At 44.6% G+C, this 239,369-nt stretch overlaps 2 protein-coding genes across 3 annotated transcripts; one reads left to right on the forward strand and one right to left on the reverse strand.

The window, feature by feature from the left end:
- The first annotated feature begins 38,986 nt into the window (after positions 1-38,986).
- Positions 38,987-46,585, forward strand: LOC120913427 (diencephalon/mesencephalon homeobox protein 1-B-like). Of its 2 annotated transcripts, XM_040323347.1 has the most exons (4): positions 38,987-39,807; positions 40,377-40,546; positions 43,877-44,052; positions 46,102-46,584. In XM_040323347.1, exons 2-4 carry the CDS (start codon positions 40,417-40,419, stop codon positions 46,423-46,425), a joined length of 630 nt encoding a protein of 209 aa, XP_040179281.1. In that variant the 5' UTR covers positions 38,987-39,807; positions 40,377-40,416; the 3' UTR covers positions 46,426-46,584. The 2 variants fall into 2 exon arrangements, with proteins under 2 accessions (XP_040179281.1, XP_040179290.1); XM_040323356.1 differs by lacking the exon at positions 38,987-39,807 and having other exon boundaries at positions 40,272-40,546; positions 46,102-46,585.
- A 5,958-nt stretch (positions 46,586-52,543) lies between these two features.
- On the reverse strand, positions 52,544-234,435 carry LOC120913440 (phospholipid-transporting ATPase IC-like). The gene is made up of 23 exons (XM_040323369.1): positions 234,342-234,435; positions 224,315-224,387; positions 212,531-212,601; positions 211,913-211,995; positions 203,824-203,982; positions 186,461-186,549; positions 186,195-186,382; positions 182,942-183,150; positions 181,333-181,364; positions 176,076-176,235; positions 171,844-172,032; positions 164,244-164,353; positions 162,633-162,797; positions 151,989-152,100; positions 147,296-147,371; positions 146,154-146,262; positions 142,224-142,494; positions 109,666-109,889; positions 99,531-99,614; positions 83,491-83,727; positions 60,487-60,625; positions 54,324-54,451; positions 52,544-53,368 (listed from the first exon to the last, which is right to left on the reverse strand). The coding sequence occupies exons 2-23, from the start codon at positions 224,375-224,377 to the stop codon at positions 53,195-53,197; spliced, it is 3,072 nt and encodes a 1,023-aa protein (XP_040179303.1). The 5' UTR covers positions 224,378-224,387; positions 234,342-234,435; the 3' UTR covers positions 52,544-53,194.
- Positions 234,436-239,369: the final 4,934 nt, after the last annotated feature.

Below are 239,369 nucleotides of genomic sequence, written 5' to 3' on the forward strand. Positions count from 1 at the left end.
GACATGGCTGGAGGACAAAAAAGATCAGCTTGTACTAAAATGACGGAACACTTGGCTTAAAGAAATAGATATGGGGAATCTAAGGAATAACAAGCACTTTGAGAGGATTGGACAATGGGAGACACACATAGCTCAGGGGACACAGAATGAGAATGGAGTGTATCAGAATGAGATTTAGAGTGGGGGTAGTATGGGAGGGGGGAGGGGGGAGAGTATGGATGAACTGGTCACAATAAAAGCCCACAGGGATTACCTAGGGGGGTGTGGGGAGGGAAGAGGAGCTGGGAGGGAGAGTAGAAGGGAGGGGGAGTATTTATGGGGGGAAAACAGAAGGGTTTGACTACACTGAGAGGAAAATATGCACATACACAAACGATACAAATACTGGTAAAAGATAAATTAACACAGCCTATAGACCTACCAGGAGCATATATAGATGTCACATAAAATGATAGAGCACATAGATAAACGAAATAGTAAAAAAGGAAAAGTTAATAGCACACTCAGGGAAAGAGAGAAAATAGATATGTATGTATGGGTATAATGTGGATGTGTATATATAGATATATATGTATAGATATGAATACGTGTATAGAGATAAAGGAGTATGAGTATACTAGGGGCACTAAGCGGTGTAAGAGGGAATTACCCCATCTTCTAAAGGCTATTAGTTGCGTATACATACCATGGTTCATAGAATGTTTAATGATATAAATTAATGCAGAATAGAATAATCCAGATAAGACCTGGGATGTCATTTACAATTAACCATCTTCTTCTATGGGTAAGCAGGTAGATACAATTTTATCCTGGAATGTTAGGGGTTTGCACGATTCCAGAAAAAGGACTGCTTTATTTTCTTTTTTTTTTTTTGCAACAAAATCCCACAATCATATGCTTGCAGGAATCTCACCTTACTGTTACTACCCAATTGCTAAGTATGACTAAATACCCCGTGCAATACCACTCGGTTTATACTAGATATTCTAGGGGGGTTAGTATATTCTCTAGAAATACGGCATTTATTAACCACTTAAGCCCTGGACCTTTGGGCAGCTTAATGCCCAGGCCAGGTTTTGCGATTCGGCACTGCGTCGCTTTAACAGACAATTGCGCAGTCGTGCGACGTGGCTCCCAAACAAAATTGGCGTCCTTTTTTCCCCACAAATAGAGCTTTCTTTTGGTGGTATTTGATCACCTCTGCGGTTTTTATTTTTTGTGCTATAAACAAAAATAAAGCGACAATTTTGAAAAAAATTTATATTTTTTACTTTTTGTTATAATAAATATCCCCCAAAAACATATATAAAAAAACTGTTTTCCCTCAGTTTGGGCCGATACGTATTCTTCGACCTATTTTTAGTAAAAAAAATCGCAATAAGCGTTTATCGATTGGTTTGCGTAAAATTTATAGCGTTTATAAAATAGGGGATAGTTTTATTGCATTTTTATAAAAAATTTTTTTTTACTACTAATGGCGGTGATCAGCGATTTTTTTTCATGACTGCGACATTATGGCGGACACTTCGGACAATTTTGACACATTTTTGGGACCATTGTCATTTTCACAGCAAAAAATGCATTTAAATTGCATTCTTTATTGTGAAAATGACAGTTGCAGTTTGGGAGTTAACCACAGGGGGCGCTGTAGGAGTTAGGGTACACCTAGTGTGTGTTTACAACTGTAGGGGGGTGTGACTGTAGGACTGACTTCATCGATCGAGTCTCCCTTATATAAGGGATCACTCGATCGATACGCCGCCACAGTGAAGCACGGGGAAGCCGTGTTTACACATGGCTCTCCCCGTTCTTCAGCTCCGGGGACCGATCGCGACGGAGCGGCTATAAACAAATAACCGCGCCGTCGTCCCGGATCGCTCCCCGACCCGCGGAAAGGCAAGGACGTCCATTTGCCTGTACGTGCCATATTGTGGACATACATATACATGCGGCCGTCGGGAAATGGTTAAACAAGATGCGCTACTAGATCCCGAGAGCAGGTTTATTTTTTTAATGGGGAAATGGGAATCTTGTTTATGCGTTCTTGCCAATATATATGTACTGCCACCTTTCACGCTGACAGTACTGCAATGTCTGGCCAGGTTTCTGGCCAATTATCCGCAGCTACCTGTATATGTCCTTGGAGACCTTAATAGTGCAATGGATACCTCTCTGGATATATATAAAAAGTTCTCTCCACAGGGCCCTAGGGAGTATACCTCACTTGCTAGATTTGTAACTGAGCTGGGATTGGTAGATCTGTGGAGATGTAAATACCCCCTTCACGCCCAGTTTTCTTGTCACTCCCTGACTCATTCCACGCTCTCTCGTATAGATTTTGCCCTGGGTAATGACTTAATGCTTTCTTTTGACCCAACGGTAACGTACTTGGCCAGGGGCCTGTCTGACCACTCCCCGGTGCAGCTTTCTTTGGATCTGCATAAAACATGTCTCCCTATGCATTGGAAATTGAACCCTTTTTGGTTTCAGTTATTTACCGATTTGGGAAGCATGCGGACACAGATCCAATATTTTTTGGATGACAATAAATTATCAGCTGTGCCTGGAGTGGTATGGGACACGCTAAAAGCCTTTATTAGGGGGATGTGTATAAAATAAATTAGTCTTATTAAAACAAGGAATAGGCAGTGGGCTTATGAGGCTGAAAGGGCGGTGGAAAAAGCAGAGGAGTTGTATTTGCAGGACCCCACGCCCGAATATGAAGGGAAGTGGAAGGACGCACAAAAGCTTTATCGTATTATTCATCTACAACAAGCTGATAACAAGAGATTCTTCACCTCCCAAACATATTTTGAGGGGGAAAAAAACGGCCATATGTTGGCTATGATAGCTAAGTCCCAGCAGCCATCCCAATTGGTACACAGTATTAGGACATCAATCCAACTGACGGTTACGGATATGCCCTCTATACTGAAGGAGTTTTACTCCTATCAAGACTTCTACTTCTCTAAGGTGATATATCCAATGGATGACTTGGTATGTTTTTTGGATTCCATCACACTCCCTTGTCTTGAGGAGATGGATAGGGAGCGCCTTATAGCACCTTTCTCCCTTGAAGAATTCCAGACTGCGCTGGCCACCTTTCCAAACTCAAAAGCACCGGGAAATGATGGACTGCCAATCGAACTGTATAAAAAGTTTTGTGGAGTGCTCCTACCGGAGCTACTCCATACGCTTAAAAACGCATTTGACTTGGGCTCCCTACCTAGATCTTTGTATGAAGCTGTAGTGGTAGTAATATTGAAACCAGGCAAGGACCCGGAAAAAAACGGTTCATACAGGCCTATCTCATTGTTTAATACGGACTTGAAACTCCTCGCGAAAGTAATTGCCATGCGACTCTCGGCGGTGGTGGCTGCACTGGTGCATCCGGACCAGTCCGGTTTTATACCAAACAGATCTACGGCAAATAACTTGCGACGACTTTTTCTTAATATGCAGATCCCCACTGACAATCATGGACATAGAGCGATACTTTCGCTGGACGCCGCTAAGGCTTTTGATAGTGTGGAGTGGGAGTATTTGTGGAAAGTGCTGGAGAAGTTTAAACTGGGTGAGGATGTCATCTCTTGGATTAAACTACTGTATAAAGCACCAAAAGCGTGTATCCGAATAAATAATACCCTTTCACCCTCCTTTGATTTATATAGGGGAACGAGGCAGGGCTGCCCCCTGTCCCCCCTGCTTTTCGCCCTGGCCATAGAGCCCTTGGCGGCGGCTATAAGGGGGAACCCAGAAATACAGGGATTCAGGCGGGGAGAACTAGAGGATAAATTGGCATTATATGCAGATGATGCGCTGTTGTTTCTGGGTGACACGTCTGCATCCCTGACCCATCTTATGGAATTGGTTCATACTTTTGGAACCTTCTCCGTTTATTTTTTTTTTTTTTTAATTTTTTATTTACACAACATACAAGGCTGGTCCACATGAACCACATCAATAACAATACAACAACTGTAGTCAGTGTACATGTGTATAAATTCAAGTGGCATCGCCTAAACATAACAGTCTGCAACCGTGGTCCAGCCTCCCATAACTTTTCCGTTTTCTAAGAGCGAAATGAGTTAGGAAAAAGGAAGGAAGAATGCCGGAACTGCTCAGATAGGCAGTCCAGCAAGGTGAGAATATAGGGTTAGCTGGGAAAGCGGGGGTGAGGGAGGGGGTAGAGAAAAAGAAGAAAGAGGGGGGGGGGGTCTCGCGACCATGGACATCCAGTTACATCTGGCTTTCTACTTCCAGTGGCCACCCCGGCCTCGCACTCAGGAGGGCTTCGGGGCAGGCACAGGAGAGTCAGTCTAATTGTGGGGTCTGATGTTCACCTCTGAGGGCCTGGCCCTCCTCTGAGTATTTGAACATTGTCCAGAGCTGCCATGTCTGAGAGTATTGTTCGTTTCTATCCTGTTTTGAAAGGACCAAATCTTCTAGCCAGCCAATCTCGTCCACCTTCCTCAGCCACATGGATACAGTCGGTGGGTGCGGTGACTTCCAGCACAATGGAACGCAGGCTTTAGCAGCGTCCAGCAAGTGTCTTACAATGGATTTTTTATAGATCCGCGCCGGGGTGTCTGTCGCGTGGAGCAAAAAGTATGCCGGATCATCCGGCACCCTTCGATCCGTGAATTTTTGAGTGATTCGCCTGATTTCTTCCCAGTATGGCCTAATGCGTGGGCACGACCAAAAGATGTGCATCAGAGTCCCCTTCTCTAGCTGGCATCTCCAGCAAAGGTCCGATACGTCTGAAAACAGTTTATTCAGCACAACTGGCGTCCTATACCACCTTGTCAGAAGTTTGTAATTAGTCTCCTGGACTCTAACGCAGATCGATGATTTGTGCGTGAATGTTAAGATATGTTGTCTCTTATTAGTTGTGAATTGGGCTCCCAGGTCTTGTTCCCACTTCCCTAGGCTCGGGAGTTGATAGCTTTCTGGGGGCTCCACTAGTAATGCATGAAGCAACGAGAGCGCATGAGGTAGCGCTCCCGTCTCTTCGCACATCTCCTCCAGTGACGTAAGGGTACGGCCCGCGGGGGGGGGTGTCATGGTCTTAAGAAAGTGGCTTAGTTGGCCGGCCCTCAGGAAGTCCAGTCGAAAACTGCTCGAGCTGTTCATCAACTGCGCTAGCGTCTTCCATCTGCCCGATTCACTGAAGTGTGAGGCCTGGAAATAACCCGACTCGCTTAATGTGGTAAACCTGGCATCGTTAAGACCGGGCGTGAAGTCTGGGTTGCCCAGAATAGGGCGCAGGGGTGAACTTTCCGACGCAAGACGGCCCTGTCTCAGCAGTCTGGAGCAGATTTTTATAGTGTTTCCTATTATCGGGTGATGGTATACGTCTATTCTTTGTAGGGTTTGGCACCACGGGGCGCGTCTCAGTAGGACCTCGCTCTGTTCCTGTTCCAGTCGGGGCCAAAGTTTGAGTGATCTGTGACGGCACCAGTCTATGAGCCGATTAAGTTGCGCCGCCTGGTAGTACGTTTTTATGTTTGGCATGGCCAGTCCCCCGCTTAGTTTGGGTAGGTAGAGTACTGCTCTCTGCACCCGGGGTCGCCTCCCTGCCCACAGAAACTCCCCGAATGCGGTCTGCGTTTGCTTAAAGTATGTCGCCGGGATGTGAATGGGGAGAGCCTGTAGTAAGTATATAAATTTCGGCAGTATAGTCATCTTTAGGATGCTGTTCCTCCCGAACCATGAGTGTAGTCCCGTGGTCCACTCATTCAGTAGCCGTTGGACTGTCTTAAGTAGGGGGGGGGGAAATTAAGTTTGTAGATGTCAGAGAGTTTCGGCGGGATGCGCGTACCCAGATATGTCAATGCTACGTCCGTCCATTTCAGTTTAAAGTCTTGTTCAAGTCGTCTTAGTTGCTGTTGTGGAATCCCCACTCCCATCGCCTCAGATTTTGTAAAGTTAATTTTTAGGTTGGCCAGCCGGCCATATTCTTCGAACTCCCGCATCAAATTTGGAAGGGACACCGCTGGATTGGTCAGGGAGAACAGCATGTCATCCGCGTAGGCTGAAATTTTATAGTGACCTTCCCCCGCCGCAATCCCGAAGATATTTGGGTTCTGCCTGACGTGTTGTAAAAAGGGCTCCAGGGTCAGAGCGAACAGGAGGGGTGACAATGGGCATCCCTGCCTAGTCCCATTAGTAATCGGGAATGGGTCCGACAGTGTGCTGTTCGCCCTCACCCTGGCCGTGGGATTCGTATATGCCGTCGTTATCCAGTGTAGCATCCTCCGCCCCACTCCCACATGTTTTAAGGTGGAGAACATGAATTGCCAATTCACTCGGTCGAATGCCTTTTCGGCATCCGTACCTACAAAAACGCATGGGACCTTTGTCTTGTTTGCTACATGTAACAAGTTTAGTACCTTAGTCGTATTATCCCTGGCCTCTCTGGTTGGGACAAAGCCCACTTGATCCAGATGTATGAGGTCGGGGAGGTATTGTTGAAATCTAGTGGCGATCAGTTTCGTGAATATTTTTATGTCGGTGTTTAGTAAAGATATGGGGCGGTAGCTACCACACTGACTGGGGTCTTTACCCTCCTTATGAATTACTGCTATTTGTGCCTGCAGGGTGTCTATATGGAATGTGCCCTCTGAACCCACCGTGTTAAACAGGTTAACCATCCGATTACCTAGGGTCGGGAGTAGGGCTTTGTAATAAGCCGTGGTGAGGCCATCCGGGCCTGGGGCCTTGCCTGGTTTTGAAGACTTTAGCGCCGCTTGGATTTCTGACAAGGTAATTGGCTCTTCCAGTGTCTCCCTCATGTCTGATGTCAATGTCGGCATGCCAGAGCTGTCTAGGTATGCAGATGTCAAGTCTCGGTCTGGGTCCGCTTGCGGGGAGGGGAGGTTGTAGAGATGGGAGTAGAAGGTCTTAAATTCTTGTGAGATTTGGTGTGGTAATGATAACTTTTTCCCATCCCTTGCCACTATATGTGGAATATATGATGCCATATTTTGCTTGCGGATCGCCTGTGCCAGCATCCTCCCACATTTGTTACCCGACTCATAAATTTTCCCCCTGCACACCTGCATTGCTGCCTTTGCCTTGTAGTGTAGCAAGTCTGTGATCTGCTTACGGACAATATTCAGGTCCGAACCCACCTGGGGAGTCGGATTCTGTTTATGTTGGGCCTCCATTATGTGTAGCTTAGCAAGCAGGGCATTTAACTGCTCCGTTCTTGCTTTCTTCAGCCTGGAACCATGTTTAATCAAGAGTCCCCGCACAACCGCCTTATGGGCTTCCCACACCACACCTGCAGTACTATCCTGTGTCGTGTTCGTATCAAAATAGTGTCCCACCTCCCTGACTACTTCCGCCATGGTGTCCGAGTCTTGTAATAGGCTCTCGTTCAGTCGCCAGGTCTGTCTCTGTGTGGTCTGGGTTTCTGCTAGGGCGTAGACTAATGTGATCGGGGCGTGGTCAGACCACGTAATGTGTCCGATCTTTACCTCCTTGACCGCATCTAACTGCCTGTGGGGAACTAGGAAATAATCTATCCGCGAATAGGAGCCATGCGGTTTAGAGTAAAAGGTATAGTCCCTCTCTCCAGGGTGGAAGAGGCGCCAAGTATCGATCAGCTGAGCCGAGTGCATCGCCGCATGTATCCGTTTTCGAGAGTCTCTAGAGGTTGAGGCAGTGCCCGTCGACGTGTCCTCCGACGGGATCAATGGGATATTAAGGTCGCCCCCTATGATTAGTCGGCCCTCCGCAAAGCGTGTCAGTTTGCTCAAGTGTCTGGTCAGGAATGTGTCTTGATGGTCATTGGGGGCATATAAGTTCGCGAGGGTGACCTGCGTTTGGCCGATTTTGCCCTTCAGAAAAAGAAAGCGTCCTGCTTCGTCTAATTTAGCTTCCCCGAGCGACCATGGAATTCTGGCCGAAATCAATATGGAGACCCCCCGGGACTTTGATTCCGTATAATTGGAGTGGTATACTACAGGGTAGTATCTATTTTTTAGTAGGGGTAGATTTTGGTCCCTAAAGTGTGTCTCCTGGAGCATAATTACATCCGCTCCCAGGCGGCGCATGTCGTGTAGGAGCATTCTCCTCTTTTCCGGGATGTTTAATCCCTTAGCGTTCAAAGATACCACTTTTAGTCTGTCCATGATCGCGAGTCACCGGAGGGCGAGCCCCCCGGTCCAAATAAATAGGGAGGGGTCAGGGAAGGGGGGAGGGGTCAGGGAGGGGGGGGGGTCCAGTCCTCACACTACGTGTGACTGGGAGAGTAGAGGGGAATAGGAGGGGGAGATAGCGGGGTAGAGAGTAGGGTTTAAAGATTTAGGAGGCCTACACAAGGGCGTGTGGCCAAAGTAGAAATACTAATATAGCTCAAATAGCTAAAAGCACTCTCCAGTGAGTCACTGGCAATTGAGCGCAGGCCTAGGTGGGTAGATGGCAGAACAGGACCGGCAGAGCAAGCTCCCGGTACCCCGCCCCCCCCCCCCACCGGCAGTCGATGTCGTTAGGATTAAAGCCCACATTGCAATCAAGTATAGCACACGTGTAAATATCAACACAACATTCTTAGAGAGGTAATATTAAGGTGTAACCAAGAGGAACAATTAAAGATAGGGTCATAAGACTCTTCAAACAGATTAAACCCAGAAGGACCCTATAGTACGTCTCCCAGCGTGGGGTGCTAACTCCCCTCCTCCCTCCCGGGAGAGAGAACCCCGCCAGGCATCTGAACAGTATGCCAGGACTATTACGTGAGACCAGTTCAGTGAGCAGCCGCACCATCCACCCCCCTCCCCGCCCCCTCTCCCCCTCTTACACAGTATTTCTTTCCCCATAAGCCTCGTGGCTAGTTCTGCATTATAACGCGACCGCTGCAAACCCCCTCTGTTCTGTTCCACATCTCTCCCACTGTATGGCATGTCCCCAAATAACAAAAAACAGTCTGGTACCATGTCTCCTCTCTCTCTTTGGGGCACGGGGGGGGGGGGAATCCCCACTCTCCACAGGGTCAGCACGATAAACTCATGTGCTGCGGAGTTGCTACGGACCAGCAGGGAGTGCCAGTGTCAGGCTGGCCGAGGCCCTGTATCACATGGATCTCCCCAGATCTTCACAGACAGTAAACCAAAGGAAGGGGGGGGATAATTGCCAACCTCCACCCTCCTCCCCCGTGGCCGAGTAATGTATGGGCTGCAGCAGTGGGCTTGTCCAGCTAAGTCTGTGCCTGCGGGTGTTCTCTGATACCTCGGGCCAGTGTGGTAGGAGGCCTACAGCCATCCCTGCAAAGGAGGGGGCAGATGCGGGTCAGTGTACTCCGAAATCTCGGCTTGCCAGGGCATCATGGCCTATACAAGGGGGGCTTCCAGCAGCTCCTAGGGGCGGCAGGGATAGTGTGTCGTGAACGGGGGTACGGGGATGTGGCGTGTACTGCGGGCTGCGGCGCAAGGCCTACTCACGTCACCCCTGTAGTGCGTCTCCGGACGGTACCCGTCGGCGTCGTCTGTCCTGGCGTCTCTGGCGCTGCTGTGCTGCAACTCTGTAGCTGGAGGGTCCCGATCTTCCAGGTGCACGTGGGTAGGATTTGTAGCCAGTCCGGGATCTGCACCGGCTCCGCTCCCAGGAATCCGAACAGTCCAGGCAGGTCCGCAGGGGATTGCACCGTGTAGGCCCTTCCGTCCTTCCTGAACGTGACCGAGAGTGGATAGCCCCACCTGTATGTGAAGCCCAGTTGTCTGGCGAGTTCCAGCGCTGGCTTCAGCATTGCCCGCCGGCGGAGAGTTGCCCTGGACAGGTCTGGCAGAACTGTGACCGTTGCTCCGTCAACGCGCACCTCGCCGCGTTCCCATGCTCCCCGGACAATTCGCTCCTTTTGGGCGTACCTCAGCAGCCTGCAGAGGACGTCACGTGGCCTATCCGGGTCTTCCAGTCTGGGGCCCATCACTCGATGCGCTCTATCGATCTCCACCACTGCCGTAGGTTCTTCCAGAATTTCCCGGAATAGCTACTGGATCTTCTCCTCCAGGGCTTCTGCCTCTACCGTCTCCGGCACTCCCCGAAGCCGCACGTTGTTGCGGCGACTTCGGTCCTCCACGTCCTCCAGGTGGAGCTGTAGGGCGATCGCCGCGTCTCGGTGCTGGTCCCTCGCCCGTTCCAGGCCCACCACCCGTTGCTCCAGGGCTGAAAACGACACCTCACCCGATGTCACCCTCTCCGTCAGCGTGGACACCTCCGCCCTCACCTCCTGGAAATCGCGGCGGTGAGTTTCCTCTAGTTTTAGAATCAGGGCTTCTATATCGGACCGCGTGGGTAGGGCCTTCAGCAAGGCCCGGATCTCTTGCTCCGCCGAGGAGCCCCCCGGGGAGGAGGACGGGGAATCCATTTGTAGGACCGGGGGTCTCGGGGTTGCCGCTGGCTCGGGTGCCTGTTCCGGCTCGTCAAGGGACAGGAGCCACTCGCCGTCCTCTCGTGCGTCTGCCAGGTTGGCCCTTGCTGAGCCTCGTGGTGCCGTCGCTCTGGCCCCCGGAGAAGCCTGAGCCTGGTACTGGAAATATTGGTGCAAATCTCTCGCTGGCGTGTTGGATCTTGTCACCCGGGTGTTAGTTTTAGTGCTGCGCTTCTTAGTCGATTGCATGCCGACTTTTCTGCTGTTTTGGCCGGTAAAGGGGAGGACAAGGCCGGGAGCTCGAGGAGAAAGCAGCTTCACTCAGCCATGTCCAGGCCACGCCCCCCACCTTCTCCGGTTTTAAAATTAATTGGGATAAGTCTACCCTTCTTCCACTGGACCCGCTCTCGGGACCTTTGCCGCAGATTGCTGACCAGATTAAAGTTGTGGATAAATTTAAATATTTATGTATTATGGTCCACCCTAATTTAGATCAATATATTTTTTTTTTTGTTGTAAAAGTTTTTATTAAGCGAAAAACAGTTACATAAAACAATGCAGATAAATATGACAGAAAAGTCAGCGCAAATGTCTGCAAACATAGAGAAATGAACATTCTATTTTCAAATAACCCATGCATTGAGATTGGGCAAGAGAAAACAATATAGTCGTTGTTTAAGACTGTATGTCACAGAGCGATCATAAATAAATAAAAAATAGGTATACATCACTGACAATTAGTTGATGAAGAATAACAGTCAATAGATAATGTAAATAAAAAAAGGCCAAGATTATAATAGTTATATACTCAAGTAGAGATAAAAGTGTAATCAATTAAGGCGGAGTTGTCCGCAAAACAATAAAAAAAAAAAGACACATTATATTTAGGATTTCTAAATAAGTAAAATAAGTAAGAGAGGACAGCAATTGTGTCTTTCTGGACCTTCTCTCATTGTATACGTATGGACAAGTGAGTAAGAGTTAAAAAAAAGAAAAATTGGAACAAGGTTATTTTTTAACATAAGGGAGGTAAATAACAAACAAAATGATAATCATGAAAATGGAAGGGAAGCCTGCCGCAGCTCAAACGTTCGTTAGATTCCAAAAAGAGAAGTGCTAGTAGCGCATATCAGAGTAATGCATTCTTGTATGCATCAGAGGAGGCAAAGTCAATCCAGCAAGACCATATGGAAGTAAATGCTTTAGACGTATCCTTTGTCTGGTGGATCAATTCCTCCATCTCCATAGTTTTCTGTATTCGGGCAAACCAATCTCCAATCAAAGGGGGGTCAGTTGAACGCCACTTGACAGGAATGCACATTCTAGCTGCATTAACTAAGTGCATGGTTAAGAAGCGGCGGTATCTGGGTATCAATGAGGGTGAATGGTGAAGCAAAAATTGAGCGGGAGTGAAGTCCAAATTATAGGTCGTTATCAGGGAGATAAGCTTGTGGACATTTGTCCAAAAAGGTTGAATTAGAGGACATGACCACCAGACATGGAGGAAAGAGCCTATTCCAGTCTTACATCTCCAGCAGTACTCGGGAATCAGTGGATTAATAAGATGGAGTTTAAGGGGGGTTCTATACCATCTAGATAATAATAATAATTTGAATGCATTTTCCTGAACTTGGACGTTCAACGACCCTTTGTGTGCAAGTGTGTATATCTTTTCCCATTCAGAATCAGACAGGTCAATAGACAGATCTTTTTCCCATTTTTGACTTGACCAATTAATTTTGGGAGAGAAATCAGAGAACAGTAGGGAATACGTGGATGAGATTAGGTGTCTAAGGGGTCCTGTTTGTAAACAAAGATCTTCAAATTTGGTGGTGAGTCTGGACCAATTAGGTTGAGGTTTGGTATTATTAAGGAAATGTCGTATTTGGAAGTATGTCCAAAAAGGAAATGTCTTGTCATTCATTATGGAAGATAGGGCAGGTTGAGTGAGGAGATGACCATTTTCATAAAAATGTCCTGCTCTCACTGTACTGCAAGGCCAACCATCACGTAAGAACGATGAATGTAATCCAGGAATAAAATCTGGATTTTGCCTCATTGGTGTCATAGGGCCGAATAATGAGGAAATGCTGTGGGTTTTGCAGGTAGCGTGAAATGTTTTGAGTGTAGGGTGAATTAGAGGATGAGATTTGCATTCTAAAGGGATATTAGGTGTAATCCATGGAGTCTGGGCTAAAGGCATAGTCGAGAAGGATTGTTCCAATTGGATCCAATCCTTTAGTGTATGATGAATATTCCAGTCAATAATCCTGGTTAAACAGCACGCTTGGTGGTACTTGCGTATGTCGGGTAAGCCTATCCCTCCTGAAGTTTTAGAGGTTGTAAGTCTATAATATCCTAATCGTGGACGAAGTTTATTCCAGAGAAACATAGTACAGGCTCTCTTATAGGAGGAAAAAAACGCTGGTGGTATCAATATCGGGACGGTTTGTAAGACATACAGGATTCTGGGTAAGATATACATCTTAATAATGGCGGCTCTTCCGAACCATGAAAACGGACCGGAAGACCACTTTGGGCTTAGCAGTACCGAACCCATTTTTTTATTTTATAGCGGCACAGCTACAGTACAACACTTGGCAGGATGGTTATGCCTGGAACCCTTGAACCCTACTAGAAATATGGTGGGAGCCCAGGTAACCGGAGATAACCTGGTGGAATGTATAGAGGCGGGGGAGCTGGGGGCTATGGACCAGTACCCCATACTTATACTCATAGATAAGATTTGGAATAAAACTAAACAACACTTGCAATATATGGGATATACCAGCTGGTCACGTATATGGAGGAATAGTAACTATCCAGAACTTAATAAATTACAAAATTTCATTGATTGGGAGAGATGGGGAGTAAAGTACATTTCACAACTATATGAAGGAGGGGTACTTAGCGATTTCCAGTCCCTACGTGATATACCCAATACATTTTTTTTTCAATACCGACATGCTATTTTGGCGCAGGCTACAACATCCACATGGGAGCTTACAAGGCCGATAATGCTTATGAAGCTAACTATGGCGCCCTCCAGGAAAGGACAAATTTCGTCCTTGTATAGCGCCCTTCTTGGGCACGTCTCTATGGCGATGACTTTGAAGTGTAGAGCTGGTTGGGGGGACGACATAGGGAACTATTACTGATGATGAGTGGAATACAATACTAGGTAACGTTCCCAAGATAACATTATCATCAACTCAGCAGCTAACCCAGCTTATCATTATTCACCGTACATATCTTACACCTGAAAAGTTGTATAAATGGCGTAGAAGGGATGACCCATTTTGCCCCCGATGTCTAGTGGACAACGGGACCCTTGTTCATATGCTCTGGAGGTGTCCGAAGCTGCAGCGCTATTGGGGGGCGGTGGTGGACACTGTTAATAGCATATGGAACCTTCAACTCCCTATGGATCCTAAAACTTGTTTGCTGGGGTGGCTAGATGAAGAAATGTACATGCCATATACCCTTACTGCTATTCTAAGGTCCCTGTTCTTGGCCAGGAAGCTTATTGCTAGGAAATGGCTGTCTGTAACGGCCCCTACACACACAGAGTGGATAACATCGGTAAATTATTCTCTTGTTAGGGAACAACTTGCGTATAAACACCGGGGGAATTTGGGGAAGTTCGAGAATATATGGGGTCCCTGGCTGAATACTCCAGGGTTGGCACCACTGCGGCTGATGCAAAGTAGAATCCTTGAAGACAGAGCTGTAGCGGCTATTAGGCCGGCATAGAATAAACAGGCTAGAAGGGTAGAGGGAAAAAAAAAAGGGGGGAAAAGAAAATACGTATGAAGGGTACACTTAAGGTTCTTAGACATAAATGCACCCAATATAGTGCTGAATAATACAGAGGTGCCGTATGGATATATATGTGTTCCTGAAGACATGTGAAACCTGTAGTGCAACATGATATGTAATATTTTGAAATGTATTTTAAAGAAAAATATTTTTTTTTAGACTAAGTATGTGTTTCGTATGTCGGAAATTCAATAAAAAAGTATCTGATTAAAAAAAAAAAAGAGCCGTCTGCGGTGCTGTGCGGTGCCCTGTCAGGACGATGAGTCTCCTGGGATACCCCTGGTCAGTAGCAGCAAGGAGGGTGGGCCTCTTTTTAGGTGTACTCGACTGTAGCCTCTGGGACGGTTTAAGGTATGTGGTCAGCATGGGTCAGAAGCTGGCGTTTTTCTTCCCCAGTTATTCCAGGTGTAGACAACCGGGGCCCCTGCACCTGCGGTACTTAGGGATGCTTTGTTGGCGGTCTTGGAACCATTGTTGCCAGGGTAGAAGTGGTGTGTGGCGCAAGGGGGGGTTTTAAAAAACGCCCCTCCCCCCGCCATTTTCTGGGGTTGACTCTGTCTCAGACTCGGGCCTGGCTGTGGCACAGGGCCCATGCTCTGACGGGGCAGAGTTTGCTGACCAGGACCATTCGGACAGTATGGAGGTCTCCATGTCCGGTTTCAGCCAGGGCAAGGCACTTATCGCAGCAGGATACTCTTAAGCTGCATCTTGAGGTGTCAGTCCCTTTTGGGCCCCTCAAGTCGGTCCGCACTGTGAAAACGTATTTTTTTCCTTATGTGACTTATTTTGTTAAGTTCTAATACAAGGAATGGGAGCGACCGCAGTGGACCATTAAGGTCCCAAAAAACGCATGGTGGTCCGTTACCCTTTTATGGAGAGCCTCCTAAAAAATAAGCATCTCCCCAGGTTGTGGACCTCCTGGAGTCTAGGTTTTGCAAATTGACCACTATTCCGGTTGAGGGGGACCCTGCAGATAGTAGGTCTGAAGCGGTGGCCTGTTCCAGGTTCACCATGCTGGGATCAGCATTGCGGCCTACGTTGGCTGCGGCACTGGTGTTACTGACACTCACTGAATGAGTTCAATTATTGCACCAGGAGTTGGAGGAGCATCATGCTTCCCCAGGCTGCGTGGAACTGGCCAACCGGTTGGTGCGTGGCCTTACATATGTCTGCGAAGCAGCCTTTGATACAGCTCCCTTGATTTCCAGAGCCTCAGTATCTGTGGTGGTGCTGCTGCGCCGGATTTGGCAAAGAAGCTGGTCCACGGACCAGACTTCCAAGAAGGCTCTGGCGGATTCAAGGGTGAGAGGCTATTTGGAGCCTCATTGGATGACATCATTAAGGATGTCACGGGGGTATGAGCACGCTCCTCCCTGAAGCCAGAAAGGGTAAGGAGCCACGCCGTAGGACAGGGCCCTCCTTTTCCGCGCAGGAGCGGTATCTTCATCAGTCAGGACCCGCAGGTAGGTGTTCCAGGCCGACAAGGGTCCTGTTGAGGGACAAAAGCGTCCCTGGGTTTGCAAGCCAAACTAGCCTGCGAACAAGTCTGCTACCGCATGAGTGTTTGCAGTCTACCGGGTGGGGGACGTCTTTGTGAGTTTGCAGCTTGGTGGTCCTCCCTGCTTTCCAACAATGGGTTTGCAAGGTGTTTTCTTCAGGGTACAAGATTTTTTCTTGTCCACCAAACAGGTTCTTTCCCTCAAGACCTTCCTCTTCTTCTGACTTGTCGGCGTGCCCGACAGATGGCTGGACAGGTCTGCTACAATGCGGGGTGATCATACCTGTGCCGCTGCAGGAAAGGTTTCAGGGTTTTTACTCAAATCTGTTTGTGGTCCTAAAGGAGGACAGAGTCCGTCTAATCCTGGACCTGAAGGCCTTCACCGCCTTTGTAAAGGTTGGAAAATTCAGGATGGAATCAGTTCGCTCTGTGGTAGCTGCACTCCATCCGGGGGATTTTCTGGTGCCCCAGGACCCTCAGGTCGCATATTCGTATGTCCCCATTTTTGTCAGGCATCAGAGGTTCCCGCGCTTGCAGTCGGGGAATACCACTATCAGTTTGTGGATTTCCCTTGGGCCTGGCGTCAGCGCCAAGGGTTTTCTCTAAGGTCCTCCCCCCTCCCTGATTCTGGTCTCGCTAAGACAGCAAGGAATCGCTATCATGGACTACCTGAACGACCTCCTTCTGAGAGCTGCTTCTGCCTCAGTATTAGAGGAGGATGTGGCTTTGGCCAATCGGCTCCCCGAAGAATTCGGCTGGGTGCCGAACTTCCAAAAGTCGGTGTTGGCACCAACTCAGCGGCTCGAATATCTGGGATATATATGGACTCCTCAGAGGTGGGAGTCTTCTCTCCCTTTAGAACAATTGCAGACTCTTCAGGCTGTGGTGAAGCTGTTGGCATCCTGCATATGGTCCTCGCTCCACTTTTGCATGCGAGTCCTGGATCTCATGGTAAGCTTCCTTCGAGGCAGTACCGTATGCTCGCTTCCACACTCGAGTTTTGCTGAAAGAGACTCTGCCCAAATGGGACAATTCCCTGTTGTCCCTGGATGTCAAATCCGGGTGAGCAAACTAGTCGGGGCTTCCCTGGTCTGGTGGCTGAGTTCTCTGGCCCTTCAGTCTGGAAAGTTGTTCCTTCCCTTTCACTGGACAGTGATCATGAAGGATGTCAGCCTGATTAGTTGGTGGGGATGTTTTGGGAGTTCAGTCGACACAGGGTCGCTGGACGCAGGAAGAATCCCGCTTGCCGATCTATGTCCTGGAGCTTCAGGCGAACAGGCAGTGCCTCTCCACAGGGTCACAGAAGCTACAGGGGCGTCCTGTCAGGATCCAGTCGGACAACGCCACGGCAGTGGCGTATGTCAACCCTTAAGGGGGAACAAGAAGCTCGGCTGCAGCATCGGAGGTCACTCACATCCTGCGGTGAGCGGAGCGTGCGGAATCTATCGGCCATATACATTCCGGACGTAGAAATCTGGCAGACATACTGTTTCAGTCGCCAGATGCTGGACCAAGGAGTATGGTCAGTGCTCCTGGATGTGTTTCAGCTCCTCTGCCTGAGATGGGGCACGCCAGACATGGACCTCCTGGCTTCTCGACTCAATCGGACAGTATTGAGGTTTGTGGCCAGGTCAAAGAACCCTTGGGCGGACGCGACAGACGTGTTGGTGGCCCCATGGGAACGGTATCGGCTGATTTATGCCTTCCCCCCACTGAGATTGCTTTCTTGTCTGCTCCACAGAGTGGAGAACGAGGGGATTTCGGTGATCTTAATTGCCCCGGATTGGCTTTGGTGTCCTTGGTATGCTGACTTGTACGCTGACGTAAAACTAGTGGGGGATGCTCCCTGGCGACTGCGTTGCGAGCAGACCTTCTGTCACAAGGTCCCATTCTTCATCCTGTTTTCTAGTCTCTGGCTTTAATGGCATGGCTGTTGAAAGCCAGGTACTACAGGACCGAGGCTTGTCAGATTCGGTAATTTTCACTATGCTGTATTACCATCGCAAATGGAAGGCATACATCTCTTTGTGTGAAGAGATGGGGTGGCATCTATGTGCACATGTATTTTTCTGAGATCATGCTGTCTTTACAGCGTGAAGTAGATCAGAAATTTGCCTTAAGCACCATTAAGGAGCAGATTTCAGCCGTGGCTGTTTTTTTTCAGCGACCCTTGGCGGTTCATTCACTGGTGCGTACGTTTGTGCAAGGGGTCCGACATGTGGCTCCTCCGGTTCGACCACTTCTTCCTCCATGGGATTTGAATCTGGTGCTACCGGTACTTCAGAAACCTCCCTTTGAAATCATCAGTGAGATTCCTCTTTTGGCACTCTCTCAGAAAGTTGCTTTCTGGTGCCATTTCATCTGTCCGAAGGGTCTCTGAGTTGGCGGCCTTGTCTTGCAAGTCCCCATACTTAATCCTCCATAAGGATAAGGCGGTGCCTTTGTTCCTTCCGAAGATAGTTTCGGCTTTTCAAATTAACGAGAACATTGTGCTTCCATGTCCTCAACCTTCGCATCCAAAAGAGGTTGCGTTTCTTTCCTTAGATGTGGTACGTGCTCTGTGGGTGTATCTGTCTGCTATGGCTCGGTTTCGTAGGTCAGACTCTGTTTTGTGTTGGTGACTAGTCCAAACAAGGGCCTGGTGGTCGCCGGCCACCATTTCTCGGTGGATCAGACAGATCGTGTCTCAGGCATACGCCCTGTAGGTCGGGCGCCTCCCTTTCCAGTTATGGCGCTTTCGACCAGGGCAATTGGTGCTTCCTGGGCTTTTCGACATCAAGCGTCTGTCTCACAAGTGTGTCAGGCGTCGAACTGGTTGTCTGTCCACACCTTTACCAAGTTTTACAAGGTTGATGTGACTGCATCTTCGGATGCTTGTTTCGGCCGCAAGGTTTTACAGGCGGCTGTTTAAGGTTACAACTCCTCCATTGAGGAGCTCTGGTTATTCTGGGGTGAAATTGGTATGATTGCTGTTCCCACCCATCGGTTTTTGACACTGCTTGGGGACATCCCACAAGTCAAGAATATAAGGAGCTGTGTCCATCCATGGACTAAAGAGAAAATAGGATTTTTTGTACTCACCGTAAAATCCTTTTCTCTGAAGTCCATGGACGGACACGGCACCCACCCCTCCTTTTTTTTATTTTTTTTAAGTTTGTACTGCTTTTTGATGAACTGAGCTGCTGGCTGCAGTGTGAGGGGTTATGTCCAGAGGAACCGCCCCCTGGGCGGGGCTGTTCAGCTTTGCTAAAGTTACATGTTTTAAATGTGTAACATGTCTGCCTAATCCTCTTCTAATAGACGGAACATAACCACAAGTCAAGAATATAAGGAGCTGTGTCTGTCTATGTCACAAGGTCCCATTCTTCATCCTGAATGTGAGTGTCTTGTACAGTTCCTCTTAATGTGTAAAAATTGCCCCACTGGTATCCCATTCTTTAACCAGTGGAGATGATGGCTTGTCACGTACAAAGGGGTGTTCGCTGCTGTTTCTTTTCGGAATGTACAAGTGCTGAGTTGACCATTTTCCAAGGTAATCTGCAAGTCAAGAAAAAGTATACCTTAAACGTATATTACGTCGGTTCAGATTACATTTTTTCATGAACTCATGTAGGGTGTGAGGGGTGCCCCTGTATATCATCAGGACATCATTGATGTACCATAACCACATTAGTACGTGTTTGTCAATTTGTCCATGGTAATTAATTCAATGATTGTATTCATTCGGTTTTAATAATTGTATTCAATCAGTTTTAATTGCACTATTCTAGTATGATCTTTTGATACAATATCTACCCCCCTTTCAATGCTCAAACCACCCCAGCATTGCCCACCATATTTTTCTCTAAATGTACATCAACCAAACGTGTGTGTGTATGTATGTATGTATGTGTATGTGTATATATATATATATATATATATATATATATATATATATATTATATGGTGCTGCACTTCTTCTTTTTTTATTTTTTATAATCATTCATTTTTATTTGTTTTTCTTAATTCAGTAATTGACAGGTACAGTTAACATTGTTGCAAAGTAACATAGTATCGAAAAGAACCACCTTGTACCATAAGGAGAGAGTATACAATTGCTATTAACACACAAAAAATAGAGAAGAAAATCGGATTTCCTTCTACTCTTCATCCCAGTGTCTATTCCCTTGTGTCTCCCTCCTCCCCCTATCCTAAGGAGCGTGCCACCCTCTTCGTTTCCTTACCTAGGAAGTGGACGGGTCGGTCTAGTGACCTCGCTACCTCCAAGAGTCATTGAGAAAAGTCTGGCTGACAAGCCTTCTAACAAGGCCCCTCCCCCAGGGGTCTCCCCATTAAGAACGGTTGGGCAGTTGGACTGTGGTTATCCCTTGTTGTCAGAGGAGATGAAATCCTGATGGACAAGGGCATCTCCGCCACTATGTCCCCCTAGGAGCATCTCCCGCAGCCCTCATCCAGGGTCCCCAGAGTCTCACAAATTTACCATAGTTCCCTTGTCTGGTAAAGGACACTCTCTCACTGGAAATGGTTAGGTTAATGGTCGCTACCCAATTTTCTATGGACGGGGGGGCATGTGCTTGCCATTTTTGAGCTATTATCTTGCGTGCCTGAAAAAGGCATCTTAATATTGCTTCCAGGTTGCCAGGTGGAACTTGATTGTCCTCCATGCATCCTAGCAGGCAGGTCAGCGCCACTGGGTCAAGGGAAGACCCAAAAACCCGATTAATCCTCTCAGTTATCTCCACCCAATAGCTGTAGAGCTTTGGGCACCTCCAAACCATATGCAGGAAATCTCCTTTACCTCCACATCTTGGGCATTCATTGTTTTGCCTCCACCCTAGTGTGAACAATTTTTGGGGGGTATAATATACCCTGTGCAATAGGAACAGGTGGGACAGTCTCTGCGCTGGAGCTATTGAGACCAAAGCTCCTCGATGCAGGATCTTGTCCCACTGTTCAGGGGTTACTGTCCCGACGTCCCTTTCCCATCCTACTCTGCTCTTATTGGGGCCCGCTCTACTTATTGCTTTAGTCCCCAGAGTAATGTATGTTACTGAAATTAGGCCTTTCGCTGTTCTTGCCTTAATTAGTCTAAGGAGGGCGGGAATCTGGGTCCATGTAAGTGTCTGTGAAGCAAATTGTGATTGGATGGCATGGCGCACCTGGAGATATTTATAAAATGTCTTATTTGGAATATTATATTCCCTTACCAATGCGGAAAATGGTTTTATGGTGACACCCTCGACTAAGTGTATTAACCGGGTTATACCCTGTCTCTCCCATTCCCCTGATTTCTCTATGTTCATCACTTCTTGTAAGTTTTTATTATTCCATAAAGGGGAAAATTCTGTTACCCCGGCATACCCCAATAAGGCCTTTGCTGTCTGCCATATTTTACTCACTAATTTTGTAGTCGGGCATTTATAGAAAAAGTCTGCCTCTAAAGCTTCCACGAGTAACCTATGGGGATTCCCTGCTAACAGCAATCGGCTATTGGGATTATCTAGCTCCGTGGTTCCACAACCCGCCAGATGCTGCAGCTGAGCTGCTACAAAGTATAGTCTAGGGTGTGGAACCGCCAAGCCTCCCTCTTTTACCGGCAGTTGTAATGTTTGCAAGCTAATCCGGGCTTGACCCCCCCTCCATATTAGTTCTCTGAATAGCGTCTCCATTTTTTTGAACCACGTTTGCCCTAGCCAGATCGGAGAGTTATGGAGCAGATATAGTATCTGTGGCTGCCATATCATTTTTATTCAGTTGCAGCGTCCTGCTACCGACAGCGGCAGCCGTTTCCATATATCACATTTTTGTTTTAATTTGAGTAGAAGTGGGGAGATATTAATATTTGCATATTGCGTGACATCCTTCGTAACCCAGATCCCTAAATATTTTAGTTTGGTGACCACACTCAATTGCGAGATGCCTGGGAATGTCTGGGGGCCGAGTGGATCCAATGGTAACAGGGCAGATTTTTCCCAGTTGATAGTAAGACCTGAAAACTGTCCAAATTCCCCGACCATTTTCATCACTCTGTCTAGTGAAGTTTCCACGTCCCCTAGAAAAAACAACACGTCATCTGCAAATAATGCGATCCTATCCTCCCCCGTCTGTCTTCTGAACCCCCTTATGTCTGCCCTCGTCCTGGCCATAATAGCCAGGGGCTCCATGGCAAGGGCAAACAAAAGGGGGGACAGAGGGCACCCCTGTCTCGTCCCTCTTTCCAAGTGGAACACTTCTGACAACTCGTTGTTTATTCTAACTTTAGCTCTTGGTTCCTTATAGAGTAATCTAACCCAGCTAATAAAGAGAGGTCCAAAACCAAAATTTTCTAGCGCTTTCCGTAAGTACGACCATTCTAGGCTATCGAAGGCCTTTGCCGCGTCAAGTGACAACACCGCTCTAGAGCCCCCCGTTGTCTATTGGTGCCTGTAGATTCAGAAAAAGCCTTCTAATATTAGTACTAGTTGCTCTACCTGGTATGAAACCTGACTGGTCTGAGTGGACTAGGTAATTAATACATCTATTTAAACGAGTCGCTAGTACTCTGGCCAGGATTTTTACATCAGTGCATAATAGCGATATTGGGCGATATTGGGCGGTAGGATGAAGGGTCCAGTTGGTGCTGCACTTCTAATGTGTGAATTTTTTTTAATAAACATAATAAAATAATTGTATATTGTGCACACACACTATATGAATCCTGTGATTATTGGTATTAGGAAAAATGTTCTGAAAGAAATTTCACTTAAAACAAAGCAGGAACTCTCCATATTCCAAAAAAAACATGTAAGGTGAAATAAAAAAGCTCACTTTCCAGATAGGCCCTTAGTACAGGGGCCAATCAAGCCTAAAAACTATGAACCTGTAGTTTCAAATAGCAACAGCAGGCAGAGATGACTTGGATATGTGTATCTATGGGTGGTCGGTATATTCAAACCAGCAGACCCATCCTCAATGGTAGCCCAAGCTTCCAAGACATGTCATACACCCAGGTAAACTCTAGTTTCAAACCCTTCACCAAGTCCAGCTATGCCGGTAGCAGAAGGAGCAAACCACCTTCTATATGGAAGGCATGCTAAGACTATTCCAGTTCCTCCTTGAGCGATCACCAAAAAGCTAGCTTTTATGATGGACATGTAGCGCCTGTGTACTTTCTGTACAGGTGCTATTCTAAATTTAAAGGGGGATGAGAGAGTTAGTTGGCTCTCATCCAGTTGATTTGTCTAAATTGGGTCTCTGTTTCAGCTGGGCTGTACTGTGGGGCTCATTCTGTTGTTGCTGGGGTGCTATACCACACCGGGGCGTCAGGTGGCGCCAGTGGAGTCCAGGCTGGTGTGCCTCTTGCCAGCAGCCAATCAGGAGGGTTTTTTCCCTTGCAGGGCATGCTGGGGGAGGGTACTTCTGGAGCAGACGCTTTTTGGCTGGGTTCTTGTTCCGGGTGTGGCACCCACCTTCAGGGTGACAAACATCACGGCTCCCCGGCGCGATGGCCTACCAGGCCGGGGTGCGCGTGCCACGCTTAGTTCCTGGTTCCGGGACCATGTTGGCCTGGAACATCTAAAGCTGTGGCGGGGCTCCAGTAGTCGACTGGGCCCCAACTCTGAGGAGATCCCAAGCGAGATAGCTGTTCAGTGGGGAGTCCGTCTGAGGAGCGCCAATGAGAGGCTGGCAGTCCATCAGGGCCTAGACAATCCACAGGGGATCGAGGTAACCGAATGCTGAGGGGGTGGATGTTAGCCACCTGTCAGTCTGTAACCTAATTGAAACTACCTGAGCGAGTTCCAGGCCCGAAGAAGTTTACTGAGGAGAATAGTCTCCATAACCTAAGTTCTGAGGACAGGTCTGTGGCAGAGACTTGTTTTCTCTCGACGTTCCGAGTGAGATGCTGGCTGCCAGGTCGGTGTGAGAGACCTGTCCAGATACACTATACCCACTCCGGGTGGAGTGGCGACGAAAGTGAAGTGTCATTGAAAGCAGGATTTCTTCTGTGTTTTTGAGCCTGAATCTGCTACTTCTCCTCATCTACCCCTGCTATCTACCTCAAGTTTGTATTTTACCGTGTTGGGTAAAATAAAGCGCAAGAAAAGACACCTGCTGTTTGGATATTCCATCATTGCTGCTCTCATCATCATCTACCCCTAGACGCTCACAGAGGTAACACGCCATCCCAATTCTATCCAGCGGCTCCTTCGGGGGTGAGTGCTACACGTGGGGGCTCGTCCGGGATTCGGCTGTTGCCTCTGACAACGGAACTGAGATTTTATTTCTATTATTGAGGGCCAGGACTTGTTGTGGTTTTGGACTCTTCATTGAGGAAGGAGTTAACCTCGGGTAGTAAAAGTCTGGGCACACGTGCAGCGGAGTGACGTGTGCCTGCAACGTGCCCAGAAAAGAACTTTAAGTGGGAGGAGTTACCCACCCCTGCGTGAGATGTAGGGCGAGTTTGGCGCCAAGCAGCAGAGTGATTGCTACCCACGAGAGAGAGACACATGCAACATGTCTGCTCCTCTACCGCTGCTTGTGAGTTTGAGACCCCCGATGTCTGGTCCGGGAGTCCACGCAACGCCTGCTGCTGCCACCGGAGTGCCTCTGACCGATGCCGGGATCCGAATGCGGACCGAAGGAGGGTTCGCGTTGTTTTCGAGTGGAGGCCCTCGAACTGTCCTGCCATCGCTGCCCGGAGCTGGCCGTCCGGATCCTGCCCTTCGCTCGGTGCAAGAGGTGCCGGGCCCATCTATTCCAGGTCGAGCCACCGACCGAAACCCCCTGGGAGTACAAGGTGGACTGAATCGCTGGAACTGTGACCGCAGAGGAGGAGGCCCCATGGCCGGAACCCTCCCCATCTGTTGTGGTTGCTGATCCGGAAGTTTTGACCGTTTCGTCCACGCTCACCATGCCATTGGCTGTCTCTTCAACCCGATCGCCGGAGGTAAGCGAGGTGGAAGAGAGGGAAAGTGTGACCGGTGTGACCAGTACGCAAACCGATGCCGTACCGGAGGCTACCACTACCAATGTGGTCTCCGTATGGCGTGTTGTTGCAAAAGTGGGCCCCGCACAGGCCTCCCGCGGCTGTGGTCGAGACCTGCCTGCCTAAACCACGGACTTGTCAAACGTTCCTGTTGGGGAACACACCTGCCTGCCGAGGAGTACGACACCTCCGACCTAGAGTCTTTGTCCGGTGACGGGGATGACCACTGGTTCGAATTCCCAAAATTTCAGTTTGGTGGAGGGTTTCGAGCCAACAAATCTCGGAGGAGGAAAAAAACGCTCCGGCCAGAGCGCACCGAGTCCAAGTGTCCCGCAGCTGACGTGGGGAATTGGTGAGTCCAATACCAATATTGCCAATCCCATGCCTGCCGTCATGCCTGTTCTAAAGAGGGCACCAGACGCCATCGTGCTGCCAGGACTTAGAGATCCTCGGGTTCTGCCTAGATTGGCACGCTTGCAGCGCATTGTTATGCGGAAGGTAGCTGCTGTATAAGGAAGGGAATACCCCTATGTGCCCCCAGCCCCTCTGCCCATGATCGAGCAAGCAAGAGAGGGTTGGTGTCATGATGCCATCTGGGAGCACTTGAATGTACCTAGGTGTGCGCGTAATACGGATTTCACGTTCATCCATTTGAATCACAGACTTGAAGGCTGTTTAAAAGATTGGAGCCCAGGCCGGTACATCTTCAGTGATAAAGTGGCCATTTGTAGCACCAGCACACTGACCGCTAGAGGCAGTGTTCTGCAATTTTACTACCACAGAAAGACTAATGTTTTTTTTTCTAGGCCTTGCAACTTAGGAAATTCTCAGCACTTACTGGAAATATCTCTTTGAGAGGAAGGGAAATTTCGCCCTCTAGTGAGAGGGTGCAGTTTCAACTCCAACCTTGGTGATTTTGTACATATATAGTTAATATATGAGTATATGTTTTTTTGTGTGTGTGTGTGTGTTCTTTTTGTTTTGCAGGTTGTTGACCTTCTATCAACGCTGTCGGAGAATGGGGCAGAATAGATAGTTAGGATTATGTAGTGTCATATTGTATTACTGTAAATATTTGTATAAAGCAATGTTTTATATCTTAAAGTTTTATATCCTTTCCATCTTTCTCTTACTGTTTGCAGATTCAGGTCAGGCATTCAGGCTTGAATGCCTTTGTTTGGACACTGGGGACAGTGTCTGTTTAAGTGGGGGGAGTGTGTAGCGCCTGTGTACTTTCTGTACAGGTGCTATTCTAAATTTAAAGGGGGGTGAGAGAGTTAGTTGGCTCTCATCCAGTTGATTTGTCTAAATTGGGTCTCTGTTTCAGCTGGGCTGTACTGTGGGCTCATTCTGTTGTTGCTGGGGTGCTACTACCTCCAGCTTCCACATCAGCTTATGTGGTGAAGGCCAGATGGGAGGTGGATGTGGGGGCAACAGAGGATGAAGAATGGAGCGAGAGAATATCCAGGTATAAACGAGACCAGACTGCTTTTTGCCCAATGTGTAATCAGGAAACTGGTATTTTTTATCATTTAATTTGGAGCTGCCTAAGAGTCCAGTAACCAGTAGGTTACTGGACGCAAGTTGTGCAATTCCTACATGACAACATGGACTCCCCCCTTACACTACACCCAAAAACCTTGCCTGTTGGAGATATACCCAGAGCCAGAAATGGATAAATTCACAAAAAAAAATCGAAACACTTTTTTTGCACGAAAAGTTCTGGCAAGACAGTGGATGAGAGCCAATACACCCGAGTTCGGCACATGGGTAGAAGAAGTCAATAATAGTTTACCATACAAAAAATTCATATACAAGCATAGAGGATGCCTGTCAAAATATAATAAAATGTGGGATAGATGGCTACAGGCTGTGGAAACCCTTAGCTAGCATGACAAACCCCCCCCCCCTTTTATCTGAAAATTACCATTCACCAGCCACATGCCACCTAGGGGTAAACAAGCTTAGAGGTTACAATGTACTATAAACGTCAGGATTAATATAACTCCTGTTCTATGTAAAGTTGCGTGTCTCAGCATGTAGTATAATATATAAGGTTAAAAGAACACTGTTGACAAGATAGCCAATGCATATTTGAAATTTCGAATGCATACGTTTTATTTGTAAATTGTTGTTCGGTTACAATAAAAATACTTTTTCAAATGAAAAAAACAGAGAATCTGGCAGCCACATCCTAACCATGAAGCTGCTGACTGAGCCAGTGAGCCTTCAGGGAACGTCCAAGTGAGTGAGCTGTGACCAGCCTCTCCCCTCGCCTCCCTCCCCTTGCTGCTCTCTTTCCCAGATCCTTCTCTCTCCCCCTCCCTCTCTTTCTTTCTGTGTACATTCAATGTGGAGCAGACTCACTCTCTCTCTGCGGTCAACAATGTGGAGCACTTTCTCTCTCTCTCTCCCTCTCCTGGCAATGTGCAGCAGTCTCTCTCTCTGGGGCAGGCAAGGTGGAGCAGCCTCTCTCTCTCTCTTTCTGTGAAGGCAATGTGCAGCAGTCTCTCTCTGTGAGGCAATATGGAGCAGTGTCTCTTTCTCTCTCCGTGAGGGCAATGTGGAGCAGTCTCTCTATCTCTCTCTCTGTGTGAGGGCAATGTGGAGCAGTCTATCTCTCTCTTTCTCTGAGGGCAATGTGGATCAGTCTCTCTCTCTCAATGTGAGGGCAATGTGGAGCGGTCTCTCTTTCTCTGCGAGGGCAACATGGATCGGTCTCTCTCTGTGAAGGCAATGCGCAGCAGTCTTTCTCTCTCTTTGTGAGGGCAATACGGAGCGGTCTCTCTCTCTCTCAACAGAAATTAAGGGGTAATCTCTCCAGTCGCCCTTTACTATACCAAAAATTAGAAATAATGGGATTTTTTTACTCACTGTAAAATCCATTTCTCTGAGTTCATGGACGGACACAGCAGCAATTGACCTTAGGGTATTATCCTTCCTTTTAGGAGATTGACTAGGCAGAAATCAGCACTTTAAGTGTTAAAACACTCCACACAGCACAGTACCTCCCAGGGGGCGGATCCCCTGGGTACATCCCTCTCTCTGCCTCATGCAGCCCCAGTTTGTAACAAGCAGTACAAACAAAGGAGGGGAGGGTGCTGTGTCCGTCCATGAACTCAGAGAAATGGATTTTACGGTGAGTACAAAAATCCTATTTTCTCTTCCGTTCATGGACGGACACAGCAGCAATTGACCTTAGGGACGTCCCCAAGCAGTGTCAAAATTTTTTGAGGGGTGGGAAAAACACAGCAAACCAAACTTCACCCCAAACAAACCAGAGTTCCTCAACGGAGGAACTTCAACCTTAAACAGCCGCCTGTAAAACCTTGTGGCCAAAGGAGGCATCCGAAGATGCACTCACATCCACCTTGTAAAACTTTGAGAAGGTGTGGACTGACGACCAGGTCGCTGCCTTACACAGCTGTAAAACAGACGCTTGATGGTGGAAAGCAAGAGGCACCAATCGCCCTGGTTGAATGCACCGTAACCGGAAAGGGAGGCGCCCGCCCCTTTAGGGCATAGGCCTGAAGCACGACCTGTCGGATCCACCTAGAAATGGTGGCCGACGAGACCACCAGACCTTCCTTAGGACCAGTAACCGACAAGAACAGTGAATCCGACTTCCGAAACGGAGCCGTAGCAGACAAGTACACCCGTAGGGCTCGAACCACGTCCAAGGAATGCAACGTGGCCTCCTTCGGGTTCTTCAGCCGAGGACATAAGGATGGCAAAACAATGTCCTCATTAATGTGAAAAGCCGAAACAACCTTTGGAAGGAATGACGGCTGCGGCCGCAGCACCACCTTGTCCTTGTGGATGACCAAGAAAGGAGCCTTGCAAGACAAGGCCGCCAGTTCAGAAACCCGTGTGACCGAAGTAATTGCCACCAGAAAAACCACCTTCTGGGACAGAGTCAACAAGGGAATCTTTCGAATGTCCTCAAACGGAGACTCTTGAAGCACCGAGAGGACTAAGTTCAAGTCCCATGGAGGCAGTGGAGGACGCACAGGAGGGGCCACATGCCGAACCCCCTGTACAAACGTACGCACCAGGGAGTGCGCCGCCAATGGTCGCTGAAAGTAAACAGCCAAGGCCGAAAGCTGACCCCTAACTGTACTTAAGTCGAGAGCCTGATCCACTCCACGCTGTAAGAACAGCAGAATCCGGGACATCACGTATGTACGGGGATGCCAATTCATCTCCTCACACATAGAGATGTAAGCCTTTCAGGTACGATGGTAAATCCTCCGTGAAGTAGACTTCCATGCACGTAGCATGGTAGAAATCACCGAGTCCGACAGGCCTCGGTCCTTCAGCACCTGGCTCTCAACAGCCACGCCGTTAAAGCCAGCGACTGTAAAGAAGGGTGAAAGATAGGACCCTGCGACAGAAGATCTTCTCTCAGGGGTGGACGCCAAGGAAAGTGTGCCACCAGACGCACCAGGTCCGCGTACCAGGGACGGCGCGGCCAAATCCGGGGCGATCAGGATTGTTGGTATCCCCTCGGCTTCCACTCTGCGCAGCAGACGGGGAAGAAGCTTCAGAGGAGGGAAGGCGTAGATTAGGCGATAGTGACCCCATGGCGCCACCAACGCATCTTACGCGTCCGCCCACGGGTCTCTTGACCTGGTCACGAACTGTGACACCTTCCGATTGAGACGGAACGCCAGAAGATCCACGTCTGGAGTGCCCCATTTTTGGCACAGACTCTGAAACACTTCCGGTGTAGCGACCATTCTCCTTGGTCTAGCGTTTGGCGACTCAGGTAGTCGGCCTGCCAGTTCTGCACTCCTGTAATGTACACGGCCGACAGCCCGGAACGTACCTTTCGGCCCACCGGAGGATGCACGCGACTTCCGTCGCTGCAGCCGAGCTCCGTGTGCCCCCTTGATGATTGACATACGCCACAGCTGTGGCGTTGTCGGACTGGATCCTGGCCAGACGGTCCTGCAGACACAGAGACCACTTGGAGACGCACAGCTTGATTGCCCGGAGCTCCAGGACATTGGTAGGCGGGACTCCTCCAGAGTCCAGCGCCCCTGGGCTGACTGGACACCCCCCAGCCGGAGAGGCTAGCATCTGTCGTGACCACAGTCCAATGGCACGGCAGAAACGATTTCCCGGTCCGAAGTACCGGAGATGTCAGCCACCACACTAGGGAGGACCTGACCAGACGGCTCACCCGGACCTGGTAATCCAGAGACGAAGGGAGCTTGTCCCAACGCGACAGAATCTCTTTCTGTAACACTCGAGTGTGAAATTGAGCATACGGAACCGCCTCGAAAGAGGCCACCATCAGACCCAGAACCCTCATGCAAAAGCGAAGCGACGACCACTTCTGGGTCGCCAACCGCTGCGCTGCAGATTGCAGTGTCTGTCGTTTTTCCGTTGGGAGGAAAACTCTCACCTCCGAGGAATCCAGGACCAACCCCAGATACTCCAGCCGTTGAGACAGTACCAACACTGACTTCTGGACATTCAGTAGCCAACCAAATTCCCGTAGGGCCTGGCAGGTGATAGACACATCCTCTTCTAACTCTGAGCTTGAGGAAGCTCTCAGAAGAAGGTCGTCCAGGTATCCTACAATAGCGATTCCACGCTGCCTCAGCAGGGCCAGAATCAGGGCGAGCACCTTGGTGAAAACCTGTGGTGCCGAGGCCAGGCTGAAAGGGAGGACCACAAATTGAAAGTTGTCCTCTCCGATCGCAAAGCGCAGAAAGCGTTGGTGTCTTGCGCATATGGGGATATGCAGGTACGCGTCCTTGATATCCAAGCACGCCAGAAAATCCCCCTGATGGAGTGCCGCCACTACAGAGCGAACCGACTCCATCTTGAACTTTTGCACCTTGACAAAACAGTTGAGGGCCTTGAGATCCAGGATTAGACAGACCCCTTCCTTCTTGGGTACTACAAACAGATTGGAGTAAAACCCCTGAAACTGTTCCATTGAGGGATCCGGCACAATCACTCCCCTGACCAGCAGATCCTGCACAGCCCCTGACAGGGCCTCCCGGTGTTCCGGAGGAAGCTGGAGGTTGGAAGGAAAAAATCTGTTTGGTGGACAAGAGAGAAACTCTATCTTGTACCCCGAGGAAACTACTTCGCAAACCCATCGGTCGGAAAGAGAGGACCTCCACCGAGCCGCGAATTCGCAAAGTTGGCCCCCCACCCGAGATACGGGCGGGGGCAGACCTTCATGCGGAAGCAGGCTTATCTGCAGGCTTGTTGGGCTTGCGGTACCAGGGGCACTTCTGCCCTCCAGCGGGCGCCTTGGCACCCTGGAAACGTTTTCCTGCCGCACCGGGCGGGCGAAAAAAACGCTTGGGGGAGGTAAAGGAGGGCCCCTCCTTACGGCGAGGCTCCTTACCTTTACCCGACTGTGGGAGCAGAGTGCTCTTACCTACCATGGCATCTTTTATGATGTCATCCAGAGACGCCCCAAAAAGCCGTTCACCCTTAAAGGGTAAGTCCACCAAGGCCTTATTAGAGGACTGGTCCGCAGACCAACACATCAGCCACACAAGGCGGCGTAACACCACCGCGTAGGCGGAGGCCCTGGAAAGTAGGGGAAGCATGTCCAGGGCCGACTCACAGACAAATTTGAGGCCCTGCACCAACTGGTCGGCCAGGTCCACACAGAGCTCCGAAGCATTCTGCGCCTCCAGCTCCTGCAACATCGACTCGTTCGCTAAGTGTCTGCGACATTAGACCCCAGGCCAAGACCGGTCTCACCGCCGACCCCACCACTGTGAACATGGAGCGGGCCTCAGCTCTCCTATCTGCGGGGTCCTTAAAAGTGGGAGCCCCTTCCACCGGCAACGTGGTAGCCTTGTTCAGTCTGGACACAGGGGGGTCCACTGACGGAGGAGAGATCCACTCTTTTAGGAAATCCTCCTCAAATGGGTAACGGACCGCAAGGTATTTTGGGACAGAAAAAACTTTCTGCGGCCGATCCCATTCCTTGTACAATATTTTGTCCAGATAAGGAACACAAGGAAACACTTTTGCGGTGCGGGGCGGCTTGCGGAACCCAAAAGGGACTGGCATCTCTGATTTCTCTGCCGCATCCTCAAGTTTTTGAGTATCCCGCACCGCAGTGATAAGAGCTCCAACAAACGCCTTATGCGCTGACCCTGATGCAGAGTCATCCTCACTGTCCATGTGGGCTAGGCCTGCATCTTCTGACATAACAGGACCAGGGCCGGACGCAGTAGCAGGGCCCGATTCCGTGTCAGAGACATCCCCAGAAGAAGGCGGAGGGAGGGGGTGCTTTTTACCCCCCCCTTCTGGCCACTCACCGCTTCAAACCCCTCAAGGACTGCCGTCATAGCATCAATGGAGGCCGCAGGAACAGGGGCACTAAGGGTTAAATCTGGCATGTCTGGGGGAGAAGCCTCCGGTTCGGACGCCATGCTGACCCACTGCCACCCTTGTACTGCAAGGCAAGAACCACAGGCCACCCTCCCAGCCGCAACAGAGAGCAGGAAACCCCCCAGAGGACTCACCACCCGACCAGGCTGTACTGCTGCTGTGACTGCCCAGAGCGCTGTCCGTGCTGTGCCGTCCCTAAGAAAGTGTGCTGCAGCCGTTCGCGCCATTATTCTGGCCACTAGAGGCAAAACTCTCATCCAAAATGGCCACCGACATGCAAAAATTAGCATGCGGGCTACAGGAAAATGGCAGCCGAGCGTTTTTAAAAGCAGCCGTCACCGGGAAAATGGTGGCCGAGCACATTGTAAAACACAAACGGCGCCAAACACACAGTAAAAAACAGCCAACATGCAGGACCCCTGAAGGCCCCCCCCCGCACACACGGCAGCAATAAAAAAGCACACAGCACCCCCGACAGCAGTCGCAGCCCCCATCCACCGGACGGAGCCCCCAGGTGGACCCCCCATCTTACGCCAACCACCCAAGATGTGGGGAAGGAGGATGAGGAAGGGAGAGAGGAAAGTAGGGCGGACCCCTGATCGACCTCCCCAGGAATTCACCAGCCGAACCACCATGCCACGGCAAGGGGAATGCTACTTACCCGTTCTGCGTCCAACGGCTGGAGGCATTCCAGACAGAACCATCGTCCGCGCAGTTAGGGCATGGCTGTTGGCCCGGCACACTGTGACACAGCCATAGAGACCGGTCATATTTTTGCCCTGGAGCGTATAGCTCACCGGCTACCCTTGGAGCAACGGGGCATGTCGTGGACGGCCCAGCGCGTAGCTAAAGGCCGGCACACGCTCGATTGGCTGAGCATGGGGGGACTACAAGGATCGAGGATCCAGCCTGTCACCCAGTCGGCAGTTGATTGTAGATCCCAGGATCCAAAAATGCAGGAAAAAATAAAATAAAAGCGAAAAAATCACAAAAAATCCTCTAGAGCAGTGTTTCCCAACTCCAGTCCTCAAGGCACACCAACAGGTCATGTTTTCAGGCTTTCCATTATTTTGCACAGGTGATTTGATCAGTTTCACTGCCTTAGTAATTACCACAGCCGTTGCTGAAAACATGACCTGTTGGTGTGCCTTGAGGACTGGAGTTGGGAAACACTGCTCTAGAGCACATGGGCCCAGAAGAGCCATGTCATCTCCTGACACTAGGCAGAAAAAACTGGGACTGCATGAGGCAGAGAGGGATGTACCCGGGGGATACGCCCCCTGGGAGGTACTGTGCTGTGTGAAGTGTTTTAACACTTAAAGTGCTGATTTCTGCCTAGTCAATCTCCTAAAAGGAAGGATAATACCCTAAGGTCAATTGCTGCTGTGTCTGTCCATGAACAGAACATATGTCAGAACATATTGGCCCTATAAAAGATGACCAGGGCAAGCATTTCAAATATATTCTTCTCTGTTTATACCAAGGAAAAGGAGAGGTAAAACAAACAAGGTAGTAATGCTAATAACATTATATTGAATGTACCCTTGCAGCTGATGGAGACCAGTGTTTGAAAAAGACTAGAAAAACTTAATGTGAACAAATTACCAGGTCCTCCTAGTCATGTTATAGCCAGACCATTATTCATAATTTTTAAGGAAAGTTTACTAGAATCATACCAGCTGATTGGTAAAAAGCAAATGAGGTACCAATATTCATGAAAGAGCTGAGATATGTACATGACAATTACAGACCAGTCAGCCTCACCTCAACAGTATTTAAACTATTGGAAGGAATGATAAGGGACCATATCCAAGAATTTGCTGATGAAAATTGTATAATTAGTAGTATCCAACATGGATTTATGAAAGACTGTTCTCGCCAGACCAATCTTTTTAACATTTTATAAGGAGGTAAGCTCTAATTTGAATAGAGGCCTGTGAATGTTGCATACTATCTAAATTGTGCTCATAAATGCTCAATTTACATAGTAGGATCTTTTAGCATTGGTGAAATCACTCCGATAGAAAACTGTTTGCAGGAGCGTGTGTCCAGAAGATGGTCATTAACCACTTATGGACTGCCCAGGAATACGTCGCTACTTTGAAGAGGAATACCGTTGTTATGGTAGCAGCTAGCGGTACCCTCTTCAAGAGCAGGCAGTCTGCTTTCAGATAAAAGTAGTTTCTGCTGCGGATTTAATGCAAGATCACTTTTATCGGTGGCGGGAGAGACCTCCTGACGCTCTCCGGTGCCCTTTGGCAGCGGCAGAGGCGATCCGATGCTGTCCCTGGCTGGGTATGGAGACAAGTGAGGGGAAAACGTAACTTCTGCCCGATGCTCTTAAAGGGACTTTTATTTTATTTTTATTACATATTTTTTTTTATTGCATTTTAGTCTAAATATGAGATCTGAGGTCTTTGTGACCCCAGATCTCATATTTAAGAGGACCTGACATGCTTTTTCTATTTCAAGGGATGTTTACATTCCTTGTAATAGGAAAAAAAGCGACCCAATTTTTTTTTTTTTAAAGTGTTAAAATAAAAAAATAACACCCTGTCGAGGCGAGAAGCGAATGCATACGTGAGCAGTATGAAAGGGATCATCGCAATCGTTGGAGCGAGAGCAATAATCCTAGCCTTAGACCTCCTCTATAACTCAAAACATGCAACCTGTAAAAAAATGTAAACGTTGCCTATGGAGATTTTTAAGGGTAAAAGTTTGTCACCATTCCACGAGTGGGCGCTACTTTGAAGCGTGACATGTTGGGTATCAATTTACTTGGTGTAACATTATCTTTCACAATATAAAAAAAAATTGGGCTAACTTTGTCTTATTTTTTTATTTAAAAAAGTGCATTTTCCCCCAAAAAAGTGCGCTTGTAAGACCGCTGCGCAAATACGGTGTGACAAAAAGTATTGCAACAACTGCCATTTCATTCTCTAGGGTGGTAGAAAAAATATATAATGTTTGGGGTTCCAAGTAATTTTCTAGAAAAAAAAAACTGTTTTTAACTTGTAAACACAAATCTCAGAAAGAGGCTCGGTCCTTATGTGGTTAATAAAATATAGTTCATGAATGATCTGGAGTTGTAAGTGGTGTGCCCTAGGGCTCTGTCCTGGGACCAATTCAATTTAACTTGTTTATAAATTATATAGGGGTTGGAATAATTATTTAATTCTTGATGTTTGCTGATGATACAAAGCTAATCGGGGCAATAACTTCACAACAGGACATAGCAACTTTACAAGAAGACCTCGGGTGGGCAGCTATATGGCAGATCAGATAAATATAGGAAAATATAAAATAATACACTTGGGAGCTAAAAATATGACAAACACCTGTTCACATTCCCCAGCAAGATGGCTAACGACTCAATACACAAAAGGAGTCTTGTAGACTGAAGTAGATTGCAGATGTATATCACTGGAGAAAGGCAAATGTACCATAATGTACAAATATGCAAAAAGCCCTGGAGGCCCTAACTTGTGAGTGAATTATTTCCGCTTTAAATCATACCTGTTGTTTGCCCACATAGAGCAAAGCAACAGGATGGCTTTAATTCCCCCTCTCCAGCAGCCTATATTTACCTTTCCATTACTGCCTTTACCATTCCAATCAGCCACCAGAATCAAATACCCAGTTACTCCTGGTAAGGATGGCCATGTGACTAATGCCATGTGAGAGCATTAGTGCTTTGAGATTGTCCTAGTGCTGCCCTATGTAAATGTTGTCTTTAACAAAGTGGAGCTTACCAAATTAAATGCAAAGATCTACAGTCTCTATTGCTGGTTATACACTGAGTGACTTTCAGCTGGGTTCTGATCAGGAACCAACTGTAATTAACTTTATGTGCGTCACTATCGGCACCCTCCTGCCCACCATCCTTCGGATGAAAAATTGAAGGAGCAGGATGTAAAATTGTCGATCCATGCTGTATCATCATGCAGACTGGACAACAAAAAAAGTATGGTCAGCTTATGTCTGTTTCTGTTCATATTACATTAAAGAAAATGAACAAGTTTGTCAGAGGGAATAGCAATTTTGGCTGCTCTGGAAAGCCATCTATTTGTCTATTAATGTTCTGTTTCACCCTAGCTACATGATGCAGATAAGGGAGGGTCTTGTGTACAACTATTGAATGCACCTATCATGAGCCCTTTCCTATGCCCATATGAGAATTGTGAAACAAGAAGGAAAGAACAGCAGATGTGTCTGCGATCAATGTTGTCATGTTCTTTAACACCGCTGTCAGAACAGAACAGTTGCTGCATCACCCAAAAAAAAAGCGAGCATGAGATTTGCAGTGTGAGATCAATACATGTCCTATAATCGGTGAACCTGCTGTCCACTCAAATCTGTAAAGAGGACAAAGCACAGTGGAACATTTTAAACATTTTTATAAAAGGGGATCTAAGACCTTATGACCCCACGAAGGTTGATGATACTGCAAGACATTTCAATACAGATGCAGGGTGAATGGTGCACAGAGGGGGACCTAGAGCACACACAGTTTGTGCTTAAGCGTAACCTGCTTTTTTTTTTTTTGGGTACCCCCTAGGAGGCTTTCTATCATAGTTTCAATAGATGTGGAAAAACATTTTAGTTTCTATATAGTGTAAACAAAAACTATTTTGGTGCTTATCTAACCTTTATTTTTTATTTTTAAAGGCTAGTTTTGCCAAAAAACAGCTAAATGGGTTAACATTGGTGTACCTTTTTTTAATGTATCTAATTCGTCATTTTAATGTATTTATTTATATACAATGTTTTGTGCTTGAACTGCTTCTTAAAGCAGTTGTAAACCGCATAAACATTTTTTTTTTCAAACCTGCAAGGCAAAAGGCATAATCAGCTAGTATGCACCGCATACTGGCTGATTATGAAATACTTATCTCGGAACGAGGTGAAGAACACTTACCAGGTCCACGCAGAGCGAGATGTCATCTTGCTCCGGCGTGTCTTCCGGGTATCGCCGATCCAGCGCTGTGATTGGCTGGAGCGGCGATGACGTCACTCCCGCACGCGGGAGATTTAAATTCGGCAAGGTCCGGCGGCTGCTGGTCCTTTCGCCGTGGATTCCCCCCTGCGCATGCGCCTCTGCAATCAGCGGCGCATTGCGAGGGGAATGTCTCCTAAACCGTACAGGTTTAGGAGATATTCTTTATACCTACAGGTAAGCCTTATTATAGGCTTACCTGTAGGTAAAAGTGAAAAAAGTGGGTTTAATTCTGGTGGCAATGTCACTATTGATAATCTCAGAAACGGTTGCTACATTGCTAAAATGTGATTCATAATGTTTGACAAATCCATGGACTACACATCCATTGAATCTTTATGTTGGATCAGTTAGTATGGTCCCCCGCCTGAACAAAGTTGGTTTCTGTTTATTTTTAAACAAACGTTTAACTTACCCTTGAGTGAAATATATATACAGTATCTCACAAAAGTGAGTACACCCCTGACATTTTTTGTAAATATGTTATATCTTTTCATGTGACAACACTGAAGAAATTATACTTTGCTTGTACAGCTTTTATAATAGTGTAAATTTGCTGTCCCCTCAAAATCACTCAACTCACAGCCATTAATGTCTAAACCACTGGCATGTGTAGCAACCAGGTGAGGAGTACAACAGCCTACAATCAAGCATGGTGGTGGGAGTGTTGTGGTCTGGGTCTGCCGGTGTTGTGACGAGAAATGCCCCCCTTTAAATAATGCCCGCCTTGTACTGCGCAGTACGGAGCTGCCGAAAGTGTCCGAACGTCTTAATTTTTAATCAGCTGTACACGGCGCCTGCGCACAAAAGACAACATTGTGCCACATGCTCCCGATGCTCGTGCAACTCTGCAAGGGGTGGATGCATTCATAATGGGGGTGGATGGCAACTGAAGGGGGCGTATTTTGAAATGATTGGCAGTGCTGTTAAGATGGGGGTGGAATTTGTCACGAAACTCAAACACATCTTATAAACAAATATATCTCTGCTATTTTTCCAACACGTGTAGGAAGAATAGCAGAGATATATTTGTTTAGGACATGTGTTTGAGTTCCGTGACAAATTCCGCTCCATCTTAACAGCACTGCCAATATTTTCAAAATACGTCCCATTCTGTTGCCATCCCCCCTCACACGCTCCCATCATGAACAAGTCCGCTCCTTGCAGACTTGCACGAGCATCGGGAACATTTTCCAATGGGGTAATTTCTCGTCAGAACACCGGCACTGGGGAGCTACAGTTCATTGAGGGAACCATGAATGCCAATATGTACAGTGACATACTGAAGCAGAGCATGATCCCCTCCCTTTGAAAACTGGGACGTAGGGCATTATTTCAACATAACGACCCAAAACACACCTCCAAGACGACCACTACCTTGCTAAAGAAGATGAGGGTAAAGGTGATGGACTGGCCAATCATGTCTCCAGACCTAAACCCTGTTGAGCATCTGTGGGGCATCCTCAAATGGAAGATGGAGCAGTGCAAGGTCTCTAAAATCCACCAGCTCCACGAGGTCATAATGGAGAAGTGGAAGAGGACTCCAGTGGCAAACTGTGAAGCTCTGGTGAACTTCATGCAAAAGAGGGTTAAGACAGTGCTGGAAAATAATGGTGGCCATAAAAAATATTGACACTTTGGGCCCATTTTGTACTCACTTTTGTTGCCAGCGGTTTTGATATTAATGGATGTGTGTTTGGATATTTTGAGGGGACAAATTTACACTGTTATAAAAGCTGTACGCTCACTACTTTACATTGTAGCAAAGTCTAATTTCTTCAGTGTTGTCACATGAAAAGATATAATAAAATATTTACAAAAATATGAGTGGTGTACTCACTTTTGTGAGATACTGTATGTTTGTGTATTATAATATATCAATCTATATATATCTATATCTATATCTATATCTATATATATATATATATATATATATATATATAAAATCACTGAACGTGAATGTCATCTTGATGTTTTTCAATATGATGTATGCCATCAGATTAATAATGCTTGATGTTATTTACATAACTGCTCTTCCTTTGTGCTTTTAATATTCTTTCAAGTTTACGCTTTGCAGCAAAAGCACGGAGTAGAGGGAAATGACACTGCAATTGCCTTTTATTCTTCTCTTTAAGACAGCAAATCTTTATTAATCCTCTCTGTTGGGTAACAAAGCTTCTTCACCTTTAATCCAACCTCTGCCAAAGGGATCAACAAAATGATGTGTTCTGGTGGGGCGCTAATTTGCTCTGACAGCCAAGAATAAAAAAAGTGATCCAATCAAGAACAAAAAAACATGCCAAAAAAAATGAGTAAAGTTAGTACAGGTGCTGTGTAGTATAACACAAAATTTACTTTTTTTTTTTACTTATTCACACCTCCCCAATGAAAAAACATGTACTTTTTATTTTTTATTCTTTAACTTAGCTCTTTACTTTGCTGATGCATTGTGCTTATAACCTTGACCCCCTCCCACTCCTAATTCTTACTTGTTTGCTTTCTTATACCCCATTTACCTTTTTTTCCACTGCCTATAGTATAATCCGCAAACAGCACGAACAGGTGTTGATCCTAACAAAGTTTAAAAGAAAGAATAAGACTTTTAAAGACCCTGAAATCACTAATCCTGTTTGACCATTACTTGGAAAAGAAGGTATTGATTTTCTGTGCATTTAAAAACAGAAACTGAGCTGGATGTTGCTGAGCAAAAACTTTCAGTAAAGAACATCATTCGGATAGGAGGACGACTCTGTGGGATCAAGCTAAATATTACAGATAGTAAGGTATAGTAGAAGGTATTGTTAACTTTGTTTAGTTGAATAATATTTACTGTTTCATATAACCTTTGAGTTATTTGCAGTTTGCTTATGTATAATACATTTTAAAAAAGTAATGGATAATCGTGCAAAAAATTTAAAGTTTATTTTTAAAATTAAAAAATGATATAACAGAGGGTGGTATTTTTCGACATACAGCTATTGTCCACTAATCTAATAGCACTAGAAAATGCTATCATTTTCAACTTTCCAAAGCACAAAATGACAGATAATGTATAAAATGCACAATATATAGTGATAGAGATGTCAAAGTGTAATTTCTTGATAGGTATGCGTATATTATTATACATATTGGCAAATAAAAAGGCATATAAGGATACATTTTTGTTACATGTTTACTGTTTACTTAAAATTGCAAAACCTAATTCAAAAGTAATTATTTATATATATTATATAGAATCAATGGTCAGATAAATGATGCATTGTTGTGTAAAATGTTTGTCAAATATTGCTTTGGAAAATAATTATTTTATTAGAGTATGTTGTACTTTCAGAGTTTACTATATATTTTTTAGATTGTTCCTTGGAGTCCTGGTATAACTGCCACGAGACAACATGTTTTGCCTCGGTTGTAATATTCGTAGAAGCTTTACAGTGCCTCTCGTCTATAACTCCCATCAGGAAAGATCTGAAGCATCATTGTCTCCATGTGCTGTTACTAGAAATTCCATAACTTCTCTAGCAGGTAAATGTGTTTTTAAGATTCTTTTAAAACGCTAATTTAGAATTGGCATACATTTGCCACCAACATGTCAAATGAAATTACAAAAGCAGTTAAATCAGATTCCAAATTACTGTACAACACTTCTACTTATTCAACAAAACACAAAAGTTTGCCATAAACAGCTTAATAAAAAAAAATCAATCCTCCTGATTTCAAGTTCTGTTTGCAATTAGCAAGCAATTTCTCTTCCATTCTATAGTTTAGAATTGAAAATTTGATTCCTGATTCCTTTGAGTCCTGATCCTTCACTATGAGGAATAGTGAAGTATTAGAAAACATTTGTATCACACAATAGCTCCCTACTCACTAGTTGTTATGGCCTGTTCTTTATGTTCATTACTATTTGTAGGAAATTTTAGGTAGATTCACAAAGAGTTAGGCCGGCTTATCAGTAGATAAGCCGACCTAACTCAGAATCTACGCCGACGGATGTTTAAGCGTATGCTCAAACAGAGATACGCTTAAACATATCTAAGATACGACGGCTTGCGCCGTCCTATCTTAGATTGCAATTTTTCGGATGGCCGCTAGGTGGCGCTTCTATTGCGGCTGGCTTAGAATATGTAAATGAGTTTCTACTTCGATTCACGAACGTACGCCTGGCCGCCGCAGTCGCTTTACGCCGTTTCCGTAAGGCCTTAGGCGGCCTAAAGTTATTCCACCTATGAGGTGGAATAACAATGTTAAAGTATGGCCGCCGTTCCCGCCGCGAGGTTTGAATTTTTTACGTCGTTTGCGTAAGTCGTCCGCGAATTGGGATTTACGTAGTTTACGTCCACGTCAAAATCAATAGGCCCGTACGGCGTACTTAGCCGCAATGCGCACTGGGAAATGTAGGCGCCCGGCGCATGGGCAGTGACAAAAAAACGTGAGGTCAAGCCTCATTGCCATACAACACGCCCCCCTCCAACCCATTTGAATTAGGCGCCCTTACGCCCGCGGCGTTTACACTACGCCGCCCTAAGTAAGGAGGTAAGTGCCTTGAGAATCATGTACTTGCCTCTCTTACTTAAGGCGGCGTAGTGTAAACACGCTAGGCTACGCCGCCGCAAATTAGCGCGCCCCTACCTGAATCTACCCATTTGACTCCAAGTATTAGAATAAGAAAACAAGACAAAGGGGCAGATCCACGTACAGCGGCGCATCTGTACGCCGGGCGCAGCGTATCTAAGATACACTACGCCGCCGTAACTTATTTTTTTTATTTTGAATCCTCAAAGAATTTGCGCCATAAGCTACGGCGGCGTAGTGTATCTTTGGCGGCGTAAGGGCGCGGGATTTAAATGGATGTAATGGGGGCGTGTTTTATGTAAATACGTCGCGACCCGACGTAAACAACGTTTTTTTTAACTGCGCATGCGCCGACCCTGGGGGGATCCCAGTGCGCATGCTCGAAATTTAACTGGAACAAGCCAATGCTTACGACGGTGACGTCATTCTACGCAAATTCCTATTCGCGAACGACTTACGCAAACGACGTAAAAAAATTCAAAATGCGAGGCGGGAACGACGGCCATACTTAACCACTTCCATACAGGGCTGTTATACACACCTCCATACCAGGCCTATTCTGGCACTTCTCTCCTACATGTACAAATCATATTTTTTTTGCTAGAAAATTACGCAGAACCCCCAAACATTATATATGTTTTTTTAGCAGACACCCTAGGGAATAAAACAACGGTCATTGAAACGTTTTATCTTGCAGGGTATTTGCGCAATTATTTTTCAAACGCCTTTTTTGGGGGAAAAAAATTGTTTCATGAATTAAAAAAATAACAAAACAGTAAAGGTAGCCCAATTTTTTTGTAAAATATGAAAGATTAGGTTACACCGAGTAAATAGATACCTAACATGTCACACTTTAAAATTGCGCACACTCATGGAATGGCGCCAAACTTCGGTACTTAAAAATCTTCATAGGCAACGCTTTGAAATTTTTTACTGGTTACCAGTTTAGATTTACAGAGAAGATCTAGTGCTAGAATTGTTGCTGCCACTCTAATGCACGCGGCGATACCTCACATATGTGGTTTAAACAGCGTTTACATATGTCGGTGGGACTTGCGTGTGCGTTCGCTTCTGCGCGCGAGCTACCGGGGACAGGGGCTTTTTAATTTTTTTTTTATTATTATTATTTATTTATTTTACATATTTTTTTTTTTACACTTTATTTATTTTTTTTATTTTTTTTATTACTTTTATTCCTATTACAAGGAATGTAAACATCCCTTGTAATAGGAATGTGTGTGACAGGTCCTCTTTATGGAGAGATGCGGGGTCAATAAGACCCCACATCTCTCCTCCAGGCTGGAAACCATGAGATCGGTGAAAAAAATTCACTGATCTCATGAATAATGTGGCTTACAGCCGCAATCGCGGCTTTGTTTACTTACGGGACCCGGGCGTGACGTCATCACATCGCGCCCAGGTCCTCCGACGGTCATAGAGATGACTGGTGACCATCTGGTCACCAGTCATCTCTATACTTCCTGCCAGCGCCGGACGATTCTTTCTCCGGGCCCCCGATGGCACGGGAGAGCCCGGAGAATCACCGGATGGCGGCGGATGTCCGGAACCGCCGCTATGATCGTTCTTATGTTGTGCAGAATCGCCGGCACAAGAGAAGGATATCTGGATGATGCCTCTAGCTGCAGGCATTATTCAGATATCCCCCTTCAAAGTCCAGGACGTCATATGACGTCCACTCTGGATGGTAGAGCCACTTTGTGGACGTCATATGACGGTGGCTGGTATTGAAGTGGTTAACATTGAGTACGCCTCATAACAGTAGCTTTAACTATACGCCGGAAAAAGCCGAACGCAAACAACGTAAAAACAATGCGCCGGCCGGACGTACGTTCGTGGATCGCCGTAACTAGCTATTTTGCATACTCAACGCGGGATTCGACGGAAACGTCACCTAGCGGCCACCGAAAAATTGCAGCTTAGATCAGACGGCGTACTAAGACGTACACCTGTCGGATCTAGCCGAGATGCCGTCGTATCTTGTTTTGAAGATACAAAACAAAGATACGAAGCGCAAAATTTGAAATTACGTGGCGTATCAAGAGATACGCCGGCGTAATACCTTTGTGGATCTGCCCCAAAACCTTTAGTGAACACAAAAATATATTTTAGGGAAATTGATTTCATACCAATTATTTTTTTTTATTTTTTATTTTGAGGCATGTAAAATAGTTTTGTAAAGTACTGCTTATGTCCTGCTTTTTTACATACAGAAATTTTGTGAGTACAGGAATCTAAGTTTTAAAAATTCTGACTTGACAGATCTTTTGGAGGTGTCTAGATTTATGTTACATTATCATGTCCGCCGTTCAAGAACTTATTTTAGCTCCAAACAACTTGAAGTGCTTGAGGAAGCATTTCAAAAAACACCATACCCAGATCTGGTAACAAGAGAACAGTTGGCTGTCTCAATCAATCTTCCAGAATCACGGATTCAGGTAATGTCACGTGCATTATATTGTAAAGCAAATTCCCATTGTGTAAATGGTAAATGTGCTCCCATTTTCTTATACTGTAAATCTTAAAACCAAAGTGAATTGGCCACCTTTTTAGGCAACATAGACTGCGGTGCAAAGGTCATAGTAAAGGTGTTGTATCCTTTTCTTACTGCTAGCCCTTTTTTGTGCCATATTCTCATATTGTTCTACTTTTCAAAACTACTGTACAACAGTGTTTCCATTGTTTAAAAAAAAGCTGTCTCAATGTTGTTGCATTAAACCTGCACTTTTTTGCACTGTTTCTTTAGGGCTCCTCCTCCTTGTCTTGAGATTTTTCCTATTAGGAAAAACTAGGGACATCTAAACCATCAAGCTCTGATGACCTTCACTGCAATACCCCAGTGTCACACATCTCTCTTCTCAATCTAACTAGCCTGCCAGTGAGCCCTCCATGCATCTGTACAACAGTTATTATTAATTTCAGCAGGTGGATTTTGTTTTTACAAATGTTAACAGGCCTTTGATAGAAAATACAAAGTGCATTCAAGGGGGTCACATTGGCCAGCTTGATAGATTTATAGAGAGGCTATGTAGAGCTGAGAGATTAAAAGTACAAGATCATAAGGAGCCCAGTAGTTTAACCACTTCAATACCAGACCCCCTTCCTGTCCAGGTCAATTTTCAGCTTTCAGCACTGTTGCATTTTGAATGACAATTGACAATGACAATTTTTTTTATCATTTTGTTCCCACAAATAGAGCTTTATTTTGGTGGTATTTGATCACTGCTGGGGTTTTTATCTTTTGGGCAATAAATAAAATTTTTTTTAGAAAAAATAAATGTTTTTCTTTGTTTCTGTTATAAAATGTTGTAAGTACGGTTCCACCTTCACTGACGGGCACTGATGAGGCTGCACTGACGGGTGGCACTGCTGGGCATCATTGATGAGGAGACATCTGGCAGGCAATAATAGATGGCACTGACTGACAAGATGTGCGGGCACTTACTGGCATCTTTTGGGAACTTAGTGGCATCCCTGGTGGCCATGGGTGACATCCCTGCTCCTCCATCCATTCTGGTTATCCCTGGTGGTCCAGTGTGGGCATCTGTGGGGGGACCCCCCTGTCGGGAGAGCAGCTGATTGGGTCTCCTCTACTCGCGTCTGTCAGACAAGAGTGAGGAAAGGCCGGTAAACGGCTCCTCCTGTTTACACCGTACAGCTGTGATTGGACATGCCTGATCATGTGGTAAAGTGCCTCCGTCAGAGGCTCTTTACCAAGATCGGTGTAGCGATTTGTCAGACTGACACACCGATACATAGATTGCCGTGCTGCGCACCCCCACTGGCACGCCGGCAGTTATCCTGCTGGATGTCATATGATGCCCAGTCAGGATAACTGAACCGCCGGCCGTCATTCTGCTATAGGCCTGGTGGGAAGTGATTAAAGTGGTTGTAAACATGAAATATGAACAAAGCATATCTCTTTATAGTGTGTACTTGTCTCAATTCTGAGCACTAAGTGTAATTTCTGTCTGCTGCATTGTTCCTCTGCTATCAGCATAAGTCACTTCTGACAAGTTTTCCTGACACCAAGAGAAAAATGGTGACAGGGATCTCCAACCGATTGACAGCCTTAGTGCTGTGTGAAGGGGGTGTGTCCCTTTCCTCCAATCAGCTCTCAGGGCTCTCCTCACTGATGTAACTTTAGCTCTCCACTCCCTGCTTTACAGAGCTGAGAGATCCTGTGTAATTTCTGCACTTTAAATGGATGTAGGGGAAAGACGGCTGTAGATAAACAGGTACAACGTATGTAAGAGGATTTGTTTCATCTCTGTGTATCACCTGAGGCTAGTCACTTTGCTGAGTATATGTAAGGGTTTACAACAACTTTAAGTATACACTATTTGGAAAATATTCACTGCTAGAAGGGTGGACGGCCATTATTGGCCAAGTTCCTCTTTTAAAAATATATATTTTTCCCTTGTCTTCCATGTAATCATTTTTTATCATTTTATTTACCCATTGTTAAAATTATTTTGTCTCATCAGGTGTGGTTTAAAAATCGTCGTGCCAAGTCCCGAAAACATCTGAGACCTAGAGAAGAAGGGGATCGCCTACCAGTAGAAGTGAATAACTCAAAAAAAGAGAGACCTAAGTGCCAGAGCAACTGGCCAGTGTTAGAGACAAGTAATTATATAAATAAATGTGAGGAATATCCTTTTTCAAATTCCCAAAAATGGGTCAGTCAGATGCAAAAACACATTCAAATTCCGGGGTTGACATATTTTCCACAGCCCCTCTTTACTACTACTTTTTCCCCTAACTCACGGCGCTGGATTTACTTGGAAAATGACGTCCATGGCCTGAATTAAAATCGGTGCACTTTCTCTAAAGCGGTGAATACTACTGCTATCACTTGTTACACTGTATCAGGAAGCCAGTCGGAGAAATCCATTTTGTAGTTCTTTGAAATCTAGCACTTATGATAAATGAACAAATAAAACTGTATTTTCAGTGTTTTATGTGTGTTGTTAATTGCTACTGTAACCCTGGATAAAAACTGCACCACAAAAAAGTAATGTTTATATAGTTGTTATGATATATGACTATACAAATGGTACAAATTTATAGAATTTAAAACGAAAGGACAGATATACCTTTATAAAAACATCCCCTAAATCTACCCTTGTAGATTAGATAAAACCCGTGTTTACAGCCTGTCCCACAAAAAGTGCTGATCATTCCTGCTCCCTGGTTCCCTATTGACTTGAATGGGGCTATACACTGAAACTGAAGATCCCCAGTATACAGATCCTTTCAAGCCAATGGGGGCCCAGTCAGTGCACAGGCAACACTAAAAAGGTCACATCAGACTGTTAAAGTCAGAGAAGGTTATGACTTTAAAAGTGGCATTAAACCCAATTTTTGTTATATATTGCAGCTTACCAATCATTGGATGTGGTGGCTGGATTTGTTTTCTTTTTTTAGGACTTTTCACCTAGTGATCAGGCCAACAACACACCTCATGTATTAGGCCTCGTACACACGGCCGAGGAACTCGACGTGCCAAACACAATCGAGTTCCTCGGCGAGTTCAACCCTGAAGCCGCCGAGGAGCTCGGCGGGCCGAGTTCTCCCATTGAACAACGAGAAAATAGAGAACATGTTCTCTATTTTCTCGACGAGTTCCTCGGCGGCTCCATCGGGCCGAAAGTGTACACACGACAGAGTTTCTCGGCAGAATCCGGCTCTGACCGAGTTTCTCGCTGAATTCTGCCGAGAAACTCTGTCGTGTGTACGAGGCCTTAGTGTTCCTACTCTGGCAGAGTATATATATCTAGGGGATTTATATACACTAAAAAATTTAAGCCAAAATCCAGCTCACAGTGAAGCTACATAAGCAGTTATAGTGACTTACTGGCTAGATCACCAAATGAAAATAAAGAAAAGAAAGCCTAAAAAAGAAAATGAATGTAGCTATCATATCTAGGAAATGGTAAGCTGCAATATAACAAATGTTTGCTTTTTGGTTTATTACCACTTTAAGTTTAAAATCGTTTTGGAACTTATACATTTTTAGGGGTTCCTGAACTTGCATGGTCTCGTTATAGCTTGCTGCTTGCATCTGTCAGCTTGCTAGCCTGAATTGGACTGTGTCTAGCTATTAATCAGCAGATACATTGATGTGCAATCAGAACGGGAAGCTTACCTAAAACATTGAAGTTATGTAATGCTATTATTTTAATCTGCCTTCAGATTGAGATTTTAGGGCAGTCAGCAAGCAAGTCAGCTAGACTTTCCAGATCACTTCAAAAATGTATGCCCTCTACAGTGCTCGATATTTGATACAGGGTACATTTTTGATAAAATGGGGCCTTGGGAAAAAAAATTAATGGAGAAATGTATGCAAACAATCTACACTTGGTGGCAAGGGTGCCTCAACAGGCTAAATAACACAATGTACATGGAAAAGGCATTCAGAAAATAGCACCAACACCATTCACCACAATACCCTCAACATTCCCTACCATGCACACACTGATGCACCGCATTATACTCTGCTCTTTATACCATGTACTCGGTTACACTTGGTACTCCATAGCATACTCCCCTTTACATGTAAAAAATCTGCACCATACACCTTGTTATATTCAGCACTCTACAACATTCACCCTATTACACTCAGAACCCTCCACCATGCACTACATTCAGCACTCTCCTTCATGGTCTCTCTTAAAGTCAACACAAATCAGCATGTACACAATTAAACTTTGCAGACTATGACATGCACCCCAGTGCAATCAGCACATCAAAGAATGCATCAAAATACACCCAGCACACTGAACAATGCACCATTTAAACATGCCACAGCATGCTATACTCAGTCTACTGCAGCTTGTACTCCAAAGATACACAGGCCCTCCCACTATGCCCCCCAATAACACTCCGAATTGTAAGTAAAGAGGACTTCTTTGTGCAGATGTGTATCTCTTTTATTGAACCTCCAGTTTACAACAGTATCATCCATTTTAATAGCCCAACACAAGCATTATGATGTAGCACCAAACGTTATTGCCTTGGAGACTATTTACATAAAAATCACATCTTGATATATCACTCTTGCTTAAAGTGAAACGCTGCCCAAAATAAAGAATCTATCCACATTTATATCTCACTATTACTAAGCAATCAACTCTAGCATTATTGTAATCTAATCAGTGATATTGGGAACAGAGTATTTCCTGTAGAGTCCACCAGTGCTGCTAAATTATATATGATGTTGGTCCTCGGATCCGCACTTTATTATTCTTGTTAGCAGTGATGTAATCATAGACACTTGATACCACACAGGTCAGAAAATGAAACTGCATGAACTTTTACGGCTTACAACACCTATGACAGCGAAATCTATCTTTCTACTCCTCGGCTTACACCATCAGTCTCTTCACACATTATTCATTTACTAACAGATATATCAATATATCAGATGTTCTCAAGCTCAGTCTATCCAAAACTGAGCACATAATATTACCCCCCCCCCCCATGTGCCTCTTCCCCTGACTTCTCTGTCGAGGTTGATGGTGCAGCTATCAGTCTGTCCCTAATCTTCTTTTTGTCCAAATCTTGCTGTCGCAACCTCTGCAAAGTATTTAAAACATGCCCCGTCTTAACCAGAGACACCACAAAACTTCTTAATTCCCTCCCTGGTTATCTGTCACCCCCAACTACTGCAACTACCTCCTTATTGGCTTAACTTTACATACACTATTTCCCCTTCAGTCCAGCGTGTTGTGTTGCCCATTCAAACGAATGGTCTGTCAAAATGCAATGCAGGGAAATGTGCTGGAATTGCATGGGAATATGCAAGTTTGAACACATGCATTCTGGTGTGAGACAGTTCTTAGGGGCATACAAGAAAGCAGTTGGCCTCAAGCATCACCAAACCTCTTCACACCACTGCTTAAATCCCTCTTTCCAGCTTCCCCAAAGGTATTTTGCTAGATCCCTCCCATCATCCTCAGAGGAATAATACTGGTGTAGGTTGTAGGTTTGGCTGTCACATAAACGCATCAAAAATAGATTTGCTAACAGAGATATTTTGCTGCAAATGATTGTTACTATTACACTCTGTGATATTTAGGTTTCTTTATATTCCATCACTTTAAGCCAAGGGTTAAAGTGGTAGTAAATCCTGTAAAAAATACAAATTTGGGATTTGTGCAGATGGGCCCCATGGATTTCAGGCAAGATTGGTGTGCAAGACCGAACAAAGCATATTATAGACCAGTATCAAGAAGCTTGCTGCCACAGGGTAGGTCAACCAAATATACAATAAGATGCCCCAGTGGGTACAGCCCCCAAAACAGCATGAAGAAACATTACAAAGAAATTTAGGCAGGCGATCATGGGTCATGTACCAGCGGGACAGCTATTTATGGGTGTTTTTTTCCTGAGCACATTAAGCGAGCATTTGGAGAAGGCCAGCCAAATGGCATTCCAGTGTATCGAGAGTGGTGCCTAGGCTCTGTTTCCACTTACCCATATATGTAAGCCTACTAGGGCCCATAGATTCTGTAAGTAATGTGTAAAGGGCGGATACTAGGCCTTTAGAATACTGGTCCTTCCTACAATAGTTTTCGAAAGAAGCCAGATGCAGAGGAGTTTTATTATGGTGTGTGACCAGATCCGAAAGATAGCGCTGTATTTGTATATAATGGAACCCATTTCCTTCCTGCAGAGTGCCACCATCGGAAGGCAAGAGGATTATTAGAAGCGGGGGCAAAGGAGAGGGTATAAAGGATTTCCGATAGCGGAAGGTGGGAAGAGATAAGATTACCTCGGTACTTTACAGGATCCCATTGCCTAAGAGAGTGTTGCAAAAGAGGGATCCCTAATTTTGGGTCTCGAAGAAGGGAGGATTCCCGATCAAGTTGTGTATAGGGAGGGGGGAGCAGTCCACCTTTGAGAGATAGATCCAAATGGGCCATTCACTGGTTGCATGTAGGGAAGCTAGTAGGGATATTTGAAACACCAAATAATAGTGTTTAAGGGAAGGTACTGCCAGACCACCCTCTAGTTTCCTGCTATAGAGCTTCGAGGCTGGGAGCCTAGGTTAGGGGTGACCCCAAATAAACTGTAGAAGTTTACATTGCAAGATTTGTTTAAAACGTTATTAGGGACGGGGATGTGTTTTGTCTTTTTGTTCTATCTGACACCTCTCACTTGAACAGAATGTTAAGAGAAATCATCTCAGTGGCAAGAAACAGTAGCAGAATCCTAACAGAGCTTCTACACCATCTTTGCAAGGAAATACGTTTTTATTACTGTGTCCCATTGTATGGGTTTCCCTCACTTCCTCGTCTGTCTGAAACTCATTATATAAAGGCAAGAAGTAAAGAGATTTTCTCTGATTTACTGAAACTCTCTCTCACTCACGTAAAGAGAGATCTTCTATATGGGTACACAGACCGCAATAAAAAGCTGACAGTGGTCCTAATCATCCCCTCCCTATTCAATATATATGCTGCGCTACCTTATTAAAAGGTCCAGGTGGCATTTTACTAAACTGATACAGGAAAATCTTTTTTTTTTCTTTCTTGCAGTCTAAGGCCCCATTCACACCTAGGCGTTTTTACGCCTGAAGCGCACTGCTCACAAACGCCAGAGGGGAGAATTAACATTATTCCCTATGGTGACTGTTCACACCTGAACGCCCAAACGCCTGTCGCGCGAAGCTCAAACAAGTCCCGGACCTTTTTTTGTCGCGCGAATCGCGCGACAGCGGCGTTTGAGCGTTTTTTTTTTTTTCCCATAGAAAGTAATGGAAACGCGCGTATTGAGCGTATCGCGCGACAACGGGCGTTTGCTATGGGCGTTTCGTCGCTTTAATCAATAGAACTTGTCGCCCATGCAGAAGATTAAAAAAAATCTACCAACATAGCAACAAGTGATGAAAAGATGATAATTTTTCCTATTGGCTAAAATAAGAAACGCCGAAGTACAAAAACGTTGCACGACGCTGTATGCAAACGCGCAAATAAGCATGAATACGCGCGAAAAAAAACGCCCGAAAAAACGACCGAACGCCCTACGCTCAGGTGTGAATGCAGCCTTACACAGTATTCACACAGAAACCAGACAAATTTTGATCTATGTATGACCGTTAAAATTTTCACTTGATTGGCGCAGGCAGCCAATTGGCTGATTAGTGTATTCTGGCAGTCGGGGAGTCCTACTGTTAGAATACAATGACACAGCGCCGAGGATTCCTACATCGGTACAGTTTTTTTTGTTCAGCTGATAGCATTAGAGTACTTTTGTGCCCAGAATATATACATTTATAACTTCAGCTCTTGTACCTTAAAGTAGTTCTAAAGGCAGAAGTTTTTTTATCTTAATGCATTCTTAATGAATTAGTCACCCTAATACCTGAGCCCCATCTTGATCCAGCGATGTTGCACGTGAAACTCAGCTGTCTGGGACTCCCCCTCCTGATTGGCTGAGACAGAGCAGCGGGCGCCATTGGCGCCCACTGCTGTCTATTAAAGTCAGTGAGCCAATGAGGAGAGAGAAGGGCAGGGTCGAACCACGGCTCTGTGTCTGAATGGAGACACAGAGCAGCAGCTCGGCTCGGGTGCCCCATAGGAAGCTGCTTGCTATGGGTGAACTTGGGCAGAAGAGAAAGGCCAGGAGTGTCGGTGAGGGGCCCGAGTAGAAGAGGATCTGGGCTGGGCTGGGCTGATCTGTGCAAAACAAACATAAAAAGTGTAGCGCATAAAATTAATAGATCACCCAATGAAAGGATGAATAAACAGTGCATCAAACATATGGTGAAACCTTTGGAGCGTGATCCAAATGTGGATTGGGCTTCAGAGGAAAGGGAGCGCATGTTTAAGTCTACCCAAACAGGGCTTGCCTTTGGCAGTACTGTCTTGCAAATACTATTTTATTTTCTATGTAGTCTATAGACAAAAAGGCATTAAAGGGTCGTTTTTTTTTCTATTTTGACCAGTGTTTTAAAAAACAAAAATAGAAAAAATATGGGGATGAAAGCATTACTTTTTAAAGTGATCAGAAGCTGTTCAGAGCACTATGTGCATCTTTTAGGCATAGGTTCACTTTAAGTTCAAATTAAATACACATTTGCAAATGACAGCTGTAAAATTACGGCATCTAAAAGAAGCAATTCATTGTAGAAACCTGAGTTGTTTGTGATCCTTAAAATGTATGTATAGCCAAAACATTTTTTCTTAGTTTTGGATAGAGAGGGGAAGGGTTAAAACCTCTGCCGGGTATTTAGCTCCAATAGAGAGGTTTCCTCTCACTTCCTACATTTTACCAGACAGGAAGTAAGAACAATCTGCAATGGGGAAACATTCAACAATAAAAATAAAAAATAAACTGACAGGAGTTCTAGCCTTCCGCTTTTTTTTATTTTAAACAAGCATTTTTCTCCTGCCTGTGCTTTTGGAGTGATTTCTTTACTTCCTGTCTGGTGAAAAAGTTGTCCCCGGGATAGCAGTAAAAGCCCTCAGAGCCCCAGACAGGAGTTCTAATCCTTCCACACATTATCTAAAAATATTTCCCTTTTCTAATAAATTGCACAATGTATTGTGTAAATGTATTTAATACAAATATCACTTATTCTTCATGTAACTCCTCATCTTTCTTATTGATGTTACTCTTATGTTTTTTCTGGCAGGTGACAATTCTTTCATATCCTTCACTATGGGAGAAAGCATAGCTAGACCGTCTTCTGGAATGGTTCCTTTTGAATGCAGAGCGCAGCTCAATGTCATTTAATGCTGGGGTTACCTGGAAAGATTTATTAAAGAGGTTTATGTATATAAAATACGTTATTTAAGGTGCAGTGTAAACCTATAGATGCATAAAAGTGCATTGCAACATTTATTTATGAACTGTCAGTCAGCTGGAGCTTTCATCTTGTGCATAGCTCTTTTTTTTTTCTAGGGTCGGCGGACGGTGTTCATCGTGATTGTCATTGGATCTACTTTGGGGGACATTTATTCCTTGTTTTTTAATAAGGGACTTATCAAAAACGATAGTTTTTTTTTTCACTTTTTGGTGAACGAGTATGTACTTATTCACATTTACACATGTACCATACTCATTCACATGGGGGGGGGGGGGGCTTATGAAACTGGGCTTCCAGATTCCAATAAGTCACTCCCCCACCCCCACAACCACCAGGCAGGGTTGTGGGGAAGAGGCCCTTGTTCTCATCAACATGGGGACAGGGTGTTTTGGGGGATGATCCCCCCTACCCCAAAGCACCCCCCCATGTTGAGGGCATGTGGTCTGGTAAGGTTCAGGAGGGGGGGCACTCGCCGTCCCCCCTCCCCCTTTCCTGGCCTGCCAATGTATTTGGGGGCTAAATACATGCATTCATCATACATACTAGGGGACTTGGTAGATCATAAATTTAAAGGGATAGCTGAAGATGGATGCCCTTCAGCTAGGAAATGACAGGAGCTTTATATCACTTGTTGCAGCTTCTAGTGCATGCTGTAAGAAGCTTAATGTGCAGTGTCATAAGAATAAACATTTTCAATACAGGCAAAGAACCTGTATAACTGTGCAAGACTATAGGTAATGCTGGATCTTTGAGCCACCACCTTCCATAAATGATCAATTTCCCAAGTAAGCTGTCTTTTATTTAATTATACAATAACACATAACTTGGCATGCTGTAGCTTTATCCTTGTTATTATGCTCATATACAATAACATCTCAACATGACATGACTTACCAAATGGCTACAATTATGGAGTAGTCTGTTCCATATGCGACAGAAGACAGAAGGAATGATGCTTACAAATACACCCAACAGTAAGATAAGCCACATATATATGCTGCTGATGGAATTTACCATTGCCCCTAAAAACATAATAAGAAAGATTTCATTTGAAATGATAGACTTACAATTTTTTGAGAACACTTTCTATAGGTCCAGAGCCCTGGAAGGTCAATACACTGGAGATTTATCATGCATTCAGAAGTTTTGGTGCATGTTTAGAAAGTACACCAAACCCACAGGATATAATAGTAGTCTATGGCTCAGTGCAGCTAACTGGCAGGAAATCTGCAGGTGCACTGCGCTGCACCTGTGGATCAGTGTGAAAGCAGCCTAATAACCCTTTTCTAATATGCTGTTGCAATAGTGCAGTGTATTTGATGTTTAATACATTGACCTTTTCCTCTTCCAGCTTCTGCTTGCATCACTCTCCAGGCTGCTAGAAAGGTCCCACGCAAAGTGCACTTGGTATCATTCTGCCTAGACAGTTACTGGCACTACAGAGGAAACATCAGCTTATGTAGCGCCTGCTTCCTCTGCTGCCAGCTCCATGCGTATTCTGATGCTCTGGAATGGCGGGTTGGCAATCCATAGATCGCAATCTGGGCTTGTTGACCCACCATCCTAAAGCATGGGCATGCGCTTGCCTGGTTTGAGGTCACGGGCCATGGGTTGGACCCCCCTGCCATAGAAGGACCACCCTGAAAAGAAATGGCTTAATTTGACTTCAAGGCAGGACATGGTGAAGGAGAATGACATTCCCAAAGAAGGAAAGGAAAAACTGGTAAACAAATAGAATAAATAAATCTTCAACAGGAGATGGGGTCTATTACCCAAGGACACTAGCCTCATGGAATGGGAAGGGTTGTATCACACAGGGGAGCAGTCCCAGCAATGCTTTTGCCAGTGTCACTTGAAGGCAGCAGCATATATAACTTCTGGTCTAAAGGCCCATACACACGATCTTTTTGACAACAATTGTCCAACGTTTTATCGGACAATCTGACCGTGTGTATGCTCCGTCGGACAATTGTTTTCGGTTTTTCATCTGACAAATGTTCACTGTGAATGTTCTCAAACTTTTCGGCAACAAATGTCCGATGGAGGATAATCCAATCGTGTGTACACAAGTCCATCGGACTAAAGTCCAAAGTACAAACACGCATGCTCAGAACCAGTGCTAAAGATCAGACAACAATAGCAGAAGTTGCCCAAAGGGTGGCGGTAAAGAGCTAAAAAACCATGTGATTTGGTGAAAGTTGGCTGAAAATGTCCTGGGCCAATGCCCATTCGGACAAAAATCCACGGAAAAGTCAGATGGAAATCCGATCGTGTGTATGAGGCTTTAGAATCCATTCCTGTGTCCTGTACTGTGTGATTAGGAGAAGTATTTATTCCTATAATTATGAGCTCCATAAAGGGCCATAATGTGGCATTTTACTGATCCACACTATTCTTAGGAATGGAGAACATCTTAACTGGGGAGAAAATAGCCTAGTTACATTTGATTTTGCCAGCATTCACAGAGTATGAAAGTATTTGCTGATTGCAGGGTGAAAGCTATTCATTTTTTTCTCCTATAAATACACCCCTCATGGTACCCAAAGATCTTTTGGGAGAAAGCAAGGGTACTATGCAGATCAATAAAATCCTGATTTTTTTAATCTAAAATAGTTTTATGTACTTTTTAGAGTTAGTTTTAGTATTGAAATGAGCATAAAGTAGCAACATCAATGTTGACAAAGACATGCACCTTTACTCAGGGCCAGCGCTACCCATAGTCAAGGTAGACAACGGCCTAGAGCGCACGTCAGTCGAGGGCGCCGCAGCCTCGCTCAGTGCCTCCACCACCCACTTACCCTCCCACCACTTGCCCACTGCAGTGTGCAAATACCATGCCTGCCAGCTCGCCTGCTGCACATCCCTCACCTGCTGTATATCCTGTGCCTGCCCACAACCCCTTCATGCAGCCAATTTGTGCCTGGGAAGGGGGTGTGGGCAGGAGATTTCAAAGCAGCCAGTGATCCTGTCCTGATGTCACTGCCTGAGACTCTGAAGACAATGCAGCCCTTCGATGTACCATAGTGATCCTTCTTTCCTGCCTTCCATGTACCGTAGTGTTCCTTCCTGCCTTCCATGTGCCATAGTGGTCCTTCCTGCCTTTCATGTGACGCAGTGGTTCTTTCCTTCCTGCCTTCCATGTGCCATAGTGGTCCTTCCTGCCTTCCATGTACCATAGTGACTCCTCCTCCCTGCCTTTCATGTACCATAGTGTTCCTGCCTTCCATGTACGATAGTGATCCTTCCTACCTTCCATGTGGCATAGTGATCCATCCTGCCTTCCATGTGCCATAGTGATGCTTCCTTTCTTTCATGTACCATAGTGATCCTTCTTGCTTCCATGTACCATAGTGATCCCTCCTTGCTCTCTTCCATGTACCATAGTGATCCTTCCTTCCTTTCTTCAAAGTACCATATTTTCGCCATGGGTGTCAAAAATCCTTGCACCAGCTCTGCCTTTACTGTACAAAGGAACCACCTTACTGATTTTTAAAGTGAAGTAATTTGTCCCACACCTCATAGCAGCTACATAGGCTGTTATTATTGTAGAAACAATCTTAATACCATTTGTTCAGTTACACCAGGCACATATTTAATATTTTTTTTAAAAGCTAAGTAAGGGGCCATACAGCTTTTGTAAGATGGAAGAATCATATATAATATATATATATATATATATATATATATATATATATATACACACACACACACACACATCACCATTTTTCAATATATATATATATTGATATGACATTTTCACCACACATCGGTAACAACCCATGCAATCCATACATACAATGAAACCAAAACAAATACGTTTAGAAATTAAATTATGTGTAATAAAATGGAATGACACAGGGAAAAAGTATTGAACACATGGAGAAAGGGATGTGCAAAAAAGGCATGGAAAGCCAAGACACCAGCTGAAATCTATCAGTAATTAGAAAGCAATCCTGCCCCTTGTCAGTACACATTAATACCAGCTGGTTCAGTCTCAACTGATGGCCTATACAAAAAGGTGTCTCATTACCAAGGTGTCACACAAGAAACATCTGGGTGGGTAAAAGCAAAGAGCACTCTCAAGACCTTTACAACCTTATTGTTGCAAAACATACAAAACATACTACGGTTCCAGTGAGAACTGTTGGGGGTTAATCCAGAAGTGAAAAAAAACATAATTTCCCCTTAAATCCTGTCATGACCAGATGCTCCTTGCAAGATTTCTGGCAGAGGAGTGAAAATAATTATCAGTAGAGTTGTCCAAGAACCACCTGTGGAGTCCTTCAGAAAGACCTGGAATTAGTAGGTACGATTGTTTCGAAGAAAATAGTAAGACTCCATTGCTGAAGAAAAAGCATGTTGAAGCTTGTTTAAATTTTGCTGCACAACATTTAGACAATCCTGTGAAATACTGAGAGAATATAGTCTGGTCAGATGAGACCAATATTGAACTCTTTGGATGCCATAAAGCACACCATGTTTGGCTGTCAAATGGCACTGCACATCACCCAAAAAATACTATACTGTGAAGTTTGGAGATGGGAAAATCAGGGTGTGGGGCTGTTTTTCAGCATACAGTACTGGAAAACGTCATATTATTGTAGGAAGGATGAATGGAAAAAATGTACCAATACATTCTTGCTAAAAATCTGCTGCCATTCACCAGGATGATGAAGATGAAACGAGGGTGGACATTTCCGCAAGACGATGATCTCAAACACAAAGCCAAGGAAACTCTCAATTGGTTTCAAAGGAAGAAAATAAAGCTGAGTTCACAGAAGAGGCCTTCAAAAATCTTCACAGAAGATTTGAAGACTGTGTGGAAGAATGGGCCAAAATCACACCTGAGCAATACATGCAACTAGTTTCTCCATACAGGAGGTTTCTTGAGCCTGTCATTACCAACAAAGGATTTTGTACTAAGTATTAAATACATTTTAGTAAGCGTGTTCAATAATTTTTCCCTGTGTCATTCCATTTTATTACACATAACTTCATTTCTGAACTTTTGGTTTATTTTTATGTATGAATTGCTTGGGTTGTTACGGACATGTGGTGGAAATTCAATGTTAATAGCACCTAGAAAAATGGTGATGTGTTCAATACTTATTTTACCTGCTGTATACAGTGCATTCAGAAAGTATTCACAGCACTTCACTTTTTCCACATTTTGTTATGTTACAGCTTTATTCCAAAATAGATTAAATGCATTATTTTACTCAAAAATCTATAAACAATACCCCATAATGACAACGTGAAAAGCTTGTTTGAAATCTTTGTAAATTTAAAAAAAGAAAAATGAAAAAAAAAAAACATGTACATAAGTATTTACTCAGTAAAGGGCACATGACAGCCCACATGGAGTTTGCCAAAAGGAACCTGAAGGACTCTCACACAATGAGAAACAAACTTCTCTGGTCTGATGAAACAAATATTGAACTCTTTGGCCTGAATGGCAAGCGTCATGTCTAGAGTAAAACCAGACATTACCTTTAGATGGACCTTGCCAAAATGTGCATAAAACACAGGAGTGCGGCGTCTATGCATTACCCCCTCCATGCTACTTGTCTCTCTCCTCCTGGTGACCATTGTGTGGCTGTTAAGATAACGCCAAACTTTTGGAAAGGATTACCCCCCTTTTCTCTCGCGTTGTGGTGGCTAACTCCCCTCTAGTGCTGAGCTCCTAAGCAACCTTACATTCGGAGCTTTAATAAAGCCAGGGGGAGTCAGAGGGACATTGGACAGGGTTTTCGCCTCCTATCCACTATCCACTATTACTGTCTATCAACAGGTTGTGTCACAGTCCACCTTTTCTACCACTACACACAACGAACACCTACCCTATGCCCAGGATGCTGGTTAGGTAACAGCGTTGTATACACCTTACTCTATTATTGGTCGGATCAACATCTTTTTGGAAATTCGATTGATCCACCCCTATGCTCCTGATGAAGTGTCCTGTACGCGAAACATGTCAAGAGTAAAAGCAAGATCTACCATTTCGCATTTTGAACTCAGTCTCAAGAACTAAAAGTTTATATACACCTTTTGATGCTATACGTTCTCATGTTATGAGTGTATTTGCATAAGTATAAGCTTTCTTACTTTGTGTTATATGTACTGAGATCATATGTTGACACTACACTGTTTTATGAAGTTGTGTACACAATTTTCTTTACATGTGCTTTTTATAAATAAATATTTATAGATCTTTTACATTAATTACTTGTACCGCCAAAAGTCCACTTTATTAGTCCAGATTAATTTCCAGTTTCACCGCTCATTACCTGACCAACACCATCCCTACAGTGAAGCATGGTGGTGGCAGCATCATGCTGTGGTGATGTTTTTCAGTGTCAGGAATCGGGAGAGTAGTCAGGATTGAAGGAACGATGAATGCAGCAATGTACAGAGACATCCTTGATGAAAACCTGCTCCAGAGCTCTCTGGACCTCAGACTGGGGTGAAGTTTCATCTTCCAGGACAGGACTGTAAGGAAACAGCCAAGATAACAAAGGAGTGGCTATGGGACAAATCTGTGAATGTTCTCAAGTGGCCCAGCCAGAGCACAGACTTTGACCCTACTGAACATCTCTGGAGAGATCTGAAAATGGCTGGGCACCAACACTGCCTATCCAACCTGTTGGAGCTAGAGCGGTCCTGCAAATAAGAATGGGAGAAAATGCCCAAAAATAGGTGTGCCAAGCTTGCAGCATTATACTCAAAAAGATTTGAGGCTGTAATTGGTGCCAAAGGTGCTTCAACAAAGTATTGAGTAAAGGCTGTGAATACTTATTTATGTACATGGGATTTTTTTTGGTTTATTTTTTTAAATTTGCAAAGATTTCAAACCAACTTCTTTCACGTTGTCATTATGGGGTATTGTTTGTAGAATTTTGATGAAAATTATTAATTTAATCCATTTTGGAATAAGGCTGTAACATAACAAAATGTGGAAAAAGTGAAGTGCTATGAATACTTTCCGGTTGCTCTGTATATGAGAAAATGCTCACTTGGTAACCTAATAAAACAGAAAAGACTTTAATAAGTGTTTTACCCAGATAGTTAAAATATTGCATGCTGGTAAAATACGCAGATGGCAGAGTGGTTAGATATGATATCACAAAGTAGCCGACGAGGGATATCCCAAAAGTGAGGAAAGCAAACACAGACCAAGAAGAAATTGCCAAGACAGCCTGTTGGAAAAAATTTAAATGTTACAGGTAGCCAGAATAATTCTGAACATATTTTCAGTAACAGTAAGGTAACTAGTAACATTATTTACATAAAATATTTGTAAGGGCAAGAGTGTAATAAGCGTTCCACCATTAAACTCATGAAACTCTATGGCACTGTAAACCAAAACCACGTTCTGCCACCTGAATTCTGTCACAGCCAACATTTACTCCTAGCAAGTGTATTACATACAGGCAGACTTACGTGTTCTTGACCCAAAGGAGCTTACAATAAACTTGCTTACCTACAGTAATACCTATATATTGTCTCTGTGAAAGTAGAATCCAGAATACAGGTGTAGTACTTCCACAAATTACAGTGTGATACTGACAGTCTGCTTTTAATTTTCATGGTGGAGATGCAAAAAGTCATGTTAAAAAACAAGGCAGTGACTCGATGGACGATTAGTAATGCTCTATTAATTACCTGTAAGTGGCATCACTGAACTTGTAGGCTTCCTTGGGTTGCTTGGTCAATAGTTATGGGGGGAGGGGGGAATGTAAATGTGTATATGTAATGTGTACTACATTTAATTACATAAATAATTACAATAAGCTATGTGGAGTATCTGTGGAAATAGAAGAATGCTCTAGACCAGAGGTCTCCAAACTGCGGCCCAAGGGCCAGATGTGGCCCTTTGCTAGCCTTTATCTGGCCCTTGGGGTACTATTCCTCCCAATGACACTAACAATGGCACACTATTTCTTCCATAAATCAGTGAATCAAAAATAAAGTTCAAGGTGCTGATTGAAATGTTTCTTCAAGGAATGGTAGTAAACCCTCCACCGATTTCCAATTTTCACCAAACGTGAGACACACTTCCCCTCTGGGGTTTAAACTCACCAGAAGATCAATATAAAATAGCCTTGACACATATCATCATGATTGGACCTCCAACCTCATTCCAGAAGCAGCAAAGGATTTTAAAACAACTCCAAGCAGGGGTTCCTTTCATTTTCAATCTGCAGCCGCTGTAATTTTCTGTAAGATGCAATATGGCAACCTGGAAGTGTTCTCTACACAGAACAACATTCCCCGCTTGTGTGATTGGTTCACTGATTTTTCCCAGAAATCTGCACTAAGATAAAAGCCAGATTTCAGGCATACCTTTTATTATCCTTTCCTTCATGAATTTATGCATTCTGCTGTTTGGACGCAGGGAAGAGGTGGGTGGAGCCTCTTCCCTGCGTCCAAACAGCAGAATGCATAAATTCATGAAGGAAAGGATAATAAAAGGTATGCCTGAAATCTGGCTTTTATCTTAGTGCAGATTTCTGGGAAAAATCAGTGAACCAATCACACAAGCGGGGAATGTTGTTCTGTGTAGAGAACACTTCCAGGTTGCCATATTGCATCTTACAGAAAATTACAGCGGCTGCAGATTGAAAATGAAAGGAACCCCTGCTTGGAGTTGTTTTAAAATCCTTTGCTGCTTCTGGAATGAGGTTGGAGGTCCAATCATGATGATATGTGTCAAGGCTATTTTATATTGATCTTCTGGTGAGTTTAAACCCCAGAGGGGAAGTGTGTCTCACGTTTGGTGAAAATTGGAAATCGGTGGAGGGTTTACTACCATTCCTTGAAGAAACATTTCAATCAGCACCTTGAACTTTATTTTTGATTCACTGATTTATGGACTTTCTTTCCAACACCTTTTATCTACATGTTTATGCATAGCGCTGTTTTATCATTTTTAAACCTATATACACTGGTTTTATTTGATTGATACTTTGTTCATATTTTTAGATGTTTTATCTATTTTAGATAGCTGCTGCAATATATATATTACTTCTGGTTTTTAACAGAGATTCTATTTCTGTTGAATTTTTATATATATAATTCTAACTTTATACTTGATCTTATCCTGTACATTTGAGTTGATAGCCTGTCCTTAGCGCCGGGAAGTGCAATACGTAGGTTCCCTTTGAGCATTTTTTTTGCACTCATTTTTTATACACTATTTCTTCCACCAATACTATTGATGGGATACTATTCCTCTTAGTAATAAAGGGCACTACTCCTCCTCCTATTGACCACCAACCCTCAGGTCATATTTATTCTCACTGATGCCGGGCTCAGGACACTTTATGCCCCCTCTGGGCACAATCTCGCCCTTCTAAAATCTAAAGGAAAATAAACCGGCCCTTTGTTTGAAATGTTTGGAGACCCCTGCTCTAGGCAATCTGCACAGGTGGTTGAGCGTACAGTAGTTTAGTTGTTTATTATTATTTTAGTTGTGTGTGACCAAGCCTGGGTATGCCCAATAGGCTCTGTATTGTATTGTTTTTTTTTTTTTTTACCTTGAAAATTACAATAAATACAACTTAAAAAAAAAAACAAGGCAGTGGGGTGGATTTACTAGACAGTGCGCTTTGCAAGTGCAGTTTCCAAGAGCGTAGTAAATGTGGTTAAGCTCTGCTTATTTCATTTATTCAATCATGTGCAGCAAAATGCTGTTTTTTTTCCTTACAACTGACTGGGTATGCTTTACATATTGAAGCGTTACCACTTTTAGATTTACTAAGGAAAATGAGTACAATTGCACTTGTAAATTGCACAGTCTAATTGCCTTTAGTAAATCCACCCCAGTATATAGGGGTAGAGCCCACTCACAGTGCACATGGGGGTAACTTTCTGCACGCTCACCAATGTCCGGGACCAGGTGGGGCCGCATTCATATGAAAGTCAACATTAAGGCAGAAATGAGCCATACACTGTGTGCAGCGGTGTAGTAACATACAGATCCCTGCTGTGTAACACTCTGTCCCAGTTGCTGCACCTTGCCTTTTAAAATGTAGCATTTAGAGGAAGACACTGCAGAGCCCATGTACCGCTCCACCAGTCTAGTATTCATTTGCCACCTCACTCCTAGTGGCAGAATTGGGTCCGTCCGTGCACTAAACAAGGACCTCATGCATGCACTTAAATCCTAAGCTCTTCTGTACCATGCATCTAGGTTTATTATTATTATACAGGATTTATATAGCGCCAACAGTTTGCGCAGCGCTTAGGTTTAGAGGATACCCTTCCCGCGGGTTCAGTACTGATGTCTTTTGGGGAACCGATCGCTAGGTAGGGAGTCATAGCACTGACCTTCTCACTTCTGGAGGACACGTCACCCATGCCTGGTACCACTATTCGCTGTCTGGCTGCTATTACATTCACCCACCAGTCCATGGTTACCCATAGAAACTACACACTTTCTCCAATTCCTTCATTGAGTGAAGCTTTCAAGGTGGCCTTCCATTCCTTCCTTTTCAACCACATGTGTGCTTTACAGGCCCTGTTCTTTTAGATACGCCATATACCACCATTCCGTGTTCTTCTAGATATGCCATATACCACCATGCCCTGTTCTTCTAGATATGCCATATACCACCATGCACCTCTTTGCAAATAACACCAGGCCAGAGTTTTGAACTGCAAATAACTTCAGACCAGGCTTTTGAATAGTTAACAGTTTTACTGGTCACACAGCAACAATACACTCCAAAGTACACATAGCCCTTCCATGTCTAGTCCCATGCTGCCCAGGCATACCTTTTCTGGTAGTAGTCCACAACTAGTAGTGACCTTATGATATAGGTTCCCATGCAGGGAGCTAGCGGTTTGCTGGAGGCTACATCTTCATAGGCGTACTTCTTGCTTCTTTCCCATGCAGTCTCTTCTCTCTCCCTCTCCACTCTCTGAGTCCAGCCTCCCCAATATTTTTATGTAGCACACGGTGGAGGGAAAAACACAGAAAAGCCAGGGAAAAATGCAGAACCTACATTACCCTTTCCCATCCAGGCAGCCCAACACTGTAGTTGGCACATTCCTACAAGTATGTAAGTAACTGCTCCTGATGCTTCTTGCTATTAGTGCACTGTGGGGGTTATTTATAAAAGGCAAATCCTCTTTGCACCATAAGTGCAAACTACAAGTGCAAAGTGCACTTGAAATTGCACTGAAAGTGAACTTGGAAGTGCAGTCACTGTAGATCCGAGGGGGACATGCAAGGAAAGTAAAAAACAGCATTTTAGCTTGCACATGATTGGATAATAAAATGAGCAGAGCTTCCCCTCATTTCAGATCTTCCCCTCAGATTTACAGTGACTACACTTTCAAGTGCACTTTTACTGCAATTTCAAGTGCACTTTGCACTTGTAGTGCAAAGTGAATTTGCCTTTAGTAAATAACCCCCTGTGTCCAGAAGGTACTCACAGCTAAACTCCATTTAGTCAGTCTGAATTAAAACAATCACAAACAGCTTTATGCATTTCCAAACAAAGCCAAAGCAGATATAATTGGAATATAACAATTGTTTCTTTTTACTGTTTTGTTTTAAATATCATGTTTGAAATGTAAAAACGGGGGGGGGGGGGGGAACTAATCCGCAAAACCAACCTCAACAAGGGCACAACAAAGCTAAAATAAGAAAATCAAACTAATAATGCAGCTGCCACGACTAATAGTGTTCACACACTTAAAACAATTAATGACAAGGGGGGGTGTAATGGCGCTTGCAACAAGATCTAATTAAAACCAAATATCAATAACGATTTCCATAATGTGAATAAGTTGTCAGGAAAATGTGCTCCACTGGTTCCTGTGTAAAATGTGTTCCACTCTGAATAAAATCATATACCCACCCAACATTAATTGAGTAATGTGGAGAGTAGTAAAAGTGGATAAATGATGATAAAAAAGACAAATGTGCCAGTGACCCGCACAATATTAATAGCGAGTGATCTGGAATCGTTCAGATAAAATTAACAAGCAGTAGCTATCTTCATAAACATATAATATATATAGTGCAAATATGCACTATACTTAATCATAGGTCCTATGATTAAGTAACGTGTGTTCGTTACGATACGCGTGAGGAAGAGGAGGATTGCTGGTGACTTGATCCGCTCGCGGCCGCAGAGCGGAGACCCGATCGTACTACACGCTGTTTATACAGCTCTGTCTGTAAGTGTTTTAACTGTTTTTACTCATTAAATTGTGAATGGTCTTACGCTATGGAAGCCTCCTTGTGTTCTTTTTGAGTGCCATTGCTGGGATCAGGTCTCTGTTTATGCAGTGTAAGAACGTCAGAAAGCCTTCAAATCACTGCGCATCCTCCAGCAGCATGTACCCGACTCTATGGTCAAATAGTTTGGGGGACTCCTCCGTACATGATGATGGGGCTAGGGAAGGAGTGACTGTTGACAAGGAGCCGATGATAGAGGCCGCTTTGGCAGCTGCATTGGCAGGCAAACTACTCTGAGCCTGGGTAACAGAGGATGAGGAGGATGAAGATGGCTTTGTTATCCACTCCACCAACTCTTCTGCATGTTGTGGCTCAATAAAATGGTCAGCAGCAGAAAAATAGGACAAGCGTGCCCCACGGCCAGGTGCAGAGGATGCACTGTGTCCACGACCAGCACTGTTGACTGTAGACACAGAGCCTGCTTGCCCTCTTTTAGTGGCCTGTGAGCGTCTGCCTCTCCTTGGTGGCTTTCCGGACATGATGTAAATATTGTTTTGCAACACCACAGTACACTGTATTGTTTACTGTGTACACCACCAGAAAAGTAGTAGCAACTGCACTACGGCTGCACTGTATTGTGTACTGTGTACACCACCAGAAAAGAAGTACCAAGTGCACTACGGGTGCACTGTATTGTGTACACCACCAGAAGTGTAATAGCAACTACGGCTGCACTTTATTGTGTACACTACCAGAAGTATATTAGAAAAAGTACACCAGGAATGGCCTGCAGTCAGATGTAGGCTACACTGGATGCAGAGTATATATATATATATATATATATATATATATATATATATATAGTGGGGATCGAAAGTTTGGGCACCGCAGGAGAAAATTTGTATTAATGTGCATAACGAAGCCAAGGAAAGATGGAAAAATCTCCAAAAGGCATCAAATTACAGATTAGACATTCTTATAATATGTTAAAAAGAGTTATATTTTATTTCCATCATTTACACTTTCAAAATTACAGAAAACAAAAAAAATGGCGTCTGCAAAAGTTTGGGCGCCCTGCAGAATTTATAGCATGCAAAGCTGAGACCTAGAAATAATAAGTATAAATACTAATGTGATAACTCTTACACCATATGTATAAATACTAAACAGCGCTCATGTGTGTGATAAACAAACACAACTATAGTGACAAAGAATAAATAAATGTCCAAAAAAATATACTATATATATGAACCCGTGAATAAATGAAGGTGAAAAAAATAAACTAAAAAAGTTCATGAGTGAATTTTCTTCCAAGGGTATTGTATTTGTTTCGAACGTTGCCAATCTCGATTGTCCGTTCAGACTTGTTGGCATTCCAGAAAACATTTTTGTCTTTTATCTGGGGGGATAAGAGACCCAGGGTGAATAAGCGCACACTATTTACCCCTAAAAGGAGGGGTGGACTGGGTGCCCCAGATCTGCAAAAATATTATTACGCAGCACAACTGGCTCAACTAGCCAGGTTTCACTCTGCCAAGCCCCATCCGATCTGGATGAAGATGGAATAATTTGCATGCACGGGAAGGCCGATATCACACCTTTTATGGTTATCGCCTAGGAACCGGCCCCCAATTCTGTGCCCGGCATTGTCCTCGTCCCTGGGTATTTGGGATAGGTTGAGGAAGACATACAAGTTTTCTTCCCAACATACTCCATTAGCCCCGATTCTTGGAAATTCGGATTTCACCCCGGGCCTCACCCCCAGAACGTTTCTTTGGTGGACCAACAAAGGGCTACTACGGATAGCTGATCTGTGTAACCATAAGGGTATATTGACGAGACAGGCTCTAATTGAGAAATACCAAATGCCGCCCTCTGAGTTTTTCCGAAGTGCTCAGATCCTGCACTTCTTGGGGACTTTGTCGCGAGATTCTGACATGGCAACTAGGTCCTCGATGGAGTACCTGTGTCAGAGCTTCGATAAAATCCGGGGGCATATCTCTGAAATATATACTATCTTGACTAACTCTGCCGTCAAATTGGCTTATATGGTAAAATGGGAGGAAGACCTTCGGGAGACAATTGAACTGGACGAATGGTATGCTATAACTCAAGGGGCCTCAAAGTCCATAATTAATACATCGATTATTGAAGCTAACTATAAAGTGCTCCTGCGATGGTATATGGTTCCAACCAGGCTGGCATCATTTGTATCGGCTGCGTCCCCTCTGTGTTTTCGCGGATGCGGACAGCAGGGAACCATGTACCATGTGTGGTGGCAGTGCCCCAAGGTACGGCGTTATTGGATCAGAGTATACAACTTCATTTACTCTCTTACCCAGGTCAATCTAGTGAAATCCCTGAGACAGGCCCTGCTAGGTAGTGTGATAGAGACGGCATCAAAACCTCAGAGGCGTCTTATATCATTCATATTTATTTCAGCCAAGATTATTATTGCAAAATCCTGGAAAAGGGCGGCTTTACCATTCGCGCATCTTAAGAACAAGCTTTCCTGGATTATGCTAAACGAACGTATGTCTGCACTATTGCAGGATAAAATGCAAATGTTTGATAAAGTTTGGGACCCCTGGGTGAAATACTTGACGGGGGATCCGAGATTCTTGCCTGAGTAGGACTGTCTCGGGGTGGTGGGGTTGGAGCACGGGGTCACTTTCTTCTTCTTCCTCTATTCTCTTTACTATCTCTTATCTTCTTTTTTCTTCTCCCTTTCCCTTTTCTGTCCTTTCCTTGTTATTATGATGATGTGAGAGTCATCTAATTTTTTGCTCCCTAACCGCTGCGTAGTGAGTATTTCCATGGAATGTAATCTGATCTCAGGGAGTGAGGGGGAGATCTTACCACACAGCCACCTACACCGATTTGCTTATCTATGCAGCGGTTAGTTGATGTGTCTAACATATATGTTTGTCTAAATAATTCTTTATGGATGACTGTTGTTGACCTTTAACGGTTGGAGGATCTAATTCTAAATGTCATAAGGTAATGGATCCAGCCCATGTGTGAAAATTCAAATGAGCTTTGAAGTCATTGTTAAGGATGAAGATGTCTTACTTACTCCGCTTCATAATGATTCTAGTTTGTAACTTGGCTGTAACAGAGGTTCCCATTCATTGTTAGGATAACTAAGGACTTTACTTGCATTTTGTATTTCTTTGTAAAAACTTCAATAAAAACATTGAAACGAAAAAAAGTTCATGAGTGTTAAATAATCTTCTAATCTTCAAAGATCTTCCACCACACCAAATGTGCTCTGTGAATCCTCCACCCATCAAAATCACCAGAATGATTTGCCTAGCACTCTCGTGTTTCGGCAAAAAAGCATAAAAGATTTTCCAAATCAAGTGTAGAATTCTCCAATTAAATCATAAACCTCCGTATTGCACCACAGTGATTAGATTGTCTCCATATGAAAATCAAAGAGATTTGCACAATAGTGTAATATTGCAAAAGTAGTTTAATAACACACCACATCCAAATCCTCAATGAAAAAACTCACAAAAGTAGCCAAATAAAAAGCAACGATCACAGCAAGCTCAAGATCCTCTCGTTTATCTTTCAGCTGGTGAACTATAGCCTGCACACACTACAAACAATGATTCTCACCACCTCCACCACACTGCACTGCAAAGGTCCCAGGTCATGGAAACAAGCACCCACACTCTTGCTATTGTCCACTGGTTTACACGCTTCTCGCCCTCCTGTCACATTGATTTCACAGTCTTCACAAAATCAAATATCAGCTGTGTAGCCACGCCCCGACATGTTTCGTCATGAGTGACTTATTCATGGGATTGGCCACACAGCTGACAATACCCCCCTTATATAGGGCTTTTAGTTCCGTACACTCAATATACTTTAAATTACTCGCGTCGTATTGACCAATCAGAGCACGGTGATTGCCGCCAGCCAATCCCCAAGTAGCTGAGACCTGCCAGCTGAGACCTGCCAGTGTCATGGATTGCTCTCAATCATCGTCTGGGAAGACCAGGTGATGCCAATATCAAAGGTTTTAAATGCCCAGACTCATCTGACCTTGCCCCAACAATCATCACCATGGGTTCTTCTAAGCAGTTGTCTAGAAAACTGAAACTGAAAATAGTTGACGCTCACAAAGCTGGAGAAGGCTATAAGAAGATAGCAAAGCGTTTTCAGATGTCAATATCCTCTGTTCGGAATGTAATTAAGAAATGGCAGTCATTAGGAACAGTGGAAGTTAAAGCAAGATCTGGAAGACCAAGAAAAATATCAGACAGAACAGCTCGCAGGATTGTAAGAAACGCAATTCAAAACCCACATTTGACTGCACGATCCCTCCAGAAAGATCTGGCAGACACTGGAGTTGTGGTACACTATTCCACTATAAAGAGATACTTGTACAAATATAGTAAACAAAGGAGTCGCGCTATTTAAATGTGATAACAGAAACACCAATACTTGTGAAATACAAAAATAATAAGTGACTGTTAAAATTACATGAATATCTCCACGATAATAAAACAGATGGAATGTGAGCAAGCCAAGCGGTTTGAAGGAGTCCAAAAATATAGTGATGAAATAATCCAAGAAGTCAGTGATTAAAACCACACTGTGATCGGGACGAACAGGAGACCTCCACCACAGATATTACTGACTCTTACCGCAGCACAATGAATTAACAGCATAAAGGGTAACAGATCCACAGCAGCAGACACAATGATCAATCCTCCACTAACGATGTCTTTAGTATAGGACTTCCCATTCAAATGGCAACCAGCAATCAGCTCCAAACATGTGTAAAGAAACACCAGGGAACATAACATAGCGTGATACTGCGCAGACTTTATTAAGAAAAGAAAGTAGCTAAATGCTTACTTACATTTTAAACTTTAAAACAGGCTTCAAGCGAACATAAAAACGGACAGAAAAAAACACAGCCGGCCGGCCTGTGTATGGGCGTGCGTCCGGAATATCCGGATCCTCACACGTGTAAACGCGGTGACGGTCAAGGCGTCTCCTCCCGACGTTTCGTCACGATAGGGACTTGTTCACGGGGTAAGGAGACGCCTTGACTCACAATAAGCAGGACAAAGGGGCGGAGCCAGCCCGGGGACAGAGCGAATAGGAGCCGCGCGGACTCCATCTTAACTATTGGAAGCCCACAATGCATATCAATGCAAACTGTAGACTGTGTAAGGGAAAAAAGGCTGTTGAGTTCTCAAACCAGCAGACAATCATCAATGGGCGGTCTTAAACAGCGCAACCCAGTGATGGTAAAAAAGGAGAGACACTAATATACTATACATAAAAAAACCATTATATGTAGACAATCTCTAGTGCTAGCAGATGAAAGAGGCACAGTGATCCCCACTTCACCGCAAAAATTACTAGCACCAAGACATATGGAAAATGTAACAAGCTGGATCCACCCCCAGTCAGTCGCATGCCTACATAAAAACTTGCATGATTAATAATACACGTTCAATCCTGACTAAATCATAACGTAAACATTGCGGTAATGCAAAAATTATAATACAAAAATTATACAGGACTGAACATTTTTTTAAAATATCAATTAAACAGGTTTAACAATAAAATATTTCATCTATCTTATAAAGCCTAATGATACATATGATTCATTAATCGATAAAAACTTTAAAAACTTTACAGTTACTTTAATAAAAAGCCCATAAAAGTATATAAGTAAGAACAACTCGAAACATTCCTTTATGCCCCACCCTTATAAAACAGATTATGGGTGATCAAACTAGAGCGCATAAAGGTAGGCCAGGATTTACTCCTTATTGCAGAAAAGAAAAACTTTTTTATAGTCTAGCTCGAATATGTTACGAATTGTCTAAAAAGCAGTTAAGATCCACCTCAATATTCAGCCCAAAAGGCGTATAACACTTTAATTTGTGTATCCAGGACATCTCGGTCCTGGATATGGACCTTACTAGGTCGCTACCCCTCCAATGCGCGGTAAACTTATCAATCCCTAGGAATATAGTATCCCTGGGATTTCGATCATGAGCAGCAAGGTAGTGCCTGGATACAGAATGTTCTGTGAAACCACTTTTGATGTTTGCAATATGTTCGTTTAGTTGCACGTGGAGGGGACGCTTGGTCCTCCCCACGTATTGTAGGCCACATGGACATATTAATAAATATATGACTTCAACCGTAGAGCACGTGATAAAAGGCTTGATCGGAAACCTTCTACCAGTGCAACTAGAGTTGAATTCCACTGTCCTTTTTTTAGTACGGGTATTAAAACTACAGCTCTGACACCGACCGCACTTATAGAAACCTGTCAATCCTGCCAGAAACATAGAGGGTACTTTAGGAGGATTCAATATGTTACCGGCCACTTTGTCTCTCAAAGAAGGCAGGCCCTTAAAGACCACCTGCGGCCTATCCGGTAACAGACCACCCAGGATACTGTCACTCTTCAGAATGTGCCAGTGTTTGGACATTAAGTGTTTGATCCCGCCATGTTGGCAGGAAAAGTCCGTAATGAAGGGACATTTAAATTTGGCGGACTTATCCCGAGATCTATCTTCAAGTAAAGTGCTTCTGTCCAATTGGGTCACATATTCTAAAGAGTTGACTAAGTCATCAGACTTATATCCTTTAGCAACAAAACGTTGTGTCAGAACATCTGCTTGCTTAACAAACAATGTTTGTTTTGAGCAATTCCTCTTTATACGCTGGTATTGACTTTTAGGGATAGAGTCAAGCCAGGGGGAATAGTGGCAGCTGTCCTTTGAGATGTAAGCATTTCTATCTGTCGATTTAAAATGGGTCGCTGTCTGAAAGTTCTCCCCATCAACCGAAATCACCAAATCCAAGAAACTGACCTGTGTCTGGCTAGCCTCATAGCTCAGCACAATCCCACGGTCATTTGAATTCAGTGTATTCATAAAATCTGACAGATCGCTCTCGCTACCATCCCACAGGAGGAGGATGTCGTCGATGTACCTGGCCCACAGCAAAATCTGTGGCCTGGACTGGACACGGACGACATCCTCCTCCCATAGGGCCATAAAAAGATTGGCGAGGCTCGGAGCATATTTAGCTCCCATCGCTACGCCACGATTCTGTTTGTAAAACTTCCCGTCATGCCAAAAAAAATTATGAGTGGCCGCAAATTTTAGAAGTTCCATAATAAAAGAAACTTGCCTCTTATCCAACCTGCTGTCTCTATTCAAAAAATATGAAACAGCATGTAACCCCTGGTCGTGTGGTATAATAGTATATAACGAGGTAACGTCACACGTTACCAACCACACACCTGAAGGCGGTTTGATTCCAGACACAATATTAATCACCGCTTTAGTGTCTTTAACATATGATGGAACTTTTTTCACCAAAGGCTGGAGAAAAAAGTCTATATACTTGCCCACCCGGGACGTGATAGAATCTATCCCACTAATAATGGGACGTCCCGGGGGGCAAGTAAGACTCTTGTGTACCTTTGGTAGATAGTATATGATCGGGGGTTCTTGGGGCTTTGGGAACCAAAAATGCCCTTTATTTTTCATTTAGAATATTATTCCGAAACCCTCTATCTACAATTCTGGACAAAATCTTCTTAAACTTAGTGCCCGGATCTAATGGAAGAGGAACGTATGTTTCGCCATCACCAAGGATCCGCTGCATTTCTTGCATGTAGTCGGTCTTGTCAAGGACCACAATCCCTCCCCCCTTGTCCGCTGGACGGATAACTATATTCTTGTTCTGACATAAAGATTCTATTCCCTTTTCAATGTCCTGTTTACAGCGGACCTGTTTGACCTTCATGTTATCCAGGTCTTTTAGAGTAAGATCTCTAAAAACTTTAAGTGCTGCTGGAAGATGACCCGGAGGGTTCCAAACAGAAGCATTAGACAATCCTGAGTGTACTATATGCGAAGTGGACATTGCAGATGGGTTAAAAGGGTTAGAGGCACAGTACCGTTGGATATTAAGCTTTCTAATATATCTATGTATATCCATGTATACTTTAAATTTATTGATATTGGTGGGGGGGACGTATTTCAGCCCCTTGTCCAAGACCATTATTTCTGGGGGGCTAAGGGTATGAGAGCTTAAATTAAAAATGCCATCTCCCTTCACAACTTTGTTCTCTTTGGACTTGCTGTTCCTCCCCCCTCTAACTCCTCTTTTCTTTCTGCAGCTCTTTTGGTGCCCTGGCCTACCCGGGGAAAACCCCATTGTGAGCGGTTAAAGCCATTATTTGGATTGGGGGCACCCAATCCTCCATACCCAAACTCATAAGTCCCAGACTGAATGGGCCCGTTATGTCCCTGAGAGGGGCCATACGCCCCCTCACCTAGGTCTGCCATATCACCAAGGGGTAAAAAAGCATTGTGAGTGAGTATGTTATATTCTGGCTCTAAGCTATCAGCATAGTGAACCACCTCCTGAATCCCTGATGATGGAGGAGGGCCAAGGTACTGCCCTCCATAAAACTGACTATCCCTCTGCCCTCCAAACTGGTGCTGATAACCAGTATTATATTGTGGGGCCAAAGGGGGTGGTGGACCCAAAGGGCCTCTCCCCCTCATAGTAGAAGGGCCAGGTGGCTGGGCTAGATCCCAGCCATATGTTGGTAGGCCCATCACAGGGGCAAAAGGCCCCCTCTGAGTGGGACCTCCTTTGCCTCTATTAGTAGCAGATGCAGCAGGAAACTTTTTGGTCCTATTGTTTCCCTTAGGGGTACCCACCTTTGGTACTCGATTTTGAGACCCCTTATAGACATGAGCTTGAGGGGGAATAGAGTGCATGGTGTTAGCCTGCTTGGGAGTGGGTTGTGGTCCCATTTCCATCTGGGTGCTAGTCAGAGAGTTGGCTTCCGCCAGCAGTTTTTTTTGCCAATCGAAGACTATATTTCCCTGATAGTCACCCAGATCTCTATTAAATTTTTTCTTTTTTTTGATTTTTTGTTCTCTTTCTTCTTTTTCCAGAATTTTTAGAAGGTTTTGAGATCTTTCCACATATTCCGGACTCGTCATGAGAGGGACCAATTTCTCTTTAATGAGAAGAATTTCAGCATCAAGTCTCTTTAATTTAGTAGCCTTGCGTTCCCCCAAGAACTGCAGGAGATTGAGGCCTGCTTCATTAAAGTACTTGTACCACCCCTCAAGATCCGTGTCCCCCTTTTGGGGCTGTATCTCCCATCTCAGGCTCCTGGGTACCATCTGATGTTTAATGTAGGTCTCTAAAAAGACTATATCCCACTGAGTGTGCAGTTTGGACACTGTGAGATTTTTAAGTCTCATAAAGAGACCACCCAGGTCCCCATCTCCATCTTTAAAAATTTCAAACACACCTTCAGTATTGACTACTCTCTTGGCCCGAAAATCAAAGATATCCATGGGGGAAACTATACAAGTGTACTATGTGCCAAAGAAAAATTAATATTATGAACAAATAAAAGTGAAAAATAAGTGCTCAAATTGATAATGAAAAAATATTCCTTAAATGAATATTCTGTGGTTGCTGCAATAATATGTATAAACAGTAATAACAAAAAGAAAAATATTGCGCACACCCAACCTATAGTGCATACATCAGCTGCGTCTCAAGTGTGCCATACAGCACAAAACAAACATAGTAAACAAAGGAGTCGCGCTATTTAAATGTGATAACAGAAACACCAATACTTGTGAAATACAAAAATAATAAGTGACTGTTAAAATGACATGAATATCTCCACGATAATAAAACAGATGGAATGTGAGCAAGCCAAGAGGTTTGACCGTCACCGCGTTTACACGTGTGAGGATCCGGATATTCCGGACGCACGCCCATACACAGGCCGGCCGGCTGTGTTTTTTTCTGTCTGTTTTTATGTTCGCTTGAAGCCTGTTTTAAAGTTTAAAATGTAAGTAAGCATTTAGCTACTTTCTTTTCTTAATAAAGTCTGCGCAGTATCACGCTATGTTATGTTCCCTGGTGTTTCTTTACACATGTTTGGAGCTGATTGCTGGTTGCCATTTGAATGGGAAGTCCTATACTAAAGACATCGTTAGTGGAGGATTGATCATTGTGTCTGCTGCTGTGGATCTGTTACCCTTTATGCTGTTAATTCATTGTGCTGCGGTAAGAGTCAGTAATATCTGTGGTGGAGGTCTCCTGTTCGTCCCGATCACAGTGTGGTTTTAATCACTGACTTCTTGGATTATTTCATCACTATATTTTTGGACTCCTTCAAACCTCTTGGCTTGCTCACATTCCATCTGTTTTATTATCGTGGAGATATTCATGTCATTTTAACAGTCACTTATTATTTTTGTATTTCACAAGTATTGGTGTTTCTGTTATCACATTTAAATAGCGCGACTCCTTTGTTTACTATGTTTGTTTTGTGCTGTATGGCACACTTGAGACGCAGCTGATGTATGCACTATAGGTTGGGTGTGCGCAATATTTTTCTTTTTGTTATTACTTGTACAAATATGGTCTTAATGAAAGAGTCATCAGAAGAAAACCTCTTCTACGTCCTCACCACAAAAATCTGCGTTTGAACTTTGCAAATGAACATATAGACAAGCCTGATGCAGTTTGGAAACAAGTTCTGTGGACCGATGAGGTTAAAATATAACTTTCCTGACTGACTCCATGGCAGCCTACGTGTGGGTTAATCCCGCCTCCTCTCCAATGTGATAGGACCCCATACCCATAAAAGTTAACTCACCAATAGACTCAGTGTTCCTTTTTTTTTCCTCCTCCATGGATCAAAATCGTTTTCTTCAAGGAATGGAAAAGAGCACACTTTAAGCGGTGCAGCTCGGATCCCAGCCATGGGCGGGTGGTGAGCTTCCCAGCACACTTGGTTGTGGCTGTGGCATGTGCTGAAGACTTCTAGGATCGGCTGGCAAGGTCCCTTTCTATATATATTTCCTCCATGGCAGTCGCTTATTCGTGCCTCTGTGTTGTTTGTTTTGTGTGTGTATGGCGGCTGGAGCGCCTCTGCGTTCCAGCACGCCTGTGACTTCCTGATTCCCCATCGTTAGTGCCCCGCGCATGCGCCGTATCCATCCTCAGAGCGAGGCTTGGTCGCGCATGCGCAGTCCGTCGATTCCCGCGGCGGCCGCGCAGGCGCCGTGGGATTGCGTTCCACTGCGCAGGCGCGTTCGTGGAGGACGCGTGACGTCACCGGCGGGTGATTTAAAATCAGCTGCTCGCCTATGATCATTGGGTTTCCCTTCAGGCGAGCAGCTGAGTGTCTGGGTGTTTCCCTTCTGGTTGCCAGGTCAGTGAGTGTTGCTTCTGGCTTTTATTGATTTTACCATGCTCCTATTTTTTGCTTATGTTTATCTGCATGTATTTAATTATTTAATTATTTAAATCACTATGTAAACTTAATTGATTTGTCTTAATGAATTTTATTTAGTTGATTATATATTTATTTATTTATTTAAAAAAAAAAAAAAAAAAAAACAAAACAGCAGCAGAGAATTTCTTCTTAAGGGGACAGCACACTTTTATTTTATGTATTTTTATTCGGCACCATAGGTTTCTTGTTGATCCTGAATTGCCATCCACTGTACGCAGGTCCAGAGTAATTATGGACCAGTCACCGTCCACAGGCGGCCAGCCCTCACGCACAAGGTATGTGCGGGAAAGGGTTCGGGTTTGGGGCTGCTAGTCACATTTTCATGTGTATTGACAGTTTCCTCCCTAAATGTTTTTTATTTAGCCCTTCCAATCCAGAACCGGAAGACCTTGCCAGTCCACAACGCACTTCTTCTTCCTCAAAGTCGAGGTCCAAGCGTAGATCTCCATCTACTTCTTCCCACCGGAGGAGAAGATCACATTCCTCCTCAAGACACCGCTCCCACCGCCATGAAAGTCGCTCTGATCGCAGAGCCTGCTGGGGATGTGACACTCGTGTCCCTGAGGGCAAATCATTATGCGACCGATGCTACGCCCATGCGGTTAGGGAAAAAGAGACTGAAGGTCATCGCATCGAGTCTCTGGTGGAACGTGTGGTTCAACGAACTCTAAGAGAGAACATGCCCCACACGCAGATTCAGACCAACACTGACGGGTCTGCTTCTCCAAACTTGGAGATCCTAGAGGATCCAGGTCCTTCCCGGCCTCAAGCCTCCACTCCGGCTTTTCCTGAGGGTGACCTAGAGAGTGATGAAGAAGGCTTAGAATTTGACTTCGCGCAGGTGACGCCACTCGTCAAAGCGATTAAGGAGGCTCTCTTATGGGAGGAACAACCTGCTTCTCCAGCCAAGCAGAAAAAATACTTTAAGCGCTTGGGAAAAGAACGCCCTACGTTCCCGTTTCTATCCGAACTGAAGGGTATCTTTGAAGAGGAATGGAGCAAGGTGGACAAAAAATCTTCCATGGCTAACAAAGCCTCAAGGCTCTATCCCTTCAAGCAGGAGGAGGTCAAACATTTGGAAAATGTTCCTCTGGTAGATGCGGCAGTAACGAGACTGGCTAAACATGTCACTTTACCTATTGCTGACTCCGTCTCTTTCAAAGATGGCCTGGACAGAAGAATGGACCAGGACCTCAGAAGAATTTATGGCCTTGCGGGCACAGCGTGCAAACCGGCTCTAGCTTTAGCGGCATTATCAAAGGCCATGGAAGCCTGGACGGAAAATGTCGATTCTTTCCTCAAAGGCGTCTCTGAAGAACTAGCCAAGAACTCAGCCACGGCAGAGTTAAAACTGGCGGTCGCATTCCTGGGCGAAGCCTCCGTTGACTTAATCCGCCTGTTAGCCAGGATTATGCTTTCTTCTGTGACCGCGAAACGGGCCCTCTGGCTACGCCCCTGGGTTGCTGACCCATCTTCGAAGCAGAACTGGTGCAAGATTCCCTTTGAAGGATCAACCCTGTTTGGCAACAAGCTAGATGATGCCATTTCCAAAGTCACGGGCGGCAAGTCTGGTTTCCTTCCTCAGGACAAGCGCCAATCGGGAAGAAAAATGCCTCAATTCCGGCGATACAGCCCGGACCGCGCTAGGGAAGCTCGCGCTTACAGGCCTGGTGGAAACTACAGAAGGAATTGGAGCAGAGGTAGAGGCTCCTACCGGAGACCTACTCCAACTACTCAGGCGTCAACTGGACGCGACAAGGGGAAATCTTTTTGAGACAACGCCCGCCCAAGCGGATCGTGTGGGAGCTCGTCTACTCCTTTATCGGCACGTCTGGGCGGCCTCAATCAAGGACTTTTGGGTCATCAAGACCGTGACCTCAGGACACACATGGTCCTTTTCCAGTCCTCCCTGTCCAAAGTTCATCTCCACCCTTCTTCCAGGGTCACTGGAGCAGAAACAGGTCCTTCTAGACTACATTCACCTCCTGAAGATTCAAGGAGCAGTGGTACACGTCCCAAAAGACGAACAGTTTCTTGGGGTGTACTCCCCTCTCTTCTTAGTACAAAAGAAGAACGGTACCTGGCGCCCAGTCATAGACTTGACATATTTGAACAAATTTATAACACACAAGAAGTTCAAAATGGAAACTCTATCAACCATCCAACAAGCAATACAGCCAGGCGACTGGATGATTTCCGTGGACCTAAAGGATGCCTATTTCCACGTCCCAATAGCAGCAGAGCTGCACAAGTACCTCAGGTTCTATGTCAACCAGGAACACCTCCAGTTCGTGTGCCTACCCTTTGGCCTAACAACATCCCCACGGGTCTTCACCAAAGTTCTTTTGGCACTGGTAGCTCTCATCAGGCTGAAGAAGATTCGTCTGTATCATTATCTGGACGACCTCCTGGTCCTGTCCCAAGACAAGACCCTTCTCTTGGCACAGAGGGATCAGGTCATCTCGACCTTATCCGAATTCGGGTGGCTCCTGAACCTGGCAAAAAGCCATCTAGAGCCAACTCAGTGTCTAACCTATCTGGGAGCTCAATTCGACACAGTAAGGAAGACCATCTCTCTACCAGCAGAGAAGATTCCGGTAATTCAGGAGAGGATTTCCCGGGCCTTGAGTACTCGCCACCTAAGAGCTCATCAATGCTTGAAGATCATTGGGACAATGGTATCCACAACACCGATGGTGAAATGGGCTCTATGGAGGCTACGTCCCTTCCAATCCGGCTTTCTCAGGCAGTGGAAGTCAGGGAGCATGAGTCAACGGATCCACATTTCCACGTCAATGAGGGGCAGCCTCTTCTGGTGGCTTCAACCGAAGAATCTGCTGAATTGTCACTCCATCGCTCCAGTTTCGTGGGTCACAGTGACGACAGATGCCAGTGGCTCCGGTTGGGGGGCCTTATGCGGCACAAGCATGGCGCAAGGCAGGTGGGACGCTCGCCTCCACAATCCAGGCTCGAACACCCTGGAGCTTCGAGCGGCCTGGTGTGCCCTACAGTCCTTTTCACAACTGCTGAAGGGAAAGTCAGTAATTCTAAGGATGGACAACACCACAGCAGTATCATATGTCAAAAGACAAGGCGGGACTCGGAGCTCATCCCTTCTCCAGGAAGTAGAGCCCATTATGAAATGGGCCCAAGTGAACCTGGTCAACCTGACGGCTGTTTTCATTCCAGGCATTCAGAACTCCCAAGCGGATTTCCTGTCACGAACTCAGGTGGACGTCAACGAATGGTCTCTCCACGACCAGTCTTTCCGTTGGATATTATCACTGGGAGTCAATCCCCAAGTGGATCTCTTTGCCTCCCCGAACAACGCCAAATTGAAGAATTTCTACACGAGGGGTTACTACAGCCAGGCAATCGGGACAGATGCCCTAACGGATCGATGGTGGTTTCAGAGGGCGTACGCCTTTCCCCCGATCCCAATAATTCTAAAATTCCTGAAGAGACTTCTAGCGGAAGAAGTGGAAATCACAATGGTGGCTCCATACTGGCCGAACAGGCCTTGGTTCCCTCTGTTGGTCCAGCTGAGTCTTCAGGACCCAATTCCAATACCATGCAGACCAGACCTTCTCTCCCAGGGGACACTCCTCCATCCCTGTCCGGCTCAAATGAAACTAGCGGTCTGGTTCTTGAAAGGGAAAGGCTAGAATCCCTTGGCTGCGCCTCTCGGGTGATCTCTACCCTTATGAGCTCAAGGAAAGGAAGCACAAATAAAGTGTACGGTAGAATATGGTCTAAGTTTGTGGAATTTTCTTTAACCGCGGGCAGTTCCTTCAAGAACCCAGAAATCCAAAACATCCTGAGCTTTCTTCAATCAGGGCTAGACCTACCCCTGTCTGTAAGTTCTCTAAGAGTTCAAATCTCAGCACTTTCAGCCTTTTCTGGAATCCCTTGGGCAACTCATCCACTAATCAAACAATTTTTTCGTGGAGCCTCAAGATTGAGACCTCTGAGGAAGCCAAGATTCCCCAAATGGGATCTCCCGTTAGTACTTGACTTTTTGAATGGACTTAGTATGTCGGGACCTTCCCCGTCCTCATTGAAGAACTTTTCAGCCAAAGTAGCCTTTTTGGTAGCTATCACCTCGGCCAAGAGAGTGTCCGAGATCGGTTTTTTGGGTCACAAGGAGCCATTTCTCACCTTTTTTCCAGACAGAGTGGTTCTGATACCTATGCTGGGCTCCAAACCGAAGGTCTCGTCGGTTTTCCATGAGAATCAGGAAGTAGTTCTCCCTACCTTTAAAAACCCGGGTTCTGATGAGACTCACCCTCTGGATATGGGCAAGATACTCACTGAATATCTTCAAGTTACATCCACATTCAGACGTTCTGATCACCTGTTCATCCTGCATTCAGGCAAGAACAAAGGGAAGAAGGCATCTTCAAGAACAATCGCATCCTGGATCGTCCAAACGATACAACAGGCTTATTGTGCAAAGGGCTTGGCTCCTCCGCAGGCGGTAACAGCTCACTCCACGAGAGGGATGGCAGCTTCCTGGGCAGCAGCCCGTCATGTGGCGCCAGATGTTATTTGTAGAGCGGCCTCTTGGTCTTCTATAAACACCTTTTATGTCCCATTACTGTGTTGAACCTGCAGCACTGTCTTCTGTAAATTTTGGTTTATCAGTCTTGTCGGCTGACGGGACAAATTAAATATATTTCTGTTCAGCATACCCACCCGTGTGTTGGCTAGTTATTTCCCACACGTAGGCTGCCATGGAGTCAGTCAGGAAAAAGGAAAATTTATTATCATACTTACCGTAATTTTCCTTTCCTGATAGACTCCATGGCAGACGGAGTTCCCACCCTGAAATTATGGAGTCGGGATAGTTACGGAACACTGAGTCTATTGGTGAGTTAACTTTTATGGGTATGGGGTCCTATCACATTGGAGAGGAGGCGGGATTAACCCACACGTAGGCTGCCATGGAGTCTATCAGGAAAGGAAAATTACGGTAAGTATGATAATAAATTTTCCTTTTTTTGGCCGGAATGAGCAAAGGTACGTTTGGAGAAAGGGCACAGAATTTAATGAAAAGAACCTCTGTCCAACTGTTAAGCATGGGGGTGGATCAATCATGCTTTGGGATTGTATTGCAGCCAGTGGCACAAGGAACATTTCACGAGTAGAAGGAAAAATGAATTTAATTAAATTTCAGCAAATTTTGAATGGTAACTTGATGCCATCTGTGAAAAAGCTAAAGTTAAATAGAGGATGGCTTCTACAAATGGATAATGATCCTAAACACACCTCAAAATCTCCACGGGGGATTACATCAAGAGGCGTAAACTGAAGGTTTTGCATGGCCTTCACAATCTCCTGACCTCAACATAATTGAAAATCTATGGATAGACCTTAAAAGAGCAGTGTGTGACAGACAGCCCAGAAATCTCAAAGAACTGGAAGACTTTTGTAAGGAAGAATGGGCAAAGATACCTCAAACAAGAATTGAAAGACTCTTGGCTGGCTACAAAAAGCGTTTACAAGCTGTGATACTTGCCAAAGGGGACAGTACAAGATATTAACTCTGCAGGGTGCCCAAACTTTTGCAGACGCCATTTTTTTGAAAAACAAGATTTTCCTATTTTGTCCACCCTCCTCCTCTTACACAAATGCTAAAAGAAGTAGTTCATACATGCACGGTTAAAAGCAGGAAGCAGAACGTACATGTGTTATGAGAAAACATGGTTACCATGTACATATCCAGTTATAGATGGGAAGCACATACCTCCCAAAATTTTGAGATGGGAATGAGGGACACCTACTAACAAACGTATGTAGGCATAGGACACGTCCCCTCCCACACTCCCTTAAAGGAGAATTAATTAAAAAAAAATAATAATTACCTATTCCTTTATATTGGCTTTTAAAATGTAAAAAATGCAGCAATTTAGAAATTGGACGAAAAGTTTAGCACTGGGAAACACTTTTTGAAAGATAAAAAGTGTGTTTTATATACAACTATATAGATCAGATCGAAATGAGGGACAAATAAAGAGGAAAGAGCGACAGAGGGACATTGCTCCAAATCAGGGACAGTCCCTCGAAATCAGGGACAGTTGGGAGCTATGGAAGCATGTTTTCAGAACCTTCACACATATATCTTGTTCTGTGCAGCTAGTCTTGCAATCTGCACACATTTTCTACTCTGCACAGTAAAACACAGACAACACCAGTAATTTCCTGGTTCAGGATTTCGGCTTGTTAAATCACCTCTTCACCTCCAGCTTGGTCATTGAGCAATTAATCAGCAACATTACTTTTCCCTATATTCACAGAAAGTAACAAATTGTAACCTGGAAGTGAACAAATGACCTAACAGGATACACCTGATGTGGCAGAGATGTGTAAATCACAAAGATGGTTCTACGGAATTATAAATCCTTTGTCAGGTAAAACAGTCAGCAGCCATATACAGTATGTACAGTATTTAAACTGCGTATTCATCCGTTTGAACGCATATGTCATTCACCTTCTCTACCACATCCCATGGATCTAAGCGGTTTTCTTACCTCGGCCAATGTTGCAAAAAAGTAGATGTTGCTCATGGTATACACAAAAACTTGGTGATCAAATATGCCTCCTGGTCCTGCTGAATCATAGAAAGCAAAATATGGAAGGAAGAACATAACAAATGAAGTGTAGATGCCATAAAGGATGTTTGCAAAGATCCTAAAACCAAGCCACGTGTCCTTCTGGCCAATTATGTACAGACGAGGATGCTGAAGACTTGTTCTACTATCCACATCCTACGAAAAAAGACAACATTACAGTTTGTTAAATTCTGTCAGTGTTTATTCTGGGCTTATATTTTAATACCATTTATAATTTAATAGTTGACACAGGGGCGTCTTAATGGCATCATGGGCCCCTGGGCAAAGTAATGCTTTGGGGCCCCTACAATGGAGACAGTGCAGGTAAACCATCATCAAGTAGGTAGGAGGCAGACAAGTGGAGCTTTCCCTTTTGGGTGGAGCTCTGCAATAACTACATTCATTCTGTACAGCAAAGAAACAGTGGGAAAAATACTACATAAAGTAACAAAGCCTCCCCAGCACTCTGACCCCTCTACACTCCAGATATACCCCCCCAGCACTCTGACCCCTTTACACTCCAGATATCCCCCAGCACTCTGACCTCTCTACACTCCAGATATCCCCCCCAGCACTCTAACCCCTCTACACCCCAGATATCCCCCCAGCACTCTGACCACTCTACACCCCAGATATCCCCCCAGCACCCTGACCACTCTACATCCCAGGCATCCCCCAGCACTCTGACCCCTCTACACCCTAGATATCCCCCCAGCACTCTGACCCCTCTACACCCTAGATATCCCCCCAGCACTTTGACCCCTCTACACCCTAGATATTCCCTGAGCACTGTAACCATATACCATAAGCCACCCCTTGTACTGTGACCCCACTACATCCCTGATGCTCTCTTTACTGTGGCCTTTTTACATTCCTGATACCTCTAGCACTATAGCCACCCAAACTACCCCAAGCATTGCTACCCCTATACACCCAGACCCCCCCCCAAGCATTGTTTTCCCACATATACCCTTGATATCCCCCAGGACCATTATTCCATCCATGTAGTGCCCCCTTTTTCAGTGGAGATACAGTGCATGTAAACTTCTGGCTCTGTGCCCACCTCCAGCACTACACTGCACCCAGATCCTACCCCGCAGCCTTTGAGTCCCAAGCATTCAAGCTGCATGGGATGGGGTAAGAGCATCACTGGCGCTCCGGCCCTGCCCCTTTCCTGCTGGCTGTGAAATAATAGGTATTGTTCTGCACAGCACGGCGCACCACTGCCAGCCTGCCTCCTCTGTGTATCCATCACTCTCAGTGCCAATATGGGGCCCCCAATTTCGGGGCAGCGTGGGCTCAAGGACCAGCTGCTTTTGGGAAAGGGCAGGGCCCCCCCCCATGCAGCTGGGGCCCCTGGGCAGTGCCCAGGTGTGCCCTCTCATTAAGACAGCTCTGAGTTGACATAGTTAAAGGGGTGGTTCACCCTAAAAACTACTTTTTTTTATTACACTTGCCCCCCACATTACAATACGATTAAGGCTATTATTATTTTTTTGATGCTGTACATACCTTTGTACAGCATATTCACCTGTTGCGAGTCCCGCGGGAGTGGGCGTTCCTCACATGTCTGTGATTGACATTTTGACCAAAAACGAGCTCCCCCCGTCGCGTAAGCCGCGTCACGATTGGCGAAAGGAGCCGAACGGCGATGCGCATGCGCAGTATAGCGCCGACTCGCCGTTCGGCTCCTTTCGCCAACCGTGACGCGGCTTACGCGACGGGGGGGAGCTCATTTTTGGTCAAAATGTCAATCACAGACATGTGAGGAACGCCCACTCCCGCGGGACTCGCAACGGGTGAATATGCTGTACAAAGGTATGTACAGCATCAAAAAAATAATAATAGCCTTAATCATATTGTAATGTGGGGGGCAAGTGTAATAAAAAAAAGTAGTTTTTAGGGTGAACCACCCCTTTAAAGCTAAATCATTTTATTCCATAAGGCAGGTTGCATTTTCTTTCCTGAAAAATATCCCAAATATTAAAAGCTACATATTATGCTCCTCTCCAATTAAATCAAGAGGTGGCTTATGACCTCTTGTTTCTGGGCACAGAACTCTTTACTAGTGATGATGGCATCAGGAGAATAACTGATTAGGCTGAATAATTGCACACATATCTGTCTAATCTGAGAAACACTCTACTTAGGAACCAATACATAGAAAAAAATAAAATGAATAATTAAATCTGTATGCATACATTTAGGCAAATAAAAAATTCACAATTTACATGTTTATAAAGCACCTCGCTCGATCATTTAAAATTTTTATGCAAAAAATTTACATTTTATGCTAAAAATACATCTACTGGTGGGATAATAATTTGAGCAGTGAGTAAGAAAAAAAGACAATAAAACACATGTGGGATTTGATGAAGTTAAGCAGCCACAGAAAGCAGCTCAACTTAATTTTATTGCCGTTTATTTTTGCAGCAAGCAGTCAGCCTTTGAAATACACATTTCTTAACAACTGGCAGAATGGTGTTACATGGAAAATAAGTTATTGCAAGATACTGTACATTCAAGGTACCACACTGACCTAATAAATCCTTTACAATAGCTGAAGCTAGTAAATCTATCCTTACACATAAACAAATGTCAATCTATTCTTAATGTCCCCTTCTAAATGTTTTAACATTTGACAGTTTCCTCTCTTTGCCACCATAAGCCCCATCTAGTGTACTAGATTCTAAACATCTATTCTGAAAAAAATTGTTTTTTCTGCATTTTGGTAACCATACCGACCTTTGTAATATACATATACATGGCTATATAAAGAAATAATATGTATTAACTGTCTTACCTGCTGAAATATTTGTAATTCTGTTCAAACAGTCCTTAAGACAACCTTTTCTAATATGAATTGATGCCTGCTGCAGAAATGCCCATGAGACAGTAACTGCTCTAGTGTAGTGCACTTTTATAGGGAAAGGAGGAACCCTGTCCTTAAAGCGGAGTTTCACTCACTTTTACAAGGTGGTCTTAAACTAAAGACCACTCCTCCACCCCTCGTTTTTTGATATCTATCTATCTATCTATCTATCTATCTATCTATCTATCTATCTATCTATCTATCTATCAATCTATCTATATATATACTGCTCAAAAAAATTAACAACAGGTGCACTAGATGGGCAACAATGAGACGACCTCCAAAACAGAAATGTTTTTTCAGGTGGAGCTGTCTGACATTTTTTTCCCCTACTCATCTTTTCTGACTATTTTACACTAGTTTTGCATCTGGCTAGGGTCAGTGTCACTACTGCTAGCACAAGGCGATACTTGGACCCTAAAAAGGTTGCACAGGCAGTCCAACTCCTCCATGATGGCACATCAATACGCGTCATTCCCAGAAGGTTTGCCGTGTCTCCCAGCACAGTCTCAAGAGCATGGAGGAGATTCCAGGAGACATGCAGTTACTCTAGGAGATCTGGACAGAGCCGTAGAAGGTCCTTAACCCATCAGCAGGACCGGTATCTGCTCCTTTGTGCAAGGAGGAACAGGATGAGCAGGGCCGATCCTAGGGTCACATGCGCCTGGGTGCAGAAATATTTCTGGCGCCCCCTACAAGGGCGTGGTCACCTTACTAACCCCTCCCCCTTTACAAATGTTTCTATGGCAACGATTCAAACACAGAGATGCTCCCCTAAGGAGTCATTGTTGCCCTGGGATCCTCCCATGATCTCTTAACAATAAACAAAATACAGGAAGAGAAGCAGAGTACTCTTGGACCTGGAGGGAGGTCTCTCTAATGGACACAGAGAGGGTTAGAGAGTCTGTTTAGAAAGAGCCCTAGACATAATACAGGAGTTGGTCAGAGACTTCCAACATGATACAAGAGATGGTCAGAGAATGCAGACATGGTACAAGAGATCAATGCAGCCTCATCAGTGCCCATCAAATGCAGCCTACCATTGCTCACCAATTGTAGCCTACCAGTGCCCACCAAATGCAGGCTACCAGTGCCCACCAAATGCAGCCTACCAGTGCCCACCAATTGTAGCCTACGGCCGCGTACAGACGAGCATACATGTACGATGAAACCGGTCCGCCGGACCGTTTTCACCGTACATGTATGCCCGGGGATTTCTGTATGGTGGCTGTACTCACCATCATACAGAAATCCGCGCGTAAACAATACGCGGGGCGTGTCCGCGCCGTCGCCGCGACGATGACGCGGCGACGTGGGCGGCCCTGCCAGTTAAATGCTTCCACGCATTCGTCGAAGTCATTCGACGCATGCGAGGGATGGCGGGCGCTCGGACATGTACGGTAGGTCTGTACAGACGACCGAACATGTCCGAGCGGGCAGGATTTCAGCGGGCTGTTTTAAAACAAGTCCAGAAATATTTGCCCGCTGGGAAAAGGCCTGGCGGGCAAATGTTTGCTGGAATCCTGCCCGCTCGGGCCTACACACGACCAAACATGTCTGCTGAAACTGGTCCGCGGTCCAGTTTCAGCAGACATGTTCGGTCGTCTGTACGGGGCCTACCAGTGCCTACCAAATGCAGCCTACCAGTGCCCACCAATTGTAGCCTACCAGTGCCCACCAAATGCAGCCTAACAGTGCCCACCAATTGTAGCCTACCAGTGCCCACTAAAGGCAGCCTAACATTGCTCACCAATTGTAGCCTACCAGTGCCCACCAATTGCAGTCTTATTAGTGCCCACCAAATGCAGCCTACCATTGCGGACCAATTTAACCTACCAGTGCCCATCAAATGCAGCCTACCAGTGCCCACCAAATGCAGCCTACCAGTGCCCACCAATTGTAGCCTACCAGTGACCACCAAATGCAGCCTAACATTGCTCACCAATTGTAGCCTACCAGTGCCCACCAAATGCAGCCTACCAGTGCCCACCAATTGTAGTCTACCAGTGCCCACCAAATGCAGCCTAACATTGCTCACCAATTGTAGCCTACCAGTGCCCACCAATTGCAGTCTTATTAGTGCCCACCAAATGCAGCCTACCATTGCTGACCAATTGTAGCCTACCAGTGCCCATCAAATGCAGCCTTACCGGTGCCCATCAATGCAGCCTCACTGGTGCCCATCAATGCAGCCTCACCGGTGCCCATCAATGCAGCCTCACCAGTGCCCACCATCAATGCAGCCTCACCAGTGCAGCTTATCAATGGCTAACAGTGTGGCCTCATCAGTGCCTATCAGTGTAGCATATCGGTGCTGCCTTATCAGTGCAGCTTAAGGCTACTTTCACACTGAGGCACTTTGCAGTTGCTATAGCGCTAAACATAGCGGCTACAAAGCTGGCAGGACGGTAAAAAAAGTCCTGCAAGCCGCATCTTTGAGGCACTGTATGAGCGCTGTATACACCGCTCCTACAGCTCCACTGGCCATTGAAATCAATGGGCAGCGCTGCCAGGGTGGTTTTAACCCTTTTTTGGCCGCTAGCGGGGGTTAAAAGTGCCCAAATAGCACCGCAAAAAACGTCAGTAAAGCGCCGCTAAAAATAGCAGCGCTTTACCGCTGATGCCTCAGTGTGAAAGTAGCCTTAGAGTGCCGCCTAATCAGTGGCAATGAGTGCAGCCTCAACCTCCTTAATGAGTTTGCATTGATTTCAGCATGCATTGCATGGAACACTTTGCACATGCTGAAATCAATGCAAACTCATTAAACAGACCACATTCATTGAAAGTTCATTAATATGCAGATCATGCTATTGCAATAAAGTGATCCATGCATGCAAACCCATTAAACACCTTCAGTGAAAGTTCATGTACTGCAAAGTTTGCAAAACATGAACTTTCACCGAAGAGAGACTGTTTAATGACTTTGCATGCATGGATCACTTTATTGCAATAGCATATTACATTGTACCTGCTCTCCTTAGCAGGGGGTTCCCCTTGTGCTTCTCTCTCTCCTCGTCCCCCTCATGTCATCAGACAGTCCCCCCCCTCCCAAGAGAGGATGCAGTCATGAACAGCCAGCCACACGAAGGGGGTGGGCAGAACTTTAGTCTCCGCCTCCGCCAGTCTAATTTGTAATCCACCATGTCAGTCATCATCATCGGCCGCTTATAGAGAGCGCTCCGTACTACCCCCCCCGCCCCCATCCCCCCGGCCAAGCATGCCGCCGCAAATACACAATAAATATAAGCACAATACACACAAGTACCGCTACAGCAAGCTGGCCGCCGCACTGCACAGTCTAAAAAAAAAAAAGTAAAACAGGCTGAGGCAGCGCCATGGCCGTTTTATCAATAAGGTAGGCAGCCCCCCCTCCCGGCCCAGTCCAACCCCTGAACTGAACATGATCACGGCGCCCTCGCGACTCGTCCAGGATGAAAAAAATCGACGCTCACCACCAGGGCAGCTACAGCAGGAAAAGCACAATCATGATTAGTTGGCAACACACTCGGGACCAATGGTGCTCCTGATGCTTTGGCGCCCCCTCCCCTCTGGCGCCTGGGTGAGGTGCACCCTGTGCACCCCGTCTCGGATCGGCCCTGAGGATGAGCACTGCCAGAGCCCTACAAAATGACCTCCAGCAGGCCACTGGTGTGAATGTCTCTGACTAAACAATCAGAAACAGACTTCATGGGGGTGGCCTGAGGGCCCAACCTCCTCTAGTGTGCTCTGTGCTCACTGCCGGACACTGTGGAGCTTGATTGGCATTTTACATTGAACACCAGAATTGGCAGGTCCGCCACTGGTGCCCCATGCTTTTCAAAGATGAGAGCAGGTTCACCCTGAGAATATGTGAAAGACGTGAAAGGGTCTGGAGAAGCCGCAGAGAACTTTATGCTGCCTGTAACATCGTTCAGCATGATCGGTTTGGTGGTGGGTCAGTGATGGTCTGGGGAGGCATATCCATGAAGGGAGGCACAGACCTCTACAGGCTACACACTGGCACCCTGACTGCCATTAGGTATCTGGATGAAATCCTTGGACCCATTGTCAGAACCTACGCTGGTACAGTGGGTCCTGGGTTCCTCCTGGTGCACGACAATGCCTGGTCTCATGTGGCAAGAGCATGCAGCCAGTTTCTGGAGGATGAAGAAATTGATACCATTGAATGGCCCCCACGCTCATCTGACCTAAATCCAAAAGAACACCTCTGGGATATTATGTTTCGGTCCATCCGGTGCCGCCAGGTTGCACCTCAGTCTGTTCAGGAGCTCAGTGATGCTCTGGTCCAGATCTGGGAGGAAAAACCCCAGGACATCATCCGTCGTCTCATTAGGAGCATGCCCTGATGTTGTCAGGCATGCATACAAGCACTTGGGGGCCATACAAACTACTGAGGACCATTTTGAGTTGTTGCAATGAAATTTCAGCAAAATGGACTAGCTTGCTGCATAATTTTTTCAATTTGATTTTTTCGGGGTGTCTTTGAATTCAGCCCTCTGTAGGTGGATAATTTTCATTTCCATCAAATGATGTGCCATCCTTTCATTCCGAACACATTACCCAGTCCATATCAATATAGATATCCAGCATGAGATTTTTGCCTGTTGAGATCTGATATGTTTTCAAAGTGTTTTGAGCAGTGTATATGAATATATATATATATATATATATATATATATATAAAAAGAATAATCAAAAAAACTAAAAACATAAACAGAAGTGCTTCAGGCAGTGTCCAGGCAGGGGTCCTAAAGAGATTTAAAGTGTGCAACTTCCACCACACTCTCCAGATCCACCACGTGTGAACACTCTCCCCATAGGTGTTCAAACTCACCAAAATGACTTGGATAGCTGGCCTTTCAATTAAATATATTCATCAAATATACACTACTGCGGTCTGCTTCTATCAAGGAGCCACTTGGATGGATTGAGCCTCAGATATAACAAAAAAAAAACAAAAGAGGCAAACATAGCGTGATTTGCACCAAAACTGTGCAGGACCCTTTTTTGGAGTGGATGGGTTTTTACACCTATGCAATCCACTTCCTGCAATCTGCAAACCAATATGGGGGCATCATTAATTTTACATTGACACCCGTAACAGTTTGCAAAGGGCTGCGTGAATGGCCGACAAGCAACATGCAATGCAGGAATCACGTCAATTCCTGCATTGCATATATGTGAACTAGGACTCAAGTGGGTTTACACTGATGTACTGTGGTTCAGTTGCAGTGCCGGTGTATACACAGATTTCCTGCATTTATCTCCATTTTCACTACAGTCCCACAGACTTCTATTAGATTACACATTTTTGCAACATTTTCTGAAAGCGCACCAAATGTTCTCTATACTGAATTGTGGGGGTTGTGTAATGTAAAGGAGTCCAGAGGTGCAGGGTGCTGTGTAATGTAAAGGAGTCCAGAGGTGCAGGGGGTTGTGTAATGTAAAGGAGTCCAGAGGTGTAGGGTGCTGTGTAATGTAAAGGAGTCCAGAGGTGCAGGGTGCTGTGTAATGTAAAGGGGTCCAGAGGTGTAGGGTGCTGTGTAATGTAAAGGAGTCCAGAGGTGCAGGGGGTTGTGTAATGTAAAGGAGTCCAGAGGTGTAGGGTGCTGTGTAATGTAAAGGAGTCCAGAGGTGCAGGGTGCTGTGTAATGTAAAGGGGTCCAGAGGTGTAGGGTGCTGTGTAATGTAAAGGGGTCCAGAGGTGCAGGGGGTTGTGTAATGTAAAGGAGTCCAGAGGTGCAGGGGGTTGTGTAATGTAAAGGGGTCCAGAGCTGTGTAATGTAAAGGAGTCCAGAGGTGCAGGGTGCTGTGTAATGTAAAGGAGTCCAGAGTGCTGTGTAATGTAAAGGGGTCCAGAGGTGCAGGGGGTTGTGTAATGTAAAGGAGTCCAGAGCTGTGTAATGTAAAGGAGTCCAGAGGTGCAGTTGTGGAGAGGGTGTACACAGTAGTAACAAAGAGATATTGAAAGATGCAGGGGGCACAGTCGGCTTTTTTTACATTTTAACTTGGGGGGCGCGTTTTTAACCCCCCGCTATCGGTCAATAAAAGGGTTAAATGCGACTGTGTATCGCCGCTGCCGAAGCGCCCCCCCCCCCTGAAAAAATTTCAGCGGACGCCCATGCCCTCCGGGGAGAACACTGTGGGATAAACTTTTTTGGGAGAACTGAAGGGATTCCTCCTATGCATTGGTGGCCACTAATGTGAGGTAATGAAGAGGGGGAGGGGTGCTCCAGCCCAAGAGACCTGGTCAGGGCCTATACAACATACAAAAACATACTTGGGGGGCATACCGGGGTACTTTGTCGCAGTAAGTGGGCTTAGCACCATATGACCATATAGTGTGACCAAACCCCTGTATTTTTTAATATGTTCAGGTGTTTTTAACTAGCTTTGTAGGATAAATGTAATTTTTGCATGTGTGCGCTATAATCTGTTTTGTACTGTATTTGGTCTTATAGCAGCACCATCTTAGATGTATAGCATTTTTAGGGTGTGCCCCCCAAGTATGTTTTTGTATGTTGTATATGCCCTGACCAGGTCCCTTGGGCTGAAGCACCCCTCCCCCTCTTCATTACCTCACATTAGTGACCATCAGTGCATAGGAGGAATCCCTTCAGTTCTCCCACATAGAGAAGTTTATCTCCCATGGTTGAGACACAGGTTCTTTCATTCTATTAACAGGGTAGGACCCACAAATTCTGGGTACTTTGTCGCAGTAAGTGGGCTTAGCACTAAATGACCATATAGTGTGACCAAACCCCCGTATTGTTGAATATGTTCAGGTGTTTTTAACTAGCCTTGCAGGATAAATGTTATTTTTGCAAGTGTGCAATAATCTGTTTTGTAATGTTCCTCAAATGGTGGCGCTCTCAGAATTCCAATCCACGCTCAGGCCAGAAATAATCTACACTCAGCTCCTCATGGGAAGTAGACCAAAAAGACTTGCATAGTGTAAAAAAGTTTTATTTTTAAAAAACAGCCTAATAATTAAAAAATGTATAGAAAGAGACCGCTTGCCTGAAAGCTATAACTACAGGCAAGACGAACCTCCACTTAAAAGAAAAACATTCACATTAACGGTACAGAGCGAATAATTCTGGAATGACTAAACCAAACAAATAAAAACAAAAATAGACACATGGGAGGCGAGATGACCAAATTTCCTATGGAGGGCACCCACAGGGCCCTTCAAGCACATACATAAAGTATACAGCCGAACATGGAGAAAGAACAAGGATATATAATATATAAACAGCCTCAGTGGGATAAATCATTACATGTGGCAGCAGTTCCCAGCCAGGTGTCCGAAATCTTGCCATATTTGGCCGGGAAGCCCCTATGAGCATAGATTTCCTTTTTGTATGGCAGCATACAGTTAACCGCAGAGATTCACTCCGGGAAGGGAAGGCGGCATGGCCTGAAGCCACCTCTGTGCTATGAGCAGTCTGGCTATAAAAAGCGACTCTTGGAGAAATATCTTGTGGTATTTATCCAAGTCTGGGTCTGGAAACACCCCCAACAGGCATTGTTTAGGGCATAATGTCAGGGGAGACCCCATCTCATCATGGATGAATTTCACTATGTGCAGCCAGTAATCTTGTATTACCGGGCATGACCAGAGAAGGTGAAAGAAGGTACTGGAGGGACTATCACATCTGGGGCACAGTGGGTTGTGGTCGGGTTTATATTTGGCCATACGGATAGAAGTTAGGTAAGATCTGTGTAAAATATAAAGATGAGTAAGACGATCTGACAATTTGGTTGAGACTTTTTGCTGGTTTCCAGAGCTTCCTCTCATTCGTCATCCTCCAGCTCCTCCACATTCCCAGACCAACGATCTTTGAACTTATAAGCCAAAATAGCAGCCGAAGGACGAAGGAGAGAGGAATAGAACACTGAAATAAGCTTTTGGGAGTCCTGCTCCACAATAGAGTAAAGAATATCAAGCTGTTCAACGTTAGGAGACACATCACCAAATTGGGTCCGAAGAGCATGGCGGAGCCGGAGGTAGCGAAAATGCATAGAGTTGGGAAGGTTGAATCCGTCCTTGAGCTGTTGAAATGATTTCAAAACAGTGCCATGATAGACATCAGACAAATACCTCACCCCCTGATTAAGCCACAGAACCTGGTCCGGGACAGTAAGCAACTCGCTTAGGCTGGGGTTATCCCATAAGGGTATATGAGAATGAGTAGGCAAGACTTTCAGCCTGCGCCCCACCACTTCCCAGATTTTGCAGTGGTGGTAAAGCAACTTCCCAGTGTCCAAGCACCCCCCATGTCCCTAAAGAGAACCTGCAAAGGGTGAGTAATCCCGGGAATGCGGGGGGAGCATACTAGCGCAAGGTAGAGGTCTCTGTCATGTTTGTCTAGGTAGAAGAAGTGCGATAGTTGCACCTCCAGGTAGTATAAGTTAAAATCAGGTAATTCTGCGCCCCCTAACTCAACGGGATTCTTCAATGCCTCCAGGACAGCTTGTGTCGGGCCGTGCCCCACACAAACGAATTAAGGATAGCCTCAATGGATTTAAAGAGTCTGAGAGGAAGATATCCAGGGGCATGCCAAAGTACATACAAAAATTTGGGAAGAAGAACCATTTTGATTAAGTTCACACGCCCCATCACACCCAGTGGTAGCTTAGCCCAGGTCTGTGTTTTGGATTTTAAAAACTCCATAAGTGGTTCTATATTAAGAGCGACATAATCCTCAGGGGATTTAGAAACCCGGATCCCAAGATACTTTAGGGAGCTAACCCTAAGGAGAAGGGAGGAGGTCTGAAGTTCCGTGGGCACACTCACATCTATAGGAAGGATTTGGGATTTGTCCCAGTTGATCCGCAGACCAGAGTAGTGGCCAAAGGCTCGGATAACCTCTAGGGCAGCCTGCAAGGCGTGACCGGCATCAGCTAAGAAGAGAAGCATATTGTCAGCGTATAAACTCTCCACCAGCTCCCTGCAACGAATACCCCGAACACCCGGGTGCGCTCTGAGGGAAGATGCCAGGGGCTCCACGACCAAAGCATACAATAACGGGGACAGGGGGCACCCCTGTCTGGTTCCCCTAGACAGGGGAAAAGGGGCTGAGACCCGACCATTGACCAAGATCCTGGCGCACGGGTCCTGGTACAGGAGATGGATCGACTTTATAAACTTGGGCCCAAAACCGAAACGTGCCAGGCATTCCCATAGGTAGTCCCACTCGACAGAGTCGAACGCCTTTGCGGCGTCAAGGGACATCACGACTCTAGAGCCCATTTGGTAATGCCCAGTCTGTAAATTCATATGTAGTCTACGCAAATTATATGCCGTGTTTTTAGCAGGCATGAACCCAGTCTGATCGGGGTGAATTAATGTAAGGATCACACCATTTAGACGTAACGCCAGGACCTTGGCCAGGATCTTAATGTCCAGTTGAAGGAGGGATATCGGGTGGTAGGATTAGGGAAGTTCCAAATTCTTGTCGGGTTTGGGGATGAGCACTATATAGGCCTCTCTCATGGAAGGAGGCAGGGAGCCAGATTCAAAAATATGGGAAAATAGCTCTTGGACCAGGCACTCACTATATGTAGTGTAAAATTCCTGGGGAAGACCGTCTGACCCGGGCGCCTTGGAGGGATTTAGTGTGGACAGTGCCCACGTTATTTCATCTACAGAGATGGGAGCCTCAAGAATCTCCACCTGAGATTCTGACAATGTGGGCAGTTCTATGTCGGCCAACATTTCATCTATCTCACCCCTGGGGCTATTAGTGACAGAAGAGTACAATGAGGCAAAGAACTCCTCAGCCACCGCATCAGGATCGGCAATCACAGCACCTCCAGCACTACGGAGGGAAACCACCGTGGGAGGTCTGTGGTCCAGATGGGCCAGGTAAGCCAGGAGCCGCCCCGCGCGTTCTCCACACTCATATGTCCTCTGCTTACTATAGAATATCTTCCTATCTGCTTTCTCAAAAAGGAGACTATTCACCACCCGTGTTTGCAATTTGAATGTATTGGCTGTTGTCGAGGAGGGGCTATAGACAAATGCCCTTTCCGCCTCTGCAATTGACCGATCTGCCTGTCTGACCACCCGGTTCGAAGTCCTCCGGTAACGGGAAATACGCTGGGATAGAATCATGCGAGCATGGGACTTAGAGGAGTCCCAAATAGCCTTGAATGACGCTGTACCCCGATTGACCTGAAAAAAGAAATCCCACTCGGCGCCAGCCTCCTCCAAATCAGGGACAACCGACAGCCAAAAGGGGTTGAGTTTCCAGGTATAAGTCGTAGGGGGGGAGTCAATCCGGAGCTCGATCCAGTAGGAAGCATGGTCAGAGAGAACATGCGGGTTGAACCCCATGTTACCCAAAATAGTAAGGAGGGTTTTAGATGTCAGTATAAGATCAATACGTGACATAGAGTTATGTGTCATCGAGAAGCACGAAAAGGTCCTATCTGATGGATAGCGGTGTCTCCATGTGTCCACAAAATCCAGATCAAGAAGGAGTTTACCGAAACGGCTCTGAGCATGTGCGGGGTCGTCAGGGGTCGTCAGGGGGCATCATAGTTAGCCTATCAAGGTGTCTATGTGCGACGTTATTGAAATCTCCTAACCAAATCGCTGGCACACTGGGGAATTGGGACATAAACGCCAGACCTTCAGTTAGAACTGTAATATATAGCCAGCAACAGTACCTCTAGACCATTCACTTTGGCATGCAGAAATATAAACCTACTAAGGGGATCAGACTGGAGCAAAAGCAGCACAAACTGCGCGGACTTCACCCCGCCGCACCCGGCGGGCGCAATCCACTCGTCGCTCGCACGGAGATCCTACACGGGCCGCCGGTGCCGCATTCTCAAGCCAGGAAGAGACAGCCTCCGGCATTTTAAAGAAATGTGCTCTGTACTCCCCAACGACCCGCAGCCTGGCCAGAAAGAGCATAGCGTAGAAGTAGTGGCGGATCTTCAGCTGGCGCTTGGCTTTGGTGAATAGGGCCCTCTTTTTCTGGACATCCACCGAGAAGTCCGGGAAGACCTTGACCTCGACGTTCTGGAAAGGGATGTTTCCCTTCAGTCTGGTAAGGCGAAGCACAGCATCTCGGTCGCGAAATTAAGCAGCTTGGCTATGAAAGTCTGCGGCGGTGCGCCCTGAGGGAGAGGCTTGGTGGTCAGCCTGTGGGCCCTCTCCACCACAAAAGTGGTAGAGAATTCAGCTCTTCCAAAGGTAGTCACCAGCAGATTTTCCAGGAACGATGGAGGGTCAGAGCTCTCCGCGCCCTCAGGCAGTCCCACAAACCGCAGATTACACCTCCTGAGGCGATTTTCCATGTCATCTTGCTTCGCTAAGACCATGGTGAGCTGGTGTTGTAGCCGCTCAGTCGCGATCTGCAATGGCGGCACCTCGTCCTCCACATGGCTGATTCGGGTCTCCGTCTCAGTAACCCGCTCCCTGAGATTCTGCAGGTCCTGGTGGATAAGCGAGACATCGACCTTCACCTCCTCGATCTTACATGTCAGGGAGCTTTTGCAGTCGGAGATTGCCTCCAGCACCCGCGCCGTGTTTTCTGTCGCAGAGTCTGTCTTCCTCCCCAGCCTCCTTGTCTGTGAGCCAGTATTTGGTGAGCTTCGCGATCGTATCAGAAGCTTTCTTCGGCGGCGACATGTTCCCCCCAGGTGAGAGAGTAAGTGCACCCGGTTTGAATTGTTATAGCAGGCGATTTGAGTCCAGGATAATCAGTAATGGATCTGTGGTGAGCCGAGCTCCCGTATAACACTCCTCACACTATGCCGTCCAGGCCACTCCACGCTGCGGCTCTTACCTCATCATCCCTGTTTGCAGGCTATTGGCTTTTAGGCCATCTCTGTGGGTTTTTTTTCTTTTAAGTGGAGGTTCGTCTTGCCTGTAGTTATACATTTTTTTATTATTAGGCTGTTTTTTAAAAATATTTTTTTTTACACTATGGGAGTCTTTTTGGTCTACTTCCCATGAAGAGCTGAGCGGAGATTATTTCTGGCCTGAGCGTGGATTGGAATTCTGAGAGCGCCACCATTGGAGGAACATAACGGCATCCAGAGGAGCAGTCCATACAAACCCCCCTTGACGTGCCTGTTGCCCCTGCAGGGGTGTCTACGTCCGGGAGAGTGGGGAACAAGTTTTATGGTATCTGGTTTGATCAGAGGATTAAGCAACTAGAATTGGGATTTCAGAAGTCTCTGTGACCTTGGCTATATGTGAAGATTTTAAAAGCGGATCAGCCTCACTATTGATTTGTTGTCTACGCATACACCTGGTGTCATTACTAGGTCTGGCTGTTCAGCACAGTGGAGCTGAGTGATGTGGACTATTATTATGAACTTTATGTATTTATCTTAGTTTAATTGCTCAGATCAGGACGAAGCACTGTATGTTTTCACGTTTATGGCATATCATTCTTGATAATTTACCCAATCACAATTTATTATTATTTTTGCACTGCACACTTAGCCTCTGAGGGGGGATTTCCCTATTTGCTCACCCATCAGGAGGAATATCATTAATTTTATTCACTCACTATTTCACATACGTTGTGGGCAATTAGCTCACCTTATATAGTTTGAGATTACATTGTCATATACCGCACCTAGGCACAGGTGTCAGGGAATCCTGATATACGGGATATATCACCAACTCCTAACCAAGTAGCAGCGCCATTACCCCTACTCATTATTTCACAGTAAAAATGGCCTATGTGCATGAGGCCTAAAGTGTTGAAAATTATAAACTAGATATCACTCTCTGTTGCTCCTCCATCCAGAGTGGAGGCATCCCAAGACAGGGAGTGCTTTACTAGCAGGATCACCAAAGAATCATAAAAAAAAGACAATTATTGCAGCCGCCACATCAGGTAATTGATACGCTGCAATATATGACATTTATCTTTTTGGATGAAATACTGTTTTAAAGCATTCTGGGGTGGGAACTGTTAGGCAATACTGTCCTAGTAGCTTTGCTTTGCCATTTTCTATCTCTTGAAAGTGTCAGCATAACCCTATGTTCCTGAATACTTCATGTGTTCGGTAAAGAAGGAGAAATAAATAATTTTATAGTCATTTTACAACTTACCTTGTCCAGCATCCCCATATAAAGTGCTGGGTAGAAAGTGTAGAGTAAAGCGTTGAAAATTAGGAACCAGATATCACTCACAGCCTGTTAAAATAAGAGTACCATACACAGTAAATATAGCAAATCATTATACACCGAAAATTTGCAGTTGGCAAATGAGTATGGAGCTGTATGTAGTTTATTTAATGTTTGCTCATGTTCTCTCTTTTCAGTCAAACTAAGGTTCTCATCTGTCTATGCTTCTCTATATTTTCAGAACAGTAATAATCAGTAGACAATATGCCTGAAAAAAGGAAAAACTCACAACTCACAGGGATATCCAACCCTGAAATTATTTTGATAAAAACATTGTCATGGCAGATGTTATGATTTGCGGTTTGTATATTTATAGCTACACATTTTTTAAGTTTTTTTAATGTTCTCTACATGGTATCAAGCTCATATATGGTATATTGTTTTTTAGCACCAAAAACAAGTTACCACACCCTTATACCTCGTACACACGATCAGATTGTCGTACGACGTATCGTTCGCATTTTGTTGCATAAAACTAATATCGAATACAACAGTGCTATACGAAAAGTATGATTTTTGGTGTACGATTCTTCAAAAACCTTCCGTGTGCGTAGCTACGTATTTGAAATTATGTCAAATACGTGTGACCCCTGTGTCCTTCTGGAATTCGTCTATCGATTTTTAGCGGACGCATATTGTACTGATTAAACTATTGTCGTACACTGGGCTGTTTGTCCCTTCGGATTTTGTTGGACGGACTGTCGTGATCGGCTGTCGAAAACTGTGTACTAACGATCAGATTATCGAGCGATCTATCCAAAAGTGATTTTTATCATCCGATAATCTGATCGTGTGTACCAGGCATTAGGCTACTTCTCACAAAAGCACTTTAATGCCGTGTACACACGATCGGACATTGCGACAACAAAACCGTGGATTTTTTTCTGACGGATGTTGGCTCAAACTTGTCTTGCATACACACGGTCACACAAATGTTGTCGGAAATTCCGAACGTCAAGAACGCGGTGACGTACAACAGCACTAGAAAAGAAAAGTTCAATACCAGTCGTGTTAGTAGAAGTTTGGTGATAGACGATCAGCGCTTTTCAGCCTCATGCTTTTTAGTCCGTTACAGCGTGACGAATGTGCCATCTCCATTACGAACGCTAGTTTTACCATACCGAGCGCTTCCGTCTCGTACTTGATTCAGAGCATGCATGGAATTTTGTGCGTCAGAATTGGCTACACATGATCGGAATTTCCGACAACAACTTGTTGTTGGAAAATTTGAGATCCAGCTCTCAAACATTTGTTGTCGGAAATTCCGACAGCAAATGTCCGATGGAGCATACACACGGTCGGATTTTCCGACAACAAGCTCACATCGAACATTTGTTGTCGGAAATTCCGACCGTGTGTACGCGGCATAACAGTTGTCTCCTTCTCACTAAGCTTCTTGCTGATGATCTTGTAGCCCATTTCAGCCTTGTGTGGGTCTACAATCTTGGCCCTGATGTCCTTTGACAGCTCTTTGGTCTTGTTGCCCATGATGGTGAGGTTTGAATGGACGAAAGAGATTCTATGGACAGGTATCTTTTATACACATAACGAGTTGTCGTTGAGAGCACCTTCTTAAATTGACAGGACTAATCTGTGTAGCACACGAGCACATACTGTAGTCAGTTTGTGGGAGATAAAATTATTGTTGGTTGGTAGGGGATCAAATACTTATTTTTTTCACTGAACTGCAATCATTTTTATCATATGTTTTTTGGTTGATATTCTGTCTTCTCTATCATTTAAAATACACCTACAAATTATAGATCTTCATTTCTTTGTAAGTGGACAAACTTACACAATCTGCAGGGGATCAAATAATTATTTCCCCCACTGTATTTCAAGTAACTTCATGGCAATAAGGTTTTAGCCCTTCATTTTTTAACTTTTTTTTTACAGAATTATGTAGGTTATGAAGTGTGTATATATATATTTATGGTCGTTACCCTCTGACCGAGAGAGACGTGGATCACATAAACACGCGACAAGACTTACAACATAAATAGACCTGAAGTGTGCCTTGGTGGTCTGGTCAGTATGCCAAGAAAAGGGGGCAAAAGACTCAGATAGGGAAATAGTTTATATTGATTTCTTGTATTTATTGAGCTAGCTTGGTAAAGGCTTGTGCCATTCCTTCATGAGGATTTGGGATGTATGTGGCAAAACAAGGAGACTTCCATCAGCCTGGTATCTTGATTACGTAGTCTGGTACTCCCTGTTGGGAGGCAACTGAGGCTGCTCCAATTCGGAAAGAATGTCCAGAGAACTGACTGGGGTTTGAAGCCCAAGTTATTTAGGAGGATTCTGACATGCTTGACACACTGGCTGACACTCAGGGAGCTGGTTTAGAAAGGGTAGCAACGAGCTACCATCAGATTGGCTGGGTAGATGGAGCAGTAGTGGGTCGAGCACCGTCACTGGGCGTCAGGCGTTGTCAGTCTGAAACAGGTTGATGTCAACCCCAGGGGCCTGTTTGTTGCGTTTGCAGACTGTGAGAGTGTAGTGGTTCGAAAGCGAGTCGGGTGGCGTCGGAGCAGTGTGTGACTGCCGGAGCCGCTGACTAAATTCACTAGGTTGTAGGGAACCGTAGAAGGCCTGGTAGATGGCTGTTGGGTGACTAGACTGGGCAAAGCCCTAAACAGGGAACGAGTAAGGATTTTAGACATGTCCCTAAAGAGGGGACTCTTGAAAGGTAGGCGCTTGCCACTGACTACAGGTTGGTGCTTCTGTATGCCCTGTAGGAGGGACTTGACTGCATGAGCTCGAGAATACTGACGGTTTACTGGGGTCCTGCAGGGACAGGAAATGCTGGATGCCATCTAGATATGGCGTGATAGCATTGAGAAATGGTCAGCTGCATGTGGCAATACGATATGAAGGCTAGGATGTGTCCAACGTTGCCTATTGCTGCTCCGGGGCAAGGGGCCAAAAATTTGCGATTAGTGTTCCAAGCAGTGCGATAGGCCTTCAGTGTGTTGCGTACCAAGGAGTGGTTAATAAGTTGGATTGCGTTGGCGAGATGCGACTTCAGTCCATCGTCAGCAATGTCCATGGTGAGACAGGGATAGTTGTTGGGTCGGCTCCAGGCTCTTGCTGGAAAAAACATCCATTCCAAGGTTGGAATAGGAAAGCGCATCAGCTGCGTTTTGCATTTGCCTGGAAAAGGTCTACATAAGATATTAACTGGTGACGGAGTGACAGCTGCGCGAGCCTGCGCAGGAAGTGATGGGGAGTGACTTAGATCTATCTTAATTAATGATGTCGGCTGTGGCCTGATTGTCTGTGGTGAAGAACAGTGTCTGTCCTGTTCAAGTGTGGTCCCAGACCTGGGCAGCTGCCACGATGGGGTGCAGCACGAGGCGTGATGAAGACTGGGTGAAGCAAAAATTTAAGAGAATTTCTGGGGGCCAAGTTTTGGAGAACCAGTGGCGGCCTAAAAATGGCTGCAAAAGCCTTTGGTGGCTCGGCTGACACTGCCGGGATGAAGATTGAAATGATGTTCTATCAGGTGGGGAAGTTGTCCCACATAGCTAAGTCTGCTACTGATGCTTGGTCTAGTTTGAGAACTTGGACTGGATCTTGCATTGGTGTGAGAAAATCAAGACAATACACAGGTGCTCAACAAGACAATATACATGCACTCGCAGGCCAACGTGCACTCGCAGGCCAACGTGCACTCGCTGGTGCTGGATGAAAACCTGAACTAACCGCAGGGAAAAAAATGAGAAAAGATGAGTGGCCCGCGTGCCACTGAAGATGAATGGCCAACTGGGTGCCACTGTGTGTTTGTGTGGCTGATTGTTTGTCACTGAGGTGTGTTTGCAAGTTTAGTTTGTATTCAGGTTTGCACGTAGGTGCGTGCCGCTAAGTGTTTTATACTACTGCAGACAATATTGTGCGGTTGCAAGGGTGTCAGTGAGTGTCAGGTTGCTGGGACGATATTGTGTGGTGGCAGGGGCCTTGAGTATGAAGGTTTGATGGTATTGGTGGTTGCAAGGGTCTCAGTCTGGTTTGCTGAGATGATATTGCGTGGTTGCAAAGGTCTGGATGATTATGAGGTTTGTTTTGAGATGGCATGGTTGCACAGGTCTCAACAAGTGAGGGGTTGCTGAGACGATGTTGCGTTTTGCAATGGTCTCAAATGAGTGTCGGCCGCTGAGACAACTTTGTATGGCTGCAAGGGTCTGAATGGGTGTCAGGTTGCTGAGACGATTTTGCATTTGCAATGGTCTCAAATCAGTGTCAGGTTGCTAAGATGACTTTGTATGGTTGCTAAGATGACTTTGTATGGCTGCAAAGGTCTGAATGGGTGTCAGGTTGCTGAGATGAGATTGTGTGGTTGCAAAGGTCTAGAAGGGTGTGAGGTAGCTGAGATGATATTACATTTAGCAAGGGTCTCAAATGAGTGTCAAGTTGCTGAGACAATATTCCCCTTTATTTTAATTTTTTTATGAAAACGACTGTGAATGAAACGCTGGTAAACATGAGTTACCGCATCTGGCAGTGTTTACAAGCTGTTACAGGCATTGGCGTTTCGAATGCGTTTTGAATGCCCCTGAACATCCGTCTGAACCCATTTTTTTTTCTACCAACAGCAGTGTACATGAGGCCAAAGATGATTTGTCTGGCTGCAAGGGTCTCAATGAATGCCAGGTTGCTGGGGCGAGACTGTATGGTCACAAAGGTCTTTGACGAGTGGGAGGTTGCTCAAGACAGTATTGCGTGGTTGCAAGGGTCTCGATGAGTGTGGCGCTGCTGAGACGGTATTGTGTTTGCAAGGGTCTGAACTATGGTGTGAGGCTGCTGAGACGGTATTCCGTGGTTGCAAGGGCCTTGATGAGTGTGGGGCTGCTGAGACGGTATTGCGTTTGCAAGGGTCTGAACAATGGTGTAAGGCTGCTGAGACGGTATTGCGTGGTTGCAAGAGTCTTGATGAGAGTGGGGCTGCTGAGACGGTATTGCGTTTGCAAGGGTCTGAACTATGGTGTGAGGCTGCTGAGACGGTATTCCGTGGTTGCAAGGGCCTTGATGAGTGTGGGGCTGCTGAGACGATATTGCGTTTGCAAGGGTCTGAACAATGGTGTAAGGCTGCTGAGACGGTATTGCGTGGTTGCAAGGGTCTTGATGAGTGTGAGGCTGCTGACACGGTATTGCATTTGCGAGGGTCTCAACAATGACTTGAGGCTACTGAGATGGTATTGTGTGGTTGCAAGAGTCTTGATGAGTGTAGGGCTGCTGAGACGATATTGCGTTTGCAAGGATCTCAACAATGGTGTGAGGCTGCTGAGACGATTTTGCATGGTTGCAATGGTCTCAACAGGTGTCAGGTTGCTGGGCCGAGATTGTGTGGTGACAATTTATTTTTTCTGCTTTTTTTTCTTTATTTTTTATTTTTTGCATATTTTTTTTTTTTTTTTTGCGTTTTGTAAGGGTCATGTGTTGCAAGGGTCTTAACAAGGGTGTCAGGCTGCTGAGACAATTTTGTGTGCTTGCAAGAGTCTCCATGAGTGTGGGGCTGCTGACACGGTATTGCGTTTGCAAGGGTCTCAACAAGGGTGTCAGGCTGCTGAGACAATTTTCTGTGCTTGCAAGAGTCTCCATGAGTGTGGGGCTGCTGAGACGGTATTGCGTTTGCAAGGGTCTCAACAAGGGTGTCAGGCTGCGAAGACGAATTTTGCATCGTTGCAATGGTCTCAACAGGTGTCAGGTTGCGGGGCTGAGATTGTGTGGTGGCAATTTATTTTTTTTCTGCACTTTTATATTTCTTTTTTCTTTTTGCGTTTTTTTTTTTTGCCTTTTTTTCTTTTATTTTTTTGCGTTTTTTTTTTTTATATATAATTTTTTGTTTTTGTTTTGTAAGGGTCATGTGTTGCAAGGGTCTTAACAAGGGTGTCAGGCTGCTGAGACGATTTAGTGTGGTTGCAAGAGTCTGGATGAGTGTGGGGCTGCTAAGACGGTATTGCGTTTGCAAGGGTCTTAACAAGGGTGTCAGGCTGTGGAGACGAATTTTGCATCGTTGCAACGGTCTCAACAGGTGTCAGGTTGCTGGGCTGAGATTACGTGGTGGCAATTGTTTTTTAATTTTTTTGCGTTTTATATATTTTTTTCCTTTTTTTTTTTTTTTTTTTTTTTTTTGCATTTTGTAAGGGTCATGTGTTGCAAGGGTCTCAGCAAGGGTATCAGACTGCTGAGATGATTTGCATGGTTGCAAGGTCTCAATCAATAAGAATTGGGTTACTGAGAAAGGATAGACCACTTGGTTTGTTTGTACCTTAAGCAAGAGTATAAGGTAGAAGGACAACGCCTGTTTGAATCGTAGGTTCCATAGGGGCCACTAATGAACGATATGGGAGACAACGAATGGTAGCAAATTGATAGAACATAAAGAATGTAATAACAAATCTTACTTGCGACAGTGGGCAATGCGAGTGAGTTTGCGGCGGACTGTGGCTGAAGTGAAACATGTCGGGAACGTGTAGCGTGATGCCGTGCATGGGGCAAAACAACGAGGTTTGGTGTAGAAAATAGAACACGAGAAGTGCGTATCAATGCTTTGTAAGCTCCACTGCGGGAACCAAACATATGGTACGGGTGACACCATGAGTGGCCACAAATTTGACATGACAAACAAGCTAACGAATAATACCTGGGACAGTGAACGTGCGACTGGGTTTGCTTTGGACTGGAGTGGATGTGCAACACATCCCAAGAGTGTGGCGTGGCGCCATGCATGACACACAGGCAATAACTTTGGTAAATAAATGAGAGAGAAGAGCCGTGTACAAGCAATTCGTAAGTTCCGCTGCGGGAACTAAAACACGACATGGGGGGAACAATGAATGACAATGGTAGAAAGTATGCAATGTATCTGATGCAAAACGGTTGTAAAATGCATGAAATGAATCCGATACCAATTGATAGTAAGGAGTATTGAACGAATCTGATACGAATTGGTTGTAGAGTGTATGCTACCCCTTGCTTTGAAGCCGAACACCTACCAACCACCCATCCCCCCAGGCTAATCAAGTGCAGAGAAGGCACCATGTGAGTCCAATTACCACCTCAATCTGCCAAAGAACCCATACAAACACATGTCAATCTCCAAATGGATTTACAAATGAATCGTATGTTTGGCAGAAGGAAGTTGCAAATGTATTATGCCTGAGCCGAATGATGTTGGAACATGAGCAAAAGTAACTCAGAAGCAGATTTTTTCCCAAAAGGGATGCAGGATAGGAAGCATAACGAATTGTAAGATTGCACGAGATACGAAAAGGTTTGAATCCTACCTGCGACAGTAAGCGGGAACCGCCGGCGAAGACCATGAAGGGAGAAGCCGCAAAGCGCCTTGCGATGTCGAATGCGATTGAATGCGCAGACTCACGGACATGAGGTGAGCTGGGAAGAGTCGGCCCAGTGACGTGTAGTACTGCACACTGAACCGACAAAGAGCATGTGTGAGTGGGCTGCTTAAATACCCTCCGGGCTCCTCCCATAAACTCAGGCCACCATACTGGCCTTCTTATATATATATATATATATATATACACACACACACATATACATTGAGCAAAATTATAAACGCAACACTTTTGTGTTTGCCCCCGGACACCCGGACAGCTGCTGCAACAATCGATTTGCATAACCAAAGAATTTCTGCACAATCTTTCAGAAACCGGGAAGCTCATCTGCATGCTAGTCGTCCTCATCAGGGTCTCGACCTGACTGCAGTTCGTCATTGTAACCGACTTCAGTGGGCAAATGCTCACATTCGATAGCATCTGGCACTTTGAAGAGGTGTTCTCTTCATTAATGAATCCCGGTTTTCACTGTACAGGGCAGATGGCAAACAGCGTGTATGGCGTTGTGTGGGTGAGCGGTTTGCTGATGTCAACATTGTGGATCGAGTGGCACATGGTGGCAGTGGGGTTATAGTATGTGCAGGCATATGCTATGGACAATGAACACAGGTGCATTTTATTGATGGCATTTTTAATGCACAGAGATACCGTGACGAGATCCTGATGCCCATTGTTGTGCCATTCATCCACGACCATCACCTTATGTTGCAGCATGATAATACACGGCCCCATGTTGCAAGGATCTGTACACAATTCCTGGAAGCTGAAAACATCCCAGTTCTGGCATGACCAGCATACTCACACCAGACATGCCACCCATTGTGCATGTTTGGGATACTCTGGATCGGCATATACGACAGCACGTTCCAGTTCCTGCCAATATCCAGCAACTTTGCACAGCCATTGAAGAGGAATGGACCAACATTCCACAGGCCACAATCAACAACCTGATAAACTTTATGTGAAGGATATGTGCTGCACTGCGTGAGGCAAATGGTGGTCATACCAGATACTGACTGGTTTTCAGACCCCCCCGGACCTGCCCCCCCCCTTAATAAAGTAAAACTGCACATGGAGTGGCCTTTTATTGTGGCAATAATTATGCTGTATAATCAGCATCTGGATATGCCACACTTGTGAGGTGGATGGATTATCTTGGCAAAGGAGAAGTGTTCACTAACACAGATTTAGACAGAATTGTGAAGAATATTTGAGAGAAATAGGCCTTTTGTGTACATAGAAAAAGTCATGGATCTTTGTGTGATAAACAGAGGCAAACAGAAAAGTGTTGCGTTTATAATTTTGCTCAGTGTATATAGAGTGAGAGAGAAACGAACAAGTGGGATTGCTGCACTTAAAAGATTTATTGTAAAAAATACATGAATTTTTATTATATTTAGAGTCAAATGCATGACAGTTTCGGGCTATATAGATAACGTCCTTCTCCAGAGCAAGACACATAGCAATGGTAAAGATTATCATCATTATGAATTGATGTCTTTTCTACAATACATATTTTAAGTGCAGCAATCCCACTTGTTGGTTTTTCTATATGTGGCCTGTGGAAGGGCCTGATTGCTTAGCACTGCAACGTTGGATCGAGTGCACTTCACCCTCAACATTTGTTTTATATATATATATATATATATATATATATATATATATATATATATATATTTCCTGACAGACTCCATGGCAGCAACGTGTGGGTTAGCCCCGCCTCCATAACTACCCAATAGGACACCTCTCCCCTATAAATCTTTGCTCTGGGCTGCTATCCGTGTTCCTTTTTTGTCCACCGTAGGACCATGTTGTTGGTTCTTCTACCTGAAGAAGACCCCCCTGTGATCTGGAGCAGCCGAGCGGCAGATGTTATGTCCCTCCGATAGGCCTTGTCTGTTAAGCAGGGTATGGAGTGTATATGCAGAGTAGCGCTGAAGAGCTGAAAGCCTGGTCAATAGGCTAGCGCGCGGCCTGTTTGCCTGATTGTATTGGGTGGCCATTATCTGCTTTAAAGTCCGGTGTGTGTCCGTTTCCTCAGCCCAGGTGATCGTAGGTGTAGTGGTAAGATTAATAATAGCGTATTAGGGCACCAGCTGATTTCCTGTCTCCTTTTTTTTTCTTTTCTGCTCTATTTTTTTCACAGCCCTTCTAGGTCTGATCAACAACGTAGTTGCCGTAAAGGGAGTGGGTCCTCAAAGTCACACCTCCGGTAATCTTCCTCAAGGTCGAGCCTTCATAGATCTTCTTCCAGATCCAAACAGCACAGTAGAGATCTTCCTCACCCCCCTCATCTCGCTCTAGCAAAAGACCAGAAAAATCTTGCTGGGGGTGCAAGATTACTGCTTCTCTAAAGCTGCAGATAAGAGGAAAGGTGCAGACCAGCGCCTTGAATCTATGGTAAGGTGGGTCGTGAGAGAATCTCTACAGGGAAGGGAGGCTCATCAGCCTCGTGATTCCCCACCTGAGCTGCTGTGCCCTCCATCGGGACAAGGACTGGCCCAAGAGACATGGGAGTCTTCCCAGCCAAGTCGCCCTTCCGCTCCTCTCTTAGACAGTGAATCAGAACTAGAAGACCCAGGATTGGGCTTTGAATATGCTTTGGTTCCCTCTTTGGTGTAAGGAAAATTACGGTAAGTATTTGATAGGAAATTTTCCGTTATATATACCCTTAAAAGTATTTTGGCTGGTTTGGTACTTACCTGAACAGAGAAGCCATTAAAAAATGAATACCAAACATTCTGGAAAAGACACGCAAATGTCTTGTAGTGGTAATACTGCAAGAACTTGGAAAAACGGATATAGGATAAACGTCCATGAAAAAATAACAGCTTCTGGAGGTAAGAAAACTGAGCCACTGCAAAGTCACTAGCAAGGACAGCTTGGAGACCTTCCTTCCCAACCACGCCAACACCAATGTGAGCAGCTGCAAAACAAGAAGTTAAAAATGTATTTCAGTATGGGCTGATACTAAAGCTGGCCTTACACTAGTAGAATTTAATTAAAAATGATTCCTTTCAAGAAAGTTTATTTAATTTTCAAAATGTTAGTGGGGTCAAATCGATGTTAGATTTTTACCTCAGTGGCGCTAAAATTTGAAGGCGCAGGATGATTTTTTTTTCTTGAACAAGCTAATTTCTAACAGTATATATGGTTTTCATTTGGAAACGTCAACCACCTTACCATCAAGTAAGAGTCGTGAAAATAATAAAAGATGAGATCTGAATTGGAATTGATCTGAATTGAGACCTAAAGTGTGCTTTTGGGTAACCTAACTTTACATAGCTATAGTAAAAAGACACAGCACGTGACTTGAACCTCTGAGCTTTGCTAACCTATATCAAAACCAGTGCAGAAATATTATGACAGGCAAACATATTTTTGAAAGAACTTTTAGTCCTAGCCAACTGTCATGTGTTCTTGATGAAACACATCTGTCCATTGTCATGTTCCTTTACTGAGGATTAAAGTGGATGTAAACCCGATTCATGAAATTTGAGCTGGGCACATATATCTGCAGTGTTTTGTTATCTCGCTTCACAGCACTATGTGCTGTAGCTTTCTCCTGCTCCGTTCTTTTGTTATCAGCTGTCTTGGTTGTATGCCCAGGCTCCTCTGCAGTGTTAACCAGGAAGAGAAAATCTTCATCATGTGCACTTTTTAAACAGTATATAATGATAGAGACAGCAGATATACATGTAAAACCTACGTAGGGAGATTTGTTTCATCCCTGTGTATCATCTGAGGCTGTTCACTTCACTAGATATTCAAGGGTATACCCCTTGAAATTTTCCACATTTTCTCATGTTACAACCAAACATGAAAATTAATTTTATTGGGATTTCATGTGATAGACCAACACAAAGTGGCACATCATTTTGAAGTGGAAGGAAAATTATAAATGGTTTTCCATTTCTATTTATAAATAAATAAAATGCATCCAGTCCCCCTTAGTCAATACTTTGAAGAACCGCCTTTCACTACACTTACAGTTGCAAGTCTTTTTGGAGATGTCTATACCAGCTTTGCACATGTAGAGAGTAACATTTTTGCCCATTCTTCTTTGCAAAATAGCTTATTCTCTGTCAGACTGGGTGGAGAGCATCTGTGAACAGCAATTTTCAAGTCTTGCCACAGATTCTCAATTGGATTTAAGTCTGGACTTTGACTGGGCCATTCTAATGCATGAATATGCATATCCATTGTAGCTCTGGCTGAATGTTTAGGGTCGTTGTCCTGCTGGAAGGTGAACCTTCATCCCAGTCTCATGTTTTTTGCAGACTTTAACAGGTTTTCATTTCTTATATTGCCTGTATTTGGCTCCATCCAAGTTCCCATCAACTCTGACCAGCTTCCCCGTCCCTGCTGAACGAAAACATCCCCACAACATGATGCTGCCACCATCGTGTTTCATGGTGGGGATGGTTTGTTGTGGGTGATGTGCAGTGTTAGTTTTCCATCACACATAGCGTTTTGCTTTTAGGCCAAAAAGGTAAATTTTGGTCTGATCTGACCAGAACACCTTCTTCCACATGTTTGCTGTGTCCCCCACATGGCTTCTCGCAAACTGCAACCAGACTTCTTATGGCTTTCTTTCAACAATGACTTTCTTTTTGCCACTCTTCCATAAAGGCCAGATTTGTGGAGTGCACGACTAATAGTTGTCCTGTGGACAGATTCTGCCACCTCAGCTGTGGCTCTCTGCAGCTCCTCCAGAGTTACCATGAGCCTCTTGGCCCTGTGAGATGTTCAAAGCTTGGGAATTTTTTTTATAACCTAACCCTGCTTTAAACTTCTCCACAACTTTATCACTGACCTGTCGTAATCGTGTCTTCGGCCACTCACAACGCCGAAGCCGTGAACCCAGAAGACACGCCGAGGGCAAGATGTCAGCTCCTTCAGCGTGGACTGGACTCTTATACAGGGTGTTAGTTCTGAGGTAAGTATTTTCTAATGAACTGCATACTAGCTCATTATGCCTTTGCCTTGCAGGGTTTTTTTCTTATTTTTTTGTGTGCTGGTTTACTTCCTCTTTAATACATATAAAGGTTTTCATACAGTATGGTATGGATGTTTAAATCTAGGTGCTGCTTCTTCTTCTTGTTACAGCTAAATGGGGAACTTGAACTATTCTGTTTTGAACTGTGCAAGCAAGTCACTTATTCTTCTACTGCAATAGATATATTAAAGTGATTGTAAACAATCACCTGGTAAAACAACCCATCCAGTTTAAAATAGAGATCAAAGGCAAAACATTGTATAGATAAATATAGAGTATAGATACATAAATACAAATATTTTTTCCCTTTTTTATAAGTGATCACATTCCCTCTGTTCTCGGCTGTATAAGAGCTGGGGGGGGGGGGGGGAGAAGCAACAGCACACTGAGCTTGCTAGTGAATGATTGTGCAGCAGGAACATGTAAGGACAAGTCTGATCATTGGAGGATAGCACACTGAGTTCCAAGTATAGCTAGAAAACTGACCACGGTGTGCTCTCCTGCTTAGTGTGGTCATTTTTTTTTTTACTAGGAAAGCAAGGGGACTGGCAGGCATGCCATGGATTTTACACAAATTAAGCAATACAAAGAGAACAGGATACTTTTTCATACAAGTACATGGTACAGCAGGCACTTATCAGGAGTTTGAAATGTTGGGGTAACATCCACTTTAAGGAATTCTGCATGCCCGTATTGGCATTGAACTGTTACTCTGTCTTGTATTGTACTTTTCACATGGCTTGTTGGCTATAAGAATAAGGCTATACTGTAAGTGTGTTTGTCAATTTAATAATTATAGTGATTTGTGAGTAATGCAAATGTACTTACCATTATTAACACGCAACACTACAGAAAAACAGATTCACACCAGATGTGCTGATGCCAGCCCATATACATTGAAAAAGTAATGTATTTTAAAGGCAACAGTTAACACCGGTGCGTTGTGCTGATATGCACTGTCGTGCGCTGCAAAAAAGTCGAATATGCCCTACTTTTTTCAGCGTAAACTGTGTAAATGTATGTAGGTGCATCACAATGCACTTACACGCATTAGTCACAAAAGTCAACCAAAGTTTCCTTTGCAAATACGTTTAGTAAAGTTTATACAGATTAAAAAGGTATTTCAACACATTTTAAAATAAAACACAGCATACAGCACATGCATTACGGTGAGAATCGACCAATCATTTAACTGGTTCATTATCAGAGACATGAAACTTTTGCCACAATTAGCAGACCTCCAAGTCACATTGTTTTTTATTGACAACTAGCTGAATACCCGGCGTTGCCCGGTCTTCCTATCTTAACCTTTTGGGGAGGAAAATCATAGTAATATAAATATACCCATCTTTTATATAAGGGTGTAGGTAAGGGTTAATTTAACTGTCATATATTTTTATTTTGCATATAAGTAATATGTGTACCAGGTATTATTGAAATATCTCCAGGCGTGCAGAAGTTATGTGGGAACATACATTTCCCATTGATTTGCATGGGACTTTAAACAAAAACCCTGACCCTCACAAATGGGGGTAGTTAAGGGATAAATTAACTTTCCTATAGTTTAAGTGGACATATAAGTAACATGTGACCAAGTGTTATCGAAATATGTACAGCCGTTTGGAAGTTATGAAGTAACATGTATTTCCCATAGAGTTGAATGGGACTTTAAAGAAAAACCCCGACCATGGCAAATGGGGGTGGGTAAGGGTTAAACCACCTATTCTATGTTTGTTGCTGACATGTGTGCCAAGTTTCATGTTAATATCTTTAGCTGTTTGGACGTGATGCTGGAACATACATACATACATACATACACACACGTTGAGTTTTATATATATAGATTTTCATTGGCAATGAAAACCCTCACCAAAAAGCTGAACAAAATGGTATACATGTAGAAAATAATTGCAAAAACCTCAGCCAAAGACCTTGTGTTAGAAATTTTTCAATAGTATGTTTTTTCCCCCCAGAAGAATACATGTAGGTCTTTGAAGCATTCAGTTTTTGGCTCCATTCAGCAAAATTCACACAAGATTACTCAAAATTGTCTAACTAACTATATACAGTAAATTATTACCATAAGCTGGCATCCAAGAGCATACTGCATTAATAGCCACTCTAAAGTAGTTATAGATGAATGACGACATTTACATCACCCAGCCATAAGCTGAAACATTTCCCAGAGAATTCCTATGTGTTTCCAGTCCGATTATGATGTATATATTTACCAGTCAAAAATAATAATACAGCACCTATTCAAAAACTGTAACATGTGGTCATCAAAGTGCATCTAAATCCAAAACCAAATATTTAATATATTGCAGCTTACTAGTCCTTAGATGTGGTCTAGGGTTTCACCTGGTATCAGTTGCAATACTAGGCATTTTTTACAAGTACTGTATGTATACACTCGCAAAAATGCGCAGATACCCTAAACTGATACCAGAAGTGACTTTAGCTTGGGAGCCGAACACCTCCTCCTTACCTGGCAGCGGGGATTGGAGCAGTAGACATCCCTTCAGCAGAGCAGTGGTAAAAATATGCCCCGATCTAGGGGGGTACTGGGGGGGGGTGGGCTCCCCCCTTCCAAGCCATCCACCACCCCTGACGCTTGCTGGCAGTGTCCCATCTTGAGCACAGCACTAAGATATCCTCCCCCCCATCCCATTCCCTTTCAGCTACCATGTGCACAGTATATAGCACAGTATATGGCTACTGCCACTAATTGCCGTTCCTACCATGGAATTTCACAGGTCGAAACTGCAACCAGTAGCTAGTATGTTTCCCCGACAAAAAGAGCCATCTCGATTTTCTAGGATGGCTGCAATATAAGCCCTATCCTGAAAATAAGTCCTAGTTAAAATCATGTAATTCATGCTGTAAAAGGATTATATAATGTCCAGTGTGTGTCTATATGTAACATTATTGTAGAAAATCCTTTATTTACAGCGCCGCTGAGCGCTCAAGTGAACCGCCGGAGCTCTCCTCCTTTCCTCTTGACTAAAATCAGCGACCCCTCCCTCTGCAGTGTACGGAGCAGGGCTGACGTCAGTGGGGATCTCGGCATCTACCTCTGTAGTGCTCAGAGCGGGGAAGAAGAGCTCTGGTGGGGCATGTGAGTGCCCAGCGGCACTGTAAATGAGGTTTTTTCTACAATGTTACACACTGGCCATTAAACAATCCATTTACAGAGCAGTTTAAATTATTTTCGAAGGACATTAACTAAGGTTTATTTTGGGGATTACTGAGATGCTGACTTCTGAGCTGACAGGGAAGGAGAGGGGGAGAGAAGACAGGAAACAAATAAGACATCCCCTGAAAAATAAACCCTAGTGCATTTTTTGTAGCCAAAATGACTATAAAACTCTGTCTTATTTTCAGGGAAACACGGTAGCTATACTCTGTGTACATTGTAGCTGTGAGGGAATTGTATTTCAGCTCCAGTGTGTGCTGTGTGGGGAGCAGGAGCTCTGTCTGTGTTCAGGCTGTGTACAATGCAGGGATGGGAGACAAAGCTGGTGCCTGGTGACACCTGTATTGTGCCCTCCAAGCCCCCTGTACTGTGCCCTCCTAACCCCCTTACTGTGCCCTTTTAATTCCCTTACTGTGCCCTTGTAACCCTGCCTGCCCTGTACTGTACCCTCTGTGTGTTATTGTCCTCCTGCCCTCCCTGTGTTGCGTCCTCCTTCCCTTCACCAGCTGTGAAATCTGACCCCATGTCTCAAAATGACCCTTCCATTCCCATCCTCTTCCCCCCCAGCGATCACAGCTTTTTCCAACCCAACCCTCCCTCCCTCCCTCCCCAAAAGCCCTATTTCACCCCATCCTCAACTACACCGCCCTCACTTACCCCTCTACTCCGCCCCTCCCACCCTGCCCTCACCCCAGCCTCACCCAACTCCACCCACCACCCCCCCTACCTACTTTTTCTAGGCGATAGCTATCGGTAATTGGCATCGGCAAGTACTTGCAAAAAAGTATCGGTATTCGATGTTAAAAAAAGTGGTATCGTGCAGTGGCGGTTCGTCCATAGAGGGCGCTGGAGCGCCGCCCCCTCTGGCTCTCACCGCCACTGAGTGAAATAACATAGATTCATGCATTGCACGAATCTATGTTATTTTCGCCGCTGCCGCTGTTATTCAGATGGTCGGCGCTCAATGTCCGGCCATCTGAATAACGCCAGCTGGTTGGCTGTAGGGAAATGTCTATCAAAGCCAACGGCTCTGATAGGCTTTCCCAATACAGCCCTCGGGTCCCGGAAGCTTATTCTCGGAGCGCACAGACTGTACGCCCCTTGAATAAGATGACAGGCGTCTCAGCCAATCACGTTGGCCGGTTCTGGCTACCTGTAACCTGATTGGCTGAGACGCCTGTCAGTCATCGAGGGCGGGAGAAGACATCGTGGGACGTGGATGCCTGACTCCAGTAAAGGTAAGTGCCGGGCGGGGGGGGGGGGGGGGGGGAGAACGCAATTAACAGGGCACAGTGGCGACAATTGGCACAGCGGCGACCATTAAAGGGCACAGTGGCTGCGTTTAATGGCATGGCACAGTGGTGACAATGGATGGCACAGTGGCTGCGTTAAATGGCATGGCACAGTGGTGACAATGTATGGCACAGGGGCTGCGTTTAATGGCATGGCACAGTGGTGACAATGGATGGCACAGTGACTGCGTTTAATGGCATGGCACAGTGGTGCGAATTGATGGCACAGTGGTGCGAATTGATGGCACAGTGACTGCATTTGATGGCATGGCACAGTGACTGCGTTTAATGGCATGGCACAGTGGTGCGAATTGATGGCACAGTGGTGCGAATTGATGGCACAGTGACTGCATTTGATGGCATGGCACAGTGACTGCGTTTAATGGCATGGCACAGTGGTGCGAATTGATGGCACAGTGGCTGCATTTGATGACATGTAACAGTGGCTGCGTTTGGGCACAGTGAGACTGCAATTTTTTTTTTCCTTTGCGCCCCCCCAAAAATTTTGAGCACCAGCCGCCACTGGTATCGTGCATCCCTAATGTGGTCACTGCATTTATTTTTCCCTTTAGTTTTTTTCCATTTATTTTTACCTGGCAGTCCTGCAAATAACACACTCCCTGTCCTATTTGTTTTTGGGCTTTGATACACTTCTAAGATGAATCTATGCTACATTAAAAAAGTAGAAAATGGAAATAGTTCATATAAAGCAGCTAAATGAATTGCAAAAGTCCACAAATATCAAACATGGGACAACTCTGTCCTCAATATCAAAAGCAGAATGCAATATAACACACAAAACCCTATTCATGCTTGTAGTAATATCTACACTCCAGCGCACACAGCTCACTACCTATTATCCATGTTGCCAGTGAGATTCCCACTCCAGCACACACAGCTCACTCCCCAATATCAATGTCACCAGGGAGATCTACACTTCACCACACACAGCTAACTCCTCATTATTCATGCTACCAGTGAGATCTACACTGAGCAAAATTATAAACGCAACACTTTTGTGTTTGCCCTTATTTATCATGGCTGAACTTAAAGATCTACAACTTCTTCTATGTACACAAAAGGCCAATTTCTCTCAAATATTGTTCACAAATCTGTCTAAGCCCAGGTTCACACTGGGCTGCGGGAATAAAGCACTCCCACTGGCAGTCCCGATTTCAGCTGCGATTACAGAAACATCTGTGCAGGTTTCTGCACAGATATCAATATAAATCAGGGCCCAAAATCACAAAAAGTAGTGCAGATGCGGCATCGCACCGACTAGGATGGTGTCATTGCTGGCAATTGCCGCCGATTTGACATGTCAAATTGCATGTCAAAACGCAGCAGTGTGAACCAGGGCTAAATCTGTGCTAGTCAGCACTTCTCCTTTGCCAAGATAATCCATCCACCTCACAAGTGTGGCATATTAGGATGATTAGACAGCATGATTATTGCACAGGTGTGCCTTAGGATGGCCACAATAAAAGGCCCTGCTAAAATGTGCAGTTTAACTATAATGGGGGTCCAAAAACCAGTCAGTATCTAGTGTGACCACCATGTGCTGCACTGCGTGAGGCAATCTCCTTCATACAGAGTTGATCAGGTTGTTGATTGTGGCCTATGGAATGTTGGTCCATTCCTCTTCAATGGCTGCGCGAAGTTGCTGAATATTGGCAGGAACTGGAACACACTGTTGTATACGCCGATCTAGAGCATCCCAAACATGCTCAATGAGTGACATGTCCGGTGAGTATGCTGGTCATGCAAGAACTGGGATGTTTTCAGCTTCCAGGAATTGTGTACAGATCCTTGCAACATGGGGCTGTGCATTATCGTGTTGCAACATGAGGTGATGGTCGTAGATGAATGGCCCAACAATGGGCCTCAGGATCTCGTCACGGTATCTCAAAATGCCATCAATAAAATGCACCTGTGTTTGTTGTCCATAGCATACGCCTGCCCATGCCATAACCCCACTGTCACCATGGGAGACTCGATCCACAACATTGACATCAGCAAACCGCTCACACAACGCCATACACGCTGTCTGCCATCTGCTCTGTACAGTGAAAACTGGGATTTCTCCCTGAAACGAACACCTCTCCAAAGTGCCAGATGCCATTAAATGTGAGCATTTGGCCTCTCAAGTCGGTTATGATGACAAACTGCAGTCAGGTTGAGACCTGATGAGGACGACGAGCATGCAGATGAGCTTCCCTGAGATGGTTTCTGACAGTTTGTGCAGAAATTCTTTGGTTAATGCTAACCGATTGTTGCAGCAGATGTCCGGGTGGCTGGTCTCAGACAATCTTGGAGGTGAAAATGCTGGATGTGGAGGTCCTGGTCCATGTGGTTTGCGGTTGTGAGGCCGGTTGGATGTACTGCCAAATTCTCTGAAACACCTTTGAAGACGGCTTATGGTAGAAAAATTAACATTCAATTCAAGGGCAACAGCTCTGGTGGACATTCCTGCAGTCAGCATGCCAATTGCACGCTCCCTTAAAACTTGTGGCATTGTGCTGTGTAATAAAACTGCACATTTTAGAGTAGTGCTCACTAACACCGATTTAGACAGATTTGTGAACAATATTTGAGGGAAATAGGCCTTTTGTGTACATAGAAGTCATAGATCTTTATGTTAAGCTCATGATAAATAGGGGCAAACACTAAAGTGTTGCATTTATAATTTTTCTCAGTGTACATACCAGGACTCACAGCTCACTTCCCAATATCGAAGGAGAAAAGAACATGGGGGACTTTGTATGAATCAAGCAGCCAAGGAGGGAACATGTCAAAGTGTGTCTTTGTACTGACATCCATATATATATGGTCTCCATCTGTATCTTAGATGGACACATTACAACTATTATCTTTACATATAACTTTCTTAATGCCGTACATTATTCTTTTAGATTATTACTTACCCTTCCGCTCCTGATGAGTGGCGTTAGCCACGAAACGCGTAGAGCTACCAGATATCGATTCTACCCAGAATACCATTTCTACATATACTAAGCATACTGGAATATACCAATGAACTACAAGTTTACAAAAATACCCCTTTTTTTACCTGGAGACCCATGCTTATTGACCTGGTTCGAATACTGTCTGCAATATGAATCCATATGTTACAATGCTATGCTTTTATTACTATGTTATCAAGTTGTTTGAAACTTATCATATATTTGATTACTGGCTACACATCTGATTACTATGTAACTTATGTGGTCCACTGTAACCATGTATGACTTACCAGATATCACCTGTCATGTTTTTTCTCCCTGAGCTTATTATTTTTTGCTCACTTATTATTATTGTACCATCTTACCATTATTGGGACCATTGGTGTTTACCAATGAATCCCAATTTTATAAATTTTTTCTAAGATGGAGTGACACGTCAGTTAGTCTGGATATTAATATTATTTTTACCTACATTATGAACCTCTATGTTGCCAAGCCATATCAATTATATGCTATTATTATACCTACAATGTACTATATTTTACTGTAATTATTGTGCTGACATGCTATATGTGTTGTTCTTGGTGCCAATGAGCCCACATGGTACCATGTTACGTCATTATTATGCTATTCATCTATGTGCAATATATTGTATTATTGATTTTTTACTCAATGGCTACAAATGGTGTTACTGTGCTACATTCTTGGTTCTTGGTTATCATTTCCTACCCACCAGACACACTTTGACGTGTTCCCTCCTTGGCTGCTTGATTCATACAAAGTCCCCCATGTTCTTTTCTCCTTCAATGTATCGGGGATGGAGGCTATTGTTTGTCTATATATGAACATAGCCTCATATAAAGTCCCATTTAGTTTAGCCTAGGCCCAGCATCTATCACTTCCCAATATCAGTGTCACCAGTGAGCTCTAATCCAGCATGCACAGCTCACTACTCCATAATCTATACCAACAGAAAGATCTACACACAGTTTACTCACCACTATCATTGTCACCAGTGAGAGCTACACTCCAGCACACAGGAGCTCACTCCTTATTGTCCATGCCACCAATGAGATCTGCACTTCAGCACATACAGCTCACGTGACATGACGTTTGAATTGTGCAGCGCACCAAGCTTAGCGTTTTTCTTTTGGAGCATCTCTGTCTGGAAAACAGTATTAGACTGGAGTGCAGTGGATTGCAGTGTCTATGAGTGGTGAGAAACCCTGGCTGATCGTAGGTCCGCCGTGACCATCTTTTCATACCAGCAGAGGAATATAAAGGATTACTTGGGTTGCTGTGAATCAATGCTGATTTTACTATTTTGTTTGTTGAACCATTTGGATCGTATTATCGGATATTGACCAACACTTTGGAGTGATTTAAGCTTGGTTGCCAAAGCACGAGAGTGCGAGGCAGTGCCGGCCCAAGACATTGTGCTGCCTGGGACCAAGAATGAAATGCTGCCCCCCCCCCCAGAAAAAAAATCACGCCAACCAAAAGGCCCCCATATTCATTATTTTATATCATGATAGCTAAAGGGGACCCGTCATGGCTCTATACATGTATAGAAGTATAAAGAGGACCTGTCATGGCTCTATACATGTATATAGAGGACCTGTCATTACTCTTTACAGGTAAAGGAATATCAAGAGGACCTGTCATGGCTCTATAAATGTATATAGGACTATAAAGAGTACTTGACATGGCTCTATACATGTATAAAGGAGTATAACGAGGGCCTGTCATGGCTCTATAGATGTATAAAGAGAACCTGTCATGGCTCTATACATGTATTAAGAAGTATAAAGAGGACCTGTCATGGCTCTATACATGTATATAGAGGACCTGTCGAGACTCTTTACATGTAAAGGAGTATAAAGAGGACCTGCCATGACGCTATAAATGTATAAAGAGGACCTGTCATGGCTTTATACATGTATAAAGGAGTATAACGAGGGCCTGTCATGGCTCTATAGATGTATAAAGAGGGCCTGTCATGGCTCTATACATGCATATAGGCGTATAAAAGGACCTGCCATGGCTCTATACATGTATCCAGGAGTATAAAGGGACCTGTGAATTGCCGGCGGCCACAATGTCTTTTGCGCCAACGAATCAATGTACGCTAATTGTGTTTTTTTTTGGTACCAAAAATATGTAGAAGAATACATATTGGCCTAAACTGAAGAAAATAGTTTATTTTTCTAAATTTTGGGGATATTTATTATAGTAAAAAGTTAAAAAATATATATATTTATAGCACAAAAAATAAAAACCACAGAGGTGATCAAATATCACCAAAAGAAAGCTCTATTTGTGGGAAAAAAAGGACATCAATTTTATTTGGGTAGCGGAGCTGGCGGAACGGGCTGGCGGGCATCAGTATGCTGCCCCCCTAAAAGTGCTGCCTGGTACCCATGGTACCACCCGGTCCCATCATAGGGCCGGCCCTGGTGTGAGGCATATAGTTTTGGTGAGTGTTCAATTTGACGGGTGACAGAAACACTGAACACGTGTGGTGTGGTGGAAGTCTGTGAAGACCTTTGGATTACTTATTTATGAACTATATTTTTCACAATATTTAGTGTGCACGGGTTCTGTTAGAAAATCAGATGTGTATCTGTATTTATATAAAGGTGTGATTTATATGTATATTTTTTCACAATTTATATATATATATATATATATATATATATATATATATATATATATATATATATATATATATATACATACACACACACAGTATATATATGTATATGTATTTTTATATATATATATATATATTTTTTTTTTTTCTTTTACACTGTTTTATATATCATTTATTTAGGAGGATTTATTTATCCTTTAAGGCGCTGTTTATATTAATTTTGATACACTTTTGAGGGAGTTATCACTTTATATATATCTTTTTCCACATTACTTACATTTAAGCAGCAGCTAGGGTGTTCATTTATTTCCATCAGCGCAACGGTGGTTGATCAGGAGGGCGCATTTATCCAGATAACCTACTTTTTTTTTACATACAGCTCACTCCCTATTGTTCATGCCACCAATGAGATCTACACTTCAGCACACATAGCTCACTCCCCATTGTTCATGTCACCAGTGAGAGCTACACTCCAGCACACACAGCTCACTCCTTACTACCAATGCCACAAGTGAGATCTACACTCCAGCACACAGAGCTCACTCCTCACTACCAATGCCATCAGTGAGATCTACATTCCAGCACACATAGCTCACTCCCCACTATCCATACCACCAGTGGGATCTACACTCCAGTACACAGAGCTCACTCCACACTATCAACACTACCAATGAGATCTACACTCCAGCACACACAGCTCACTCCCCACTATCCATACCACCAGTGAGATCTACACTCCAGCACACATAGCTTACTCCCCACTATCCATACCACCAGTGAGATCTACACTCCAGTACACAGAGCTACAGTAATAAAATACAGTAATATCTTCTGGACTTGTAATTCAAATATTGTCCACTAGATGTCACTCTTAACAAAGGACTGTTGATGGGCAATGTTCTATGGTAATGTACATTTCCTGTCATGTTATTGAAAACTGTCTTCACTTCCTATCACCACTCTTTCATCTCTTTTCCACTGGACAGTCCACATGGAGTCAGCTAAGCCTGCACCAAATGTTTCCTAAGTCTTGATCCTCTTAAGGCAGCATCGCTGGTATGATAAAGACTGTTTATCTATATGCCTAGTAGACATTTTTTTGTGTTCATATAATTCTTATATGTTCATTTATCTGTTTATCTCTAGTTTCACCATAATTCATACGCATCTTATATGGCCACCATCTGTTCATCGTAATAAAGATCCAAAGTTATAGACAGTCTGGTTATTTAGGATGCAAGGTTTAAAGGAACACTAAAGGTTCGTTTTTATTAGATCAATTGATTGCTGTAAGCTAGAGCATTTAAATATCACTTACATCGTTTTTTCTTTTGACCTCCAAAATACAGTAATCCAGGTTTGAAAATGCCATTTCCTGTCACTCCTCTTCTTGCTTTCCACCAGCATCTGAGCCATTTTGCATGGTGGAAAGCAGAATGTGCTCACCCCCTCCCTATGACTACAGCCCTGCGTGAAGATGCTCTCTTATCCCTCACAAGCATGGAGGCTAAGCCTAATGGGAACTGTAGTTCCCATTAGGCCGTGACGTAGCAAGAATGAATGCGCACCTCAAACCAGGAAGTCAGTGAGAATAATGATTCAGGAATGACGGAGGTGAATAAAACAGCTCGATTTCAACAGGTATCAAACTAGTTATAATGCAAAACATTACTTTTTACTTTATCAGCTCCTGTCAGACTTTAATTTAAGAGGAAAATATTTTTGACTTTACAACCCCTTTAAGCTGTATGTTGAGCTGCATATACGCCAGGAGCAAACGTGTAGTGAGAACAGAACAGTGAAACAGCGGCTATCCAGCAAGCGGGATTTAGGACAGTGACTACACAGAGGCCTGCTACCCTTTCAGTGTAGCCACCTGCATACAGCGATACAGCAGTCTCTACACAGTCAAGCATTCCTGCAAGCAACATGTCACATAGCCAGGCATCCTCACTTAAGACAAGGTCCCAAGTTTTTTCGGCTCCTCTAGATCGTCCTCCGCAAGCAATGCACTCGCTACCGCACCTGCAAAAGCTGAAGCCGCCAAGACCCGAGCAGCCTTTGCTGATCAAGAAATGCAAATTAAAAAAGAGAATGTACAGGTAAAGGCTGAAGAAGCCCTTCTAGAAGTAGCCCTAGAGAAACTCACTGTAGAGAAGGAAGCAGCAGCCGCTATAGCCGAAGCAGAGGCCTTAGAATTAGCTGTATACCCGAGAAGTGAATGCAGCAGACGCAGCAATATTCTCAACCCAGAAGCTGAAACTCAAGATTCTCTACAACAAACTTCAGATTACATCAATCAACATTTTAAGCCAAGCAGTGACAAAGATAACATCAAAGAGACAAGCCAAAGACATTACACGGTACCTCCGCAACTCAGCGACAAGTCTCAAGCCTGCAAACAGGACAAATCCACGCAAAGTGGCGCCTCCTACGACAGACGCCCTATACGTGAGGTAACAGAGCCTTCTAATTGTCCTCCAGAACCAACGTCCAAGTCAGAACGGTATGACAGAGGCTGGCTGGACACCCTCAAAAGGTATGACTACACACAGCCATCTCACCATGGCAACACACAGCAGGTTTACCAAACCACCATAGACTTTGCAAGGTTCTTTGCACAACATGAGCTAGTCACCAAAGGACTTGAAAAGTTTAATGACTGCCCTGAAAGCTACAGAGCCTGGCGGTCTTCCTTTCAAAATGCCATCAGAGACTTAGGTTTTTCTTGCAGTGAAGAGACCTCCTGATCAAATGGCTTGGAAATTAGTCTGCCGAGCACGCCAGGCGAATCAGGACAATAACTATAAGCCACCCAGACACTGGCCTTAAAACGATCTGGGATAGACTTGATGAGTGTTATGGTTCAGCAGAAGCAGCAGAAAGTGCACTATTCAAAAGACTTGATAACTTCCCCAAAATACCCAACAAAGACTACCAAAAACTTAGGGAGCTAAGTGACTTGCTAAAGTAGCTAAACCTGAGGGGGACTTACAAGGACTTTCATTCCTTGACACAGCCAGAGGTGTCAACCCCATTGTACAAAAGTTTCCCTATAACTTGCAAGAGCAGTAGATTACTCAGGGATCTCGATTTAAAAGACAGCATAATGTTCCATTCCCTCCATTTTCTATTTTTGTGGACTTTGTGTGTCAGCAAGCTAAAACAAGAAACGATCCAAGTTTTGACTTTACATTGTCATGTGCTCCTCCAGTAGCAGTAAACAAAACTAATGTGACTCCTCCAGATTCTTTTCACAGGTCTGCCAGCTTCTCTAACTCCGAGACAAAGGTCAAAGATCCTGGTAAACAGTGTCCCTTGCATCGTAAACCACATCCTCTCCTAAAATGCAGAGCCTTCAGAGAGAAAACCCTGCAGGACCGCAAGGCCTTCCTCAAGGAGAACCACATCTGCTACAGGTGCTGCTCTTCAACATCTCACCTCGTCAAGGACTGTAAGGTCAGTTTAAAATGCACAGAATGTGACAGCTCAGATCACAACACAGGTTTACATCCTGGGCCAGCTCCATGGACTTTACAACACACTCTCAGCACTAGTGAGCATGGCGGGGAGGAAGAGCACACCACTACAACTGCACCAAAGATCACTTCACAATGTACAGAGGTCTGCAAAGGAGTCATAGGTAGCAGGTCCTGCTCCAAAATATGCCTAGTCAGAGTCTACCTAGCAGGCCAAAAAGACAAAGCTATTAAAGCGGTTGTAAACCGCATAAACTTTTTTTTTTGAAACCTGCAAGGCAAAAGGCTGATTATGAAATACTTACCTCAGAACGAGGTGAGGAACACTTACCTGGTTCACGCCGAGCGAGATGTCATCTTGCTCCGGCGTGTCTTCCGGGTATCGCCGCTCCAGCGCTGTGATTGGCTGGAGCGGCGATGACGTCACTCCCGCGCTTTAAATTCGGCAAGGTCTGGCGGCTGCCGGTCCTTTGGCCGAGGATCCCCCCTGCACATGCGCCGCTGCAATCAGCGGCGCATTGCGGGGGGAATATCTCCTAAACCATACAGGTTTAGGAGATATTCTTGATACCTACAGGTGAGCCGTATTATAGGCTTACCTGTAGGTAAAAGTGACAAATAAGGGTTTACAATCACTTTAAGCTCTATGCAATTCTGGATGACCAAAGTAACAAGTCATTAGCCAGCTCAACCTTCTTTGACATCTTTGGCATTAAAGGCAGATGACTGTTTAAAATCCTTACCTTCCAGTGAGTCTGCAATCTGTCTTCTTAAAAGAGCACAGGAAATGCTCGCTTTTTCCAATCTCAGACTTCACAAGATTGCCTTCAACAGCAAAGAGGTAATGGAAGCTTTCCCTGCTCAAGACCATTCCAACGATCTAAGGGACTTAGATCTAGGTACAGACTCTTTACCTGTGCAGTGCAGTCTAGGTCTACTTTGGGACTTGAAATCTGATTGCTTTACCTTTCAGATAAACAAAGAAGAAAGGCCTTTCACTCGCAGAGGTGTCTTGTCCACAATAAATAGCCTATACAATCCATTAGGATTTGTGGCACCTGTTACAATTCAAGATAAAGCCCTACTTAGAGACTTGATTCGTGAAACATCTGACTGGGATGCCCCACTACCCCTTGATAAGAGGAACTCTTGGCTAGAGTGGAAGAACTCTCTATCAGTCTTTTCTGATCTCCATGTTTCATGCCCATATGCTCCTATACCCTCTACAAAGACACAGAGTCAAACCCTTTGCATATTCTGTGATGCTTCTATCAAGGCAATAGCTGCTGTGGCCTACTTAGGAACTGTCAACATTACAGCACGATGCCACTTAGGATTTGTCATGGGCAAGGCAAAGCTAGCTCCACACCCTGAGCACACTGTACCTAGGCTACCTAACTTTGTGCTGCGGTACTAGCCGTTGAATTGCAGAACTTATAACCTCAGAGATAGACATTGACCTCAAGGATATCCAGTTCTACACTGACAGCAAGGTAGTGCTAGGCTACATCTACAATGAGACCAGACGTTTCTATGTTTATGTCAATGACAGAGTGTTGAGGATTAGGAGATCCACTTGTCCAACACAATGGCACTACGTACCTACCGACCATAATCCTGCAGACCATGCTACAAGAGCTGTTGCTGCATGTAACCTTAAAGACACAACATGGTTTACAGGACCTGCATTCTTGTACAATGCAGAACAGACTGTTCCTAAGAGCGACACTATTGAATTAGTGGATCCAGACTCAGATACTGACATCCGTCCTGAGATCTCAACATTTCAGACTGCAACTTCAGACTGCCAGCTTAAATCTGACAGATTTACCAGATTCTCAAAATGGAAGGTGCTTGTTCAAGCTATTTCTGGTCTTATCCATATAGCTCACTCTTTCAAAGGTGTCTCAAACAGCTGTGACTGCAAAGGATGGCATCATTGTCAAAGGACCAGTTGAGCATTAGCTCCAACAGTCCCAGGATCTTATCATCCGTACTGTACAGCAAGAAACCTATGCTAAGGAGATCGACTGTATCTTGAAAAGAAAACCTATCCCTAGTGACAGTCATCTGAGAAATAAATAGTGGCATCTTATGATACCAGGCGGGGAGTGTCATGCCTTTGGCCTACAAGGAAATACAGTAATATCTTCTGAACTTGTAATTCAAATATTGTCCACTAGATGTCACTCTTAACAAAGCACTGTTGATGGGCAATGTTCTATGTTAATGTACATTTCCTGTCGTGTTATTGAAAACTGTCTTCACTTCTTATCACCACTCTTTCATCTCTTTTCCACTGGACAGTCCACATGGAGTCAGCTAAGCCTGCACCACATGTTTCCTAAGTCTTGATCCTCTTAAGGCAGCATCGCTGGTATGATAAAGACTGTTTATCAATATGCCTAGTAGACATTTGTTTGTGTTCATATAATTCTTATATGTTGATTTATCTGTTTATCTCTAGTTTCACCATTATTCATACGCATCTTATATGGCCACCATCTGTTTATCGTAAAAAAGATCCAAAGTTACAGACAGTCTGGTTATTTAGGATGAAAACAAAAAGTGGGTATACTGCGCTGCTTAAACAAATGTGGGACCAGCTGCTAACACGGCTAATAAAGACAAATCAGCTAGGCAAAACAGAGATAAAAATATGTGTAGCGCTGCGGTCAAATCAATAAACAACAATGTGAATGTGATTCTACATATAATCACAAAAAATGGTGAACTGTAAAAAAATCCTGTAAAGAAATTCCTGAGTGCAGCAAGTGAATAAAGTCCAATATATGCAATCAAATAGCATTGAGTCTATATAAACAGAAATCACCACGTGCAAGGATGGAGCGAATCTTGATTATACTCCAATTACAAGTAATCCAAAAGTGAATGATCACCGCCACCAATAGAAACAAATGGAGGCTTACCAGAGCTGATGGACTTGAAATGACATACGTCATACAAGTCTATATAGGCTTACAGTACCAGACAGGGTACACAAAATCAAGGGATAAATCATCCAAGGCTTTTGCTAGAAGCTTGATGTTAGCATTTCATGCATATCCATAAATCAGAAAACCTTAGGTCTTTCAAACTCCACAGTGAGCCGGATGGTTAGAAGAGCAAGAAAAGAAGAATGGCCACATAGTGTAAACCGGTAACAAACTATGTAATTTATTTAAAAGAAGTCAAGTACACTCACATGTATCCTGAGTTAAAATCGCATGGTATAAAATTGAGGCGGCAGTGGAGACGACCCAACGCGTTTCGTGTTAATAACACATCATCTGGGGTGTCTGTCCACTGAAGCCCCCTTGTATTTATATCTAAACATTATTTCATACCTCCAATCAAATTATGGCATCCTGTCTCCCCATGTGCAGCGCTCAGCTGTCGAATACTTCCTGGTCTAAAGATGGCCGAACGGCGTGCGTTCCAAGCCTCTATATGGATCAACCTTGGTAAGCATATGTTCAAATTGCGCGATACAACGATGCGTTCCAAGCCACGCCAGTGAGAATCACTCACAGTAGGACCAAATGATTCGTTTCCTGGTGTGACGACGTAACTCTGCGCCGTGTGCGTTCCAGGTATGATATCCAGGCCAGCGGAACCATGTCATATGACGCCACTCCGGAGGACATGCCCATGCAATGGACGATGCTCATAGAAGTGCCACAGGACCAAGACGTGGAATAAAAACGCACAAGAGGGAGTGTGAACACATAAACAACCTGCTCACATGTGTATTTAATCAAGGGGGATGCAATTGAATCAAAGTTAATGAAAACCAGAGACGATACTAGTTTATTAAAATAATTTCTGGAATAAAAATTAGGGAGACAGCATATTCAAACTGACCCCTATGCACAGTCAAAAATTAAACAACATGCCCGCATGTCACGCATATGTCGTGAAACATGTATTTGTGATAAATAAGTATGCAAAAATGACTATAACTGTAATAAAGTATCCATAAAGGTGTATATATCCGTGCCAGCCTGTCTTTTATAGACATATTCATTGTATGGGCCCACAGATATATGTATGGAAATATAAAGAACCCTAGAATAAAAATAAGACAGTGAATGTAGCATATAGGTGTAACATGATGCCATTCACAATAAATTTTAAAAACTGTCATACATTTACCCTTGGTACAATAGTGCATAATTCATAAGACTTAAAGGAAAAAAGAAAAAATAATAACAAAAAAGAAAAAAATTATATAAAAAATTATGAAAAATTATGTAAAAAAATATGAAAAATTATGGCAAAGGAGGGGGAGAAAGAGAATTCCTACGATTGATTAATAAAGGCGTTGATGTCCCACTCAACATTCATGCCGAGAGGGACATAAGTTTGCAGTTCAAAAATCCAATAAGCTTCTAGGCGTGATACTCCTCTTGTCATAGCACCGCCTCTCCAAGGGGGCGTGTACTTGTCAATGATGGTGAATTGTGTACCACTAGGGTCTCTATGATGAAACTGTTTGTAGTGCCTAGGTACCGGATGTTTGGTATCACCCCCTTTAATTAGAGCAATATGTTCTCCTACTCTGATTGCAAATGTTCGTATAGTACGCCCCACATACTGTTTGCTGCAGGGACAAGTGATTAAATAAACAATGTATCTAGTTTCACATGTGCAAAAAGATCTGATGTTATATTGTTTAGATGTAACCATAGATGAGAATTGGGCGATTTTGCGCTTTCCCAGTGCATTATGGTGGCAAACTTGGCATCTCTTACAAGGGTAGAAACCAACCATATTGTGGAAAAACTAACTTCTTATGGGTGGGTTGATGATATTCGGGGCAACAAAACTTTGTAAAGAGGGAACGCCTTTAAATATCACCTTTGCCTGGTCAGGCAATACGGGGCCCAAAACATTGTCTCCTTTCAGGACATTCCAGTGTTTACTGATTATGTTTCTGACCTGTCTGTATTGCGTAGAATAGGAAGTAAGCATGGCAAATTTCGAACCCAGCATCTGGTTCACGCTTAGGTTTTACCGATACCAGAGACTTTCTGCTAAGTGATGATACACGTTGGATTTCACTTTCGACATCATCTGCAGAATACCCTTTGTCTACAAAACGTGATTTCAGAATGTCAGCTTGAGCCAAATAGGTATCTTTGTCGCTACAGTTCCTCCGGAGCCGAAGAAATTGGCTACGGGGAACGGAGCGAAGCCAAGATGGGTGATGGCAGCTTCCCATAGGAATATATCCATTCCGATCAGTGGATTTAAAGTAGGTCTTAAATTTGAACTGACAGTCAACAATGGATATTTCCAGATCTAAAAAGTGTATGTTGCTGGTACTAGACTCATAAGTCAGAGAAATACCCCGGTCGTTGGAGTTTAATAATTAAAAAAACTCATTCAGTGATTCTGGAGTGCCTTTCCATAGGAGGAGGATGTCGTCTATGTATCTTGCCCAGACGACCAATGATGGGTCACCTAGGGCATAGACGACATCCTCCTCCCATTTGGCCATAAATAAATTAGCCAAACTGGGGGCAAATTTGGCCCCCATGGCTACTCCACGTTTTTGTAAGTAGTATTTCTGATTAAACCAAAAATAATTTTTCTTAGTGGCAAACTCGAGTAATTCAATCAAGTAGTCACATTGAAATGAGGATGTGCCGATCGGATGTGCACATGTCTAATATACACTCCAGCACACACAGCTCACTCCACACTATCCACGCCACCAGTGAGATCTACACTCCGGCACACAGAGCTCACTCACCACTATCCACTCCACCAGTGATATCTACACTCCAGAACAAACAGATCACTCTTTACTACCAATGCCACCAGTGAGAGCTACACTCCAGCACACACAGCTCACTCCTCACTACCAATGCCGCCAGGGAGATCTACAGTCCAGCACACATAGCTCATTCCTCACTACCAAGGCCACCAGGGAGATCTACACTCCAGCACACATAGCTCACTTATCATTATCCATGCCACCAGTGAGATCTACACTCCAACACACACCTCACTTCCTATTATTAATACCATCAGTTGGATCAGCATTCTAGCACACTCTGTCTATATATGTAGCACCTTATACCTGTCCGTCACTCAATTTGTCTTCCCAAGCCATGTGTAATTCCACAAACAGTGGCACGCATAGGAAAGAAGGGTTTGGCATTTTTAGTTAATCAGGCCATCTTTACATGTGCTGACACTGAGGATACAGTAGAGATATATTTGGTGTACTGCAGCTCATACTCATTCACTGTCCATTCAGCAGGCTAGGGGTGTGTTCTTGACAAAGCTGTACTGCTGCTGCAGTGATGGTCAAGATGCAGATGCTTGCCTGGAGTACAGCTTTAATGCCACTTAGTTCTTTAGGTTATTAACCACTTGCCACCCGCCCTATTACAGATTGACGTCGGCAAAGTGGTTTCAGAATCCTGACCGGACGTCATATGACGTCCGCCAGGATTCGTCGGGGGCGCGCACTGCGCTGATCGGTAATGTCGCTTGTCCCACGGACACAGCGCATACCAGATCAGGGTAACCAGCCAATGAAATTGGTTGTTTACCCTCGTGATCGGCTGTGTCCAATCACAGTCGGTCACATGCAAAAACAAAGCAGAGGCGTGCCTAAAGCGCGCCGCCGGGGGCACACAGCGTGCCGATCGGGATGGCGCGTGTCCCTCGGACATAGCCCATCCTCGATCAGGGTAAACAGCCAATGAAATTGGTTGTTTACCCACGTATCCAATCACAGCCAGTCACAAGTGTAAACAATGTGGCGGTTTCCAGGGATCTCTCTCTCTCACACACACACACACCCACCGATTGTGTGAGGAGAGAGAAAAAATCTGAGTTCTGTGAGAAGAGCGAGAAGAGATCTGTGAGTGGAACACATTTTTACACATTACTGTCTGCACAACACGACCCCCCCACCCCAATAAAGAGAACCTGTCACAGCCCATCTGGATCAGTCACAGCCCATCTGGATCTGTCACAGCCCACCATCAGTACTGCCATCAACACCGTCATCAGTACTGCCATTAGTACCGCCATCAACACTGCGATCAGTACCGCCGTCAAACTGCCATCAGTACCGCCAACAGTACCGCTATAAACACTGCCATCAGTACCGCCATCAACACTGCCATCAGTACGGCCATCAACACTGCCATCAGTACCGCCATCAACACTGCCATCAGTACCGCCACCAGTACCATCTGGATCTGACAGCCCATCTGTCACAGCCCATCTATCACAGACCATCTGTCACAGTCCATCTGTCACACAGGCCACCAACGGTACCGCCATCAGTACTGCCATCAGTACCGCTATCAGTACCGCCATTGGTACCATCTGGATCTGACAGCCCATCTGTCACAGCCCATCTCTCACACAGGCCATCACGATACCACCATCAGTACCATCTGGATCTGACAGCCCCTCTGTCACAGCCCATTTGTCACACAGGCTGCCATCAGTACCGCTATCAGTACCGTCATCACTACCGCCGCACTGTCCCACCATAAGTACCGTCACACAGGTCATCAGGAGCCTGTCATTACCCTCACAAAGGCCGCCATTAGTGAGCTGTCAGTAGCACCACCAGTACCACCATCATGTCTCAAAGAATGTACACACCTGAGGAGGCATATAACATCCTCACCATGTCAGATGATGAGCAGCAGGGAGCTCTCATTATCCGATTCTGGTTCGGAATACCAGCCAGTGGAGAGTAGTGGATCGGAGTCCGAGTCAGCGGAGGAAACCGCCCCTCCTAAAAGAGTAAGGAGATAAGGACCTAAATCAGAAGACCAGCAGTGCTAGACCCCAGCAAGAGGAGCCCAATACCAGTACTGGAATTACTCATTCAGCCCAAAGAATCCGGGCCCAATCCTACCTTCCTGATGCCCTGGCAAACCCTTTATGGTTGCCTGCCAACTCAGGATCTGCTACAATACCCCCTTTCACCGCACAGCCAGGTGTGCAGCTCAACACATCAAATTTTTCCAAATTGGACTATTTTTATTTGTTTTTCCCCGAAGATTTGTTGCAGTACATGGTGGACCAAACAAATCTCAATGCAGAGCAATTTATTGCTGCCAACCCCAATTCGTCCTATGCCCGTATGTTTACTTGGCGCCGTCTCACACTAGGGGAATTCAAAATGTTTTTGGGCCTTGCCTTCAATATGGGGCTTTCAAAGAAAAACTAAATGCATTCCTACTGGTCCACCCGCCCCATCCACCACATGCCCATATTTTCTGCTGTCATGTCCAGGACACGGTTCGTCATGATAATGCGTTTTCTACATTTCAAAGGACAATTTGCAGTGCCCTCCCCGAGATCACCCAAACCATGACAAATTATATAAGCTTCACCCCCTAATAAAATCTTTTGCCAAACGTTTTTTTCTGAAGTATTTATCCCAGACCAAAATATTTGTGTAGACGAATCCCTTATCCACTTTACTGGCCGGCTGCATTTCAAGCAGTATATCCCAAGTAAGAGAGCCAGGTACGGGGTAAAAATGAATAAATTGTGCGATCAAACCACTGGATACGTGCACACATTTTGTATTTACGAAGGCAAAGATTCCCAGCTCGAGCCCTGTGATTGCCCCACATACAGTATATAGGAACCAGTGGTAAAATTGTCTAGGACCTTGCATACCCCTTGTTTAAAAAAGGCTACCACTTATATGTAGATAATTACTACAGCAGCTTTCCCCTTTTCCGTCACCTGTATCGTGAACAAACCCTGGCCTGCGGTACTTTCCGAAAAAATATATAGGGTTCCCACAGAATTTGCTAGCAAAACGGCTACAAAAGGGGGAAGCCGCATTCATGAGGAATGAGGAGGTGTTGGCCATGAAGTGGCGGAACAAGAAGGATGTTCACATGATGACTACAATCCACAATGACAACTTGGTGGAGGTTCAGAGAAGACGTGGCCCCGTAGTAAAGCCTGAATGTGTTCATGACTATAATATGTACATGGGGGGGGGGGGGGGGGTGGATTTAAACGATCAGATGCTACAACCGTATTTATCAACCTGAAAGTCAAATTATTGGTATAAGAAAGTAGCATTTTATCTGTTTCACATGGCCCTGTTCAATTCATTTGTCTTCTATCAAAAATCACCCGAAAACCAACCCACCACCTACCTCAAATATTATGAAGACATTGTCACTGCCCTGATTTACCAACAAGGATCCGCCCCAGGAAGCATTCGCTTTGATAGTGTGAGTCGACTTCGGCCACATCTTCCCTATAACATTCCCCCCACAGAATCCGGAAGAAGACACCAAAAGAGATGTCGTGTATGCTCAAGTAGAGGAGTTAGAAGAGATACAAGTTATCATTGTCCCGATTGTCCCTCCCAACCTGGCCTCTGTATCGGTGATTGCTTAAAAATCTATCACAGATCCATCAGATACTAGTTCCCCTTATTAGTAACAGACTGCTATTTCCCCCTTTCTAATACCTGTGCCTGCCTGCTACCATGTTTCTACCTTCCATGTAACTGACCCTGGCCTGTTTACCGACAATGTCTTTGCCTGCCGTTTTAATACCTTTCTGACTCTCGCGTGCACCAACCTCAGCCTGTTTACCGACGATGCCTTTGCCTGCCATTTTAACCATGTTTCTGACTTGCATGTTTACCGAAATCGGCCTGTTAATCGACCAGGTTTTTGCCTGCCACTTGAACTGATCTTTTGCCCTTCTACTTTAGCACACAGGGGTCTCACATATGTGAGGGGCTCCAAAATAGCGTTCTGAGTACAGAAATTCAATTTTTGGTTTTCTGTTTTCCCAGAACAGGGTCTGGTTGCCTGGAGGCTTCAAAGAGATTTGGGTGGGAGAAGCCTCTACCCCTGTCCCCCTGGTTCTAAGCTTGATGGTCCTTCCTGCTGCCTGGACCAATACTTTGGCTGTGCTGACCATATCGCTGCCTGTAATGACCCAGGACTTTATGGACTATGTTTCTTTCTGCTGCCTGGACCAATACTTTGGCTGTGTTGACTATTTCTCTGCCTGCTGCCTCTACTGACTATGGACAGTATTTCTGCCTGGACATCTCTGCCTGCTGCCTGGACCTGTGTTTTGGCTGTGCTGACAGTATCTTTGCCTGTCTATTCCTGCCTGCTGCCTGGACGATTACTTTTGCTGTCACTGACCACATCCCTGTCTGCTGCCTGCTCTGTATGTGGTCAGGCTGTGTAAAAGTCTCACACATGTGGTATTGCCATACTCAGGAGGAGTAGCAGAATGTATTTTTGGGTGTAGTTGCAAATATGCATATGCTGGACCAGATTCACATAGAATTGCCCTGGCGCAGCGTATCTTACCTGGCTCTAAGTCGAATCCAGGAAGATTTTGCGCCGTAAGTTACGGCGGCGTAGTGTATTTCTCGGCGCGTATTTCAAATTGGGCGGGTAGGGTGCGTGATTCATTTAAATGAAGGCGCGTCCCCGCGCCAATTGAAATGCGCATGCTCCGTTTCGAAATTTCCCGCCGTGCTTTGCGCGAAATGACGTCGCACCGACGTCATTTTTTTAACTTAGATGTGAGTTACGTCCTTTCCTATTCACGGACGACTTACGCAAAAAAAAAAATTTAAAATTTGACGCGGGAACGACGGCCATACTTTAACATGGCAAGTCTATCTATACGTCACAAAATAGCAGCTTTAACTATACGCCGGGAAAAGCCGACTAGCGACGACGTAAGAGAATGCGACGGCCGCGCGTACCTTCGTGGATCAACGGAAAAAGCTAATTAGCATACCCGATTCGGAAAACAACGCGAACTCCACCCAGCGGGCGCTGAAGTATTGCACCTACGATCTGAAGGCGTACAAAGCCGTATGCCTGTCGGATCGAAGCCAGAAGCCGTCGTATCTTGGTTTGAGGATTCAAACTAAAGATACGACGCGGCAAATTTGAAAGTACGCCGGTGTATCAGTAGATGCACCGGCGTACTTGCACTGTGAATCTGGCCTGGCAAGTCTATCTATACGCCACAAAATAGCAGCTTTAACTATACGCCAGAAAAAGCCGACTAGCGACGACGTAAGAGAATGCGACGGCCGCGCGTACCTTCGTGGATCGACGGAAAAAGCTAATTAGCATACCCGACGCGGAAAACGACGCAAACTCCACCCAGCGGGCGCCGAAGTATTGCACCTACGATCCGAAGGCGTACAAAGCCGTACGCCTGTCGGATCGAAGTCAGAAGCCGTCGTATCTTGGTTTGAGGATTCAAACTAAAGATACGACGCGGCAAATTTGAAAGTATATCAGTAGAATTTAAATTTTCCCAAGAATTGGGTGAAAAAAATTACAAATTCAAAAAACTCACCATGCATCTTACTAAATACCTTGGACTGTCTACTTTCCAAAAAGGGGTAATTTTGGGGGTATTTGTACTTTGGATTGTTGTTGAATCAAGAACTGAGATAGGCCTTGAGTACATCAGGTATGATCAGATGTGATACATTTTCAGTGATTTGCACCCTAACTTGTAGACTCTATGGGCCGGATTCAGATAGGTTAGCAGATCTTTAGATCCGCGTAACCTATCTGATTTACGATCCGCCGCCGCAAGTTTTTGAGGCGAGTGCTTAATTCAGAAAGCACTTACCTCAAAACTTGCGGCGGCGTATCGTAAATTCCCCGGCGGAATTCAAATTTTGCGGCTAGGGGGAGTGTACTATTCAAATCAGGCACGTCCTCGCGCCGATCGAACAGCGCATGTGCCGTCCGGAAATTTTCCCAGCGTGCATTGCTCCAAATGACGTCGCAAGGACGTCATTGCTTTTGACGTTTACGTAAATTACGTCCATCCGTATTCGCGAACGACTTACACAAACGTCGTAAAAAATTCAAATTTCGTCGCGGGAACGACGGCCATACTTAACATTGGCTGCGCCTCATAGACCCAGGGGTAACTATACGCCGGAAAGAGCCGAACGCAAACGACGTAAAAGCGCCGGGCAGTCGTTCGTTTCTGAATCGGCGTAACTCCTCATTTGCATATTCCTTGCGTATACATACGGAAGCGCCACCTAGCGGACAGCGTGAGATTTCAGCCTAAGATCCGACGGTGTAAGTCACTTACACCTGTCGGATCTTAGGGAGATCTATGCGGAACCTGATTCTATGAATCAGGCGCATAGATCCGACCGACGGAACTCAGAGATACGACGGCGTATCAGGAGATACACCGTCGTATCTCTTTGTGAATCTGGCCCTATAACTTTCACACAGACTAAATAATATCCACTAATTTGGGTTATTTTTACCAAAGATATGTAGCAGTATAAATTTTGGCCCAAATTTATGAAGAAAATTTACTTCTTTGCAACATTTTACAATAGAAACTAAAAAAAAGTGTTATTATTTTCAAAATGTTTGCATTTTTTCGCTTATATCGCAAAAAATAAAAAAAACTGTGGTGATTAACCACTTAACCACCGCTAGCCGTAAAATAACGGCTGCAAGGTGGTTCCTTAACTGGGGGTGGACGTTATGTAACGTCCTCCCGGAGTTGCGCTCCCGCGCGCGCCCTGGGGCGCGCACACGGGAATATCCGTGACCGCCGGGTCCAGAGGACCCGGCGCTACACGGATCGCGGTAAATTGCCGCTGATAGCGATCACATGTAAACAAACCGGCGTCATTTGATGACGCCGGTTCCTCCCTCCTCTCTCTGTACCGATCGGTACAGTGTGAGAGGGGGGAGCGCGGGTGTCAGCAGCGCTGTGGATGGATCTGTGACTATTGCAGTCACAGATCCATCCATCCCTGCTCAGCCATCCCTGCAACCCCCGCCCCAATACTGTGCAATACCCCCTGCCATACTCTGCAATACCCCCTGCCATACTCTGCAATACCCCCTGCCAAACTCTGCAATACCCCCTGCCATACTCTGCAATACCCCCAGCCATACTCTGCAATACCCCCAGCCATACTCTGCAATACCCCCAGCCATACTCTTCCTTCCCTGCCAGTACTCTGCAATACCCCCTGCGCAATACTCTGCAATACCCACGCGCAATACTCTGCAATACCCCCGCGCCAATACTCTGCAATACCCACGCGCCAATACTCTGCAATACGCCCTGCGCAATACTCTGCAATACCCACGCGCAATACTCTGCAATACCCACGCACAATACTCTGCAATACCCACGCGCAATACTCTGCAATACCTACGCGCAATACTCTGCAATACCCACGCGCAATACTCTGCAATACCCCCGCGCAATACTCTGCAATACCCCCGCGCAATACTCTGCAATACCCCCGCGCAATACTCTGCAATACCCCCCGCGCAATACTCTGCAATACCCCCGCACAATACTCTGCAATACCCCCGCACAATACTCTGCAATACCCCCGCGCCAATACTCTGCAATACCCACGCGCCAATACTCTGCAATACCCACGCGCCAATACTCTGCAATACCCACGCACCAATACTCTGCAATACCCCCGCACAATACTCTGCAATACCTCCGCACCAATACTCTGCAATACCCACGCACCAATACTCTGCAATACCCACGCACCAATACTCTGCAATACCCACGCACCAATACTCTGCAATACCCACGCACCAATACTCTGCAATACCCACGCACCAATACTCTGCAATACCCATGCACCAATGCTCTGCAATACCCACGCACCAATACTCTGCAATACCCACGCACCAATACTCTGCAATACCCATGCACCAATGCTCTGCAATACCCGGAAAATACTCTGGGAAAAAAAATGCGTTTTAACCACTTCCCGCCCGCCGGATGTCATATAACGTCCTTGACTTTGTGCAGGGATATCTGAATGATGCCTGCAGCTACAGGCATCATTCAGATATCATCTTTTTCAGCCAGTGATTCCCTCCACCATAAGAACGATCATGGCAGCTGTTCCACCTCTTGATCGTTCTTACGGGAGGCGAAAGGGGACGTCCCCCCTCCCTTCGCCCTCTGGTGCTTCTTCCGACTCACCGCAACGATCGAAGCCAGGATCGTTTTTTTGTTTTGTTTTTTCAGGCTTCCCAGCCTAGAGGTGAGATGTGGGGTCTTATTGTCCCCATATCTCACTGTAAAGAGGACCTGTCATGCTATATTCCTATTACAAGGTATTACAAGATGTTTACATTCCTTGTAATAGGAATAAAAGTGATCAAAACATTTATTTTTGGGGAAAAACATGTCAAACTAAAATAAATAAAGTAAAATGAACAATAACATATATATTTTTTTTAAAGCGCCCCTGTTCCCATGTGCTCTTATACAGAAGCGACCGCACACGTATGTCCCGCCCACATATGAAAACGGTGTTCAAACTACACATGTGAGGTATCGCTGCGAACGTTAGAGCGAGAGCAATAATTTTGGCCCTAGACCTCTTCTCCAACTAAAAAGATGTAACCAGTAAAAACATTTAAAACGTCACCTATGGGGATTTTTAAGTAGCGAAGTTTGGCGCCATTCCACAAGTGTGTGCAATTTTGAAGTGTGACATGTTGGGTATCTATTGACTCGGCGTAACTTTATCTTTCATATTATGCAAAAACATTGGGCTAACTTTAATGTTTTTTTTTTTTTTTAAAAGCACAAAACTGTTTTATTTCCCAAAAAAACGCATTTGAAAAAATGCTATGCAAATACCATGCGCGATAAAAAGTTGTAACGACCGCCATTGTATTCTCTAGGGTCTTTGCTAAAAAAGCATATATAATGTTTTGGGGTTCTATGTAATTTTCTAGCAAATAAATGGTGATTTTTACATGTAGGAGAGGAATGTCAGAACTGGTCTGGGTGTTCCAGAACGCCTGATGGTGCTCCCTGCATGTTGGGCCTCTGTATGTGGCCACGCTGTGTAAAAGTCGCACACATGTGGTATCGCCATACTCGGGAGGAATAGCAGAATGTGTTTTGGGGTGTAATTTGTGGTATGCATATGCTGTGTGTGAGAAATAACCCGCTAATATGAACATTTTGTGAAAAAAAATAAAAATAAAAAAAATATTGATTTTTTCAAAGAATTGTGGGAAAAAATGACAACTTCAAAAAACTCACCATGCCTCTTTCTAAATACCTTGGAATGTCTTCTTTCCAAAAAGGGGTCTGTGACGAGATCCAATGCTCGCCCGGTTCTGCTCTCCCGACACTCCTCTGCTACCAGTGAGTCAGCTTGCAGATTGCAACGTCTGATGGTCCAGTCATCCAAGGTTCCGGGATCCGAATTACAGCTATGTGCCATTCGAACCCATTAAGAACAAACACCAGGCAGGCTGTATGTAAGTTCAAACAGGACTCTTTATTTTCATATACACAGCACACTTTTATACAGAATTTGGAACATCCCACTCCCAACAACCGCTTTTCTATTGGTCAATTGTAAAGTATATGCAGTTCTCACTCAGGTCCTCCTTGACCATGCAAATGAGGACTTGAAATAGTCAACAGGGATTGGTCCAATAGCTTGGATAGAAAGACTTGTGTATTGAGACAGAAGCCCCAGGGGGTAATCAATGTACACAATAACCCGGTCTACTTAATTACTACCTCTGAGAGGTTACATTCCTTTAGACAATAGAATGCTAATTCAATGCTCCTGACAGGAGACTTCTGACCTTTAGAACAATACAAAGTCTTTTAGCGTAAACACATACATCTTCAAACACACATAATAGATTCAATTAACCTTCAATCCACAATTCTAGCCAGACGGACTGTCTCCGACAGATACCCACACCTGATAATCAAAAGGTTTTAACACAGGGTTATCACATAATGGAAATGTCTTTCACAATTCAGCTTACTTAGCATGTTAAAAACAGGTGTCCTTGCATTGAATAAGCCAACAGCTTGTAATGTCCCTCTCCTGTGTAACAGATGTCAAGTAGAAACACTTTAATATCTCAAGATCCATGACAGGGTCATTTAGGGGGTATTTGTACTTTTCTGGCATGTTAGGGTCTCAAGAAATGAGATAGGCCGTCAGTACATCAGATGTGATCAAATTGATAAATTTTCAGATATTGGCACCATAGCTTGTGGACCCTATAACTTTCACCCAGACTAAATAATATCCAAATTTTTTTTTTGTTGTTACCAAAGATATGTAGCAGTATACATTTTAGGCCAAATTTATGAAGAAAAATATTTTTTTTGCAAAATTTTATAATAGAAAAGAAGAAAAATTAATTTTTTTACAAAATTTTCGTTCTTTTTTCATTTATAGCGAACAAAATAAAAACGCAGAGGTGATCAAATACCACCAAAAGAAAGCTCTATTTGTGGGAAAAAAAAATCATTTGGTTACAGTGTTGTATGGCTGAGTTATTGTCATTCAAAATGTGAGAGCACCGAAAGCTGAAAATTAGTCTGGTTATTAAGTGGGTTTAAGTGCCCAGTTGTCAAGTGGTTAAATACCACCAAAAGAAAGCTCTATTTGGGAGAAAAAAATGATACAAATTTTGTTTGGATACAATGTAGCATGACTGAGTAATTGTCAATCAAAGCGTGAGAGCACTGAAAGCTGAAAATTGGTCTGGGCGGGAAGGTTTTTAAGTGCCCTGTATGGAAGTGGTTAAAAGGCTTTCACTACAGACACACATGCACATACAAACATAGATATACTTGCTCATTCGTCTCTTACTTTTTAGCATGTTGACATCATTTCCCCCATCTCCAATGGCAAGAGTGGTGACCTTCTTGTTTGTTTTCACCAACTGAACAATGCTGGCTTTTTGTTTTGGTGTCATTCTACAGCAAATAACTGATTGGTACTGACATGCCATCTCAACCAGTTTTTTTGTTCTTTGGCTAATTTTATAATTGCTTTGCTCCTTTCTTCTCAGAATAAAAAATATTTTCTTCCATATGGACATTTCTTCAGCCTGGTTTTCGTATGAGGTCATAAATTCACTCTGGAAGATATTTCCAGACATAATAAGCTGTAGTATATTCAACACTATTAAGTTATTATATTTTCAGATTGAGATATATTAATATTAACTGTTATAATTTTTTTTAATAACTACATGCAGAAGAAACAATAATGCTTGTTTGATAGGCTTACAAAGCCTATTCCTAAAAATGATATTTCAGAACATACCATTGTGTAACATGCTATAATAGTAATATTATGCCTGAACACCAAAAGGCATACTAAAGCCTCATACACACGCAGGAAAACTGCCAGGAGAGCTTTTGGCCAGGAATCCCGGCCGTGTGTATGCTCCCTAGCAGTTTTCCCGACAGGAAAACTGACAGAAAAAAGTAGAGAACCTGCTCTCTATTTTCCCGCCTGGATTTCTGGCATATTGCTTCCTGCCGAGAAAACCGGTCATCTGTATGCTTACCTGAAGGGGAAATAAACCATGCATGCTCGATAACAATTTGACGCATGCACAGTAGCATAAAACGTACTTTAGCCAGATTGTCATAGTCTTTGACGTCACTGCGTTCTTGCCATTCAAAAGAACGGCGGGTAAGCTTGACAGGAATCCTGTCTGGGATTTTATGACAAATCAATATTAAACAAGGATGCTTCTCATATGGTTACTGTCAAAAGATAGGAATATTAGTTGTGAGTTTGGCTTTCAGTGTCTTCACTGTGGTAATAGCATTTAGTAACAGCCTGGGAACTTTCTGAAATCTTCCCAAAACTCTAATTAGTAAGATTACCAAGTCCCAGGCTGAAAGGTATGCTGACTAGAAAAGGAACACCTGCGTTGCTTCTCCATACGGCCATACATGGGCAACAAATGTGACACTATGTGAGTCACAAATGAGTAGTTGTGGCAATACAAAGGCAATACAAATACAACCAATATTCTATCAGCGCAACCCTCAAGTGTATAATGTGAAAAAAATATAGTGTGAAGTATAATAAGTACAATATTGTGATAACAATACAAAGTGCAAAATTACTAAAATTAGCTGCTCACACCGAAAAAATACATTAATTAAATATAATACCAACACAGTGCTGTGTTACTAGTATATAATCATATTTAATATGTCACATTGTTTATTTCATTTACAGTATCTCACAAAAGTAAGTACATCCCTCACATTTTTGTAAATATTTTATTATATCTTTATTATATCTTTTCATGTGACAACACTGAAGAAATTACACTTTTCTACAATGTAAAGTAGTGATTGTATAGCTTGTATAACAGTGCAAATTTGTTGTCCCCTCAAAATAACTCAACACACAGCCAATAATGTCTAAACCATTGGCAATATACGTGAGTACATCCCTAAGTGAAAATGTCCAAATTGGGCCCAAAGTATCAATATTTTGTGTGGCCTCCATTATTGAATGCAGCATAAAAACATTGGGCCAGATTCAGAAAGAAGTTACGCTGGCGTATCTATTGATACGCCGCATAACTTCTAGGATGCTCCGGCGTATCTTTTTTCTGTATTCAGAAAACAAGATACACCGGAATTTTGCTAAGATCCGACTGGCGTAAGTCTCTTACACCGTTGTATCTTAGTTGCATATTTACGCTGGCCGCTAGGTGGCGATTCCGTCGATTTGCGCGAGGAATATGCAAATTAGGTAGATACGCCGATTCAGAAACGTACGTCCACCCGGCGCATTTTTTTACGTCGTTTACATTAGGCTTTTTCCGGAGTAAAGTTACCCCTGCTATATGAGGCGTATCCTATGTTAAGTATGGACGTCGGGCCAGCGTCAAATTTTCCGTCGATTACGTTGTTTGCGTAAGTCGGTTGTGAATAGGGCTGTGCGTAATTTATGTTCACGTCGTAAGCATTGGCTTTTTGCGGGTTAATTTGGAGTATGGGCACTGGGTTACGTTCACGGACGGCGCATGCGCCGTTAGTCAAAAACGTCAATTACGTGGGGTCAGCCTTCATTACCATACAACACGCCCACTACATGGATAATTTGAATTCCGCGGGCTTACGCCGGACCACATACGCTACGCCGCCTTAACTTAGGGCGCAGGTTCTTTCTGAATACAGAACCTGCCTCACTAAGTTACGGCGGCGTAGCGTATCTGAGATATGCTACGCCCGCACAAATTTACGCCCGGCTATTTGAATCTACCCCATTCTTTTTTTCTTATCAATACCTTCTCAATTTCCAGTTGTATAGGAGGAAGTAATCTCACCCATTGCAATGAGCAACATCCCATTCAAAGTTTATACAAGCTGGAATCCTGGTGTGTAAAAATGCAAAAATAAATTCCTCCTGCACAACTTAGAAAATGTATTTGCACCTTTTTCTGCCCCTACAATATTCTCTATACCATGTATCTTTAAATAGGTTACATCCGAATTACCGTATTTATCGGCGTATAATACGCACCGGCGTATAACACGCACCCTAATTTTAAGAGGGAAGTTTCAGGAAAAAAACTTTCAACAGTCCCTTTTATATTCCAAAGCCCCCCTGCACATTACACAGACCAAAGCCCCCCCCCTGCACATAACACAGATCCCAGCACATTACACAGATCCCAGCACATTACACAGATCTCAGCACATTATGTAGCCCCCCCCCTATACACTACACAGCATTTCCCCCCTGCACAGTACACAGCTCCTTTACATTACACAGCCCCCTTGCACTCCCAGGAGATCCCCCAGTCTCCTGGGACAGCACTGCCAGCGTACTGTAAAGTTTAAAAAAAAGCACTGCCAGTCCCTTCTCATACATACTGTGTTCTTTCCGGCTGGTCACATGATCACTCTCCTCTGATGTTTTCATGTGACCGCTCTCTCCTCCAATCTAAAGCTTCACTCAGAGGGGGAGGAGGAGGAGCGAGAAGAGGAGAGCGGCCAGAAATAACGGGGTAAATGAAGTGTTGTAGTAAGTGTCCTAGCCCGCAAATACCTTAAAGGATCTATGTGAAGGGACTCGCAGCAATTTTTTTTAATCTTTATATTACGCCGGCGGGCTGTCCCAGGACCAGGAGAGGTTGGACGGCCGGCATGACATCCCCGCCTCGCCCCCCATTGGTAAAAGAGAATGCTATCGGCGTATAACACACACCAACGATTTCCCCCTGATTTTAAGGGGAAAAAAGTGCGTGTTATACGCCGATAAATACGGTATGTATGGCAATAAAATGTTTAGAAAGGTTAGTTCTTTTGCTACTCATTTTGCTAACCAAATGAGGTTATTTCAATAAAAAATGTAGTGAATGGATTGGCATACAGTAACAGCCCTTTGTCACAAGACTACTGATTTTGTAGCAGGCTGTATTTTATCAGTTCTGCCACTAGATGACAGGCTGTGAAACAAAGCTAATTGCATTCATTAAATGTATACCCCTTTTTCATTGCTACATTTTATTTGATTTTTGTTGTGGCATAACATACATTCCAATGCAAATGTTGTGATTATTTCCGCTGCAAAAAATATATATATATTATGCACAATTTATTATTAAAGCAAAAGTAAGCACTTATAGTATCAGTAAGTACTAATTTTAAAAATGTTATGTATGAAAGCAGTCTAAAAAATGTTAGCTGACAAAATAAACTACCAAATGTACAGTATTCATGTGATTCTTAGATATACATAAATAGTGGATAATCTTACCAAAAAGTCTCCAGTGACAACTAAAGCTTTGTTGCTACTTAGTTGTCCTATTTGGGACTCTCCTGCCATATTGTTCTCCATACTATGCAAGCCATTTTCCAGCAAGTACCTGAACAATGACAACATTGGGGTTTAGTGCAGAATGAAAGAAAATACAAGAGACACGAAGGCAGAGAAGAATTGGAGGGCTAATTATAAATGCAATAACGGCAAAGAACTGAACAGCTGTAAAGTACAGCACCAGTGCAAGGAACATATGTGTGCCAATGGGTACAGCACTGGTAAATGTGTGGATCTGAGGGGGACACAGAGGGCCGGATTCAGAAAGAGATACGACGGCGTACGGACAGCGCACGTGCCGTTCAAACAAAACGTAAAAAACGCGGGGTCAAGACACATTTAAATAAAACACGCCCCCTACATCCCCATTTGAATTACGCGGCCTTACGCCGCAACACATACTTTACGCCGCCGTAACTAAGGGCGCAATTTCTTTCTGAATAAAGAACTCGCGCACAAAGTTAGATCGGCGTAACGTATCGGAGATACGTTACGCAGACCGGACAGATACGCCATTGTATCTGAATCCGGCCCAGAGTGTCTATTCAACCCTGGTCTTGAATTTTAAATGACAAAAGGTAATACCCCATAATTTTCTTCATTTGCATTTGAAGTGTTACAAGTTTGCTACAACTGAGAAAGCTACAATTTATAGTTCTGCATCACTGGGCTGCTTCATAGTTGTTTATATGAAACTATAATCTAAGGCCTGGTTCACATTAGTGTGATTTAAGATGCTACTTCAGTTCCACAGAATTGCATGAAATCACATTCTCTCTAGCACAGGGGCTGGCAACCTACGGCCCGTGGGCCGCTGCTAAATGTCAGGCCCGTCAGCGCACATGATGAATTCACGTGCACCCGGCCCATGGCCATTTTTATTTTATTTTTTCCACTTCCCTGGCCATTTTAACCCAGGTTGGCTTTCTTGGGATAACAACCGATGTGGCTAAGAAGACACTTGGCTGTTATGCCAAGCAGTGAGAGCTGAAAGTAAAAAAAAAGCCTACCAGCTAATAAGAATATATCTACCATTTATAAACACACTATAGGAGGTTTTTAAAGGTATTTTTTTTTTTTACCTGATTTCTGTCTCTTCCACAATCTGCATGTCACTTGAAATAAGGTTACAGGAATATGCAATGTTCACTGCTGTCTCTGCAACATTACAAGGGCATAATTGATTAGGATTAAATAGGACTAGACATTACTCAAGCCTCGTACACACGACCGAGGAACTCGACAGGCGAAACACATCATTTTCCTCGTCGAGTTCCTTGTTAGGCTGTCGAGGAACTCGACAAGGCAAGTTTCTCCATTCCCGTCGAGGAAAAAGAAGACATGCTCTCTTTTTGGCTCGATGGGATCCTCGACAGTTTCGTCGAAAAATGTACACACGACCGGTTTCCTCGGCAAAAAAAAAATCCCAGCAAGTTTCTTGCTGGTTTTTGCCGAGAAACTCGGTCGTGTGTACGAGGCTTAAGCTATAGTATCTACAAAGTGTTCATTAGAAATGTCTCTTGTTTAAATAATAAAGTCAAGGTTTATTCTGCAGTGTGTTTCGGCAGAAGAAAGGACTTTTAAAGGAGGTTGTGTTTGGGGGGATAGAAGAGGTGGACAGGGTGCTCTGCAGCACTTAGTGTGGTAGCTGGGGTTGATAAATTTCATGTGGCTCAAAACATCAGCCAACCACCGTCTACTCTGCTCAAATCATTCCATTTCAAGGAGTTTTGGTACCACCCCTAAGTGTCTGAATATATACATTCAAGGGAATCGCTGCTTTGACTGCACATATAGGATATTGTTTTTTAAGCAGAATTTTGTTGAGCAAGGATGGAAGCATTCACTAAACCAGCATGCCAAAGGCAAGAAATCCTGTTGCGCTGGAAACTCTCTACTCCTCCTACCTTGTCCATCTGGTGAAATGCTATTAAGACCGTATTGCATTTGTATATTTTCAGGACTGGTGCAAGGATTTTTGACAAACTAGGTGAAACCTCATTTTGCTGCACCCTTTGGCTCCACCCCTGACTCCACCCTCTTTGCCCTGCCCATGTATACCCCACCTTTTTAATGAAACTCCCATCAAATGCCGCCCACCAGTGCCCATCAATGCAGGCTAACCAGCGCCCATCAAATGCAGCCTCACAAGCGTCCATAAAATGCAGCCTCACAAGCGCCCATCAAATGCAGCCTCACAAGCGCCCATCAAATGCAGCCTCACAAGCACCCATCAAATGCAGCCTCACAAGCACCCATCAATGCAGCCTCACAAGCACCCATCAATGCAGCCCCACAAGCGCCTATCAATGCAGGCTCACAAGCGCCCATCAAGTGCAGCCTCACAAGCACCCTTCAAATGCAGCCTCACAAGCGCCCATCAAATGCAGCCTCACAAGCGCCCATCAAATGCAGCCTCACAAGCACCCATAAATGCAGCCTCACAAGCACCCATCAAATGCAGCCTCACAAGCGCCCATAAATGCAGCCTCACAAGCACCCATCAAATGCAGCCTCACAAGCACCCATCAAATGCAGCCTCACAAGCACCCATCAAATGCAGCCTCACAAGCGCCCATCAATGCAGCCTCACAAGCACCCATCAATGAATGTTTGCTTGCAGACACAGAGAGAAGAGAGTAGGAACACCAGTGGTCTGGTGCCGCTAGGCAGCAGGGTGCCCTAGGCGGCTGCCTAGTTTGCCTAGTGGTAGCACCGGCCCTGTATATGTTGACCTATGAGAGTATAAACTGTCCTAAAGGTCTGGTCAGCTACCGTGTTTCCCCGAAAATACACCCTACCCCGAAAATAAGCCCTAGCTGGATTATCGGGGTGGGCTGCAATATAAGCCCCACCCCGAAAATAAGACCTAGTCAATCTCCGTGATTTTTTTTTAAAATGCTTGTTATTGTTTGCCTTTTGCTGCTACCGGTATAAATAAGAAAAACGTGTTTGCACCCACTGTTGCCCCGCCGGAGGTCCTCTTCTCTCCTCCTGTGCGCGCATCAGCCAGGGATCTCGGCTAATGGGAGAGCTACCGCCAATCCCCTCCGCCCTCTCCAAGCCTCGTTCCTCTGCCTTCCTGATTCGGCGAGACGTCCCGACCAGGAAGTTGCCGGCGCACACGTGAGTGGAGTTAAACTACACAGTGGAGAGGAGATACCACAGTCACACCACCGAGCCCTCCACAGCTTTGGTTCCCCCTTCCCACCGTTACCGTTGGGCCATCCGTCTCCAGTGGACCGGGTAAGAATGTCATAGCACAGCCTCTGGGATCCATACGCCCCCTCCCTCTGCCAGTGGAGCTGTGCCTGTGGGTGACAGGTGCTGTACACTGCAAGGTAGATTGACTGTGTAAATTCCATCACTACACTGATCCTGCTTGTCAGTTACATTATTTACAACACAGAGGATTGCTGGAATTTTTACGTGTTCATGGCAATAAATATTACTTTGTTTTCACTATTGCATGGACAAAATAGGTATATTGATTAATCGCTTGATACATGTTTTTTTGTTCTGCTCACCATTTTCACATGACTCCTGATGTGCCACACCATTTAGCTGCTGATCAATGCCTGGCAGAATCTTCTAATTATTGCAGCCAACCATCGATTTATTTTCTCGATGTTTTTATTGTATAATTACTTTTCCAGTCTTTGGCGACAAACTTGTTTTGTTGTTTATACCATAAATAAATAAGCCCTACCCTGAAAATAAGCCCTAGTGTGTTTTTTGTAGAAAATATTAATATAAGACCCGGTCTTATTTTCGGGAAAACACGGTATGATAGACACTCATGGACATGAATAGCATAGAGGAGTCTGATTAGTCTCCTTCTCTTCTTTCCAGTCATTTTTTTCCTCTCCTTTTTTTTCTCCTCCTGATTTTCCTCTTCCTCCAGTGACTACTAACTTGATAAGTCACACTGTTCATATTTTAATTGACAACCCTGCCACGCTCCCTTAAAGGGGAATTACACCAAAAAAATTATTAGTTGAACCCCCAAGTGCTATTCCTTTATATTCGCTTTTGAAATGTACAAATGCAGCAATTTAAAGATGGGATGAAAGGTTTAACACTGGGAAACACCTTCTGCTCGATAAGCAGTGAATTTTGTATACAACTATTTAGATCAGGCCAACACAAGGGACAAATGAGGAGGAAAGATGGACAGCAAGACTGTTCCAAATTATGTTCCTTCTTATTTACTAAACATTTGCTGCAATTGTCAACCGGTTAAGACCTGGACCAATAAACAGGTTAAGAACCTTGCCCCTTTTTGCGATTCGGCACTGCGTCGCTTTAACTGACAATTGTGCGGTGATGCGACGTGGCTCCCAAACAAAAATTGGCGTCCTTTTTCCCCCCACAAATAGAGCTTTCTTTTGGTGGTATTTCATCACCTCTGCGGTTTTTATTTTTTGCGCTATAAACAAAAATAGAGCGACAATTTTAAATAAAATTCAATATGTTTTACTTTTTGCTATAATAAATATCCCCAAAAAATATATAATTTTTTTTCCCCTCAGTTTAGGCCAATATGTACTCTTCTACCTATTTTCGATAAAAAAAACAAATGCAATAAGCGTTTATCGATTGGTTTGCGCAAGATTTATAGCGTTTACAATATAGGGGCTAGTTTAATGGCATTTTTATTAATAATTTTTTTTTTTTACTACTAATGGCGGCGATCAGCGATTTTTTTTTTTCGTGACTGCGACATTATGGTGGACACATCGGACACTTTTGACACATTTTTGGGACCAAAGTGCAACAAGTGCTATAAAAATGCACTGATTACTGTGAAAATAACAATGGCAGTGAAGGGGTTAACCACTAGGGGACGCTGTAGGGGTTAAGTGTGACCTCATGTGTGTTTCTAACCGTAGGGGGGCGGGGCTGGACGTGTGATGTCAGTGATCGTCGTTCCCTATATCAGGGAACAGACGATCACTGACATTGTCACAGAGAAGAACGGGGAAGGTTTGTTTACACTCACCTCTCCCCGTTCTTCAGCTCCTGTGACCCGATTGCGGGAGACCCACGGCAATCGGGTACGCGTGTCCCGCGGGCGCGGAGCTTCGGACCGGTTTGCGAGCACGCCGCAGGCCACTCGCTCGCGACCCATGGCTAGGCTTTTAAAGGGGACGTATATATACATCCATGTGCTCAGCTGTGTCATTCTGCCGATGTATATAGTCGTGCGGCTGTCCTTAAGTGGTTAAATGATGCTGTGTCTTAATGTTTATATTTCCTTTGCCTTATTTTTACATTTTCACTATGTGGTGTGTCTACACCTTTTGGAATGCTGTACTACACTGTACATTTTGGATTTCTACTGATTGCAGCATTGTTGGTTGTTACTCGGGAACATCTTTAATAAACATTATACCTGTTAAAGTGTGCAGAAAGTATACTGGTGATATTCCAGTCCAATGGCAAAGTATGGCAGTCATGGCATTACAAGGGGCAGCTGAAGCCTTCCTGGGGAGACTTTTGAAAGACTCTCTGCTCTGCTGCCTGCAAGTCAAAAGGTTCACCCTGTTTGTTCGTGCAGCTGGCTTGGAGGATTCAAGGGACCCACAAAGGACTGTGATAAGGGCTCCTCTTACCTCAAAGCCTTCAAAGGTTTGAAATTTGAAGATTAAAGTAATTTTTCTACTTTCGTTAACAGTTTAGAAAACCACCTTGTCTTAATTATTCACCTATAAATTTACCAAGCCAATATCCTGATCTCTCAAGTAGTACACCATGGAAGTTGAGATACCATACCTTGTTTATCACCGGTGAGCATCCAAACCTTCATATTTCCATTTCTCAAGAGCTGAATTGTCTGAGGGACTTCATTCTGCAATTTATCTTCAATGGCAGTGGCTCCAAGGAGCTGAAAGAGTGAGATTTGTTTTTTCTGACAGATAATGTACATGATCATAGGACACATTTACAGGTAGACAAATGTACTTCACTTTTGTTACCATTGAAGAGTTATTCCAAATACAGTATGCAAGGATACACATTTTTGTCACACCCTGAGGTCAAGGGGTTTCCTTACCCATGAAATGGAAACAGCACCCAGAGGCGATTCAGTTTGCATGTGTTGCGCTTTACAAGTTTCTTACTCACTCACTCACCCTTTGTAAAGGTGCAGAGATAGTCAGTATGATCATCAATGCAATTTGTTGTTGGTACCAGTTAAAAGCATGACAAATGTTCAAATAATGTATAATAATATGTTCTAATGTATAATATGCTCAATTCACAAGAACTTTAGCACAGGACAATGATTGGGTCCTTTTTAAAAAAAAAGGATACATAGTCTAGCATTAGCTATGTATTAATGATCCACAGGAACAAGAGCTCCGCCCTCCAAACATTTTCTAGGCATTGGAAAAGTGAAAGATTCCCAGTTAAGAAATTAGTATAGGGAAGTTATGGAGTGTGTTTGTCTAGGATTTCTTTTTTTTTCATTCAAATTTAAGTTTATTTTCAATAAAATAAATACATACATTTGTATTAAATTAGCAAGAAATAAGTCAATAGCACGCAGAAATATAATAATTTAAATACATTTCAATTCATAATAATCATTACTGTCTTATTAACTGCCACTTATATCTATCCATCCTATATGCTCTACACCATGTGGTGAAAGTAAGGCAGTTCACATAAGCTAAATTAAAAGACTATTTCAAAGTAATACTTTAAACTTGAAAGAGAAACAGAATATTTTCATATATCAAGGAATTCCTAGGTCTAGCGTTATCACACAATAAGTTATATAAGGGATAAAACTAATTGAGTGTACCAGATTAAATTACTTAGAATAATTAAAGGATAAGATATCCGGAGTGCATCAACCTCTCCAACACCCCTAACGGGAACTTTCTGTGTCCAAGAGGTTGAGCAAAACCTCCAATCCTCCCTCACTCCCTCCAATAACTATTACTGGAACTCTCCGATAACCGAAAACAAATTTTCGGAATCCCCATCAAATCTAATTATTTCAAAGGTTTGGTAGAATCCTTCAATTACTTAAACATAAACTTATCTTTTCAAAATAAAACAAACTGAGGACCAAAAATCTTAAGGATTCTATCCCCAGAGATAAAATAATGAGATAAAACCTAAGAAGAATCAGAAGAAAAAAAGAAAGAGTGACAAAAGACAAGAGAGGAAGTGAAAAAAGAAAGCCAGAAGAAAATCAGGAGAGATAGAAAATTAGCCTGCCTGCCATCTACCAGCATCGTCCAAAAGACACTGATGTCATCAAAAAACTTCACGGAGTATAAGTTATCCCCATGTATTCCAACCAAGGTTCCCAGATTTCATAGAAAAGAGTAGACTTATCCAACATGGAGCAGACCCTTTTCTCTTGTTCCATAATCCATGTGACCTTTCTTTTCATATATAGGATGGAAACATTAGTCTTTTTCCATGCAGCTGCGAGTGTAATCCTGGCACCCGTCATAATATATAAGATGAGTTTTCTGGTAACCTTAGAAGTTAGAGGTAACATTCCGTTAAGTAAAGCAATAGTAGGAGATTGATGCAGGTTACAGCCTGTGACTCGTCTGATTATATTGAACACCTTATTCCAGTAACCCCGAATTTTGGGACATTCCCACCAAATATGTATCATAGACCCCAATCCATGGCAGCCTCTGAAACATAGGGGAGAAGTTGTCGGATACATAGAGGTCAGTTTGACGGGAACTAAATACCATCTAGTATAAATTTTTATGTTCGCTTCTATAAGAGAGACATTCACATAACCTTTAATGGATCTGGTATAATTCTTATACCAGTCCGACAAATCCCATTCGTTATTAAGTTCCTTTTCCCATGCCAGCATATGCGGCAATTTGGTGTCATTAGTAGCAAGTGAATTATATATAATTGAAATATTCCCCTTCCTGGACAAACCCTGATCACATTTACTTTCATAGGGTGTCAAAAGTCCAGATATCAAGTCGTTATCCCATAGGCTTTGAGCGTAGTCATGTAGTTGAGAAAATCTTAGTTTTTCTGAAACAGGAAGGTCTAGCTTGTCAATAAAATGTTGCTCGGGGAGGGGACCCGAACGAGAAAAGAAGCGTCCTATACGATACAACCCCTTATCATGCCACCATTTAAAGGAATCTTTATCAATTTTAGAAGTAAAGAATGGGTCTATGAAAATATTCGATAAAGGCCTACCTTTAGAGATTAGAGAGGGATTGTTTTTAAGTGAATCCCATAAAACTAAAGTTTGAGATAGAGTCGGAGATAATATAGAAGGCCTTTTCTTGGTATGACTCCACATTAAATCCTCTATCGTTAGATTCGGAATCGCCTGTTCTTCGATGTCTATCCAATCAGGACGTTCATTTTTAAGAAAAATTTCTGATAATTGCGCTAATCTCGCTGATTGGTAGTACCATATCAAATTAGGCACACCTAGACCGCCTTGTTCAGATAAGTTATAGAGAGTGCGAGATGGAAGGCGTGGACCCTTGTTGTTCCATATAAACTTGGTAATTTTGCCTTGAAAGGATTTTAGTTGACTTTTGATTATCGGTATAGGTAATGATCGAAAGAGATACAAAAGCCTAGGGAGAAGAGTCATCTTGACCGAATTAATTCTACCAATCCAACCTATATTCTGAGTACCCCAGTCTTTCAGATCCTTCTCAAGTTTTCTATACATAGGGGGATAGTTGGCTAGATATACATTCTGAATATTGGGGGTCAAATTAATTCCTAGGTATTTAATATAAGAGGCGTCCCATTTGAATCTATAACGTTCTTTCAGTAGAGAAACAGTGGACTCAGTAAGTGAAACATTGAGGGCCCTGGATTTGGCTATGTTTACAGCAAGACCTGAAACCAGAGAAAATTCGTCCATAAGAGAGTATACTTCGGGCAGGGATGTTTCTGGTGCAGTCAAAAAAAGTAAAAGGTCGTCTGCAAAAAAGGCGCACTTATGTTACTTTTTGGCACATCGAACACCCCTGATATTTGCATTTTCACGAATAGCTATAGCCAGGGATTCAATCACAATTGCAAATATCAGGGGAGATAAAGAGCATCCCTGCCTTGTACCTCTACGGATCTCAATAGATTCTGAAAAAATACCTTGAAAGCGTACTTTAGCTTCAGGGGAATAGTAAAGTGCAGACAGGATACCCAGAAATTTAGCGCCAAACCCCCAATGGTTCATCACCTTGAACATAAAAGGCCAAGACACTGAGTCAAATGCTTTCTGAAGATCTATGAAAAGAAGCATACCCTTCTGACCAGTATCACCAGACCATCCTGAGTTCAGTATAGAAATCAGATCAATAGCTCTCCTAACCTGATCCGGACCTTGCCTCCCAGTAATGAAGCCAACTTGATCTTTACTAACATATTGACCAATGAAAGAAGATAACCTATTGGCCATTATTTTAGTAAGTATCTTAAGATCGTTATTGATAAGAGATATCGGTCTATAGTTCTCCACCAGGCTATGATCCTTTTCTGGCTTAGGGATCACCGATATATAAGCCAAATTGAGTTGTCTTTCTATAGGATCTCCCTCGGTCATGTGGTTGAAAAATCTCACCAAATAGGGCGTTAAAATGCTTGAAAATGTTTTGTAATATGAACTCGAAAATCCATCAGGTCCCGGGGCTTTATCTAATTTTAGGTGTTTAATCACTGTCGATACTTCCTCAATTGAAATGGGAGCCTCCATCACCTCTGTATGTATTTCAGACAATTTAGGAAGATTCAGATTGCTAAGAAAATCATCTATCCTCTCTGAAGAAGAATCCTCAGTAGAGGTATAAAGCTTAGAATAAAAGTCATGGAAGGCCTCCATTATTCTCCTAGGGTTTAGGGAGAATGAACCGTCAATCATCTTTATTTTAGGGAGAGTTCTTGATTGAAATCTAGGTGACAATTTATGTGCTAGCATTGGACCTATTTTATCTTTAAATTTATAGAAATTAGCTCCAGTCCATTTTATATCTTCCCCCGCCTTAGTCGTAAGTACCAGGTTCAGAGCAGATCTGGCCGCATCAAGTGCCTGAGTAGGAAAGTTATGAGGATCAGTTTTATGTTTTCTACACAGGTCTAAATAGTTGATTTCCAGTCTTTTTATTTCTAGGTTCTTCTGTTTTTTGAGGTTAGTGGCCAATTGTATTATTTTGCCCCTGATAGAAGCCTTGTGAGCAGCCCACAAAGTTTCAGGGGATATATCATCTGTATCATTGTGTTCAAAATATTCTAGAAGGGATTGCTCAATATCCTTTATTAGGACAGGATTTTTCAAAATAGATCTATTAAGTGTCCAATGAGATACTTTAGGAGAAGTATCCTCTCTCCTTAGTGACAAAAGAACCATTGAGTGATCCGACCAGGAAACATCAACTATATTAGATTTAATGGCTGCCGGGACGTGATGGTTTGATATCAATATATGATCTATACGAGAGTAAGACTGGTGGGGGTTAGAATAGTGAGTATAGTCTTTAGTTCTTGGGTTTAATTCCCTCCAGATATCAGTCAGTCTGTTTTGATGTAAAATACGTGCTACTTGTAAACTAATTTTAGTCTGTCTGATGACCTTATCGGCTTTAGATTTGGATTTGTCCAATCCAATGTCGAAAGCCAGGTTAGAGTCTCCTCCCATAACAATAATTCCCTCCATAAATGGACGGAGGGTATCAAGCATCTGAGTGAAAAACCGCTTTTGACCTCTGTTAGGAGCATAATAAGAAACGAATGTGTACATTTTTTCGTCAAGAGTACCTTTTATCAAGATAAACCTACCTTCCGGGTCTCCATATTCCTTGATCAAGTTAAAATTACAGTATCTAGAGAACAAAACGGCCACACCTTTAGTTTTGTTTTCCGCTTTAGCTAGAAAAAATTATGGATAGTGAGCATGCATAAAAGTGGGGTTGTATCGTTTAGGGAAGTGGGTTTCTTGAAGGAAAACCACATCTACATGAAGAGATTTGTAAACTTGAAGAGCTTTGCGTCTCTTAATAGGAGAATTCAACCCCTGAGTGTTGTGAGTGACAACACTAAGGGGTTTAGATACATCATTTGATCCAGCCATAAGTCTTGTCTACTACTATGGTTAGGCAGGACCGCAAGGATATCATCTGTAAAACCTTTATTACGAGCAATGGCAGGCAGGCTAAAGAGAAGAAGAGGGCGAGAAGGAAAAAAGGGAAACAGAAAGAAGAGGCAAAAAGACAAGAATAAAAAAACATACTGCACAACAAGTCACTAAATCGTGCAAGGTCAAATCGTGACCCAGAATGGGGGAAGAGAAAGAGTCTCCTTCCCTCATTCAAACGAAAAACATTAGCATAGTCCCTTAAATGGACTATATTCTTACCCATTGGGTCGACAAAGTGTCGCTCCAAGAGGTAAGTTGAGGTCCAATACCTCACCGTCGTCAGTCGTCGACAGATTAAACTTTACATCATAAAAACTTTTTCAAGAACAATGGCATTCAATTAATAGGGACCATAAAAAATAAAAAATAAATAAGGAGAGAGGGGTAAAAAAAGAAAGGGGGAAAACCATACTATATATGTATTATATTATATATTTCAGAAATGAAGAAGTAACCTCCTCCGTATTAAATAGTAAAAATAAGAGGGGAAAAAAAATAATAATAATTTCCCTTCTCCCTTTTCCCTCTCTCCTAAAAAAATAAAAAAAAATCATCTCGGACACTGTGTGACATAAAAAAAATCCTGAGAGATACTTCCTGGGTAAGACTATTCAATATTCAGGTGATGGAGTCTTTTCCAACTTTTCTGTATTTGACCTTGTTCCAAGGATTCAGATTTGGACTAGTAGGTGTGGTCCTCTTTCCCGATGGTAGTTGAGGTGAAGTAGTGTCCATAGCTGGTTTAAGAGAGATAATTTTTAGATCAATTAGAAGTTTTTCACCCTCGCGGAGATTATGTATCACATGGTGTCTGCCATTGTGATTGAACTTTAAGGCGAAGGGAAAGGCCCATTTGTATTTGATGTCATTGTCCATGAGGGCCGACAATAACGGTTTCATCGCTCTTCTTCTCTGGATGGTGTATGGAGAAATGTCAGAAAATATTTGTATTGTAGCACCATGGTATTGGAGATTCTCCTGTTGTCTAGATCTTTTCATAACGTCCTCCTTGGTGGAGAAATAATGAGGCTTGACCACCACATCTCTGGGTAAACCATCTCTTCTTAGTGGACCCAATGATCTATGAGCCCTGTCTAATTCCATTTTTGGAGTAGGTATAGATGGTAGAAGGATTTTTATAATGTCCTGTATTGCTGAGTGGACATCCACAATGGATTCAGGAAGACCTCTGACCCTAAAATTCTCCCTTCTTGACCTGTTTTCTAAATCATCAATCTTATCCTGAGCAGCCTCCAGTTGATCTTGCAAGAAATGCATATGGCTATCATGTTGTTCAGTTTTCGAAACGTTAGCATCTAACTTATGTTCTATAGAATCAATCCTGTTGCCAAGACAATGAAAGTCAGCCCTGATATCGTTAGTGATTTTCTCGGCAGTAAGAGCTAAACCCCTTTCCATCATTTCAGATATTTTATTATACAGTTCAGCAACATTGAAAGAAGCTTCCGGAACATGTTCAGTATTTGCAGTTACCTGTTTAGGATCCTGAGAGACGGACTCAATAGGAATCATGTGGTCAGCCATTGTAATTGTGAGAGCTCCCCCAATTGTAGAAGCATATAAATTTAGAAGCTTTGCTGAACCCAGAGAAGGAGGTGATGAGGTGGGAAGTAGAAGTGACGAGACTTGTCCGTCGAACTCAGTATCTCCAACAGATGTCTGAGGGCTTGTAGAAGGAGGGGAGTCTATATCATAAAGAGACTCTTTGATGATTCTATTTTTGTTTTTTTTACTTTGTTTCCCCTTCATATATATGAAGTGTTAAAATAAATATCTGACAACAGTATTCAAATATCAATGTATTGCGAAATCTGCAGTGTACTCCTATACCAGCTCCCTTAGGTAGAACTCTCTTACCACAATTATCAGTCAGCAGAAGTTAATCTTGCGAACAGCCTAAACCCAGCTTAGAGTACATAAGTAAAGGAAAAGACCATCTTTATGGGAATGCCATAAATTTCATACCATTCAGATATCCTATTAATGTATAGAGAGTCAAATCTGCTTCTTTCGTCGACAGACTTCGGACGGTGTGTAAGAATACCTCAGTGAATTCCCATTACAGGGATAATCATGGTATAATCCGACGGTGTATATGACAGCCACTGAGAACTGTATCCAGTCGGTAGCCTGACTTTGATATCAGCGGACAGTTTCCTAGTGCAGTCAGGTGGTCAGGGCATATGAATAAATAATCCAGTTTAGAAAGAAATAATAGCACAAAATATTAAAAAAAAAAAATATATATATATAAGAGAAAAAAAAAAAACACTATAAAGTTGTCAGAAATTCATATTGACATTGACAGTCCTGTTCCTTTAATCTTCACAAAACCGAGGTATTATGGTCCATTTGTATAGTGAAATGTTATGGTGTCCAGACAACTAGATTTAATAAGATACTGACAGTGCCCTGTAAGCGAATAGCTGGGTAATGGTTTTATGCTGTAATAAACGTGTATACCACAAGATGGCGTTGTTACCTCAATGGAAGAGTTTCACAGTGCATCACAACCAGGCAATTCCTGCATTCAGGTAGCTAGATAGTAATAAAGCAATTCAGTAAGGGAAAGATTACCCGTTAGGTATCAAATATTGATAATATCAATAATAGACCGGGTCTTAAATCCTGCACTGTAGTGTGTTAACATGAATCACATAAATTGCAAACAGTTACATGAGACTTCTGAGGAGAAGGTGTTTCAAGAAACTATCAGGCCCTTGTAAATATATTGCTGGATTATGAGCCTCTGTCCCCACACTGAGCTGCAGTCTCCTGAGGTAAATTATATGAGGACAGCGGTCAAGTACATTAATTATCACCTCAGTTTATGTATTTCTAGCACTTGGAGATCCTAAAATGGTTATCTCTTGTCCGTGCAGAGTCTACAAAAGAGGGATGTCACATAGCCTCCTCAGAGCATATCCATATACCTCCCGTCCTGGCCTCTGACACCCTTTCAACTGTTACATATAACCATCAAAGGGTATTATGTCATAAAATAAAGAAATGGCCTATCCACCTTGAAGGATGTAGGGGAAGCAGTATTGAGCCCTGAGGAGAAAGGGGTATATGAGAGTTGAGGCAGTGGGTGAAGCAAGATGGCCGCCAGGCCTCCGGAGGTAGGCCGAGACCACGGGCCTTGAGTGACTGAGGGAGGTGAGGGAGTGTCGCCTGTCACTTCCGACGCCTATAGCAGTGTATCCCGGGTGGACGGAGGGGTGGATGCAGCTTAATGGGCTCAGCGATCCGTACTCGAGTCCGGGGCTGTCCGATAATCTGTAGGCCTCAAAATGGCGATGACGCCACTGTATGAAGAGGAGGCCCCGGGTCACAGCAATGGATGAGTTCGTATCGAAACTCCTCAAGAAAGGTATTTTATAGATCAGGTAAAGTCGCTGATACAGGATGGGGTGTTTTTGTAATTAAAACGGTAATACCGGTAACCGATGGCTCCAGATTACAATCTGCTAGACAGAGCTCGTCCAGAAAGCGTCCATCACCATCTTCGTCCGGCCACGCCCCCGAGATCTGTATTTCTATACAGCGCTCAGCTACTTTCCCCAATGGAGGTAAACAATAACCTGTCTAGGATTTCTTACGACATCACTAGCACATACACCATATTTGGCATAATATCAAACATACATGTGCTTCCACTGAGGAGACTTTACATTTTAGAGTTAGAACTGCATTACACAGGGAGCCTTGATGGGGCCTGCATCTTACGCATGTATTTGCAAATGCGTGCAACTAAACCCCTGTTTTTAACGCACTGTTAGACAGGTGAATTTGGTTGGTTTCTGATTGGTTAGTAAGTTGAGCTTGGATATTCTGTGTGTTTTTTGATATGCATTCGCCCTTTCCAGTGCTCCTTGCTGTGAAGACCAGTCATAGGCAGGGGAAGTGACAGTTTTTTGTATTGTTGTCATTGTGGTCAGGCAACGCACTAGCACCTTTGCTGCCATTGTGCAATGTGCTGGGTGTTTAGTGTGCTCCTGCTCCTTTAAGGAGGGTTGGGCTCCCTCCAGTCATCTCCCCTTCATCTATCAATCAGCATATATGTGCTTCCACTGAGGAGACTTTAAATTTTAGAGTTAGGACTGCAGTACACAGGGGGCCTTGACGGGGCCTGCAGCCTGCAAATGCGTGCAACTAAACCCCTGTTTTTAACGCACTGTTAGACAGGTGAATTTGGTTGGTTGCTGATTGGTTAGTAAGTTGAGCTTGGATATTCTGTGTGTTTTTTGACATGCGTTCGCCCTTTCTAGTGCTCCTTGCTGTGAAGATCAGTCATAGGTAGGGGCAGTGACAGTTGTTTTTTGTATAGTTGGTAATTAAATAGCAGATTATTCAGAAAAAATAGGGAATTAATTATGCAAAGTCCAACTGACATTTTTGTTTTATTGGTTTATATCAGTTAGGGCTAATTTAAGCAGGTGATAAGACCCGTCCTCCATGCTGAGCTGCGTTTTGCTTCTTGTGCATCCACCTTGGAGTTGTCTGCAGGCAGCCCATAGAAGTGGATGCAGATGTAGTGGCTGCAGAGACACAAATCACATGTCAAAATTTGGCAAATGTTCACATGTTACTGTGTCAGTACTGCTGCTGCATCTGCATCCACTTCTTTGGGCTGCCTGCAGACAAGGTGGATGCACAGGTAGCAAACAGGTGGTTTAGAAAGGAAGCCGGGTCTCAGCACACATCTGACTGAGCCCTTAAAGCAGAACTAAAGCTCACTATACTCACCTCCACTCCAGCGATGCAAGCTCCTTCTCCGGTGTCAACATCTTCACTTGGTCTTCTTCCAGGTATGGGATCCTCTAATGAAGTTTGAAAGCTGGCAGGTTAGAAGGTTTTATAGCTTAATTGACATACACATATAGATTCACATGTATGTGCCAAATCTAGCTTGAGCTACAGAGCTCTATAAGCAGCCCTCTTTTTTTATGCGCCCTCTGCGCGGGTGTACTAATCTATGCACCTGTGGGAATGAGCCCTTAAAATAGAGTATATTTTTCTATAAAACCAGTTGCTACACTGGGCAAAATGTTAACAAAACTGGTGTAGTCCTCTACTTTTGCATCATAGTGCTGGACACCTGGTGGTATAGGAAGGTTATGGGAGAGTCCAACTACTGGACCTTTCACAACATTAGGGACTGTCAATTAAGTCATAGCGCACCAATAGCGCACCATTTGATGCACCAAAGCCTGAGTTTCATTTCAGTTACTTGCTGTTACCTGTAGATTTTTTTCTATGTCCTCATATACTTGTCCAAGATGATCCTCACGATTCTGAAGTGTTATAGAGGCTTCATGATGCTTTACTTCCCACACCCTATACTCATGCTCCTCTACCTCTTTATATGCCAGACAGAGTGTTCTCAGAGTCTCTTCAGAAAAGACCTAGAAGAGTAGCAGCAGAATAGAAATTAATCTTTGTAGAACTTACATCACATATATATATATTTTATAGAACAAATAGAGAATCTTCCTGTCCTCTGCTGCTTGCTTGAATAAAGAAGCTCTCTGTGTGGCTTCTACCCAAATGTACAATCATGTTGATTTAAAGAGAACCTTTCTCTTCTTATATACAAAATGGTTAATGCAGGTTTATAAAGCCTAACTACAGCCAACATGTTTTTTTATTTTATTTAGTGCAGAGTGGGGAAGAGTTTAAACCTGTGGGAGGATGTATATGTCTGTGTTACTGTGGAAGAGACTTCCACTTACTTCCTGTTCTGTCTGACACTCATCAACAGGAAGTAAGCACATTCGGATACAAGGGCACAGCCAACAGCAATCGTGTTTTGGTGGTGGTGGCAGTGCAGGGAGAAGATCAAGGGCAAAGATGGCAAATTGCGCCCCCACCTTCATTATGTGAGAACATATGAGGAGGAGGGGGAGAGAGAAAGCACAGCTCGCACCTCCTCCCGGCTCTCTCCTGCTCTCCTTGCTGCTTCCAGCTCTGGGCTGACAGAAATAGTGACGCTGCTGTCGCTACTTCCATCAGCCTTATGCCGCGTACAGACACGACTGTTTTTCATGACGTGAAAAATGGCATTTTTTAAAATGGTCATTAAAAACAATCGTGTGTAGGCTCCAGAGCATTTTTCTCGACGTGAAAAATGGGCATTAAAAATTTAGAACATTCTCAAATTTTTCTCGTCGTTTTTCACGTTGTCGTTTTTCACGTCGTGAAAAACGGTCGTGTGTAGGCTTTAACGATGGGATAAAAATTTGCATGCTCAGAAGTAAGTTATGAGACGGGAGCAATCGTTCTGGTAAAACTAGCGTTTGTAATGGAGATAGCACATTCGTCATTTTTTTTTTGTTCACGATCGTGTGTATGCAAGGCAGGCTTGACAAGAATCACGTCAAGAAAAACTTCGTTTTTTCTAGGACATTAAAACTAGTCGTGTGTACGCGGCTTTATAGTAGAACTTGCGGCGACCCCACCCCTACAATACACGCTGTGCCCAGGGCAGCTCTTCCTTCTGCCCACCCCTTGTCCTAGCCCTGGTGGTGGTGGGATGACAGACTGGACTATGCCATAGCTACACAGCCTAGGATCTATGAAGGTTCATGTACACAGACAATTACAGGCATTTTTCTAATGCCTAGCATCAATTTCCTGCCACTTTTCTGCCCCAGGAGCAGTATGTGCCACACACAGCTTGCCATACAAGTTAAGGGCTGTATGCGGTTGCAAACACCAATGCTTCTTTGCATTACTTATGCATGCATGTACAACAAAATTTGGAAATACGGTGGAAACGCATGCACAATTTACATTGGGAAATTTACACTAGGCATAAAAATGCCCATAACTGTCTGCATGCATCCACTTACATCCAAGGCATCCATAAGGACCTCTGTGTTACAGTTAGGACACAAGCGCTGTAATATCACACTGTCTGCTCCTTTGGTGTAAAGTTTTATTTTTCCTTCTTCATTTCTTACTGTAAGAGAAACAAATAAATATAAATACATGTGAATCTGATCTTTTCTAGGCAAAGGTTCAGCTGGAGCTTCAAGTGAACCTATTTCCTTCTAAATATACCTTTAAAAAAAAACTATGAAAAGAAATCATTTATTTATTTATGATTTAGGAAAAATTTAGGATTTAGGAAAAATGTAAAAAAATAACAGATTTTTAATACAAACATTTCTTTGTGATTCTAAAATGCCCTTTAATGTTTAATTTATTAAATCAACAAATTATCACTTGGAGGTCTCCAGTCACAGCAGCATGTTTCAGCATGATTCATAGATTGGACAGGAATAGGGTGACCACTAACCACGTGTCCCGGATTGCCCAGGACAGTCCCGCATTTTGCAGGTCTGTCCGGGGCACATTCATTCCAGGACAATACAGTGTCCCAGAATGAAACTGACACAGCCACCCCCGGGCCAATCTGATGCCCCCAAAAAAGGCCACCACATCACTGATTTACTCACTGACAGTACTTGTCCTGGCTGGGAATGCCTGGAGGAGCACAATCCTGCCCCCCTGCTTGTGATTGGAGAATTAATACATCCCGCCTCTTGGGTCCAATCACTGTCCTGTGATTCGTTACAACACAAGCTGATTTTTGGGAAGGGAGGGTGTCCCTGAATGTTAGTTTGGAAATGTGGTCACCCTAGGCAGGAATACAGATTGCCAGGAAGATACGTGTTGTCCAGTTGTAACTGTTCCAACCAGTGTTTGTACAGTACAACCTGCGTTGTTGTTGTTGTGAATTACATTAAAATGTTTTCTACAACATTGGGCTCAATTAGTACAGTCACTTTCAACGTAGCCTGTAGCCTCGTACACACGACCGAGGAACTCGAACATCGTTTTGCTTGTCGAGTTCCTTGTGAAGCCGTCGAGAAACTCGACAAGCCAATTTTCTCCATTCCCGTCAAGGAAATAGAGAACATGCTCTCTTTTTGGCTCCTCGAGTTTCTCGACAGTTTCCTCGACGAAAATGTACACACGACCGGTTTCGTCGGCAAAAAAATATCTCCCAGCAAGTTTCTTGCTGGTTTTTGCCAAGAAACTCGGTCGTGTGTACGAGGCCTGTGACTTCAAGTAATTAAGTTGAAGAAAAAAAAATCAACGTTCTACCTATTTAGATAACTTATGAGAGAACAAAGGTGAAAGTGAATACCGGTTATTTTAATAAATTAGCCTGGGGGGCTCTGTCTGCACGGTACTCTCTGAAGGCCAGTGTTGCCATTCACAAAAACAGATCATACAGTCTGTGTCACTATGGGATTGATTTACTAAAGGTAAAGAGACTGTGCACTTTGCAAAGTGCAGTTGTTCCAGAGCTTAGCAAATAAGGTAAAGTTTCACTTTACAAAGAATACCCACCTGCAAGGAGAATAAAAAAAAACTGCATTTTTGCTTGCACGTGATTGGATGATGAAAGTCATCAGAGCTTCTGTTAATTTACTAAGCTCTGAAGCAACTGCATTTGCAGAGTGCAACTGCACTTTGCAAAGTGCACAGTCTCTTTAACCTCCCTGGCGGTATGATTCTTTCAGAAAAAACATGCTGAAAGCGGTACAATTATTTGCAAGGAAATTTGGCGTTTTATACTGTAGGCCTGTAATTTTTAGAAATAACTCACTTAAATCTGACCAAACAAGATTCTAATAGGCATCCCGGGTATGACATTTTTTTAAAAACAAAATTATAAATTATAATATAATAAATAATTATAAATAATTATAACAAATAATAATATAATTATAATAAAAATTATTCAATAATGTAATCAAATCAAAATCACTGAAATTTGCTCAGTTGCAGAATTGTCGCTGTCATTATTTTTTTTTTTATGACGAATTTCCCCACAAATCGCTATCGCACAATTCTGCAAGTGATTATAATTTATTATCGCTGTTTTTTAGCTGATCTAAAACCATTTTTTACATAAAGGGACACTTTTGGTTGCTATGGACAATCTACAGTTTGCAGGGAGAAAGAAATGTTTTTATTATATAAAATAACATGCAGGACACTGGGCAGACCACCAGGGACAAGGGGGGGTGTGTATTTTTTACATACAGTACTGTAATCTATAAGATTACAGTATACTGTATGTAATGTGTTTGTCTACTTTTTTGAATTTGGCGCCGTTCTCCGCTCCCGTGCGTCGTAACGTCGCAGGGAACGGAGATCGGCGGCACAGGAGGATGCTGTGTGAATCGAGCGAGGTCCCGCTCGCTCGCACAGCGCGGTGGCATCGCTGGATCCAGGGACAAGGTAAGTAAACAGTGCCTGTGGATCTAGCGAGGCAAGCCCGAGTCTGACTCGGGGTTACCGCTCGCAGCATGAAAATCTAACCCCGAGTCAGACTCGGGAATACCGCCAGGCAGGTTAATAAGCCTTTAATAAATCAACCCCATTGTTTTTATCAGAGCTTTTACACATACACAGCCTGGTCAATGGATGACACAGCGCTGCAGTGCTGAGTGATCTTTTAGTTTAATGAATAAGTGATCAGCAATGTTGGGCTGTGTTATACACTGCACCAGCCTGACACTGCTGAGCGCTCATTCATAAATAGTGAAAGATCACACAGTGGTGCAGCACTGTGTCATCCGAGGGCTTTCACACTGGAGCGGTGCGCTGGCAGGACGGAAAAAAAAGTCCTTCTAGACGCATCTTTGGAGAGGTGAAGGAGCGGGACACCGCAGCTATACTGCCGGCAATGGCCTCTGCAGAGGTGCATTGAAGGGCGGTTTTCGCTAGCTAGCGGCCGAATAGCGCCGTAAAATTAGCCACCACACCTCCCCAGTGTGAAAGGGGGCCTTATTAATCTCCTTCACTATTATTTAAAATCCAACTTCTTAGCGTAAATTAGTTTCCTTCACTATTATGATTAAACGATATGCTTGTTTATACATAAGACAAAAAAAATGTCTAAGAACGGCAGGTGTATCTTCTTGTACCCACTCAGTTTAGAGAAAGGTCAGGGCTCCATGCTGGCCAGTGGTGGCTGGTGTTTTCTTTTTGGGCTTATGGCGGCACCATCTCCCTCAGTCCCGGCCCCTCACGCCAACTTCTCTCTGGCCGGCGGGCTGCTTGTTGGCTTTCCTCATCTTCTCCCCCCTTTCCTCCATGCCTCTCCTTCCTCCCCCTACAGCCAGTCAATGCGATCGGATCTCCTTTTAGGCTAATTGGGTGATGGGTCTCAAGACCTGCTTTCTGATTGGCCGGAAGAAGAATCAGTGTTACAATAAAAAATATTTATTCGCTATTGTAACACAACTGGTTGGGCTCGAAGCGCAGTACTCTGCGCCCTGAGACCACCCTTTTTTGAAGGCTATTAGAGCCTTTGGCTCTAATCTCATGTGTCAAACCCCCCCCAATGGAATCCATGCGTCCGGAATCCCTGTTTGTAGATCAGGGGGTTGTACGCATGGATGGGGGAGCGGCGCTTATGCTCCTCTAGTGGACTTTACCCACTATGGGATAATTCATTATAAGATATTTTTTATTCACAGTTCTACATTGACTGTTTGGGCTCATGCACACAGCCATGAGAGGGCTGCACAGCACACAATGCCTCTGTAAAATCCTTCCCAGGACCTGCAGCTGTTGTGAAAAGCTACTCATAGACATCAATAAGAACATGCGGCTATACAAAATTATGTTAAGGGGTTGAATAAAGCACGTGCATGTTCATGGATGCCTGCTGCATTTGGAGCACACGCCCATGCAGGTGCTTTATACAACGCCCTGTGCATTAACACATACAGTTGCATCTTCTAAGTAATGTCAATGGGCAGCTTTACATAGTAGGTGCAGGTCCTTTATATAGTGCCTGCCCTCAAGCAGCTCCCAGTCTAAGGTCTCTCCCTCACATACATACACATACTAGGGCAAATTGAAATATTAGCAAAGTTAACCTACCAGCATGTCTTTAAGAGCAAGGGAGGAAACCCACACAAGCATAACAAGAACATGCAAACTCCACGTATATAGTGTTTTAGCTACGGGTTTTCTGTTAAATTCAAATGATTATTTACTTCTGTCTGCTGCTGGGAAGTGTCTCTGAAAAATAGTGTAGGAATCTCAATATTCTGTGTTATGAATATTTATATCACTCTGATACGGTATATTGCTAGTGATGCTTGCTGGGCACGCGTATAAATGTTGGATGGAACTTTCTGGAAGCTCTCTTGCCTCCCAGACTTTGCCTGGGTCAAAAGTGTGTGCTGTTGTACCTGACCTCCCAGTCCTGCTGCTTGGAAAAGGGGTCTGAGAAACATAGGCTCAAGGCTGGGGCCAGAAGCTTGCATTGCCTGGCCTAAGGTTTTGACTGGAGTGATGCTAAATTATGTTTGGAACCACCAAGGTAGACCTTAATCATCTGTAGAGTGTTTGAAGAACAAATAGAATGCTAGAACATTGCAGTAGGTTTGGTGGCTCATCCAGGGACTATACATAGTTACATAGTTAGTCAGGTTGAAAAAGACACAAGTTCATCTAGTTCAACCAAAAAAAAAAAAAAAAGATCATACAATCTCATATACACAATCCTTCACCCACAGTTGATCCAGAAGAAGGCGAAAAAACCTCAGCAAAGCATGTTCCAATTTGATAAAGCAGAGGAAAAAATGTCTTGCTGATCCCCGAGACGCAATCGGATTTTTCCCTGGATCAACTTTACCTATAAATGTTAGTACCCAGTTATATTATGTACATTTAGGAAAGAATCCAGGTCTTTTTAAAAGCAATTTACTGAGCTTGCCAGAACCACCTCTGGAGGGAGTCTATTCCACATTTTCACAGCTCTTACTATGAAGAAATCCTTCCATATTTGGAGATGAAATCGTTTTTCTTCTAGATGTAAAAAGCACCCCTTTTCCCTCTGTGATGACCTTAAAGTGAATAACTCAACACCAAGTTCACTATATGGCCCACTTATGTATTTGTGCATGTTGATCATATCCCCGCTTAATCTCCTCAAGAGAGAATAAATTCAGTTCCTCTAATCTTTCCTCATAGCTGAGCTCCTCCTTGCCTCTTATCAGTTTGGTTGCTCTTCTCTGCACTTTCTCCAGTTCCCCTGATATCCCTTTTGAGAACTGGTGCCCAAAACTGAACTGCATGTTCCAGATGAGGTCTTACTAATGATTTGTACAGGGGCAAAATGATATCTTCCTCTCTGAAATCCATACCTCTCTTAATACAAGAAAGGACTTTGCTCGCTTTGGAAACCGCAGCTTGGCATTGCATGCCATTATTGTGCTTATGATCTAGCAAAACCCCCAGATCCTTCTCCACTATGGATTCCCCCAGTTGTACTCCTCTAGCATGTATGATGCATGCACATTCTTAGCCCCCCAAGTGCATAACTTTACATTTATCAACATTAAATCTCATTTGCCACTTAGTTGCCCAAGTGCAGTAGTGCATTGAGGTTGACTTGTAAATTGGAGACATCCCGTAAGGATGTTATTCCACTGCATAGCTTGGTGTCATCTGCAAAGACAGAAATTGTCTTTTAATCCCAGATCCTATGTCATTAATAAGGATATTAAAAAGTAAGGGTCCCAACACTGAACCTTGGAGTACACGGTCACCAATGATAACCTTAGACCATTTAGAGTAAGAATCATTAACCACTACTCAATTTACCATTTACAAACTGATCTTTCCAAGCCTGTAGACTACCTGTGGACACATCAGCTGTGTGTGGGGAACTGTGAGGCCCCGTACACACGACCGAGTTTCTCGGCAGAATTCAGCCAGAAACTCGATGGGAGCCGTATTCTGCCGAGGAAACCGGTTGTGTGTACACTTTTAGCCGAGGAAACGGACTAGGAACTCGTCGAGCCAAATAGAGAACATGTTCTCTATTTCCTCGTTAGTCAATGGGGAAACTTGACTCGCCGAGATCCTCGGCGGCTTCACAAGGAACTCGACGAGCAAAACAATGTGTTTTGCCCGTCGAGTTTCTCGGACGTGTACGGGGCCTGACAAATGCTTTTGCAAAATCCAAGTATACCACGTCCACAGCCACCCAACTGTCCAAGGTTTTACTTACCTCCTCATAAAAAGAAATCAAGTTTGTTTGACAACTTCTGTCTTTCATAAATCCATGCTGTCTGTTGCTTAAAATGTTTTTCCCCAGCAAGAACTCGTCTATGTGGTCTTTTATTAAACTCTCCAGTATCTTCCCGACTATAACAGTTAAGCTAACAGGTCTATAGTTACTTGGTAAAGACTTTGCGCCCTTTTTAAATATGGGCACCACATTGGCCCTACGCCAATCTAGTAGGGCTTGCATTGTAGTACTGCAACTGCTGGTTCTGTGTAAATACTATTTTTACTTGCACGATTGTAAGTAAGGGTTTGCTCAGAGTCTGTGCATTGTTATTTTGGGGATTCTGTGGTCCTTAAAAATATTGTTAACTGTCTAAAAGTGACTGGTGCCTATCGGTTTATGTCCTCACTACGGGTCAACCCACCTAACCTCTGGTGGTCTCTTGGAGGGTAAGGGGTCCTTGATATACAATGACATTGCAGTTAGAAAAATAATCCTACTTCACAGTACTTTGAAAAAATTTGTAAAATCTCTTTGTGCAAAAATTTGAACTTCCAAGCGGAGGAAACACTTTATTTCCTATTCTGATGCTCACTCAAGAACTTAGGTGTTGTATCTAGCCATGTTGTACCTAGCTATCAAAACAGTGCAGGATAAAGCTATTTGTGACCACACTTAGGCTGGCCAAGATTCGATCCATCTGCAGTCAGGCTGATTGTACCCAAGTCGAACCATCAATGGACTTGGGTACAACCAGCCTGTCTGATTTTTTTGCATGTGCTATAGCCGCTAGCAGTAATGATTGTATTCTGCTGGTTGGGAAAGCACCCTGCTGGCAGAATACAGTAATGCTGTGGGAGGCATTCCCCCATCAACACTGACTGTGTTGATGGGGGAATAAAATGATTTTCTTTCCTTTCACTTGTGGTGGAAGGAAAGAAAATTGATTAATTTATGGCAGAGGTCTCCAAACTTTACAAACAAACGGCCAGTTTATTGTCCTTCAGACTTTAGGAGGGCTGGATTGTGGCCAGCAGAGGCAGAAAATGTCGACATCAGTGAGAATAAATATGGCCTCAGGATTGGTGGTCAAAAGGAAGAGGAGTAGTGCCCCTATTAGTAGGAGAAATAGTATTCCATCATTGGTATCGGTGGAAGAAATAGTGCCCCATTGTTGGTGTCAGTGGGAGGAATAGTGCCTCATATCAGTGGGAGGAATAGTGCCTCATATCAGTGGGAGGAATAGTGCCCCAAGGGCCAGATAAAGGCTAGCAAAGGGCCACATCTGGCCCTCAGGCCGCAGTTTGGAGACCCCTGATCTATGGCTTGCATTAGATATACTGTACATTTAAAGTAACTCCTGATTGTATACCAACAGCATTAATGCTGCATGCACTTACGTAAAATTGACATCCTTTTGCGATCACTAGTAAAGTCCATCAGTGCCAGGATTTTGTAGGTTACTTCTGTACCCATCTCACTTATGGTGATGGATTCTTGGGTGCGGGCAAGAAAAACATAGCCAAAATTTCTGGCAGCATTGACTAAAGCCTCTTCATCTGGAGATGCAGCCTTGTAGATTAAATCCTCTACGAAAATTAAAGAGAACATGAAACAAAAAAGAAATGCCAACATAATAGTCCATGTGAAATCTGCTTAGGTATTGTCATATTTGTCATCACATTTTACCTACACGGTAGATGTACTTTACAGATTAGGAAAATTTAAAGATTTTATTTATATATATTTATTTTATTTATTTAAATTAATTTAGAAAAGCTAGATAAGGGAGTATTTATAAAGCAGTAACAGTGCTATTCACAACACATTCACTTAGCATTTACTGATGAATCATTCACTGTGAAAACCCTGAAACTGTGAAGATTCTCATGGATTCTCATTGAATTTCATCTGATCAAGTGCTCACTGACATTCACTAAAGATGAACTAAGAGCATCAAAGACTTCCAAGTGCACTTGATAGTGCAGTCACTGTAGATCTGAGGGGGGACATGCAAGGAAAATAAAAAAACAGCATTTTAGCTTGCACACGATAAAAAGAGCTTCCCCTCAGATCTACAGCGATCTACAGCGATTGCACTTTCAAGTGTACTTGCAGTGCAAACTGGATTTGCCTTTCGTAAATAACCCCCAATATAACTAATTGAAGTGAGAAATGATACCGCTCTAAAAACTGCTGATTCCTTGGCTTTGCTTCCATCCCACTAAACCAAAAGGGTGCTGGCTATGCACAGGTGCATTGTTGGATAGAAGAAGATCCTGGACTGCCACACTCCTTAAAACAATGGGCTGGATTCAGGTAGATTTGCGCTATTTTTACGGAAGCGCAGGGCAACGTTTTTGCCCTGCCCCCCTGCAAATTTACTGCGCTGCCCTTGATTCACGGAGCTACTGCTCCGTAAATTGCGTGGGCGCGCCGGCGTAAGCGCGCGCAATTTAAATTATCCCGTAGGGGGCGGGAATCATTTAAATTAGGCGCGTTCCCGCGCCGATCGTAGAGCGCATGCTCCGTCGGGAAACTTTCCCGACGTGCATTGCGGCAAATGACGTCGCAAGGACGTCATTTGCTTCAAAGTGAACGTGAATGGCGTCCAGCGCCATTCACGAATCACTTACACAAACTACGCCAATTTGAAATTTCGTGACGCGGGAACGACGGGTATACGTAACATTGGCTGCCCCTGCTAATGGCAGGGGCAGCCTTATGCGAAAACCGCCATACGGAAACGACGTAAACTGCGTACGCAGGGTTCGCGTAACGTTGTGAATCGGCTTTAGTATGCAATTTGCATACTATACGCTGAGCACAACGGGAACGCCACCTAGCGGCCATAGCAAGAATGCAGCCTAAGATATGCGGGCATAAGAGCCTTATGCCGCTCATATCTTAGGCTGCAGTCGGCGTAACGAGGTTCCTGAATCAGGAACATTTGTTACGCCGGGGCGAGTAAGCAATTGCGCTGTGTAACTATGGTTACACAGGCGCAATTTGCTTCTTGAATCCAGCCCAATGTCTTTATTGTACAAATGAAATCCAAAAAACAACCAAAACGATGCAGTCAAATGTACAATGTACTAAAACTGTTGGAAAAAATAAACATTTTTAGCACATCTCAGAACACAAAGCAGAAATACAATCAATCCAAAATGATAGCAGTGCTTCATAAACACAGAGAAGCCATTAGGGAATACTGCAGGTAAAAGAAAGGAAGGGCATAGAATGAGAGGTGATTTTGGGGTTGATGATGATGGGAGCTGTCAGTGCCAGTTTTGGGTACATAGAGAAAAGAACACATTAATAGGTGGCCCACAGCAACTTTTTTTACTCACACATTTTTATGACACATTTTTTTACTGACAACTGCACATGTAACAATAATTTTATTAACAAATAACCAATCAATATTTATGAAATAAATAATATAAAAATATTATACCCACAGCAAGTGAACTGCCCGGCTTTACAGCTAAAAGTGAGTGAGAGGGGAAAGCAGTTGCTTCACAGGATTTTCCCCCTCTCACACTTGGCTGAGGACAGCTCTGGCTGCGCATGCATGGGTCAACTCTGCCAGGGCCCCTGCTGATTTGATGGGACCCAAGTCTGATCCTGGGGGTATGCCTGTACTGGTTTTACCCAGTGTCACACCTGCATCACATGACTGCTTTTTCTAATTGAACAGTATGGAAGGAAAAAAGCACAGTGACTTTGCTGTGAACAGTCCATGTTGTGTAGGCAAAGTTCAAGCAAGGTCAGCAACAATGGCGATGTGTCCATAAGGGCGCACGGGTGCAAACCCCCTCTTTCCTGCCAACCCCTCGCATGAAGGACCCCGCTCGTTGTCGTCACCCGCTGCCCCACCAAGACAGGGTAAGTGCCGGGCAGATGGCAAGTGGGCGGGGGGTCACACTGGCGGCATTCAAGAGCACACTGGCAGCATTTAATGGGCACACTGGCAGCATTTGATGAACACACTGGCAGCATTTAATAGGCACACTGGCAGCATTTGATGGGCACACTGGCAGCATTTGATGGCACAGTGGCAGCATTTGATGGCACAGTGGCAGTGTTTGATGGGCCCAGTGGCAGCATTTGATGGGCACAGTGGCAGCCTTTGATGGGCACAGTGGCGGCCTTTGATGGGCACAGTGGCAGCCTTTGATGGGCACAGTGGCAGCCTTTGATGGGCACAGTGGCAGCCTTTGATTGCACAGTAGCTGTGTTTGATTGCACATTGGCAGCGTTTAAATGGGCACAGTGGCAGCATTTGATGGCACTGGCAATTTTTCAGTTTGTTTGCACCCCCCCCCAAAATTTTGAGCACCAGCCGCCACTGGTCATCAAGGTTATAATGTCAGCACTGGACAACTAATGAGCACTGACAGTTTGTATTGATGCTGTAGTCCTTGTTCACAACACTCGTTTTCCCAAGAGATTTAATCTGTGCTTAGAAAAATATGGAGAGTGAGAGTGAGATTGGTGATCTACATACCTCTCAACTGTCCCTGATTTCGAGGGACTGTCCCTGATTTGGAGCAATGTCCCTCTGTCCCTCATTCTCCTCATTTGTCCCTCATTTTGGTCTGATCACTATAGATGTATATAAAATGCACTTTTTATCTATCAAAAAGTGTTTCCCAGTGCTAAACCTTTCATCTGATTTCTAAATTGCTGCATTTGTAAATTCCAAAAGCCAATATAAAGAAATAGTAGTGGTAAAAAAAGGACTTTTGGGTTTAACCAATCTTATTTTTTTTGTACAATTCTCCTTTAAGGGGGCATGGCAAGGGGTGTGTCCTATGCCTGCATACTTTTGCTGATAGGTGTCCCTCATTCCCGTCTCAGAAAGTTGGGAGGTATGGTGATCTATACCTCATGAGAATACTCATCTCACTTATATGCTGGTCCCATTGTTTCAGAATTTAAAAAAATAACCAACATAGAAGTAGTAAAAAGTCCAGGTTCTCTAACTTCACTTGCTGCATGCTTTTTCTGAAAATACTAAAGTCAGAGAGAGTTAGGCATCCAGTACCTTCAGAAGGAGTTCAACAGTGGCAGCCTGCATGCTTCTCATGCCGCGTGCACACAATCTGAATTTTCGACAACAAATGTTCGATGTGAGATTTTGGTCGGATATTCCGACCATGTGTATGCTCCATCGGACATTTGCTGTCGGAATTTCCCGACAACAAATGTTTGAGAGCTGGTTCTCAATTTTTCCCACAGCAAAAGTTCTTGTCGGAAATTCTGATCGTCTGTATGCAATTCCAACGCACAAAAATCCTACGCATGCTCGGAATCATTGAAGTTAATTTTTTCTCGGCTCGTCGTAGTGTTGTACGTCACCGCATTCTCGACGTTCGGAAATTCAGACAACATTTGTGTGACTGTGTGTATGCAAAACAAGTTTGAGACAACATTTCGCGGGAAAAAATCCATGGTTTTGATGTCGGAAATTCTGATTGTGTGTACGCGACATTAGAGTATACGTTTCTTTATGCACAAACTACTTCAATACGCTGATTGTTAGCTTTACCTGGAAGATATATTGCAGAATTCTAAACAATCCTGATCATGACATGCAATAATCAATCTGATGCCACTAATGACTTACCTTCCTTGTTATTATCCAACATAACTGTATGACAAAGTGCTATGGCCCTAAAGAATTCTTGGATTAAAGGGTCTTGATTCTTACGCAATTCTTCCACCAGGGCTTGATCATAGAACTCAAATGACGTTTTTGCATACTTATTCCAAGTAAATGATACTTTCTGTAGAAATAGAAAAATGCCTCTGTACTTTCAACACTGGATAAAAAAACTGTAAATATATAAAAACCTGTGAATGGCATTTGGGCGAATCAGTCACAAATCACTACACTGTGTACTGTTTTCATGTGGTTTTCATGAGCTGTAAGCCACAATCATCGCATTTATGACAAATCACGGCTTAAACTATCTTGCTTTGCATGTAATGAGTCATATATTAGTTTCACCTTTTAAGTTGCATTAGTGAAATAGATAAACCTTTGCACGATATTTCAATTTTTCACGTTTCACCTGTATTGTCTGAAGCCCTGTACACACGGGCCAGGAATGGCCGGAATCTCGTCAGGAAAAACAACGTTTTTTTCCTGATGAGATTCCTGGCAAGATTCTCTTGCCGGCCGAGTGTACACACGTACGATTCAAAAGAACCGCCGGTCTTTTGAATGGCACGAATGCGGTGACGTCATCGACTACGACGAGCATGCACTCGTCACATTCGATGCCGTCGCCGCCATCTTGCTTCAACACTACCTATGCCTTGGAAGCTACAGCGCATGCATCAAAGTCATTTTGAGCATGCGCGGGTTTCCATGGAGACAGGTAAGTATACACCGGCTCTAGTTTCTCGGCAGGAAAACACTGCCGAGAATCACGACAAGAAAATAGAGAGCAGGTTCTTTATTTTTCTGGTCTAGATTCTGGGCAGTTTTCTTGAAGAGAAACCTCAAAGCCTCGTACACACGCACGGTTTACTCGGCAAGAAAGCTCTGCCTCCAGTTTTCTTGCTGTTTCTTGCCAAGAAAACCGTGCCTGTGTACGAGGCTTCAGAATCAGACAACCCCAGCTGGCCTCTCACACAAGTATTTTGCTTCTTAACAGATTTGTTTAAATCATAATATGAATGTGAGGCCTCGTACACACGACTGAGGAACTCGTTGGAAAAGACACATCGTTTTCCACGACGAGTTCCTTGTTAGGCTTGTCGAGGAACTCGACAAGCTTGCTTTGCGTACACACTGTCAAGACAAAATCTCCTCGTTCTCAAACGCGATGACGTACAACACATACAACGGCAGGGGAAGTTCGATTGCACTGGCACAACCATTGGGGCTGCTTTTGCTAATCTCATGTTACTGCGTGTTAAGTAAAAGTTTGTTAAAAGACGATTTGCACTTTTCAGTCTGTTACAGCGTGAAAAATGTGTTATCTCCATTACAAACGCTACTTTTACTCCCGTCTCATACTTTATTCTGAGCATGCGAGGGTTTCTTAGCATACACACGCTCGAGTTTCTCGTCGAAAACCAGCCCGACGAGCAACACGACAAGGAAATTGAGACTCCCATCGAGGAAAAAGAGAACTTGTTCTCTTTTTTCCTCGTCGAGTTCCTCGACAGTTTCCTCGATGAAAAACGTACACACGACCGTTTTCCTCAGCAAAAAAGCTCTCCCACCAAGTTTCTTGATGGATTCTGTTGAGTTTCTCGGTCGTGTGTACGAGGCCTTATCCTGCGTACACACGATCATTTTTCGGCATGGAAGAAAACAACGTTTTTTAAAACGTCATTTAAAATGAATGTGTGTGGGCTTCACATCGTTTTTCGGCTTCTGAAAAACGTCGTTTTTCAAAATGTCGTTTTTCGTGTTGTAAAAAATGATCGTGTGTGGGCAAAAACGGCGTTTTAAACCCGCGCATGCCCAGAAGCACGTTATGAGACGGGAGCGCTCATTCTGGTAAAACTACCATTCATAATGGAGTAAGCACATTCATCACTCTGTAACAGACAAAAAAGCGTAAATCGTCTTTTACTAACAAGGAATCAGCCCAAAGGCGAATAGAACTTCCCCTTTAGAGTGCAGTCGTACGTGTTGTACCTCACAGCGCTTTGTTCATAATTTTTCAAAAACGATGGTGTGTGGGCAACATCGTTTTTAATGATGAAGTTGGAAAAACTTCGTTTTTTTTTCATGATGAAAAATTTCATTTTTTTCATGCCAAAAAATGGCCGTGTGTACGGGGCATTAGAGTATGATGATTTAGACTAGGTTCACATCTGTGCAGTGTGCTTTAGGTGCATTTTATATGCGCTTTAGGTGCGTTATCATTAACCACTTAAGGACTTAATGGCACGGCTGGGCACATGTACGTACAGGTACAGTACGTCCTGTACTAGTACCCAGCCGTGGGTAGTGGGCGCGCTCCCGCGACCCGGCCCGAAGCTCCGGGACCGCGGGACCCACGGACCCGATCGCCGCTGGAGTCCCGCGATCGGTCCCCGGAGCTGAAGAACGGGGAGAGCCGTGTGTAAACACGGATTCCCCGTTCTTCACTGTGGCGGCTGCATCGATCGTGTCATCCCTTTTATAGGGGGACACAATCGATGACGTCACACCTACAGCCACACCCCCTACAGTTGTAAACACACTTCAGGTCACACATAACCCCATCAGCGCCCACTGTGGTTAACTCCCAAACTGCAACTGTAATTTTCACAATAAACAATGCATTTTAAATGCATTTTTTGCTGTGAAAATGACAATGGTCCCAAAAATGTGTCAATATTGTCCGAAGTGTCCGCCATAATGTCGCAGTCACGAAAAAAAAAACGCTGATTGCCGCCATTAGTAGTAAAAATTTATTTTTTTATAAAAATGCAATAAAACTATCCCCTATTTTGTAAACGCTATAAATTTTGCGCAAACCAATCGATAAACGCTTATTGTGATTTTTTTTACCAAAAATAGGTAGAAGAATACGTATCGGCCTAAACTGAGGACATTTTTTTTTTATATATATATATATTTTTGGGGGATATTTATTATAGCAAAAATTAAAAAATATTGCATTTTTTTTCAAAATTGTCGCTCTATTTTTGTTTATAGCGCAAAAAATAAAAACCGCAGAGGTGATCAAATACCACCAAAAGAAAGCTTTATTTGTGGGGAAAAAAGGACGCCAATTTTGTTTGGGAGCCACGTCACACGACCGCGCAATTGTCAGTTAAAGCGACAGTGTCGAATCGCAAAAAGGGGCAAGGTCCTTTAGCTGCATTTTGGTCCGGGTCTTAAGTGGTTAAACTCTATATAACCTGCATTTTTATGAAAGTGCAGCAAAGATACAGGAAGCAGGATTTTCTTTATGGTACCACACCTAAAGTGCATGTAAAATGCACAGGTGCAAACAGAGCCCTTTTGCTTGCTGCATCATTTTATAGTTAAACTTTCTGTCCCTGATTTGCACTGGGTGGTGACAGAGGAGGCGTGAAAGGAGTAACTGTCACAGTGGAAAAGCTAAACATTGCTACTGACTTCTTTGCAGAAGCAGCCTTTGATGTGACCCAATTATTGGCATGTATTTTGGTGTATTCTATGATGGACTGTAGTTCCCTGTGGATTAAAGTTAATGCAGCCCATGTGAGTACAAAGCAAATACTATGCTTAGCGCCTTTTCTGGGAGGGGGACATTTAAGAAAATTCTTGAACAAGCCATTAAGAAGATAACAAGATTCTTCTGATCATTATAACCCTAATTTGCTTGAAAGGCATAAGGATATTCCACTACCTCAATGACATATTGATTTGAGCTCATTTGAAATCTCTTCTCTTAACTCAGAGGTGGATAGTCCTACAGATTTTGACAATTATTGTCTGGGTTAGGAAAACGATCAGAAGAGTCAATTGTGTCCTGTCCAGGTGTTAAAATATTCAGAGATGGCATTGAATTTGCTACAGAACAGGATTTTCTTACCCCAGCACTTTGTCACATTTTCCCAAAGCTCTACTGAAATCATCTTTTGCCATTTTTCCTAAAGTTTTTTTCAGAGTTACATTTGAATGCAAAGACCATTATACAATCCTTCGATATGTAACGCAAAGTCAAGGAAGTTCCTTTAAGACAGTGTTTCTCAATTCCAGTCCTCAGGCCCCCCCAACAGGTCATGTTTTCAGGATTTCCATTATTTTTCACAGGTGATTTGATCAGTTTCACTGCCTTAGTAATCACCACAGCCTTTTCATCTGAGGGAAATCCTGAAAACCTGACCTGTTGGGGGGGCCTGAGGACTGGAATTGAGAAACACTGCTTTAAGAAGACTGAACTTGGTCCACTTGGTGTCACCATATCTCAAGGTGTGGCTTTTCCCCCATGCTCCAGAGAAGGGCATCATGCTAGCTTCCTCAAGGGTCTTCTTTACCTAGATCAAGGATCCTCAAACTACGGCCCTCCAGCTGTTGTTGAACTACACATCCCATGAGGCATTGTAAAACTCTGACATTCACAGACATGACTAGGCATGATGGAAATTGCAGTTCCTGAACAACTGGAGGGCCGTAGTTTGAAGACCTCTGACCTAGATAATCAGAACCATCTATCTGGTGTAGCACCTTCATCAGACATTACAAGGTTGATATGTCCTGGGCTCATTTAGTTCCTTTGAAAATCCTGTCCTTTCTTCTGCATTTTCTCATCATTAAGCCTTATTGCAGCCTCTTTTTTTTTATTTTGACCTGATTTTAATGCTGTTTAAGGCTCCCTTTCATGTCATCATAACTTTCCTCATTGGTGTCCTCTGAAAATCTAGTCATGAAGAATTATAGGAAGAAGGGGAGTAGTGAGAGACTCTTTTGCTACTGAATGTTTGTCCTAAGGCAAGGGAAGATCATTTTGATATGCCAAGCGGTTAAAAGTTATTGTTGATCTGCATACCAAAATATTAACATTTTGCCTTGTCAGGAAGGTTTTGCTTACACCAGACAAAAAAATTAGTTTTGGATAGTATAGGAAAGGGGTAGAATCCCTGACTGTGTTTTGCTACCCAGGGGGTGTTTTAATCCTTCCCAATACTATCCAAAACTGGAAATAATTTTTTGTCCGGGCATACACTTGGAAGTAAATGTGCACATATTTTTACATAAGTAAAAAAACATTCTTTTTTCCTAGCTCCACAGATTTTATTAGCATTGCACATGTGTACCAAGCTGAAGATGATGAATATGAGATCTGGCTCAGGGCAGAGAATAGCCAATAATTTCAGACCCCACGTTTAGCTTGGTACATGTACCCAATTTTAGTGAGAGCCAAATACGCTTGTGTAAATGGTACCTCAAGCTCCTCTTCTTTTCCCGACATTGTTCCTGAAATATAAGAAAACATGAAAATCTAAAGGTCAAAATACAGTATTGTCTATTTCACAGTAAAACTATAAGGAAAGAATAATTTTTCGGGAGCAGGGGGTGGGGGTAAGGTTAGTGATTTTTATTTTATTTTTAACCAATGATACAACCATTTATTTATTTTATAAATGCATCATGTAATTTAGCGAATGTAAGGTGGACTGCCTAGAAGACCTTGAAAGAAAATGGATGTATTTTAAAAGATGTGACTGTCGTGCTGTACACAGAAATGATTTCTATATCCAGTCAATCTAACTAAAAAAGATGGATTGTTGCAAAGGAATCTGCAGTTTACATTTCCAGCATGGTGCCTGTCTGTTGGAACGACTAAACTGTCACGCATTCGCAGCACAATCAAGCACCTGAAAAAAGCAAGGGAGAAAATGCTGATACCAGCGAGGGACCTTGCGGATGTTGAACGTATTGTGGACTTTAGAGTTCTGCATTAAGTATTTAAGAACTGCAGAATCTTAAGAAAGGCTTCAAAGACATAGGCCCGGATTCACATACATTGGCGCATATTTATGCCGCCGTAGCGTATCTTTTTTACACTACGCCGGCGCAGCGCGGAGAGGCATGCACTGTATTCAGAAAGCCATTGCTCACCAAGATGCTCCAGCGTAATGTATTTTCGAAGGAGCAGGCCAGCGTAAGTGTAAGTGGGTGTGACCCCATGCAAATGATGGTCCGAGCCTGGCGCAGTGGTTTACGTCCGGCGTATTTTTAACGGCGCATGCGCCGTGACATAGACGCATGTTCCGCGCCCCTCTGCACATGCTCACAACTACGCCGGCGCAACTTCCTTAGATACGCCGGCCCACCGGCTTACGCCAAACGCATAAATACGCCCAGCCATACGCCCGTCCGGTGCAAAAGTACACCAGCTTTCTTCTCTTCCCCCTGGAGCAGAGTACTTTTGGCTGTTGTTGCAACTGAGAGGGACAGGAGGAAAAAAAAATTCTCACCAGATGAGAGGGCTGTCCTCATCTCTGCCATAGAGAAATTTGATGTGTTCCTCCATGGGGCACAGAGTTTGCTGACCAGCAGGGCCAGGAAACAACAGATCCTGGAGAAGATTACCCAGGATGTTAATGCCCTTGGTCATGAATCCCGGACCCCGGATTTTTCACAGAGAAGCACCAATCCTCTTCTTCTTGGGTCCACCCACAGGCGATCCTGGCTCCTCCCTCCTGCCAAGTGGCATTTGCTATGAAAGGGACACTTGTGCACGTTTTTGATCCCATACCGTTTGAGGTAAATATTTGGATGGGCGCTAGGGGGGTCCTATGCACAAAGGAATTTTTGACCTTATTGCAGAGACTGCATTAAGGTAAAAAACCTTCTACATTTGCAACCACTTTAAAGAGTATAGACTATCAAACAAGTTCTCAAAACAGCAGTGATTATTTCCAGAAATCGCATCCATTCAATCACATCCATTCACTTAGCTAAGGCTAAGGTGTCCTGATTTTTTTAAAGATTTTTTTTTTCTTATTAAAGATGGTTTAATGATGAACATTTTAAACAATAGAAATTACCATAAACCTTGTGTCCAATGCAGCATTTCTTGAAAGTCATAACATTCTGTGTGAGGGTGCCTGTTTTGTCTGTGAATATGTAGTCTATCTGCCCCAACAGATCAGAAAGACTAGAGGCTCTTGCCTGGGCTGGTGTGTCTGATTCTGGGTGGTACATCTCCAAATCCTGACTAATAAAGTTGTTATGGACCGCATGTATTAACTCCAGTCTGTAAAAGTTAAATAAACAGTATGCTGTTCATTAGGATGTGTAATATACAGTAGAAATCAATGTATAGAGACACAATTTGTCACATATCCTCTGCCTGAAATCTTTTTAACGGTGGTGTTCAATTAGACATTACCATTTGTGCACTATTATTTGTTTCTTTCTTCTTTGTTTTTAGGTAGCATTTCTATATCAGCACCTTCTGCTACTGTGGAAGCGGAATACACAAAACCTGTTGAGCTACTATTTATACCATTTACATTTCTAATCTGTAATCAGACATGTCGGTTGATTTAAATTGTACCACCACTCTTAGTGATGTAGGGTACAGAATGTTACTATGTTTTTTGCTTGAATGTTTTTAACCTCTTGGTGCTGACAGCACTCAAATATGCAGCCTTTTGGCGCATGGGCCTTGACGCAGAGCAGCTGCATATTTGTGTACCACATTGCAGACACAGCTGTGCTGGGAGCACTCGCCCTGCACACTCCCAGCACAGTTACTGGCGGCTTACGGAAAGTTGCTTGTAATCGGGAGCTTTCAAATCACGTGACCGCTGTGACAGCCAATCATGGCGGTTACATGATCATAAACCACTCTTCCTGGCATCTGAAACCCCTTAAAGGGCCAGGAGAAAGACAACGGCGCCAAGGGGTTAAGCTCTTATTGAGCATCAATAAAGTTTTGTATTTTAACCTTACTCTGTTTGGTTGTGTCCATAAAGTCCATGAACTGCGGCTCAATGATCATATATAGAATATCTCGGGACGCTGCACGATTGTAACGTTGGGGTGTCCACTTTAGAATCCAGTGGTTCATTGTTCATTTATTTCCAATATACAAATAAATCTACTCAGTTTTCTCTATGGTTTGGTGGTTCTGTGTTGGGGGGTATTCTTCCCCTTTTCCTGTATAGGTGCAACTAGGACTTGCATTGTTGGACTTTCACACATACCTTAGATTCCTGGGGTGAAAAGCACCTCCTGGTCACGTGTACTCCCTACGTCACATCCGGCAATCTGGTTTGAGCTTCCGACTGGTGAAACACACGCCGTCGAGGAAGTGGAGGAACCACAAGTGCTTTTCCTTACGAGTCTGCAGCCCCAGTGCCGGGTTGGGCACCTTTTAATGTAAGCGACCATTTGGCCTATTTTTGTTCTGTCATTTTATTATTTTATTAAATGGTTTGCACTATGGAAGTTTTGGCTTTTTCATTCCATGTTCCATCTCTGCAATGGAGGTCTTGAGCCAATACCCACATCTCCTGTTTATGGCCAAGTGTGCAGGCACACTCCTGCTAAGCGCATGAGATCTTTTTCTAATCAAAATGATCCATTGAGTCTGGTAAGCACATTCCCCTTCTGTGCACTTTGGGTGTCTTATCCTTGCATATGGTGAAGGAACAAGTTTGCACTGTCTGGACAATAATCCTTTTACAGCAAGATTTCGTTTTTTGTTGGTGGATGGATTTTGGAAATTAATCAAATTTTTTTTTTCTTCAATTGGGACAATTTTTTATCTTTTTAACTTTGTAGATTTTTCCCTAGAAAGAGTCAAACACTTTCTTTATGGACTTATATTATGTGTGCAAAACTTTTTGGTGATTTATTTTAAAGATTTATTACCACTAATTTTTTATCACTGGTTTATCCACTTGGGAGAATTTTATGCTTTGTATTTTTCTCACTTTAGTATATTTAATATTTATGAGTGTTTTTTATAATCACTTTCTAGCGCCCTCCTTTTTTACTTATCAATAGGGAGATAGAGGCTAGCATACAGTGCCTTGTACAAGGTGCACATCTTTGTTACCTGGGGACAGACTCTAGAGTTTCTGTGATGTATTTAAAAAGCATTTGAGAAGCCCGGGAACAGAAAGTTCAAAAGGTGAGCTAGCACAGCCAATGGGAAAATTTTAAAGCATTGTGTCATGTGAGCTTTGATGCAGTTATCCTGATATTTGAGGGACAGTTCTCAAGCAATATATCTCAAGAGTGGAGCCACTAACTGTACAATGAAGCCCAGTTCAATGAGATATGTCGTTTTAATAGGAGTTAGATTATGGGGCAACAAGATTATTTAAAGCAAACTAATTGAGTACAATAAAGTGCTAAAATGATCAGTACCACAAGAGTCTAGGCACAAGTACGATTAAAAACACGGTATAAATAATTTTATGTGATCAGTAAGCCTTAAATAGCAGCGTATACTATACAGAAGTTCTTAAAAACTAAGGGCCAGATCCTCAAAAGAGATACGCAGGCGGATCTGCTGTTCCGCCTGTGTATCCCTGTTTCTATCTTTGGAACTGATCCACAGAATCAGTTTCCAAGAGATAGACAGAAGATCCGACATGTGTAAGGGACTTACACTGCCGGATCTTAGGATGCAGTACCGCATCCGCCGCTGGGGGCATTTGAAATCGAAATGCCGCCTCGGGTATGCAAATTAGCACTTACGGAGATCCACAAAGCTTTTCAGCTTCGTTTTTTCTCCGTAAGTTTTAAGTTGCATGTGTAAAATTAGGGCTGCTTTTACAAAGTGTAAACTGTTTACACCTTGTAAAAGCAGACCCTTCTTTTCAGCGACGCCGTCTTTTTTTTTTTTCGCCGCAACAGGTAAGTGCTTTGTGGATCGGGCACTTAGGTAGAAATTTTCAGCCAGTGTAACTTAAATGGGAATATTTAAGTTACGGCGGCTGGCTGTGGATCTGGCCCTAAGCTCCTTATCTGCCATTCAGCAGTCCAATGCCTTGACTACAAAGGCCAGTTCAGGTTCTTACTTCATACTTTTAGTTGGCAGGGCTTAGCTTCACTGTAGGCATAAGTCATGGGGCCTCTGCAAAGTGTGAATTAAGGAGCCAGGAACAAGGGGACACACAGAATTTAGTCAGAAGAATAGCTAAGGTACTTCCTTGTACCATAGTAAGAATCTAGGAAGAACTGCCTTCTAATATGTTTTATCAAAGACACTTAGTGAAATAAAACTGGAACATACACAGAATCATTATTAAAAAATTATAATTCACTGTAAATAATACTCACGAGATATACAAAAAAAAAGGCACAAGTGTGCTCAGAATAGCAAAGTATGACCAAAAAAAGAGAAAGCCAACGGCAGAAGAAGACATTGGGATTTCAGGGATATAGCTGTGTTTCTTTATATACCAATGATTCCAGACACCAGCTCCAATAGCCATCACAAGTGACATAACAATTAACAATACTGATATCTGCAAAGCACAGAACAAACTTCTTAGATCGGAGCATGAATTTCATTATGCAAGCTTATTAAATACAAAGTTACTTACAAAGAGCACACATTTTCCCATTACGCTGTCCAGCTTTGTCCTCTTCATTTTTACTTTACCAGAGTTTTTCATGATTTTTGTGTCAACTCCTAAAACGGAAAGCTAAAAAAATAAAAGGTCTAATATATGTTGTTAATCAACCAGATTTATTAAAAGTTTAGACTTCGAACATTTCTAAATATCGGTGTATCTGATTATATGAAAGCATATTGTATTTAAACTACATAAAACATTAAAACTACAATTACAATCTTATTTGACAGTATGGTCTCCATGTAAATATACACACATATATAAACAACAATATGTAATATAAAAAAAGTAATTCATATATTGAATACTATTATTAGATAGATTAACTGCAAACAGTAACCAGAATACAATAGTGGTCCTTTAAAGCCCAAATGGAGTTACAGAAATAGATAACTGGTCAGATAGATGTAGTACTAATAACTTCAATTTCCATAGTCTTACCCAGGGCTGGGTAAAGGAAGGGGATGGGGGGGGCAAGAGGGGCATTTGTCCTGAGCACAGTGTTGATACATGGAGCCAGGGGTGCACTGGGAGCTTCAGCTGGTTTTTTCTCCTATACATCACTGACAGGAGTCACTGTCACTGCAGTACTCACCTCTGTCTCATTGTGGCGCTGCTGGGGAGTGAAGGCAGATTGCCCTTCCAGTCTCTCCTTGTCATGTGACATTTCTCATGACCAGATATGGGAAAAAGGAGAAACTGCCCTAAAGCCTATATATACACCCTTTTTCTTCAGGAACCCCATAAAGCCCCTTAGCCTCCCTTCCTTAGAGCCCTTCAGCCCCCCTTCCTCCCTCCAGATCCTTTAAATTCCTTGCACCCCACAGAGCCCGGCTCTCCTCCACTCCTGCATCCCATTGACCTCGATTCCAAGATAATCTTCCTTAGACTGACACCATGAACACAGGGACATTTTTTCTTACATGTGAGGCCCCGTACACACGACCAGTTTCCTCGGCAGAATTCAGCTTCCGACCGAGTTTCTGGCTGAATTCTGCCGAGAAACCCGGCCGTTTGTACACTTTCAGCCGAGGAAGCCGACGAGGACCTCGGCGAGGAAATAGAGAACATGTTCTCTATTTCCTCGTTGTTCTATGGGAGCTCTCGGCCCGCCGAGGTCCTCGGCGGCTTCAGGGCTGAACTGGCCGAGGAACTCGATGTGTTTGGCACGTCGAGTTCCTCGGCCGTGTGTACGGGGCCAGACACTACAGATGCAGAGACATATGGATATTTACAAAAGGCAAATCCACTTTGCACTATAAGTGCAAACTACAAGTGCAAAGTGCACTTAATCTGTGTCGCTGTAGATACGAGGAAGACATGCAAGGAGAATAAAAAGCAACATTTTAGCTTGCACATGATTGGATAATAAAATCAGCAGAGCTTACCCTCATTTCAGATCTACCCCTCAGATTTACAGCGACTGCACTTCCAAGTGCACTTTCAGTGCAATTTCAAGTGCACTTTCCAGTGCAAAGTGGATTTGCCTTTCGTAAATAAACCCCATTATTTCCTTGCAGCGACACCATCAACACATGGAGATTTTTTTCCCTTCCAGAGACACTACTTATGCTGGATTATTTTTTCTTTCCTGTGACTCCAAAGTTGAGATATGTTTTCCTTCGACCCCTTTCACACTGGGCGTTTTTCAGGCACTTTTGGGCAAAAAATAGCGACTGTAAAGCACCTGAAAAACGGCTCCCCTGTAGTATTAGTGTGAAAGCCCGAGTGCTTTCACACTGAGGCGATGCACTCAGTGGTGTATTTAGGTTTTGTGCTGCCCTAGGCCTGACTAAACTTGTGCACCCCCTAATTTAAATATGACCCACCCCTTCCTGCCAAGGCCACACCCCTTTCAGTTTAAGATCCACGCTTTTCCACGACATTTTCGAGTGTGGACACTAGTTCTGAGGGCCTGGGGGGGCAATGGATTCCCTTAATTTGCATAGATTTCCTCTCACTTCCTGTTTGGCTATGGGGCAGGAAGTGAAGGGAAATCTCTGCAATGGGTCAGGGATGGCAAAAAATAAACTGACAGTGGCTATAACCCTCCCTTACTCTATCCAAAATAAAAAGTGTTGCTTATAGTTCCACGTTAAGCACAAATTTCTGATAATTTTATGGAGAGGACTAAGAAGATATAACCATGCCAATGGTGTAGCAGAAAACATATAGCACAGTGAGGAAGGTTTGTGGTCCAGGATGATAGGACAATCAAAACTAGAAGCAGCACTCCCCCCACCCAGTTGCAGAATGACGGCCACCCGCTTACCCGAAGCAGTGTGGACGCTTTATGGGGGCGCTAGACTAATTTGCCTCTCAGCCCAGTCTGCCCCAGAAGAATGGTGCTACACTAACAGTGTAGCGCAAGCCGGCGGCGACTCTTTCTGTGCTGCCCCCCTGCAAAGTGCTGCCCTAGGCCTGGGCCTTGTTGGCCTAGGCCAGGATACAGCGTTGGATGCACTGGCAGGATGTTAAAAAAAAATATAGATTAATTGAGCTTTCTATATTCCTCCATACAGCCGCTGAATGCTTACAGGAGGGAGAGGGGAAGAATCAAGCATTCCGCGGCTGTAATGGAGGAATATAGACAGCTCAACTAATCTATATGTAGCTACCCTGCTTCTCCTTCTATCAGGTTCTCCCTGAAGCTCCCCCCCAGTGTTCTCCTCCCCCACCACAGTTCTCTAAACCCCTGTTCTTTCTGCCCCCGATCTCCCCATCCTTCTCCAGCCACCACCCCAGTGTACCCCCCCCCCCACAGTGCTCATCCACCCCTGTCCCCCCCCCCCCCAGTGCTCTCCACCCTGTTCCCCCCTAGTGCTCTCCACCCTGTTCCCCCCAGTGCTCTCCACTCCTGTCCCCCCCCCAGTGCTCTCCACCCCTGTTCCCCCCAGTGCTCTCCACCCCTGTCCCCCCCCAGTGCTCTCCACCCCTGCCCCCCCCAGTGCTCTCCACCCCTGTTCCCCCCAGTGCTCTCCACCCCTGTCCCCCCCCCCAGTGCTCTCCACCTCTCCACCCCTGTTCTCCCCCAGTGCTCTCCACCCCTGTTTTCCCCCCCAGTGCTCTCTACCCCTGTTCTCCCCCCGTGCTCTCCACCCCTGTTCTCCCCCCCAGTGCTCTCCACCCCTGTTCTCCCCCCCAGTGCTCTCTACCCCTGTTCTCCCCCCCAGTGCTCTCCACCCCTGTTCTCCCCCCCAGTTCTCTCCACCCCTGTTCCCCCCCAGTGCTCTCCACCCCTGTTCTCCCCCCCCAGTGCTCTCCACCCCTGTTCTCCCTCCCTGCAAGTGCTCTCCACCCCTGTTCTCCCCACCCCCCAGTGCTCTCTGCCCCTGTTTTCCCTACCCCCTGTGCTTTCTGCCCCTGTTCTCCCCCCGGTGCTCCCCACCCCTGTACTTTCTGCCCCCCCCAGTGCTTTCAAGCTCCACCCATCGCTCTCCAGCCCCCCAGTGCTCTCCACCCCTCTTCTTTTTGGCTCCCCCAGCACTCTCCGCTCCCCATCCCTGTACTCTCCAACCCCACCAGTGCACTCCGCCCCCCATAGTGCGCCCAAGCACCCCGTACTTTCCTCCCCTGTTTTTTCTGGCCCCCACTGGAGCTCTCAAGCTCCCCCAATTGCTATCCACTCCCCAGTGCTCTCCACTCCCCCCTGCTCTTTGTACCCCCCAGTGCTCTCCAGCCCCTGTGCGCTCCACCCGTGTTCTTTCTGCTCCCCAAGTGCTCTCAAGATCCCCCCTTGGTGCTCTCCAGCCCCCCCCCCTCAGCCTCCCGTGCTCTCCACCCCTGTTCTTTTTGGCTCCCCCCCAGTGCTCTCAAGCCCCCCAGCGCTCTCCGCTCCCCACACCTGTGATCTCCACTCCCCCCTGCTCTTTGCCCCCCTTCTCTCCAGCTCCCACCCAGTGCTCTCACTTCCCCAGGATCAGAGGACAGGCTGACTGGGGCAAAAAATGAGGACGGCTGAAGGTGCAGGTGGCCAGGGACCATTCCATCTCACAACAAACAGATCCTCTGGAAGGAGCACTGTCCCCATCCAAGACGAGAACAGACACTGCCTGCTGATGGCGATCATGGATATCCGGCTGGCATGGAAGGTACCGTACCGAGCATCAACAACACACCTTCCCACAGACAGGGACTGCAGACTGGGACATGGGCCACAGGAGGGGCTGCAATAATGGGGACAGTGAGACTGCATTTGATGGGCACAGTGAGGCTGCATTTGATGGGCACAGTGAAGCTGCAATGATGGGCACAGTGAGGCTGCAATGATGGGCACAGGAGGCTGCATTTGATGGGTACAGTGACGCTGCATGTGATGGGCACTGATGAGGCTGCATTTGATGGGTACAGCAAGGCTGCATGTGATGGGCACTGATGAGGCTGTATTGAGCTCTTGTATCATGTCTGCAGCCTCTGACCATCTCCTGTATCATGTCTGCAGTCTCTGAGGGAGTCTGGAGATGAGTCAAGAGCGGGAGCACTGCTGGGATGGGGGTCATGGGAGAAGTCAGATGTCTGTGGACTGTGGAGAGGAGACTATAGGATAAAACTAGAGCCACCAAGCTGGAGCTGACTGACTGAGCCCTGCGTGGTGCACCTGAGAGGAGGTCGGTGACAGCACCACTAGGCCAGTCTGAGGGGGGGGGTCACTGATGTAAAGGGGAAGTGAATACGATAATGTAAGGGGGCACTGATATAAAGGTTTCCCCCTTATATCAGTAACCCACTACCCTTACCGTATTCTTTCTGCGGAAGGTGACCCCCCCACATTCTGAGTTCCTGGGGTCCCCCTTGATGATTGACCACTTTTACCTGGAATTCGCGTTTATAGATATAAAGCCCTCTGTGCTTTCATATCTTTCTTATCTATATATAATACACTCTTCAAATGTGCTTTAAAAATTTATCATTTTCCCTTTCATGAACAAGAAAATAATGACGTTATGCTGTTACGCTGGTATAAAAATGCTGTGGGGCTGATATGACATTTTTTCCAGGGCTGGTTTTTATTCCCAGTCCGGCCCTGCCTGTATTAGAGTTCCTACACTCTGGATAAAGGTACAATAGAGACACCTTTGTTAAACTGGGGAAGGGGAGTGTTAGATGCACTAGCTGATTTAGATAGATTTAGCTTTGGAACTCCAGCTCACACTGTTTAACCAGTTAAGACCCAGACAAATATGCAGTTTAAGGACCTTGCCCCTTTTTGCGATTCGGCACTGTGTCGCTTTAACTGACAATTGCGCGGTCATGCAACGTGGCTCCCGAATAAAATTGGCTTCCTTTTTTTCCCCACAAATAGAGCTTTCTTTTGGTGGTATTTGATCACCTCTGCGTTTTTTTCCCCCGCTATAAACAAAAATAGAGCGACAATTTTGAAAAAATGCAATATCTTTTACTTTTTGCTATAATAAATATCCCCAAAAAAGATATAAAAAACATTTTTTTTCCTTAGTTTAGGCCGATACGTATTCTTCTACCTATTTTTGGTAAACAAAAACAAAAAAATCGCAATAAGCGTTTATCGATTGGTTTGCGCAAATTCAAAGCGTTTACAAAATAGGGGATAGTTTTATGGCATTTTTATTTATATATTTTTTTACTACCAATGGCGGCGATCATCGATTTTTTTCGTGACTGCGACATTATGGCGGACACATCGGGCACTTTTGACACATTTTTGGGACCATTGACATTTTCACAGCGAAAAGTGCTATAAAAATGCACTGATTACTGTGAAAATGACAATGGTTTAACCACTAGGGGGTGCTGTAGGGGTTAAGTGTGACCTCATGTGTGTTTCTAACTTTAGGGGGGCGTGGCTGGACGTGTGACGTCAGTGATCGTCGTTCCCTATATCAGGGAACAGAGGATCACTGACATTGCCACAGAGAAGAACGGGGAAGGTTTGTTTACACTTACCTCTCCCCGTTCTTCAGCTCCTGTGACCCGATCGCGGGACACCTGCGGTGATCGGGTCTGCGGGTTCCACATGCGCGGTCAAGGAGCTTCGGACCAGGTCGCGAGCGCGCCGCCGGTGGTGTGGTCGCGACCCATGGCTGGGCTCTTAAAGAGGACGTATATATACGTCCCTGTGCCCAGCCGTGACATTCTGCCGACGTATATCGTCGTGCGGCGGTCCTTAAGTGGTTAAGCTGTTACAGCAACAATTTTGTTCCTTTGGGGAACAAGTTACAAAAATCAAAGCTGATCATTGTAATCACCCCTGTCAGTGTTAAAAGGTTGGTCTCAATCCCGTAACTGCTAAATCTGCAGGACAACTTTTTCGTACTTTATATGTTTATTTGTTTTTTTCTTTTTTTTACATAAAACAGCATATGGAAAGGCACAGGGCAAATACTCTGCCAAAACCAAACATGAATACAATCCTCTTGACAAAAAAAATACATACATATTCGCTCTGGACCCTCCCATAAACTCCCTCACTAAATCTTCCCACTCTAACCCTTTTTTTTAGTCATCACTCTCTCTCACAGAGAGACAAGTGATGCATCTACCCTTTCCCAGCCCCCCCCCCCTCAAAAGACGAGAGAAAAAAATAAAAAAAAAGGAGAAAAAAAAAGATAAAAGAGGGGGAGAGAGAAGGGGAACCCCATCCTCTCCCTCCCTTAAACCACAATTCATAACAGGAAAGTCGGTTTATCCTTCATATTATATTTTACATTATAATTCCCTGCGCGTATCCGATTCTTCATTTATCAGGTTCAGTCAATAATCTTTTCCCCTCATCTGAATTTTTAAACAAATTCCAGCTCTTCCACGTTTCTTTGTATAGTTTATTTTTACCCTTAGCTGAGAGAACTAGGTCTTCCATAGCTTCTATATCTCTAACTCTATTTATCCACTCTAAAACTGTTGGTGACGTAGTATCCCTCCACCGTAGGGGTATACCTGCTTTAGCTGCATTCACCAAATGGCACAGTACTGAGTTCCGATAAGTCTGAACTGGGATCTCAGATAGGTGAAGTAGGAAAAAAGCGGGATCATTGGGTATTTTTAACTCAGAAATTTTTTGCAAGATTCTCATAATTGACAACCAATAAACTCTTATTTTTTTACAAAACCAAAATATATGAATCAATGTCCCGCTTTCTTCTCCACATCTCCAACATCTGTCAGAATTTTCATTGCAGAATTTTTTGAGTCGTACTGGAGTATAGTACCACTGCATCAAGATTTTATAGTTTAATTCTTGAATTCGTGTACAGATTGAAGAGTTTAGAGTCAAAAAGATAATCTGTTTACGTTGTAATGCAGAGAAGGTCCTATCTAGGTCCTTCTCCCATTTGTTAAGGCCTGGTATCTCCTGATCCTCCCTAAATTTATTTAATAGTCCATACATTTTAGAGATCCCTTGGGCTAGTGGTTCTAAATCATTACAGTACGACTCTAAGATTGTTAATTGACGATGAAAATTACTTCCCGGGCCTAATGATCTAAAAAAATTACTTAATTGCAACGCCTGCCAGATATTGACTTCAAAAGGACCTCCTATTTGTATTAATGTTTTAATCGATGGCCAGTTTTCTGATATAATAATATGTGAGGCCTGATATACTCCTTTCTCTATTAATAACCGGAAACATCCTCTTTCATTACCCGGACTAAAACTTGGGTTCCCCAATATGGGAAACAAAGGTGATCGCACTGTGGAAAGGTTCCCGTTTTGACATATACGTGCAGTAATTTTTAGTGTTGTGCCAATTATAGGGTGATTTTTAAGAGGAACCGGTGCTCTACCTAAAGGAACTGTACTCAGCTGTTGTTCTATGTCAACCCACCTCTTAGATCTAACATGTTTACACCAGTCCACTAATCTAGATAGATGTACTGCATAATAATACTTAAATATATCTGGGACCCCCATTCCACCAAGATTCTTAGGCATAGTCAACAGATCTCTTTTAATCCTAGGACGTTTCCCGGCCCAGATAAAATTCATAAATAAACTACGTATCTGACGCAAAAAAAGTCACTGGAATCTTAATTGGTAGCGCCTGAAGTAAATACAAAATTTTCGGAAGAACGGACATTTTGATTATACTAATGCGGCCAAACCAAGAATGGGAACCAAGTCGCCATTTGTCAAGTAGGGTTCGTAATAGATTATACATTGGTAAAAAATTCATTTTAAAAATGTCCTTTTCTTTTGATGGAATATTTGTGCCCAAGTATCTAAGCATTGGACTCCATTTAAAACCAAAATTCGCCCGAATGGAATCCCGGGAAAGAGGGGATAGTTACATGCTCATGGCCTCTGATTTAGTCTGATTTATTTTTAAATTAGAGAGAGTGCCATATTTCTCAATCTCACTCAGCAAAGTAGGGAGAGAAATATGAGGCTCGGTTACTGAAAAAAGCATATCATCCGCATAAGCAGAAACCTTGTGGATTCCTTCCCCAACCCTAATACCCCGTATATCCGGATTCAGGCGAATTCTGTTCAGCAATGGTTCCAAAGAGAGAACGAAGAGAAGGGGTGAGAGGGGGCAGACCTGGCGAGTACCATTCGAGATGCTGAAGGGTTCAGAAAGGACCCCATTTGCCTTTACAACCGCATGAGGGTTTGTATAAACACTTTTAATCCAGCTAATCATTCGTTCTCCCATTCCTATTTGTTTCAGCACCTCAAATAAGAACCGCCAGTCTACCCTATCAAACGCCTTCTCCGCGTCTGTATTTAAAAATACACACGGTATTTTTTTATCATTTACCTGATTAATCAAATTAAGAACTTTTGTTGTATTATCTCTACCTTCTCTCGTGGGGACGAACCCTACTTGGTCTAAATCTATTATTTGGGGGATCCATGATTGTATTCTGGTTGCTAATATTTTCGTAAATATTTTTAAAGGACAACTTTTTCTGTTGCAAAACAGGCTTACTGGCGTATCGGCAAGGGAAAATAAAAGAGAGAAAGTCTAAAAAAGTAAAGGGATGTAGCCATCATATCTAACTATTACTTTTTAGTTAATACCACTTTAAGAGACAGCATATGGCCCTTTATGCAAAAATAGCTAGCAGCAGGACATTTTTAATGAGGGAGAATTGCTGAAAATGTACTTTTATGGGCCGTACAGACGACCGAACATGTCTGCTGAAACTGGTCCGCGGACCAGTTTCAGCAGACATGTTCGGTCGTGTGTAGGCCCGAGCGTGCAGGATTCCAGCAAACATTTGCCCGCCGGGCCTTTTCCCAGCGGGCAAATATTTCTGGACTTGTTTTAAAACAGTCCGCTGGAATCCTGCCCGCTCGGACATGTTCGGTCGTCTGTACAGACCTACCGTACATGTCCGAGCGCCCGCCATCCCTCGCATGCGTCGAATGACTTCGACGCATGCGTGGAAGCATTTAACTGGCAGGCCCGCCCACATTGCCGCGTCATCGTTGCGGCGACGGCGCGGACACGCCCCGCGTATTGTTTACGCGCGGATTTCTGTACGATGGTTAGTACAGCCATCGTACAGAAATCCCCGGGCAGACATGTACGGTGAAAACGGTCCGGTGGACCGGTTTCATCGTACATGTTTGCCCGTGTGTACGCGGCCTTACCTGTACAGATGGGTGTTATTAACTACACAAATTAAAAGACCACAGATTAAAGTGGTTCAGTTATCCTGACTGGGCATTATATGACATCCAGCAGGATAAGCCGCTAGCGCGTGCCGATTGGTGGGGTGGTGTGTTGCTCTGGCACACCGCATCTCAGATCTTGGTAAAGAGCCTCTGACGTAGGCTCTTTATCACGTGATCAGCTGTGTCCAATCAGAGCTAATCACCGTGCAAATAGGAAGAGCAGTTTATCGGCTTTTCCTTCACTCGCACTGACAGGCGTGAGTAGAGGAGAGGAAAGTCGATAGGCTGCTCTCCTGACAGGGTGGGCTGCGCTGATAATCAGCACATTGATTATCAGTGCAGACCCATCAAGGATGCTTCCCCCAGGACCACCAGGGATGCCCACCCAGGACCACCAGTGATGCCAATCAATACCCAATAGGGATGGAACTCAGTGCCCATCAGTGATGCCTTCCAGTGCCTCCTAATCAGTGCTGCCTAACAGTGCCATCGATCAGTGCCTATAAGTGCCCACCAGTGCCACCTACCAGTACCCATCAGTGCCACCTATGAGTGCCTATCAGTGTTACCTATGAGTGCCTATCAGTGCCCATCAGTGCTGCATACCAGTGCCCATCAGTGCTACTTATCAGTGCCGCCTATCAGTGCCTATCAGTGTTGCATATAAGTGCCTCATCACCTCAGTGCCAATCAGTACGGTCTCATCAGAGTCTATCAGTGCAGCCTTATCAGTGCCCATCAGTGAAAGAGAATACATCCTTTTAACAAAGTTTTGTAACAGAAATAAATAAAAACTTTTGGTCTTTTTTTATTTGTAGCACAAAAAAAAAACAGTGGTGATCATATATGACCAAAAGAAAGCTCTATTTGTGTGAAAGAAATAATAAAAATTTTGTTTGGGTACAGTGTTACATGACCGTACAATTATCATTCAAAATGCAACAGCGCTGAAAGCTGAAAATTGGTCTGGACAAGGGGGGAAATTGCCCAGTATTGAAGTGGTTAAACAGCAAGGCTAAGCCCAAATTCACTGGATTCAAAGAGCACTCGTTAGGGCTTGACTACACGATTGAAAACAGATGATAAAATAGTGTAATCAGGGATAAAGGGCCTCACTAGTGTATGCCTAACTTTTATTTTGTTTTCCTTTTAAACGATGCTTAGTCATGCTTCAGCCCCAGAAGGTTTTACCCCCCTTCCTGACCAGAGCACTTCTTACAATTTGACACTGCGTTGCTTTAACTGACAATTGCGCGGCCATGCGACGATGTACCCAAACAAAATTTGCATCCTTTTTTTCCCCAGAAAAGGGAAAATGTTATACTTACCTAACAGTAATTTTCCTTTCCTGATGCAAGCATGACAGCATATACGTATGGGAAGGGCTCCGCCTCCTTGCCCAATCAGGACCGGTTATACTATAAAGGTAGGTCTCCTCCCTTCGTGCAGTATTCTTGTAATTTAGTATCACTGCGAAGGCCTTTATTACATTTTTTTTTTTTTTTTTTTTGGGGGGAGGGGACCTGTATGCTGTCATGCTTGCATCAGAAAAGGAAAATTACAGTTAGGTAAGTATAACATTTTCCCTTTTCCTGACACAGCATGACAGCATATACGTATGGGATGTACCAAATCACCAGACAACAAGGGTGGGTACTGCTCACGTGTTTAAGAGGATTAGATCTATCCCCTCTAATGACTGAGATGTAGACAACGTGTTGAATGTAGACCAGGTCGTAGTTTACATATTAACTCTGGAGGAACTATTTTGGAGTTCCGTCAATGGATGCGCAACCAGTTTGGAAGAGCTGTCTCTGCCCTCATCTGATGGATTTGTCCTATCCATCTAAGCTTTGACTAACTTTATCCGCACAACTGCGATTGTCTTCGTTGGACAGCGAGATTGTCCTTTACCGATGCCGTTAGGCCTGATGAGTCTATCGTTTTTCTCCTAGAAGAAGGGCTAATTTTATGTCTCTCTTCAACCTTGAATCTCTTTTTAATGTTTGTGGAACTTCAAACACTTTAGTTTGGATCTGCCAGAAGGATGATGATGATGATGATGTTTTAACTCAGGTTGCAAATATACCAACCTTTGTGTAGTGTTGAGGAAGAGACTAGAGCCATTTTGCCTGATCATTTCAGCAACAAGGTAGTTTATGGTTTGACACTTGGATGTTTGAGATTCTTCTAGACCAGGGGTCTCAAACTCAAATTACCTGAGGGCCACAAGACAAGTTTCCATATCCCATGGGGGGCCGCATGCAAACTTTCAAACTTCAAAAACAGTACTGTGTCAGGGAACGCATTATTAACCCTGACCACTACACTGCACACTGACCACTACACTACACACTGACCACTCACCATCAGGGTACAGCACATCATGGCACAGGGCACAGCACACATGAGTGCACAGCGCACATCAGGGTACAAAGCCCAGCACATCAGGGTACAAAGTCCAGCTCATCAGGGTACAAAGCCCAGCACATCAGGGTACAGGGCACATCAGAGCACAGCACATAGGGGTACAGCACAACAGGCCACATCAGGGTGCACGGCACATCAGGGCAGGGCATATCAGGACAGGGCACATGGCACAGTGCAGGACATGGCACATCAGGGCACAGCACATCAGGACAGGGCACATGGCACATCAGGGTACAGGGCACATGAAACAGCACATCAGGGTACATGGGGCACATCCGGGTACATGGGGCACATGGCACATCAGGGTACATGGGCCACATCAGGGTACATTGGGCACAATCACAGCACATCAGGGCACATGGGGCATATCAGGGCACATGGGGCACATACGAGCACACCAGGGCACATGGGGCACATGAGAGCACATCAGGGCACAATCAGGGAACATGGGCACACCAGGGAACATGGGGCACATGAGAGCACATCAGGGCACAGCACATCAGGGCACATGGCACATCAGGGCACATGGCACATCAGGGTACAGGACATGGCACATCAGGGCACAGCACATCAGGACAGGGCACATGGCACATAAGGGTACAGGGCACATGAAACAGCACATCAGGGTACAAAGCCGAGGACATCAAGGTACCCTGATGTGCTGGGCTTTGTACCCTGATGTGCTGTTTCATGTGCCCTGTACCCTGATGTGCCATGTGCCCTGATGTGCTGGGCTTTGTACCCTGATGTGCTGTTTCATGTGCCCTGTACCCTGATGTGCCCTGTCCTGATGTGCTGTGCCCTGATGTGCCATGTCCTGTACCCTGATGTGCCATGTGCCCTGTCCTGATGTGCTGTGCCCTGATGTGCCATGTCCTGTACCCTGATGTGCCATGTGCCCTGTCCTGATGTGCTGTGCCCCATGTGCCCTGATGTGCTCTCATGTGCCCCATGTTCCCTGGTGTGCCCCATGTTCCCTGATTGTGCCCTGATGTGCTCTCATGTGCCCCATGGTACATCAGGGTACATGGGCCACATCAGGGCACAATCAGAGCACATGGGGCATATCAGGGCACATGGGGCACATACGAGCACACCATGGCACAATCAGGGCACATCAGGGCACAATCAGGGCACATGAGGGCACATGAGGGCACATGGGGCCCAGCACATCAGGGTACATGAGGCACATCAGGGTACATGGGGCACATCAGGGCACATTGGGGCACATGAGGGTACATGGGGCACATCAGGGCACAATCAGGGCACATGAGAGCACATCAGGGCACATTCAGAGCACATCAGGGCACAATCAGGGCACACCAGGGCACATGATGGCACAATCAGGGCACATGACAGCACATCAGGGCACATGGGAGCACATCAGGGCACATGAGAGCACATCAGGGCGCATGGGAGCACATCAGGGCACATGGGAGCACATCAGGGCACATGAGAGCACATCAGGGCACAATCAGGGCACATGAAAGCACATCAGGGCACATGAGAGCACATTAGGGCACAATCAGGGCACATGAGAGCACATCAGGGCACATGAGAGCACATCAGGGCACAATCAGGGAACACCAGGGCACATGAGAGCACATGAGGGCACAATCAGGGCACATGCGAGCACATCAGGGCACATGGTAGCACATCAGGGCGCATGGTAGCACATCAGGGCACATGAGAGCACATCAGGGCACATGGGAGCACATCAGGGCACATGAGAGCACATCAGGGCACATGAAAGCACATCAGGGCACATGAGAGCACATTAGGGCACAATCAGGGCACATGAGAGCACATCAGGGCACATGAGAGCACATCAGGGCACATGAAAGCACATCAGGGCACATGAGAGCACATCGGGGCACATGAGAGCACATTAGGGCACATGAGAGCACATCAGGGCACATGAGAGCACATCAGGGCACAATCAGGGCACATGAAAGCACATCAGGGCACATGAGAGCACATTAGGGCACAATCAGGGCACATGAGAGCACATCAGGGCACATGAGAGCACATCAGGGCACATGAGAGCACATCAGGGCACAATCAGGGAACACCAGGGCACATGAGAGCACATGAGGGCACAATCAGGGCACATGCGAGCACATCAGGGCACATGGTAGCACATCAGGGCGCATGGTAGCACATCAGGGCACATGAGAGCACATCAGGGCACATGGGAGCACATCAGGGCACATGGTAGCACATCAGGGCGCATGGTAGCACATCAGGGCACATGAGAGCACATCAGGGCACATGGGAGCACATCAGGGCACATGAGAGCACATCAGGGCACATGAAAGCACATCAGATCACATGAGAGCACATTAGGGCACAATCAGGGCACATGAGGGCACAATCAGGGCACATGCGAGCACATCAGGGCACATGGTAGCACATCAGGGCGCATGGTAGCACATCAGGGCACATGAGAGCACATCAGGGCACAATCAGGGCACATGCGAGCACATCAGGGCACATGGTAGCACATCAGGGTGCATGGTAGCACATCAGGGCACATGAGAGCACATCAGGGCACATGGGAGCACATCAGGGCACATGAGAGCACATCAGGGCACATGAAAGCACATCAGATCACATGAGAGCACATTAGGGCACAATCAGGGCACATGAGAGCACATCAGGGCACATGAAAGCACATCAGGGCACATGAGAGCACATCAGGGCACATGAAAGCACATCAGGGCACATGAGAGCACATCAGGGCACATCAGGGCACATGAAAGCACATGAGAGCACATCAGGGCACATGAGAGCACATCAGGGCACATGAAAGCACATCAGGGCACATGAGAGCACATTAGGGCACAATCAGGGCACATGAGAGCACATCAGGGCAGATGAGAGTACACCAGGGCACAGGTCAGCATTTACTTGTTGTTTTCTTCAAAGGCAGAGTAGCGCAGGAAGCGTCTGTCATAAGTTCACTTGTCTCTCATGTCACGCTGCTACTCCCCGGCAGCCCCCCCTCTCTTCTCGTCCATCTCAGATAATGTCACAAGCAAACGGGGATGGACGAGAAGAGAGGAGGGGCCGCCGGGGAGTAGCAGTGTGACATGAGAGACAAGTGAAATTATGACAGACGCTTCCTGCGCTACTCTTCATGCACCTCGATCTACACTTCCGCGGCACCCGCGGGCCATTTAAAACCGGTCCGCGGGCCGCAAATGGCCCGCAGGCCGGTACTTTGAGACCCCTGTTCTAGACCTACTCTACATACTGTATTTGCCAAAAGAAATACTTATTCCATGTTACTGGCCATATTTAGGATGTCTTGTCCCTCTAAATGGAGAGTGAGATAATGTGTCTCACACTATTTGGAAGACCCCCCGGGGGAAACAATAACCTGCCTAGGTCTTTCGGAATTGGTTGCTGAAATATGCAACCGTTACTGGATCCCAGAGAGTGAAGACACGACTGAGTTTCAAGTATCCTTTAATGCCGTCTCTATGCTTGCTTGTATACAATTCATTCCTTACAGTAAGGAACAGAGAATTCCATAATTTAAATTCTGTAGGTTCTTTTCGTAGCTGATGTACTTGAAGTCTGGAGTAGGCGCCCTGACCTCCATTGGATTTCAAAAACTAACAATGAGACCTCCACTTCTTGGTCTCCTGTATCTAGATATAACTTGTATGAATTTGGAAGATACAGTTGGCCACGCTGTATGAGGTGTTGAATCTCAGGAAGGAAGGAGAATAGGAAGTTCTCGGATCTGAGACTGTATCCATGGGTATCATTGCCTGCAAGCCACAGGGCAATTATTGTTATCACCACCGAATGGATGCGAATCCGGATAAGGATCCTGGAGATGATTAGGTTTGTTGAATATATACATATTGGCTAATCTGCCGAGCCCGGTTGGCTGTCCTTAGTTTCTCTGCTTCCACCTCTGGGAAACCACCCATGTTACTGTCAGACCAATATTTTGAAAGCCTTACTCGTTGCCATTTTACTAGTAATGGCGGTGATCTGCAATTTTTAGCAGCACTGCGACAATGCGACAGATCGGATACTTTTGACACTTTTTTTGGGGACCATTGGCATTTATGCAGCGATCAGTGCTATAAAAATGCACTGATTACTGTGCAAATGTCACTGGCAAGGAAGGGGTTAACACTAGGGGGAGATCAAGGGGTTAAATACGTGTTCACTCTGTATGTTCTAACTGTGTGGGGATGTGAGTGACTAGGAGAGAAGCCCTATAATTTTTCCTACTTCGTAGGAAGAAACGATAGGGCTCCTCTCCTCTGACAGCACAGGGATTTCTGTGTTTACACACAGAAATCCCTGTGCTGGCGCTCGTGTCTGCCAGCCACGCACATCGGGTCCCCCGCCGTGCAGCGGGAGCGCTCCCTCTGGTGGCCGAAAATGGGTAGGACGTACCCAGACAGGATTTCGTCCACCAGTGCCATCTGCGTGACATGGTCGGCAGCTGGTTAAAGATTAGATGGGCAGTAACAAGTGAATGCTTTGCTTTAAGCACTTCAAACCCAAAGGAAAAGAACCTATCAGTTTAAAACAAACAGAAACCCAAAAAAGAAATGAAAACCCTAAAATACCACCCCTTAAACAAAAGTCCACTTCATAATTTTGTCCCTAACAAACATTACCTTTTGATACCTATACAGTAGTAGACATAGGCAACACATTTCAAATAACAGGAAAGTTTAATTCTCGCATTCCTTTCTGAATTAGTTACTCATAGCTCAGTACCCAAGGATCCTTTCCAGTGATTCCCCAAATTCACAGAAATTACCTATGGAGGTTTTCTATAAATGTTATTGTTAATTAATAGGTGTCTGTCAATATGAATATTATTCATACAGCTTCAGCATGTTCCGTAAAGCTCTAGAGATTGTGTTAAAACGACATAAAATTTTAAACACATGGAATGAAAAACCTACACAGAATTACGGTATTATAATTTCAGAGCAGAAAGATAGATTAACAAGGCAATATACCACAGTCATAACACATGGGTTAACAGAATAGCACTTTGAATATTTTGATATTGCCAAAGGACTGTTTGGTATGTGTTTTTTCACCAGGGACCATTGCTGTTTAGGTATACTTTTAACTAAGATTTTTGTTCTTGTTTTAGCACAAATTTTAGGAGAATTCTGCATTGAAGTTATATTTTGCTGTATAAATTTGTATCAGAGTTGCTCTGGTATTATTCTTTAAACTGTAATATAAACCAGGTTATTTCATGCTTTGGTATGGGAATGCCCATGTCATGAATAAAAGAGATAGTTTTACAGACCTGCATAAATGACAAGCCCATAACAACGTGAAGTGTTGCGGATCCTGCAGTCTCTCATGAGAAGGTTGTCAGTATTAAGGGGATACTTTTTTTCTTTCCAGTCCAGGACCCCCACAAAGCTGTTTATGCGGGCATTTGGAGCTTCGCATGTGATCACACCTATACATATATAGACAGAAGACTTTAAAAAAGAAACTGTAATTTTTAGTACTGTAAATTGAAGGAAACAACCATGCAATTTCTAATTCCAGTGTAGAGTTCAGCCAATGGTAAAAAAAATATGTAGAGCAACAGTATGTTCAAAAGGATGATTATGTAGAAATAGGTGGCACATATATAACTGTGCTGAAAATGATGAAAAAATGAATACTGCATTACACTTCCTATTTTTTTTAGAAGAAGAGTATCTAAAATGTGTTATGATTTTTCAGTATAGTGAGGATTATGAAAAGGACATTTGGATGCAGTATTTGTCTATCTTTTGCACATTATTTGGACTAAAGTCCATAGTGGATCCTTTTCATGAATTTTGCTACATTTTAGGCCCTGTACACACTGGCAAGACTCTCGTCAGGAAAAAAACATTGTTTTCCCTGACGAGATTCTTGGCAAGAATCTCTTGCCGCCCGAGTGTACACACTGACCTTTTCAAAAGAACCGCGGTTCTCTTGAAAGGCAAGAACGCGGTGATGTCATTGCGTATGACGAGCATGCGCCCGTCACATCGCCGTCCTCTTGCTTCACCCTACCTATGCCATGGAAGCTACCGCGCATGCGTCAAAGTCTTTTCGAGCATGCGTGGGTTTCAACGGCGACAGGTAAGTATACACACTCGGGTTTCTCGTCGGGAAACAGGCCGACAAGAATCTCGACGAGAAAAGAGAGCGCAGGTTCTCTTTTTTTCTCGTTGAGATTCTGGGCAGATTTCCTGACGAGAAACCTAAAAAAAGCCTCGTACACATGAACGGTAATCTCGGCAAGAAGCAGTTTTCTTGCTGGTTTTTGCAGAGAAAACCGGTTGTGTGTACGAGGCCTAAGAGTGAAAGCCTAAATGTGTTGGCATCAGAAAAGCCACTGATTCCAATAGAATCTGCTCCTACCAACACTTTGGTCAGCATCACTAGAGGGGTGACCAGAAAGAGGAAGGAGGTCCCAATTCCCTTATACAGTATACAGGTGAAACTCGAAAAATTTGAATATCGTGCAGAGGTTCCTTCATTTCACTAATGCAACTCAAAAGGTGAAACTAAGGCCCCGTACACACGACAGAGTTTCTCGGCAGAATTCACCGAGAAACTCGGTCAAAACCCGGATTCTGCCGAGAAACTCTGTCGTCTGTACAGTTTTGGCTCGATGGAGCCGCCGAGGAGCTCGACGAGAAAATAGAGAACATGTTCTCTATTTTCTCGTTGTTCTATGGGAGAAGGCGGCCCGCCGAGCTCCTCGGCGGCTTCATCCCAGAACTCGACGAGGAACTCGACGTGCTTGGCACGTCGAGTTCCTCGGCCATGTGTACGGGGCCTAATATATGAGATAGACTCATTACATGCAAGGCAAGATAGTTCAAGCCTTGATTTGTCATAATTGTGATGAATATGGCTTACAGCTCATGCCAAAACCCCAAATCCACAATCTCTGAAAATTTGAATACTACATGCATAAAACAAGGATTGTACATAAAACAATATCGGACCTCTGAAAAGTATGTAGCGCCCTGCTTCCAATGAGTGGGCACTATGTGTTGAAATTTTAGTTGCCTGGGCAGTAGTTTGGCCCAGAGAGATTTTGTCCAAATTCATGGCTCTGTTTAGTTGGTTGCATGATTTTCCCTCTGACGGTGGGGGTCAGAGTTGGAAAGGCAACAGGCTGGATGCATTGGGTATCTCTTTCCCAGAAGCGGCCCAGAGGGCGTGGTTAACTCGCTGTGCATTCTGGGAGAAGGTACTTAAGGGCCAGACACCATTTTGTGGGGTTCGTCCCTCCTGGCCTCAGGGATGTATTGGTAGTTACCGCCTCGGGGCCATGTTGGCCTGAGGCCTCGCAACTGAGATGTAGGCCCAGGAGCTGCTGGGGCCTACTGATCCAGGGACGATCCTGTGTCGCCTTACCTGCTGGAAGGGACCGAGCAATTGAGGACTCAATTGGAGGATATGTCCGGATTTCAAAGTTTACCTCACAGTGCTGCCGGAACGGCTGAAAGAACCTGGCACGGAGAGCTGAGTTCTACAATTCACCTAGTCTGTGGCAGAGACTATCAAACACGTTCTACAATTCGCACCGGCTGCTAGACCAGTGAGAGTGGGCCTATCTGGGGGTCGCTGAGTCCAGAGTGGAAACGGCTGTTCTCCCTAAACCTCCATCCCTCTTTTCTGAAGTTGTTTTTAATAAAAACCCTCTCTGCAGGGTAAGAAAAAGAGACTTGGTGTTTGGTGCAGACATTTCTTCCTTTAACCACTTCTTCAAGGAGAACCTCTGAGACGAGTGCACGGAACAGTAAGGTAATGGCAGCCCCAAATCTAAACCAGCAGCTCCTTCGGGGCTAGTGCTACAAGTATAAGCATGCATATGTACTCAGTACTTGGTTTGGGCCCCTTTTGCAGCAATTGCTACCTCAATGCAGTGTGGCATGGAAGCTATCAGCCTGTGGCACTGCTGAGGTGTTATGGAAGACCAGGATGCTTCAATAGCGGCCTTCAGCTCTTCTGCATTGTTCGGTCTCGTGTCTCTCATCTTTCTCTTGGCAATGCCCCATAGATTCTCTATGGGGTTCAGGTCAGGTGAGTTTGCTGGCCAATCAATCACAGTAATCCCATGGTCATTGACCCAGGTTTTGGGGCTTTTGGCAGTGTCCTGCTGGAAAATGAAGTCAGCATCCCCATAGAGCTCGTCTGCAGAAGGAAGCATGAAGTGCTCCAAAATCTTCTGGTAGATGGCTGCGTTGACCCTGGACTTAATGAAGCACATTGGACCAACAACAGCAGATGACATGGCTCCCCAAATCAACACACACTATGGAAACTTCACACTGAACTTCAAGCATCTTGCAGTGTGTGCCTCTCTATTCTTCCTCCATAATCTGGGTCCTTGTTTTCCAAATGAGGTGCAAAATTTGCTCTAATCAGAAAAGAGGACTTTGGACCACTGAGAAACAGACCAGGCCCTGTTTTTCTTAAGCCCTTCTGACGTTGTTTGTTGTTCAGGAGTGGCTTGACAAAAGGAATACTACATTTGAGGCCCATGTCCAGGATTCGTCTGTGTGTGTGGTGGCTCTTGATGCACTCTTGACTCCAGCCTCAGTCCACGCCTTGTGAAAGTCCCCAAAACTTTTGAATGGCCTTTTCCTGACAATCCTCTCCAGGCTGCGGTCATCCCTGCTGCTTGTGCATCTTTTTCTTCCACACTTTTCCCTGCACATAACTTTCTATTAATGTGCTTTGATACAGCACTTTGGGAACATCCAACTTCTTTTGCAATTACCTTTTGAAGCTTTCCCTCCTTATGGAGGGTTTCAATGATGGTTTTCTGCACACCTGTCAGGTCAGCAGTCTTTCCCATGATTGTGATTCCTACTGAACCAGACTGAGAGACCATTTAAAGGCTCAGGAACCCTTTGCAGGTGTTATGGCTTAATTAGCTGATTAGAGTGGGACACTTTGAGCCTAGAATATTGCACCTTTTCACAATATTAAAATTTTCTGAGATTGTAGATGTGGGGTTTTTATGAGCTGTAAGCCATCAATCATCACAATTATGACAAATCACGGCTTGAACTATCTTTATTTGCATGTAATGAGTCGATCTCATATATTAGTTTCACCTTTTAAGTTGCATTAGTGAAATAAATGAACTTTTGCACGATATTCAAATTTTTCGGGTTTCACCTGTAGATATTTCATTAGACCTAATTTAGAATACTGTGTCCAGTTCTACAAATCCAGAGACAGGCAGCAAAATGGTGAAAGGTCTGGGGCCTCGTACACACGACCGAGGAACTCGTCGTAAATGAAACATCGTTTTACTCGACGAGTTCCTTGTTAGGCTTGTCGAGAAACTTGACAAGCTTGCTTTGCGTACACACGGTCAAGACCAAATCTCCTCGTTCTCAAACGTGGTGACGTACAACACATACAACGGCAGGGGAAGTTCGATTCCACTGGCACAACCCTTGGGGCTGCTTTTGCTAATCTCATGTTACTGCGTGTTAAGTAAAAGTTAGGTAAGAGACAATTTGCACTTTTCAGACTGTTAAAGCGTGACAAATGTGCTATCTCCATTACAAACGCTACTTTTACCGAAGGTGCGCTCCCGTCTCATACTTTATTCTGAGCATGCGTGGGTTTCTTAGCATACACGCGAACATGTTTCTCGTCGAAAACCAGCTCGACGAGGAAATTGAGACTCCCGTCGAGGAAAAAGAGAACTACAGTTTTCTCGATGAAAAACATACACACGACCGTTTTCCTCGGCAAAAAAGCTCTGCCACCAAGTTTCTTGATGGATTCTGTCGAGGAAAATGGTCGTGTGTACGAGGCCTCATGAATAAAACATATCAGGAGAGACTTCAGGAACTAAATATGGAGAAAAGAAGGGAAAGGATAGACATGACTGAAACACAGATCTATACAAACATTTTTTTTAAAAAATGGGGCCAACTCGGTGTACTACTTGGTCTTTTTTTTGCTGGTACTATTTTAAGTCTCTATATTTGTTTTGAAGTACACTGGAATAATCTCCCGCATGCTGCTTTTTGGGGGTCTTGACCTGCAGTTTGCCAGTCAAGTCAGTTCAAATTTCAAAAACACAACATTGGATTTATATGTATGTAAAGACAACACATACTGTGATTAACCAAAACCAAAATGTGACGATTCCTCTGGCGTTTGTGACATTATATCTTATTAAAGCTAACAAGAAAGATACATATCGTTTACCTTGGATGATCTTTCTCTTAGACCAAAATTAAACAATGTGGATGAGTAACAGCAGTGCATTTTTTTCTAAACTAACCTTGCAGTGTTGAGGACATCACTAGGACTTTCTCATCTTCTAGCAGCGGCAAAGGGGAAGGCATTCTTCTAGGACCGAGCATGCTCACATAATGACATGTCAGCGCCGCTCAGTCCTTGACTACTGTGATCCAGTAGGGCATGTAAATGACAGGCTTTGTTCACAGGAAATGTGAGAAATGTAAAAAAAGTTCTACTTTAAATGCTTGGTAAACTTTCAATATATTTAATACTGCTTTATATTTCAATATTTGTATTGAAAAAGTTCAGGCAGTAACAAACAGGCTATTCAAACAATAACCTGTGCAGGGGTTGTCAATAGGGCAAAGGTATAAGACCATACAGCAATAGTAAACAGATATAATGTAAGTCATTGGCAGGAGAACAGACCTAAGCAATAGGACTTTCTCAGGTAAACATATTGGTATGAGATAGAGGCAATGATGATCTTCATCAACAAGAACAAGAACTGAAACCACCAGAAACCATAAGTAAAGTAGTTCTAAACATTATCTCAGGTCTCAGCCAGAGGTGGAATGTGTGGGAAAACTGCACCGTACAAGGGAATAGGGAAGGGAGGGTGAAATGGGTATAATGATTAGGAAGTGACTGGATTAATATTGCTTTAAAGTGGTTCTAAAGGCAGAAGTTTTTTACCTTAATGCATTTATGCATTAAGGTAAAAAAAACTTCTGGGAGCCGCTTCCCCCCAGTCCTCCTTATACTTACCTGAGCCCCTTCTTGATCCAACGATGTGCATGAGAACAACGGCTCTTCAGGGTCTCTCTCGCCTCATTGGCTCACACAGCAGTGGGAGTCATTGGCTCCTACTGCTGTCAATCACAGTCAGTAAGTCAATTAGGAGAGAGCAGGGGGTGGGTCCAAGCTACACTCTGTGTGTGAATGGACAATTCCATTCACAGGAGTGCAACTCAGGAGAGAGCCTGCTCAGGTGGCCCCATAGCAAGAGGCTTACTATTGGTGGTGGAGCCAGGACCGCTAGCAGGGGACCCACAATGAAGAGGATCAGGGCTGCTCTGTGCAAAACCCTTACACAGAGAAGGTAAGTATAGCATATTTGTACTGTTTGTTATTTTTGTTTTTAAATCACAACCTTTACAATCACTTTAAGTCCACCTTGCTCATAAGACAATAGCTGGTGGGAGCTAACAAGATGTTAACACAGGTGAGATTCTGTCATATACAGGTAAAGAGAAAAGGTGAGGTACCAGACAGTAAGCAGGACAAGGTCAGAAAGCAGGCAGGGGCTGGCAAGGTAGCTACTATATTGAATCACTGAAGTAACAAGGCAAAAACATGATAGCAGAAAAAGATGGGGTTCAGCAAAGGAATCACGTCAGATAATAGGATGCTGATGCACAGGAACAAAAGCATAAGAATTATCTGAAGGTCTTTCAGTAAGGACAGATGGAAAACGCCAGTTTTATTTCATGGGCAAATGCAGTATGTTTTCAGACACTTTTAGCATACATTTTTTATATGGCTGTGGAAATTAACTATTAATTCTTTGATTAATCGTACATTTTTTTGATCGATCCAAATTTTTTTGATTGGTACTCACCTCTCCGCCGGCTTCTGGGCCTTTGGGGAGTTCCGTTGAAGATCCGGTGACGTCGCGGACACCGGAGGGGCTTGCCGGGTCCATCTGAAGGGCTCCTTTGCTGTGCCTTCATATCTGCATGCCAGCGGGACCTAACTATCTGCCACACTTCCCTCTATAAACCTGGGATTCTACAGCCATCCACTGGGAGTTGTGATAGTTCCCTTCAAGGGACATCTACATGCCGACGGACTGATGTTAACCCCTACTCATCTGGATTCAGCAGTGGTATTGTTGTACACATTTTTATACCAGTATCATACTTAGCTATATGTTTTTATGACTGCTTTTGCTACTGTTTGGTATTACTCGCACTCGCACCATTTTTACAGTTTATGTAGCTACATCGATTTTTATCTCCAGTGCAATATTTATTTTGTTACCTATTTGAAGACTATAAAAGTTTTAAATGCTATTCCCGTCGACCGCTGCCTTTGTGTGTTTTTTGTATCCTGAAATCCATTTTTCCAGTGGTTGGTAGCTGCGCTGGGGATCAGCCTGCAAGGAGATCAGCTAAAAGTAGTTGGATCTGTGTGTGCATTATAATTATTCAAATTTAGTCAATTAATCGATTAAAAAAAAATCGATTGATCGAACACAAAAAAATTCATCTGTAACAGCCCTAATTTTTTAATACGTTTCTGGTTCAATAATTTTTATTCAATTGTGTCATTGAGACAAGGTAACACAAAAAAATCACCTAGTCAGCGCACACAGGGGCTAGGACTGGTGACATAAGTAAAATCAGGGCTTTTTTTCAGGAGGAACTTGGGGGAGTTCCACCACCTCTGGCTGAGACCCTTTGGTGTCTTCTCACCACAATCACCTGTAAACACAGAAGTCTGGTTTCTGTGTTTACAAGTGACAGCTCTGCACTCTGTGTGTAACCCCCCCCCCCCTGAACTCTGCACTCTGTATGTAATGCAATCCTGATATTTAATGCCCCTTTAAGACCCTTCTACCGGTTGTGAAATTTGAACAGTGTCATGGTTGAGTTCTTGCACCTATTTTCTGAGAAAAAAAGCTCTGAGTAAAATCATACATACACAGCATGGACAAAGAAGGAGGAACATCCTCCACAGACAGTCATAATAAACAAAAATGCAAAAATGCTAGCAAACAACATTATAATTGGTACTGGACACACGTAAGAGTCTAAAGAAACCCGTGAACAGGAAAAGAGCAGAAAAAAAGAAACAAGAAGACAAGACGAAGACAAGAAAAGAGGAAGGGGGGAGGAGCAAGGACTCGGGATCATCAGAGATGCCAGTCAGAGCTGACCCACGCTCGTCGCATTTGAAATATGTTTGAGATGCTTCTGAAATCCTTCACAAGTGCTTCTGTTCATGGGCCCTAATACAGAGCATAACTGAGCAATCTGGTTCAGGTATCCAGTATTTAAAGCAGTCTTTGTTGTTGTATGGCTATCTTTATGTTAACAACTGCCAAACGCAATACTCACCATCAAATTCTAACAAGGCTTGCTCAGTCTGTAGTGCATAGTGTGCAACCACCGGGGCTTGACGGAATTTGAGATTGGTCTCTCTGTAATTCACAAAATGTTTGTAGTGAGAATATGTAAAGAGTACAAATATTGTAATATATTGTATACCTTTAGTAGCCACCGTTTTGTGTATGTTGCTGGTACTTGGGTGTCCCCCCAAAACTTAAGTAGCAGATCTCGGATTGCTAGATTATTGTACCTTAACAGGAGGCCATTACTTAGGTGAGCTAAATACTGGAGTAGGTGAGGTGGGTAGCCAAAGTGATTGTCAGGGGTAACAAGAATAAAGTGTTTACGTGCAGTGCGCAGTGCATTGTGGGGAGCTCACCGGGTGACCATCCCGAACCGTTCACTCATCACTAAAAAAGATATAGAAGCTTTAAATGCCTATATTTTTCACATGTCAGATATACTTTTAGGAAGACATGCAGGGGATGGTTCAGTAATGTAAAAGGGAAACTAGCGAGAAATCTATGGACGGGAGAATAGAAGGATGCAAAAGCTATTAGTCAGGTGCAGAAAGACCAGTGTCAAGGTTCGTGATGTATTAATTAGAAAGCTTTCCATAAAACATACCCATCAATCCCAGCAGTTTCTACATAACACATACTGTTTGGCTCAGTACTGTTCAACAAAATCATATCTGCCTGTTAACAAAAAATAACATGTATTATTCACAACCAATATACTGCCAAAAACTGCCAGCTACATTGAAGGGTAACTTTACTTTCAGGGGGAAAAAATGGCAAAAAAAATGTGTATACAATTGCGACACAAGGCATATTGTAATTGAATGATATAAAAAAATCACCTTTCCTTTTCAAATTTGCAGTGCTGTAATTTTCTGTAAAATGCAAGGCAATATGGCTACCTGGAGGTGTTCTGTACACAGATGGTGTATGGAACACACCCCAGAAATGTCATGTCCTGCTTGTGTAATTGCCTTACTAATATTCCCAGCAGGATGCACTAAGATACAAATCATCCCCTGCAACAAAAATGTTATGTTTGGTGAGATACTGTTTTTCTTTTTAGATCTTTAAACATCCTGTTTACCCATTTGCTTTTTACACAACAAGATATGGGGCCTATATATTAAAAATGAGTGGCTGGCATAAGGATCCAGGATTAAAGGGTCCAGAGCTTAAAGCGGTGGTTCACCCTCCTTAACAACAGTGCAGCATTACATTCGGCATCGTAGCGCGAGCTACAGTATGCCGGTCTTACATTTTTTATCTCCGTACTCACTGTGCTATTGTACATTCAAGATTCCGACTCCCGCGGGGAATGGGCGTGCCTATGGAGAGGGGGGATGATTGACGGCCGGCTCTGGCACGTCACGCTCCCCGAAGACAGCCGGAGTAGGTCTCGGCTCTTCACGGCGCCTGCGCACAGGCTATGCGCAGGCGCCGTGAAGAGCCAAGCCTATTTCGGCTATTTCCGGAGAAGCGTGACGTGCCAGGGCCGGCCGTCAATCACCTTCCATAGGAACGCCCATTCCCCGGAATCTTCAATGTACAATAGCACAGTGAGTACGGGGATAAAAAATGTAAGACCGGCATACTGTAGCTCGCGCTACGATGCCGAATTTTATGCTAGAATAATTTTTTTTTTTTTTAATAGGGTGAACCCCCGCTTTAAGGCCCCGTACACACGTCGTACACATCGTTTTGCTCGTCGAGTTCCTTGTGAAGCCGCCAAGGATCTCGGCGAGCCAAGTTTCCTCATTGACTAACGAGGAAATAGAGAACATGTTGGTCGGTTTCCTCGGCCAAAAGTGTACACACGACCAGGTTTCTCGGCAGAATACGGCTCCGATCGAGTTTCTGGCTGAATTCTGCCGTGAAACTCGGTCGTGTGTACGGGGCCAAAGAGATAAGATGGGATCAGCAAATTAGAGCCAAACCACAAAATAGAACACCAATTCAGGAGCTGAGTAGTAACTATAAGATGAACTAAAGTCAAGAGTAATAATAGACCAGTAGAGTAGGTCAGGACCAAGATTACTGTAGATGGATCAGAGAATAAAGAGCTAGAGTGAAGTCTTTTGTCACAACTTAGTATGGTTAAGTTAAGAACAGTGTAACGGTCTAGATTTGGGAGCAGAAATGCAGACACGGGACTGTACTCAAAATGTACACACCCTTAAGCAGCATGTTGTGCAATGCTCATTGTCTGCAGTTCTGTGCAGGTTCTAAATCTGCACATTACAGGCCAGATCCACGTAGATCGGTGTAATTTTAAGCAGGCGTAGCGTATCGTAGTTACGCTACGCCGCCGCTACTTTGAGAGGCAAGTGCTGTATTCACAAAGCACTTGCGTCTACAGTTACGGCGGCGTAGCGTAAATGTGTCGGCGTAAGGGCACGGAATTCAAATGACAAAGATGTGGGTGTGTTTTATGTTAATTCAACTTGACCCCACGTAAATTACGTTTTTTTTAGCGGCGCATGCGCCGTCCATGGGGGCATCCCAGTGCGCATGCTCGAAATCACGTCGCAAATAGTCAATGCTTTCGACGTGAACGTAATTTACGCAAAGCCCTATTCGCGAATGTTTTACGCAAACGACGTACACGACGGAAAGTTAGACGCTGGCCTGACGTAAATACTTAACATTGCGTACACCTCATAGACCCAGGGATAACGTTACGCCGAAAAAAGCCTTACGTAAACGACGTAAAAAAATGCGCCTTCTGAGAATCGGCGTATCTAGCTAATTTGCATACTCTACGCGGAAATCAACGGAAGCGCTACCTATCGGCCACTGTAAATATGCACCTAAGATCCGACGGCGTACTAAGACGTACGTCAGTCGGATCTAGCCCCCATTCAGTCGTATCTTGTTTTGTGGCTACAAAACAATGATACGACGGGGCATCCTAGAAGTTACGCAGCGTATCAATAGATAAGCCGACGTAACTTCTTTGTGGATCTGGCCCTACATGTGCAGAAGAAGCAAACTGATATTGTACATTCACACATGCCTTCCATACTCTGGAACCAATACACTGCAGGCAAGCTTTATGACAAAATATTGCTTTAAGGCTGGTTCACGCTGAGATCGCACAGAAATATGTGCCGTGTTCCCCTGTGATTCCAGCAAGTTCCCCTGCAGTGTGATTTCCCAGCACATTCATTTGAACGGGCTGAAATCACACTAAATTGCATAGTTCCCACAAACGCACTGCATTCGTAAACTGTGTTTGAGGTGATGTTAACAATGCATTGGCACCCATTTCCAGTGCAGTGCAGAAAATGCACGTTCTGGTGTGAACCGTCCCTAAGTGACAGTCAAGAGTACCATGCATTCCACAATCCTTTTAGTTCTTCCCTATATAGACCATAATGGTGCATGTGAACACCAGCAAGTTAGGGCTTCGGATCAGTGTCAAGAGGACCACTATGAGGTAGTGACCGATGTCTCTTCCTTTCAGACAACATCATTAGAGGGGTCGCTCATATACTGTATCTTACAAAAAAAACTTCAAATAATTCAGATGCATGCAAGAAAATGACAAATAATTGTTTTTTAGTAATCTTAAAGTGATTGTAAAGCTTTCAATTTTTTTTTAAACAAACATGTTATACTTACTTGCTCTGAGCGGCCCCAAACTTCCTCTTCTTGGGTCCCCTAACAGTACTTCCCCCTCCTTCTCTTCTTGTTGCTTTCTATAGGGGACCCACCTGCGGGCTCAATGCCGAGCCACGCTGCCTGCATCCATAGACACAAACAGTGCCACTTAGCTCCACCCCCACTCTGTGCTCACAATATTTGTTTGACAGCAGCAGGAGCCAATAGAGAGAGCTGCTGCAGACAGGCACAGTGCTGGATCAAGCTAGGGCTTACGTAAGTATAAGGGGGGGAGGAGATGATACAGATTCATGGACATAAATTAAGGTAAAAAATGTACAGCCTTTACAACCATTTTAATAATGGTTCAATTAGCATATAAGAAAAGAGAAAAGGGAGAAATGTGGAATATGAAATGTTTGCTTTATTGTGTGCAGAGTGGTGTAGTCATATTAGGCCAAGTTTTCAAAGAGCTCTGTTGTCACTGTCTAGAATTTTACTAAATGGCCCTGGAAGCCACAGATTTTCCATGTCATTGAATATATGTCTTAAAGGGGTTGTAAAGGTTTGTTTTTTATTTTCTAAATTGGTTCCTTTAGGCTAGTGCATTGTTGGTTCACTCACCTTTTCCTTCAATTTCCCTTCTAAATGTTTTTTTCTTTGTCTGAATTTCTCACTTCCTGTTTCTCGTCAGTAAGCTTGCCCCTGATGTGAAATTTCCTCGGACTTGTGAAAAAATCGGACCCGCGTCACTTCCGGTGCTCGTACGTCAGAGCACAGCTGATCGCGGGTCCACGGCGCATGCGCAGATGTTTTTTTTGGGTCCGTGAATATCATAGACTGGGGTAGGCGGGCAGAGGCGGATCAAGCACAATTCAGAGACTCGGGTGGGCGGGGCGGAGGCGGTGCAAGAGTTTTAATGACATTATCGGCAGCACCGCCTCCAGCCCCGTCCCTAAGCAGAGCTTCTTGAGGTCCGTGAAAAATATAGATCTGGGTGGGCGGGCGGAGGCGGAGCAACATTCTCAATTACATTGCAGCCAGCACCGCCTCCAGCCCCGTCTGCTTGTTCCCATACTATTTTGGTCCGAGAATTTCACAGACTCGGGTAGGCGGGACGGAGGCGGAGCAACAGTTTTAATGTCCAATATTAAAGTCTGTCAAGAAAATGTCTATTTAGGTGGAGAGCTTCTGAATACCCGACCAACAAACACATTTCCATGGTATTACTCATTTCAATGGGAAAGTTTAAAGTGCCAAAAAGTAAAGTTCCGCTCTTCTGTATTTTTTTAGGCTCCATGTACACGGGACCATCCTCACCCCCCCCACCACCGCCATCCTCCCGGCTGTATGAATCACCCCCGCCCCCCACCGCCATCCTCCCGGCTGTATGAATCACCCCCGCCCCCCACCGCCATCCTCCCGGCTGCAGGAATCACCCCCCCCCCCCAACATCCTCCCGGCTGTATGAATCACCCCCGCCCCCCACCGCCATCCTCCCGGCTGCAGGAATCACCCCCCCCCCAACATCCCCCCGGCTGTACGAATCACCCCCCCCCACCGCCATCCTCCCGGCTGTATGAATCACCCCCCCCCCCCCACCGCCATCCTCCCGGCTGTATGAATCACCCCCGCCCCACCGCCATCCTCCCGGCTGTATGAATCACCCCCCCCCCCCACCGCCATCCTCCCAGCTGTACGAATCACCCCCCCCACCACCGCCATCCTCCCGGCTGTATGAATCACCCCCGCCCCCCACCGCCATCCTCCCGGCTGCAGGAATCACCCCCCCCACCACCGCCATCCTCCCGGCTGTATGAATCACCCCCGCCCCCCACCGCCATCCTCCCGGCTGCAGGAATCACCCCCCCCACCACCGCCATCCTCCCGGCTGTATGAATCACCCCCACCGCCATCCTCCCGGCTGCAGGAATCACCCCCCCCACCACCGCCATCCTCCCGGCTGTATGAATCACCCCCGCCCCCCACCGCCATCCTCCCGGCTGCAGGAATCACCCCCCCCCCCACCGCCACCCTCCCGGCTGTATGAATCACCCCCCCCCACCGCCATCCTCCCAGCTGCAGGGATCAACCCCCCACCGCCATCCTCCCGGCTGTACGAATCACCCCTCCCCCCCCCACCGCCATCCTCCCGGCTGTATGAATCACCCCCCCCCCTACCGCAATCCTCCCAGCTGTACTAACCTCCCCCCCCCACCGCCATCCTCCCAGCTGTACGAATCACCTCCCCCCCCACCGCCATCCTCCCAGCTGTACAAATCACCCCCCCCCCCCGCCATCCTCCCAGCTGTACGAATCACCCCCCCCCCCACCACCGCCATCCTCCCGGCTGTACGAATCACCCCCCCCCCCACCGCCATCCTCCCAGCTGTACTAATCACCCCTCCCCACCGCCATCCTCCCAGCTGTACGAATCACCCCCCCCCCCCACCGCCATCCTCCCAGCTGTACGAATCACCCCCCACCCCCATCCTCCCAGCTGTACGAATCACCCCCCCACCACCATCCTCGGACCTGTGAAAAAATCGGACCGCGTCACTTCCGGTGCTCGTATGCCAGGAGCACAGCTGATCGCGGGTCCAAGGCGCATGCGCAGATGCTTTGTTTTTGGTCCGTGAATATCCTAGACTGGGGTAGGTCACTTATGCCCGTCATACGCAGCCAGTGTGCCCACTATTTGCAGCCACTTGTGCCCGTCATACGCAGCACTTGTGCCCTCCATATGCAGTCACTTGTACCCGTCATACGCGGCACTTCCTTCTTCTTCTTCTTCTTCTTCTTCTTCTTCTTCTTCTTCTTCTTCTTCTTCTTCTTCTTCTTCTTCTGTAGTGGCGGCTGTGGCTCCTGTGTCCGCTTGGCTCCTCAGGCTTCCTCCGTCATGTCTCCTTTTCCGCCAAAGCGTTAGGCATCCAATAGGATCTCCTAAAGGTTTGGCCAATCGGGAGACAGGTTTTACTGACCTGCCTGCTGATTGGCAAGGAGGAACTTTGGTGTGAAAATAGCTTCTGGCTCTTATCATGTGCTTAAAGATACACACCCCGCCTATTACCGCCATAGTATTTCATGCGTCCGGCATCCTGAAAGGGGCCAGGCACATGAATAGGGAGGGCGGCAGAGGTGACGGGGGCGGTGCCCATGCATTGTGGGCCCACCATGCAGGGGCCGCCACTGGTCTTTGATCTCTGTCAAGTGCTGGGGTCTGGATCACCTCCGCTGCTTTTCCTCCAATCGGGCCAAAGAAGCTGAGTGCGAGTTTACCTATAGCCCTCACACTGGAGACTTGCACACCATCATCATGGCATCCCAGGACGGTGGGTATCAGGTCACGGGAAGGCAGAGCGCATGTGTGTCCCGCTTTGGGGTCACTGGTGGCTTAGGGAGAAGAAGATGGCCCCTGGGTATTCGTGGGAGAAGGAGAGGGCCCCTGGGTATCCGTGGGAGAAGGAGAGGGCACCTGGGTGTTTGGAGGAGGAGAGGGCCCCTTGGTGGCCATTTAGTGAAGAAGAGGGCCCCTGGGTGGCCAGGGGAAAAGGAGAGAGAACCTGGGTGGTTGGTAGAGAAGGAGTGGGCCCCTGGCTGTTTGAAGGAGAAGGAGATGGGCCACAGTGTGGGCCAAATTGGAAGAGCTGATCCTTGGGTGGTTGGAGGAGGAGAGGGTGCCACCCTTCTCCCCTTAGGACGGGGACAGACACCCTTCTCTCCCGAGAGGTAGGGGACACCATTCTCTCCCCTGGAGGACAGGGACACCATTCTCTCCCCCGGATGACGGAGACACCATTCTCTCCCCCGAGGACGAGGACACCCTTCTCTCCCCAGAGGTAGGGGACACCATTCTCTCCCCCGGAGGATGAGGACACCATTCTCTCCCTCGGAGGACGGGGACACCATTCTCTCCCTCGGAGGACGGGGACACCATTCTCTCCCTCGGAGGACGGGGACACCATTCTCTCCCCCAGAGGACGGGGACACCATTCTCTCCCCCAGAGGACGGGGACACCATTCTCTCCCCCGAGGACACCATTCTCTCCCCGGAGGAGGAGGACACCATTCTCTCCCCCAGAGGACGGGGACACCATTCTCTCCCCCGAGGACACCATTCTCTCCCCGGAGGACAAGGACACCCTTCTCTCCCCAGATGTAGGGGACACCATTCTCTCCCCTGGAGGACGAGGACACCATTCTCTCCCCTTGAGGACGAGGACACCATTCTCTCCCCCGGAGGACGAGGACACCAGGGCTGGACAGGGAGAGGAGGTGAGCAATCCGGGGAACCAGAGCATCATAAGGGACAGGGGATAGAGGCACATGGGTGACCAGAGCATCATGGGGGGGGGGGTATAGAGGAGTAGGAGAGGAACAGAGAAACATGTGTGGGAACAGAGAAGCAGGGGGGTATCAGTGGAGCACAGGGGGCACCAGAGAAGCATGAGGGTAAGAGGAGCATGGGGGGGGGGATAGAGAAGCATGTGGGGGAACAGAGAAGCAGGGGGAGAACTAGAGGAGCAGAGAGGGGGACAGAGGCGCATGGGGGCCGGCCGCCATGGGAGAGACTTGTCAAAGTGTATGAAGTCCAGGGCAATATTTTTGTCCCAGTCCAGCCCTGGTGTCCCTGTCCTCCGGGGGAGAGAAGGGTGTCCCCGTCCTCCGGGGGGAGAGAAGGGTGTCCCCGTCCTCCGGGGGAGAGAAGGGTGTCCCCGTCCTCCGGGGGAGAGAAGGGTGTCCTCGTCCTCGGGGGAGAGAATGGTGTCCTCGTCCTCCGGGGGAGAGAATGGTGTCCCCGTCCTCCGAGGGAGAGAATGGTGTCCTCGTCCTCCGGGGGAGAGAATGGTGTCCCCGTCCTCCGGGGGAGAGAAGGGTGTCCCCTACCTCTGGGGAGAGAAGGGTGTCCTCGTCCTCGGGGGAGAGAATGGTGTCCTCCGGGGGGAGAGAATGGTGTCCTCGTCCTCCAGGGGAGAGAAGGGTGTTCCCATCCTCCGGGGGAGAGAATGGTGTCCTCGTCCTCCGGGGGAGAGAATGGTGTCCTCGTCCTCCGGGGGAGAGAATGGTGTCCTCATCCTCCGGGGGAGAGAATGGTGTCCCCGTCCTCTGGGGAGAAAAGGGTGTCCTCGTCCTCCGGGGGAGAGAATGGTGTCCTCATCCTCCGGGGGAGAGAATGGTGTTCCCTACCTCTGGGGAGAGAAGGGTGTCCTCGTCCTCCGGGGGAGAGAATGGTGTCCCTGTCCTCCAGGGGAGAGAATGGTGTCCTCGTCCTCCGGGGGAGAGAATGGTGTCCCCTCATGGGCACCGCCCCGTCACCTCTGCCGCCCTCCCTATTCATGTGCCTGGCCCCTTTCAGGATGCCGGACGCATGAAATACTATGGCGGGAATAGGCGGGGTGTGTATCTTTAAGCACGTGATAAGAGCCAGAAGCTATTTTCACACCAAAGTTCCTCCTTGCCAATCAGCAGGCAGGTCAGTAAAACCTGTCTCCCGATTGGCCAAAGCTTTAGGCGATCCTATTGGATGCCTAACGCTTTGGCGGAAAAGGAGACATGACGGAGGAAGCCTGAGGAGCCAAGCGGACACAGGAGCCACAGCCGCCACTACAGAAGAAGAAGGAAGTGCCGCGTATGACGGGTACAAGTGACTGCATATGGAGGGCACAACTGCTGCGTATGACGGGCACAAGTGACCTACCTCAGTCTAGGATATTCACGGACCAAAAAAAAAGCATCTGCGCATGCGCCTTGGACCAGCGATCAGCTGTGCTCCTGACGTACGAGCACCGGAAGTGACGCGGTCCGATTTTTTCACAGGTCCGAGAATGGTGGTGGGGGGGGGGGGGTTATTTGTACAGCTGGGAGGATGGGGGTGGGGGGGGGGTGATTCGTACAGCTGGGAGGATGGCGGTGGGGGTGGGGGTGATTCGTACAGCTGGGAGGATGGCTGTGGGGGGGTGGGCGATTCGTACAGCTGGGAGGATGGGGGTGGGGGGGGTGATTCGTACAGCTGGGAGGATGGCGGTGGGGGGGGGGTGATTCGTACAGCTGGGAGGATGGCGGTGGGGGGGGGTTAGTACAGCTGGGAGGATGCCGGTGGGGGGGGGATAAGTACAGCTGGGAGGATGGTGGTGGGGGGGGGTGATTCGTACGGCTGGGAGGATGGCGGTGGGGGGGGGGGGGTGATTTGTACAGCTGGGAGGATGGCGGTGGGGGGGGGGGGTGATTCGCACAGCCGGGAGGATGGCGGTGGGGGGTTGATCCCTGCAGCTGGGAGGATGGCGGTGGGGGGGGGGTGATTTGTACAGCTGGGAGGATGGCGGTGGGGGGGGGTGATTCCTGCAGCTGGGAGGATGGCGGTGGGGGGTGATTCATACAGCCGGGAGGATGGCGGTGGGGGGGGGGGGTGATTCGTACAGCCGGGAGGATGGCGGTGGGGGGGGGTGATTTGTACAGCTGGGAGGATGGCGGTGGGGGGGGGGTGATTCGTACAGCCGGGAGGATGGCGGTGATTCCTGCAGCCGGGAGGATGGCGGTGGGGGGGGGGGGTGATTCATACAGCCGGGAGGATGGCAGTGGGGGGGGGGTGATTCATACAGCCGGGAGGATGGCGGTGGGGGGGGTGATTCGTACAGCCGGGAGGATGGCGGTGGGGGGGGGGGTGATTCATACAGCTGGGAGGATGGCGGTGGGGGGGGGGTGATTCCTGCAGTCGGGAGGATGGCGGTGGGGGGGGGGTGATTCGTACAGCCGGGAGGATGGCGGTGGGGGGGGGGGGTGATTCCTGCAGCTGGGAGGATGGCGGTGGGGGGGGGGGGATTCCTGCAGCCGGGAGGATGGCGGTGGGGGGGGGGTGATTCATACAGCCGGGAGGATGGCGGTGGGGGGGGGGGGGTTGATCCCTGCAGCTGGGAGGATGGCGGTGGGGGGGGGTGATTCCTGCAGCCGGGAGGATGGCGGTGGGGGGGGGGGGTGATTCATACAGCCGGGAGGATGGCGGTGGGGGGGGGGGTGATTCATACAGCTGGGAGGATGGCGGTGGGGGGGGGGGGTTAGTACAGCTGGGAGGATGGCGGTGGGGGGGGGGGGATTCATACAGCTGGGAGGGTGGCGGTGGGGGGGGGTGATTCGTACAGCTGGGAGGATGGCGGTGGGGGGGGGGTGATTAGTACAGCTGGGAGGATGGCGGTGGGGGGGTGATTCATACAGCCGGGAGGATGGCGGTGGTGGGGGGGGGTGATTCGTACAGCTGGGAGGATGGCGGTGGGGGGGGGGGTGATTCGTACAGCCGGGAGGATGGCGGTGGGGGGTTGATCCCTGCAGCTGGGAGGATGGCGGCGGGGGGGGGGGTGATTCATACAGCCGGGAGGATGGCGGTGGGGGGGGGTGATTCGTACAGCCGGGAGGATGGCGGTGGGGGGGGGGGTGATTCATACAGCCGGGAGGATGGCGGTGGGGGGGGGTGATTCGTACAGCCGGGAGGATGTTGGGGGGGGGGGTGATTCCTGCAGCCGGGAGGATGGCGGTGGGGGGCGGGGGTGATTCATACAGCCGGGAGGATGTTGGGGGGGGGGGGGTGATTCCTGCAGCCGGGAGGATGGCGGTGGTGGGGGGGTGAGGATGGTCCCGTGTACATGGAGCCTAAAAAAATACAGAAGAGCGGAACTTTACTTTTTGGCACTTTAAACTTTCCCATTGAAATGAGTAATAACATGGAAATGTGTTTGTTGGTCGGGTATTCAGAAGCTCTCCACCTAAATAGACATTTTCTTGACAGACTTTAATATTGGACATTAAAACTGTTGCTCCGCCTCCGTCCCGCCTACCCGAGTCTGTGAAATTCTCGGACCAAAATAGTATGGGAACAAGCAGACGGGGCTGGAGGCGGTGCTGGCTGCAATGTAATTGAGAATGTTGCTCCGCCTCCGCCCGCCCACCCAGATCTATATTTTTCACGGACCTCAAGAAGCTCTGCTTAGGGACGGGGCTGGAGGCGGTGCTGCCGATAATGTCATTAAAACTCTTGCACCGCCTCCGCCCCGCCCACCCGAGTCTCTGAATTGTGCTTGATCCGCCTCTGCCCGCCTACCCCAGTCTATGATATTCACGGACCCAAAAAAAACATCTGCGCATGCGCCGTGGACCCGCGATCAGCTGTGCTCTGACGTACGAGCACCGGAAGTGACGCGGGTCCGATTTTTTCACAAGTCCGAGGAAATTTCACATCACCCCCATCATCCGAGCCGTTCTGGCTGGGGGTTAGTCAGCCAGAACAGCTTACTGAGGAGGAACAGGAAGCGAGAAATTCAGACAAAGAAAACAAAAAAAAAAAAACATTTAAAAGTGAAATCAAAGGAAAAGGTAAGTGAACCAACAATGCACTAGCTTAAATGAACCTATTTAGAAAATAAAAAAACAAACCTTTACAACCCCTTTAAAATAAAACGCCATATTTAAAGATAATAAATAACAAATGCAAGATTGGAAAGGTTGTATTGAGGTTGATTTAGTTAAGAAATTTACTTAAGGCGTTAAGGCTGTTCATTTAAAAACATGTTTACTTTGCATAGTAAATAATAGTAAATGGGGTAAACCTGTGTTTACTTTGAAAACCCAATTGTACAAGGAAAATGGGGTAAAAAAGGTATTTTTGCCATCTCATGATTGGTTGATTGAGATTGAAAACAACTTATTTACAAAGCTTAGTGAGAATTCTATGTGCTAAGTGAACAAGAAGCAAATTAAACTGTTCTGGTTGCAGTCATCACGAAAAAAGAAGTACACTTACTGGTACAAAGTCATCTTTACGTAAGCATACAATGTCACCAACATGAATATCCTTCCATGTCATGCTTTTTAACCTAGAAAAGCAGAGAAAAATAATGTTTTGCTACTTTTTACTATGATTTCCAAATATGCACACACATTGTAGGTTAAAGTAGAATTTCAGCCTAATCATTTTTGTTAGTTTTAGATAAAGTATGAGAAGGACTAGACCTTCTATAGGGTTTTTATGTGTTTGTTGCATCCAGTATGGCCGACTTTATTGTCCTAGTGATCGCCTCACCTCTGTCTCAGTTATCACCCAGGGACAAAGAATAAAAGCCATGCAGAGGTACTATCTTTCCCTGTTGTATCCATAACAAAGTTGAGTTTCACTAACTAATGCAGCCACTACATCTAAGGATAGGTAAGCTGCAATAAATTTTTGCCTTTAAGTTTTTTTTTTTGTTTCGAAATTTTTATTAAGTTTAAAAAGAAAAAGGTACAGTACAGTATTCATTGAAGGCGCATGAACTCAGTGGATTAACATTACAGTTGGTATACACTTTGTTTCATGTGTTCCAATGGTTCTGAACAATACAAGATAACAAAGCTCTTACAATCAAGACGTTACATTAAGGCTGCATTCACACTGTAACGCCGCGTATGCGGCGTATTTTGCCGCGATTTGTGTAACTTTTTTTTTTTTCACAAATCATTTCCATTGCTGTCTATGGCCGAACGCCAATGCCGCCTGAAAAAAAGGGTCCGGGACTTGTTTTCAGGCGGCAGGCGGCAGGCGTTTTGGCGTTCGGCGGGAGATGTGAACCATCTCATAGACAGCAATGGAAATTCGCCCCTCCAGCGTATCGGGCGTCGGGCGTTTTGTCGCCTAGGTGTGAATGGAGCCTAACTCATAGAGAGTAACAATAAAAAAATTAACCAGTACAGCTCATACAGTAAGTAGTACTGTCGCCTAACCTAAGTATGCGGACAGCCACCATCTGTAGGTGGTAAAGCTGTTGTAAAGTAGATCAGAGACCAGGGCCCCACGGACACCCCTTAAAGGGAACAAACTGCGTCCAATGGGGTTCCGGTGCTCCTCCATAGATCGTATTGATAAAAACATACACTTATTGTAGTGAGATCCATTCAGTGTTTGAGAACCAGGTTAACCACGGTGACCAAAGTTCAAGTGAAGTGTGAAGGCGTCCTAGTGAGGACGCTAACATTTTTTCATAGGTGCAGTGTAGATTGGTTAGGTCGACCACTTCCGTAATGGAAGGGGGGATATCGTCTTTCCACTTTCTGGTGATCATCAGCCTAGCAGCTAGGAGGAGAAAACTCGATCAACCCCTAAGGACAGGAGTGCCAACGCCGGATTTGGTAAAATTTGTGATTGTGCTAATTCCGTTATTATCTTAAATACATTTTTCCAATAACTTCTAAGTTTAGGACAGTTCCAAAGTAAGTGGAGGAGGTCTCCATGTAGTTCACATTGTCTCCAACAAGAGTTAGGCCCCTTTCACATGTCCGTTCCGCCTGTCCGTTCATTACAAGTCCGTTAACGGGAACGCGTCTGTTAGCGGATGGAGCATCCGCGTCCGCGTCCGTCGGGATACGGTTTTCGGACGGAAGAAAACCCTATTTTTCTTCCGTCCGGCGGAACGGAACTGATGCAGACGGACAGACGGTCAGTCTGCATCCGGTTCCCCATAGGGCAGAGCAGAGCTGAGACAGGGCGGTCCCTGCACTGTGTGCGGGGACCGCCCTATCCGCCGACAGCTCAGCGGGGATCCCCGCTGAGCCGACGGAGCGGACAAAAGAAACTGACAGGACGTGTGAAAGAGCCCTTAGAGAGTTGGGTGTTAAATTTAGTAAGCACCGCAGGTGTGTAGTACCATCTAAGTGTTATTTTGACTGATAGTTCCCACAGGGTGGAGCAGTCTGACGCTTTCTGAGTAAGCCTTTAAGTTTTGATACACAAAAATGGCTTTAATATAGACAAGGTTTAATAAATCAGTGTAAGTACTTTTAGTTTTACTTTTGTAAAAAAGCCATTGTTATTGTGCCCACTGCCATCACTAAAATGATCCTCACAATTCAAGATATAAGGGCAAAGTGCTGAGAAATAGAAATGGGCCAGAGAAGAATCCAAAAATTCCGCTGCGTTGTCAGCAGTGTTAATTTCGTAAAAAATTGCCATCGCTGTATGTTTTCAGTGACGAAAACTAAACAAAAAAAAAATTTGAATTAAGTCAAATGACAAAAACTATGACGAAAATCAATTCCAATTTTCATCAACAAACGAAAATGGAACAAAAATGTGAGGGAGGGACATTTACCCACCTGAACTTCCACTTTCCTCAGAACTCTGCCTCCCTGTTAAAGCTCCAGCCCACTGACAAGCTGTATTGGCTGAGAGACACAGGCTGCCTCTGTCTGTCTGCTGCCTGGGAGTTCTGGAACAATGCCCTGCAAACATTGTGGTGAGTGTTTTCCCTGCCCACAAGGTAGCAGTGCGTAGCACTATGAAAAATAGCAGCCTCCCCAGACCAGCTCTCTTCCCTGTGTACTCCATCACTCCCATTTACTTACCCATCCCCACTATGATATTAGATTTTTATAATGAGTTTGGGAAATCTAGAGAAATGCTTAACCACTTAAGGACCGCCGCATGACTATATACGCCGACAAAATGGCACGGCTGGGCACATGGATGTATATATGTCCTCTTTAGGAGTCTAGCCGTGGATCGCAAGCGTGCTGACGCCGGCGCGCTCGCGACCCGGTCCAAAGCTCTGTGACCGCGCCCGCGGAACCCACGGACCCGATTGCCGCGGGTGTCCAGCGATCGGGTCACGGGAGCTGAAGAACAGGGAGAGGTGAGTGTAAACAAACCTTCCCCGTTCTTCTCTGTGGCAATGTCAGTGATCGTCTGTTCCCTGATATAGGGAACGACGATCACTGACATCACACGTCCAGCCCCGCCCCCTACAGTTAGAAACACACATGAGGTCACACTTAACCCCTACAACGCCCCCTAGTGGTTAACCCCTTCTCTGCCATTGTCATTTTCACAGTAATCAGTGAATTTTTATAGCACTTTTCGCTGTGAAAATGACAATGGTCCCAAAAATTTGTCAAAAGTGTCCGATGTGTCCGCCATAATGTCTCAGTCACGAAAAAAAATCGCTGATCGCTGCCATTAGTAGTAAAAAAATTATTAATAAAAATTCCATAAAACTATCCCTATTAATGCTTATTACGATTTTTTTACCAAAAATAGGTAGAAGAATACCTATCGGCCTAAACTGAGGAAAAAAAACGTTTTTTAATATCTTTTTTGGGGATATTTATTATAGCAAAAAGTAGAAAATATTGAATTTTTTTCAAAATTTACGCTCTATTTTTGTTTATAGCTCAAAAAATGTAAACCGCAGAGGTGATCAAATACCACCAAAAGAAAGCTCTATTTGTGGGGGAAAAAAGACACCAATTTTTTTTGGGAGCCACGTCGCACGACTGCGCAATTGTTAGTTAAAGCGACGCAGTGCCGAATCGCAAAAAGGGGCAAGGTCCTGTACCTGCATATTGGTCCGGGTCTTAACCCAAGTACACCCAAGCTCGTTTGGCTGTTCTTCTCCTGTGGATCACATGAGTGCAGTCTGTTTTGCTCTCCTGTGACCCGTTTTCAGCAGACAGTGTGTTGAAGTCTGCTGTCTGCTGATGACAGCAGACTTCGAACTGGCTGCTGACTCGGGCAAAATTGGGTCAATGGGGTTGGGATCAGCCAACATACCTGGACCGGCACCCAGCTCAGCCTCTCTGTGGGCTGCTGAGAGCCTGCGCTGCCCGCTCCCGCCCCCTCCACAGCCCAGCGCATCAGTGAGCGTGGTTGGGCAGAGCACAGAGCCGGTGACTGACAGTCACCAGCTCTCTGCTCATGGTGCTGTGAGAACCGAGCAATCTGCAGTGTTAGATCACTTGGTTCTCAGTGTTTTTTTTTTTGTTTTTTTTTTTAAAGTGTATTTTGTGCGTGTACTCGAGAGAGAGGAGCCAGACTGCAGGAGTTGGGAGGCCTCCCCCAGAGGCTATCTGCCACCTTTCTCCATGCCCCGGGTGGCAATGGCAGGTGTGTGAGGGGGTCCTCCCACACAGACCGCCCTACCTGCTCCGCTTTGAAGCCCAACGGGGCAGAGGGACTCCCTATAAGGGAGTGAGAGGATTTGCCCGCTCAACCAGCCCCGTTAGTCCTTCGCCTCTCTTTTTTAGAGACCGCGTGGTCAAAGTGCGTGCATGTTAACCCAATTTCGAGTGTGTGTAAGTGTGGTGGTTTTTGTGGGAGGGGGGTGGGCGTACTAAGCGCAGGCACACCCACCGGGAGTCGGGCTGAGACCACCAAACTCAATTCACATGTAGCCGAGACCGGGATCCGAACCCCTAGCTGCAGAGGTGAATGGCTTGTCAGCGCAGTGCCAATCGCGTTGAGCCACCGCAGCTCCCACTTGGTTCTCAGTGTTAGAGGCACCGGCGGACAGATGCAGCATCGGACCAATACTGCATCCATCTAGGTAGGTAAGTATGATCCTGGAAAGAAACATAACCCCATTCTTCTCTTTTAAATAATGCATTACAATTTAACTAAAACCAATAGGTCTTTAGCCAATTAAAATGTAACTGAGATTTTAGTTAACTAAAATACGACTAAAACTAAAACAATTCAGATTACTAAAATACGACTAAAGCTAAAATGGCATTTTAGTCAAACTAAATTGAAATTTTACATCAAAATTAACACTGGTTGCCAGCATTGAAAAGGAGTGTTATAATATTTGCACATAACATAACGTAAAGTGATATTAACCTTCCTGGCGGTATGATTCTTTCAGAAAAAAGGTGCTGAAAGCGGTACCATTATTTGCAGGGAAATTTGGCGTTTTATATTGTAGGCCTGTAATTTTTAGAAATAACTCACTTAAATCTGTCCAAACAAGATTCTAATAGGCATCCCGGGTATGACATTTTTTAAAAAACTAAATTATAAATTATAACATAATAAATAATTATAAATAATTATAACAAATAATAATATAATTATAATAAAAAGTATTCAATAATGTAATCAAATCAAAATCACTGAAATGTGCTCAGTTGCAGAATTGTCGCTGTCATTACTTTTATTTTTTTATGACGAATTTCCCCACAAATCGCTATCGTACAATTCTGCAAGTGATTATAATTTATTATCGCTGTTTTCTAGCTGCTCTAAAACCATTTTTGACATAAACTGACACTTTCGGTTGCTATGGACAATCTACAGTTTGCAGGCAGAAAGAACAGTTTTTATTATATAAAAGAACATGTAGGACACTGGGCAGACCACTAGGGACAAGGGGAGTGTGTATTTTTTACATACAGTACTGTAATCTATAAGATTACAGTATACTGTATGTAACGTGTTTGTTTACGTTTTTGAATTTGGCACCGTTCTCCGTCCCCGTGCGTCGTAACGTCGCAGGGAACGGAGATCGGCAGCACAGGAGGACGCTGTGTGAATTGAGCGAGGTCCCGCTCGCTCACACAGCGCGGTGGCATCGCTGGATCCAGGGACAAGGTAAGTAAACCAAGCCTGTGGATCTAGCGAGGCAAGCCTGAGTCTGACTCGGGGTTACCGCTCGCAGCAGGAAAATCTAACCCCGAGTCAGACTTGGGAATACCGCCAGGCAGGTTAAAGCCAAAACCAAAAATTGTATATATTGCAGCTTACCACTCACTAGATGTGGTAGCTGCATTTGTTTTATTTTTTTAAGCTTTTTTCTGTTTTCACCGGTGATCTGGCCAGTAACACACCTCATATATTACAGTACCCCCAATCTAGATGAAGGAGCAACAGAGACACCTTTGGAAAGCAACATTGTCAGCCTGGGGGAGGGGAGTGTTAGATGCACTAGCAAATTTAGATACACTAATAAATTGAAGCCAAACTCCAGCTCATACTGCAGTTACACAAGCAGTTATGGCCACAATTTTTTTTTCTTTTGGAATAAAGGTTTTACATAAATAAATAAAGGCTGATCATTGTAAGAACCCCTGGCAGTGTTATATAGTTTTTCTCTACACTCTTAACTGCTACATTTTCAGGACAGCTTGTTCTGTTGTAAAACAACAGAATTATTGGCCAGATCATCAGGTGAAAATAAAGGAAAGAGAGTCTATAAAAGAAAATGAGTGAAGCTACCACATCTAAAGATTCATGAGAAGTCAATCTAGCGATTGAACAGAGCTGATTAGTGTATTTTGGAGTCCCACTCTCAGAATACAATGATATTTTCCCCATTCACCTCAAATTTGTGAATAGGGAAATCAGCTCAGTTTTTTTATTGCAATATAATAAATGTTTGCTTTTGGGTGGCTAAGCTGCAACTCCTTGGACCCTCTAAGGCCTCGTACACACGACCGGACATGTCCGCTGAAACTGGTCCGCGGACCAGTTTCCGCGGACATGTCCGACCGTGTGTAGGGCCTACCAGACAGTTTTCCTGCCTAGCGGACAGGTTTCCAGCGGACAAAAGTTTCTTAGCATGCTAAGAAACTTGTCCGGTGGAAACCTGTCCGTCGGACATGTCCGATGGTTAGTACACCTAACCATTGGACCGAAATCCCCCGCATGCGTCGAAGTGATTCGACGCATGCGTAGAAGCATTGAACTTCCTGGTTCGCGCACGTCGCCACGTCATCGTCGCCGCCACGTCACAGCGTGTACACACATCAGACCAAAATCTCCCAGCAGACATGTCCGATGAAAACGGTCCGCGGACCGTTTTCATCGGACATGTCTGGTCGTCTGTACAAGGCCTTAGAGAGCTTAAAGTCACTGAAGATATTCTTCTTTCTGTTGGCCAATCCCTTGGAGAGCAGTGCTTTCTTGGTCCTCCTTCTGGAAAGGGCCACCCTAGCCGTACCACCCTCCTCCCAACCTCGACAATCCCTACAAACACTCCTAGATTTGGAAATGTATTTCCTCTCATACTTAGCGATTGGTTGGGGACAGTTATTAGGCAGTTACCTCTTCAATATCATTCCTTGGCAATTTCCCAAAGTTATAATAGTTTCTGCTAAGCTGAATTGTATTGGATTTGTAATGCGTGCCAATCTTGGAATGTTAATGGAAACATGTCATTGGAAATACACATGTATGTGTACATTTCTGGATTTGTTTTGTAACAACATAAAGAATCAAAATAAGAAAGTGAAAAAATAAACAGAAACAATTACATCAGCATGAGGAACGTTCCATCTCCAGCTTTCTTTAAATAAAGATAATGGATTATAATAAGGGTGTTGTAAATTTTTAAATTACATTTTTGGTGAAAAAAAATGTAAGTCTGTTTAAGTCCCCTTTCAAGCTTATACAACTTGTCCCATGATTTTGGACTGCAAAATCGCATGACAAGTCATTCTCCATGATTTTCAATGACTTCCATTCGTATTGGCACGACTTTAAGTCGTGCCGACTTCAAAGTAGTCCCTGAACTACTTTGGTCCAACTTCCATGCGAGTTGATGTCCATAGACCTCAATGTTAAACCCTCAAGTAGCATGCAAATTGTACCAGAATAATATAGACACAATTTCAGTACGATTTCAGTACGACTTTGTAAGCACAAGCAGCTTTTTGACCCTTGTCCCACCCAATCCTTTCAACATAGTAGCCCCTCCCAAGCACATTTTTCTAGCACACATTCACTTCCTGGTTATTCCCTCAGGAACAATGTGCTCCAAACAGCCCAAAAAAAGAGATGTCCTTTTCCTCCGCTTCTCCTCCTCTTCTTCCTCATGCACTACTACTGCTGCAGCAGCAATGACAACTGCTGTGGCAATATATTGAGTAGCAAACATTTTCTGTCACAACACACCACACCACAACAACCAGGAAGCAAACAGGAACTGGAAACAACTATGGCAGGAAAAGGAATTACCTCACACCAATGTATGTTTTCATTGGTTAATGCCAAAGTTGTGGCAAAGTAGTACTGATCCAAAATCGTAAGCGAAATCGCGGCAAAATTGCGCCTACGAAATCAGGGGACTTTAAAGTCGTACAAGTGTAAAAGGGGCCTAAATTGGTGAAATCTGTGAACCTAAAGTAGAATTTCAGCTATTATATCACTTTAAATAGTTTGTTTGGGTCAAGCAGGCCAAAGCTATTTCCATTACTAAGCGATGCGTCATCCGCAAGTGTGCTGTAATTGACTCTAGTAGCATTAGCTGCATACAGTAAGTGGCGCTGTGTTTTGGCAGGAGTATGGCAGACTTCCTGTCTACTGTCTGATATAAAGAGTGCCAGGCTGGGTGCTTTTCTGTCATTTAGGAGGAATCTTGTGTTTTTATCCATGAATGCAAGACCTTCTTTGATTGGTCAACATGGAAATCGTGATGTCATCTGCCTGCCTTTCTATCTTGGCCAGTCGGCTGGAATTCTACTTTAATTATGCCTATATGTTTACAAGTACTGTATGTACAAGTGACAGGGTTCGATTTAGGCCGATGTGAATTGTAGCCCTTGGGTGGGGCAAAACATGTCAGGGGGCATGGCTTGGAAGGAGTTAAAGTGTTATTAAACCCAGGACCCTGCATTCACTATATCTGGAAATGCAATAATTTTAGTAAATATAAACTGCTAAATACCTTTTATCATTCACAGTATATAGCAGTCTTGTGACTTTTTTCAGTGTCTAGTTAAAACTTGTAGGAGGAGTTTACATTCTACTCTGACTGTCTTTCCTATGAGGCTGCATGACTTCTGACCCCCTGTCTGGACAGTGTTTATTGGCCCTGTGCTGATTACATGCACTCTCCCAGGAAAAAAAAACTCTCTAGCAATGCACACCAAACTGAGCATGCGCAGAGTGCCCCCCAGGCTCTGTTCCATCAGGAGATAGTTTGGGGACTGTGGAAGAAGGGGGAATAAGAGAAGACAGGATCAAACAGCCTTTTTACACAATGCAGAGGATTAACCCCTTAGGTTCCACAGTGAGTGTAAAAAGCATGCTTTACCGCACATACAGACTGATTTTACTGTGTGCAGGTTTAGTAACACTTTAAGTTTAGGCTGCTATCATCTGTTACATGGTGGGCTTGTATGGTGTGTGGTGGCTAAGATTTTTCTCTACTTGTTCTGTGGATTACATGGCCTGACCTGCACCCTCAGTGGAACACACCACTGGGGGACATAGATGCCGGAGTGGAGGCTCTGCGGTTCTGAGTGGCTAGATGTGGTGACTGGCCCTGTTTACTATAATGAGAGGTCAGAAGCGGCTGCAGCTATTCTTGGCATTCTGCACAGCCAGCAATTATGTGCAGCTATCCCTGCTGGAAACACTTTGTCTGTGTCCAGCAGCAATCACTGCAGGTAATTTCTGGCTGTGCGGACAGCTGCGGCTGCCGGCAACCAGTCCTAATAGTGAGTCACAGCAGGTATCAGAAGATTCTTGTCGCTACAATTCACACCAGCCTAAAGCCCTGTACACACGGGAAGAATGCCGACCGACTTTGCCTGGTTCAATAAAAAACAGCCAAAATTCAGCCCGTGTGTATTTCACTCTGTCCAACTTCTGTCAGACGAGCATGCTGGAAAACCAGCAGCCAACCAGCTCCTGCTCAGCGCTCTCAGCCAATGGCAGCGAGCGCTGACCAAAGTGTTCTGGCGGGGGTGGTCAGAACACAACAGCTTAGCGGGGGAGATCACGGTACTAATGTCGGAGCTGACAGTTTTTTTTCATTCAACCCGCTGGCTTTAATCTTCTACATTGTAGCCTTACTTAAAATTTGCAACATTATTTGTGTTTAATGCTACTAAATCTTCAGGAGAACTATCAATATTTTGAAACCCCGTAGGATCCTGTTACTAAAGCACCTCTCTACAAAAATATAATGCAGAGAAAAAGTAAAAAAAAAAATCAGAGGTGTTGTTTTTCTACACAAATACAGATGCCAGTGACATTTTCATAACAGAGCTATTAATACTTGAAAGTATGTGCCATCTCTCACCCTTGCCCTTGTAGGATTTCACTTGCTTTACTGTTAATCAGGTTATCACTTCTATGACGAAACTGAAAAGCAAGTAAGTCTGATTATCATTTGATCATGGTCTGTTGGAAAAGTTGTAATGCTTGAATATTCCTTAAAATTTAAATGTTCCTTAAAAACAAACATGCACAGAAATATGGACATGCCTCACTTTTCAAACTGCACTGCACAGATCTGAACAACCTCATCAAATAACATTGCCTCTTATGACACAGCCAATGTTTTGCTTTACAACGGATGCAATAATACACAAAGATGTGAAGAGGACCTAAATTTTATCCAAGTGTCCTCAATGTATGAGATGTTTCACTTACAATAATGAAAATATGGGGGGTGTAATGGCGCTTGCAAATAACTAAATAAATAAATATATTTCCTATTAATAATTTACAGAATAGTGCGTCAGAAATGAAATTCTTCCTGTGTATCTAAAAGTGTTCCACTCCAAATAAGATCAGAAAGCCATCCAACATCAATGAATTTATGTGGAGGGTGATAGGAGTGAAAAAATAATAGGAATACAACTATTGAAGTAAACAAACGTGCCAATGAAAGCACAGTGTTGATGAAGTGAGATGCAATATGGTAATCCTACAGTGTCCAAATAATGCTCAGCAATAATACTTCATATCACATATATATATATATATATATATATATATATATATATATATATATATATATATATATATATATATATATATATATATATATATATATATATATATATATATATAATTAATAATTAAATGAGTGATAAATCAATAAAGTGCTCCATCCATTAAAGTGCAATAATGCAATAGTGAGTGTCAGAACCAATGAATATCAATATAATAAAGCATGCAACAAAATTCCTCCAAACAATGTTCTGCATGCATGGGTTAACGCAACCCAATCCATAAAGTGTCTAAAGTGAAAATAGTCCCAAACAATTCAATCACGAGGTTAAAGAAAAAAAATATATATATATATATATATATATATATATATATATATATATATATATATATATATATATATATATATATATATATATATATATATATATATATATATAAATGTATAAAAATTATATATATATAAAAAAAAATGGTTTATAATGATAAAAAATATAATATAAAATAAATAACGTGTCCAGTGCACAACCGTGCAAGTTAAAATGACAATCCGGAATTTTCAAAGTGCATAAGTGCTCCACTGATAATCACATTTTTTCACAGAAATAGTGTGCACACGTGCTTGCAAATCCAAACGTTAGGTGATCCGCAGTGTGGATATAGGCGTTCCCACAAGCCCCTTACCTTTAAGAGGCTTGTATAAAGCCTGTATTAATGCTGATAGCCAGGTATTCCACAGCCAGCCTGCTGTTATTGATCCCCCAAAAGGCAGCTCACAAGGTCCCAGCGTTGGCACTCAAACAAAGAAACATTGACGCCTCCATAGTGTAAAAAACGTTTGCATTTAATAAAATAAAAAACAAGTAGACTTACAGACAATGCTGTGTATACAGTGTAGGCAGCGTGTAGTACAGCGTGTATCGAATGTCTCCGCTCTGCGGCCGCGAGCAGATGACGTCACCAGCAACCCACCTCTTCCTCAATATTTTTTCTTTAACCTCGTGATTAGAGTTTTTGGGACTATTTTCACTTTAGACACTTTATGGATTGGGTTGCGTTCACCCATGCATGCTGAACATTGTTTTCAGGAATTTTGTTGCATGCTTTATTATATTGATATTCATTGGTTCTGACACTCACTATTGCATTATTGCACTTTAATGGATGGAGCACTTTATTGATTTATCACTCATTTAATTATTAATTATATATATATATATATATATGTGATATGAGGTATTATTGCTGAGCATTATTTGGACACTGTAGGATTACCATATTGCATCTCACTTCATCAACACTGTGCTTTCATTGGCACGTTTGTTTACTTCAATAGTTGTATTCCTATTATTTTTTCACTCCTATCACCCTCCACATAAATTCATTGATGTTGGATGGCTTTCTGATCTTATTTGGAGTGGAACACTTTTAGATACACAGGAAGAATTTCAGGAAATATATTTATTTATTTAGTTATTTGCAAGCGCCATTACACCCCCCATATTTTCAATCTGTTATCAGTGTGTGAGCACTATTAGTTGTGGCTGCTGCTTTTATAGTTTTAGTTGTTCATTTATTTTAACCGCATGTGCCGTGGTTAGGTTGGTTTGCGCATTAGTTCCCCCATTTTTATACTCACTTACAATAATGACCAGGCCTGCTGTTAGGAATCATGGGGCCCCGTACACACACCTAAAGGTATTCTAAACAATATTTTCACAAAAAAAATACATTATTAATGCCACTTCAATTCCCCCTCCTAGTACAAATCTCCCCTGCCTGCACAATTCCCCCAATCCCTCCTATTGGCCCCGAATTCCCTCAACGGCTCCTGGTACACAATCACCTGCATCTCCCCTTCCAGCACAAATCTTCTTTCTTCAATCCCTCTCCTAGGACACATTCCCACAAATCCCTTCTCCTAGCACAACTCCCTCTCGGGGCAGGGGAAGAAGCTCAGCGGGGGCTGGCCATTTTCATTATCCCTCCATGTCTCTCACCCAGCAGCTAAAAGCCGACGGGAGGGACAGGGTGAGAAACCTGGGTGAGAGGTACGGAGAGCATTGTTCTCCACCAACCCTCCTGTTGTCTGGGCCCCTCTGTGTGCCGGGGCCCCCTACAGGAGGGCTTGTGGTCCCCCCTATCAGCAGCCCTGATAGCAACTAATGTGCAGTATCCTATCCAATAATTATTTATTAACTGTTTTTAATTACATGGTGGCATTTTATCGGTAAAATAGGGCCAGATTCAGGTACAATTGCGCCCGTGAAACGTAAGCCGTTTACGTTACACCGCCGCAAGTTTTCAGTTTTAGTGCCCGATCCACAAAGCACTTACCTGGAAACTTGCGGCGGTGTATCGTAAATACGTCCGGCGCAAGGCGGTCCAAATTGAATGGGAGGGTACAATTTAAATTAGGCGCGCTCCCGCGCCGGACCTACTGCGCATGCTCCGTTTCGAAATTCCCGCCGTGCTTTGCGCGAACTGACGTCATTTTTTGCGATCGGAGACGTGCGTAGCGTACTTCCGTATTCCCGGACGTGTTACGCAAACGACGTGAAATTTTACATTTCGGCACGGGAACGACGGCCATACTTTAGACAGCAATACGTTTGCTGTCTAAAGTTATGGCACCCAAAACGACGACTAACTTTGCAACGGGAAACTAGACTAGCGGCGACGTAGCGAACGCGAAAAACCATCGTGGATCGCCGTAACTCCTAATTTGCATACCCGACGCTGGTTTACGACGCAAACTCCCCCCAGCGGCGGCCGCGGTACTGCATCCTAAGATCCGACAGTGTAAAACAATTACACCTGTCGGATCTTAGGAATATCTATGCGTAACTGGTTCTATGAATCAGTCGCATAGATACTCTGAGAGATACGACGGAGTATCTGAGATACTCTGTCGTATCTCCTTTGTGAATCTGGGCCATAGTCTTTGCTGTAAAGTGCAACTCACGAGGACTGTAGTGTCAGCCTACATTGTAGCTGTCATATGAAGAAAACAACTTTTGTTTAGCTTCAGAAAGTTATAAAGCATTTAGCTATGTAAACCTAAGATCCTACACTCATAAATGTTTATGTACAGCACAGTACTTTTTATTTAAAGGAGAACTCCAGGTAAATAAAACTAACTTTACAATACTGTGGCTGATTAACATTTTAATGTGCAGAAAGCCCATTGATTTAAATGGCCTAATGCACAAAAAAAAGGTGCACATATTATTTCTAGCAGTGTACCTCACTGCAACGCATGCCTGTTAGCAAGGTGCTTTGCAATAACACATGTGACAAGCAATGTTGCACTCTATGGTAATGCATTCACCAAGCTCTGTGAAACTCTGTTGCAAGTTTCCTTGCAAATTAAACAGCCTATTTGCTTATGGTAAATCAATCCCTATGTCACTTTAAAGCAAAATTCCAGGTATGGCTAATTTTTGCATACTTACATTGGTCCAGCTTGGACCAATGTAAGTCTGCATGTGCTAAACTTGGCCAGTGCCCGTGGAAGCTGAAGATCACTTTGGTAGGCAACATTAATACAGTAATTGCCGATGACCTCTGGGGAAATTCGGCGTTGCATCGATACAGATTCTCCAATTGCCAGCAATTGCAATGGCATCAATGTGAACCAGGGCTGATGACAGGCTCAGCAATGGCATGCAATGCCAAGCTGCTGCAAGCAAAGCCAATAGAATATTAACATGCATTAAAAAGGGGATTAACTCCAGACATAAAACGATAATTCTTCCACTCTACAAGACTCTGGTCTAGCCGCACCTAGAGTATGCCGTCCAGTTCTGGGCACCAGTCATCAGGAGGGATGTGCTGGAACTGGAGAGAGTCCAGAGAAGGGCAACAAAGCTAATCAAGGGACTGGAGGATCTCAGCTATGGGAAAAACTGCCAGCACTGAACTTATTCTCTCTGGAGATGAGGGGCCAGATCCTCAAAAGAGATACGGCGGTGTAACTGCTGTTACGCCGTCGTATCCCTGGTCCTAACTATGGAACTGATCCACAGACTCAGTTTCCCATAGTTAGGACGAAGATCCGACATGTGTAATTGAATTACACTGTCGGATCTTAAGGATGCAATTCTAGGCCGGCCGCTAGGTGGCGAGGCCATTGAGGCCGGCGTAGAATATGCAAATGAACAGTTACGGCGATCCACGAACGCTCCGACGGGCCCGACGCTCTAAATCTACGTCGTTTACGTTGAGTTCCGCCGCGTAAAACTAGGGCTAAGCCCTAGTTGTCCTAAGCCATGTTAAGTATGGCCGTCGTTCCCGCGTCGAATTTTAAATTCTACGTCGTTTGCGTAAGACGTCCGTGAATGGCGCAAATGACGTCGGAGCGACGTCAGTT

Source organism: Rana temporaria, chromosome 1, assembly GCF_905171775.1.
Source record: "Rana temporaria chromosome 1, aRanTem1.1, whole genome shotgun sequence".
NCBI lineage: Eukaryota > Metazoa > Chordata > Amphibia > Anura > Ranidae > Rana > Rana temporaria.

Excerpts from the sequence above, each read along its gene's own strand:
- LOC120913427 (XM_040323347.1), top strand. The coding sequence starts at position 40,417 with ATGTTTTGCCTCGGTTGTAATATTCGTAGAAGCTTTACAGTGCCTCTC. Across the intron at positions 40,547-43,876 it reads TTCCATAACTTCTCTAGCAG|ATCTTTTGGAGGTGTCTAGA; the intron begins GTAAATGTGTTT and ends CTGACTTGACAG. Across the intron at positions 44,053-46,101 it reads TTCCAGAATCACGGATTCAG|GTGTGGTTTAAAAATCGTCG; the intron begins GTAATGTCACGT and ends TTGTCTCATCAG.
- LOC120913440 (XM_040323369.1), bottom strand. The coding sequence starts at position 224,377 with ATGACATGGAAGGATATTCATGTTGGTGACATTGTATGCTTACGTAAA. Across the intron at positions 186,550-203,823 it reads TGGGCTTGTCATTTATGCAG|GAGTTGACACAAAAATCATG; the intron begins GTCTGTAAAACT and ends TTTCCGTTTTAG. Across the intron at positions 181,365-182,941 it reads CATTGGACACAAGGTTTATG|GAACAATGTCGGGAAAAGAA; the intron begins GTAATTTCTATT and ends CTTATATTTCAG.